This window comes from Lygodium microphyllum, chromosome 4, assembly GCF_053477565.2.
Source record: "Lygodium microphyllum isolate KBCC chromosome 4, Lygodium_microphyllum_v1.1.10, whole genome shotgun sequence".
In the NCBI taxonomy this organism is placed as follows: Eukaryota; Viridiplantae; Streptophyta; class Polypodiopsida; order Schizaeales; family Lygodiaceae; genus Lygodium; species Lygodium microphyllum.
Window position 1 is genome coordinate 15,923,583 of NC_141138.1, and position 288,358 is coordinate 16,211,940.

Here is a 288,358-nt window from a genome sequence, read left to right on the forward strand (position 1 = left end):
CAAAATAATGACAGCCTCCAAGAGATGCAGCTTTAGTAGTCCACACATCAGAGTGGATTAATTCCAATGGCTTCTCACTCTCTTGAACATGTCTAGGAAATGGTTTCCTTGCCTGTTTTCCAAATTGGCAGGCTGCACATACCTTATGCATTTCTGCAACCTTGAATTTAGGCAATCCTGCAACAATGTTTTGGGCCTGCATTGATTTAAGTCGCTGTACATTAACATGACCAATGCGTTTATGCCAGATATCAATATCTGCAACTACACCGGTCCCATGTGCAAACATTGCTGCACTCAATTCAGACATGTCTGCATCCAACGTAAACATTGTGCCCTTCTTCTTTCCTTTTGCTATCAAGCGACCTTTATTTTTCATATCCTCAACAAAGCATCCATGAGGATTCAATCTGACCTGCAAGCCCTGCTCAACCATTTGACCAACAGAAACCAGATTCTTGGTGATATTCGGGACATGAAATACATCGGACAGGTATTTCTTTTTCCCATCCTGTATAGACAAAGGAATTTTTCCAATCTGCACAATAGGATGTGCAATATCATCACCAGTCTCCACAAATCCCGGTTTTTCCATTTTCCTTGCATCCTCCATCCATTCTGCATGACCTGTCATGTGGTTTGATGCACCTGAGTCAACATACTACACATCGTTGCTTTCTTCTGCACTTGTCGCAGAATTGTTCATGTGCTGCACCATAAACAAATGCTCATTTCTGTCATCACCCTATCCTGGTTTTTCCATTTTCCTTGCATCCTCCATCCATTCTGCATGACCTGTCATGTGGTTTGATGCACCTGAGTCAACATACTACACATCGTTGCTTTCTTCTGCACTTGTCGCAGAATTGTTCATGTGCTGCACCATAAACAAATGCTCATTTCTGTCATCACCCTGTCTACTAGAAGATGCATAATTCCCTTATTGCAATTTTCCATTCATGATGTCATTCTGCTTTTTATAGCAGTCTTTAGCCATATGACCCATTTTACCACAGTAGTAGCATTCAACATTACTGTTTGCATTTTGGCCTCTTTGCCATCCACTACGACCTCTTTGGCTCCCCCTGCCTCTAGAGTTACCACGTCCTCCTCCATAGGACTGGTTTTCTTGAGTTTGTTGCATATTTTGATTTCTACCACGGCCTCCAAATCGGTCTCCTCTACCTCTGCCTCTACCTCTTCTAGCATTTGAGTAGAAGACAGCTTCTTTTGAAGTTCCTCCTGAAGAAGATGCACCACCATTTCTCTGCTCCTCAGAAATTAGAAGGGCAATCAACTCCTCAAAATCAGAAAATCTTTCACGGACGGAAATGGATGTTCGGAATTGTGCATAATCCTTTCCTAGACCATTCAAGGTCACGGAAACTAAATCATCATCACTGGCGACCCAATGGAAGCAAGTGCATCCGCAATCTTCTTCACCTTCATGTGGTAGTCATTGATGCTCATATTTTCTCTTTGCACATTATGCAACTCTTGCTTCAGCTGCATTTTCCTGGCTTGCGTATTTGTGCTATACATTTTTGACAAAGTATCCCATGCCTCCTTTGGCGTACTTGCATCTTGAATATGCACAATCATAGAGTCTGAAATACTGATAGACAGCCAGTACATAACTTTCTTGGCTCTCTCATGCCATGCTTTGAATGCCTACATTTGCTGTTGATTGGGAACATCAGGAAGAACTGGTTCTTCTTCATTTCCTGCAACGAATTCCCAATATCCTTTTCTCATAAGGAAATTTGTCATTCTAAACTTCCAAGCTTGGAAGTTGTTCTTGTCAAGCTTTCCAGTGACAATCTGTGAAAGAGAATCAGACGCCATTACAGAACACTGCAAAAAATTCTGTCACTGCAAAGAACACAACTTCAGCCTCACAAGGGCTAATCTGCAAAACTGACGAAAGTGGTATTTGACCACACAGTCACTTCTTAGTGACGATTTTGCATCAACAAGCAACAGGGATGATTCTGTAACTCCCAATGTCTCTGCGCATAGGCATACGATGCAATTTATACAGTAACTTTTCACCAACCTGTAGAACAGTGGCTGCACAGCATAAAACTGGGCCTTTTCCTGAGTACGTGCAGAAAACTTCTGCCTCCAAAACAGGCCTTGAAATGGCCTCAAATCGAAAAAACAGGGTCGCCATGGTCTAAAGCCCTTTCCCGCAGCATATACTGCCCTCTTGCTTCACCGCGAAGGGCGTCTCAACCTGAGACAATGCACTCTTGCAATTTCCGACTGTGCTACCTGCAGAGATCTGCTCCCAAAACAGAAAATGAAAGCAACACTGCTCCTCTTACCAGAACACCGCGAGCTTGGCTTGCTTTCTTGAGCTTCTTACTACGAACAAGGCTCTGATACCATGTTAAGATTGTGGGAGAGAAGGAAGGAGTCTCACTTGTAGCTGTCTTGCTTGCACAATGGAGGAATACACACAAAGGTGGAGGCTGAAAACAGTTTTTCTCTTCTTAGTTGTGTAAGCCAAAAGAACTCTAGTACAAGGAAATAGAAGAACCCTATATATGGGTCTCAAACCAAACTCAACTAACTAAGGTGGCATACTAACTGAGCCACGAACTAGAGTAGATAAGGATAGCTATCATGTAGCTATTATTCATGGGCGGTGTACCAACCGCATCTGCAACTGACAAGTCGGTGACATAAATGCACAACAGTCACCCTAGCATATCACGAGTGGAGCTCGATATCTCAACAGTTGCATCATGAATCCCTACTGTAAGGGTTCTATTCAGCACATAGACAGCAGTCACTACTACTTCAGCCCAATAACCATTTGGTAAACTCTTCTCATTCAGCATAGCTCTTGTCGATTCCATCAATACCCTATTTTTCCTTTCTACTACACCATTTTGTTGCGATGTATAGCTGCAAGTTAATTGTCTTCTGATCCCATGTTTAGCAAGGTACCTGTCAAAGTAATTAGAGACATATTCTCCACCTCTATTTGCTCTAAGACATGAAATTTTATATCTCAACTCATTTTCAGCATGTTTCTTGAAGTCCTTGAATGCATCAAACACATCATCCTTATCTTTCAGTATGTAAAGCCAAGTATACCTGCTAAAATCATCAATGAAGGATACATAGTAACGAGCATCACCAAACAAAGCATTATGAGACAGACCCCATACATCTGAATGTACCAACTGCAAGGGTCGTGAGCTATTCTGTACAGGTCTCATAAATGGAAACCTTGCTTGCTTTCCAAACTGATATGTATCACATACATGTCCAAAGTCATGATCCTTGAACTTAGGCAATCCAAGTACAATCTCCTTCTGCTGCATAGATTTTAACTTTTGTACATTCACGTGGCCAATCCGCTTAAGCCATATCTCAACATCCTGTATAACACCATCATCATGTGCAAACATGGCTGCTCTCAATTCTGGAATTGTCACATCAAGAGTAAACATTCTGCCATCTCTTCGGCCTCTAGCAATCAATTTGCAGGCCATTACCATATTCTTCAACAAAGCATCCATCTCTATTAAATCTCACCTACAAGTTCTGTTCTGCCATATGTCCAATTGACAAAAGATTCTTGGTTATTGTAGGTACATGTAGTACACCATGCAGGCTCTTTTTCTTGCCATCATGCATCAACAACGGAACAATTCCTGTGTGCTGAATGTCATGTTGGGTGTCATCCCCAGTACACACATAACCATGTGAACCTGCAATCATCTCATCAAACCATTCTCCATGGGGTGTCATATGATTTGAAGCCCTTGAACCAATGTACCATCTCTCATCTCTGTTTTGCCTAGATGCATTCTTAGACACATGCTGCATGGCAAACAATTTGTCAACCTGCTCATCATGAGCACCGCTAGAAGATGCATAGTGCCCATATTGATTGCCCTTTGCCTTCATATCTCCTTGCTTCTTGTAACAATCCTTTGCAATGTGTCCATATCTTCCACAATAATGATAGTCCTTATCTCTTTTTGATTGATCATTTGACTACCATGAACTAGATCCACCACCTCTACCATGGGGTGATCTCCCCCTGCCTCTGAAGCTTCCAGATCCATGCTAGCCTTATGTATTTGTGCCATGCCAGATATTCTGTTGATGCTGTCCATAAGCATTTCAAGTGTCTCCTCGACCTCGAAAAGAGCCACGGCCTCTGCCGCCTCTACCACGCTAGCTAGAGTAAAGAACAATGTCTCTGCTTTGAGACGTACTAGAACCTCTATTCAGCCCAAGCTTAACTTCCTCATGTAGCAGCAAAGCAATCAGCTCATCCTAATCAGGGGATTCAGCTCTCATAGAAATAGACATATTAAATGCTTTATACTCTTTACCAAGTCCATTCAATGTCACTACAATCATATCATCCTTAGACACTGAAGATCCAATGGTGGCAAGCTGATCCGCTATGTTCTTGATCTCTGTAGTGTAGGCCTGAATGCTTCTTCCATTCCTAGACATGTTATTGAACTGTTACTTTAGCTGAATCTTTCTTATGAAAGGAAAGTGAAACCCAGGAGGAAGAAGCTTGGTGGTGAGAGCTATGGCGGATGGAGAGCAAGAGCCAAGAGAGAGAGAGACTCTAAAGTGGGAACTCCAACAACCACAATGTGTGGCTAGGCCTTCCTTTATTCAAACTGTCACTAAAAGAATAAAGAATAAAGAATAAGTGATTGTGACGGGCACCCGCTACCAGAAGTGTGCAGTGGCGGGTACTGTCAGTGTAGTAATACATGGGCGGCTAGGCGGAGGCGCCTTTACCCCAAACAACCTCCCACTTAAAGGCAAATCTGCCCTAGTGAGAGAGAAAAAGAAAAGACAGTACAGGTACACATATACAACAGGATGAGAAAAAAGACATCATCTCATCCAATGTCCATCAATCTCCTAAGGGAGGCAAAGTGCCCGGTAGTGAGGCTCTTCATGAGCAAGTCTGTAGGATTCTACTTAGTCAGAATCCTGACAAGGTCAACAAACCTGTCCTCAATGACCTCGCGAATGAAGTGATACCTCACCTCAATATGTTTCGTCTTCGCATGGAAGACCGGATTCTTGGCCAACTGAATGGCACTCATAGAATCCAAATGCAGTGTAGGCATAGCATCTGTCATACCAAGGTCTGCAATCAAACGGCCTAACCAGATAGCCTCCTTACAAGCCTCTGTGGCTACAATATACTCGGCCTCTATAGTAGAAAGGGCCATACACTTCTTCACCTTGGACATCCAAGACATAGCCCCTCCAGCATAAGTGAACACATAGCTAGAAGTGGACTTCCTACTATCTGCATGTCCTACATAATCAAAGTCAATGTACCCCTGTATCATGGCTGCCATAACAAAGACACATATCTGTTGTGTCCTTTAGGTAGCTCATGATACCCTTCAAAGCATCCCAATGTTTCTTGCCAGGTGTAGCCATATAACGTGCCACAACCCCAACTGCAAAAGCAATATCTGGACGGGTGGCTATCATGGCATGCATAAGACTGCTCACGGCTGACGCATAGGGAATCTTGGCCATATCGGCTCTCTGCTCATCTGTCTACGGAAAATTGGCCTATGAAACCTTCACATGAGAAGGTAATGGACAACTAATAGGCTTAACATCCTGCATGCAGAAGCACTCAAGGACTTTATGAATGTACTCCCTTTGTGACAGATAGAGCAGTCCCTGAGATCAATCGCACGTAATGCGCATACCAAGTATATGAGAGGCATGTCCTAGATCTTTCATCTCAAAGCTCTTCTTGAGCTGAGCCTTAAGAAAGATGTTCTTCATCCCTCCTTTGCCAAAATTTGTAGCCAAAGGCTGACCTGTCTCAGTGGCACAAATCTTCTTGTCTTTTCGAAAGACCAAATTCTGCTTGTACACCTCATCAAAGGCTTTGCAGTCCCTGCGCTCACGGTCAATGCTATCGCACCACATACATCTACGATCTTTCGCAGGCGGAGCTCCTCATGAGTTGTCTCTGCTAAAAGCATGTCATCCACATAGAGTAGCAAAATCAGTAAAGAATCGTCACGGGCTTTCTTTGTGTATAAGCACAGATCCATAGCACTGCTACTATCAAACTTATGGTACCATTCCCTAGGTGCCTACTTCAGCCCATATAGACTCTTCTTTAGCTTGCAGACTAGGTGTTTCCTACCAGGGTTTGCAAAGCCCTTAGGCTGCTCCATGTAAATCTCATCAAGCAAGTCCCCATGTAAAAAAGTCATCCTGGCATCCATCCAGTACAAGTCCAGTTAAAGATGTGCAACCAAGGCCAAGACTAAGCATAGGGTGGTCATCTTGACCATAGGAGAAAAGACTTCATCAAAGTCGACACCATGCTCTTGCTTAAAACCCTTAGCAACCAATCGAGCCTTGTATGGTAGCTTGGGTTTTCCAAGGGTTGCATGGCAAAGCCTTCTATGGCATAAACGTATTGGACATGCAAATGTGCAAATGCTAAAATTAATACAGTCCAGAGGATTGGTTACAGGGTTGCCTTCTTTTAGAGTTGCAAAATTGCATAAAGTCTGTGAAGCATGCCAGTTTGGTAAGCAGTCAAAACCACCCTTCTCGCATGATAGAGAAGCGAGTAGAAAAATACTTGATGTAGTGCATACAGATGTTTGGGAGCCTACACAAAATGTATCTCTTGGTGGCATCAAATACTTTGTCACATTTATTGATGACTGTTCAAGGAAGTTATGGGTATACTTCATGAAGGAAAAAAGTGATGTGTTTGAGCACTTCAAATCTTTTAAGGCAGCTATTGAAATAGAAATAGGCTTAAAAGTAAAGTGCTTGAGATCAGATGGAGGGGGAGAGTACCTGTCTAATGAGTTCAGTGGCTTCTTGAGGACTCATGGGATAAAGAGGCAATTTACTTACAAGTATACCCCACAGCAAAATGGTGTTGCAGAAAGAAAAAACATGCATATTGCAGAAGTTGCACGGGCATTAATGGCTGAAAAGAATATGCCCAAACATTTTTGGTATGAGGCTATCCATATCGCTGTCTACATTATGAACAGAAATCCTACAGTTGCAGTTCATGGGATGACTCCTAAAGAGTGCTTTACTGGCAAGAAGCCCGATGTATCACACTTGAAGATATTTGGATGTGTTGCATATGTTCATGTGCCAGATGAGCTATGGAAGAAGCTTGATCCAAAGGCTGAAAAATGTATTTTTATTGGGTACTCTTTAGAGCAGAAAGGGTATCGCTATTATAACCCTGTCACAGGTGAGTTCAGAGTGAGTAGGGATGTTAGCTTTGATGAGATGGGCAGGTGGTATGCACCTCTACTGGTGATGTATTAGATGATGATAATGATCACGACAACTATATGCAAAAAGAAAAACAAGAATCACGGAGTCTTAGTGGACCAGAAACATCATCTGGTACTATACCTACAATGAGCCCTTGGTCTGGGAGACTAAGGAGTAGTCCCACATCTTCAGGTGGATCTATAAGTGTTGCAGGGAAGGCTAAAGGAAAGAAGAAAGTGCTGGATGGTAATGATGTGTCTACCAGTCATTTGGGATTTGATGGAGATTCTAGTGGTTCAGAGAGTTTGGATGATGAGCTTGGCATTCCTTCAGTCAGGACACCAGGTGTACAGAGAACTCATAGTAATGTAAAGGTTCCATTGAGTGATCCAGTGGTACGCAGATCTAGCAGGGTCAGATACCCTGTTAAAAGATTTGGTTTTGAAGGTTATGCGGCTCACCATTATACTTATATGGTGAAACTAGTCGAGGATGTTGAGCCCACTTGTTTTGAGGATGCTGTGGTCATGCTCATTGGGATGCAGCAATGGATGAGGAGATGGTTGTATTAGAAGCCAATAAAACTTGGGATTTGATACCCTTACCTAAGGGCAAGAAAGCTATTGGCTGTAAGTGGGTTTACAAAGTCAAGCATAACGCAGATGGTTCAGTAGCAGGTATAAGGCTAGGCTGGTTGCAAAAAACTATGCTTAAACATATGGCATAGATTATGAAGAGACATTCAGTCCAGTTGCTAGGATGGCAACTGTTGGGTGTGTGATTGCCTTGGTAGCAACCAAAGGTTGGAGTTTGCAGCAAATGGATTTTAAGAATGTCTTCTTGCATGGTGAGCTGCAAGAAGAAGTGCATATGGAGCAGCCAGTAGGTTATGAGGATTTAGAGCATTCCACATATGTGTGCAGGTTAAAGAAGGTGCTCTATGGGCTGAAGCAAGTACCTAGAGCATGGTCTGACAAGATTGGGGAGTATCTTGTCAATATTGGATTTTGTATTGGGGATGTCATGTTATGTTGGGGAGGGGGGCACGTCACGTCGTGTCGTGGCATTAGGGGGGGAAGGGGGCGTCGCGACATGGTGGGTGGGTGTGTGTGTTGAGGGGGGTTGGGATTGCTGAAGTTAAGGACTTCTTGAAGAAGAAGTTTGAGATGAAAGATTTGGGTGAGCTGAGATACTTTCTTGATATTGAGGTGATCAGATGTGATGATGGTATATGGCTATCCCAAAGGCAGTATGGCTTGGATATGTTATCCAAGTATGGTATGACAACATGTAAGCCTCTTTCAATACCATTGGAGCCAAAACGTGAAGCTGAGTGCTGACATTGGGGATGAGATAGAAAACCCTACTATGTTTAGGAGGATAGTAGGGAGTTTGATTTACATGACTATCACAAGTCCAAACTTGAGCTATGCTGTTGGCCTTGTCAGTCAGTTTATGGAGATGCCTAGAAAGCCTCATTTGGATGTAGTTAGACGTATATTGAGGTATGTGAAGTCTACTTTACATTATGAACTTTTTAATGAGGCAGGTAAGGATGTACAGGTCTTTGGATACACAATGCAGATTGGGCTGGCAGCATGTCAGATAGAAGATCTACGAGTGGATTCATGTTTTCCCTTGGTAGTGCAACAGTTATATGGAGCAGCAAAAAGAAACCTACAGTTGCTTTATTGAGTACAGAGGCTGAGTATAGAGGTGCTGTTATGGCAGCATTGGACGTGCAGGGAGATCGTCTAGTTGTCATTCATTGTGACAACATGAGTAGCATACAGCTAGCTAGGAATCCAATGTTCCATGCTAGGACAAAACACATTGAGGTGCACTACCACTTTGTGAGAGAGAAGGTACTTACATGAGAGATTGACTTGGTATATGTCAGCACACAGGATCAGATAGCTGACATTTTCACAAAGGCATTGGGTGCAGCGAAGCTTCGAAAGTTTCGAAGCTTACTTGGAGTTGCAGAGATAGAGTTGAGCTTGAGGGGGAGTGTTGAGATGGAAAACTCAACACATGCGGATATTGATGATGGACCACCTGGCTAGATGGGTCCGCACATCTACGCTTAGCACGTTGGTGGTCATTATGATACTCACATGGCCACTGACTTATTACTTATTATATTGGGTTCCCCGTCAGCAAGTTGGTGGATAGCAGGCTCCACATCAGCAGTATGACAGTCCACATCAGCAGTACGGTAGGGCACTGGCCACTTTCCTTTATGTTGTATCTTATCTATATTTTTTGTGTACATTGTATAGTGTGTGGAAGAAGAAGAAGAAATCAGCAAGAAAACGTTTTGGCCTCTATCTCTCTTCTTGTGTTCTTGAGTGAGCTTCCTCTTGTGTATATAGTGTGTGTTTGGTGCAGCAGCTCAAGCAAGTCCCCCACCACACGATTCTTGACAAAAAGTCTTCTGAGCGCAGTATTGTGCCTGCAAAGTCCAGTGTGAAGATAGAAGAGGTTAATATCATGTAGGCCACTGATTCAGATGATGATTATATACTTGCAGCTTCTTCATGTGATGCCTTACAGACTTTTGAGATACATTCTATGTATGAGCAGTGTTGGCTCTTGGATTTGGGTGTAGAGATTGGTTTCATACCTATCGTACCATGTCTGGTTCTGTGCATCTTGGTGATGATAGGTCTCTTGACATTGTGGGCATTGGAAATGTTAGGATGCAGTTTCCTTCTAGTAGTTCTTTTGTTTTGCATGATATACGCCATGTACCTGTGTTGACTTGCAACCTTATGTCAGCTGGACAGCCTGATGATGTAAGGTATTTTGTGTCTTTTGGAGACTTTGCATGGAAGATTACTAGTCGTAGGCTTGTACTTGCAAGAGGTGCCAAGTCTGGCAGCCTCTATTCCTTGCATCTCGAGCTACATTGGATCATATTTTGTCTGTGGGTTCTATTCCCTATGTATCCATTTGGCATGCTCGTTTGGGGCATATGTCTCTTAAATGAATAAAAATACTATGTGCTTTGCAGTATCTTCCACCTTTTGACTCTTTGCATTTTGATTCTTGTGATCATTGTTTGTATGACAAGCAGACTAGAAATATGCATAAAAAGTTTGGTAAGAAACGCATTGGTGAGCCCTTGGCTCTTGTGCACTTAGATGCATGTGGGCTCATGCCCTTCAGTCACTTGGTGGGGCAAAGTACTTCATTACTTTCATAGATGATTACTTATGTAAGGTTTGGGCTTATCCCATAAAGAGAAAATCCGATGTCTTAGACACATTTCAGCATTGGCTTGCATTGGCAGAGAGCCTGTCTAGGAAAAGGCTCAAATGCCTAAGGTCAGATAATGGGGGTGAGTATGTATCATGTGCTTTTGAACAGTTTTCTAATGAGCGGGGTATTAAGCGTCAGTTGACCGCCCCTTACACCCCGCCCCAGAATGGTATGGCTGAACTCATGAATAGGACCATTTAGGAAAGGGTCCGTAGCATGCTTAGCCATGTTCGCTTACAGTAGCACTTTTTGGCTGAGGCAGTTACTACTACAATGCATCTCATTAACAAGTTGCCTAGCAGTGGCATTGACTTTCAAGTTATAGAGGAGGTATGGGCAAGCAAGCCCCCCTCTTATGATCATTTGTGTGTCTTTGGATGTGAGGCATTCTACCATGTGCCCAAGGACAAACACAATAAGCTGGATCATAAAAGTGTCCTATGCATTTTCATTGGCTATGGAGATGCAGGAGAGGTGGGTTGCCGTCTATGGGATCTACAGGTATGGAAAGTGATCCGCAATCATGATGTCATCTTTCATGAGGACAAAATGCATATGCAGCCCGAGAAAGTGGTTGAGGTACGCAGAGTTATTTTTCAGGACGAGCCACTTGCTCCCATTTAGCCTGCTCCACGGCCAACTAGACAGTGTGCAGCATCACCTGATGCTCATGGCCCAGATGCTAGACATGCTGAGGTTAGACATGATGTCGGTCAGGCTGCAAATCCTGGATTGAGGCGTTCTACTAGAGGTAGATGACCTCCTGACCATTTTGCGCCCTCTATGGATTATGTATTGGTTACAGATGCAGGAGAGCCTCTCAATTATGATGAGGCTATGTGCAAGGGTGATTGTCTCTCTTGGGAGAGGGCTATGCAGTTTGAGCTTGACTCATTGCATAAGAATGAGACTTGGGATTTGGTTTCCTTGCCTCAGTATGCAACTCCTCCTTTTCCTTTAGCATACATAGCAGCATCCATTGCAGGAATTTGAGAATCTAAAGTAAACATTCGGTCAACTCTACTTCCTTTTGCGGCCAACCTACACTTATCATTAAAGTCTTCTACAAAATAACCTTTTGCATTGAATCGGACCTGCAATCCTTGCTCTACCATTTGGCCAACAGACACTAGATTCTTTGTAATTGATGGCACATGTAATACATCTGTCAAACTCTTTGTCTAGCCGTCATACAAGGACAAGGGATCCTTTCCAATGTGTGAAATTGGGTGGCATGAATCATCACCCGTCTGCATATAACCTGGGTTTTGTAAGTCTTGCATCTCTCCAAACCATTCAACATGACTGGTCATATGATTAAATGCAACTGAATCAACATACCATACATCATCATGTGTCCCCTTTCTTGTAACTGCATTCATCATATGCTGCATAACAAATAGACACTCATTTTTGTCTTCATTCTGTCGTGAAGATGATGCATAGTTTCCTTGCTGCAATTTACCACTGCGAATATCATCCTTCTTTGCATAGCAATGGGCTGCAATATGGCATGTTTTGCCACAATAATGGCAAATAATAACAGAATTTCCAGAACCTCTATTCTGCCATCCACCTCTTCCTCTAGAGCTCCCCCTACCTCTAAATTTTCCTCTCCCTCCAAAAACTTGCATTTCACCAAACTATTGATTGAACCTATTTTGTTGGTTATCGCTAGCACGTCCCATACCACGGCCTCTTGAAGAGGATCTACCATGTCCCCTTCCTAAACTCGAGTAAAATGCTTGGACATGTTTACCATTTCTTCCAAATGAATCTCCCTGCATATTAATCTCTTCAGTAATCATGAGAGAGATCAGCTCATCAAAATCCAAAAATGGCTTCCGTGCATATACTGAAGTAACAAATGATTTCCATGACTTATCATTGTTAAGGCCACTCAGAGTGGATGAAACCAAATCATCATTATCCGGCATTGCATTAATCGCTACTAAATCATCTGCAATGCTCCTCACCTTCAACACATACTCATTGACAGACATTTTTCCTTTCTTCAAAACATTCAACTCTTGCTTGAGTTGAATCTTTCGTGCCTTTGTATTTACTATAAACATGCTCTCAAAAAGTGTCCAAGCTGCATGTGAAGTTTTTACATTCCTAATATGTCCTAGCATAGTATTATCAATGACTACAGATAGCCAGTACATCACCTTTTTATCTTTCGCATTCCACTCTTTCCATGCTTTTAACTCATCTGCAGTCGAAGGGATACCCAACTCTGGCTCCTTTTCTTCACCTAAGACAAACTCATAAAGGCCCTTTCCAATGAGGAAGTTCATCAGAAAGAACTTCCATGAAGGGTAGTTGTTCTTGTCGAGCTTCTCCATAATGGGATTTCCAATATTCTCTACCATTATCACAAATAAGGATACAGCACAGTAAGCTAATCTTCTGCAATCTTTCACAACACGTGCATAACAATACACCAAGCAACCTTTTTCACTGATTGCTCAATACTACATGTAATCTGCAATTTGTTTGCAGATAAACCTTATGTTTGCTTCCTGCGAACACCTCAAAAATTATAGATTCACAATTTGTAACATGCACACCCACTTTCGGTCAATACAGCCGAAATCATAGTGTGCCCTAAAATTGTTGTCCGCAATCTTGCGGCTCTAAAACAGGGCTTGAAACGGCCTCAGATGCCCAAAATAACTGCGGGCAAGCCTTAAAGGGCTTATGTGCATAATATACAGTGATCTGCTCGCACATCAAATCTCACAGCAATCTGAGATTTTTGCTCGACCCTACTTCCAGTGCCTCCATTGGCACTATCCAAGAGAGAGAGTGCAAGAATGGGAGAGCTTCTTACCCCTTGCTTGCTTGCTCAAACCTTGCTTCTTCTCCTTCACTTCATCCTTTGAAATCAGCCTCTCTCAGTGGCGCTGCTCTCATACCATGTCAAAAATCGCGTGGTGGGGGGACTTACTTGAGCTGCTGCACCAAACGCACACTGTATACACAAGAGGAAGCTCACTCAAGAACAAAGAAGAGAGATGGAGGCCAAAACGTTTTCTTGTTGATTTCTTCTTCTTCTTCCACATACTATACAATGTACACAAAAAATATAGATAAGATACAACATAAAGGAAAGTGGCCCACTAAATCAAACAGTGCATAGCCCATTATACTAATCAACTGGCACTATGTCTTTGCCAGTTGTAGATAGGTGTAACAAACTAATTATAATAAGTAATAAGTCAGTGGCCTTATGAGTATCATAATGACCACCAACGTGTTAAGTGTAGATGTATGGACCCATCTACCCAGGTGGTCCATCATCAATGTCTGCACGTGTTGAGCTTGCCATCTCAAAACTTTTCCTGCACTTTTTCTTTTCCATTTTCCTTGCGCTTATCATCACGCATTTTATGGCTCTATGGCCTAATATGTCCTGCTTTCTCACAATAATGACAGGTAAGATCAAACTTCCATCCACGGGACTTACTGCCACCATGCGACTTGGACCTGGACTTCTGAGAGTCCATGTCCTTGTGATCATTATCATGCCTGCCATTTCTGCCACCTCTAACGGTCAATGCATGTGAAGAGCGTGAAGCATCATTGTTTCTCATGTTGATTTCCTTAGTCAGTAAAGCACGCTCAACATCTTTGATTTTCAGCCCATCAAGCTTGTTTGTGCATATGGTAGTACAGAAGACATCCCATGATTTAGACAAGGTGCCAAGCAAAAACAACGGGTGCAAGTTGTCTTTGAACTCAATACCCTGTGACAACAGACTCTTCATGATAGCATGAAACTGACTGAAATGAGATGAAAGGGAGGTCCCCTCCTTCTTCATGCAAAGGTCCATTTACTGCTTCAGCCAATACATCTTTGACGTAAGACTCTGCTGTGCATAGAGCTCCTGAATCTTCTCCCATAAATCCCATGTACTTTGATTCTCATCTTCAAAAACATTATGATGGACCTCTTCTGAGAGTGACAAAATAATGGTAGACTTGCATATCTCATCAACTTCCATCCAAACATCATCATCCATATCTTCAGGTTTAACACCCTTGAAACACAAGGTTTTAATATGCAACTTCTACACCAAAACATGCCATATTTGGGACTTCGAATACCCATAGTTGGTACCATCCAACTTGGCAATGTTAAAGAGAGTTGTATCTTTCAAATGACCAGCCATACTATCCCAAATCAAAGCAAAAAAGTAAAATTACATGCTATCGTAATTAGCAGAAAATGCTCTAAAGCCACTGCTAAAACTAGATGAAAGGGTGGATTTCACCAAGAGAAGCACCTGTCCACCAAATATGACCAAGATAACATCAAATAGTAAGCATTACCCTCATAGAAGTGCTCAAAATCTACAGATTTTAGCTTGCTATAATAAATGACATCAGTATGTAAAACTGTCCCAAAATGAAGCAATCATTGATACATATGTCACTGCAACTACCAGGTAACAAGCTACATCCAATAGCGAGTTTCCAGGGGCAAGAAGGTACTAAGAACTGTCAAACCAATAACCTGTCAGGCAAGAGACATCTCATAGGTCCAGAAGTCATGCATGTAATGGGTCTCGGGGTAAGAGAAGAGACCAAGCACAAGCATAACTGATAGAGCAAGAAGCTCAATACATAACCATCCAAGATGGATACAAAACTGACAAACCTGTGACAGAGATAAGTGCCTGTCCCAATAGGCATATCAAATCAGTCCACTACAGACAAACTGCAGACATAAAGCTCTCAAGAGAGCAAATGCATGTAGTTGTCCCACAAGCTCAAGCGCATCTTTAAATAAAACTCTGTGTACATCCAAATATACCAAGAGGCTCCCACTGGAAGGAAAGTCAAATGCAAAGAGAGCAAGCAACGCTCTGATACATCGAATACATAGCATCAAACATGCCAAATCCCAGTAGGGTACATCCAAATCATTAATCCCAAGCTATCTCAGACCCATAAAGCATAAGCCTGAAAGCATTCAAAGAGCATGTAACTACAACCAAATGTAATGCCCAGTAGATCCAAAATGCTCAAATACATCGGAAGATGAAGCTCCAAGTAACTTTCAAGCATGGGCAAACCAAGTGGCATCCATATCTGACCAAAGCATAAATGCAAGAAGCCTAAATGTCAAGCAATGACAATAGGCATAAACCGATCCAAAGCATGCCAACTGAAACCAAATGCTAGTGAAGAACGACCAAGTCGGAGCTTAATCCAAGCTCAAAAGCATTTCGGAACCAAGAAGAAGCATTTGACAACCTCCAAATACATCGGTATGATCATTCAAACCTCTAGGAAGCACCCCATATCCATGAACCAATGCATATACCAAGTAAATGAGCTTCATCCCACTATATTACAATAAGATATTTACTATTATATGAAGCTCAAATGGTGCTCAAATCTACTCCAAATCAGTGCCAAAGCATAGACATAGCATCCCATAACATTTAGGCATCATCGGGCATCAATAGGCATCAAATGGGAAATTCCAAGAAGCATTAAATAGTAAATGTCAAGTGCTGCCCTCTTTTGACATTCCAGCAAAGGGCTGAAGGGGAAAGCACTCAAATCCATCACCGAGAGTCAAGCACCAATGCTAGGGAGTCAAGCAATGCTCGGGAAGGTTGCCAAGAGTGCTGGAAAGCCAAGGAGGGGCAGGGAAATGCCGGGGAGCAGATCAACCCATCCCCCTAAAAATGCACCAAAAAATGTGTTGATTGTTCCTAGGGGCTGGGGGATCTACAATAGCCCTCGGGGGCACTTGGCAAGGTCAAGGGGGCTCCAATGCAGCCCGAGAAGAAGTCGATGAAGGTCTGAAAGCTCGGGGAGGAGGCGGGAGATCAAAACGTACCTGCAAATGAAGGTGCCATGGCTACCATTGAAGCTCGGGTTGAAGCTCTTCAAATCCAGGGTGAAGAGAATGCTGAGCAAGCTCCAATGCCTTTGCTCTAATACCAATTGAAAGGGAAGTGGAACCCAGGAAGAATAAGCTTGGCGGTGAGAGCTATGGCGGATGGAGAGCAAGAGCCAAGAGAGAGAGAGACTCAAAAGTGGGAACTCCAACAACCACAATGTGTGGCCGGGCCTTCCTTTTATTCAAATTGTCACTAAAAGAATAAAGAATAAGTGACTGTGAAAAGCGCTCTCCACCGACAGTGTGTAGTGGCGAGTTCTATCAGTGTAGTAATACATGGGTGGCTAGGCAGAGGCGCCTTTACCCCCAACATCTTTGATGTGTTACATTTCCATAATTTTTCATGAGTATGTCCCATGCATCCTTTGGAGAATTGCATCTAGTAATCTGTATAACCATAGCATCTAATATACATAAGGAAAACCAATGTAACACCTTGCATGCTCTCTCAGTCCATAGCTTATGAGCCCTTTTCTAATCATTTGTCAGAATCCTTTCATGTATTTCAGGTTCAGTCTCATCACCTATACCCTATTCAAATTAGTCTATGGAGAGGAATGTGTATTATCCCTTGATATCAAGTTACCTACATTAAGTTTCATAATCAACAATTCTCTAGGGGATAAAGATACACTTTTGGAACACTTCACGACCTTAGCACATCTCGATGAGCTTAAATTTAGAGTTTATTACATTAAGAGGTGGCCAAGTGTCATAGAAAATAGCTTCATGACTTGAAAGTGAAGAAGTATACCTTTAAAAAGGGACAATTGGTCATGTACTATGATGCATATAGGAAGTGTTTCCCTAGAAAATTAGAGCCTAAGTGGAATGGTCCCTATAAAATAGTTAGAATAGATAAAAATAAGTCCACCACATTATTAACAAATTTAAAGGAATGAAATTTAAGAATAATAATAATCTTAATAAGATTAAGTCTTATTATCTATAAGCATATTGATGAGACAAATGCCCTTGCATGTTTATGTTGTGTTGATTTGAAACATGTAAGAAAGGAGGTTAAATCTATTGATGGGATAGCTAATCCCCTATTTGGAGCACCCATACTTGGAACAAAAAGACTATCAAGGAAGGCTTGTTTGGTGGAGCAAAGGTTATAAGATAATTGAGCAAGAAAATAGGATGTTTATTTAAGAAATTAAGGTATTCTACCATTACTTGTACTCAAGTATCTTAACAAGTATTCTTGTAAGTTTCAATGAATAAGGTGAGATGGAGCCTTTGGTTTATCCTTTGAATATGCCAAACTTTGATTACCATAGCTACAAATAGAGGTATTGATGATGGCTAGCTATGTAAACCCTTTATGGACCCATATATTGTATTTTAATGGAGCATTCAGGGTTCCCAATAAGAAAGGAAGCATTAAGGTAGTCATTAGAGATCCCTTGTGTAGGGTCACAATGAAATTAGATGCGTGCCTTGGGATAGGATTTACTAACAATGTGGTAGAATGTAAAGCCTTGATAATGGGACTAAACATTGCTAAGAGAGGTGCTATTTTCCAATTATTAGTAAATGGGGATTCCTAGTTGATATTGAATCAACTAAATGGGATGTGCACAGTACACAATCGCATCATTTGTATGTATTATCATGCTATTATAGACTTGATCACCGAGTTTGAAAGAGTGTCTCTTCAGTTGGCTCTATGATATTTGAACTAGTTATATAGTATGGCTAGTTTGGGTAGTGTAGAAAGTAGTTAAGACCTATATATCATTATTATCCTAGATCCATAGGCTCATTACTTGATAACTAACAAATCTCAAATCTTATTTTGAATGTGTTCAACCCTTAAGAGGAGACCTATCTAAATGTTCTCATCTATAATATTTAAATCTTATCCAAAATGAAATCAAACCTTGTGGGACTTTCAATTTGAATGCCAACATCAATATCTAAATCTCAAACTGAATAATCCATTACTAATATAGTTGATGCACTCATAATTATTATCAACATCAGTGGAAGAAAAATGATCCTTCTGTGTGATGATCCATGATTCTTTTTTAGGAAACTTAGATTCCCCCTAACGTATGAAACACGAGATGACTATTGTCTATGGGCAGAGCCGTGACTAATCGGGTTTCATATGTTATGCTCTTTTTGGGAACATTTAGCAAGATTTGTTGCACTGATACAGAGCTAGCTCAAATTTGTCAAAAAACTTACATTTTTTAGGCCTTGGCGCATATGCTGGGCGATGAGATCTTCCCAAGTCGCCTTATGTTGTGGAATAATTTTGAGTTGTGACCAACTTAGCCTTGTGTTTGTGTTATTAAGCATAGAAAGAGCTTTGTCTTCTAAAAAACTCTTTTGCGGTTCCGAAATTGGATTTTAAAGGATGTTTATGCACACGAGTAGCTGTTGTAATGCGTAGTTAACTTGACACATACAACGGGTAGATTGTTTTTGCCTCGAAACTTGTGCCATGTGGTGTCACTGACATTTTTGGCATGATAGCACTTTTATGGCTCTACTTTTTAAAGGTAAAAGATAATTTCTAGTTTCTTCTTTTTCATTTTAAATGCAACTCTTCCGAATGAGTACAGAGTACTTCTCGAACAAACGTGCAGTGACCGTTGGTATATATATACAACAACTCAGGATCAGATTCATGTTAATTTCTCTTCCATGCATTTTGTTTTATCTTCCACAAAACACTTATCTCGTGTGCATCGCAAGGCCAAATCAGATATATTCCTACAAAAACCCATTTATTCTCAGTAGGGAATACAATTCTCAAGTATTAAACTTTTTATTGCCACTTTTTCTCTCTAATCTTAAATTTTGAGACATTAAAGATTATCAAAATTGTTAGTTTTTCTGCAAAATGATTCACTAACATATGAAACGCAATCTTATCATTTGCAAGGAGCTTTGGAATATTGTTATCACGTTTCATGAGTCCTAAATATTTTTTTAAAAATGATCGATGAAATGCGAAATTGCATGCCTCCTCTACTGCTCAAATATTCAACTCACTTTTTAAAAGGCACTGCTATTGTATTTTGATCAATTTAACATGTGTGATATCTTAGGGATTTGGACAAGTAAGATGAATGAAATAAGGTGACATTGTTGGACATTGTTCTGTGTTTGTTGGTTTGAGAGGAGAAAGATACATCAAGAAGTTAGAAATTCTATAAAGGATTTGACTAAATTTTTCTATCAATCTTGGTTTAATCTTGTACATATGTTAAATGATGTGGTTTTGATATTCTAGATGCATTATCTTAGACAAATATTTTGGATGTATGAAACACGATTTCATCAAGTTTTTTGGATTGACTGACGTATGAAACACGATTTTATCAAACTGCAAAGCGGTTTGGATCATTGTTGTTGTGTTTTATGAGTCCTGAATGTAAAACAAAATTTGATTGATGAGACACAAAATTACATGCTTCCTCTACTGCCTCAAAGGGGGAATTCACTTTTTACAAGCTACTGCTATTGTATTTTGACCAATCTAACATGTGTGATATCTTAGGAATTTAGACATACAAGATGAATGAAGTAAAGTATCATTGTTGCATGTTTTTTTGTATTTGTTGGTTTAAGAGGAGGAAGATAACATTGAACCCTTTCTTAGAATTTGTTAGTGAGCATGTCATATATAAAGAGTCTAAACTTTAAAGCCAAGAGTGAGTTCTTGACAAAATATCAAGTAGTCAGAAATTCTATGAAGTGTTTGACTAAATTTTTTGAGCAATCTTGCTATAATCTTCTAGATGTGAGCAAATGTGGATTGATATATTGTTCCCTAAAATTACTTTGTTGTTTTCAGGATTGGGTTTTGTGAGTAATCAGGATGACTAAAAGGAAGTTTTCTTTAGGGGGAATGGAGGAAGAGGATCTGGAGGATACCTGTGATGAAAAGCTCTTCGATTTTCTTCATGCAACTAGAAATTCATCTAAATTTGTTTACATCAGAGATATGCTCAATGTTCCCTTTGATTTGCAAGAGCCTTTGATTTGCAAGAGCTCCTGAAGGATCTTGAGGACAAACTGAAGGATTTTAGGGAGTTTTATGATATACATATGGAAGGCCTAGAGATTGAGGGATTTGTCCATTATAGTGATGTAATTGAAGGTACAATGTTGCTCGAACAACTTTGCAAACTTATTGATGAGGAATTCAATAAGTGGAAACAGATTGCCTTTTTCATCAGAATTAGTATCAATGTCTTATTGTACAGAAGGATGTTGGATTTCTTGTATATCTTCAATATATGGATAGTTGTTTCTAAGATACAATAGAATAGAAGAAGATAGAGGATATTGCAAGCAAAGATAAAGAGGTTGAAGAGAAGGGGAAAATGTTTCAGGAGGATATTGAGAACCAGTTAGTGCAAGGATTTGATGTTGCTTTGTTTAAAAGTGAGAATATTACAAAAGTGGGAAAAAAGGAGATAGAGTTGAGTGTAAAATTTGAAAGAGGTCCTCTTGAATGTGTCCCAACATTTCCCAGTTATCTCATCAACAAAAAGAGATATGTATTGCTAAATTATATTCAACACCTTTTTTATCCTAGAGAAGATTACTGCTTGGAAATCCTTGCAACATGGGGTCAAAATGATAAGAATTTTTTTGGTCATGAACATGAATTGCTAGCAAGTCTTGATGTTGAGGGAGAGAATTTTCAAGACAACTTTGTAGCCTTGCATTCATGTATTAATCGGATCATGGAATATGAAAAGGGGGAATACCTACAGAGGAAGAGTTCTTACAAATTCAGCAGAGACTTGGTATCAATAACATTGGGTATGAAGAGAAACTGAAGTCTCCATTGGAGGAGAAACCAAAAAGTTCAATAAATCTTTATGATGATAAGAAGAAAACCCTAAGGTATGAAAGATAATTCTAAGATATCCATTATGGTTTATATTAGAGTATGTTATGCATTATAGACAAATATTATTGGATATTTATCTACCGACATCTTACACTATTGTGGTTTATTGTGTAGATAGAAATTGAATATACAAACAACTTTCTTGGAAGAGCCAAGGGCTCAAGGCCATTGAAGCTTAGCAAAAGTCAAGGCCTTGTTCATTATATTGGAAGCTTAAATAATCAAACAATTGCAATTTATCATAGTAGGTTGTCAAGCTCTCCAAGCTTGCCAATGATGGCTTTGAAAGCTATCTCCAAGGTGATTGGATCCCAAGTTTTCAATAGAGGTTCAAACATGACAATTTTGGTGGAGAAGGAAGAAGCTGTAAGAGTTTTAGCTTGATGCCTGGATACAGTGGATCTAGGGCAGGATACTTTGGAGTTCTTGGCTCTTATTTGCTCTCCCATATAGGAGATGCCAAGAATTTGAAGTTCCTTCTAGGCTATAGGACACAAGAGTTCCTGAAATGTAGAGGTCTCGTTGAGTGGGATGAAACAAAAGATACCTCTAGAGGACCTAGTGAATTGCTTGAAAACAAAGACTCTTCTACAACAAAGTCACCTAAAAGATATTAAGGGTTTCTTGAAACCCATCTTTTTCCATCTCTTTGTCTAGTTTGTAACCATTCTAAAAATCTTTGCTTTGCACAAGAGTTTAAATATCCCTATTTTCTTCTTTGGGTAACAATGGATACAATCCTTGCCAAAGATGATGTATTACATGATGCAATTGTCTTTGAGCGTGAATACGTGCCAAATTTATTTGTAGAACCATTGAAAGACCTCTAATAAATTGTTTGCTTTGTGTCTTCCACCTCCATGTCTTGTGTATCTGAAGTATTTTGTTATTTCTTGATAATGTGATTTTTCCATACCTTGGGTTGAGCACATAGATAGAGATCCATATTTCTTGATAAAATATGGAGCATGGTTGTATAAAATATGCTACATAGTTAATAAATAAATAATGTCAATTAAAAAATCTTATATGAGTGAGACAATAAAGAGACATACATATGCAAACTTCTTATCATATAGTGAGTGAAGTGTTGATTACCCCAAGCTTCTGTCATTGCCTTTTTTTTAAATTTCAATTGGTTTTAGAAGTCTTTGAGACCATCATCATTTCACTCAATTTTATCACAATAAAAGAATACTTTGTCTAGTTTTTCCCAAACATTGGTTATTATATTCCAAGCTTGTCCATTATCATCATGATCCTTAACTATAGGGACTTCCATTGATTGTATCTAATAGTTGAGACACAATTCCTAGAGTTTATCTTACCAAGTCTCCCATGAAAGCCTAGGAACCTTCTAGCCTTCACTCCACCAATAGATGGCTTTTTGGGGACACAATTGCCATCCTTAGACTTTTGAAGATCTAGTTCAATAACAACATTACCACCATGCAGACCAATTGCAGATAAGACTTTCTCAATCTTTGTTATAGCATCTGTTCTAGCCAATAACCAGCTTCCATACAAATCCTATATAAAGATAAACAAGCTTTTCAATTATCTTGCAAAGCACATGAAGTGTACAGATATGGGCATTCACTAAAGGAATATCTAGGACTGGCTTAAACTGTGGATACTTATTGTGCCTAGAAGGATCTCTATTCCGATTTCTTGAGTTCAACTCTATGGCTGGGGACATGCAATATAGGCTAGGAGATTTGGATTTGGCTCCCTTAGATACATTGTACATATATTTGAGTTTCTTCAAGTCACCAGTTATGTGCCACTCAATCTTATAGTTCCCAAATCCTTCAACAAATAGCTCTTCTCTTGCTTGTTGTCTCTTAATAACATCAAGTATTGGTGTTCAATGAAAAACCCAATACAATACATCAAAATCCTCTATATCTACTTCAAATGCTCCTAGCCACCAGATGTTGTGTTCCAATTGAACACTAAATGACATTGAGTGATTACAATGATCTGATGAAAGTGCTCTATTCATCAAGGTAATAGAGACCCTCTCTAGTTTTATGCATTTCAGAATCTCACTTTCATCAAGTTTAACCACAAATCTAGCCACTCCTTGTGTCTCTTCTAGTGACAAGTCATAGAATCTAATCATTAAACATTGTAGGGTGGGTAAGTCAAGGAAAATATTGTTAAATTCATTGAACATAACTTCCTTTTTCTTTCCCTTGAAGCTAGCCTTGATATGGAAAGGCTCACCCAAAATCTCCATCACTTTGTTATTTACTCTCTGTCTGATAGTTCTAACCACAGATGGCCTTGGAAGTATGCAATTGCATACTTGTCCTTGCTTCATAAAAGCTAGAAAAGTTGTATATAAGCATCTCGAATGATACCAATATTATCTAGTGTCTTCTACACTAACTCAGTATCTAGAGAATGATTCTTTATAAATGACTCCAAGCATTATTTCTTTACCTTCTTAAATTTCCTATTCTCCAAAATATCTTTTGAAACTACTGAAGGAAAAATATGATAATAAAGTCGATATGCTTTTAAAGAATCTCTTTCACTTGCATTCGGTTGAAGAAGAGACCTAAACAAAATCAACATCACAAATTAATACAATTAATTATAAACAAAGTCATATTTAATATTTTTAAAGTGAAAACATATATACCTTGCTACTTTGATTCTTTTACTACAACTGCCTCCTCCTCGTTTGAGACTCTTAATATTTTTAAGAGCCTTTTGTCAATTTCGAAGGCCTAAAATAGTTTGCTTTCATTGATAAGATTTGATGTATTTCTCCAATGAATGAATCCTCTATTGACAGCCCTCTAACTTTTGCAACAACTCGTTGTTATGTTTTGATAAAAGATTGTTCTCCAATCTGAGGACATCCTTTTCTGGAACCAAGTTAATTGTATAACCTAGAAACCCATTATAACCATCACCAATTAAACTCTACAATGAAGAGCTATTATAGAAAGGCGGAGTGCTATTTTTGCTAGGATCTTTGGAATATAGCATGCCATCTAACTAATGATCAAGATTCTTATTTCCTTCAAACCTGAATATATGTTTCATAAACTATGTAATAGTAATGGGTTTTGTTCTCTTCCTTATTGGTTCATAGTCACTCTCTAACTCAATATGAAGATGATAGAGTGGTCTTTTACTAGAGCTATAGAGATCATGGGATGTCTAATCTATAACTAAGGATGTGATTAGAAGATTGGATTGAAAAACTATACTGATTAGACATAAGAAGGAAAACAAAAAAGAAACTAGTAAGGATGGATAAAAAAAGAAGAGAGTGAGAATGGAGGGAAGTAATCAAACATCACACAAAATTTAAATTGAATATTAGTTTTCACTTTAATGAGGATGAGTAAGATCTTCATTATGACAATCTTTGTCACCTTTATGGTGGCTTAGATTTCTAGGTTTGATGTGACCACGAGAATATCACGATAATGATTTATTAATAATTTTTTATATATTTACTTACCAAAATATAAAAAATAAAATCTAAAAATGATTTTATTTTCTAAAATATTCTCTCTCTAGGATCACTTAGATGGCATTTTTGATACCTTAAACTCCCCTAACGTGTTTTCTAAATGCTTAATTATTATACTTTTAAAAAATAATTTGTTTTCAAAAGATATTCATATGTGTAAAATTGTAAAAATTTATGAAAAATGGGATTTTGAGAAAATCTGAATTATTAGATGGATCTTGATGTTGTGTAATTGTGTGTGTGTGTGTGTGTGTGTGTGTGATAGAGATTGATTTAGCATGGCCTCATATTGTGTGTTAAAGTGCATTTCTATGTGGTTTGTTTCTATTTCACTATACATCTAAGAATATGACAACACTTGCAAAATTTGCCAATACATGGTGATGAAAAGGAAAAATAAAATTGAATGTGCTATTTTTTAATCTTTTTCATATGAAAATAGATTGATTTTTTAGTATGAGAAAGATAGTAGCAATAGTTTTCTTAGTGCTACCTTCTATATCATCACAATAGGTATAGTGAAAAGCATGAAAAGGTATAATTATGCATATGGAACATGATGCTATTTTGTCTTTATTTGTGCACTTTAGATCATTCCACCTTGCATGGAAAGAGCATAAAAGTATGGCATTAGAATAAATTTCTTGAATGCATAACAATGGCTTGAACCCATTGACCCATATGGAGTGGAAGAGGATCCCTAGTCGTAGGTTAGAATGTTTATTCTCGAGAAAAGGATTATGTGAGGTTATGAAAGGTCTCCTAGAATGATAAATATCAAGAGAGGATTATCTAACGTTGTTTAATATATTTTAGACGCCGCATCTTGGGGCCAATCCTCCCTAGAGTGTAGGAGAGTGGTAGGGGCCACAACAATTGGCTAGAGGGGTTCCCTTTATATATATGGTTTAAGGTGAGATAGTCACCTATGTGTGGGAAACTCCTTTGCTTAGAGTTGGGAGACATAATTAGTTGAACTAAAATCCAAATTTGCATTGACAAGCATAACAGTTAGAAGAGTTATTTGTAGTACCCAAATGCTCTTGGCTATGAGGCTATGTGGGAACCTTTGGTGTGTTTAGAAGAGCTAGCTAGAGCTATTAGATTGTTGGACCCAATTTAGGTCATGACACTAGTCATTGCCAATCCCTCATGGACATAGGGTCATATGGGTTGGTTGTTTGAGGTTTGTGGTGAGCATAGAGTGTGTGAGAGCTTCTGTTGAGTCCATTTTAGGTCCCAATAGTACATTTACCAGAATACTTTAGGATTTCTTACTAAGAGCCTAAGATATATGGTTCACATCTATAACTCTCCATCTGTGAAGGTAAAAGGATGGGAGTAAGGGGTCATTCCTAGTGGTTTCAAGTTTGTATCATGGCTTTTAAGATGACAAGTTCAACATATACTAAAGATGGCATATTGATCCTTTGTGGATTGGCAACGGATGTTGTTGGCTAATGGGCATACCATTAAATTTTTGCCCCAAAAATGACCTCATGTTTGAATTTAAGTCATTGTGGGTTAAATCTTCTTGTATATATCATGCAAATAGATGTGGTGAACTAGCTATGGGACATTTTCACTTTAAGAATGGTCAAAGTATTACACAACATACGACTCAAGATAAGAGTGCACTTAGCCCACTTGTGCATGATGTTACAATTCCTAACTTACTTCCACATTATTACGCTATTCTAAGGATATGTTAGGTCTTGGATGACTTACAAGTGCAAGAGAGATCCCTTAAGAGCTCATTTTAAAGCCAACTTTACAGTTGAAAAGTGGCTCAAGATCCATAAAAGAGACATTTTTTATGAAAAATGGAATGATCATACATCAAAGACCTAGAGTTTTTTTAGATGTATTTCAACACCAGGAATCCAACGCACATGTTCATTTATTGATCGGGTTTCATTTGACCCCCCATGTAATGGTTGCAAAGTTTGGTAATATGAAGTAGCTACTAGATTTGAAAGCTGAAAAGCACGCAATAAAGGCCAAGGTGATAGATTTTGATACCAAGAAATCATTCATCTAGTCGGATCGCAAATCTGAGGTCGTTTGCCCCTTCGTTCAAAGGCCGAAACCACTTACTGACAAGTGTGAACATGCAAGTTTGAACTATTTATTTTAAAGGTTGACTAGCTAAGTATGATTAGAAGAGCCAAAAGCTTAAAATTTCACACGAAAGAGGGAGGGGGCGTTTTCTTTTGTGCTTTTTTTTTTCTCTTTAAAAAATGATTTTTTGTGTCTCTTGCAATCATCCTCCATCTCCGAGGCCTAAGATATTTCAATTCTTTGCCCTCCAATGCTCTAGACCATGAGAGAAATGATACACTACATAAAATGATCAAATTTTAGTCTTTCTCTCTCCCATTTCTCTCTTCTCTTTATTCCTTGTTTACATGGCTATGTCATATGAGAGAGAGAGGGATGGCTGATTTGATGAAGCAAGGATGGACGATGGTTCTAAAGCATAATGGCACATAGATCAGGTGATTTGGATGCATCAAAATGACTGAAAAATAGCATTACCATTTCACTTTTTCGAAAAACAATGTGTACGTATATGGATTTTAGTGTAAGCGGCTTCTCTTTAATTTTTATGATGAATTTTTCGTGCATATGATGAAAAATGATTAGAAATGGTTGAAATATGTTTTTTGATATATGTAATTTTAGAAATTTATTTTTTTTCCTTCATGAATATTAAAAATAATAAAATTACAAAACTCAAACTAGGAGATTTAATGAAAAATGGTGTTGTTCTTGGATTTTGGAAAACAAATGATGTTCACATGGCATGAAAATGAGTCTGCTAATAGATTACACTTTACATAAGTCATAAAAATCACAAAACACAAAAAAATTCAATAATATATGTTCAAATAAATGAAAAAAACATTAAAAATAGTCAAATGAAGAAAAAAAGCAAGAAAAAATAAGTTTTTGTGCGTTAAAAATTATAAAATTTAGGAGAATGTTTGTGATTATGTAATGAAGGTAAAGAATGATTATTTGCCTCAATTTATCTCCATTTATATATTAAAGTGCATGTTTAGAGATTATTTCTATGGAAAATTATCACAAAATCTCCCTATCCCTATGCAACCAAGCAAAACATAAATGATAGGGGATGTGGGGCTGAAATGAAAAGATATTCAATTAAGTTACTGATTTCTTTAAATATCTTTATATATAGGTTGTGGTTTATATAAATTTTAAGGGGTTAAATAGCACGGGTTAGCATGGTGTTGTTTCTTAGCAATGCAACACGATGCTAGTAGAAGGAAATCATGAAAATATTATTTGTGTACTTCACATTGGGTGGTTTTTAGTTAAGTTATTTGAGCACACACATTTTAGGTTGGGTCCATTTTAGGTCCCACACCCCTTCCAAGGAAGAAGAAGAAATCAAGTCTTAAGACTAAGAATTTGCTTAAGTGGTAAAGGTTTAGTCTCATGTGAGCTAGCCACCATTCCCACTCTATCTAGCAATACTATATCTAGATTAGAGATTGATGCACATATAGTTACTAAGAAATAAAAAAAGGATCCCTATAGTAGTGTGCAAACCACTAAAAATGAATTTTTTTATGAGGACTTGGATGATTGTATGCTAAGCCCAAATATTACATCCAAGTGTCCTTCAATTGCAAAATCTTTATATATTCCATGGTCTTCCTAAATGAGGACCCTATGGTACATATCAAAGAATTTGACCTCACTATGACAATGGATTTGATAATACCCATCAACTCTTGTGGTTCCCTAGTACTCTTAAAGGAGAAGCACAAAGGTGGTATAAAAGTCTACTTATATTGATCCCTGAATAGGATTTTTCTAAAATTATACCTAGAATGTTAGAAGAAATATAAACTTTAGTAAACAAGAGGTACCGTGGAAATTGGTACCCTTTTGTATGGAGGTACAAATATAGGGGCCTAAGTGGCCCTTCCCTTGATCTAAGATTTGTGCTTTCATAGATTTCCTATAGGGTTCAATGGTTTAGATCAACATTGTTTTGTTGAGCTTTGTATTTTCTTGTCATATTTCAATAGGCCAAGACGGTCAAATAATCTCTTTCTTAATGTGGGTGGTTTTAACATATGGGATGTTAACTAGTGTTTTTTTATAGGTTAGTTCATTTATTGTCAAGGGAGGTGTTTTGTGTGTCAACATGGATTCTTCCTTAATACAAGGTGTCTCTATCACCTTGTCTATTGAGTTATTACTTTATGATTTTGAGAGATAGGGATAGGGTTTTATATATTGTTTTCTATGGATTTGAAACTAGGACTTGGACAAGGGTTTGAGTGTCCTTGCTAAGTAGAATACCTTGATTGCTAGTTTCTTGCTCGATGGTGCTCATCAGTTAATCTTGGGTGTCATCTTTGTTAGCTTGATGTTCAATAGGTGGCTGCCTTTCTTTTGTGAGGTAGCTAGCCCAGATGGAAGTCCCTTAGTTGATTTCTAGTCATGATAAAGCCCCCATAATGCATAAGGAACTAGGTATTATAGAAGGGGAAAAGAAGAAACTACTAGAAGATGCTTGTCACCTTGTGAGGGCTTGGTAGGTTCCTAGGTTTGAGTCAGCTCGGGGTAGTGAATGCCCTGTCCTCCTTGGGATGGAGTCCTAGGAATGGGATCAAAATAAGAAAAAAAAAATATTGTGTTGCCTTGCAATATACAAAAATCACTCTATCCACCCATGCACTTTCAGTATGAAGCTTAGATGGCGATCATGACAGGTGATAGGTGAAGAGCTTATGGCTAGGTGGAAGAACTCTAACTAGGTGAAAGATAGATTAACAATGTCTTTTTAGGGATCTTTCTTTGATAGCTCAGGAAGGTAGTCTAATCAGCTTATCCAACCATATTATGAACCTATCCTAGTTGACCAAGGAATATTCCCTTATCGTCAGGCTAAGCACACTGCTCTAAGACCTCCATTAGGGGGGCCACTTCTGTGGCTCTCAAATCTCAAAATAGGGGTCCTTGATAACTCCTATTGAGCCAATTTCACCAATAGTTAGGACTTTGGATGGCGGATTCTATTGTTTTAGAAGCTATAACTCACTTTGGCGACAATCTCTCACCTTGTCTCTCAACACTCCACTCTAACTAACCAAGCATCCTCCTCTCCAACCTAGGAAAGCAAGAACACAAGTCTAGCTCGAGTTCTAGTGAACTCCCCTAACTTATCTTCTTGCATTTGATGACTCGAAGGCTCAAAGATGGTTCCACCACCATAATCAACACGATCCAATGTCATCACTCCTTTGCATCCACCACCAAGCACACCAATGAGTTGAAGAGCTAGTAGAGGAGATGCGAAAAGCAAGAAAATGATGAAGAGCTTCACCTTCCCTCAATATCTCGCTCAACACACTTTTCACACTCTCCCTCTCATTCACTCTCAATACAATGGAAGCAAGATGATAGACTAGAAAGATTGAATAGTCATACAACTGACACAAAATTTCCGCAGCATGAATGTGCCAAAAGAGGTGAATACGACTGAGACCTCCCACCCTTATATAGACCAAGAATTAGGGTTAGGGTTAGGGTTTGTACCGCTTTAGGGTTTAGGATTTAGGGTTTGTGTCCCTGTGAATTAGGGTTTGCATCCTCTCTTAGGCATCTTACCCACTTTGTGAGCTCTAGGCCGGTCAATCATCATTGCATGCTTCAACCTTAGCCTAATTTGACCAAGCCTAAGATATTCTAATTACAAATACATGTACGCAACACACACAATAGTTGTAGTGCAAGAAATACACTTATGGGTGATAAATACAATGTGCACGGGTGTGAGTCAACTCTCACAAAATAATGCAACCATGATAATGTGGTGATGTCTATAAGTACAAAAATAATACACAAGTATCCAAAATAATACAGTAAATCTCCACAAAATAATAATCTCCCAAAAAATAGTAGCCGGTGCTTACCCTTTCTGCAACCTTCTCAAAATACCATTAACATTATTTCCCCCCTAGATGAGTGCTAGTCCCATGGCACTCACATGTCGTAGGTAGCATGCTAGATCTTGCACCAAATACACAAAATGCTTGGAGTAGTCGATTGAAGAAGTAGTCATGATAAGGGGAAATGAATGTTGCTAATGAATAATTTTTTGCTATTTAAGAGGATAAATTTTTTTTGGCTGCAAGTACGGATGATATTGCTCATACTGTGGTAGATGGTGACTGATGTTGTTACTGGTGGTAAATCCTGTAGAAGTTGATTATGTTGAAGATATACTTGACTAATGATTCTTCTAATGGAGACAGCTAGAAGGGCCCTTGAAGTTGAATAGGAGATTGGAGAAGATGGGAGATTCAATGTTGATCTAGAATTGATAGCCCATGATTCTCCATGAACTTCCTGCAAAGTAAACCTCATGTGCAATCACTTCCTAGGGGAAAGTGCTAGTCTTTTGTTTGTGCATATGAGGTATGATGTTCTTGGTTTGGGAGATGGGTCAAATCCCAAGCAAGCTTGAAGTGTTGTCCCACAGTTGAGGACCCAAAACCATGAATAGATTATTGTGCAAATACTAGAGTGAGTGCCCAGGCATACATAGTCTAATACATAGTTAGAAGACTACCTCATGGATTCTGCAAGTGATGACTGGTGCTTGTTGATGAATCAAGGGATCTTGATCTAATGAAGATGGGAAGAATTTTGGATGTTGAGGGAAAATGTAGTTATTGATGAAGATGCTAGGGAGACACCGATGTGGGATGAACAGGAGCAGGTGTTCTATCAAATAAGCTTTTGAAGAATATGGGTCTCTACAGGTTCAATTACACATGGTAGATAATGTAATTGTTGGCTTTATGTTGAAGAATCTTTTCCATCTTTTCGATAAGGATTGATAAAATTGGGTGAATCAAATGAAGGGATGAAATATGCAAGTAAATCAGGGAAACAAGTCAACCAAGGCAAGCCAAGACTCCCTAGGTATGTCTTGACAATGATGTGACCTAAGTAAGGGTGTGGGAAAATGGAAAAAGGGCTAGGGGGTTAGAGATGGAGCCAGTAAACTAGGGTCACTAGAGGACCCCTAGGTGCAATGCAATGCTTGCATGTGCATGCATATTTCTTTTTCTTTTCTATTTTTTTCTTTTCTTCTCTATCTCTTTTTTTTCTTTTTTTTTCTCTTTTGGCAAGTCAAGTAACAATAGTAATATATAATAAGGCATGTAGCCTTACAAGGAGAAATGGAATTATGAAATTAGAAGGCTGACTACAAATAATAAAACTCGGTGCACAAGATGATTAGTGCACTGAGGTGCATACACAATGAAGATTTGAACATTGATCCTAGACATTGAAGCACATTGCTACATTATTGATGAAGTTGTTGTTGAAGAAGAACCTAAACTTGTCGATGAAGACTTATATTCTCATAGATGAAGCAATTTTCAACTGCTCCTAAGGAAGTAGATGACCATTAGATGTTGTAGTTAAGGTATGTTGTCATTGAAGAAATCGGAACCTCATTGTTGATGGTTCTTTAAGTTTTGTGTTTCTTCAATGAAGCTCCAAGATAAACTTGTTGACTTGATTGGCTTTGGCTTTGATGTCTTGCTGTGAGGCCTCTCGCTTGATATCCTTAGGAACATTCTAATGCTAGTGTCAAGTTCAAGTCTTTAATATTCCTACACCTTAGGATATTCATGGAAAGCTTCTATTGTTGATGATATTGTCTTCAAGCCTTGAGGTTCATTGCATTGCTTTGTCACCTATTGTTTTCCTACATTCACTTGGTGAAACTTTGAGAGTACCATGCAGTGGAATCAAGGGAAACAAATAGAAAGAATTATGAACAACTTTTTTCTTCTTTGAATCGCACCATCACATTTTCTTTTGGCCCATACATATCACTTGGGCAAAATACTCACACCCACACCATAAGATAAGAGGAGTGACCCATCTCAGCATGTTTCTCTAAATCCTAGGAAGTTCTCAAAAATCCATAAAGCCTTATTCTTAGGCATTTAAAATTGGTGACCTTTGTTTGGTTTAGATCATCCTTTAGAGTATTCATTGTCCAACCTCACAAAATAAAAAATTCGTGCATCACTAGAATTACAAATAATAGATATAAGCATTATGACCTTGGCATGACTTGTAGTTGTGCATTTGATCTCACCCACAAAAATATCCTCTTAGGTCTCAAGTTCTACAATTCACGCTAATGCATTTCTCTAAGTGCATTTAGGTGCATTTAGATAACCACATTCCAAAATGATACATTAGGCTCTTCATAAGAGGAAAGCCATGGTGGGGTGTGTGGTAGAAGCTATAGAGTGCAAGAAGGTTGAGAAAGAGGCAGGAAAAACACGCGTTATGGGGATACAAAATGAATGGCACTCTTATTCTTTATTATTTTCACTTATGTATGAATGTACATTGTGTGCATTTATAAAGGGTGTCTACCTAGCTATAGGTTATTGTCCCTACCCCAACAACCTTCCACTTAAAGGTCAATGCATCTTTGTGGGAATATAAGAAGAAAGTGAAGATACTATCAAATTCCCATTAGCACTTAGCAATGTACTCAAGAATGTACAATGTGCTTAGATTAAAAACTCTTTACAAGAATATCTATAGGGTTGTCATCCATATTGACCTTGATAAGCTCAATATACTTGTCCTCAACAATTGGGCTACGTAACATACTTTGCCTCAATGGTAGACAAAGTCATCAAGGAAATAGGTTGCCAATGTTTGAGAGTGCAAGGTGATGGAACCTTAGGTAGCAATTTTATAACTCCCAATTTCTAAGAATCAAGTGCAAGCCAAGGCTTTTGTCCATGGATGTAATGTGCCAAAACTACATCCACCTCATCTTCATTAATATCTACTTCCAAGGATACAACTATGTGGGGGGAAACTGCATTCTTGACCAAATCATAACACATAAATCAAGTAGTCGCAACCCTCTCAAAGGCATGAAGTTGGGGCCCAAGTACATAAAGGTTGATCTATAACCAACTGATTAAAAGAGTTTGGCAATTGTACGACATTTCCCTTGGCAAAAGATATTAGTATATGTAGTAATTATTTATTGGAGTAGAGATTTGATGTACGTATTATTGTAGTAGATGACTTGCTTATATTTTTAGCTGTAAGAGACATCATAACCTTTGTTCTACCTACCACCTTCTCTATGGCTCCCCTTGGCCTCTACCACCTACATATGACTAATCTTGTGAGTCATGGGATTGTCCCTAACTTTGACCACGACCTCTACCACCACAACTCTACCTCTATTTATGTTGTTGGGATAAAGGGTAGTGCCCATGTCCCATAAGGGCCAAGTTCTACATAGTACATATACCTATCTAAAACATTATTGAGGTACACTCTTCAGTACCACAAATCGTGTGTCTCTATCTCTTCTCTCTCTCTCTCAACCTATATCTCTACATAGAAGCTCCATTGCAGTTAACTCAACAAACTGGTATCAGAGCTTGGTTCATGCAATCAGGAGCTTGGCATTTCTTTAGGTGCAAGAGCTTGAAGTTGAAGAAGAGTTCATTGTGAAGAGTCTGCAGGCAGGGCAGTAGGATTTGAAGCTTCTTCTTGAAGCTTGAAGCTTCCCTCTTCATTCGAGCTTATTAGCAGCCATCGTTGGCCACTTGGGGACCCTCCCCATCATCTCCAACACTTGGACTAGCATTCTAATCCCTTTAAGGTTGAAGGTGCCATCAGCATGGGTATGCAAATTTGGTTGTCAGCATGCTCAGGACCTATAGAGCAGAGCTACTCCTCTTCATTTGGCATCATGGTTGTGCTCTAGAATTTACATCTAATGCTTAGCATTGAGCATTGAAGTGTAGTATTACACTTGGGATTGATATAAATTCAGCTTCAAGTCTGAAATACACAATATTCAGATTTGAAATAAATAGGGTAGCACATACAATTATGTGTTTGGTGCATATAGATCATGCTCATTTGATGGCTATTGGATGTCAGTGCATGGATGCTAGATATCTTAGGGATCGTGTGGCAGTTTCTTGAGGTCATTTGGAGCTAATCTTGGTAATCATTTTGCTTAGTTTGTAAACGTGCTTGTGGGCTAGAATACATAGTCCACATCCTACAATTTACAGGAAACTCTTTGTCCTTTAATGACATTGGTCCTTGGACATGCATGTTGATGCGTATACATGCTCAAGCGATGTCAAGACACCGAGGAATGATATGCCTATGTATTGAAGTGCATTTGGACTGATTTTGACTAAGATTTCACTCAGTTTTGACAAAGATTTGGCTGTTGGAATAAGAGGACTGGATGACATTTTGACTGTGTATGCATTATGTCTTGATTCTAGACTTGGTCTCGAGCATTCTATACCATGTATTCATGCTTATGGTTGATCTTATATGCTTGGATTTGATTCTAGAATGCATTTGATCCATGATTAAAGGTCGTTTTTTGGATCATCTTTACTTATAGGTCTACTGATGTACATTTAGGACAGTTTCCTGCATATCCAAGACAACATACCTCACTGTTTGCAAAATTGATGTTTTGAGTAGCTTTGCATGGTCTTTGGAGCTCAATTAGTTTGAGAGGCTATTTCAATTTTGAATTTTCAGGACAGATTTTTCCTGAATGTGTGGGGGACTACACTCCTAAATTGTAGGACAGCCACCTATATTGTCAAGAATTTTCGGTGCACTCCTAAATTGTAGGACAACCACTTGTATTGTTAGGAATTTCAGGACTACACTCCAGTTTTGTCAAGAAATTTGTATGTTTACTATCATTGAATGCTTTTGAGGCATTTTGGGAACTGATGTATGTTCTTGTTGTACATACTTGGGGATATTCCTAACATACTATTGAGTGGATTTGGAGATTTCATTGCATGGCATTAGCTGTCATTTACTGTCATACAGTTATTTGGCTGTGAATCATGGCTAGCAGTAGTGGCAATCATCTTATGCATATCAAGAACCTTGAAGGAGCACACAACTTTGCAGTTTGGCAAAGGTAGTGCTATAATATCTTGTTGCAGAAGAAGCAAGCAAAGCCAATTAAAGTAAAGGGAACAAAACAAACTAAAGTAGAGCAGGACGACTAGGATGAGCTGAATGAGCTTGCATGCTTGACCATTGAGTTATTGATTTTTGATGCCTTACTATTTAATATTGAAGGGTTGGATTTTGCTTATGACATTTGGAAGCGACTGGAAGAATTGTATGCCCAAAAGAGTGCTGCAAGCAAAGTCTACTGGCTTAAGAAAGTCATGGATTTGTATATGAAAGAGGGTACTGCAATGTCTACTCACCTTAGTGAGTTTAACTCCATTTTCAACCAGCTTGCCACTTTGAAGTTCAATATTGATTATGAGTTCAAAGCTATGTTCTTACTTTGCACTCTGCTAGAGAGCCGGCATACCTTCAAGACTACTATGAGCAATTCTAATGCTATGCTTTTGCATGCTGATGTAGAGAGTGCTCTACTCATGCAAGAAATGAATCGACAGAACAATGCATCTAGTAAGTCTTCCAATGCTTTGCATACTAGAGTCAGTTCATAGCAGAAAGGCAAATCTGATAGCAAGGGACGCAGTAAATCACATGGTAAGGATGTTGAATGCCATCATTATGGCAAGAAGGGTCACTTCAAATGTGACTGCTATAAATGGAAGAAAGAGAAAGGGAAGGGCAAGAAGACGGATGACAACAAAGAAGAGAAGAAAGAGAGTTAGTCTCATAAGAAGAGCAGTGTAAAGATTGAAGAGGTGAATGTAGTCAATCCCGATGAGAGCGACAGTAGGAATGATGTACTCTTTGTCTCTTCATGTTTCAGTGCACATGCTTTGATAGCCGATACGAATGATGACATGCACACTTGGATTTTGGATTCAAGTGCCTCTTTTCATGTCCCCCTAATCACCGTGAGTGGTTTATAGACTATACAAGAGGCCGACATGGTGTTGTCCATCTTGGGGACAATTATGCAAGTGACATTGTAGGCATTGGCCGTGTGTGCAACTGCAACTTCACCATGGATCTATTTTCACTCTTCAAAATGTAAGGCATGTATCACAGCTCAAGAAGAGCTTGATTAGTACTGGTCAGCTAGATGATGATGGTTTTCATACCACCTTTGGTGATGGGAAATGGAAGATCTGTAAGGGATCTAGGGTTATGGCCAGAGGTTGCAAGAGTGATACTTTGTATCCACTCCGTGTATCTAGTATGCGTGACCATGTTGTTGTCGTGACCGAGCAGCCACGTGTTTCCTTGTGGCATGGCCAGTTGGGACACATGAGTCAAATAGGAATGAAAGTACTTTCCCATTTGGGTTACTTGCCTTGTCTTCATTATGCTGATTTTGGGCACTATGATCATTATGTTTATGGTAAGCATGCGTAAACATCTCATAAAAAGTCTCTTTCACTGAAATCTTTACCTCTAGAGTTAGTACATTTCGATGTATGTCAGATGCCAGGGTTATCTCTAGGAGGAAAGAAATACTTTGTCACATTTGTCGATAATGCTACATGGAAGGTATGGGTTTACCTTATTCGTATCAAGGACGAAGTGCTTGACAGGTTTCAAAATTTATTGTGTTTGGTTGAGAACCAGACTTATAAGACACTTAAGTGTCTTCAATGGGGAGTATGTATCCAAAGCCTTTTAGGCATTTTGTGACAGCAAGGGGATAAAGAGGAAGCTCACTGCCCCTCATAATCCACCCCAAAATGGAGTTGCAAAGTGCATGAATCGGACCATATAAGATAAGGTCCGTACAATGCTATCTCATGCTGCATTACCCCATGGCTTTTGGGCAAATGTTGTTATGACAGCCATTCATCTTATCAAAAGATCAACAAATAGGTCTTTGGGAGGGGAGAGTCCCTTAGGAAGAGTGGTCGGGCAAGCCACCTTCTTATACTCATTTGCGAGTGTTTGGCTACGAGGCTTTTGTGCACATACAGAAAGAAGAACGCAGCAAACTGGAACCAAATTCCTGTAAATGCATATTCCTAGGATACATGATGAGGGTGAGATGGGGTATAGACTTTGGGATCCCCAGAAAAGAAAGATAGTACACATCAATGATGTCATCTTTCATGAAGATCACATGCATAAGCAACCCGAGAAGACTAAGGAAGTAAAGAGGGTTATTTTCAAGGAGGATGTACCTTTTAGATAGTCATTTGTGCCCAGCAAGGTAGTGCCCATGATACACCATAGTTTCATCTTGAAAACATTCAGTTAGGACAGCCTGAACTGTTAGGACAATGCATTGGAATTTCAAGATAGCACCCTATACATGCAGAATTACAGGCATGTATTTCAAGTTATCAACCTGTAAATGTTGATTTGTAGGCCCAACAGCTAGCAAATGTTGAGCCTTCACTCCGTAGGTCAACTCAATGATCGAGACTACCTAACACGTTTGTTCATGGTGCACAATATGATGCAAATTATGTCATGTTGACATATTATGGTGAGCTGTCATGCTTCAACGAAGTAATGACTAGTCCAGACAGTAAGAAGTGGTTTAAGCCCATGCTGTCGAAAATGGAATCAATTGATAACAATGGTACTTAGGACTTGGCACAGCTGCCTAAAGGATAGAAAACTCTTCCGTGCAAGTGGATTTACAAGATGAAGGTCACTTCTGGGAATTCACCAAAGTACAAAGCACGACTAGTTGCAAAGGGATACAAGCAAGAACATGGAATTGACTTTGATGAGATCTTCTCTCCCATGTCAAGATGACTACTCTAAGAACCATTTTGGACTTGGTTCCAGTAGCTGAAGATACGGAGCTCATACAGATGGATGTAAAGACTGCATTCTTACATGGTGATGTGAATGAGGACATATATATGCAGCAACAAGAGGGTTTTGTTGCTAAAGGTAGAAAGGGAGTTTTTATGGGGCTGAAACAAGGACCTTGGGAATGGTATCATAAGTTTGATACATTCATGCAGTCTCAAGGCCTTCAGAGAAGTCAAGTTGATCACTACTTGTACACCAAGAAGGTAGTAGATGGCAACTTGATTATCTTGGTTCTGTATGTTGATGACATGTTGATTACTAGCAGGCATAGTCATGCCTTGGATTCATTGAAGCAAAGTCTTCATGGCAACTTTGACATGAAGGATCTTGGTGATACCAATCAAATTCTTGGGATGTGGATACTTAGAGATAGATCAAAGGGGTTACTCTATCTATCTTAGTAAGAGTATGTATCCAAGATTTTGCAGCATTTCAATATGGAGGGGGGAAAGCAATAGGAGTTCCATTGCCTCCATATGTGAAACTCAGTGTAGAGGACAATCCTACATCTAATGATGAAAAGGCTGAAATGGCCAAGATTTCGTATGCTTTAGCCATTGGTAGTTTGATGTATGCTATGGTTGCTACATGTCCAAACATTGCCTTTGTAGTGGGAGTGGTTAGTAGATACATGGCAAACCTTGGCAAGAAGCATTGGGAAGCAGTGAAAGGTAGTATGAGATACCTCAAGGTCACAAAGGATTTGTGCATCTGCTTTGGTAAGCAGAAAGCATCTATCATTGGCTTTACAGATGTAGACTATGCTAAACATGCGAAAGTCCATTACAGGGTATGTGTTTAACTTCACAAGGGGAACTGTCTCTTGGATATCCAGGCTGCAAAAGTATGTTGCACTATCTACTACGAAGGCACACTATTTGGCTGCCACCGAGGCATGCAAAGAGGTCTTATGGCTATCACGTTTGTTTGTTGGGCTTGGGATTACTAAGGTTCATATTCTCCACTGTGATAGTTAGAGTGTTATCATGTTAACACGAAACCCTGTCTTTCATGCAAAGACAAAACACATACATGTGAAGTATCATTTCATCAGAGAAGTACTTGACAGCAAGAGCATTGACTTGGTCAAGGTGCACATTGATGATAATCCTACAGACCTTCTCATGAAGGGTCTTCCAGCAGAGAGGTTTGCCCATTGCCGGCAAATGATGGGTATTGGATAGGTATAGTCTCTTCAGCTTTGTACATACTTGGACTTAGTTGATTCTTTTCCTCTACCTTTGGGCACATTGCCTTTAAGGGGGAGGTTGTTGGGATAAAGGGTAGTGCCCGTGTCCGCCCATAAGGGCCAGGTTGTACAGAGTACATATACCTATCTAAAACATTATTGATATACACTCTTCAGTACCACAAATCGTGTGTCTCTATCTCTTCTCTCTCTCTCAACTTGCATCTCTACACAGAAGCTTGGTTATAACTAACTCCACATATGCTAGAGTAGAGCATATGTTCCAAGTTATTATTGCTTTGTGATGAGAAAGAAACAGAACCAATATTTTTCTCTTTTAATATCAACATAGATATTAGATCTACAAAATCAAGAATCGTATCTCTTGTGTTGATGGAGGGTTTGCTTGTACTTCACTCTTAGACCATCTAAATATGTAGCCACTATATCATCATCATGAACCTACACTTTAATAGATCCTAGAGCTTCAATACTCTCTTAATCTTCAATGCATAGGCATTGATGAATAGATTTCTATGCTTGACATTGTTTAACTTAGACTTCAACTATATATTTTTGGCTTTGGTATTTGTATCAAATAACTTGAGCAGATTATTGCATGCTATTGCAAGACTATTTGTATCATGTATATGCCCATTCCTATTATTTGAAACACTACAAGAAAGTTAATGCATAACTTTCTGAGCATCTTGGTTCCATTCCTTAAATATCTTTACCTCCTTAGGCATGGCATTTTCATCTAGTAACTCTAGAGACTTGACACTATCTCCTTCAATGTAGTCCAAGTAACCATTATCCATAATGGAATCGATCGTTGTGAGTCTCCAATCATGGAAGTTATGCTTGTCAAGATTGTCACTAAAAATTTTATTAAACACATCAAACATTATGTAATCAAATCCAAAAATATGATATTACCAATAACTTGCTAATTCAAATAAATTTGTTACATGTACTAGTCTCAATACATAAGTGTATTTTGAGCAATACTTGCAATGTCTAATAGTCTACAATATTGTTTGACATACCTAGTACTTGCAATCTATTTGTGAAATGACAGCATTTGCAAAGTTCTTGAACCTTCCTAGATTAGCATACAAATAGCCTTTAACTCCTGAATAATGGAGGTTCAAGCATACCCAAAACATGAATTGGACCACACAAGCTCAAATCAAAGGTCTATAGCACTAGCACTCCCTTAACCACTCCAAGCTCGCAAAGACATCTCATCAATTGGAGATTTTATGAGAGAGATCTCTATAGGTTGCTTCACAACAAGGCTTCCTTTTAGACTCCTGTGCTTGCAGCTCATAGCTCCTCACCAGGACGAGGCTCTCGTACTATGAAAAGATATAGAGACTATGAGGGAGCTTGAGCTCTTGTAAAACACATAATACACAAATAATGTTGATAGAATAGGAAGCTGAAAGCCCTAATATTTATTCTTTTGCTTCTCCAATATAACAATATACTAAGAATAAAGAGAAAGTACAACATACATAACATAGAAGCAGTCCATAATATGAACATGCTAACTAGCAAGATGACTAAATACATATCTTGTAGATCGAGTAGGTGGAGCAACTAATTTTCCAACTATAAAGTATTATTAAAAGCATATATAAATAAAAGTACCAACCACACCAGTGATATGAGTCATCCAATACTTGAGTATCAACTTATGTGGAGCTTTATATCTCAACAAGCAAGAAGCAAACAATTTTTTTGAGATAAGTGCTCTTTGGTGCCTCAAGAAAGAAAGGAGGTTGAAATTCCCACTCAAGGTTAGTCCATTGTGTTATAGAAATCTGCTTATGTCTCTCATCCCCTAAGATATTTCAACATAGGATTAACTAAGTGATATTAACAATAGAAAAAGGCTTCAAGTAGGAGAAAGATGTGGATTCTGATAAGATCTTTTTACCTACAGTGAAAATGACTATTCTTTACACTGTGCTTCCCTAAGTGGCTAAAGAAGATATAGACCATATGCAATTGGATGTAGAGATTACATTCTTATATTATGACCTTCATGATGAGATCTATATGTAGCATGCCAAAGGGCTTTGTGGAAAATGGCATTTGTCTACAAGCTAAACAATAATCTTTATGTCTTAAATCAGACCCTAGGAGAATGATATGATAGTGTTTATGTCTTTATGGGGTCTTGGTGATACAAAAGAAGTGAGATAAATCATAGCTTATACACTAGAAAAGTAAAACACGGTAGCTTGATAGTTTCATCCTACATGTGGATGATATGCCTATTGTTGGAACAAATAGGTATGAGATTGATGCCCTAAAGAAAAGGTTAATGGAAACCTAATTTAGGAAAGACCAATCACATTCTTTGTATACATACAATCAAGGATATAATAAATAGATTGCTCTATCTATCCCAAAAGGATTCGATAAGCAAAAGGTTGCAGCATCTTAATATGGAGAGGAGAAAGGCAATAAGCACTCCATTTTCCCCATATATGAAGCTTACTGCTGATGATAGTTCTAAATCTAATGTGGGAAATACTAAATTGGTCGAGGCTCCTCTTGCATCATGCATGCATGGATAGTCTCATTTACTCCATGATTGCTACTCACTCAAGCATTGCATTTGTAGTGGGAATTATGAGTACATACATGTCAAATCGATGTAAGAAACATTGGAAAATAGTGAAAGGCAACTTGAGGTACTTGAGTGATACAAGGGGTATGTGAATATGCTTTGGGAGGGGAACTAGTGCTGTGCTTGGGTACATAGATCTAGTGGTGTACATGGGTACACAAATCTAGACTGTGTAGGGATCGTTGACAATAGAAAGTCAACCATAGGATATGTCTTTACCTTGTATGGTAGTGCAATCTTATGGATGTCTTATTTGCAAAAATGTGTGGAACTATCTACCACTAAGATAGAGTATGTAGTAGCCAAAAAGGCACATAAACAAGCTATATGGTTTACATACTTCTTATTGTGATTTAATTAACCGTGCAAGAAAGTCCTTATTCCCATTGCTAGTGGTTATTGGAGTTAAAGGGATTCCTTGTTTCACCTTTTTGAGTGTAAGTTTAGGCACCTTTGATGGAGATACTAATGATCTTCACATTAGAGAGGATTATTATAAACTAAGCAAGCTTGCAACATACAACACAAAAAGTCAAGAATATATGGACCAAGCATGTGCATGATTTTATGCAAGAAAGACTATTTTCATGTGATATTTTTATCAAGAAGAGCACATTTACTCTCCTATACCTAACAAAACCAAACACTCTAGCCTAAACTAAATAATGAGCTTCATGATACCATTAGGAGATTGCCATGGCCAAAATCAAGAAAGGTCTATCGTGGCCTATCAAGCTAGAACTCGCATCTAAACACTATGTATAATGAGATTTGATGCAATATTGACTATTTTCTTACTATACTTGTATTAAGAAGTATGCATTTACTTTCTTTTACCTGCCAAAACCAAATGCACCAGCCTATACTAGAACATCATCCTTACCAAAATAAAAAAGAGGCTATCCTAGCCTACCAAGCACAAGCTCACATCCAAAACACTATTATGTATAAATAAAACACAAAGAAGTGGTGTAAGCTTTTCCTTCAAACTCAATTAGCAAGCCCGACAAGATCAAACCTGAAATTCAGTTCCAAATACAAACCATCACCTAAACACCACTCATAAAGGCTACATTTAACACCCTAACAGTGTAAAATTGCATAACTCAATGACAGAATTTGAGCAAGGAACAAAGAATACATAGCAAATATGAGAAGAACAAAAACTTCTTTAATTCCAAAAAAAAAAAGGTACAAAGATGGCTCTGTCCAATCGTGTGCTTCCATTGTGAAGCTTGGATGGCAATTTGAACAAATGATAGGTGAAGAGCAAGGGAAAAGAGACAGGTGAACATGGATGTAGAGGAGGTGGTGATGGAGAGGATGGATTATATTAGCAAGGAGAGGGCAAGAATATCAACCATCCAAGCAAAGGAGGTAGATGTAGAGAAGGAGGAAGAAGAGGAGGAGGAGGAGGAGGATGAACTACAACACATTGAATTTTTGTTTACAACATTTGAGGACCCAAAAGCTAAGAAGAAATAAGGATTCTTAGAAGACACATAAATTTGTCCAATAGGTTTCTTTATTTTATTATTTGTAAAGTAATGATTCTCACCATTATTTCTTCCAAAAAAGCATCTTGGTCCCAATTGATGCTTGGGACTCTATTCTTTCTATGAGGTTTCATAGAAGAGTTGTCTTTTCACACGTGGATTATTAGAAGAGGAGTCTTCAAAAGGGCACCTTGTGTATGGTTTATTGAAGCATGATTTCATTATTCATGTTGGCAACGGATATTTAGGCAATTAGCTTAGAAAAAGCTGATGTTAGGCATCTCATATGCTATTTTTTAGATTATGATTTGTCAAATCACCTAAAGATGAAAGTTGAACAAATAAATAGGTACACAAAGCAACACAATGAAAGCAAATTCAAGCAAAGGAAAGAAAAGAAAACAAAAACAAATCCACATATTTGTGTTTTGAAGATATATTGTGTATACATGTAGCTCATAATGAGATTCTCATATAGAAACAATAATCCATATATTTATTTTATCAAAAACATATCATGTAACTGATTATTAAAAGAACAAAAAGAAAAAGGGAATGAAAAATCATTGAAGTTGTTTGACAACCTATGATAAGGGAAATGAATGTGCCATTATAGCTCATTTGCACTCTATCATTCCCACTAACATATCATGTTGACAAGTTGTATCACCTTACATCAAAAGATAAAGTGTAAGTTGGAGATCAATTTGTCCTTCCGCATGCAAGGCTTTTTCAAGTCTCTTCGCTTTTGTTGGAGTATTGTTGACCTTCATGTGCCAAGCATGCCCTGAGAGACATAGAAGAGAAGAAGAAGCGATTATGTGTGTTCCCCAACAACTAATTTGGCATGCATGCATGAGAATTTTATATCCTTGGATGCATGGTGGGGAAAACACCCTTTCTTCTTCTCTTATTTGCATGCATGTACGAGAAATTCAATGCCCTTGGAACTCTGTGTGTGTGTGTGTGTGTGTGTGTGTGTGTGTGTGTGTGTGTGTGTGTGTGTGCGCGCGCGCGCGCGCGCACGCGTGTGTGTGTGTCACTATTCCCTTCAAAAATGAAACATGTAGAATTATTGAAAATTTAATAAACTATATAAAATTTACTAAGTATTTCAAATATATATATGCTTTAAATTTATACACACACACATTAAATTTCTACAAAAATATTACCTTAAAAATAAATAAGCAACACAAATTTGTGTTGAATTTTATTAAAATAAAATAGGTACATTTATATTTTGAGTAAGTAAACAATTTTACTTTTTACTATTCTTTGAAAAGTATAATAGAGGGAGAAAAAAAATTCAATTTTGCTAAGAAGAAGTCCTTAGGAGTAGTCTTTGTAGGCCTAAGTGGGTGAAGGGTCCAACTGTTACCTATATCCATATAAAATATGAAGCTAAGAACCTTACCATCTAATGCGTATTGCAAATGTCATCACGAGACTCAATGGCCATCCCAATCACACCTACAAAGACACTAGAAAAAAAAAACCTAAGGACTATGTCAAAAAACTAGAATATTGCAAGAGTAGCTCTACAAATATACAATGTGTTAATAGGTAATCAAAGCACACAAGAGCTTTAAAGTGCCAAAGCTAATGGTCTATCATAGATCAAAAGAAAGAGTAACCAGTACTCCATGAATTAATCCATAGTTATAGTGTTGTTTATTAAGGGTTTGAATCTAGTATTCAAGCATGTAAATGATATAACATCTTAACAAAGTATACTTTAAATTTGATTTATACAACAAAGCAAACCACTCAGAGCAACACTAAATTATTGAATCAACACTAGTTATACTTGTAGGAACTAGGTTTTAAGATTATTGGTTCTAGAGCCTATGATAAACCTACTCACATAGGCTAAACTATGCATTCTACTAAAAAGCTAATGGGGTATATAGGGATTAGGAATACATATGAATTTGGGATTAGAATAATATCACAATATCACTTTGGGTTATTTCTCAAGCATAAAGTTATATTGAATATATGATATATCCATAAGTAAGTAACCTTCAAGAATCCTTCTTGAAAATAAGTCACATGATATGTATTGGATCAAAACATTAGATAGATCCCAATGCAATGTACAAATGGCTATTCAAAATGTAAAAAACCAAGGCAGTTGATCAATCCACATAGCCTAAGGCATCAGTGATATAGGTATCGACTATGCTAGTGATATGAATGCATAAATGATCATCAAGGTACATGAGTGTCAGCTCTATTGAGCTTCACATCTCAATAGTCCAACTCCATGGCTTCTACTCCAACTAAGCTTTGAAATTATTGAGGTTTTTTTGCTTCTAGGGTTTGGAGAAAATATATTTAACCTACTTCTTTGTGCTTACATATGTCAGATCAATGTCACCTACCAATACCAACTCTTTGATAAAATGGTAATGAGCTTCAATGTATTTCATATATGCATGAAACAATGGATTTCTTGATCGCAATTATATGTTGCTTATGTTGTCATAATAAACAACAACTCTCCCATCTATTTATATCCCTAAATCATCAAGTAGCTTTTTCAGCCAAGCTACCTTTTATGCTACCATAGCATCACCCATGTACTTTGTCTCTCTACATGACAATTCAACAATAGGGTGCTTCTTACTACTTCAACTCGTAGTCCCACTCCTAAAGGAAAACACATTGCCACTAGTGGACTTCTTATCAAATACACTATCTCCTCAATTTGACCAAATAACTACACTATCGAATCAAACTCATAAAAGATATCATGATCCAATATGGACTTAAGGTATCGTAAGGTATATCTCATACTATCCAAATAAGGCTTATGAGGCACTTGTGTAAACTGACTCTCCAAACCAACTATGTAGTTACAATAGCCTAGTGATAATAATGAAGATCTAACTTTCAGCCATCTTCATGTACATTGTGGGATCCTCCAATATCTCACCCACATCAATACTTAGCTTCACATTCTAATCCAAATGGTCCTAAGATTAGCTTACAACCATCCATACCATACTTCATCAATATATCCAGGATGTACTACCTTTGTGAGAGCCATATCCCATTAGATATCCTAATCACCTCAATGCCAAGAAAGTACTTCAACTCTCCTAAATCTTTCATGCTGGAAATTTGCTTGAGAAGACTCTTCACATGCTCCACCTCTTACATATTATCACCCCCAATATCAAATCATCCATATACAAGGTATTCACAACAATATCCCTATCACTCTAAGTATAAAGCGAGTGATCTACAGTTCCAACATGAAAACTACTAGAGATAAGATATTGTGTTATCTTGTCATGCCATGCTCTCAATATTGTTTCAATCCATACAAGGCTTTTTGTAGATATTGTGCTATATTGTCATGCCATGCTCTCATACTTGTTTCAACCCATACAAGGCTTACCCATGCTCTCATAATCATGTGCTTTCTCCATATATAGTTCTTCTTACAACTCACTATACAACAATGCATTCTTTATATCCATTTGATACAAGATCGACCCAACCTTTTCTTACTACAATGATATGTCTGATAGTTTTCATCTTTGCCATTGGACCAAATGTCTCCTCATAATCAATCCTACAAGTCTATGTATAAACTTTGGTAACCAATCTTACTTTATACCTACTCACACTTCCATCTACATTATGTCTTACTTTTTGTAGACCCACTTGCAGCCTACAACTTTCTTTCTCTCAAACAATGGCACCAAATCCCAAGTTTGACACTTTGTTAAAGAAGTGATTGAGGACAAGCAAATAGAGCTTGTCAAGATCTTAACTGACAAGAATCCTACAAATCTACTCAGTAAAAGTCTCCCAATGGAACATTATGCCTTCCTTAAGAAGATGATAGGTGTAGGATGAGATGGTATATATTTATCATCCTATTGTACCTACACGTACACTTTATGCCTTATCACTTTTCTCCTATATTCTCCACACTTAGCACATTCTCCTTTAAGTGGGAGATTGTTAGAGGTTAGAGGCATTTTGTGCCTAGTTGCCTACATTTACTTTATACATATATCTCAAACACCTATGCATTGCAAGTGACAACCATGCCCATCACTGTCACTTTATTCTTCATTTTTTTCCATGACAATAGAATGGGAAGATAGGTCACACATTGTGATTGTGAGAGTTCCTATATGTGGTCTTGCTTTATCTCTTACTTGAACCTCCATAGCTCTTGCTTTCTCTTGCTTCTACTTATGCTCTCACTTTGGCTCCACCTTTCAACACTTTTAGATACTCAAGTAGAAACACTTCAAAAACACACATGCTTCTAACTTTAGACTCCTCATGTTATCCCAAGTTAGAATTAAGTCACCAAATATTAGGTGTATGTGCATTAGCTACACATTTCTCCAGTAACTTAAAATGCACACATATCTCACTAAGAGCACCTTTTAGGTTAGTCACTCTTCTCGGGAAGCAATGAACCCTGTGACATCAATGCAACATCATCATACATCAAGTGAAACACCAAGGACCACCTATCTTAACATATTGTAAAATACATCAAGTTTAACTTTCCAGGAGTCACACCCTAAGGACTTGTCACAAAGTCCTCCATGGGATTGAAACACAATATTATTCCATACAAGACTCTTAGGAGTTTCATTGCCTCGATGATAAAATATCACAATCACCCTAGGTGTCTAGAGCCTCATTCTTAGTGCATAGATTTGCATCGGTATCAAGCATTAGTACATTAAACTTATTTTGTAGGCAGAACAAGACCACACTAGGATCCACACATTTTTGCATCTCTATCTCATTAACTTTAGGATTGCATTGCACAAGTATCAACTCCCATGATTAGTTTAGAGTTAGAACATCCAACCATAGAACACTAGGAATTTTATATCATAATTGCAAATGAAACTAACACTCTGTAACGAAAGTACCAAGGGATTGAAGTCAACGAAAGAGTTATAATTTCTTGCTTCTATGAATTAGAGGGACTATTGAATGATCGCACATTGTTGTTGAGAAAAGAGAAATCCTAAAGTGTGTAAAGGAATCATTGTTGCACTAGGTGTGTGTTGGGGTAAAGGTCAATGGCCTATAGCCGGGGGCATGCTCCCCTTCCTATATGTATACATTGTACAATCATATATAAATATAACAAAGAATAAGAGTATGATTTATTCTTTACCCAAATATCTCTATTGTGTTCTTCTCTATCTCAATCCTCCTTTACTCTCAAGGGTGCACCTATAAGAAATCATCTACATAACGTGCATTCAAAGGATATTAAGAAATATGATTTCCTTACATGTTGTAAGGCCATAAAATGACCCCTTTTACGTTACTAAGCTTATGAATAATTTCAATTTGTAATTAAAAATCATTTTTATAAATGTAATCCTATAAATTTTACTAAATAAAATACCCTTTCTTTTTAACTCATGTGTGGTATCTTATATGTTCTATAAGGTGTAGCCCCATATGCTTTGTAGTCCACATCAAACTTAGCTACATGCTTGAAAGGTCTCCCAATAAAAAATTTCTTTCTCAACTCCTCTCAATCTGGAGGTACATAGAACATAATTGGCAAGCTTTTAGTTTCTAAGGTCACCAAAATTTTATATTTGCCTAGAATAGATTGTGGGGATTCCCCATATGGGTTAATTCCTATGTCAATCAAAACAAGTTCAGGTTGTCCAATAGTGGTACACGCATTGTAGGTAAGGATTTGTGCTTGTTGAGTCTAACATCTCCACAAAAATGGTCAAGGATATATCCATTAACCCTGAAGATAAAGAATTAATCTCGCCTCCCTATCTCGGAGTCAAACTAATCGTGAAGAGAGAGCACATCACCAAAGCTCTCATTAACAAAGGAGTACATGGTTAGTAGCTTGATCTAGTTAATCTACAACAAGACCAACTTTGAGCTAGATAGTAGAAATGATAAGCCAATTCGTGAAAATGCCATGCAAGTCACACTTGGATGCAATGAGAAGAGTGTTAAATATGTGAAGAAGACAATGAATTATGGCTTGTTTTATAACAAAGGAATCGTCATTTGTTATTTGTGGGAGCTTTGGCTTAGAGTAAGAAGCATGAGGAGTGAAGCTTTGACACAAAGGTCTAGGATTTGATCTTCTTCTTCAACATTGATTCTTGTTGCTTGAATTTAATAGGGGTACAATTTTCATTACTAGGATCTATAGGCATTGAGGCTCGATTTAGGGCCAGAATAACCCATTTTGGCAATGATTTGGGTAGCCATTAATGGCTAGGATTGAAGCAAAATATCTTATCTTTGAATGCTCAAGAAAATATATTGGTAGATGGTTTTGATATATGCAAGCACATGACCTACTCAAACAAGGGACAACTTGTCTCTTGAAGTAAAAGGCCTACTTGTCTTCCAAGCAAAGGGTTTAAGTAGAGGGCTCAAGCCAGGGCCTTAAGTAGAGACTTTTCTTGTGTCTGTAACAGAGAAAATTAAAGAGAGAGAGTGAGAGAGATAGACTTAACAATTAATTGAGATCATGATATTTATGGGCTATGCTACTAATGGAGATGTACGAAGAGGCTATTCATGCTTAAAACAACCTATACTCATGCATTTTTCCCATGGGACTACTCGTACCATTTTTCCACTTTTTGTATATTCTCAAAGCTATATGACATCTATTTCATCGCAAAAAGATTTGTATAAGGTTTAAACATCAATTAATAATGACTAGTTCACACTTGGAGGCTCCATAATTACTTTTGGCTTCAAATTGCACATAGATTATGATGGATTTATTATCTTAAAGGATTTATGCTACTAAATTATGCCTACTTTGTAGAGATTATATGGGCTGAAATTGATTTATGAAGGCAATTTGCCTGTGCTTGGTCTCATATGGTTGTTTTATGCTCACAATATAGTTGAGATACTTGGATCGCTTGCAAAAAACTCACATGCTTTTGAGAGTGCTAAAATATTATTTTTGCATCAATTTTATCCTAGTTTGATATTTGAATAACTGTTTTTGGTTTTGAGGCCACTATGTTCGCAATCTGTTGGTCTATTTTGAGCTTGCACTTAGTTATATCTTGTTGCTTTTGGTATATAAATGAAATTTACCCAATCCAAATCTCTTAGAGAGGGTAGTTTGGTAGTTGTCTAGGGACCAACCTAATCACTACCATTCGAGCTATCTTTGAGTGTATGGATTTAGGTAACTAGGCATTCCTTAGGTCTATCTCGTAATGAAGCATCCAGCCTCATCCCACTAGGATTGACCTATGGGTTCCTAATGACACAACTACAATCTCTAGCATCAATCTAACATTAAGCTAAAAACAAACACATTTTGCAAGTGATAAAAAAGATCAAGGTAGGTGAGCATTGCACTTGGTTCAATAAGAGTGAGAAACAAGGGAAACTTAGTGTCAATCCCCCTGCCCATAAGGTATACTCTCACAGGAGCCCCCTAAAATAATGATTAACAAGTTGACTCTTAGGAAGGTCACACTTAGTAGTCTTTTTCTAAGCTCTGGAAAAAACCACTTGGCTAGCTAGGTCCACATGACCATAAGACGATTTCATAAAAAAACCACCCACTTGCTTCCTACAATGTCGTAGCATGCTTTAATATTTTAAATAGGCATGCTACCATGCTATCATGATAAATAAAACATGTTCATTAATTAGTATTTGCATAAGGTTCATTGGCATGCCTTTATGATATGGACACTAAGAATTCCAATTTAGAAAACATAACTATTTTTTATTTATTTTCATGTATACAACCCTTGCCCTATTCATCCTAACCTTCCATTGCTCAACCTCACTAGGCTCGTATAGATTTCCAACCCTATTTTAGGACCACAATCAAGATTACAACTCAAACCAAAGCCTCATTGGTTCTCCTCCACCATAAGATTTGAACCATCCTATACGGGAGATCAAATGTACCTAAGCGATGGTCAACCACCTTAGGTAATGCATATGTACTCCATGTGAAGAGTAATCGAGGCGGCCCTAAGGATGGCTTCACACTTAATCCTCGTCCAACTACTAGAGCCATGAGCATAATTAGTATAATTCTTTTCATACTTAAAGCAGCCACAATCAGTTTCTAATTTCTCTATGAATCATTCTTTTAAGAACAAGATATAAGTCAAATTTTAGTATCTTGAAATCATTCCAATAGAATTTTTATTAAAATTTCTTAATTCCATTATTTTTTTTCCATGTACGAAAGCATACTTTAGTAATTCATGTGTGTGAATGTACTCTAATGAAAATAATCAAGGAATTAGACTTATTTATTGCAAAAAGAATTATAATTTACTACAATTTATGCATTTTTTATTTTTTCTAGTAAAAAAATAAAATAAAAATAATCTTATCTATGCAAAAATACATTTCTACAAAATATATGATTTTAATATACAAAGAAGGAATTATTACTCTTTCTCTAACTCATCATCTAATCATTTGAATAGCCAACTATCTTATATGCTTCATAAGATTTTTCTAAGAATTTTTAAGATTTTTTGTATTAATTGTAATTCTTAACTAATTTTCTAATAAAAAACTTTTTTCAAATTATTAGTCTAATACTATTTCTAGTCATTTTTAATTAACTCTAATTTTTTAGGTAGTTTAATTTTATCTTTAATTATATCATATTTTATTTAAAATTTGGTATTATTTTGACTATATTTCTAAATTTACAAGATTAAAAACTTAGGAAAAATAAAATTAAGATTGTTTTATTATTTTAAAAAAGATCATGTGAATAAAACTAACAATAACTTGATGAAATTAAAAGTAAAATAATATATTTTGACTATATTATAATATACATATTTTTGACATCATGGCTGTTAGAGGGTCCCACCATGTCAATATGCTTGCGAGGGCCCATTCTGGATGGGAAGAGCGAGAAAAAAAACCATTTGGATAGGATGTCAATGTGCAAAGTGCCGCTAACTCTTTTATGCAGTATTTCCTCACCTCTAACTCATTAATTCTCCCTCCCCCTCTCTCTCTCGTAGACTTGTTGCCTTATGTATTGAAAATGAGAAGAGATACCCTCCTTTAAATAGTTTTTGGGAAAAGGGCAGGAGAAGGGGGTATTTTCATGTTTTAGTAAGGGTTTACTAATGGGAAACTATTTTTGTTTTATTACCTAATAAGAGTTTTATTGTTTTTTAGTTATTTTATAGAAGAAATTAATTTTATTTAATTTAGTGTAAATTTTATCACTTTCATTTTTGTCTTATGTGAAAAAAGAGGGAGGGGAGGGATAGTTAGTGTAGATTAAAGGAGGGGCCCCACCCTTGTTGACCACGTGGGGGAATTGAGGGCCCCAAATGATGGCTTCTCCCTTCCTTAAAGCCTTTAAGGTTTTTAATCTAAGGCTTTAAAGTTTAAGGTTTTTACTCTAAGCCTTTTGGTCTTTTTTCTAATTCATACATACATCTATACATACATGCATATATATATATAGACCTTATAAATCTCTTATAATTGGTACCTCGGATCGAGATATTCTCCAATCTTGGAACTTTCCCTTTCTGTTGTCTTAGGAGTAGATATCTCTACTTTAAGATGACTTGCTTCCCCTTTGGTATTGTGGTGTCATCGTCCATCTTAAGAATTATCTTTGTCTTAACCCTCTTTTTCCTTCTTCTATATCTTTTCTTCCCTATTGAAGCTGTGTTGAGGTTGCTAGGTCTTGGTAATGAAATACTAGTTTGCCTTGCTTGTGCTGGAGTCATGACATTTAGCAAAATTGGCATCACCTTACCATTTAGTGTTTCAACTTTGAGCAGCCCCAATGGTATTATATATATATTCAAATGTATGATTTTTATAACATTAAAAATATGAAAAATATTAATTAAATATATATTTAAAATTAATAGTTCATTATGATGTTAAAAAAATGTGAAAACAATTTAACTAAAATTTATCAAAATTTAAGATAAAAGTCAAGTCGTGTTAAAGAAGATTATGTCTTTTTAAAAAAATCACAAATATTATTAAAATTTTTAACTGACTTATGATAATTTGAGAAATCTATCTAAACTTAAATAGAATTCTTTAAAAAATATTTATAATTTGGAAAGATTGATTGTTAATTTAAATTTTTTTTAAATTGATATTAGATTTATGAAAATTCTAAAATAAATCCTCAAATAAGTTATTCTTAATTTAAAAAGTCATAATTGATTCAAAAAAAATTAGTTTGGTAAGACATTGATTAACTTATTTTAGGCTATTCCAAGCAAAAATGGACGTACAAATATGGATGAATGTGGTATATTTCACTAAGAAAATGTGTATGTTACAACAAATGTAATTTTTCCATTATGGCTTCTTCGTTGAGTTCAAAAAATGTAATGTTCAAGATTCAAAAGCTTGATGAAACAAACTTTTCATATTGAAAGAGAAAACATATATTATATTGATCCAAAAATAGTAGATGAAGCTAATGATCAAATATTGTGGGACTAAGCCTGAGAACATGGTTGTGAATGTATTAGAGGAAGTGGATGAGCTACCACACTCATCTATTATCTTGGTATTCTCAAAGTCAGTGTATTTTAATGTAAAAGACACATAAGGTGCATATGGTATATGGAAAAAACTTTGCTAACTTATATAAAAAAGGAAGTGCAACCTCACATGTCTCACGGGGGATTCACCATTAGTAATAAGGAGATGTCACCTGTGTGCAAGAAATATATGAAAATACCCCTTACCTACCCCCTATTTATAGGACCTTACCTTATAAAACGTACCTTCCTTCCCTTAAATAACCCCCCTCCCTTACACTCACATGGTACCATACAGTAAACCCTAGTGGACCCCCCAAGACATGTCTATTAGCTTTAAAAACTCATTGATCTCCATATGGAGGAGGGGGCTTCAATGTCTAATCAACTCAATAATTTTAATAATATTTTTAGCCAATGTACATCTCAATAGATTTTCTTTCATGATTCAGTAAAGGTTAATCATATTGCTTAAGAGTCGGGAAACTTTTAAAACTTCTATAAATAACTTTGCACCTGCATATTGTCTTATGAGTACTAATGTGGAGAGCTACTTGCTCATTGAGGCGATAGATAGAAAGAACAATGCAAAGTCAAAGAGCTCCAATACACTTATAGTATATACATAAAAAGAGACTAATGTAGGTGAAAGAACAAGCAAAAAGGAAAACGAGGATAATGGCAAAAGAAAGAGAATAGCAAGGTAAAGATAAAGGAGATAAATGCATGCAAGTATGATTATAGTGATTTTTTGTATGTATCCTCTTTGGGTGATGCATTCTTAGTTGCCATAGATAATGGCATGTCTTAGAACTAGCTTTTAGATCAATGGGCATCATTTTATGTTAACCTGCATAGGGAGTGGTTCTCTACTTGTGATGCTAGAAATAGAGGATGTATCTATCTTAGAAATAACTATGTGCATAGCATTGTTAGCATTGGGGATATACCTTGTCACTGCTAGATGGTTCTTCTTTTGTCTTGCATAATGTACAGCATGTTTCAAACTTAATAAAAAGTTTGATTAGTACAATACAAATTGATGATTGTGGTTAGAGTGATCTTTGGTGATCATGTGTTGAAGATTTGCAAGGAATCTTTTGTTGGCCAAAGAGTTGAAATCCGGTACTTTGTACCATTTCCATATTTCTGGTGTTAAAGACCATGTTGTAGCTATCAAAATAGCCATTTGTTTCATGGCATCACTATTTGGATAGTTTGTTAATGCTAACATGGGAGTGCCATAGGTTGATGGATAGCCTTGTGCCTTATAGGATAGATAGGTGGGATAGCCAGAGGCTCCTATTGAGCTAGTCTTATGTAGGTCTACAAGGGTTTCTTGATCACCAAATATATATACTACATCTATAGAATACGTCATAGTCATGGATTGTTGTGAGCCTTCTTGTTATGCTAATGCTATAACTAGGAATGACATTCATAAGTAGAAGAGAGCTATGTAATCAATGATGGATTCTTTGGATATGCTACTTGGGATTGCCTAATGGTAAACATGCACTACAATGTAAGTGGGTCTACAAGCTAAAGATATCTTCGTCTAATGCATTGCCTAAGTACAATGCAAGATTGGATGCCAAAGGATTGAAAAAGGGATTTGACTTTGATGATATCTTCTCACCACTAGTCAAGATTACCACACTTCGTATAGTTATTACTTTGGTTATTAGAGAGGATATGGAGTTGGTATAGGTAAATGCAAAGACCATTGTCTTGCAGGGGGGCTTGCATGAGGATATATATATGCAACAACCTGAGAGGTCTATTGTGGAAGGCAAGGAGCAATTGGTATGTAAGCTGCATAAGAGCTTATATGGTTTGAAATAAGATCCTAGGGAATGCTATCATAAGTTTGATGCTTTTTTGAGGTCTCAAGGGGTACATTAGAAGTGAGATCAATTACTACCTATGGATTAGAAAGGCTCAAGATGGTAGTCATATGATCTTGACTCTTTATGCGGATAACATGGTGATTGCTAGGAAGTCAATCCTACCATTCATGCAAATACAAAAACACATTGAAGTGAAGCCTCGCTTCATCATTGTCCTCAAGAAGGTTCTCGAGGACAAGCATATTTAGCTTATCAAGATATATATGGATGATAACCCTGCATATCTTCTAATGAAAAGTTTACCTTTGAGTGATTTGCACACTACTGATTGTTCATGGGCATTGGATAGTATTTTCACTTTCTTCACATACCATAAATATACATTGGCCTTTAACTGGGAGATAGTTGGGGTAAAGGCCAGTGCCAAGCATAGGCACCCCTTTGTATATGTGCACTTTATATAATCATATGTAAGCAAAGATAATAAAGAATAAGGGAATAACCTTCTAACGCATGTTCAACCTCAAAGGCCACATAAGTTAGCTAGGTCCTCAATCCCAAGGGCCTTAGATAGTAATTCTCTCATCCTAATGATTCTAGCCACACTTGATAGCCAACATGATCTTTCAACCTACTCCATTGATGCTCGACCTACTATTAATTTCCTCATCCCACTAAGAGCTCAATGTTGCACAAAGCTCTCTAACCCTCGATCACTTCTATCTCAACCTTCACAACCCTCTCCCCAAATTAGCTCGACCAAGAGAATTGTACGAGGCCACACTCTACTAGCTAGTCAACCACTATTTCATGGCTAGTCCATGCAACTCTCACTTTCTATTTCTAAGTTGGCATATTTGGTTAGCATGCATGGTGCGGTTACATCCTATCTTTATACATCACACTTCACATGATCACACATAGATTATACAACAAACAACTCACTATAGACTATATGATAGCCAACTCTCCATATGGATCACTTGGATGGCAACATAACCAAGTCCATGTCATGTTTCGGACTTCATAGTCTTTGATATGCGTTGTTTTTTTCTTAGTCATGCAAGTTGTCTTTTGGCCACCCTTGGCCCTCTCAAGCTTGAGCATCATCACGGCCAAGTAAGTCCCAAGGTGGTGGACCCTTAGAATCATCACTCAGACTAGTCCATTGTGGAACACCACCTTGGATAGTAGCATGGCATTATAATACACTTGGATCCCTAGCCCATTTCCATCACAAAGACTGTTTAGGCCAACCCTTGCATCGCCTTACATAGATTGGGTTGTTATTGCTGACTCTCATCTACCATAAGTGCCCCCCCTGACCTGTGGACCTAGGTATCTACTACCTTGGATTGATCATTTCCTCTCACCTTGGACACCACTTCATCACACGAGACTTTTTCCACTCACAATTGTGAACATGGACAACCCCTTCATAATTTGGCGCATGCACATGGCACCCTCACCAATTGATCCCCTCACACTTTTGCACACATTCTAAATCATACTTGTCGAGGACTTGTACATGTGATAATTCTCCACTTAGGGACATTGCATTTTTGCACTTGTTTACATGTTAGACCACTCTACAACATAGTCACTAGGATAAGGCTTGTGGAGAGATTGTGCACATGCATCCACTAAACCCTCGTGCACCTACACATTGGGCACTAAGCACAAAGGGACACTTAGGCACAATCATGACAGTTTGCACTCATACATAAAAGGTATAGCACATGGACACTCATGTACACTATAGCCCCACACGAGCATCTTCTACTAGGGTTAGTTTGCAATAGGTCCATTATGCACATGCTCTAACCTATGCATCTACCTATTGTACAAACATTTGATTACATTATACACATTTGATGAGTTGCACTATACATACCTAGCACCCCACACCTCTAGCAAAATTTGACAAACATGTACATCCAATATAGGGACTAGCAATAGTGCATAGGGTGACCATCAATGCCTTAGGCAAGATCGGCACTCATGCGTAGGCACCTTTCTTGGGTGTAGGGTACACACACTCTCAAGCACCTAGGGTACCACAAGCATAAGTTGACTCTAGCATCTTCACAAGCATATAAGTACGCTCCATAAGAGAATCCCTTCCTACATAGGATCCCAATGCATTGATGTATAAGCAAACCTTGGGGCTAGGAAAGGGTTTCATGAGCATGCATAACTAAGTGCATACATTAAACTCACAAGATACACATTGCATTTGCACATTAGATACATGCACATTAGGGAATGAGGACACATAACCTTTGGACAATTAGGGCATATGGCTAAGGCACATAGGGTGGTACCTTTATACATAGTAGGATACGCCTCCTCATACACCAAAAAAACTCTCTCTCTCACTTGGGCAAGTAGGAATGCATCTAGCCAAGCTTCCAAATGAAGCCCACACATGGATGATGAAATTAATTAACTAGTATACATAGCAAAGGAAGCTCTGAAATCACTAACACAAGAAGGGATATTCAAGAAGGCAAGGAAAAGACTTAAAGCCAAACAAAGAGCTAAGCTTGAAAACTTTGCAACAACTACATGCCACAGAGCTAGAATAGTAAGAGATAAAGACATCTAACATGGTTGGGAAGAAGAAAATTATTACTAAGAATGGAATAAGAAGAATAATATTGCATCTAAAGAAGAGGAGGTTGTGGAAAGAGCTAAGGAGGAGAAATGGAAGGAAAGGTAACAAGAGGAAGATGAGAAGCCTAGATGAAATGGACATCAAGAAGCAAGCCTAGCTGCAATAGGAACCATGATGCATCCATTGATGCTCACAAGGGTAGTGTAGCATTGCAAGCTCCATTACTGCCAATCATGACTGTCATGTTCTCCATCCTAGTGGCCACAATAGAAGACAATGCGTAGATTGGAGGACATGGTGCATGTATTAGATGCACAATTTGTAACCCTCTTTAGAGGATATCCTAGTAATGGGTGCCAAAAGAACACTAGTCATTAATATATGCAAAGTCAAAGCAGCGAGTATCAAAGGTACCTAGGATCCAAGGATCATCTATTTCAATACTCCTTCTCACTTAGGGTCCCTCACAAGATTCTTAGGACCTCTTTAGTGTCTCTTCTCACTTAGGTCCCTTAAAGTTTTTGAGGACCTATTAAAAGAATTGGTGGAACAATGGGACTAATTGAATGAGAAATGGAAAGATGCCCTGCTGCACTAGAGAGAGAAAAACTCTCCCATGCCACCTATAGGCAAAAAGTAATCATGGATTCCTACAATTTAAAGGAGGAGTTGGTAGCACTAAAAGTAAGAGAGAACACAAAAAGATATATAAAGAGTTGCAAGATCAGTGCAAGGTGGAAAGGGAGAACATGGTGCAACTAGAAAGCAAATATGCAAATGCCATTAAAGATAAAGCTTGACTAGAAGGGGATTTGAATGCACTCACACAACTATAAGAATAAATGAGGACAAAACTAGAGGAATTAAAGAAAGCCAAAGAAAAAGAAGATCAAGGAGATAGAAAAATCATGGAGTTGGCTAATTAAGTGACAAAGATATCATATAATTATATGATACTTCAAAACTAGCTAGCTTACGAAGTGCAACAAAGATCATTCGAAGTAGCAACATGCAACATTAGAGATTTTGATGAAGCAAAAAAACAAGGATTAGATCAAGAAAAGGAAAAGATTGGACAATTGGAAGCAAAGAAGGTAGATATCATCCTCAACTCGGCCACAAGGTTGGCTCAATCAAAATGTGAAAGAAATCGGATAAAGTGAAGGGCTAGAGTATTTGAGAAAATAGTGCAAATGCAATAACAAAGCTTTACCAATACCCTACTAGAATTACTAAAACCTTGCAAAGGAGATTCAATTCAGGATATAAAGAAAAGGCTGCAACTCACCAGAAGAGCACTCAGGCAGAGCACATCTACCTCAACCAAAATATAGGATGATAAAGGATGATTGTATATTCCAACTAAGGGAAGCTAGGCTTACAATAGAAGACTTGAAAATGATCAATATTCTAGTCAATTAAGAAACAACCCTAACTAATATAGAACTAGTAGTCCCACCACCATCTTTCAAATTGGAACAATGGGATCCAATGGATACCACAGAGCCAAAACCATAGGAGTTAGTGCCCGGTATGAGTGCTCGTGATGAACCCATTTCCTCAAACACAACAACAGAGGGTAGATAGAGACAATGCAAGAAAATGGAAAGCATAAAGAGGAAGTTTGTAGCCTTACCCCAATATATGTCAGATGTGCCCTATCCTCATAGGCAAAAATCCAACCTGAGCAATTAGGACCATGAAATCAAAGCATTGGACCATTGGGAGTCTCAAGCTAAGCCCATGAGATTCATCTTTTATCTATCACAAGGACTTGTGAAAGTGTTATCTCTTGATATTGTGCAACAAATTATTAATGTGGGTGCATAATCTTGGTAGGGCTCACCTTGAGCATTACACTGCACTTCTCTTTATACAAATTAGGTCCTCCTGTGTGGAACAACACTCCAATCTTACTTGGATTTCAGCCCATATCCTAGTTATATGTTGGTATGACTCAAGTAATATTAAACCATTTTATCAAGACTAAGAAAGCTATACCAAATAACAAATAGTTAACTATATATATAGGCCAACATATAAACAAGAGAGTGATTTGTGTGGAGAAGTGTTTCAATTTAGGCATTAGCTTAGGGAAGGAGAATAAGAGGGCTAGTGCACAAAGGAAAATTCGAGAATCCATGCACATGATTATAATCATAATTACATAGGAGCAACACGATGCCTTCCAAAATAAGATGGAGCTACTCAAAGAGCTTGTTAAAGACCTTAAAGAAAGATTTTTAAATGCTTGCATAGAAAGAGATAAGGCATGATAGACCATTTCTCAATTGTTGGAAGAGCTTCAGGCCATTCGAGATGAAATGGCAAATAAACAAAATATTGATGAGTGGGAATTCTTAGAACAAGTCCTTGGCCAACTCACCTAGAACTTTCCTCCAAATCCTACAAAGAACAAGGTTGGGCCCTCTAGCGTTAATGAGGCTATGCCCCTCCAATACCACAATAGGTATAGTAATAATTAGTATCAAATACTTTTTGCATGAAAGCACTTTTCCAATTGTTAGCTTGCAAAAACATTTTATATGGATAATACTAACTTCTTGGATAATAATTGTATACAATTGACTATGTATCAATATCTCAATTCTCAACTTTGAAGTTTGCATATCATAATTCAAGATTGTTGCTTTGTATTTATGAACCAAAATGTGTATGCTTTAAGTACACAATGGATCAAAAGTGACAACTCAATTATGTACTTTGTGTACTTCAATGTTTTATAACTTTTTATTTATAAGTCAAAAAGTATATGCTTTGAGAATATATTGGAGTTAAATTCTCTAGTATACATTTTACATATTCCATTTGACTATAATTTAATGTGTTATCTTCGTGTCTTTATTATTTGAACAAAACAAGGTTTCAATAATTCATTAGAATTTTTAATATTTGCAACCATGCAAAAGAAGTTAGAACTTAATAACTACAAGCAAAGACACACTTGAATGTTTAAATTATTCAATTTGTATAAAAGCTAGATCATCCACTCCTCAATGTCATCATGTTTATTATATGTTTCTACTTTATCCTCATCCTCACTTTCAATTCCCTCTAATATGATCTCATCGGTTTGTTGTACATTTTTCTTGATTGACATACATGTCATTGGACGAGTTGCAATAATAGAAGGACTTTCAATTATGCACAAGTTGTAAAAGAAATACACAAAGTTGGTATCCCTAAACACTTTCCATTATTCATGTGATGTATGTGAATAATATGAAATTTGGACCAATTTCATCATAGTTACTAGTTATTGTGGAAATTGATCACACTAATGTAACTACCAATTTCATCATAGTTACTAGTTATTGTGGAAATTGATCACACTAATGTAACTACATATTGAAGCTCAAGAGTCATGGCACCAAATTAGAGACCAAACAACTATTTTGCAACATCAATGTTCCAAGAGCCTCTAAATTTTCATTCACTACATGTGTACTTTACTCATTCCAAGTATGCCTCCTTGCCTTGATCCCTTTGCAACAATCGATCATTAGTTTTTTAATGTATGCCACAAACTCTTTTTTTAATTATTTAAAAAGACTTGAAATTTTAGTTCTAGGACAAATGTTGAGCCGTGCAATGGAGTATGCTTATCCTCACAATGTAGCTCCATGATTCTTGTAATGGTTGCCTTCTCATGCAGCATGAAATAGGTAATCTCCTTTGTTTTTCTTAGTACCTCATGGAAATGCCAATACATTTGTTCCATGATGAGGTTTTCTTAATCACCATGTGTAGAAAATGTAGAATGGATTCCCAAATTAAACAATCTTCTTAACTTTTTGCCAATATGCATTTCTTTGAATATCTCTAACACATTTTCTTGCACCTTCAACATATTGAGGATTTTTGGCAAGCCAATTATGACAAAATCTACTTGTAATGGTCCCTTGAAGTGTGCCTCTCACGTTCTTTTATCTATTAAGGATGAGATAATTGGTAGCAAAATGCATAGTACAAAAGGTCATGAGCTATTAGTAGAGTGTTTTCAAAACAATGCATGTGTGTGTGTGCATGTGCATGTGTGTGTGCGTGTGTGTGCATGTGCATGTGCGTGCGTGCGTGCGTGCGTGTGTGTGTGTGTGTGTGTGTGTGTGTGTGTGTGTGTTGAGATGCACAAGGAATCCAAGTAATATCTAGATTCTTGGCTATGATGTGTTCACCTAAACTCTTATAGTTGAAATTATATCCACACAATGGAAGTGATATTCTTTAGACATCCCAATTTTGCATTAGACCACTCATTGAGAAGCAAGGGTGTCTTTTCTTGAAGATATGTATTAGTGGATTCTAGAGAAACTATGCCTTTTAAACATACACTAACCACTTTAATCAATCGCTTACACTAGTTATTTATCCACCTATCCAATGCGATTGCCCATCCATAAGAAAATACAAAATCAATTACTTCGTACTATAAATGTATCTCTATATTTGTTTTGATTTTATTCGAGTATTTAGTGTATATTTTATTATAGTCTAGTAAAGTGAATTCCAATTTAGCTACGGATATTAAAGAATCTTGAATATTAGGTTTGGGATGACATTGAAAGAAATATCAAATGCTAAAAAATATTCTACCCACTTTAGATGCAACATTAAGTCATTTTTATTTTCAAAACACATTCTCAATCCTTCGTGTTGCAAGATTTGTCTTGCATGAGAGGATCTTTCATCACATAGATCTACCAAAGATTAGGGCCTATTGCATGAGATAAATTTACCCCACTATCATCTTGAATATGTGGAGCACACATTGCCTTATCAATCTCCTTACTAGAAAGAGTTTCGTATTCTAGTTCCTCAAAGCTGGCAATGCATGAACTTTGGGCCATTTTAGTTATATATTTGTTGTTCTCCTGAAACTTCCAAAAAATACATTGTTAGTTGTGCTGGGATATAATGACTATCCCACCATAGCTAACCACTATCCACTATTAGTGTGCTACTACCCATGCAAATAATGGCACCAACACCATATGTGCCAGTTCTACAAACTCAACACCCACGATGTATCTATCTATTATGCCCACTACAACTTATCCTCTTGTACATCCCTTAGCCACCAATTGATTTGAACCTACTATCCAACTATCAATGTTGTGGGCTCCACAAGAAGCATTTGCATATCTAGTAAGCACTTATAACCCCACCTATCTAGTTGACCCTTCATAATATTAAGATTTAATACCACCGGCCTTGTCCTCAAGGGATTTATTTCCTAACCATGTGCTCCACATATCTCTCACCTAATCCAAATATTTCCCTTAATTGTGTTTGTCCACACATCAACCTTGCCCACCTTTCATACACATCTTATTTCTAATCTTATCTCCTCATTCATGTACACTATTCTTGTAAAAACACACTTGCATAGCCCCTTGCCATTGTCACAAGTTTACTCTCTCCTCTTTAGTTAAAACATGAATGTTCTCCCTTATCTAAAGCCTTTCTCTCATTACATCCTTACACATTGTACAATAAATTTCTATCACATCACGTGACATGTATTTTCCATCCTTGTGTCCTCATTAGGTCCATTGTTCATTCTCTCCTATCAACTAATGGACTACATAGAAAATTCTTTGATGTGGATAATCCCAAATCTCTACTAGATGAAGGCCCCTCGTATCCACCTCTCTCTCTCTCATGACTCTTCCATTTTGTGCTCTCATGCTCTCAACTCATCCATCCAAGGATGTTCTTGCTATCTCAATCACTTTCAATACTATAATGTTTCTCACCCCTATCAATCTCTCCTCATAAAATCTCAATTGAAACAACAACGGAAGAAGGGGACACCCTTCGTACCCTACATCTCAAGGCCCAAGAAGGCATTGTCTGTGGCTTCTCTATTGGATTCTGTTCTTCAAGACATTTGAATGGTACTTTACTGACAAAACCTCATCACTCTATCGGTTGACAATGTGGATATTCCTACCATTCCTTATCAACTCTTATTGGATATTTCTACAGACCTTCAAGGTCACTCCCTCACTAGGTACATCACTTTCACTTTTCTTACATCTTTGAGTACTATCATATTTCCTTACATTTGACACTCCACATCTATTTATTATCTAAACTCCACTTCAATCTCAAAATCATATATTGGTTCGTATCTTTCACTCTCTCTATGTACTCAATATCCTCATCTTCTTATGGTCACACACACACACACAATACTTCAATTGTGTGCCACAATCTCTTGACCAAATGCAATTACATTCTCTTGGCTTCCTCCTACGCATTCAAGATTCTCACAATGTTTCCAAGTTCACATCATAATCTTATCCCCTTAAGATCCTCATTATCACATCACTACTTCTCAATGTACAATCCTAAATACCTACACATGATCTTATCCTACTATCATATTCCATCCACATTATGTTCATTTATCTCACATCAACTTCAATCCATCAAATCATAATATCTTTATATCCTACCCTATCCAACCATCCACATAGTTACCTTCCTCCTACGATCATTTTGCTCTAATTGTATACTTAAAATCTCAATCATCTTCTACCTTGCATGGCAACAACCTCATCCATAATCACAAGTACTCTCTCTTCCAAAATTTTCTCAATCTCATTATGAAATGGTCTACCTCTTACCTTACCCAAATCATCATCTACAATTTGTGACTTTCTCATATCAACCAACTGTCTTGGCCTTCCAAATGAGAGGAGATGAATGGATAAAGCATAAAATAACACGTGAAAATATTTTCATAAACTACTTTGTATGGATAAAGAGCACACTAACACTAAGTATGCTATTACTGAAAACATTTGCATAAACTACTTTGTATGGATAAAGAGCACACTAACACTAAGTATGCTATGGCTGAAGATGTTATGTGCAACTCTTGGAGTCCTCTCAATGATAACATGCTTGAAATTCCTTATCAATCACTTGCTATTTTACACTTCCATATTTATCAACAACCTTCTGAAAGATCAAGTCACAAGCACCTTATTAATCTCTCTCTTACTATAATATCTAGTGACATTGGGATCATCTCTCCATCTACAAACATGCTATCCCATTCTTTTCTCTCACTATTGTTTTAGTCCACCACTATCAAGTTGCAATCCCAATACATCATCTATCTACATGATGACCCCATTTCTTATCAAGTCTATCATGAAGCAAACTATGGTGATCAACTCTTCATCAAGGTATCCATCAACCAAAGTCCAAAGATCTTCATTATCAACTTACATCCCTGGAATCATTGCAAGCAAAGATTGATATATATCTTTTGCAACAACAAGGATAAGGTCTCATGCTATACTCATCATTGTAATGTTACTTCTCTTGTAGTAGCCAATATGATTGGCAAAAAGTCTTTGTACTGCAAAAGAAAATCCCATTTTCTTTTGAGAAGGAAGGAAGAATGCTAGAAGATATCAATAACATTTTTCTAGAGAGGGCGAATGTTAGAATGAGGAAATGTATTCATATGAACATGTAGTTAAAGAATATCTAAAAAGACAATATCTAGATATTTAGGAGAACTAGATAAGATGGATCTAGAACATGTGGATGATACTTCATTAAGAGAACCTACTATATCTATAACTTTCTTGTGTGTGTGTGTGTATGCGTGTGTGTTTGTGTGTGTGTGCTCTCAACTATTGCAAAACAAGTGTGTGATTTATTCTCCATTTCATCGTCTCTCTTTCTTTCACTCACCATCACTTTCAATACATCCCCCTATCAAGATTTTCATAGACAAACAATATTATTAATGAATATTTCTATTAAAGCTATACAATACAATTAGTACATACTTTGCTCACTGCTAACTCATACTCTAAGATCACATGATCAATGTTTTTTGTTGAAACTCATCGTAACATTCTACATGGTCTATGGACAAATGATGTTTTCAACGAATTGTAAACTTGCATTGAGATGCAAGGACATGGGACACATAGTATGCCTCTCGATCTCTAGCTTTGCAATTGTCATCATTGGTCATTTTGCTAGACAATACATTATTTAAACGATTAGGTCACATTGTACTCTTAATTTGAACCCTTCGCTCTATGCTCTAGCAAAAAAAGAGTGCAATGTACCTGGGATATTGCATTGCATCTAGTGAATAAAAAATGACACTATCTATTTAAATCCTTAGTGCCCTTATAAATGCAATGCATTTTAAAACATGGATCTAGGACATGGCTTGAGATGGAAGCTATGGAGGTTGGAAGAGAAAGAGTGAGTTCATGAAGACACTAACATGACTGACTATTACACAAGTGAATTAGGTCCCAAGATGGAAGCTTGGACTCATAAACACAATCTTGTGTATAGACTGACAATGACACAGAGACTTTGCTGAAGGACAAAAGTACTATGACATTGCATTAGAAAAGAGAACAAGTACAATGCTTTATAGGAAACTGAATGGTAGTACTTCTCCTACTGTGCATATGGGATTCTAGTCCTGAGCCCTCACTGCTCCTTCCAAAGAGACTAAAGTAGGTGGGATTGCAACCATCTCAACACCCCTCCTCAATCACAACCAGAAGTACAAAGCATATAGAGGCTTTAGTGAAAGCAACACCTGCAAAGTGCGGGCACACCATAGACATGGCAAAACACCAGAGGCTATCACAAAAAAGGCTAAGTGTGGGTACCACTGGTGCGCAGATCGGACGCTGTATACTCACGTAGTGAATGCCGGAAGGTCCCCAAGAACAATGAACTCTACTTTTTGCACAAGTTACAAGGTAAAAAGCATGAACGACAAGAGCAAGAGACCAATTGGGTGCAATCTCCGCCCATGCCTTGTGTGAGCGCTTCACAAAGCATGTATTTTATGTATATTTCATCTTCATGCTCAATAATAGCCCAATTTACAAAAATATAACAAGCTTTTAGCTTTTGAGTTTGCTTTTACAAAAATAGGAATAAAGCTAATGGACGGTGCCCAAAGAGTCTGGCACGCCCAATACAATGTCCAAATAGAAACAACATCACCGTGCACCCATGTGCATACAAAATAATAATAAATAATCGATGCCTCAATAAATAGGCATGACAAAATATAGGCGTGGCGCCTATCAGAATATAATCCATAAATCAAATACTCGCTATCCTACAATGCTTTCCTCCGCCACTGCTGCTATCTCTACACATCAACTGAAGCATTCACAATCGTTAGTAAAATAATACAATTAAACCGACAAAAGTGAATACCTAGCAGTCTTCAACTACATAAATAAATCAACTGGTTAGAAATAAATCCTAACCTTAATTTATTACGAGTGCGCACTCAAAACTCATAAACGTTTATTAATTTAATATGCATATTGCGGAATCGCCCGCTATGGAATCACCCATGTACACACTAAATTCATGAAACGCCCGAAAAGGACAGGCATCCCCATCAACTTCTCGCACAAAGAATCCACTTTGTGTATGAGCCCCGGTCATCAAAGTTTACGGAATCCACCGTAAAACCTCACGGAATCCACCGTGGCACGGAATCCACCGTGGAATATGACTCCTTTCTCTCTAATGAGATATTGACTCCTAAGAAGCTAGTGCTCTGTTGCTTTAAGAAACTATCTAGTTGATCAAACACCAAATCTCGTTGGCTTGCTTGGGTAAGAATTAAGAGACTGAAGTTTTCTAGAGAAAAGGGAATACCTAGCCTCTTTTGATAGATCGCCTCTATCAAGTAGGCAAGAAGTACTATCTCGTGAGAGGCTAAAATACGGGAGGAAAGCAACCCCCCGTGATACCGACTGCCCCCGGGCTTCCCGCTTAGCTCTTCTTCTACCTTCCCATAGTATGGCAGTACATGGGAGGGTAGATAAATCTTTTCTCTCTTGTTTAACGACGACTGAAATAGAGCAAGTGAGAGAGAAATCAAAGAAGGAAGGGAGACCAAAACAAGAAATTGTAAATAGAGTGGTAGCAATATAGTGAAACGATAATTTATAAATAAATAAATTTATTTATTTACAAGATAATATTAAAATTTGATGTTATCCACCCTTATGGATTTCGCATATATGTACTGGCATATTCCACGGTGGATTCCATGCCACGGTGGATTCCGTAAACTTTGATGACCGGGACTCATACACAAAGTGGATTCTTTGTGCGAGAAGTTGATGGGGACGCCTGTCCTTTTCGGGCGTTTCATTAATTTAGTGTGTACATGGGTGATTCCATAGCGGGCGATTCCGCAAAATGGATATTAAATTAATAAACGTTTATGAGTTTTGAGTGCGCACTCGTAATAAATTAAGGTTAGGATTTGTTTCTAACCAGTTGATTTATTTATGTAGTTGAAGACTGCTAGGTATTCACTTTTGTCGGTTTAATTGTATTATTTTACTAACGATTGTGAATGCTTCAGTTGATGTGTAGAGATAGCAGCAGTGGCGGAGGAAAGCATTGTAGGATAGCGAGTATTTGATTTATGGATTATATTCTGATAGGCGCCACGCCTATATTTTGTCATGCCTATTTATTGAGGCATCGATTATTTATTATTATTTTGTATGTGCATGGGCGCACGGTGATGTTATTTCTATTTGGACATTGTATTGGGTGTGCCAGACTCTTTGGGCACCGTCCATTAGCTTTATTCCTATTTTTGTAAAAGCAAACTCAAAAGCTAAAAGCTTGTTATATTTTTGTAAATTGGGCTATTATTGAGCATGAAGATGAAACATACATAAAATACATGCTTTGTGAAGCGCTTACACAAGGCATGGGGGGAGATTGCACCCAATTGGTCTCTTGCTCTTATCGTTCATGCTTTTTACCTTGTAACTTGTGCAAAAAGTAGAGTTCATTGTTCTTGGGGACCTTCCGGCATTCACTACGTGAGCATACAGCGTCCGATCTGTGCCCCAGTGGTATCAGAGCTGAGCTGAGATCAAGAGCTTCCAATCGCTACCCATCTTGTGCGAAGGCGGAGCTCCTGGAACGATCGGGCTCTACGGATAATCTCATCGCGAACCGTCGATACAGGTAGACTTCTGGCGATCAATAACCCTGTTTCTGTTATTGGATCGCGAAGGACCGGGCTACAGAGACGGCGGACCACTCCTTCATCAAGTTGTGGATAAATAGAGAAAAGAGTAACTCCTCTCTCACTAAGCTTCAAAGCTTAAGGTTATAAGTTAATAAGCTTGGTTAGAAGCTTAAAGAAGCTTCAATAAACAAATCGTTGGAAAAACGGCGTGAGGATCTTCAGGGTGGCAAAAATTCCGCCGAGGACATATTCATGTCCTCAAAATCGACGACGGATCAAGAAGCATAAAGCTTTTTAATCCCCTAAGTCACCTAAAGCTAATCAATCAATCAAGTTCAGCAAATCCATTAAGCTGAAGTTCTGCAAGTCTCGTAAAGTAGGTCAAGTACTTCAAGTTCTGTAAATCGACTAAGTTCTGTAAGTCTACAACTCTGCAAGTCAGACTAGTCAACTGGAGTCACAACTAACTTGTGCTTAAAACTCTTAGAAGGATTGTTCCTGCGCAGAAACTCCGAACTGCAAAGTTGTTCGTTGGAAGGTACTCTACCCATACGCAAGTTTGTTGAAGCATTTTCAGCATATGAAGAAGGATAATACGCAGATTTTCCAAAGATTGAGAAAGCTATACCCAAAAACACATAAGCCTTGTATTCCCGAACTTGAGCTACGCTCATCCCGCTAACTTGATTTTGAGTGAGAAAGGTCTTTTTAGTTTTGCAGGATGACGGAACCACATATGGATGATCTTATGGCTGAAGGCGACTTACCTGAGCCTACGACGGAGCAAAAGCTGGACTTAATCATGATGCAATTGGAAGAAGAACGAAGGGCTAGGCAAGTAGAACCTCAAGCTGAAGATCTTATTCGACGTACCATCGATGCAACTCTCGAAGCTCAAACTATCCGCAAGGAATCAAAGATAAGTAAAAGAAGTTTCAAATTTCGTACTTTCAATGGCATACGAGAAGGAAAGACTGTTCTAGCATTCATTAGTCAGTTTGATGACTATTTCCATGAGGAAACCTATGCAGAAAAAGATAAAATCAAGTGTGTCACTAATCATTTAGTAGATAGAGCATCTCTTTGGTGGACTGTAGTATGCAAGAGTATAGATTGTCCTGCTACTTGGGAGAATTTCAAGAAAAAGTTCATGAAGAATTTCCTTCCACCACAATTTCATGAGAAAGCTATTAAGCAATGGGATCTTCTTCAGCAACGGGATCGTGAGCCTATTCCTCAGTATACAGAGCGTTTTTGGAATGCATTACTCCAGCTACACATGCTTGAAGACGTACCTGAAGCGACACATAAGCGCAAGTATATGTTTGGACTCCTTGGGCATTACTACGCTGAAGTTAACATGTTCAAGCCTGCCACTCTTGAAGACGCCATTTCACTAGCTCACGACACTGAAGATAAGCTACGAGGTAGAGACAGACATCCACAGCAATTCCAAGCCAATGGTAACTATGGATCTAAACAATTCAATTCTAATTTTAGAAGATTTAATCCAGGTCGTCTCTCTTCATCATCTTTCCGCAAAAATTGGGCAAAACCACTTGCATTACCATCCAATGTCAATCAAAATCCTAAGTCTATTCCACAGTCAAATCCTAATGTACCTAGACTTTCCGCCATTGTAAACAATGTAACCAAAGCCAAGCCAATAGTATGCTATAAATGCCACCAGCCTGGACATCTAGTAGCAAATTGTCATTCAAAGAAGCCACTTGCCCATATCAACTACCTTGGAGCAATGGACGAAGACGAACATGAAGATATGCCTGATTTCACTGAAGATGAGGACGACATTACTACTATTTCCGATACTTTGCCAGGTATGCCTACTCCACATTCTTTATTGACTATGAAATGTTTGGTGCATGGAAAGGAAAATACTATTTTGCATGATGACGGTAGTACCCATGATTTTATTTCAGCAAAATTAGTAAAAGAATTGAAGTTACAGACTGTACCTACGCATTACCGCATCAAAGCTGCATTTTTAGGCACTAGGTATAATGGTACACAGGAAGTGCAAGACTTAGAGATTCAAATTGGTCAATACACTGAAAGAAGAAATTTTCTAGTTGTTCCATTACAATCAAGTGACATTATTTTAGGTATGCCTTGGCGTCACCAGCATAACCCAGATATAGACTATTCCACACACTCAATGAATATTAATTTTCACGGAAGATCTATTACATTATATGGTATGCATGCATCTAATGTTTTTCCACTGCTTTCGCATACTCAAGCTAAACGTGCATTACGCAAGAGTAGTAAATCTTATTTTATTTGGGTGAATGAATTACAAGTAAAAGAAAGTCATATGCATTCTAGGCATAAAGAATTTCTTGCACATTTTAAGGACTGTTTTGCAAAAGACCTACCACCTGGTTTACCTCCTTCACGTCCAGAAGACCATAAGATAGATTTGATCCCTGGCACACAACCACCTTGCAAAGCATCATATAGGCATAACCAGATAGAGCAAAAAAGAAATCCAGAGTCAAGTTGAGGAATTACTAAATAGAGGATTGATTAGACCTAACAGTTCTCCATTTGGTGCACATGTTCTGTTAGTTAAGAAAAAAAATAATACCTATCGTATGTGCATTGACTATCGAGCTTTAAATAAGATCACTGTAAAGAATAGATATCCCATTCCTAGAGTTGATGACCTTATGGACAAACTGCAAGGATCTGCTATATTTAGTAAAATAGACCTTAAGTCTGGTTATCATCAGGTGAGACTCGATACCTCAGACATATTCAAGACTGCATTTAGAACACAGTTTGGTCATTACGAATTTTTAGTGATGCCATTTGGATTGACTAATGCACCTGCTACGTTTAGTAGAATGATGAACCGTATATTTCTGAAATATCAGTATTGTGTAATTGTTTTCTTTGATTATATTTTGGTGTTTAGTCAAAATGAGAAAGAACATTATGAGCATTTGTAATTAGTTTTTCAGTTATTGAAAGAAAATCAACTATATGCAAATCCTAAAAAGAGTGAATTCTTTAAAACAGAAATTGAGTATTTAGGTCATATTGTATCATCTGATGGAATTAAAGTTGATCCTAAGAAAATTGATGCAATATTGAATTGGCCTGTACCTAAAAACGTGCATGAGTTACGCTCATTCCTTGGTCTTGCTAGTTTCTATAGGAAGTTTGTACGTAATTTTTCATTACTCGCTTTACCATTAACCAAACTTCTGAAGAAAGGTATTGTCTATCATTGGTCCGAAAATCAACAGAAATCCTTTGACTTATTAAAACATGCATTAACCCATGCCCCTGTTCTACAGTTGCCTGACTTTAATAGACCATTCTTTCTAGTAGTGACCGATGCTAGTGGATCAGGAATAGGAGCTGTACTTATGCAAGACAATCATCCTATAGCCTATTCTAGTTCTAAGCTGAAACCTTCTGAGCTGAAATATTCCACATATGACAAAGAACTATTAGCAGTTGTACAAGCATTAAGACAGTGGAAACACTACTTAATGGGTTCAGAATTTATGATTAAGACCAATCAGCAAAGTATTAGACATTTACTTAGCCAACCTCAAATCTCTGACCGACATATCAAATGGGCCTCCTTTATTCAAAGGATGAAGGAGGTATATTCCACGGTGGATTCCGTGCCACGGTGGATTCCGTGAGGTTTTACGGTGGATTCCGTAAACTTTGATGACCGGGGCTCATACACAAAGTGGATTCTTTGTGCGAGAAGTTGATGGGGACGCCTGTCCTTTTCGGGTGTTTCATTAATTTAGTGTATACATGGGTGATTCCATAGCGGGTGATTCCACAAAATGCATATTAAATTAATAAACGTTTATGAGTTTTGAGTGCGCACTCGTAATAAATTAAGGTTAGGATTTATTTCTAACCAGTTGATTTATTTATGTAGCTGAAGACTGCTAGGTATTCACTTTTGTCGGTTTAATTATATTATTTTACTAACGATTGTGAATGCTTCAGTTGGATGTGTAGAGATAGCAGCAGTGGCACAGGAAAGCATTGGAGGATAGCGAGTATTTGATTTATGGATTATATTCTGATAGACGCCACGCCTATATTTTGTCATGCCTATTTATTGAGGCATCGATTATTTATTATTATTTTGTATGCGCATGGGCGCACGGTGATGTTGTTTCTATTTGGACATTGTATTGGGCGTGCGAGACTCTTTGGGCACCGTTCATTAGCTTTATTCCTATTTTTGTAAAAGCAAACTCAAAAGCTAAAAGCTTGTTATATTTTTGTAAATTGGGCTATTATTGAGCATGAAGATGAAATATATATAAAGCACATGCTTTGTGAAGCGCTCACACAAGGCATGGGGGGAGATTGCACCCAATTGGTCTCTTGCTCTTGTCGTTCATGCTTTTTACCTTGTAACTTGTGCAAAAAGTAGAGTTCATTGTTCTTGGGGACCTTCCGGCATTCACTACGTGAGCATACATCGTCCGATCTGCGCACCAACCACAAATATGGTGGACATCCAAAGGCAGTAACAGGGGCCTCACAAAGTGTACAGAGACTGTAGTACAAGGCTACATGAGGAGTTTACAAGTTTATGTCTGAAGCATTAGGGCTAGGCAATACAAGGCTAAAAAAGTCTATCCGAATAGAAGGACTGATGAGGTTTGTCCTTCTACTGGTGATCTTCTTCTTCTTCTTCCTTTGCTCCATGGTCTCCTTTTTCTTTAACTGCAACAAGATAGGCCTTCTAGGACCTTTTTTTTGGCATGGCAGAACTTCTCGGTGTGTCCGGTCCTTTTGCAAAAGTCACAAAAAAGCTGGTCCTTCTTGCCTTTGTACATGTTGCCAACATATAGTGCTTGTTCATCTCTAGAGATGCTTGGTTCTTCCTTAGTTTTTAGCTTCTTTTCCTCCTCTAACAGTGATTCTTGGATATCAACAAGCTTAGGGTTTGGCATATTGATTAGAGTTGTTGATACATTATTATATTCAAGAGGTAAACTTTTGAGCATAACACCAATGCAAACATCTTCTTCCATTTTAATGTTGATTCCTGCAAGCTGGGTTAGAAGTCTTTCCATGTAATTTAGATGTGTGGCAAGTGATGTGGTGGACTTCATTTCAAGCCTGAAAATTTCAATCAGGAGACCATACTTTGATGACTTAGACTGTGCACCAAACAAAGTGTCAAGTCTCTTCCAAGTATCCTGTGAATTATCACAGTTATCCATATGGTGGATATAGCTATTGTCTAGCTCTAGTTTGATAATGACCTGAGCCTTATCATCATTTTTTTGCCAAGTGACTGCAAGGTCCGCATCATGAGGCTTCTTTTCTTTTCTAGTGGTAATGGCCCATAGGCCCTTCTTCATCAGGATGAGTTTGATGCGGGTTTGCCAAGTGTGAAACCCAACTCCTTTGATGTGATTTGTTGGAGAGTCTTTTCCCATGTTGGATTTGTAGGGACATTAAAAAATCAACTCCAGAAATCTCAAAATTTATCAATGGAAGATCAGATTACAGTGTGTCAAGAGACACATGTGTGAAGACACACTATGTAAAGACTATATATAAGTTGATGTCGAACTTGAATCTTCTTAGTTCAGGGTCGTTAGATCCTTCTTCGATCTTTCCAAGTTCTTCCCCTCCTTGATTTGATGCTCGGACAGTAGATCAAAGTGGCAATGGGTTGCTTAAGGTGGTAGGAGAGAGAAAATGATGAGATTTTTGAGCTTAGGTGAAAATGGCTATGGAGTCACACTTAGGGTTTCTGACAATGGCCTATTTTTTTTGACATTGCAGGAGCTATACTGGATCATTTTTTAAACTTTTTTTATGAGAATGAAGCTTACTTCATGGGCTATCAATGCCCTATGATGGTGACTGAAATCACGTTGCGCAAAGATAGATTAGAGCATTTGATCAGCACAGGCGCAGTTTTGGACAGCATGACGAAATTTTAGCAATATTGAAGCATATAATGGCCAATGTTGTACTTTGAGGTGCCAAGAACCAGCGCCTTGAGCAGAAAAACAAGTCCCCATAAGGAATCGTGAGCTAATATGCTTTCTATTGAGAGATCCAAGGACTCCAAAGGTAAGGTATGTCCTGTAGGTCATAGTTGCAAGCTATGGCAGTGACTAAGAATTTTGACAATGCTAAGCCTATGGTTTCCTGATGTCAGTGATTGAAGTGAGAAGAAGAAGCTTTGGAAGTAGGGGAACACTTTTCTAGATGGAAGCTCTAGGAGATTTGACATGTGGAGTGAGATATAAGAGCTTCAAGCTGACATGGTGCAGCTGGCTATGGCTGCCATGGAAGCTCAAGTGAAGGTAGAGTTGAGAGATGAAGTCATGGGCTGGAACTGAGCTGACCAGAGTTGAAAAGGGATTGAGAGAGAGCTGAGAAGAGCTCAGTTGAGTTAAGCCATGCCCGAATGGGCTCTGATACCATGTTAAAACATGAATCTAGGACATGGCTTGAGGTGGAAGGTATGGAGGTTGGAAGAGAAAGAGTGAGTTCATGAAGACACTAACATGACTGACTGTTACACAAGTGAATTAGGTTCCAAGATGGAAGCTTGGACTCATAAACACAATCTTGTGTATAGACTGACAATGACACGGAGACTTTATTGAAGGACAAAAGTACTATGACATTGCATTAGAAAAGAGAGCAAGTATAATGTTTTATAGGAAACTGAATGGTAGCAATTCTCCTACTGCGCATATGGGATTCTAGTCTTGAGCCCTCACTGCTCCTTCCAAAGAGACTAAAGTAGGTGGGATTGCAACCATCTCAACAGTGCAGACCACTATGCATGTTTATAGTTATAGTGCTATAGATTGGTTTTGTGGGATACTCATATTAAGCACTCAGACCAAATGTAGCATATCCATGCTTACATATTATTATTAGCTATAACTATCGATTATTTCTAGACTTAGGGGAGTAAAACATGTTGATCAATTATCATATGTCCCTCTCCTTCTTTCTCTCTATTTTCCCCTCTCTATCTCCCCTCTCCTTCTTTTCCTATCTTCATCTCTACTCTTTCCCTCTTTTTTTCCCAATATTCTTTTATTTTTTTCTTGAATCTCTTTGTCCCTATCCTTCTTTTCATGTGATTTCTATATCCTCTCTCTCTCTCTCTCTCTCTCTCCTCTCTCTCTCTCTCTCTCTCTCTCTCTCTCTCTCTCTCTCTTTGTGTGGGACAATGGACAAAGAAAAACAAGGAAAGAAGAAAATAAAATGGTTTACCTCTCCCTCTCCCTCTTTCATAGCTTCTATAACCCTCTTTCTTTCTCCATCTCCATCTCCATCTCCATCTCCATCTCCATCTCCACATCTCTCTCTCTCTCTGTCTCTCTCTCTCTCTCTCATATACACATACATAAGATGCTCGTTGGAAAATGCCACAGACTAGTTTCATTGCTTTTTTTCTCCATAGTAATGCGTCACTATATGCATCACTTACAATAGTGTATATAATGATGTTGAAAAAAACATAACTATAATGCTCATCTCTAAGCTCCCTAAACCTTGTATCGCCCTTATTGTTGGGACCAATGGAATTGAGAAACTAGGCACATGCTCTCTATGCTGAGTGGTATAATAGAAGCTTGCACATTAAAATGATGCACAAAGTAACCTATGACGAGTAAGTAGAGAGGTAATCGATTTATTGCTTGTTTGTTGGAGTTTTATTTGGGATCGTGGGTACATTCAATTTTTGATAGAAAGATCAAGGTGTCAAAAGCTAAGGTTCATATGCTTCAAAATTTAATAAAATATAAAATATTTCAATTCCAGTTGTCAACAGAGAGAAACCTAGAAGCAAGGGGCTTGAGAAGAATCTATGGCTTTTTGAGTTGAAAAACATTTTGCTTTTCAATAGGTTCACTCTTTTGGATCTTTGCTTTTGCACATTTCCACTTTTGCAGATGTTAATGAATAAGGAGTGTACAAAAACAAAGCAAGACAAGAAGAGCGATCACTGGTTGGAGTCTCACATTGTGGAGGAGAGTGAAGGAGATAAAAGAACAAATTATGACAGCGGTGAGGGCTTTGTCTACCATCTAAAATGAGCAAAGCATGTATAGTTTTGCAACATTTTGTCAATCGGTGGTTTATTTTAGCAAAGATGGTCGGAATTTCCTCTCTTTCTTGTCCTCTAGCCCACCCCTTATTCTTCACTAAAAGACCCTTTGTTTTTCAATTGAGAGGCCACTAGGCCTTGTCCTAAATTGATCTATTGAGTTTATATTTTATAGGCAATATTTATGAGCAATTATTGGATTATTATGATTCATGGGCCGAAATTTTTACTTCATGGACCAAAATTTGGTGAAATTTTTAACAAGGTGGTTGAATCCTTGACAAGAGGAATGATTTTGTTAGAATAGCAAAACATGTAGCAGAATAATGAATGACACAAGATTGATGAAAGAGACAATGCGTAAGATGTAACTCGAAATAGGAATCCACTATGATAAGAGTACAATGGTCTCCACAAGCTCCCTCTCTCCACACTAAGAATCTACAAGTACAAGTGTGAGAGAAAATGGATTGTGGCCATACTCCCTCTTTTTATAGACAAATAAAAAGGAGTTGTCCTTCCACAAAATAGGTTGGCCAGTTACCAAATAAAGAATAAAGAGAGAGAGTGCCAATAAATTAGGCCGTGGACACCAGTGAACTTATGTTTTTAATAGCCCAACTTGGGATAATTAGGCCAATCTTTGATTTTGAGTATCAATTCTTCAATTCAAGGGGCCGATTTGTTAAACTTGGGTAGAGTAACAAAGCACGAAGGCCTTATCTATCTAAAGCTGTTGCTTAGTCTTGTGGTATTTAATTTTAATATTTTTAAAGTAAAAATGTATCTTTTGATCATGAAAAATCCATAAGGCCATGTAGCTGAACATTTTTGAATTTTCAACCATCATACAACCATTCAAAAAAAAAAAGAAAAGATCCAATATTGTTGAATAGCCATTGAAGGCCATCTCTTAGGCCATGATGATAGATCCCCATGATCAACTTGAGTGCTTATATAAAGGACCAAAAGAGAGCTCTTATGCATCTCATAAGTATATACTGTGTTTTGCTCTAGATTTTGTAATTATCATCACTTTTATGCTTTTATTGATACACTTGATTTTTTATAATTTGCAGGTGTGATATGAGGGCATATTGAAGCACCCACATCTCTTGAAGAGGCTATTTGTTGAGATGAGTTTTCATGTATATTTGGTCACGTGGACGAGTAAAGAAATAGGGAATTGGTTTCTACATTCTCACACCACTATTGCTTATGTTGAATATGCATGTGCCCAAGTATCGTATTCATTCTCGTATAGCCATTAACTGTTGCCCAACGACCCTTTCCATTGTGTCGATATAAAGAGAGTTTGTGGAAGCACAATTGTCATTAGTAGTTGCCAACCTACCCTTGCCATGGCATTAATATAATGGGAGTTTGTGTGGAAGCTCAATCTAGTAGAGATGGTGGGCTATTAGGCAATCGACAAATATATCTTATGGTGGTTTATTTTAGCCAATCATTTGGTTACATGTTCCATTGTAAATGTCCAAAACTTATTCTAGAGTCGATGACTATCAAGGAGAAGGTGCCCACCTCATCATTTAGGATATAGGGGCTAATAGAGTTGCGACCCCCAAAAGCATTATAGACTAACCCCCAATAAATTGACACTTTTCTGGATCTTTTAGGAGATTTGATTGGACACCAACTTGAATGTTATCATTTATTTATCAAAGCAGTTCTACCCTAGGCTTCATCAATTGAGGCGAGAAAAAATTTGCCAAGATAGAGGAGTTAATAAATACTAACTTCCTATAGTTGCATCAGATTTTCATGCATGATGGATTAAAGCCAAATCTTTTTTGTTGGAGCTTGAGCACACATCACAACCATGAACAAAAAATTGGGTGAGCAATGATCTACATCTAGGGAGCGCATGTATGTAAAGATTAAAATGATGGACTTCTATTACTCAACAAAGAGGTGCGTTCAAAAAATTTGGGACTTGGACTAGTAAAATGACGAATTTTGAACGATTGCCTCGAGTAGAAACACTTTAATCTCACCAAAGTAACCAATATCACCAACCACTTTGCCTTGAACCAATAGAGTGTCAAACTTCGAGTCCCCTTTTATTTTAGAGGTGGGACCCTACCCTCCATCTTCATGACCCTTCCAATGAAGCAAAAGGGAAGCTGGGAACTCCTTGAGTTGAATTGGCTGTTTTCCATTCTCACGTGCCATTGTATTGGCTCCTCTCGACACTTTTCCATTCTCATGTGCACCGGCCCAAAAAAGAAAAAGCAGAGTTGTGGGTAATCGCGTTTAAAAAGAATCTGGCAACCTAGCGTGTTCTTGAGCAAAGGTCAAAAGTCTGGCGATACGCCAGGGTTTTTTGACAACAATATGCCGTCGACGAAGGGCCAGCCCGACGCCACTCTGCAGGCAGACGTAGCATCCTTCGTCTCAAGCCTTGGTCTTGCTTCCTCTGACAATGGCATCGGTTTCAATGACGCAGACTTCAGAAAGACCGGCCCCATCAACGCGAAGCATAAGCCATCGAAGGCCGAAAAGACGAAGGAAGGCGACGTCAGAAAGGGGCAAACCGAGGAGAAGAACATCAGGAAGAGGAAACGGCAGCCTCGCGAGCAGGACAAACCAGGGGACGTAAAGATAGCGAAGTTGAAGCAAGGTGCTCATAAGAATGGATTAGGGGACTTACAGTTAGAGAAGTTGAAGCAAGGTGCTCATGAGCAGGAAGGCCATGGAACTTCATACGGGAAGAGGAACGTCATCGGGAGCTTCAAACAAGCCCGGAATCAATCTGTTTCAACTGATTTTGCCAAGAGCAATGAGGTTCAGCAAGGTCACACCCAGACTCAGAAAGAAAACTCCAAAAAGTTCACGAAGATATGGTCTCTGTTGAAGTCTGGACCTTGGTATGAAGTAGCAGGATCGTTGCTTAGTTCTGGCCAGGACAAACAGAAGCCGATTATTAATGGCCATGAAGACTGGAGCACACTCCTTTCCAAAGCAAAGATGAAAGGTGAACATCTCATGGAGTTGGCTTCAGTAGAGTTTGAGAAGTCCCGCGGGAAGGATAGTGACATGCGTTGGCTTATGATGGCAAGGAAAACTGGCACAACAGCAGATAAAGTAGCTGCCTTAACTGTTCTACTCCAGGACAATCCTGTTGCAAATTTGAAAGCTTTTGATGCACTATTAGGTAAGCCTACCCATTCAAGTTGCATTCTTTCCAAGGAACTGGTTTCTGTTTGTATCATTAGTTGCAATTCCTTAGAATAACTAGCTTCACTGCCATACAATAGGAGTATAGGTGTATCACTTATCCAAGCACATGTGAATCCTGACTTTCTTGTGTGTATGTAAACTGTGTTTTGAACTGTCAAGTTTTTGTGTTGTTTGGGCTGATTGACCACAAGTATGCAACTCTCTATATTCTTTGTTTCCATTAAAATTAATCTCTCTGAATGTTCTATCTGATTGCCTTGATGTTCTCTCACCATGGCCTAACCTTGTCTGTCTGAGGGTCCTTTTCAAGCTTGGATGTTGCTTGGATTTTGGTTCTCAGCTGTAGGTTCATCATCTTTTGCTTCGACCATGTTTTGAGCTTTTTGGATTTGATCCATAGCTTTGGTGCTTGTAGAGTTTTCTTTGAAGGATAGTGGTTTTTGGCATGCTTCATCAAGATTCCTTGATGGTTGCTTTTGGGGGGGCTTTGGTAGCCCCATCTCTATGCTATATGGCTCATTTACTCTCTCAGCTATTATTTGGAGGGGAAGTGCCCCCTCTTGTGGGCGTTCAAGGTTTGTGTTTTCTCTTAAAAAACAAGGACTTTAGAGTTTCTTTGTTTTTTTTCAGATCTGCAGAAAATGGTGAGTAGGGCTGAGAAAATGGCAAGCAGAGTTGAGAAAATGGCAGGTAGGACTGAGAATATCATTAGGGCTGAGTGAGGCTACATGTGTAGGGCTACGTGCAAGACTATGCATGGGACTGTGTGCATGCTGAAAATAGCAGTAGCTCCCCCAAAACAACAATTGCTCTTTTAAAATAGTAGCTCCTCCCTCCGAAACAACAGTTCTTCTTTCTTTGTCAATAGAGTGGACTTTGTGTGGGTAGTAGCCGTTGAGTGGTGGCAAGACAAAACCCACTTGTCTAGCTCTGATATCAATTATTGGAAATGAGAGAGAGAGAGAGAGAGAGAGAGAGAGAGAGAGAGAGAGAGAGAGTGGGTGATTCTGTATTTGGGATTCGTGGTCATGTGGCTCGAATCCGTGATTTAGTGCTGTGGCAAATCACCTCTATGGTGTCTGCTGACCTGGTTCTTTCTGATATTGCTACTCCTTGGTTGGACATTGTTCGCTCCACACTGGCTGTGCTTTTAGTGTGTGAGTTTTGTTTTAGGGTCTGTGTAGGCTTTTCTTCATGATTGTTTTTTTTCCGTTTGTTCTAAGCCAACCTGATGGTTTGATGTAAAATATTTACTACTTTATTCAATTATCTTCACCAAAAAAAAGAAAGAGAGTGGGCATTAGTCCCATACTTAAAAGATGCAAGTACTAGAATGATAGAATTGAAATACAATAGGTCCTATGTAGGTTAGACCTATCCCTAACTCAACTAGAGTGAAACTAACTCTAGAAGTAGTGACACAACCTATCAACTTAGTTGTGTCCACTCCACACACTAAAACATTGGGCATTGCTCATAATTGACTAATTCTAATGGGTGACGTTCCATTTGCATTTTAGGGCTTGCATGCCTTTTTTGTTTTAGGGTTTACGTCCTTTTTTGGGCATCCTACCCCTTTGCGGGCTCTAGGCCGGTGAAACATGCTTGCATCTTAGCCTAATTAGACCTACCCTACACTATTGCAAGCACAAATTCACACGCACGACACATAATTGTTGCGGATGCAACAAATACAACTACGAGTGATTGCTTTCCAAAAATACATTTCTATGAGGGCTTTTGTTGGATGCAAGGATATCAATCTAGAAAGCTGATATAAATAGCAATTGCAAAATAATCTGGTAATGAATGTGGAGACCAATTGCCATCGTGCCTTTATAGTATATATTGGAAAAAGGGAAATGAGTCAATTGCTTCTAGTAATTGTTTAGCTAAATCAATGGATAGGTAGATCAATAAGTTTCAATGTTACAACATTTGTATTCACAAATCTTCACCTACTCATGTTATGGATTTCATTAGTATATCCCTTCTTCCTCAAGTTGTTGTTTGCGGCTTCATTAATGCTGATAATAAGATCTTTGATAAATGTAGTAGTCATTTTATGGGATAGACATTTTTCAAATTGTTACATTGATCTTGTAAAATTCTTTGGATAGTTTCAAGAAAGAATGTTCGTGAAGTTCTTTCTAGACTAGTTACTTATGTATTTAAGAATTATATGTCTCTTTTGAGTTATGAAGTACCTATTGTTGTCCATCTAGCTCAAGCCTACACACTTGATATGATCAAGGTGATTGGATAAACAAATTAAGCTCTCTCAGTTTTTAGATATTTTTCTTCACAGGGATGGTTACTTCAAAAGGTGGCAAACGACATGCTGTCATGGGTATAGATGCTTTGAAAGAACTTTTCTTGACAAGGTTACTGCATTCTCTACATCTTTTTGCAATTTTAACGTTCAAAAGTTTGTTGTGTATTTGATTCTCTTGTCAGTAATTGTAGGACACAAAAAGATTCTATGTTCATAAGTTTCTCTTGTATCGTAAACTTCTTTATATGTTTGAAGGTCAATTGTGTTGTTTGAAGTTGTGTCTTGATATTGTACTTGTCAATTTTGTACATTTCATGTATTTTATGGGCTTGCATTGTGCATTTGGGAGCTTTTCTAATGATGAGTCGTGCAATGGAATACAATAATGTATGCAATGCAAAAGGGAGATATAACAAGGGAGGGGTGTCGATGTTGTAAACAAGAAGACAATACTAAAATTTCTATGTATCATTTGGGGAAAGCAATCCCCTCTCAAACCATGGATGTCAATGTTAAATAGGAGTAGAAGTTGATGTCAACTCATGATGCTGAGAACTTCATGGAGAAGCAGATGTAGAAACACCTTAGTTGGAAGAATTGCGTTGGAGTAGCTGTTGCCATGGTAGCACCAAAAAGATGCCTAGATCTTAGCCTTAGGAGATGAAGCCTCTATGTTAGTAGAACAAATAAGGGTTCAATCAAGGGAGATCATGGAGCCACCATGGAACAACCGTCTAATCACATTTTGAGCCTATCAACTAATTGGAACATACATATTGGTGCTTTGTATTGAGATGCTTTAGTGCTAAGCTAAGAAAAACAAAGCGAAGCTAAAGTAAAAGTAAATACAATGTAAGATAACCATGAGTGAGTAAATGAATGTATGCAATGGAAGAAAGGGAAAATCCTAAAGATAAGTGGCCTAGGAGACATTAGCCTATGGGCGTGAATTGATGGTCTAAGAAGCTAAGAAATGATGTTAGACTAGCCTAGGAATGAGATGAAAAAACCACTTGAATCGTGGTTGTAGCTTAAGCCCTCGAAAGGGTGGCTAGATGAGCCTATTGTGTGAACTCCAATCTTGCTGGTGCAAAAAACTAGTCAACCATGCCTTTAGGTGTCCTAAAAGGTATTGATTGAGGGGACTATCCATATCACGTCGAATGGATCGCCATTGGGATGGGTCGAAATTGAAAGAAATAGGAGTTGTAGGTAGGTATTGTCAGAAGTGGAGCAACGGTGAAAGCATAAACATGTGCTGAAATAAACTGTTGAAACACAAGACAAAAAGAGAAAAGAAAAGAACTCGATACAGATGAGAACTCAGATGTATGCACGGGAAATGGAATCCATATATCTGAACACGAGATAGTCGCATACAACAGTGAGTCACTGGCTGCGTGGGCACTGGCACTGGCACTGGCTCCTCTCTCCATAGAGTCTGCAGATGGTGAAGTGAAGTGACTGACTGAGGAGGAGCCACTGAGTATAAATAGGCTGAAAAAGTGGGGAGCAATAATGCTGGTCGGACAGCATTAATACTGGCCGACTGGTGCATAAAAATGCTCCACTGGCATAAAATGCCACACCAGATAAATACCTAAAATACCCAATAAAAATGCCCAGCCCAGATCAAGCTCAGACTCACACATGAGCTGACAAATTCCTCTGGTAACACCCTCTCTCAGATCGTGGGTGATCTGATACAATACAATAGTACAATGAAAAGGGATCAGAAACTATACAACATAGAACCACCAAGTAGAACCATGGATACCCAAGCAGTGGGTGATCAAGCCACCACCAAGGTGCCTCGGAGAGAACCTGATGTCGATGTCGATCGTACTAAACACCTAAAAATAGAGAAGATCATAGAATGTCTCTGTGTCCATCATCAATGTCTCGCAGTAGCATACAAGACCATCCTGTCAAAAATGCCCCTGAACATAGGTGACCATGGATTCCCCGCCTTTGGCCAGACCGCCAAAGCGTCCCCTCATGTGAGCTCCAAACGAAAGCCTCCCGCTCTCTGTCAGATAACCAGCTCATCATGAACCTGGATGTCAATCCCAGCTCCAGGATTTGATTCCACTGGACTGAAGTCGATGTGTTAGGGACGTCCCTCCTCTCTGGAACCTGTGCACCTGTATAAAAGTATAGATGAGGTGTGGCTGCCCCATTTGAACACCCGCTCACACTCCCTCTCTGGCACAAGAGAGTCGTGAGGGATGACCTCATCACCACCACTAGAAAGCAGCCGAGGAAGGGGCCACCAAGCCCTTCCCGCGATCCGAAGAAGAGGATCCCTTCCGCGCCTTGGACTTCGACTTGGTTGGAGGATCGGAGTCAGAGTCTGATGAAGGAGAGGACTCATCGGTAGAGTCAACATCCCGCTTCGTCTTCTGCTCCTTCTTTCTGGAAGCCGCTAACTTCTTGCAGTCCTTCCGCAAATGTCCCTTCTTGCCACAGTGGTAACACTGGGCCTTCGACTTCTTCTTCCCGTCACCCCTCTCTGAAGCTACATAAGCCTCGCCTCCATAATGTGCCAGAAGCCACCCCTGTAATCTCAAGGATGTCTCATGCTCAAGAAGCATCGAGGTCATATGTGTAAAACTGACAGGAGTCGATGATGTTTGCGCTGCAAAGCATTGGCCACTCCATCAAACTCCGGGGGGAGCTTGTAGAGGACCGTCTCGACGAGATGCGCCTCGGGAAGAGCAGATTGCATGTGCCGAAGCTGGTCCTGTACCTGCGTAACACGAAGAAGAAAAGACTGAATAGTATCTTTCGGCTCAAACTTCATCTGCTGAAGCTGGCCATAAAGTGTGACTGTCCGCATGGTGGAAGGTGCCTCGTACATCTGCTGCAACTTCTGCCATACTTCAAGAGAGGTCCTACAGGAGGTAACCGCCGGTAAGACCGCTTTAGAAATACACCGAAGCAATGCCGAGTAAGCACGAGCATCGTCCGAGTCCCATGTGAGCACCGCTTCCTCATGGTTGTCCTCATCAAAGTCTTCAGGAAGAGGAAAAGGACGGAGAGGACGAGGAGTAGCTCCACAGACGATGTACCATAACCGCTTTTGCACAAACCAAGCTTTCATGACAGCACTCCATGTGAGATAATCAGGTCCATGTAACTTATCATCAGTGGAAGTGCACGGAGGAGCCATATGGAGAGGATAAGAAGAGAAGTAGAGAAGAGATGGAACTGAGAGAGGAAACACAGCCAAAACACAAGCACAGATTGCAGAAAATGAGAGTTCACATGCAATATAACCCAAAATCTGATGAATAGAAGACAAAATCTGTTGCAGAAAGTCAAAAAATCAGTCAAAAACTGCCAAAAACAGCAAAAACGGCCTGAATTAACAGTCACCCAGCCACGAGAGATGCGGAATCAGCAAAACGCAGGCTGTAAACTGGAGAAAAACAGGTAGAAAACTGTCGCCAGCAGCTGCAGATGAAAAACGCAGGCAGTAGAGGGTGCATAGGCAGCAGGCGATGGTAAAACTGCAGAAAACGCAGGTCAAACAGGTCGCCTGTATTGAGCAGCAGCCGCCTGATCAGTAGGGGTACAAAACAGTCCTGAAATCAACAATAAAACACAGCAGAAACACACATGCTGAAAACTGATACCATGTCAGAAGTGGAGCAGCGGTGAAAGCATAAACATGTGCTGAAATAAACTGCTGAAACACAAGACAAAAAGAGAAAAGAAAAGAACGCGATACAGATGAGAACTCAGACGTTGCACGGGAAATGGAATCCATATATTTGAACATGAGATAGTCGCATACAACAGTGAGTCACTGGCTGCGTGGGCACTGGCACTGGCACTGGCTCCTCTCTCCACAGAGTCTGCGGATGGTGAAGTGAAGTGACTGACTGAGGAGGAGCCACTGAGTATAAATAGGCTAAAAAAGTGGGGAGCAATAATGCTGGTCGGACAACATTAATGCTGGCCGACTGGTGCATAAAAATGCTCCACTGGCATAAAATGCCACACCAGAAAAATAACTAAAATACCCAATAAAAATGCCCAGCCCAGATCAAGCTCAGACTCACACATGAGTTGACAAATACTTTGCTAACAGGTATATGTGCTTGAGTAGGATCTCCTCTCTACTGCCCATTAGGAGTATTGATGTGGGTGTAGTCATAGGTCTACTGAGGAGATGGTCTGATTGGATGACTTTGGGCCTTGTTGCAACACTCCTTGTCCACATGACTTGAACATTGGCAATGAGTTTACCGAATTAGTTTAATATCTTCATTTTTGTTGAAGAAGGGGTGTCACCCTTAACTTTTGAAGCTCAAAGTTGAGATTTATATGTCTAGTGCGATCTCGTGCCGCATAGCAATCAATGAGGTGACTCCAACGTTCAGGTGCGAGAGGGAAATGATGTAATTGAGAGTGAAACTCAAGAGGCAACCCGTGCATAAGCTCAACATTGGCTATGGCATTGTGAGCTCTCCATTGATGGATGTGCTCAAGGTGAGCTAGTTGAGGGTCTGGCATAGGTTCAAGACCAATGACGAGGTCCCAAAGACCATGAGATTCAACCACTTGTTGCATGAAGTTCGATGAAGTGGTGAAATTTGACCCGCTAAAACGTGCTTTATTTGTGAAGGCATTCTTGGTTGTAGCAACAAGAGTGGTAGTGCTGTAAGAAGGGAAAGATGGATAGGATGGGTAGGGTGGGGGAGTGGAGTACACTTGGGAATTAATCCCAGAGTGCTCACCATGCATGCGGGAAGTGTGCATAGTGGATCCAAATGTGGGAATGGACTGATTGGGCATGGGCATGGTGATTGCATGAGTGGCCCATGGAGAAGAGAGAGGGACGTGAAACAAAAAATGGAAATCCCATGAAAAGAAGTGCTTGTGAGTATGTAGAAGGCATAGTGTTAAAGGTGGCATTCCCCCTAACAACGTGCCATGGTGCAAAGAGGTATTGAAGTGAGGGTAGTTAGAATATGGTGTGGAGAAAGAGAGTGCTAGGATGAAAAGAAGTGCTTATGAGTATGTGGAGAAAGAGAGTGCTAGTTAGAATATGGTGTGGAGAAAGAGAGTGCTAGGATGAAAATAAGTGCTTACGAGTATGTGGAAGGCATAGAGTTAAAGGTGGCATTCCCCTTAACGATGTACCGTGGTGCAAAGTGGTAGTGAAGTGAGGATTGGTAGAATATGGTGTGGAGAAAGAGAGTGCTAGGAGCGGAGATGGAGGATCCAAACTCGGGTGTGTTGGAGGCGAAAGTGGAGTGCATCCAAGTTTGTGGAATAAAGAAAGGAAATCGAGGTGTGGTGTAGAGGAGGGTGGTATGGGAGGGATTTGAGAAGAGTGGTCTACATGCTCAAATGAAACAGAAGATGTAGATATGCCTGATGAAGGATGTCTGCTTCGAAGAGTCCCCTCTATTGAAGGTTACATATTGAAAGTCATCCGGATTTTGCACACCAAAAGGAGAAAGAGGAGAGGGTTTTGATTCATACGACTCAAAGGGGTTGTACGAACCTAACACTAGGCTTGGTTGAGATGAAGAAGATGGGTCGCTAATTGGCCCAAATGTCATGTCCTCCATGACTAGAGAGGTGACGAGTCTCACCAATCGGTCCGTATATAGTAGCAAAGCTTGAAGGAGTGTAAGCTCGACTATAGGCGATGCGCAAGCACTCTTCAAACTCCTTCATAATACCTCCTTAGGGCCTCCAATGATGGAGAAGCTTAATAAGACATTGTGGGAGCCCAAGAAGATGATGTTTGAGACATTATGAATTAGTTACGTGTTGTTCATGTAACTCGGATAAAACCAAGCCTTCACAATATTTGTAGGGTACTCTTTACAAGGGCACTAGCTCTAATACCATGTGAAGATATGCTAGGGTTTGCATCGAGGAAACATAGGAAGTACGACCGTGACTAAAACAGAAAGACTCAGATAGTGATGTGCAAAACTCAAACCCTAAATGCAAAACTCAAAACTTAGAACGCAAAAACACAAAGACAAATAGAGAAAGAAGAGAACTTTGAAGTGAATGAATTAATGTAGTAAATGAGTGTAAGAGTGAACAAAATGCTCAAGGGCAAGGCAATGAGCGTTGAAGTGTGATGTCCATTGGAGACAAATCTCGAGTGCTGTAACCACAAGTTAGAGATGTTAGAGTGCTGAAAAGTGACGAATGCTTATTACTAGATCCTGTAGACAGCCAGATGACAACACAGGAGGTGGAGGATGATGTAGGCGGCCTGCTGGACAGCAAAATGCAAGGCTGCATCCATTGTTGGAAGGGGTAGCAACATGTTGCTTGGCTCCAGGGGCTGAAAATGCAGGATAGGCAGTTGGAATAATGACTTGGACTGCTGGCAGCTGCAGGCAGACAGCAAACGCAGCAGGCTGACGGCTCCAAGCAGTAGGGTGGCAGCTGTAGACAGGTTGCCAGGTGCCAAAGGAAGAAGGGCTGCAGTTGGTAGGGGCTGGAGAGTGTTAGAGGTATCATTCCTTGGACAGCTGTGCTGCAGCAGGCAGTACGGACAGTGCAGGAGGAGCCACGTCAGCAGTCGCAGTGCAGTTGGACTAGTTGCCACGTGGCACAGCAGCAGCCAGACAACTTTTATGCAATCGACTGTATTAAATGCAGCCGACCTGATTCTGGCCATTTTTTCGTGGTATTTTTGTTAAAATACGCGGATCTAGAGCATGGCTATGGTAGCTTGTAAGCATAGACTAAACTCATGATGACATTGATTGAAGACCACAATTGTTACTCAAGTGAATTAGGTTCCAAGATGGAAGCTTGGACTCATAAACACAATCTTGTGTAGGACTGACAAAGACAAGACACTTAACTGAAAGTACAAAACATCATGACATTGTATTCATTCTATATGAAAAGTGGTAGAAAAATGTACAATGCTTTATAGTTGTTGGGGATGGCTACAGTTTTCTTCTCTGTGCATATGGGATTCAGTCTACCTGCAAGTCCTAAGCCCAGAACTGCCCATACAAAGAGACTCCAATAGGTGTGATTGCAAATATCTCAACACCCCTCCTCAATCACAACCAAAAAGTACAAAGTGTGTAGAGGCTTTAGTGAAAGTAACACCTGCAAAGTGTGGGCACACCATAAACATGGCAAAACACCAGAAGCTGTTACAGAAAAGGCTAAGTGTGGGTACCACAAACATGATGGACATCCCGAGGCTGTAGCAGGGGCCTTACAGAGGCTGTAGTACAAGGCTATATGAGGAGTTTTACAAGCTTATGATAAAGACATTTGGGCTAGACATTACAAGGCTAAAAAAGTCAGTAAAAAATAGAATCAAGGACCGTGAGGCCCTTGTAGTTTTTAGTATTTCTTTTGACATAGATCTTCGATTCATTGCAGTTTTTCTTGTCTAGCTTCCTGTACTTGTACTTCACTTTGTTTGCCACTTCGAAGTCTTCATGATTTTTATGCTTCTTATTCTTATTCTTTTTCTCTTTGATCTTTTGGTCCTCTTGATCTACTTCTTCATTGACTTTGCTTGCACCAGTTGTACGAGTCTTTATGTCCATATCCCCCTCAATCAAAGGTATCATCATCTTTGAGGCAGTAGAAATGTCTTCAAAATCTTCAAATAAATTCATCGATTGCTCTTCAAAACAAGTAAATCCATCCATCCCTGCAAGCGGAATAAACAAATCTTCTATGTAGTTGAATTGAGCAACAAGAGTAATGTTATTCTTCATGAGAAACATCTTCATAAAAGACTTGATTTCGTCATTTCCATGATGGAAATCAGCTTTAAATGACTGAGAATAACCAGCAATGAGTTGATCTTTGTATGTGTCAAAAGACACAAGCAATGACAGTGAAGTATCAAAAGATACTAGTTTGAAATTTGATGTTTGTTGCTTGAGTTTGACTCGATGATCTTCAAAAACTCTTCATAGCTTCCCCTTCTTGCTAATTTGATGGTTGAATACTTGCTGAAAACTTTAGATTAGAGTGGCCTTGGCTTGGTGTCACAACTCTATAGAAACAGAATTTGTATCATTTTTCGTTAATTTGCCTATATAATGATTTATTAAATTTATTTTCTTTGCACTAATCAAATATAAAGAAAAGTGCATTGGAGCTGGCCACTGATGAGTGGTCACAGGTTATGATGGACCCACATGGTGGGTTAGAGAAAAGATAGTTCACACTTTCACCTATATAGCCCGATTGGGCGTCTGTGACCAGAACTCACGCATATCAGGGTTAGACTCGCACACAGAAACGATTGATGCCTTGAAGTGTGGGCTAGATCCGCCAGAACAGACAACTACAATCAACAAGATGGCATGATCATGAAATGCTTGTACAATGTGCATGTGTGGGCTGAAAGTTTGAAATGTACATTTCTTTGCATAGAAAAGTCACATGAAGATTCTGATACCGTTTTTGCGATGTACATGGAAAAAGCTTTCATATGACACCCATATTGGGGGGTCCCTAAATTTTAGGAGGTTCTTAAATTTTAGGAGCCTCGAATTAGCCTGAGAATGCTAGTCCTAAAAAATAGGATGTCATTCTAAAAATAGTAAAATCTGTACTTTGACTGTGTTTACTAAATTTGGTTGTTTCTATTCTTGACAGTATTCAGTCCAAAAAGGAAGGCCATAGAGAAGAGACAAGTGTCAAGACACTTGTCACACAAGTTTCCAAGTATGCTACCACTTGTCACATCTCTTGACATGTGGCTGGACACTTGTCTTGTGCTACTCCACTTTCCCCTTTTGTATTAGCTCTTTTCTCTCCTATAAATAAGAGTTCGTTTTTCTTCATTCAACATCATTTTTCTTTGTTGTAAACTCATGTACAACACCTACAGATAGCCAGAAACTGGCCCCATCCATCCCCATCATCATCCCCCACTTCTCCATTATCAAATTCCTCTATATTCCCTCTTCTATCACTGCTGTTTTACAGGACAGCAAGCCTGTAAATTCATTACAGCACCTCCTTCTTGAGCTCTTTCTTCCATTTTAGCAACAAGAAGAAGCCCTATCCATGTACTGCTGATCAATGATGGAGAAAGGCTGATTTCCCCTCTTTCTTCTCTCATACTGTAAAGAAATCAGTGTTTATCATTGCATAATAGATAATGCATGTGTGTTTGTACATCTTTGCATGATCTTGTGAGAGTGAGAATTACTTCTCCTCACTCTCAGGTTGATTGTAACTGAGCTCTTCCCTAAGGGACTTGGGTTGAGCAGAAAATACATTCCTGTGGCGGAGGGTTGCCCATCTTCAATCCTCAATCTTGTCTCCATTACTTTTACATTTTCATGGCTGTAATTTTGTGAGTAATTTTCATTTTCAGCTTTAAGTGTTCATTCTCTTTTATATTAAATCTCGAAAACAAGCGAATATCATAATTGTTAAGCATACTACGTTGTTCGGGGCGTTTACACTTGGTTTAAGTGGCAGGAGAGAGAAAATGAAGGAAAAATAAGCTTGAAGATAAGTGGCTATGGCTGTCCTGTCAAAACAGGGACCAACGACTGGTAAATGAGCTCCCACAAGCTCCATAGGTTGAATTTGCTAAAACCCTTTGAGATGGAGGACCCTCACTAATGGGTCTAACCTCCCCAAGAGGGTTTGTACTCGTTTTGTCCGGGTTGAGAGATCTAAGCCTTCAAAGTGGTTGCTGTCAAAATTGCGCCCAGATTTGGGAAAATGCAAATTCTGGACATGGTGTGCATCAATCTCCTTGATTTTTATGCGAAGAAGTTGCGCCTTGATCTGAAGAACAACTCTTGAGAAGAAAGCTCGAAGAGATATGGCCTGGTTGATGAGATATGGCTGCTCCAACAGAGGTAGGTAGGTGCTGTCCACAGACACAGTTATGGTAGCAACTCTGAAAAGAGGCAATGTTGAAGCTATAGTTGCCCAATCTCAATGATTGAGGTGCCAGGGAGGAGCTGTGGAAGTAGAGAAACACTTCTCCAGAAGGAAGTTTAGAGAGATTTGGCCTGTGGAGAGAGATATGAAAGCTTTAAGCTGACAGGGTGTTGCTGGCTATGGCTGCCATGGAAGCTTCATTGAAGGTAGGAATGCAAATGAAGTTGGAGATAGGGTCCAATACTCAAACTAAGCTGAGCAGAGATGGAAAGGAGCTGAGAGGAGTGAAAGGAGAGCTGGGCCATGCTCAGCTGAGCTCTGATACCATGTTAAAATACGCGGATCTAGAGCATGGCTATGGCGGCTTGTAAGCATAGACTAAACTCATGATGACATTGACTGAAGACTACAATTGTTACATAAGTGAATTAGGTTCTAAGATGGAAGCTTGGACTCATAAACACAATCTTGTGTAGGACTGACAAAGACAAGACACTTAACTGAAAGTACAAAGCATCATGACATTGTATTCATTCTATATGAAAAGTGGTAGAAAAATGTACAATGCTTTATAGTTGTTGGATGGCTATAGTTTTCCTCTCTGTGCATATGGGATTCAGTCTACCTGCATGTCCTAAGCCCAGAACTGCCTCATACAAAGAGGCTACAATAGGTGTGATTGCAAATATCTTAACAAATTTTTTGCTATTTATAGCAATTCTCCCGCACACTCTGGTCACTTGTATCTGATAGAGACAGCCTGCTGAGACTGATGGCTAACGGAGATCAAGGTCCTCAAGGCGTAGACATACACATATATTTTCTCTGCACCCGTGTATATTTCTGCATTCCTATATAGCATTGTACGCTGCAAATTTTCTGTGTTTTATTGTCTCCTCTCTCTCTCCTCTCTCCGTGTTCACTCTCTCTTAGTCTTGGTCCCATGCTTCCGTATTGCTGCACTTTGACATGGTATCAGAGTGGTGAAGACGGACTGATTGATTGAAGAACCTACATTAAGAGGAGATTTCAGCGTGACACAAGATTGCGTTTCTAGCATTCGAGGGTGAACGGGAGGGCTGCGCACCGGAACTAGGCTAAAGTAAGTGTGGGCGTGTGGGAAAGGAGTCCAGTTGGTGAATTTGCTGCAAGTGATTGTTGTTTGAAGGGAAGGAAAGCTGTGTTTTAGGCCTTCCATTGCAGATTTTACCTTTTCATCGCCTTCGGCGGCGCTGAAGAAGGTTTGGAAAGCAGAGAAAAGAGCCCTAACAGGCTGTGGTTTCACAATCAGAGGGGGGTTGTTTTTGCGTTTGTGCAGGCATTGCAGGTGAACATGTCTATAGAGATTGGCTTGGAGTTCTAGGCATCATGTTGGCCATTCTGGAGTCTTATGATTTAGCGGAGCTTGTGATAGAGGAGATTAACCGGCCCTTGGTGAGAGATGAGTCCAAACTCTCTTCCAATGCTCGTATAGAGTTGACTAAGACCCAGTCTCATTGGGACAAATTGAATGCCAGGATTCGTTCTTTTCTTTTTTTGTCTTGTACTATAGCTGTGATAGCTCACATCGAGCACTTGACGGTGGTTCGAGAGATATGGTTGGAGCTCGACCAGATGTATAACCGGATGACTTTGATAAAGAGGGTTTCTTTGGAGGTGCAGATGCGGACCTTGTCCGTGAATAAGTCTTCTTTCGGCAGCTTCAGATGCAGGTTCAAAATGCAGGGAAGCCTATTTTCTCCGAAGACGCCGATTACTTTATTGTCCCAGTTGCCGCCACGATTTAGTACCTTTTATTTCGCTCTTATTGCATCAGGATGGGAGTCGACTCTTTGGTGGAAAGAGCTGGTTCCTATGGTCTTGGACCAAGAGGAACAGTTGAAGGGACACAATGCTTCGAAATCGGAGGCTTTGGTTGGTTAAGCCTCTCGAAAGAAGGGGAAGGACCAAAAGAAGTAGAAGGAGGATAACAAATCCAAGAAGGACAAGGAGAAGGAATCGACTTGTCATATTTGTGGTAGGACCGATCATTGGAAGAAGGATTGCCCCGACAAGGATAAGAAGTACACCAAGAAGAAGGACCCGAAGGATTGTGGAGTGGTGGTTGAACCCTCATCAGCTACTTTTCTACACTTAGCGGTCATTGAGAACTCTACACTGAAGACTTCTGATGCTGCGATGACAACTCCCCAGGCTCGAGAGTGGATCGTGGATAGTGGTGCCTCACGACACATGACTTCTTTTCCCGTTGGTGTTGTCCATTTGCGACCTTCGCGTGGGTAGATTCTCATCGGAGATAGCTCTTCTGTGTCTATTGCTGTGCAGGGTGAGATGCAGCTGATTCCAGATGGACGTGGTAGTACCCACGCTTGCGAGGTGTTGCATGTGCCAAGCTTGGAGTATCACTCACTTTCGGTCCATAAGATTTGTTCCCTTGGTCTCTTGGTGGAGTTTGATAGTGATGTTGTTGGAGTTCTTGATCGTGGATGGAGGAAGGTTCTCTCTTCAGGGTATGAGAAAAACGACATTTACAAATTGAAGTCTTCTTCAGCTCTTACCTCTCTTCTTCTTTACCTCTCAAACATAGTCCGAGCTCTAGCATGCTTGGTTTGGCCACTTGAACTATGAGTACCTTCGGAAGGCATCGCGAGGATCGTTTGTTCGAGGTTTGCCGGACTTAGTGGTGAGCCAGCAGCCATGCATCTCTTGCATTCGTGGGAAACTGCATTGGGATGCGATTCCCAACAAAGCTTTGCGACGGTCCACTTCACCTATGGAGCTTGTCTCTATGTATCTTTGTGGCCCGATGAGGATTGAGTTCTTGAAGGGGAGCTTCTATTTCTTGAGAAGATTAACTCGTTTCTTCAGTCCAAGTTGGGATATCGGTGCTCTAAGGCCAATCCGTAGCTTTATGTGCACACTTCCGAGGTTGGTCATGTGTTGGTTGTGTCGTATGTTGATGATTTGATTCTTATAGGTGATCATGCACAGAAGGTCTAAGAGACCAAGACAGCTTTATATCAGAATTTTGAGATGACGGATTTGGGGCTTCTTAATTTCTTCTTGGGTCATGAGATTTATTAGTCTCAGAGGGGGATTTTCCTCTCTCAGCAGAGATACATTCAGGAGCTCTTGGTGACTTTTGAGATGGAGACTTGTCGGACCATTTCTACTCCTATGGATCCGAACTGGAAGGCCACTTCATTCTCAGATTCTCCCTTGACAAATGCTTTCCGCTATTGTCAGTTTATTGGATCCTTGATTTGGCTACTCAACACTCGTGTTGATCTTTGTCTCATGTTGATCTTTGTTTTGCTGTGGGTCTTTTGGCAGGGTTCATGAGTGAACCCAAACAGGTGCATTGGCAGGCTGCCCTAAGGATTCTTCGGTATTTGAGGGGGACCTCTGACTTAGGGATTTCTTATCGAGTAGGTACAGATGCTTTAGCTCTGGTCTTGCAAGTGGGAGCGACTTGGATTGGCTTGGCGATGTAGACCATCGGTGGTCTACTACAGGCTACTGTTTTACCTTGGGTACAGGTGTTATCTCTTGGAGTAGCAAGAAGCAACCCACAATAGCCCTTTCTTCTACTGAGGCGGAGTATCGGGCCGCATCTTCCACCACATGTGAGGTTGTGTGGCTTTGGAGATTATTAGAGGAGCTTGGCTGCCCCTAGACTCGTCCTACTCTTTTGCGGTGCGACAATGAGAGTTGCATTGCCTTGGTACGGAATCTTGTATTTCATGCCTAAATGAAGCACATTGAGATCCAGTATCACTTCATTCGGGAGAAGCTTCTTGATGGGACCATTAATGTGGAGTACTGCAATATAGAGGATAATCTTGTCAATTTGTTCACGAAGGCGTTTCCCCAGGCTATTCTTTGGAGACATGCCAGATCCCTTAGTCTTTTGACCCGTCCAAGATCTGAGAGGGGGTGTTAGAGGTATCATTCCTTGGATAACTGTGCTGTAGTAGGCAGTACGGACAGTGCAAGAAGAGCCACGTTAGCAGTCACAGTGCAGTCGGACCAGTTGTCACGTGGCACATCTGAGTCGGACAGTTTTTATGCAGTCGACTGCATTAAATGCAGTTGACCTGATTCTGACCATTTTTTCGTTTTTCTGCTATTTATAGCAATCCTCCAGCACACACTGGTCACTTGTATCTGACAAAGACAACCTGTTGAGATTGACAGCACGCGGGCTGACGAAGATCAAGGTCCTCAAGGCGGAGACATACATAGATATTTTCTTTGCACCCGTGTATATTTCTGCATTCCTATACAGCATTCTACATTGTAGATTTTGTGTTTTACTGTCTCCTCTCTCTCTCCTCTCCGTGTTCACTCTCTCTCAGTCTTGGTCCCATGCTTCCACATTGCTGCATTCTGATAGACAGCTGGTGGCTTAAATTTGTACGTAGATACGAGAAACCTGAATACAAGGGTGGGGTTGAATGGTGGGCAGCTGGTCTCTTTATAGACATGGAAGGATTCTCCCAAAATGAAGGTTTTGCATGTGGGACATAGAAACTCTCTAGAACTCCTCTCCCTTTAATGAAACTTTTGGTCATTTCCTTTTTGGGACTGTTTTAAAGAGCTAATCAATGGGTAATGAATTTTTAACTCAATATCATGCATTGTCATCTCTCGCTTGTGAGCCTTAGTTTGAGTTAGACATGGATATTAGGAGCTCTAATCTACAGTCTGTCGTGTGTTTTGACAGAGGAAGCAACTCTTTCTAGACCATGCAGTACAATGCATTTCTTTTTCAGTCAGTTTTAGGCATAGGAGCAAAGAAACACATTTCTTTGAGTTTGAAACTTACGAAACGTTTCTTTAAGCAAGAAATATTTATAACCTTTTTTTTTGGTTGGAATCCAAAAACATGATTTTTTTGACAAAAATTGTTAGGCAATGTTAAACATGATGATAATGATGAGTAATGACTCGTGAGGACTTGAGATTTTGGATGAGAAACTTACTTTATTGGGATTTTGTTTAGTTAGTGGACTTAATATCTATTTTGTTCTTGAGGGTTGATTATTATACAACTTCAGTCTCATTTATGAGTTATTTGTGATATATTATGATTCATTTTGGATTTTGACATTTTGTTAGTTTGTTTTGCAATGAGAACCAAGTTAGAGTGAAGCAATGCGCAAGTGAATGACTAAGACACAGTGAACAGAGAGAGAGAAAGAGACAGTGAAACGCAGAAAATCTATAGTGAAGAATGTTGTATAAGGATGCAGAAATATACAGAGGTGTAGAGAGAATATCTGCGTATGTCTACACCTCGAAGATCTTAGTCTTTGTCAGCCTCGAGGGCAGTCTCCACGGTCTGCAGCTTGAAATCTGTGAAAACAACTGTTGGAGACTGTTGAAATCAGGGCCAATAAATAGCCCAAGAAAAATGCCATAAATAATGTAGGTCGCCTGCATTTAATTCAGGCAATTGGATAGCAGCTGTCCGACCTGCACTGACCAACTGCAGCAAAACTGGCCGATTGTGCCACATGGCACTTGTGCTCCTTGCCGCTTGTTGTACGGAATGATTGCCACGTGGACTGCTTGGTACAACGGTAGAGAAACTGCTCAGATTTGAAATTGCGTGTCTAGGGAATGCTAATCTCTAACACCCCCTCTCAGATCCTGGACACCGCAGAAGACTAAGGGATTTGGAGTGCTGTTGAAGTAAAGCGTGGGGAAGTGCCTTAGTAAACAAATTTGCAAGATTGTCCTATGTTTTGTAATAGACCAGGGAAATGGTCGCATTCATCTCAATATGCTTCGTCTGAGTATGAAACACAGGATTCCTGGCCAAGGCAATGCAACTCTCATTGTCGCATTATAGAACAATAGGACGTGTTTGTAGGTAGCAAATTCCTCCAGGAGCCTACGAAACCACTCTCTTACATGTAGGAGAAGACGCGGCTCGATACTCTGGCTTAGGCTAAGAGAGGGCAACCGTGGGTTGCTTCTTGCTACTCCATGAAATAGCATCGGCACCCAAGGTAAAACAATAACTTGTCGTGGATCTTTGATGATGCATATCACCAGCCCAATTTGAATCACTCCATCCTGTAAGTACCAAGTCCGTAGCACTTGTACTGGTGGGATAATAGATCCCAAGATCAGGAGTCCCCCATAGGAACCGCAAAATCCTCTGAGCAGTCTGCCAATGCACCATCTTGGGTCACTCATGAACTCGGCCAGTATACCTACAGCATAACATAAGTCAATACGGGTATTAAGAAGCTAGATTAAGGAGCCAACCAACTGTCTATAACAGGTAGTATCCACCAAGGCAAAATCAGAAGGAGCTGTAGCCTTGCAATTCGGGTCCATAGGAGTTGTAAGAGACTTGCATCCCTTCATCTCACATGTAGTCAAGAGCTCCTGTATATACCACTGCTAGGAAATAACGATCCCCCTCGGAGTCTGATAGATCTCATGATCTAGAAAGAAGTGAAGAAGTCCCAGATCCGCCATCTCAAACTTCTCATGAAGTGTTGCCTTCGTTTGCCCGACCATTTGAGCATGGTCACCTATCACAACCAAGTCGTCTACCTAAAGGACAAACAACACACGACCTCCACTTGAGGTGTGTACATATAGCTGGGGGTTGGCTTTGGAATGCCAATATCCCAATTTCTCCTGGAGGAACGAGTCAATCTTCTCATTCTAAGCACGGGGAGCTTGCTTAAGGCCATAGAGGGCCTTCCTCAACCTATACACCTTACCATCAAAAGGACCGAAGTCGAGAGGTTGCTCAACATACATCTCCTCCTTCAACTCCCCATTCAAGAAGGTAGACTTTACATCTAGTTGATAGATTGGCCATCTCCTATGGCTAGCCACGGTAAGAACTATGCGAATAGTAGCCATCCGAGATGTAGGTGCAAAAGTATCATGGAAATCAATGCCTGGGTGCTGTGCAAAATTTTTAGCAACTGCCAACAAGGAAGGCCTTGTGCTTGTCCAATGTGCCATCACTGTGGTACTTCGTCTTGAAGGTCCATTTGACTCCAATGATTTTTTTATGAGGAGGCTTTGGCATAAGATACTAAGTGCCATTTGACTCCAATGATTTTCTTATGAGGAGGCTTTGGCATAAGATACTAAGTGCCGTTTCTCTCAATCGACTCTAGCTCCTGCTCCATCGCTTTCTACCAATGATTATGTTGTAAAGCCTCCTTCATGAAAGTGGGCTCCTGATCCTGCATGACATGAGTCATCAAACAGTAATTAGTGTAAACAAGCACGGTGTGGTGTGCTTGATTTCTCCGAGAATACGGCGGGCCATTCTACGGCTACCACTTCTCAGGGACCCCCTCAATCCCTACATCACGAAGAGTATCATGAGCCCAATGAGGAGGCCGGATCTTGCATTGTCGCTTTCTATTGGCTGAAATTTCTGGAAGGTCCACCGATGGCGGGGGAGCAATCGGTGAATCCGGTGACCAGGAATGAAGCTCCTCATCTGAAGAAGAGTCCTTAAAAGAGACAGGCTCTAGAGGAACAGTCATTGGTGCCCATCTATCACCGAGATCCCCAAGAACAGGGTGTTCCTCACCCCCCTTTGAGGTTGGAACCTCCACAAACCTAACATCACAGCTCGTGTAGACATCTCGCTTAATAGGATCATACAATCGGTAGCCTCGAGATTGTGAGCTATATATATAGATGAGTTTTCATCTAGGCAAGGTGGGTGATCTGGTGGCCAAGGAAGGGTGCAAGACTCGGCATTGAAAGAGTACATTGGCCAGCTTGTCCGTGACATAGCAGTATTTCATAACACGTTCTCTTGCTTTCGTTGAGAACTTCTTGAAGCTGAGGGCACTGATGAAGACTGGCCCCTTCAAGACCATCCCGACCAATTCCAGCTTGGAGAAAGTAGTGTTACTTCGACGTTTGAAGCTGCTCTACTTGTTCACAAGTACTAGGTTTGACACACTTTTCTCTCAGCAATATTTTGATTTATTTGATTACTATACCAGAGTGGCCAGTTGAGGTATATTAAACTTGGGTTCAAACCATTTAGTCTTGTAGTTCAATTCTGGATTATTGGTGTATTGCTAGATAGATGTTAAATATTTTTCCCTCTGAATATTTAACACTAGTCTTAGTTTCGAATCTCATGTCTTAACCATGTGCTCTATTGTGTCATTTGCAGAGTCCTGATCTATGATATCTGAGCAATGGTATAGTTGGGTCAGTGAGTTGTGTGGCTCCATTTCAGCGAGGCTAATAGCCCACAAACACTTGTCTTTTGAAAGCCGCTTCAAATTTGTCACATTGTGTCTTTGGGATGTGAATATAGGCATCATACCCAAAAACCTTGAAATAAGGAACATCTAGCTTAGACCCAAAGCATGCCTCTCATATGGAGTCATATCAACATCAACGGAAGTAGAGGAAGTTGGAACGATTAAGGATGTGAACTGTAGTAGCCATAGCCTCAGTCCATAGACGTTGAGGTGTCTGATGGTGCTCCATCATGGTAGGGGCCATCTTGACCACACTACAATTCTTTTGCTCCAAGAGGCCATATTCTTTAGGGGTATTTGTATTGGCAAACTTCTGGCTAATACCATGATCTACATAGAAACGAGCAAGCTCATTAGAAACAAATTCTCCACCCTTATCCGATCGTAAGGTCTTAATCTTTCGGCTTGATCGATTCTCCTCAAAGAGCAACCAATCCTTAAAGTTGGAGAAAGCTTTCGACTTCAGCTTCAAGAAATAAGCCCATTTCATCATGCTGTAATCATCCACAATTAGTATGAAATACAAGCTCCCTCGAAGGGACTCCATCCTCATCAATCCACAAAGATTGGTAGAAACAAGCTCCAAGGGTGTTGAAGATTGCCTTGAAGCCTTGCTGGGAATATCATCACGAGTTTGCTTCCCATGGATGTAGGATACACAAGGCTGTTGGCTTACCACAATATTCGACAAACCTTGAACAAGTTGTCCCTTGGACGCCTTCCGAAGATAATTATAATTGAGATGGCCAAACCGAGCATACCAAAGCTCGGATTGAGTTTGTGAGGTAAGAAGAAGAGAAGTCAAGGCAGAAGAAGATTGCAACTTGTAGACGTCATTCTTCTCATAACCTGAAGAAAAAACTTGTCTCTATCCACGGTCGAGAGTCTTAAAAGAATCCACATTGAATTCGACTAAGAGGCCGAGGACACAAATCTTGTGCACTGAAAGTAGATGGTACCCCAGGACCGGCACATAAAGCACCTTGGATGTATGAGCACCACCTTGTCCATCTGGATTAAGATGCATGTCACCCTGTTCCTATATAGGAATAGATGAATTGTCACCAATAAGAACGTGGCCATGCGAAGGCCACGAATGAGCAACACCTCCTAAAGAAGGAGTCATGTGCTTGGAGGCACCATGGTCAACAATCCATTCCCGAGTATATAGGGCCATCAATGCATTATCAGAAGCCGTCAGGGTTGAATCCTCAACCACCTCCAAGTGGAGGAAAGCAATTGATGAGGGAGCAGCCACCGTGCCAGAATGTTTTGAAGATTTCTCCTTCTTCTCCTTATCAGGGCAATCCTTCTTCTAGTGACCTATTTTGCCACAGGTGTGATAAGTAGACTCCTTTTCTTTGTTCTTCTTGGATTTGTCCTCCTTCATTTGGTCCTTTCCCTTCTTCTAAGAGGACTAACCTGTGAGAGTGCGCAACGGAAGAACACGAGCACAGAGGAGGAGAGAGAGAGAGCAGAAAATGAAGGAAGAAAATCTGCACTGACTGAAGTGAAATGCTGAATACACCAAACTGGACTGATCAATCCCTGCACGCAGCCCGGAGCATCAGTGAGGGCACCAGAACAGACTGCAAGCAATGGCAGCACCAATGCCGGAGTGGGAGAGGAGGGAGTGTGTGCTGAATCTGCAGAAGAGTGTGAGAGAATGACTGGGGGGGCTGCTATAAATAGCCCCAAACCAGCAAAACTGGCCGGCCTATATGGGCTGACTGCACACAAAAAGGCCCATTTTGGGCTGAGTGACACCCGAGAAGGGAATGCAAACACAAAACTGGCAGAGCTCCTTTGTCTCCTGCCAGACTCTAATAGGAGCTCACAACCAGGAGATGACAGACTGAAAAGAGAGCAGGCTAACACCCCCTCTCAGATCCTGGGAGGGTTTGAAGGCCTAACAACCGCAGGCGATGAAGCAAAGAAGCCTGAGGCAAAGGCTTGGTGAAGAGATCAACCGCATTGTCCGCCGTGGGACAATAGGCCACCGCCAACTCCGAATCCACGATCTGCTCTCGAACATAGTGATACTGAACCTCAATGTGCTTCGTGCGAGCATGAAACACCGGGTTCTTCGCCAGAGCAAGGGCACTCTAGTTGTCCACGCGCAGCTCCGTAGGTCCTGTTTGGGAAAAGCCAATCTCCGCCAGCGAGCGACGGAGCCAAACTGCCTCCATAGCGGTCGAACATAGGGCCCGATACTCAGCCTCTGTAGAAGAAAGTGCCACAGTAGGCTGCTTCTTGCTGCTCCAAGAGACAGCACCGGATCCAAGGGTGAAAACATAACCTATAGTGGCTTGTCTCGAATCCACATCACCTGCCCAATCATAATCACTCCATCCAGAAAGGGTGATCCCATCTTCATACATGATCTCGTAGGATCCAGTCCCCTGTAAATACCAAAGAACACGCAAAGCTGCCCTCCAGTGATCTTATGTAGGAGTCTTCATAAAAGAAGACAACAAAGCCACCACAAAAGAGATATCCGGCTGAGTGTGAATCAGCCAGATGAGAGAGCCTACAAGGCACTTGTAACGAGTGGCATCTGTAAGGGGGACTCCATCTGCCAAAAGCTTGGACTCAGGGTCCATGGGGCAAGAAATAGGTCGACACGCGACCATACCAAACTCCGAAAGAAGCTCGGAGATGTACCTGTGCTGCGAGATAAAGATGCCCTGTGCCATCTGATAGATCTCCAGTCCTAGAAAGAAGTGAAGAATCCCTAGATCTGTCATGTCGAACTCCTGCCGAAGAATGGACCGAGTATGCTCCACCTGCTGAGTGTCGCTCCCTGTAATGATCAGATCATCGACATACAAAATAAGGAAAACACAAAGAGCACCCACAACCCGAAAGTAGAGGTTGGGATCATGATCGGAGCGCTGAAAACCACTCTGTAGAAAGAAGCGGTCAATCCTCTGGTACCAAGCACGAGGAGCCTGCTTCAGGCCATAAAGGGCCTTTTGCAGCTTGTAGACATGATCCTCCTTCCCCTGCACAAGAAAACCAGGAGGCTGTGAAACATAGATCTCCTCTGCAAGGACGCCATTCAAAAAGGCTGACTTGACGTCCATCTGATAAACAGGCCAACGGTAGTGAGCTGCAAGAGCCAAAAGAACTCGAATGGTAGACATCCGAGCTGTAGGAGCAAAAGTCTCGAAGTAGTCCAATCCTGCTCGCGCTGTGCAAAACCCTTGGCAACAAGCCTAGCCTTATGCTTGTCCAAGGAGCCATCTGCAAGATACTTGGTCTTAAAGACCCATTTCACACCTATCACCTTCCGTTTCTTGGGACACGGTACAAGCTCACAAGTATGGTTCTGCTCGATGGAATCGAGCTCTGCCTGCATAGCCTGTCTCCAAATATCCTGTGCAAGAGCCGCCTCCACACTGGAAGGCTCGGAATCCTGAAGAATCTGAGACATAAGAGCATAGTTCACACATAATGAACTATTTCGTTGGGCTTGTAAGCGGGCTGATCTGCGTGGACCTGTAGAAGAAGCAAGAAAGTGAGTAACACCTGAATCCTGCATGAGCCGGTGATACCATAAAGGAATCCTAAGAGACTCTTGCTGCTGCGAGGGAGACCGAGTAGTCTCCGGAACTTGCAAAGCACCTGTGTCTGAGAGGGACTCCCTCTCACCAAGTGAAGGGAGATCCTCCTCATCTAAAGAAAGCTCCCCATCAGATGGTTGGGGATCCCGAGAAGACTCCTGAGGGGAGGCTGAAGGGGTGGAAGAACTCGTAGAAGAAGGAGTTATATCCGCCAAAGGGGGAGGGGAAGCCGTAGTAGGAGGAGGAAGGGGAGGGGGAGGGGGCGATGACGAAGGAGGGGTGCTAAGAGGTATCCTGGAAGGAAGAGAAGGTGGGGGGTGGTCCGTCGATGTTGAAGAAGCACCTGTAATAGAACCATCAATCGGATCCTCGGAGGCCGAAGCCTCATCAAAGATCACATCCCTGCTCACCTCAATCTTCCGTGTCATCGGGTCGTAGAGCTGATATCCCTTCGTGGTCGTGCTATAGCCCACGAAGATAAGCTGTCTCGACTTAGAGTCGAGCTTCGTCTTCCTCTTCTTCTTGTCCACATGGACAAAAGCATCGCACCCAAAGATGCGAAAGTGGGACACGGAAGGCTTCTTCCCAAAGAAAGCCTCAAAAGGAGTCATGTCCTGTAAAGCCGAAGTCAGAGAGGGGTTGCGAATGTGCACCGTTGTAGCCACTGCCTCACCCCAAAGGAAAGAGGAAGACTCCTATGCTCCACCATAGATCGGGCCATCTCCACCATGGTCCGATTCGCACGCTCCACCACACCATTCTCTCATGGTGTGTTCGGATGGGAATACTCCACCCGAATGCCGTGATCCCTGCAAAACTGAGAGAAAAGGTGAGAAGTGAACTCGCCACCGTGATCAGCTCGAACGCCACGAACGTTGGAAGTTGTTTGTGTCTCCACAAACACCTTCTACTCGTAGAAACGGGAGTATGCCTCGCTCTTGTACTCCAAGAAATAAGGCCACACATAACGACTGAAGTCGTCCACAATCAACATCAAATACTTGGCCTTCCCAAGGGAGGCCATGCCCATAGGTCTTCAAAGGTTGGTGAGAACCCACTCAAGCGGAGAAGTAGCCCTCTTAGAGGTAACCTGAGGGTGAGGCTGCCTATGCTGCTTGCCCCTCAAGCAGCTAGGGCACAAAGTGTGAAGAGGAGGAAAATCTGGAAGTCCCTCCACTATCTTCCTTCGAGAAGCCCGCCGAATAGAATCAAGGTTCAAATGACCATACCGAGCATGCCAAAGCAGCCCAAGCTCATGGGAAGCCCTCGCAGCCAAGGTTGTGAGCTTATAAAGCCCACCCTCCTGTGTACCTGTCCAAAGAGCATCGCCTGTAGAAGCATCCTCCACTGTGACTGCATCCTGTGTAAAAATGACTCGGGTACCTAGCTGAGTAAGACCATGCACAGACAATAGGTTAAAGCCCAAATCGGGTACATAGAGAACTTTGGCCGAAGAAGACCGCCTGTCAGAAAACATAGGGAGAGTCTCCACGCCTCGAACAGGAACTGTAGAATTGTCACCAATGGTGACAATGCTCCCTTTGGAACGAAGATCTTGAAGCCAATCCTGTCTGAAGGTCATATGTGAAGATGCTCCGCTGTCCATGAGCCAAGGCTTCTCCTGAGTGGTAGAAGCTAGGGCTGTATCCTCCTCAACAAAGACATGCACAAACGCAGACTCTGTCGTGGCGGGGGCCGCCTTGGAATCCTTCTCCTTGGGCTTCAAATGGGGGTACTTATGCCAACACTTCTCCTCGGGATGAGTACCCTTCCCACAGTGGGGGCACTTGGGCTTCTCCTTCGCATCCTTCTTGTCCTCCTCCTTCTTGTCCTTGGCCTTTTCCTTCTGTTGCTTCTTCTTCTTGTCGCCACCTGTACCTGCAGTAAAAGCCTTGGTGGAGCCACTGGCACCCACCTCTTTGAGTCACTCGTCATGCTCCAAGACAAGTGGGGAAAGTTCCTCCCATAGGAGTTTCTCGCGGGTCCTTGAGGTGATGAGGCTGGTGTAGAAGACATCATAGCGGGGTGATGGCAGCTGAGTCAAGAGAATCATCGCCATATCCTCGGACGATATCACACGACCAAGAGAGGCTAGCTCGCCTCGCATGTCCTCCATCTTCGTGATGTGCTCCTCCATGGAAGAAGAATCATCAAGACTAAGCATCCGCAACTTCTTCTCCAAGGAAATCTCATGGGCAAACGTCTTGTGCTGATACAAAGACGCAAGCTTCTTCCACACTTCCGCCGCGGTCTTTAACCTGTGAACATGTTCAAGAACGGAATCATGTGAACTCATAAAAAGAAAGGAACGGGCTCGAGAGTTGAGCCTATCCCACAAGGCTGCACGGTCCATAGAGGCTCCATGTGATGAATCCACGGGGGGACGGTCGATGGGCGAAGAAACAAGCTCCCATAGGTCGAATGTATCGAGGATGCACTCCACCTTGCACGACCAGAGGGAGTAGTTGGAACCATCCAACTTATCTTCCTCGGAAAGGAAGGGAGAATCGGCACCTGAATAGAGGGAATCAAGGAAGGCATCCGCACATCTGAAGTAGTCTTCACGGAAGGCACCTTCATGGTAGATGGAACCCTTGGAGATGCAGGGACTGAAGAGGGACGAGTGCGAGGAGTCTCCTCCCGACGTCGAAACTCTTGATAATCCCACCTCCGCTTAGAGGAATGATGAGAAAGGAGCTCATCCTCTGAGTCGTCAAAGCCTGAAAACTGGTAAGACATCTTCCAATCTGCATAATACCAAACACCAAAGCAAACTGTGCCGAAGCCGAAGTATGACCAGCAGTATGGTCACCAACCACCAAAACGCAGGCTATGATAGCCTACAAACACCTGGAGCTGCAAAATGCAAAGGCAGCTGATGAAGATCACCAGAACAGAAGCTTCCAGCACCAAAACGGAGCTTGGGAGTGGGTCGCCAGCAGGAGATGAGCCGCCAGGAGTGGAAACGACCACCAGATCAGGAAAATGCAGCCTGATGATGTGTCGCCCAGCTGAAGGAGAGGCAACCTGATGGTGAACGCAAGCAGGAGGGGTCATTTGATGACGTGGCAGCCTGTGGAGGAGTCGTGTGCAGCAAATGCAAGAAGAATGGCCACCTGGAGGGGCTGCCTGGGCAGTTGGAGATGAGGCGATAGCAACACAAGAGGGGTGAGGTATCTCTCCACAAGGTTAGGTTCTCCGTGCTCTCAGTCAGGCGATGATACCATGTGAGAGTGCGCAACGGAAGAACACGAACAGAGAGGAGGAGAGAGAGAAAGCAGAAAATGAAGGAAGAAAATCTGCATTGACTGAAATGAAATGCTGAATACACCAAACTGGACTGATCAATCCCTGCACGCAGCCCGGAGTGTCAGTGAGGGCACCAGAACAGACTGGAAGCAGAACAGACTGGAAGCAATGGCAGCACCAATGCCGGAGTGGGAGAGGAGGGAGTGTGTGCTGAATCTGCAGAAGAGTGTGAGAGAATGATTGGGGGGGCTGCTATAAATAGCCCCAAACCAGCAAAACTGGCTGACTTGGCTGAAACTGGCCCACCTGCCCAAATATGGGCCGACTACACACAAAAAGGCCCATTTTGGGCTGAGTGACACCCGAGAAGGGAATGCAAACACAAAACCGACAGAGCTTCTCTGTCTCCTGCCAGACTCTGACAGGAGCTTACAACCAGGAAATGATAGACTGAAAAGAGAGCAGGCTAACATAACCAACCAAGGCTTCAGATTTAGAAGCATTGGTCCCTTTCAATTGCTCCTCTTGGTCCAAGACCGTAGGAACAACCTCTTTCCACTGAAGAGTCTTAGATTGCCCTGAAGCAATCAAGGTGGAATAAAAACCACTGAAACGGGGCGGTAATTGTGAAAGAAGAGTTATCACCATGTCATTAGAAGTGATAAGCTTCCTTACGTTTTGAACTTGCATCTGAAGTTGCCTTAGCTTGTTGATATGCTCCCGTATAGAAGATGACTTGTTGACACTCATGGTTCGCATCTGTACCTCCAAAGAAACTCTCTTCATGACGGTCATCCGATTGTACATCTGATCAAGCTCCAACCATATCTCTCGGGCCATCGTCAAATGCTCAATATGAGAGATAACAGCTGTAGTACATGAGAGAAGTAAAAATGAGCAAATGCGAGCATTGAGTTTATCCCAATGTGCTTGAGCCTTTGCCAACTCCACCTTATAACTGGAAGAGAGTCGGGGACTCGTCTCGCGAAAAACGATGAATAGCCTCCGTAATAAGCTCCACCAAATCATAGGACTCTAGAATGGCAAGCATCATGACCTACTAGATGCGATAATTCTCATCATCGAGCTTTTGATTTGATGGAAGAGCTAGTAAGATAGGCACCTTCTGTTCCATGATTGCTTGAACTCTGTGTCGGCCTCAAAAGACATGTTCACCTTCAATGCCTGCACAAAATACAAAAAGTAGCTCCCTCTGATTGTGAGAATACAGCTTGCTAGGGCTCTTGGTCGCTGGTCTCCCTCCTTCACCCGCTGGAGGCGATGAAAAGGTAAATCTGCACTTGAAGGCCCAAAACGCAGCCTTCTTCCTTCTCTTAACAGCAAAAACCAGCAGCAGCTTCAGCCAATCTTCTCCTTTGTCGCACATCCACGCTCGCCTCAGCCTTGTTTTGATGCACAACCCTCGTGCTCGTACTTGAACGCTGAAAAAGCAGCCATGTGTCACGTTGAAATCTCCTCTTGAGAAGGGTCCACCCTAGGTCAGTCCTTCAATGCTCTGATACCGTGTCAGAGTGAAGCAATGCAAAAGCGAATGACCAAGACAAAGAGTGAACAGAGAGAGGAGAGAGAGAAAGAGACAGTGAAACACAGAGAATCTGCAGTGAAGAATGCTGTATAAGGATGCAGAAATATACATGGGTGCAGAGAGAATATCTACATATGTCTCCACCTCGAAAATCTCAGTCTCCGTTAGCCTCGGGGCAGTCTCCACGGTTTGCAGCCTGAAATCTATGAAAACAACTGTTGGAGATTGCTGAAATTAGGGCCAATAAATAGGCCAAGAAAAATGCCATAAATAATGTAGGTCGGTTGCATTTAATGCAGCCGACTGGTCAACAGCTGTCCGACCTGCACTGACGGACTGCAGCAAACCTGGCTAACTATGCCACGTGGCACCTGTGCTCTTTGCCGCCTGCTGCACGGACTGACTACCACGTGTATTGCTTGGTACAACTGTAGAGAAATTGCTCAGATCTGAAACTGCGTGTCTAGGGAATGTCTATCTCTAACAGACCATGATGTTGCAACTTGACTGAGTCCATATTGTACATGGGCTATTTACATGCTTATTCCAATTTTCTTTGTGTGATATGTATGAATCATTATGTTTGAGGTCCGAACCAGAGTATAGCTTGTCCAAAGACTAACTTTGGCATAAGTCAATTATGGATCATGGATATGTAACGGATTATTCTCAATTGACTCTCATGTGTTATCATTCAAACTCGATTGGCCTTTCTTTGTTTAAGAGAGAGTTCCATAGAGGTTTAAAATCTCTTTCTCTAGTTAAAACTATAAAAAATCCTTATTAAAAAACCCATGTTTCTTATTTTACCCCCTCTTGAAAGAAACTTACGAAACACGTTTTTGACGTTTCATTTCTAAATGTTTCTCACGTGTTTGGTTGCTATGGTTTTAGGTGTGTTCACATTGATTGATGTTTATTTCTAGCCATGCATTTCTTTTTTAGTGACTAGAGGGTGTATTCACACTTGTTTTTTGTGGCGATCAGCTCATACTATATATATATTTCCATTTTCTCCATTATTTTATGCAATCAGCCAGATTTTTGGCACTCCTACATAGCACTCAATCAGTTTTGGGTTATTTGGCTATATATAGTCTGCTCTCTTGGTTGGCTGGCCATTCATCTTTGTATGTTTTAGCGTGCACTGACGTACAAGGACTCTTCCTTGTCTTCTGGTGCTGCCTTCTGTGATTAGCTTGATTCGATGCCCTTGTTGACGCCTTGGGCTGCGTGTAGGGACTGGTAAGTCCTCCTTGTATTCAGCTTTCTTTTAGAGTCCAGTGCAGATTTTCTCCTTCCATGTCTTTCTCTTCCCTTCTCTCGGTGTTCGTGTTTCTTCTTCAGTTGTGCACTCTCACATGGCGTTGGCACCAAAGTGAGGACTTCGAGCTGTACGAAGAGAAGATCACACTCAGCTTCTTGTTTGAAGCAGATTTATCTCAAAGAGTGCAGATTTTGCATTAACCCTAGTGAGGAAAGCAAAGAAGTCCATACTTTTGTGACTACATTTTCTCCATTATTTTATACAGTTGGCCAGATTTTTGGCACTCCCACAGCAATCGGTGAGTTTTTGGACTATTTGGCTATATATAGCTTGCGCTCTTAGTTGCCTGGTTATTCATTTTTGTAGATTTCAGAGCAAATTGACCTACATGGACTCCTCTCTGTCTTTTGGGATTTGGTGCTCTCATTGATGACTTGGGCTTTGTACAGGGGACTGATCACTCCTCCCTGTATTCAACTTTCTTTCAGAGTAAGTGCTCTTGAAAAAACATACCGTAAGTGCTTTTGCACAAACCTAGCTTTCCTCACAACACTCTAGGGGAGATAGTCAGATCCCTTCAGTTTATCATCAGTAGAACAGGGAGGTGCCATTGAAGAGGAGAGTTAGAGAAGAGGAAGTAAAAAAGAGGGTTAGAGAGAGGTAGATGCTACAAGTTCAAGAGTTCAAGCAATTCCAGCAAGCACAGAGAGACAGGATCAAAACTAATCAGAGAGTAGTGTAAGAGACAGAACAACAGGTTACATGCGAACCCTCTCTAAAGCAAAACATTAAATCAAAAGATTAACTGGCCATAAAACTTGTGCTTAAGTAGAGTTAACAGCTGCACAGAATGAAGACATCAGCCCAAAACCAAAACAGCCATAAAGTGTGGGAAAGCACAGCTTTAGACAGCTCATGACAGACAGGAGATGAACTAGGAAAGAGTACAATCCAGGGCACAGTAGTGAGGACTGAATACGCTGAGTTAGGGAGGCAGTAAATGCAGTTGTGCAGCACTCAGAATGTTGGCTAGCCTTGGAGAGGGTGAAGAAACTGAAAATGCAGTTCCTGGATGGTAAATGCAGGGTGTAGGCTGGTAAACGCAGGTTGTGCAGGGCTGAAAACAGGTTGAGTGGCACGAATGGAAGGCACCCTAGCCCTGAGATCAATTCACAGCAGTCAAAGGCAGGTAGAAGCAGCTTTGGAACTGAGAAAACACAGATCTGCGGCAGTAAACAGCACCCAAATACTAACATAGAGGCTTGATACCATGTTCAGAACAGGGGGTGCCAATGGAAGTAAGAGAAAATTCTGTAATGCACTGGACAAACACAAAGAAGAAAGCAAAACACTGCAAAGAACAAAAGAACTCAAGACGAATATGCTTAGTAAATGGAAAGCTTGGGCTCCGAGTCATTGGTAGTGGGCACGGTCTCCCTCCCTCCACCAGGATGTGAATCTACAAGTGACAAATGGAGGAGGGAGCCTGCCTAAATAGGCAAAGAGAATGCCAAAACTGGAGGACCAGTTGGCCAGCTGAGAACTGGCACCCAAAAGCAGGGCAGCCAGCCTCAGCACACTGCCATAAAACATAGAATGCCTATTAATACACAGCTCTAACCCATGAGATGTACAATCTGCTAACAGATGGTAGTAGGGGAGCAATGGTCTCTTAAGTCAGCTTGATAATGGAACGATTAAATTTCTTGTCAAAATAATGCCACAGCTTTATCAGCCAAGTAAGCCAGCCAACATGGCTGTTGCTTTTCCATTTCTCTAGTACTGGAAGTATGTAGATGTATTCTTATTAGAATTAATTATGCAAAAATTTTAAGGAATATTCAGGATTGGAAGACGGCAGGTAAAGGGAGGGTTACAGCCTATAGTACAGGCTTTGCATCTTAAATCCAGTGCTTGCAAATCTGTTTAATCAGGAGGATAGATGCAAACATTATTTTAAGACTTTTGAACATTGGGCTGCATGATAGTGACGGTTAATAAGAAATACATACTTTTCCTAGACCCTTGGACTACTGCAGTAACACGGCCGAATATGTTCTTTAGCTGGTGGACTTATGTTATTGAGGTCTTCTTATGTCAGGTTTTAGGTTTCTTGGGTAAGACTGAATGCCTCACATGAGCAACTCAATTGTGATGGACCACGATATACTGACTTGTGAGAGCTTAGATATCTTGGTCCAGGTTGCAAAACCTCGTTTATTATTTCAAATGCAGCTGAATATGCATATGCATGTACATTGGCAAGCTCTCATCCTCATATATAATAGATGGCCATTCTGAAGTGTAGAATGGGCAATATCTGAATGATGATCTTTTCAATCGAAGCATGTTTAAAATTACATAGACACAGTTTTGGTATTGTGATATGGGTCACACAGAGCACTCCATATCTCATGATAATCTGTATTTCCATAAAACTTGGTGTTGAAACCCACTTTCTCATCAATGGTTTTCTGAAGAAACTATTAACTTGTATTAGAAAATTTATGCAGTTAAGTTATATGACTAAGTTTTGCTTTGTGCAGCTTAATGCCTGGTACTAAGTTTTGTCTTGTGCAGCTTACTGCCTGACAGAAAGCTGAAATATTTATCTCAACAACCTCTACAGGCACAATGGGATACACAAGAAGGTGAAAGGTTATTATTCTTTTGGTATTGGGAGGATTGTTTGAAACATAGGTAAGAGCTTTTGCTTTCTATAAAAGGAAAGTTTCAATGCCCATCTCACATATAATGCTATGTACAAAGCATGAAATTAGGTGAAAATTTGCAAATGCTGCATTTGTTTTCCCCTCTTAGTATGATTCAGCTGCAAATTGATGACCTTTTCCACTTTATAGGCTATTTGAAGAATTGATTTGTTGACTCTTTTTTTTTGGGCAAAGAAGAGAGAGACCTTTAAATAAGCACCTCAGGGGTAGATACAAAACAAGCATTGTATATGCTAGTTCTTGTAAGCTGCAGGCTTATGCACTCACAGTGAATCAAGAACGTAGAGAGAGAGAGAGAGAGAGAGAGAGAGAGAGAGAGAGTATGGCTGGCTTGGATCTGGCTTTCATAGACCAAACGGTGGCAGCTCTTGGTCTGGATTTTGACACCGAGGAACCAGATGACATGGTTCCATGCACAGAGGAGATGCCCCCTGCTCCTGACCTCCAGCCAGTGGGCAAACACACCAAGCATACTTCGGCAGGGATAATGGATCACCAGGATCGTTCCTATGCTCAGGTTGCTTCTGATTTTGTGGACTCCCAGGAGGTTGATTGGAAGCACTTGTTGGAGTTTGCCAACACTTTGCTGGGCGATTATGTTCAACATAATCAGGAAGTCTTTCGGACAATGCAACAGAAGATGTTCTGGAAGCCACTGTGGATCCGAAACATGTCTTGCGCTCCTTCTCAGTGTTTTATGAATGTGCTGTGATACTTTTCTTCACTGGTAGGATCCCACTGCTTTCCCGTATTCGCGAGTGGTTGCACAGCCTGCTTCAAGGGGAATGTGTTGAAGAGACTTTTGTTGGCCCCTGGGGTTTTTTTGAGGTGCTGTTGAAATCAGAGACACACCGTGCCGCTCTCTTGTCTAAACTACCATTGTTCGTTGATCGCCGTGTGGTCCATGTGGTGCCATGGCGCCCAATGGCAGATTTTCAGCGTCTGCTGCAACGTGAATGCCTTGTGTGGGTTGAAGTGGAAAACTGTCCGGCTGTTTATTGGCCACTGTTAAAAGACGCTATGGCTGATGTGGGCACTGTTCTGGTCCCCCCAAGCCTAAGGGCCATGAATCGCAACCGCCTGTGTATGTTATGGGACACTGCTCGAAAAAGGCCTGCTTGGTTACGTATTAACTGCTCTGGCATGCATCCTTTACATTTTCGTTTGAAATTGGGCAACTTTGCAAGACATTGCTTTTTGTGTGGAAAATTGGGGCATTTTATGGTTGAATGCCCAGAGAAGCACCACACTTCAGATGCCGAGCATGTTGCGCAGCCCATGGAAGATATGGTGTGTGATGCGCCGTCGTAGGATGCCACCTAGCCACCTAAAGTTTTGAATAAAGGTAAACAACAGGTCTCGGGTTTGGATTCTAGTGGCAACGACTGGGTAGATGTACACGTGAAAAAAGGCAACAGGCTTGTTGCTGGCATGGTGGATACTGTGCCTGCTGCCTCACCAGATTCCATGCGTACGTATATGCGCAGGAAAGAAATGATGTCTTTAGAGCACTTTGCTCTTGCTATGGTTTCCTCTGCTCCCCGTCAACAGCCAGCTAGGAGAGTGTCTTTGGATGGTCCAAAGGGTCCACCTGCTAAGCTGGCTTTTGATACTCGAGGTAACATCATTACCCCATGGGATCGTCGTTATCCCCGCTCCATCCCCAAGACAGCGGATATGCCATCCACTTCCAAATTTGGTCGTCAGAACTCTTTTGCTGTGTTAGCTGATTTCTTGGATGAGGGTGTCCTAGACATTTTCGCAGAAAAGGTCACATCGAGGCAAGCTGTGCCTCGTACCTGATTTTCTTTTGAATCCACATGAAGATAGCCACGTGGAATGTGCGAGGAATTTGTTCTCGCCACAAGCAACATGCCATGTGGACAATATTGCATGAGAATTAGTGGGATGTCTTGTGTGCTGTTGAGCACAAGAGTCACGGTGAAGCAGGTAAAGTTGTGGATTGCCATGGCTTTCGTTTGTTCTATGCAAGGACACATGCCAGGCAGTATTCTGGTGTGCTTATGATTGTACATGAAAAATATCAGCCGGTTCTTATCAAGAATGATGTACATGGCCGCTTTGTGGTGATTGAAATTTTATTTGAAGGAGAGATCTTATGGTTACTTGGCCTCTATGCTCCGAATGATCCTTTATCTCGCCGGGAGCTTTGGCATACCTTGCAGACTTCCTTGTCCCTTGGCAAACGGGGTTTCTTGATGGGGGATTTTAATATGTGTGTTGATTCTTCACAGTCCACATTAGAGCATTCGGTAATGGATGCGCTGGAAAGACGTATGTGGTAGGAGTTGGCTTTTGCCGTTCTTAAGTAAGATCTTTGGTCTTGGCTGCATCCTTCGTCTACAGGGTTTACCTTTCATTCTACCCAGTATGCCACAACATGGTCGCGGTTAGACCGCATATACATCATGCAGGATGATGATTTCCTTCCTGAGATGCTCGAAATGAAAGTGTTGCAACAATATGCCTTGTCGGATCATTTCCCTTTGCAGCTTGAGCTCCTTGCACAACCCATTGCACCTTTCAAGCAATTTCTGGATAGACTCCCTTTGCGTTTCAACTCGTCTTATTTGAAGCATGCAATCTTTCAGGGCTATATGCAGCAATTGATTGATCGATTCTTATTGGATTTCTCATCTCAGGGCATTGCTTCGTTTGAACGATTGCTCTCTAATGTGCAGCGGGTTGCTCAGCAGTATGGGATCCATCATGCCTCTCTTTGTCGGCGGCGCCGACAGGCAGCGGAGGAACTGCTGGCGTTGGTTTGTTCTTTGTTGGTGGATACTCAAGATGATGCATTTCTGCTGTCACTGGCAACGCGTCTAGCTGATCTTATTAAAGAGTTTCAGTTGAAATCTTATCAGCAGGTCAAATTGCAACATCTGACGGAGACTATGTAAGATAGTGCTTGTCAGACCCATAAGTTCTTTCGAGCTCTCCATGCCTCTCCTGCTCGAGAGAATATGACTAGGCTCCAGGATGCAGAAGGTCAAATGGTTCTTGATCCGCAGACGATTGTGAATATGTGTAGAAATTATTTCCTCGACCTTCTTGGTTCTACTTCTCCTCCTTCAGGCCAAATTACTCATGCTTGTTCAGTTTTTTATGATGTGGTTCGCAATCAGGTTCCTGAGGACATGCAATCTACTCTGGAGGCAGATATTTGCGAGTCGGAGGTTATGGATGTTCTGTTACACTTGCCCAAGGATAAAAGCCCTGGCTGGGATGGTCTCACCAATGAGTTCTTTGAGTTTTTTGCCACCCAGCTCGCGAAACCTTTGACGGCTTTGTTTTAGCGGGTATGGGAAACGGGGATCATGCCTTCCTCTTGGAAAAAAGGTCTTATTAAACTTTTTTCAAAAGTTCCTTCGCCATCCATGTTGAAACAGTGGTGCCCAATTTCTTTGATGGGTTCTATGTATAAAATCTTTTCCAAAGTTATGGCGAATCGCCTCCATAAGCATCTTCCTGCCATTGTGCACCCTCTCCAATATGGTTTCATTAAGGGCAGAAACATTTTGCACAATGTATTAAATGCGCAACTCGCGATTGATTATGCAAGGCATTCAAATCAGGAGGTCGTACTGGTTCAATAGGACCTGGAAAAGGCTTTTGATTATCTGGACTGGTCTTTCATTGCAGAACTTATGTCTGCTATGGGCTTTGGTGCCCGGATGTCTCGTCTGATCTACACTATTAGTGTTGCAGCGTCTTTGCGGGTCATGTTGAATGGAGGCGTTACCAAGCCAATTGTCCTTGCCCGCTCGGTCAGAGAGGGGTGCCCTTTGAGTCCTCTCTTCTTTGCCCTTGCGACTCATCGGGTTCTTTCGATGTTATCTCATATGGCAGCTTCTACTCAGTTGGCTGGATTGTTACTTCCCTCTGGACAGCACTTCATTGGTCAATCCTTGGCTGATGACAGTTTTATGATTTTGCGTGCAGACAAAGATAACCTTCACAAAGCATTAGATGTTTGGGCTCTCTTTGGTCAGGCTTCTGGTCTTCGCATCAACGCTTTGAAATCGGCCATTCTCAACTGCGAGGAGTCGGATTTGCAGTCACTAGACTGGCAGGGAATGGTTGTCCCCGGTGGCTCCATTGTCAAGCATCTTGGGTACCCTTTGGGTTTTGATGTTCCCCCAAAGCAGCTACTACAGTGGATTTCACAGAAACTGGCGGCTAAGTTTCTGTATTGGAAGTCTCAAGCCTGGCCCTTCCATGTTCGCCTCAAAGTAGCCCAGACAATTATGTTGCCAATGCTTACATATTTCTTGCCATTGCTACCCTGGACTACTACTACACTGAATGATCTTACTAAGTCTATTCGTTTCATGTTATGGAAGAAGGATTCCTTGCATGTAGGTATTTCCTGGATTTCTTGGTCGCATGCGTGCACCCCAAAACGCATGGGTGGAGGGGCTATTTTAGATGCCCTGACTCGTATGTTGGCACTCCGCTGGTCTCTTTTTCGTGCCATGTGCTCGGATTATCATCCTTGGGTCATCATAGCCCGTTATTTTCTTGAGGATCACGGGCTTCTGCATGGTAATACCCAAATCCGCAGTTCTTGGTGGCTTGTTCTTAATGCCGACTCTCGGTTCTCCAGTTCTTCCTCATCTCTGCTTGCCCATTTGGTGTGTTCCTGGAGACTGGTCCTTCGGAAGTCTCAGTGGCATCCAGCGGAGGATCGCTTAGCCACTAATTCTTTTCAATGGGAATTGTTGGCAGTCTCGTGGTTAATTTCGTGGAACGATAAACATGAGCTTCGACCACAATTCAACCGCATGGCACGTTTGGGCTTAACTCCGATTGCGGATGCCACCCTTGCCAGTCGCAATGTGTTCATGTCGTTTCGTACAGCCAGGAGGCTTTTTAGGATCCCTTGTGGATACATGTATTTATGGGAACAGCTTTTGATGGTGCTTCAAAGCAGACAACCCTTTCCTGCCCTTTCTACGGATCGTCCCTGGCCGGACTGGGACTTTGCAGGCAGGCTGAATTTAGAAAAGGCTTTAGCTAACCAGTTGTATCATCTTTTGATTAAAGATCATCAATGGCTGGTTACTAAAGCTAATATTCTATGGGGATTGCATAAATCCCGGTCATGGTGGAGGGTAACTGTGATGGAGGGCTGGTTAAATAAGACATCATTCAAATATAAGGTCTTTCTTTGGAGGGTGATGATTGGTGGCCTTCCGCTTGCTTCAGCTCTTTCCAAGCGCCGAATCTCCAATGGCAACTGTTTCTTTTGCACCACCACTGTGGAATCCGCCCGTCATTGTTTTATTTCTTGCCCCCTTGCTCAGAAAATCTGGTCATTCTTGTCAGCCGTCTGGCGAGTGGTGGTTGGTTTCTCGCTACGCCCGTTTGATTGGGTTTTCATGCAGCCCAAATATCCCACACCGACACAGCCACATATGAAAATCTTGTTTCACTTTCTTCGATATTGGGGCTGTTGGCACAACTGGACCATTCGGAATGCTTTCCTTTTTGATTCCACTTATAATATTCGGTGGCATATTGCTAGGCTTAAATGTCTCTTGTTTTGGCAGATAGATCTTCTCCGGCACTCTGACATCCTCTCTTGGGAGGACTTACGCCCTTGGCATATGGCAATTTCCTCCGCGTCTTTGCCATGATTTTGTAACTCTTTGGCCGTCTGGTTCTTGTAAAGAGTCAGTGTGTACACACGATGGGGTAGAGCCATCGTGTATCTTGTAATCATGTAAACTTTTTCGTAATTAATACAATTACCTTTTATGAAAAAAAAAAAGAGAGAGAGAGAGAGTGTGTGTGTGTGTGTGAGCATTTGGCTGGGAGGAGTTTTCCCCCCATGTGACTGCCCTGTTACGTTAAAATGATATCAGATATCTTCCCCCTGACTGGGCTCTTTCCCATCTTCTCTAGACCAAATAGCATTAGAATCATGTATGCTACTCCATCGATTGCTTTTTGGGGTTTCATGAGTGATGTGCTCATAGTGACTCCTCTCTTGCTGAAGAATACACGTGACCATGTGTGGGGGAGAGATATTACTCCCATGTGATTTCTCTCGAGTGGTGTTTGAACGTACTCTAACACATGGACACTGTTTATCCTGTTGCTTGGGAGGAGTTTTTCCCCTTTGTGACCATCCTGATAGGTAGTAGAGCAATAGATTGCTTTTTATTCATTCAACGCCTATCCTAACAATGGTACTGGCATCACCTCCCCTAGTTCTGTGTAATTGAGGATATCATGCTTTAGTGGCATGTATGGTGACCTCTGCATGGCAAATGAAGTTGTTCATGGAGCAAAATAACATGCTGCAATGTGTATTCCTCTGTCCTCTGGCATCCGGATCTTGACTGACAAGAAGCAGGCCTGCTTATCCTTATTGACCACATGTACTAACAATGGTACTAGCATCGCCTCTCCTAGCTCTGGGTAATTGAATATATCATGCTATAGTGGCATGTATGGTGACCGCTGCATGACAAATGAAGTTGTTCCTGGAGCAAAATAACACGCTGCAATATGTATGCCTCTGTCCTCTGGCAACCGGATTTTGACCCACAAGAAGCAGACCTGCTTATCCCTATTGACCACATGTACTATATGGTTCAACCCATCCTTAAGTGGTATTGCCACCTTCCCAATGGTGTCTAGTTGTCTCCAGTAATCTACTCCCAACACTGATGTGTCTTTGTGTAGAACACCTGGCAAAGTTCTTTTCATATGGGTATGCAAAGTATGAAATTTTTTTCATACTTACAGCCCCAAAATAAAATATAAGTCTGAAAATTTCTTCACACTTTTCTGATTCTTTAGAGCATGCAGAAGTATTAAAAACCTTTTCATACTGCCAGCTTTCCCAAATGAAAAGAGGGCTTTGGGTCAACATTTCGTGGAAAGCGTGATGTTCATGCACAAGATGTGTTGACTAAGGTATGTGCAGCCTACCGGATCATGTTTTGTGTGTGCATTCTGTTGGGTCATGAGAGTCAGAAGTAAGAACTGAAGTTTATGCAGTGGCCAGCCTGTCAGGACTCCAGTATGTACGCAATTTTCTCTCTCTCAAGTCTCTTTTTTTCGTAATTCTCTCTCTCTCTCTCTCTGTATGCTTGATTGAGAGCTGAAAGCATTCTCTCGCTCTCTCTCTCACACTCGAATTTCTCACAAGTGCAAAGTGATTAATTTCTAAAATTAAATCCAGCCCTCTGAAATTAAATTCTCGTCTTATGAAATCAGGCCTTCACCCATATTTTTCACTTTGAACAGTGAAATTGATGCCTGATTTAGTTTCAGTGCCCTGAAATTTCATTTTAGCCCTCTGAAATTGAATTCCAGCCCTTTGAAATCAGGCCTTCTTTCATAAATCAAACATCGGAATCTAATTCTGTATAATGTAAAGTAACATCACAGAGGCTTTTTCTACAGATGGGTTGTACACAAGGTCTGGAGTGGCAATTTGTCATTGAAGTCACAAGGAAAGAGCAATTCACATGTAAATGTAATAATTGTGGTCGTTTGTGGGATGGAGGCCTAGATGGTAGTAGGATACACATCTTGGGTTTGCCTAGCCATGGTGTGGCTCCTTGCAGTAAAGCACCAGAGTTGGTCGAAGAAGTTTGCAGTAGGTTGCATGTAAGCGGAGAGGCCCATGGTTGTGATGTGCATGTGGATGCCCAAGTTGTTGATTTAGGTGGAGAAAAGGTGCCATAGGTTCTGTATCATTTGGCGCACAAGCAAGTGCACATGTTAGTGGCCCTTCAAGCAAGAAACAAAAAGTTTCGAGATGGGAGGGAGACTTGCAAAGCACATGGAACTTGCAAGCATGCAGGGCAGCTATCATTGCCTTGAGTCATTTCTTCTATGCTAAAGACATCCCTTATTGGAAAGTGAGGAGTCTGGACTTCATAGACATGGTGGAGGCAATTGGGAAGGCTGGCCCTACATATAATGCTCCATCTTACAATAATTTAAAAGGAGTTGAAAGAAGAGGTCAAATGCATTGACAATGAGCTCATGGAAATAAGGGAAAAATGGAAGTATGGATGCTCTATTGAATGCGATGGCTGGTTGGACACAAGCCAAAGGCCCATCATAAATTTCATGGCTTGCTTCATTCATGAGAGTATTTTGTTGAAGTTTGTAGACATCTCAAGGGAGTGCAAGAGTGGAGAATTCATATTTTAGTATCCAAAGCAAGTAATGACTAAAGTGGGACCATCAAATGTGGTTCAAGTATGTATGGACAATGCAACAAATTGTGTTTGGGCAGGCCAACAGGTTGAAAAAGAATGGTCAAATATATTCTTTACATGATACATCTGCCATTGCTTTAGACCTTTTGTTTGAGGATATTGGTAAACTTGATGGGTTTCCTTGTGTTGAAGAAAGCAACAAATATTATTACATTTGTTATAGAAAGTCTATAGTCCTTAACATTTTTCAACCATAATGCCTTCATTTTTGAGTCGGCCTTGGGTATTTGCGGTCATGTGGCTTGTGTTCGAGGATTACCGTTATGGTAGATCTCTTCCATGGTTTTGGTGGACTTGGTCCTCCTTGACGTGGTTGCTTCCTGGTTGGGATGTGATGCTTGTCAGCGAATGGGAAAACCCACTAAAACAAGTGCCATGCCATTGCAACCCATTCTTCCCCTAAAGCCATTTGAGAAGTGGGGGATTGATTTTGTGGGTCCTATTGATCCACCCACCAGACGGACGCAAAACAGATACATCCTAGTATGTATAAATTATGTCACAAAGTGGTGTGAAACTAAAGCTCTAAAGCGGGATGATGGTAACAGCGTAGCCATGTTCATGTACGAGAATATTATCACCCGTTTTGGCAGTCCCCTTGGGCTGGTAAGTGACAGAGGTACTCATTTCCTTAACAAAATCATGGAGGAGTTGACTGAGCTCTATAAGATCCGCCATCGCAAGTCCACTCCCTATTACCCTAGAGCCAATCATTGGGATTTTCATGGTTTTTTATGGCTGGCCAGAAGGCCTAATGTAAATACTTTCATTTAATTTAAGCTTCTTCATACACAAAGAGCAGGAGGAGAAGAAGAAGAAGAAGAAGAAGAAGAAGCATATTAACTTATGAGTCCAAAATCGGCCAAAACCATGTACAATATTGATTGTCACTAGACATCAAAGGGTGATGTGCTAATCACTAGGCTGGTCCCATGGGACTCGCACCATCATTTGGTGTGCCTCTCTAGAATCACAATTCTCCTGCCTCTATAGAAGGCCGTCTTACCTTCCTCTCTAGCTGCCTTAATCCTCAGTATACATTCTCGCACCTGGGCTAGTTATGTTGGTGTGAGGTAATCTGCTAAAAATATGCCCATACCTTTAAAGTGTTCGATGTTGGGCTAGGAATTCCTTCTTGGTCTCCATGGTGAGAAAGCAAAGTATGAGAGCACATTTTGTTGAGGCTTCCCCTTTATTGTCTTGGGCAATTTTTTTGGCCACCCTCCATGCCGCTGTGTGGGGCTTCCTCAATGTTCATCATGGTGGGTGGGGGTGTGTGTGTGGAGAGAGAGAGAGAGAGAGAGAGAGAGAGAGAGAGAGAGTGCGCGCGCGTGCGTGTGACACACCATGTACAAGAACAATCTTTCTTACTAAGTTGCTTATGAGGACAACTAGGATGTCCTTCTTGAAGTACAAGGAGCTCCCTTTTTGGTTCTTTATATAGGCCTTTAGGCTAGGGTTTAGGTAGCTATAACCCTAAGTCCTGTTTATACCCACATGCACCTCATCTCACCCTTGTTCAATGCCACTCTCAATAACGCCTTCTTGGCCTTCAGCCACTCCCTAGATTTGAGAGGGGGTGTTAGCAGCTCATGTATTTCTACTATCATATCTTAGTTGTGAGCTCTGTTAGAGTCTGATGGAGATGTGCAAGTGTTGACATGTGTCAGTTTATGCATTCATCAGGTGCTGTCATTTACTGCATTCCCAGCATGTTTCTTCATCAGTTTGGAAGCTCTATTCCATGTGGGAATTGGTTGTGATTGGCAGCCTGCAGGTTGGCCACACTTGACATGTGTGATGGCATCTACATCAGCCAATTGGCCAGATTTTGTGGGCAGTAGCAGGTCTGCCATATTCTCCCTTCCTTGCTTATATATTAGGGCCACAGCAGTGCCTCAGACATCAGCCAGCTTTTGCCATTCTCAGTCTTCATCATCTGCCTCTCATGCTAGTGAACACACTGATGTGCTTTGGCATTTGTGCAGGGGCTGCTTGTACTTAGCTCATCGCTGCGTTCAGTCATGTCCCCGTGCCCCACAGCCCCAAGGTGTGTGTGTCTGCCTGTGTTTATTACTTCCATACTTGCAGAGTTTCACAGAGACGAAGCCTTGAACAGAATCAATCCGGAGTTTGTTGATCAATGCAGGTTCAACAATGGAAAATGATGAGGATAGCCTGGTTGTGAGCTCTTGCCATTGGGACTCTAAAATTAAGGGGAGGATGTGAGTAAGCCATGAAAAGCAGAAGAATGATTTCTAGTTGGGGTTCAGAGCTTGCAAGCTTCAATAACATAAAATTTGTACAGTTATCTTAAGCTAGATAACATTGAACAAAAGCAAATTGGCCTTTTCTTTTGGGAGCCCCTCATTGAAGCATTCACAAGAGCAGTGGGCTAGCATAGGCTGTGTTGCTGTTGCAGGTGCTTCCATGCTGTTTCTGTTAGCCTGCTCTCTTTTCATTCTCAGTCTGTCATCTCCTGGTTGTGAGCTCCTGTCAGAGTCTGGCAGGAGACAGAGGAGCTCTGTCAGTTTTGTGTTTGCTGATTTAGTCTGCATTCCCTTCTTGAGTGGCACTCAGCCCAAAATGGGCTTTTTTGTGTGCAGTCGGCCCATATTTGGGCAGGTCAGCCAGTTTGTGGGCAGGTCAGCCAGTTTCAGCCAGGTCGGCCAGTTTTGGCTGGTTTGGGGCTATATATAGCAGCCCCCCCAGTCATTTTTATTACACATTCTTCTGCAGATTCAGCACACACTCCCTCCTCTCCCACTCCGGCATTGGTGCTGCCATTGCTTCCAGCCTGTTCTGGTGCCCTCACTGACGCTTCGGGCTGCGTGCAGGGACTGATCAGTCCACAGTTTTGTATTCAGCATTCATTATAGTTAGTGCAGATTTTCTTCCTTCATTTTCTACTTTCTCTCTCTCCTCCTCTGTGTTCGTGCTCTTCTTCCGTTGCACACTCTCACATGGTATCAGAGCTTGACTGAGAGCATGGAGCACCTAACCTTGTGGAGAGATACCTCACCTCTCTTCAGTTGCTATCGCCTCATCTCCAACTGCCTAGGCGGCCCCTCCAGGTGGCCATTCTTCTTGCGTTTGCTGCAGATGACTCCTCCCGAGGCTGCCACGTCATCAAGACGACCCCTCCTGCTTGCGTTTACCATCAGGCGGCCTCTCCTTCAGCTGGGCGACACATCATCAGGCTGCATTTTCCTGATCTGGTGGCCATTTCCACTCATGGTGGCTCATCTCTTGCTGGCGACCCACTCCCAGGCTCCGTTTTGGTGTTTGCAGCTTCTGTTCTGGTGATCTTCATCAGCTACCTTTGCGTTTTGCAGCTCCAGGTGTTTGTAGGCTATCACAGCTTGCGTTTTGGTAGTTGGTGACCATACTGCTGGTTATACTTCGGCTTCGGCACAGTTTGCTTTGGTGTTTGGTATTTTGTAGATTGGACGATGTCTTACCAGTTTTCAGGCTTTGACGACTCAGAGGATGAGCTCCTTTCTCATCATTCCTCTGATCGGAGGCGGGATTATCAGGAGTTTCGACATCGGGAGGAGACTCCTCGCACTCGTCCCTCTTCAGTCCATGCATCTCAGAGGGTTCCATCTACCGTGAAGGTGCCTTCCGTGAAGACTGCTTTAGATGTGCGGATGCCTTCCTTGATTCCCTCTATTCAGGTGCCGATTCTCCCTTCCTTTACGAAGGAAGATAATTTGGATGGTTCCAACTACTCCCTCTGGTCATGCAAGGTGGAGTGCATCCTCGATACATTCAACCTATGGAAGCTTGTTTCTTAGCCCATCGACCGTCCCCTCGTGGATTCGTCCGATGGAGCCTCTATGGACCGTGCAGCCTTGCCGGATAGGCTCAACTCTCGAGCCCGTTCCTTTCTTTTTATGAGTTTACATGATTCCATTCTTGTACATGTTCACAGGTTACAGACCGCGGCGGAAGTGTAAAAGAAGCTTGCGTCTTTGTATCAGCACAAGACGTTTGCCCACAAGATTTCCTTGGAGAAGAAGTTGCGGATGCTTAGTCTTGATGATTCTTCTTTCATGAAGGAGCACATCACGAAGATGGAGGACATGCGAGGCGAGCTAGCCTCTCTTGTTCGTGTGATATCATCCGAGGATATGGCAATGATTCTGTTGACTCAGCTGCCATTACCCCGCTATGATGTCTTCTATACCAGCCTCATCACCTCGAGGACCCGTGAGAAACTCCTATGGGAGGAACTTTCCCCGCTTGTCTTGGAGCATGACGAGCGACTCAAAGAAGTGGGTGCCAGTGGCTCCACCAAGGCTTTTACTGCAGGTATAGGTGGCGGCAAGAAGAAGAAGCAACAGAAGGAGAAGGCGAAGGACAAGGAGGAGGAGGACAAGAAGGATGCGAAGGAGAAAAAGCCCAAATGTCCCCTTTGTGGGAAGGGTACTCATCGCGAGGAGAAGTGTTGGCAGAAGTACCTCCATTTGAAGCCCAAGGAGAAGGACTCGAAGGCGGCCCCAGCCACGACAGAGTCTGCGTTTGTGCATGTCTTTGTTGAGGAGGATAGAGCCCTAGCTTCTACCACTTAGGAGAAGCCTTGGCTCGTGGACAGTGGAGCATCTTCACATATGACCTTCCGACAGGATTGGCTTCAGGATCTTTGTTCCAGAGGGGGCTCTGTCACCATTGGTGACAATTCTACAGTTCCTGTTCGAGGCATGGGGACTCTACCTATGTTTTCTGACAGGCGGTCTTCTTCGGCCAAAGTTCTCTATATACCTGATTTGGGCTTTAACCTATTGTCTGTGCATGGTCTTATTCAGCTAGGTACCCGAGTCATTTTTACACAGGATGCAGTCACAGTGGAGGATGCTTCTACAAGTGATGCTCTTTGGACAGGTACACAGGAGGGTGGGCTTTATAAGCTCATAGCCTTGGCTGCGAGGGCTTCCCATGAGCTTGGGCTGCTTTGGCATGCTCGGTATGGTCATTTGAACCTCGATTCTATTCGGCGGGCTTCTCGGAGGAAGATAGTGGAGGGACTTCCAGATTTCCATCCTCTTCACACTTTGTGCCCTAGCTGCTTGAGGGGCAACCATCATAGGCAGCCTCACCCTCAGGTTGCCTCTAGGAGGGCTACTTCTCCGCTTGAGTTGGTTTACATCGACCTTTGCGGACCTATGGACATGGCCTCCCTTGGGAAGGCCAAGTATTTGATGTTGATTGTGGACGACTTCAGTTGTTATGTGTGGTCTTATTTCTTGGAGTACAAGAGCGAGACGTACTCCCGTTTCTGCAAGTGGAAGGTGTTTGTGGAGACACAAACAACTTCCAAAGTTCGTGGCGTTCGAGCTGATCACGTTGGCGAGTTCACTTCTCACCTTTTCTCTCAGTTTTGCAGGGATCACGGCATTCGGGTGGAGTATTCCCATCCGAACACATCATTAGAGAATGGTGTGGTGGAGTGTGCGAATCGGACCATGGTGGAGATGGCCCAATCTATGCTGGAGCATAGGAGTCTTCCTCATTTCCTTTGGGGTGAGGCGGTGCTACGACGGTGCATATTCGCAACCGCTCTTCGACTTCGGCTTTACAGGACATGACTCCTTATGAGGCTTTCTTTGGGAAGAAGCCTTCTGTGTCCCACTTTCGCATCTTTGGGTGTGATGCTATTGTCCATGTGGACAAGAAGAAGAGGAAGACGAAGCTCGGCTCTAAGTCGAGACAACTTATCTTCGTGGGCTATAGCACGACCACGAAGGGATATCGGCTGTACGACCCGACGACACGGAAGATTGAGGCGAGCAGGGATGTGATCTTTGATGAGGCTTTGGCCTCCATGGATCCGATTGATGGTTCTATTACAGGTGCTTCTTCGACATCGACGGACTACCCCCCACCTTCTCTACCTTCTCTTCCTTCCAGGATACCCCTTAGCACCCCTCCTTCGTCGTGGCCCTGTCCCCCTCTCATTCCTCCTTCTACTACGGCTTCCTCTCCCCCTTTGGCGGAGATGACTCCTTCTACAAGTTTTTCCACCCCTTCAGACTCCCCTCAGGAGTCTTCTCGGGATCCACAGCCATCAGATGGGAAGCCTTCTTCAAATGAGGCGGATCTACCTTCACTTGGTGAGGGGGAGTCCCTCTCAGACACGGGTGCTTTGCAGGTTTCGGAGACTATTTGGTCTCCCTTGCAGCAGGAGGAGTCTCTTAGGATTCCCTTATGGTATCGCCGGCTCATGCAGGATTTAGGTGTTACTCACTTTCTTGCTTCTTCTACAGGTCCACACAGATCAGCCCGCTTACAGGCCCTGCGGGATAGTTCACTATGTGTAAACTATGCTTTTATGTCTCAGATTCTTCAGGATTCCGAGCCTTCCACTATGGAGGAGGCTCTTGCACAGAATATTTGGAGACAGGCTATGCAGGCAGAGCTTGATTCCATCGAGCAGAACCATACTTGGGAGCTTGTACCGCGTCCCAAGAAACAGAAGGTGATAGGTGTGAAATGGGTCTTTAAGACCAAGTATCTTGCAGATGGCTCCTTGGACAAGCATAAGGCTCGGCTTGTTGCCAAGGGTTTTGCACAATGAGCAGGATTGGACTACTTCGAGACTTTTGCTCCTACAGCTCGAATGTCTACCATTCGAGTTATTTTGGCTCTTGCAGTTCACCACTGTTGGCCTGCTTATCAGATGGACGTCAAGTCAGCCTTTCTGAATGGCGTCCTTGAGGAGGAGATCTATGTTTCACAGCCTCCTGGTTTTCTTGTGCAGGGGAAGGAGAATCATGTCTACAGGCTGCGGAAGGCTCTTTATGGCCTGAAGCAGGCTCCTCGTGCTTTGTATCAAAGGATTGACTGCTTCTTTCTACAGATTGGTTTTCAGCGCTCCGATCATGATCCTAACCTCTATTTTCGAGTTGTGGGTTCTCTTTGTGTTTTCCTTATTTTGTATGTAGATGATCTTATCATTACAGGGAGCGACACTCAGCAGGTGGATCATACTCGGTCCATTCTTCGGCAGGAGTTCCACATGACGGATCTAGGGATCCTTCATTTCGTTCTAGGATTGGAGATCTATTAGATGGCACAGGGCATCTTTATCTCGCAGCACAGGTACATCTCCGAGCTTCTTTCGCAGTTTGGTATGGTCGCGTGTCGGCTTATTTCTTGCCCCATGGACCCTGAGTCCAAGCTTTTGGCAGATGGAGTCCCCCTTACAGATGCCACTCGTTACAGGTACCTTGTAGGCTCTCTCATCTGGCTGATTCACACTCGGCCGGATATCTCTTTTGTGGTGGCTTTGTTGTCTTCTTTTATGAAGACTCCTACACAGGATCACTGGAGGGCAGCCTTGTGTGTTCTTCGGTATTTACATGGGACTCGATCCTACGGAACATGTATGGAGATGGGATCACCCTTTCTGGATGGAGTGATTCTGATTGGGCAGGTGATGTGGATTAGAGACGATCCACTATAGGTTATGCTTTCACCCTTGGATCCGGTGCTGTCTCTTGGAGCAGCAAGAAGCAGCCTACTGTGGCACTTTTTTCTACAGAGGCTGAGTATCGGGCCCTATGTTCGACCGCTATGGAGGCAGTTTGGCTCCGCCACTTGCTGGCAGAGATTGGCTTTTCCCAGACAGGACCTACAGAGCTGCGCGTGGACAACGAGAGTGCCCTTGCTCTGGCGAAGAACTCGGTTTTTCATGCTAGCACGAAGCACATTGAGGTTCTATATCACTTTGTTCGAGAGCGGATCGTGGATTCGGAGCTGGCAGTGGCTTATTGTCCCACGGTGGACAGTGCGGCTGATCTCTTCATGAAGCCATTGCCTCAGGCTTTTTTGCTTCATCACATGCGGTTGTTAGGTCTTCAGACCCTCCCAGGATCTGAGTGGGGTGTTAGCCTGCTCTCTTTTCATTCTCAGTCTGTCATCTCCTGGTTGTGAGCTCCTGTCAGAGTCTGGCAGGAGACAGAGGAGCTCTATCAGTTTTGTGTTTGCTGATTTAGTCTGCATTCCCTTCTCAAGTGGCACTCAGCCCAAAATGGGCTTTTTTGTGTGCAGTCGGCCCATATTTGGGTAGGTCGGCCGGTTTGTGTGCAGTCGGCCAGTTTGTGGGCAGGTCGGCCAGTTTCAGCCAGGTCGGCCAGTCTTGGCTGGTTTGGGGCTATATATAGCAGCCCCCCCAGTCATTTTTATTACACATTCTTCTGCAGATTCAGCACACACTCCCTTCTCTCCCACTCCGGCATTGGTGCTGCCATTGCTTCCAGCCTGTTCTGGTGCCCTCACTGACGCTTCGGGCTGCGTGCAGGGACTGATCAGTCCACAGTTTTGTATTCAGCATTCATTACAGTTAGTGCAGATTTTCTTCCTTCATTTTCTACTTTCTCTCTCTCCTCCTCTGTGTTCGTGCTCTTCTTCCGTTGCGCACTCTCACAGTTTCTTTCTTGTTGGCTCAGTTAAGCATGCACTGTTTGTGAAATCTGCAATGATTTCTGTCCAATGCTTTAGGCAGACCTTTCTTGTTGTATACCACTTTTGTAGTTTTGCAAATGATTTGCTCTACAGCTACTTCCATTTTTAAGACAGAAATTTAGGGTTCCATATTTTTGATAAGATAATGCCTCATGAATAAAGGTGGAAATATACAATGCCCACTAAACTCAATTTCCATGACATGCATTAGACATAAAGATTGTACTCTCTTTAGCAACGGTGTTACTCTTTGTAATAGATCGGCAACTTTGATTTCTCAGATATGAGCAGTTTGTCAATTCTTTGGAGGAGGCCACAAAAGATAAGCTTCCTTTTCTCAAGGAAAAGGCCGTTAAGGTAATTCTAGTTCATCTGAAATTTTCCAGTCAAATGGGTACATTCTTCATCTAGATGAATTTGCAGTCTGTAAAATTTGCACTTATGATTCAGCATCGATAATATTTGATCTTAGTTGTTTGCCTATAACCTATTTCACAAAAACCTCATTATGTACTTTTATGTGCTTGATTGTGGTTTATATAATGAGGAGTACATTGCCACATTGGATAGTTACAGCTTTGACAATATGATAAAATAGAAGGCCATGCAAGGCTGTAACATTGATCATCCCATTGTCCTCAGTCCTGACACTTGGTCTTTCTCTGTGTTTTTGGATGCATTTTGTTCTCATTGGGAGATTGTTGGAAGGAAGGTTGAAGCACAAATTTTCAGTTGAGCGTTTGCTGAATTGCTGCATTGCTTGCTTACAGAGTCTAGGCACCTGCACGAAGGCAATATGTACACAGCATGAATGCAGATTGGTATAAAACAGAAGGTTTATTGGAGATGTGCACTTCTGCCATTTACCTCTGCTGCCATATGCCTTGAGAACTATCAGACATATAATCTGGGGATGTATGGTGAGTGGGAACTTCTGCATGGCCTTTTTATGCAGGATGACTGAGCCAAATTGCCTGGTTGTACCTTTTGAACAAGCCTTGGGAATACACTGCTGAAGTTCTGCTTTGTTCCATTCTGGCCTTGTTGTAGTGAGGTGTATTTTTCATGCAGTGTAAACCCTTATGATTTGATGTCAACAGCAAATCATTCTGCATTGATAAGTACTTCACCCTTTGCCTATTAAGGGGAAGGCAGAGAAGAATTTTGAAAGTCAAATGGATGGCATGATGGTGAAAGACCACATTGATGGATTTTGAGATTCGTCATAGGGCAAAGTGTCCTTATGGAATACGTAGGGGTCTTTGGTTTGAGGATTTGCTAAGAAGAGTGAACATTAGGCACAACCACTGTTTTTATATATGACTATATTATGACAAGTTTGCATTTGTATAAGTGTTGCATAGTGGTCTATAGAGTGTGATGCTTATTCTATAGTTTTGCCATTATCACTAAACAACCTTCCTAGATTAGTAATTTGCTTTTCTGTTCCACCTTGAACATGTAGAATGGCCCCCCTTAGCATTAGCCCACTGATCTTGTAATTAGGGGTATTAACAAAGCTAGTCTGAGGAGCTATCACTCTAGGGTTACGGCCAAACCCACCAAGGTAGGGTCAGTATGTATGTACTGATTTGATTAGTATGTGATCCTGTATGGTGCATGATGTGATCAATGTGAAGAAAACTGCTAGGGTTTGTACTGAGGAAACACAGAGTGTATGACCACGACAGAAACACAAAGAGACAGACACAGACACAGACACAAAAAGCAAAACTCAAAACTCAAACACAAACAGAAGAAGGGAGAGAAGAACACTCTGAAGCGAATGAATATTGTAAATGAATGTAAGAGCGTTTTTCATTTGCTTTCCAAACTGACAGTCATTACAAAAATCAAGTTGAGAGCCTTTTCCATCAACCCTCTTCAAAGAGGTAAGGACATCAAGTTCTTTTTGGCTCATATGGCCTAATCTCTTCTGCCACCACTCCAAATAATAGCCAATTTCAGCAACTGCAAGAAACTTGCCATTCAAAGCTTCACAATGCAGACAATACAAAGTGCCCTTCTTGGTTCCTTTTGCAATCAGCATGGAACCCTCTTGCAATTTCCACAAATCACCACCAAACAGTTTAGTGTAACCATACAAGTCAAGCTGTCCAATAGATAGTAAACTCATCTTGATGCCAGGCGCATATCTAACATCTTTCAACACAAGCTCTTGCCCATTATCCAAAGAAAAATATATAGTGCCTATCCCATCCATGTTGCAAGCATGGTTATTTCCAAGATATACTTTTCCATAACTACCTATATTATTGAACATAGCAAAACACTCCAAGCAAGGAGTTACATGGAAAGAGCCACCAGAGTCTACAATCCAAGTTTGAGTAACACCATCATCAATTGACAAAAGTGCATCAATCACATCAGCCTTGGTGATCTGCATATCGTGCATGTGACATACAAGGGCATTATAATCTACTGCACATAGTACGCCAGTCTTTGTATGCGAGAGCTCCTCTATGACCACATTGGCGGTCACATTGGCCTTTTCCTTACCTTTGGCTACCTCAGATGCATCTATCTTATCCTCTTTCTTCTTTTTGTCTCCTGCATTCTTTTTTCTCTCTTGTTCTTTCTTGTAGTACCTGCAATCAGGCTTCTTGTGGCCTTCTGACCACACTGATAGCAAGTAATATCACTCTTTTCCTTTCCTTTCCTTTGCTCTTGCTTTTACTTTTTGTCCAACATTTGCATTTTTTTGTTCAACCCTGCCTCTAACATTGTAAGCTGAGTTGCTGCCTTCTCCACTAGACTTACGTCTAATTTCTTCATTCAAGATTGAACCCCTCACACCATAATATAAGAGATTGGGGTTATTACTGAGAGAAACTACCAAGGTCTCCTAGGAATCACGCAGTGTCATGATCAGAAAGATCTCCCTCAACTTATCATCAACATCCAAATTAGCATCCTTGAGCTGATTTAAAATACCAGTAAATGCACTCAAGTGCTCAGCTACAGGCTTGGATTCATCCAGTCCCATATTCACGAACTTGTGCATTAAATGCACCCGATTAACATGTGTGGTGATCTCGTAGGTAGTCTTCAACTTCTCCCATATTGCATAACCAATATCTAAGCCCTTAATATCTGTCAAAATGTCATCAGTGACACCCATCTTTATATAAACCACGGCCTTTCTGTTGACTCTGACCCAATCTGCAGCAAACATTTGTGCATGTTTATCTTCTTGCAAAGCATCCTCACAATCCTTTAAGAACAATATGCCCTGCATACGGTCTTTCCAAAGGTCAAAGCCTTGACCATCAAACCATTTGACTTCCATCAAACTCTTAATGTGAGAACTGGAAGAAGTTGCAGCAATTTTTATCACAAACACAAGTGTAAATGCATTGAACTACAAGAGCACAAGCTAAACCAGCAAATACACTGCTGTTCTTGCCCAACCGGCAATAAAACTTTGCTGGTTTTACATAAACTAGCCACCACGCGGGTAAATATTGCAGAAATTTACCAAAATTTGCACAAAATCCCAAATTTCCAGGTCCAATAGTGCATAAATGTTACCCAATTTGACCTAGCTGAGCAAAATTTCATCAATAACATGAAAAGCCCCAAATTTTCCAAGTCCAATGTTAAGAAAATTTATTTGGATGAGCAAAATTCCAAGAAATTTGGCAAAATCCCCATTGTAACTAAGGTCAACATGCACAATGTTTGCAATTTCTAACACAAATGCCATTGTTTAGCATAAACAACATCAAATCTGGGAAAAGCCCTAAATTTCGAACATAATAATACACGTGTACAGTACACAGAGGTGAATAAAGGACCTTTACATCCCAACAACTCATCGCATACACCCATTAGCAGATCTATACCAATGAAACGCTTGACAAGGTGGAGAGGAAGGTGAGATGGATGCATTAAGTGTGATGGGATCGAAACCTGTAGACCAATCAGTCAATCCCTCAAGGATAGTGAAAGAGACTGTCTTCTAATGCTGTCGCATGCTACATGTCTAGCAGCAATGATTGGTGTTGAAGGAGCAGATGAAGCGGAAGCGGGAGGTGTAGCCCCACTGGATTGTGCAGTCGCAATGGTCTAGTGAGGCTTTTTAGTTGGGAGACCTTGGGCCTTGGAGTAACACTACTTCTCCACATGGCTGGATCTGTGGCATTGTACAAAACCTATTTTTCTTAGGGAGTTGCATGCTAGATAGGTCTTGATTCTTAGGTTCCATTAAAGGAAGAGGTGTCACCCTTGGATTGGCTTGCCTTCGCATCTTGTGAGTTCTTGCGACTGTTGGTTTTCCCTCTCGAAGAAGAAGCAACAAACCCCCTTTGCTTTGAATAAGATTGTGATGAGGATTTTGAAGGGGAGAGAGTGTGCAATGGAGTGTGAGAGAGTGCGCAATGGAGTATGAGTGAGACGCAAGCTCTAGAGCTGAGAGTTAGAGAGAGTGAACGAGAGATAGGTGTACCAGATCGTGATGGTACACAAATAATAAAAGAATGTATTTATATGTTAGGGTACAATAAGGGTGCGTTCACACCTGTAAGACTATTTACACGGAGACGAAGGGACTTTACACCCAACAACCTCCACTTAAAGGCCCGAAGTGGTACCTTTAAGCTAGCCAACTCCCACTGAATGAATGCAATGCTCATGTTGAGCCTTTGCAAGACACTTAGTGAGAACATCTGCAGGGTTATCTTGGGTTTTGATCTTAGTCAGTGTGACAAGACCATCATCCAAGACCTGTTGAATAAAGTGGTACCAAACATCTATGTGTTTGGTACGTGTATGGAACATGGCATTCTTAGCTAGACATACTGCACTCTGGCTATCACAACCAAGCACTGGAGTACGTGAAGAAAGACCAAAATCCCTGACCAAACGGCCAAGCCAAATAGCTTCCTTAGAAGTTTCTGTGGCTGAAATATATTTAGCTTTTGTAGTACTCAGTGCTACAATTTTCTACAATCTTGAACACCAAGAGATAGCTCCACTAGCCAAAGTAAAAATATATCCACTAGTAGATTTCCTAGTGTCAAGATCTCTTGCCATGTTTGAATCAAAAGATCCTTGCGACTGTAGTGTATACACTTTTCTTGTGTACCTTTCGAGTATCTGAAGATACATTTCACTGCTTCCCAATGTGGCTTGCGAGAGTTAGACATGAATCTGCTAACAACTCCCACTGCATGAGCAATGCTAGGGCGAGTTGCAACCATGGCATACATCAAATATCCACAAGCTGATGCATAAGGTATACCCTTCATGGCACTAGCAATTGCATTATCCTTAGGGCAATTAACTTTGCTAAGCTTTGTATGTGGCAGTAAAGGCACACCAAGAGGCTTAGCATCAGCCATATTAAACCTATCAAGTACTTTGCTGATGTACTTGTCTTGTGAGAGATACAACAAATGTTGCCCTCTGTCTCTTTTAATGCGCATGCCCAAAATGTGTTCAGCTACCCCCGAATCTTTCATGGAGAAGGTTGAACTCAGCTGCCTTTTAAGAGCATTTAAAGTACTCTTATGCTGTCTTGCAATCAACATGTCATCCACATATAAAACCAGCACAATAAGGCTTCCATCATTAGCCCTTTTAGTGTATAAGTAGTGATCTGCATGACTGCGTTTGAATCTATGGCTGAGCATAAAGGTATCAAATATTTTGTGCCATTGTCTAAAGGCCTGTTTCAACCCATATAAGCAGTGTTTCAGCTTACAAACCAAATGCTCTTTTCCTAGAATAACTCTTCATCCAAGTCACCATGAAGAAAAGCAATCTTCACATCCATCTGATCCAACTCCAAATCCAAGGATGCAGTGGAAGCAAAACAAAACACGGAGCGGAGTTATCTTCACGACTGGTGAAAAGACCTCCTGGAAGTCTATGCCTTTCTTCTATGTATAGCCCTTAGCAACCAGCCGTGCTTTGTACTTGGGCTTCCCATCAATACATTTCACTTTGTAAATCCATTTATTAGGAATAGCTTTCCTATCCTTGGGTAAAGGTACAAGCTCCCATGTGTTATTTGCATATAGAGACTCCATCTCTTCCTACATAGCAAGCTCCCACTTTCTCTTGTTTTCACATGACTGTGCCTCTTTAAATGTCAGAGGCTCACCCTCATCAGTCAACAAAATGCAATCCAAAGATGGCTGAAACCTCTATGGTTGCCTTCTGACACGTATAGACCATCTTACCCAATGATCTGTATTATCAGGCAGTGGGCCTACATCTTGAGGAATGTGCACACCATCACCAGGTGGCTGATTTTCAGCATTTTCTTGCTGCTGTAATCTGTTTTCAGCATGTTTTTCTCATTGTCCTATTTCATCTTGTGCCTCTATTTGCTGTCCATGATCTTCTGGCTGTAGCACAATAGGTTGCTGCACATTTTCAGCATCAAAAGGGACAAAACTTTCAGCTAATGGCTGCTGAATGGCTGGCTGTTCATACTGAAATTCGACATTCTTTTTGTCAAGATCACCATGTGTATTATTTTTCAGGAACTTTGCCTCATTAAATACTATGTCTCGGCTGCGTACTATCTTCCTGCCGCCCTGAGGAAGCCAAACTCTATACCCCATCTCTCCCTCATCTCCATATCCCATGAAGATGCCCTTGATGGATTTTCATGTCTAGTTTGGTTCTCTCTTCTACAGGTACATGCACAAAGGTATCACAACCAAAGACATGCAAATGGTCATATGAAGCAGGTTTGCCAAACCAAACCTCTTCAGGAATGCCATTTTCCGATGCACGATTGGGAGAGCGATTGTATACATGAACTGCAGTTTTGAGAGCCTCTTTCCAAAATTGATGTGGGAGATTAGCTGTGGACAGAATGCATCTGACGCTCTTACAAAGTGTGCGATTAAATCTTTCAGCCATGCCATTTGATGCACGATTATAAGGGGATGTCAACTCCCTCTTAATGCCATGCATCTCACGAAACTTGTTAAATTCATTTGAGACATACTTACCCCCATTATCTGTTCTTATGGCTTTTAACTTAAGCCCTTTCTGTGTGGTAGCAAAAGCATGAAACTTTTTAAAAGCATTCAGCACTTCCTTTTTGCTCTTAAGTTTATACACCCATGACTTTCTATTGAAATCATCAATGAAAGTAACAAAGTAGTGTGCACCTCCATACGAATTAATAGGCATAGTGCACACATTAGAGTATACTAAGTCAAGAGCATTAGACTTTTTAACGACACTAGAGTAATAAGGAGACTTCACTTGTTTTCCATATAAGCAATCATTACAAAATTCGAGACTAGAGCCTTTCACATTGAATCTCCCTAAAGAGGAGAGAACCTGAAGGCCTTTTTGGCTCATATGACCAAGTCTTTTGTGCCAAAGCTCCATCTGTGAATGGACTTTAGCCACAGCCGAGAACTTGCCAGGTAACGCTTTACAATGCAAGTAATATAAAGTCTTCCTTTTGCTGCCTTTAACAATCAGCATAGAGCCCTTATGGACCTTCCAGGATCCACTACCAATGGTAGTAAAATACCTTCAGCATCAAGCTGCCCAACTGATAGTAGACTTTTCTTTATGCCAGGTACAAATCTGACATCTTGCAAAATCAGCTCTTGGCCATTTTCAAGAGCCAAGTGAATGGTGCCAACACTCTCTATCTCACATGTATAGTTATTACCCAAGTAAACCTTACCTAGGCAACCTGCAGTGTATTCAGAAAATGACTCCAAAGAGTAGGTAACATGAAAAGAGGCACCGCTGTCCACTATCCATGATTGTGACAGCCCATCATGAGCTGAAAGTAAGGCATCAATTACCTATTTTTTGGTGATGTGCATATGTAGTGACGGGAGAGGCACGAAGATTGAGATAGCAGGTGTTAGTTGCGTGGAGAGACAGAGTGTGAGAGAGAGCAGATCAGAGAGTGTGCACGTTTTTTAGGTACAATGACAAGTGTGTATCTTTAGGTTTTTAGATCAATATATATGTGTAAGTACAAGTGCTAAGGGTGTGTTCACACCCGAGCACATTTAAAGGCACGAGGGCCTTTATTCCCAACAACCTCCCACCTAAAGGCAATGTGTCTTAAGAGGAGAAAAGAATCAACTAAGTCTAGATATGTACAAAGATGAAATAGATATATCTATCCAACTCCCATCATCTTACCGCAATGAGCAAACCGCTCTGCTGGAAGACCCTTGGTGAGAGGGTCTGCAGGATTATCATTTGTATGCACTTTGATAAGCTCAATGCTCTTGCTGTCAAGTACATCTTTAATGAAGTGGTACTTCACCTGTATGTGCTTTGTCTTTGCATGAAAGACAGGATTTCGCGCTAGCATGATAGCACTTTGACTATCACAATGGAGAACAAGTAACTCTATGATGCCAAGCTCTCCGACTAGACGTGAAAGCCATGAAGCCTCCTTGCATGCCTCAGTGGCAGCCACATACTCTGCCTCTGTAGTAGACAATGCAACACACTTTTGTAGCTTGGAGATCCAAGAGACTGCTCCTCCTGTGAAAGTAAACACATACCTAGAAGTGGATTTTGTGCAATCCGCATGACTAGCATAGTCTGCATCCGTAAAGCCAACAACAAATGTCTTCTGCTTTCCAAAGCAAGTGCACAACTCCTTTGTACCTTTGAGGTATCTCCTAATACCTTTCACTGCATCCCAATGCTTCTTGCCAGGGGTTGCCATGCATCTGCTAACCACTCCCACTGCAAAGGCAATGTCAAGACGTGTAGCAACCATAGCATACATCAAACTGGCAACAGCTGAAGCATATGGTATTTTGGCCATTTCAGCCTTCTCATCATTAGATGTAGGGCTGTCCTCTGCACTGAGTTTCACATATGGAGGCAATGGAACCTCAATTGTTTTCGCTCCCTCTATATTGAAAGCGCTGCAAAACCTTGGAGATATACTCCTGTTGAGATAGATAGAGTAAGCCTTTTGATCTATCTTTGAGTATTCGCATACCAAGAATGTGATTTGCGTCACCAAGATCGTTCATGTCAAAACTGCCATGAAGACTTTGCTTCAGTGATTCCAAGGCATGAGTATCCCTACCAGCAATCAGCATGCCATCAACATACAGAACCAAGATAATCAGGCTGCGATCTGCGGGCTTCTTGGTGTATAAGCAGTGATCCACTTGACTTGTATGAAAGCCTTGAGACTGCGTGAATGTATTCAACTTATGATACCATTCTCTGGGTGCTTGTTTCAGCCCATACAAACTCCTTTTGAGTTTACATACCATCTTCTCTTTCCCTTGTTCAACAAACCCTTCAGGTTGCTGCATATATATGTCGTCATGCAAATCACCATGTAGGAATGTAGTCTTTACATCCATCTCCATGAGCTTCATATCTTCAGTTGCAACCAAGCCCAAAATGGTTCTCAATGTAGTCATCTTGACTACAGGAGAGAAGATCTTATGAAAGTTAATTCCATGCTCCTGCTTGTACCCCTTTGCAACCAATCTTGCTTTGTACTTTGGTGAGGAATTAGAAGTGACCTTCATCTTGTAAACCCATTTGCATGGAAGTGTTTTCTACCCTTTACTGTACCAAGGTCCAAGTGCCATTTTTCTCAAGAGAGTCCATTTTTGACAGCATGGCTTTATACCATTTCTTGCTATCGTGTCTGTCCATTGCTTCCTTGAAGCAAGACGGTTCACCACAGTTTGTCAACATGACATAATCAGCGACATTGTTTGCACCAGGAACAAATTTGTGAGGTTGTCTAGTAGCTCTAGATGATCTCCTAACCCAATGGTCATTGTTTGCTGATTGGTCCTCCAAATTTCCATTTTCAGCATGCTGTCCTGGCATTTCAGCCTGCAAATCAGCATTAACAGCTTGCTGTCTTGGCTGTTCTTGCACATGTAGTGGCTCATTTTCATGGACAATAGCTAGCTAATCATTTCCACCATCATTTTTTGCATTTACAGGTTCATTTACAGCAGGTATTTGTTGCTGTACAGTGGGCACATTTTGCTGACCAAAAGGTATTTCTTCACGGAATACAACCCTACGGACCTCCTCAGTCTTTTCGGGCTGTTTGTGCATGTGATCTTCTCGGAAGATAATATCATTGCTGCGTACTACTTTTCTTTTCTCAGGATTCCATAATTTATACCCCATTTCATCCTTGTCACCATATCCTAGGAAAATACATTTACAGGACTTTGGCTCAAGTTTACTGCGTTTTTCTTTACGAATGTGCACAAAAGCCTCGTAGCCAAACACTTTCAGATGAGCATATAAAGGTGGCTTGCCCGACCACGCTTCTTGGGGAAAGCGCCACTTCATTAGAGATTTGCTTGACAACAGGAGCATTGAGCTTATCAAAGTGCATATAGAAGATAATCGTGCAGACCTACTTACGAAGGGTCTTCCAGTAGAGCGGTTTGCTCATTGCGGTAAGATGATGGGAGTTGGATAGATATATGTTTCAACTTTGTACATACCTAGACTTAGTTGATTCTTTTCTCCTCTTAAGGCACATTGCCTTTAGGTGGGAGGTTGTTGGGAATAAAGGCTCTCGTGCCCTTAAATGTGCTCGGGTGTAAACACACCCTTAGCACTTGTACTTACAGATATATATCTATCTAACAACCTAAAGGTACACACTCGTCATTGTACCTAAAAAACGTGCACACTCTTTGATCTGCTCTCTCTCACTCTTTGTCTCCCTGCGCAACTAATACCTGCTGTCTCTTGCCCGCTCTGATATTAGTTTGTAGTGACGGGAGAGGCACGAAGATTGAGACAGCAGGTGTTAGTTGCGCGGAGAGACAGAGAGTGAGAGAGAGGAGATTAGAGAGTGCACTTTTTTTAGGTACAATGACGAGTGTGTACCTTTAGGTTTTTAGATAGATATATATGTGTAAGTACAAGTGCTAAGGGTGTGTTCACACCCGAGCACTTTTAAAGGCACGAGGGCCTTTATTCCCAACCAGTGTACTTTCATGGCCAATCGTGCGGTGCTTATCACCACTGATTGCAATGGTACTAAGGCAGAGTGCAAAAGAAAATTGTGTCAGGAAGCTCTTGAATGACCACACTAGATGTAACATTTGTCTTTGCAACTTCTTTTGAGGAAGAACTGCCATCATCTTTCTTATCATTTCTCTTTTTCTTACCTTGCTATTTCTTTCTTTCTTGCTCTTTCTTGAAGTACCTGCAATTGGGCTTTTTATTCCCTTTACGCCCACACTGATAGCATGTGGTATCCTGTTGTTTGCCCTTGCTTTTGCTTTTGCTTTTGCCTTTATTAGCTGCATTACCCCTCTTTTCAGACCTACCTCTTACATGTTAAGCTGAGCCACTGCTTTCACCACTAGACTTTATTCTAATTTATTCATTAAGGATTGAACCTCTAATACCATCAAAAGTCAAAGCGGGTTGTTGCTAAGTGACACAACCAAAGATTCCCAGCCGTCAGGCAAAGTCATCAATAAGAAAATAGCTTTCAATTTATCATTGAAAGCCGCTAAACTAGAATCTTGCAATTGAGTCAAAACCCTTGTGAAAGCACTCAAATGCTTAGATGCTGGCTTAGACTCATCCAACTCCATATTTACAAGTTTATGCATTAGATGCACTTGATTCACAGGAGTTTGATTTTCATAAGTATTCTTAAGCTTTTTCCGTATAGCATATCCTGTATCAATACGCTTGATGTCTGTAAGTACATCATCAGACACTGCCATCTTAATGTATGCAATGGCTTTCTTGTTAAGTCTAGCCCAATCCACATCGGTCATAGCTGCAGGCTTAGTCTCCAAGAGAGCACCTTCACAGCCCTTGAGAAACAAAATGCCTTGCATGCTATCCTTCCACAAGTCAAAGATAGTCCCATCAAACCTCTTGATTTCAAAGAGGGATTTAGTGTCATTGTTGCTAGAAGCATTTGCAGCCATTTTTCAGCAATACACCAGAAATTCAATGCTGCAATTTATGACAGCAAAAATGAGCTGAATATTCAGTTGATTTCAGCCCAATTTTTTTTCTCCAACAAATAATAGCAAGATTCAGTCCAAGTACATGTATAGTAGTAGAACGAATGACTTTCAGGAGTATGACTGCAATTTTAGCATACATTAAATGCATACGTCATTGCTAGGTAACTCCCACTTCAGCAATATCACCAAAAAATAAATGTGTAACAATCCCAGATCTGCAAATGATCACTAAGACTGCTACAACATGAATAATCAGCAATACATCAACTCAATGGGAGCTGTCCAGCATGTGTATTGCATGCATATGTGCTCCTATCAACTTCTGATACACAAAACACCAAGAAATCTCTGCAATTTCTCCAAAATTGCACAAGTGGGAGATAAAAAATGCTTAAATTACTATGCTTATGGCAACAAGATTGCTTCAACTATATTCCCAAAGTGCATTTCATACATCAACTTTGCCAAAATCCAGAGATTTCAGCAAAAGTCCCAAAATTTCACTATCAAATCTGCCCCAATTGCATTAATACATGTTCCTGAGAGCATTAAAATGGGCAAATTTAGCAAAATTTCACAAAATCTTACAAAAGCCCCAAAATTTCCGGGTCCAAGTGTGCACAAATGTAAGCCAATTTGACTCAACTGAACAAAACTTCACCAATACAGCAAAAGCCCCAAATTTTATGGGTCCAATGTTGAGAAATTTCACTCAAATGAGCAAAGTTTCAGTAAATTTGGCGAAATCCCCAATTTGAATGCACACAATGTCTGCAATTTCTGACGCACATGTCTCAATTATGCATGAACAACACTCAATCTAAAAAGCCTCAAATTTTTGGGCCTAAATTTGCACAAATTTGCACACTGTGCTTGTGTACGTGAACCCCCGTCAAGCCAAGGGGAAATTCAAAGAGGATTTTGAAGAAAAAAGGGATTTTGGACTTTAAAAAAATGGAGTGATGGGGTTCATTGACTTGCCCGTCTAACGGCAGTTATGTCGCGTGACTTGGAACCTCGCTGGCTTGTCACCTGTTTGTCGATGGGGCTTGTGCCCTGTCGACTATCCAGTCGTGTACGCTTGACACCTAGCCTTGTTGCCATGCGCTGGTCAGGTCGTCAGTCCGTCTGTCTCCACATTGGTTCCCCGTCCGACTCGTCAGTCACAAACGTCACTTGTTGCGTAGCAGTTGCCAGTCACTCACATTGGTCATGTCTACACGGTCCTTTGTCGTCTACTAGGATTGCCCTGTCATCTGTCGACCATTGCTACTCTTGGACCTGACGCTTGTTACGTAACTACCTGTCCTGCGACCTAACACTTGTACACGTGTCACCTTAGTTGTTGACTACTGTGCAGAAGCAAGCTTCTTCTCTTGTGCAAACTTGATTCACACTTCTTGGGAAGCGGGAACACCATTACTAATGCTCTGATACTAGTTTGAAGGGGAGAAAGTGCGCAATGGAGTGTGAAAGCAAGGCGCGAGTTGCAGAGCTGAGAGTTAGAGAGAGTGAACGTAGAGATAGGTGCACGAGATCGTGATGGTACACAGAATAAAAGAATGTATTTATATGTTAGGGTACAATAAGGGTGTGTTCACACGTGTAAGACCATTTACATGGAGATGAAGGGACTTTACATCCAACAGATTTGTTGTAGACTTGATTGTGTAGGCTTGCGTAAAGCAAGAACTGACACTCAAACTTGTAGAAGGTCGATGGTTTAGGCTATGAGATGATGTGTTGGATGAAATTAAAGTATTTTTTGGACTAGTTATTCAAGAAGAATGTAACTTGATCGTCGTTTGACTTCGGAGAGCCAATAGTGGTGAACTCGGGGAGTAAGTGCCTATATGCAGCCAACTTGACTTTCAGATCATCCCCTTCCTTAATAGAAAACTCTTGAAGATTAGTCAAGATTTATGCGCCGAGTATGATCTTTGGCCGCAATAGCGGTCGAGAAGGTGACTTCAACTCTCTAACGTGAGTGAGAAGTGTTGTAACTGAGAGTGAAACTCAAGAAGCAGTCCCTATATCATCTCAACATTAGTTCTGGCATTGCAGGCTCTCCTTTGACGGATGTAGTCAGGGTGAGCTAGTTGAGGGTCCAGCATAGGCTCTAGCATAGAGACAGGGAACGCTCGTTCCGGCACATAGGAACGGATTAACGCGTTCCAAGGGGTTCGGGCCAAGGAAACGCTGGCGAAACGTTCCAGCCCGTTTCTTGGCCCGTTCCCTCTCGTTCCAGTTCGTTCCTTGGCCGTTCCAGGTCCGTTCCAGCTCAAGAGTTTTTTAATTTTTTTAATTTTTCACTTTTAAGTTTTTTTATTGTAGTCGTTGCCCGCGCTGTCTCTAACTGCCCGCGTGTCACCCGTTTCGCGCCCGTCTGTCTGTCGCCCGTTTCGCCTGTGCCCGTCTGTTTGTCGCTCGTGCTGTCGCTCATTTCGCCTATGTTGCCCGTTTCGCCTACGTCGACTGCTCCCGCTGGCACTCTGCACTCCCGCCGAGTACCTGGTCCGCCCAGTCCGCTTGCCAACTGTCCCCGCCCACTTCGCCTGCTCCGCCTGCCCTTTTGACTGTCCCGCCGACTATCTCGCTTGCCCCGCCTGCCCCCACTGCCTAGGCCCTACTCCCACCTGCTCTCGGGACTCGTCTACCTCTCCCGCCTTCTTGGCCCGCCTCTCTTGCCTGGCGTGACTTCTCCTCGGGATCAGGTGAAGTCTCAAGGTCCGAGGATCATTATCTCGATTCTCAAATTTGTCATTGTCCCAAATTTGGAAGCTGAAAATGCACCAAATTTTGGGGCATTTTCAGCAAGGAATTGCAGGCTGGAATGCCCCAAAATTGGGGCATTTTGAGTCTGTCATTGCCCCAAGTTTGGGAGCTGAAAATACTCCAAATTTTGGGGCATTTTCAGCAAGGGAATGTTCAATGCAGGCTAGAATGCCCCAAATTTGTCGCATTTTCAGTAAAAGGAATGCAGGCTGAAGTAGCACCAAAGTTCTGGCATTTTTAGCATTGCTAAAAATTTAACACACACATGTTGAAATTTTGGCTGCAAATTTCTGCAATTTTATTGAACTTTACTGATTATTTGTCACTTTTATATAGATGGCAGCATTGACATCTATGGGATCTTCATCATCCTCAGCAGGTACTTCGTCAACAACTGGATGAAGTCGAAGCACTACTTGGTCATGGTGGGATGAGGTAGATGCAGGGGTGCCATTGAGAGGTGGAGGGGCTCGCCCTTGGAAATGCAAACTTTGCCCTTATGCTCGCACTAGTGGGGCTGATAAAGTGAGAGCCCATCTTCTACATGAGGAGGGGAAAGAGGTGCGTTTTTGCACCAATGTATCAATTGAGAAAAGGCAGGAGTTACTTGACCGCATAGCCATATCTATGGGGAATTCACATGCCAGGAGGACGCCAAATATAGCAGTGGATCCAACAACATGGACTCCAAGACCAGCAGGGCATGGTGATTCATGCAGAAGACCACCAGGATTAGTGGCTACGTAGCCTTCTCGTGGGCCATCAATGGCAACAGGTCGTGGTGCTAAACAGAGTTCATTGCACACTTCATGGGAACCAAAGAAAAAAGAGGAAACAGATGCAGCAGTGGCACGCTTTTTTTACCATGACCATATTGCATTCAAATCAGCCAGGTCACCTTATTTTTTAAATATGGTGACAAAGATTGCAGAGTATGGACCCACATATAAACCCCCTTCATCAGAAACTATCAGGACTACATTGCTTCAAAAGGAGAAAGTAGCCATAGAGATTGCAACAGCAAATATTCGCAATCAATGGGCAAGAAATGGAGTGACATTGATAGCAGATGGATGGAGTGACATACGCCATAGGTCCATACATGGTGTTGTTGCATATTCTCGTGGAGATGTATACTTCATTGGTAGTCATGATGCTTCAGAGACTGGAAAGAGTGCAGATGTATTGGCATCCGAGTGGTGCGAGGCAGTGCAGGCTGTTGGGGCAGAAAATGTAGTGCAGTTTGTGGCAGATGGTGAACCTACAAATAGGGCAGCAGGAAACATTTTAATGGCAATGTATCCACATATCACCTTTAGTCCATGCATGGCACATTGCTTGAATAACTTGTTGAAGGATATTGGGGACTTGCCATGGATTGCATCTCTTGTTGCGAAAGGCAACAAGATTATCACATTTATATGTAATCATCAGTACTTGCATGCTGAGTTTCGCAAGAGAAGTGACAAAGAACTTCTTAAATACTCGGATACATGATTTGCATATAACTTTCTTATGCTTGGTCGATTGCACTATTGCAAAGGTGCAATTAAGGAGCTATTTGCTAGTGATGAGTATGAAAATTGGACTGGGGCTGCCACTGCTACTGCTGTGTTATGTAATGCATATGTTTCTGATAGAGATTTTTGGGATGAGGTTAATCACACCAACCAAATGGTTGATCCTATTATGCACATGTTGAGGCTTGCAGATGGCATGGATCCATGCATTGGGAAGATCTATGAAGGTATGGATCGCATGATTGAGAGGTTGGAGAGTTTGGAACGAAATGCAGATAGGTATGAGCAAATCAAGAAGTTATGCATCAACAGATGGAATGAGTATGACTCTCCTATGCATGCTGCAGTATATGTGCTTGATCCTGAGTTTCAAGGAAAGATGCAAGAAAGAAACCTTGACGTGGTCAAGGCTTGGAACACATTGCTTGCAAGGCTTTATCCTAGCCGTGAAATGCAACGCAAAATTAAAAATTAGCTCTCTGTATATCGACAAACATTAGGGATGTTTGGTACAGAGGATGCACTAGAGGACAGGACAAATATTGGGGCTGCTTTATGGTGGGAGGACTACGGAGCAAAAGCTCCAGAGTTGCAGAGTTTGGCTATTCGTATTCTTAGCCAAACAATTAGCTCTTCTTGTTTAGAGCAACTATGGAGCTCCTTCAATCACATTCACTCAAAGAAGAGAAATCGTCTTGGTACAATGAAGACCAATGACCTAGTTTATGTGAGCTTCAATCTTCGCTTGCTAGCTCGTACATCAGTTGCAAAGGCTGATTCTTTTATATGTTGGGAAAAAGATGACGATGATGATGATGGTGATGATGATGGGCAAGATGTTGTTCAGCAGGATGAGCATTCAAGCACAGTGGAGCCATCTTCCATGAATCAGAGCACTTAGTAGCTAGCCTTTTGGAACTTTAGAGTATTGACTTGGAAATTGGAGCTCTTGTAACTTGGATCTTTACTATTTAGGCTTTAAAGTTTACTGTTTAGTGCATATTTTGTGTTTTTGCAATGCACACTTGTTGCCAGTTGGACTTATGCAACATTGTTGATTACAGTGTTGAATTATGAATGCGACAATCCATTTCTGGTTACAATGTTTTGAATCTTTATTATTGTTGAAAGTTGAAACTTGATTATTATGTCTCTAGAGTGTAATTTCATGAATTATAATTCATGGTTGATAATAGATATGATCTGTCTCTCTAGATTCTAAGACTAGTGTTGACTCTCTCTCTCTCTCTCTCTCTCTCTCTCTCTCTAGAGGATATATATATATACCGTTCCCGTTCCCTCGCTTTGGGCGTTCCCCCCGTTCCAGGGGGTCCCGTTCCCTTTCCCGTTCCCCGTTCTTGGTAACTATGGGCTCTAGACCAACGACGAGGTTCCAAAGACCCTAAGACTCAAGCACTTGTTGCATGAAATTTGACCAAGTGGTAAAATTCAATCCGTTAAAATGAGTCTTATGCGTGAAGGCGTTTTTGGTTGTTGCAACTAGAGTGGTAGTGCTAGGTGATGGATAATGGGGGAAAATGTAATGTGGGTAGGATGGGGGAGTGGAGTACACTTGGGAATGGGCCCGAAAGTGTCCACTAGGCATGCGGTGAGTGTGCAAGGTGGATCCATAGGTAGGGATGAGCTGACTAGGCCCATGCATGGTATCCGCATGAGTAACCCAAGGAGGTGGGACGGAAACACGTGGAGCAGAAGATGGGAATCCTTGCGTAGGTGTAACCCAAGGAGATGTTGAAGATGCACCAGAAGGTGAGGATGGAAACTGTTGTGTCTGAGTAGTCATGTAAGATGTGAATCTGGGGGTAGTGAGGGGGATGCCCATGACAGTTGGCCTAGGTGCTATGGGTGTGCTCATGTATGGAAAGGTAAGAGGCACTATGTTAAACGGTGACATTCCCCCTAACGAAGTACCAAGGTGCAAAGAGGTAGAGGATGGGTTAGAGAATGAGAAAGTGCTAGGAGCGGAGAAGGAAGATCCAATCCCTAGCATGTGTGAGGCAAAGGTGGAGTGTGATCCAAGGTTTTGGAAAGATGATGAGAGGTGATCGAGGTGTGATGTAGAAGAGGGTGGGATGGGAGGGAATTGAGAAGTGTGCGTTGCATGCTTAAATGAAACAGAAGCTGTAGATGTATTTGGATTACGTCTGCTTTGAGAGCCTGCTCTATTGAAGTTCACATATGAAAGCCATTTGGATCCTATACTTCAAAAGAAGAAATAGACGAGGGTTTTGATTCATGCAACTCAAAAGGATTGTACAAACTTGATACAGGACCTAGCTGAGATGATGAAGATGGATTGCGAGACGTTCTGAATGCCGTATATTCTCCATGATCGAAGAGGTTGCTAACCTCACCAACTGGTTAGTATATGGTAGTAAAACTGGTAGGAGGGGTGTAAACATCATCGTACTTGTTTTGATAGTACTTCTCAAAGTCCTCAATTAGAGAGAGAGAGAGAGAGAGAGAGAGAGAGAGAGAGAGAGAGATGAAATGAAATGATATATTAATGTCTACAAAAGGCCAAAATGACCTATGAGACCATGAGTTACAATCATGTGTATGATTGTACAACTGTGTGGGCAAAATATGTAGCACAAAGAAAAATAAGAATGGAAACTAGCTATGGCTATGTGTAAAAATAGAGCTTTATCTAGTAACAATGGGCTCCAAATGGTATAATCTCATGTGGGTATGGAGGGCCTAGCTCTAGCCCGAGCCATAATCCCCTATATTCGCCTATGAAGGTGTCGTTGGTGTCTGTGTTGAGGCCTAGGACTTTTGGATCGGCTAAGCTAAATGGCTCGATCAATCAATACTCCTTGTCTCTGTGTGGACTGTGGCGGTGGGAGAGGCTCTCGTGTGGACTGTGGCTGTAACTGTATTGAAGTCTTCTAAGTCTCCTTTGCAAAGAAGTCTGTGAGTTGCCTCTGCGAAGGGCCTCGGTGTCCTAGAGCAACTGTACTCCTGAGGCGCATGTCACGAAGCTGTCATATCTCAAGAAGAAAGAGGCCAAGGCATCACTGATTGGTAAAATCCACGACTCTGGATAGTGGTCCAAATCCGTCTCTAAAGAGACAGTGGAAACGACCATGGACCTTATAATACGCTAGGCAGCAGCATATATAATGCTCCTCTGTCTCTGGCTCTAATTGGCATATCTGGCATATGTGCTCCTCTGGTGGGATGGATCTATATCTACCGATCTCAATCTCTAGGTGATGTGAGGAGGTACGCAACTGACCAATAGTACATCTGATCCCATGGGAAAGGTGGGTGTCCATGTATCTCGGGCGAACAATGAATCCATCGTCAATAGTATGAAGGAAATGCTCACGGTAGAAAGCCATCTTTGTCCCTAGCTCCTGCCTTGGCATCAGCCATGTCCGCTTGGTATCCAGCTGGGTAAGATCCATCCTGATGATCTTGCGAATCTCTAACCTGCTCAGATTAAGAGATGATGCATCAAGGGCGTACTGGAAGGGGGGTAACTTGTCCATGCTAAAGCCATGCAACTCAAATCAGACCGATATCTGTGCATACCAACATGAAGTATCACCCTCTATGGCAAGTTGCCTGGAGGACTTAAGGGCCAACTGTGCATATCTGTGTCTGGTTAAGTCCCATAGGCTATGTATGTATATGACAGATCGGGTGAGGGCTTCTACCACAATCAGTGTAGCTGCTAGCTCGGCTCTGATGATCTTATGTGGCACTGAGGTCTTACATCTGATTATCCTGGATATCATGGATACTAGGGGTTTCTCCATTGACCTCCATCCATCATAAGTGTGCCTTGATCAGCTATGGTGGTCAAGACTGGGCCCCCATATCTGTACTTCATAAAGTAGTGTGGATGTGACCAGTGTATCGAAGAGCCATAGCTTGGTGCGAGGTTCTTGGAATTGCACTTGTGAGCACATCCTCTCCAAACCACCTAGTGCTATGTATCCGCGAGTCAGTCTAGTGTCTGTTGCCTCTCGCATGGAAAAGGTGGGCCTTGTGAATAAGACTCCTAGGTATGTATAAGAATCCACATACTCCAGTTCCTTAGATCCATATGCGAATTTAGGCGCTGATGTCCTGACCCACTGTGGTGTAGTATTAAATATCATCACCCTGGTTTTACCAAGGTTCGTTGAAAGCCCATTGTTCCAAGTATAGGAGTTTAATGCGTCCAAGTGTCTCTGTAGACCCTCTGGAGAGTCAGCTATCAATACAATGTCATCTGCATACAATAGGAGAGGTACCCAAGTGCCAGCTAGTGGAGCTCCTCTATCTCCTTCATGTGAAATGTAATCAGCAATCCCATCAATGTACAAGCCAAATAATGTCGGAGAGAGAGGGCATCCCTGCTTCACCCCAATGGTGGAGTAAATAGGTGCGGAAAGGCCCTCGGTGTTTGGACTCTGCCCACAACTCTCTCATACAGTGCCAAAATACCCGAACTAAGCTCTTTCGGTACTCCCATGGCATGCAGTCTATGTATCAGCCTGTCTCTTGGTACTGTGTCAAAGGCTTTGCGGAAGTCCACAAAGCAGCAGTAGGTCTGTCGGCCATGGGTCCTTTCCTCCTCAATGATCGCTCTGAGTGTGAGGATGTGATCCAATGTGGAGAAGCCTCTCCTAAAGCCAGCTTGTCCCTGTGCTCTAAGACCCCACATCTTTGCCCACCTGCTTAACTCATGCTCAAGGATGGAAGCATATAACTTAGCCAATGTATGCCCAACCATGATAGTCCGATAGTTACTGGGTAGAGTAGGGTCCCCTGACTTGAGGATGGGCACAATAGTGTTTGTGCTCCAGCTTTCTAATAGGCCTTCACACATGGCTCTGTTAAACATGTAAGCTAGGAAACCTGCCACCAAATCTCTAGCATGGATCAAGTGCTGGACTACTAATCCATCACGATCTTGTGCCTTTCCTGTGCTAAGTCTGTCAATGGTCTCTCAGACCCTACTTTCTGTAAAGAAAGTGGTGGTCTTTGGGCAAGGCTGAAGTGGGTCAGGAAGAGGTGGCTCCACAGTATAAAGATTAGTTGCATACTCCTTCCATACAGCGGTGGATGTAATAGGTGTGGTCCGGCAATGCTCTCTGAAAAGCCTCCAAGCCTCTCGAGAGTCTTGGCTCAAGAATAACTGATATAGGTCTTGGTCCAGCTGGGCCAAGAATGTTCTCTTCTTCCACCATGTGAGGTGTCTAAAGAGTATCTGTGCTTGTTTGTGGGTAGTTGGCCCCAGTGCTATCTCTCTCTGTAGCCGTGCTCTGGTCTCACGGCACTCATCATCATACCAGTTGTTCCGGGGTGTCACCCCGGTGGAGGCTTTTTGTGTGGGTCGTGAGTGTGGGAAGGCTACACCTGGAGCGATGTGTAGGGCCTCACTAAACTGCTAAGAGAGAGAGAGAGAGAGGCTTGGCGGAGAGAAATAAAAAAGAAAGAAGAAAAAAAAAGAAAGAAGAAAGAAAAAAAGAAAGTTGTAGGTTGAAGGAGAGTGGCCACAAAGTCTCTATTTTTTCGTATTAAATTGTACGGATACGTACCGTATTGTACGGATCAGTCTGTACTACGTACGGAGACAACCGTGTCCTCTGTCATGTGGGTGAAATCTACAAGAGGAGTAGAAAAAGAAGGTGATGGTGAAGGTGGAGTGTTGTCCTTCTCACTAAGTCCATAATACCGTCGCAAGGCCTCCACTGATGGAGAAGCTTGATAGGATATCATAGGAACCGGAGAAGAAGGTGTCTGTGACATTGTGATTCGGTTACGAGTTGTATTGTGTGCCTCCTGCAAAACCAAGCTCTCCATAATATCTGTAGGATACTCTTTACAAGAGCACCGACTCTGATACCATGTGAAGAAAATTGCTAGGGTTTGTACTAAGGAAACACAGAGTGTACGACCACGACAGAAACATAAGGCTGAAAGGTATGTTGATTGCTTCTCTTAGTCACTTCCAGGGCAGCTACCACTTGAAAGGGGAGAAGATCATGTCATAGATCTTATCCTTGGAAGTAATAAGCCACCCTACAGAGTTAGTGCAGCCCAACAGGAGGAGATTACGAGTCAGATGAATGAGCTGCTAGAAAAAGAGCTCATTCAGCACAGCCCATATCCTTTTTGTTCTCTACTGCTTTTGGTGCAGCAAAAGGATGGTTCATGGCGTATGCACATTGATTATCGTATTCCGAACAAGATCATGATAAAGAATCTCTTTCTGATACCTCGGATCGATGATGTTATGGATAGATTGTAGGGAGTAGTCATATTCAGCCGTATAGATTTGAAAAGTGGGTATCATCAGATATGTATTGGACTAGAAGATGTGTCTAAGATAGCTTTTAGGATATCTTTTGGGTTGTATCAGTTTCTTGTTATGCCTTTTGGACTTCCGAATACTCCTGCTACTTTTAATTGCATGATGGATCGCATCTTTAGGCCACATAGAGGATTTGTGGACACTTTCTTTGATGACATGATTGTCTATTCAAAGAATGAGACCGAGTATAGAAGACACTTGGGCATTGTATTCAATGAACAACGTGAGCATAGGTTGGTTATCAATGACAAGAAAAGTGAATTCTTTTTGTATGAAATTCACTTTTTGGGACATATTGTATTTGCAGAATGGTATTTGCATGGACCCTGCAAAGGTTGAGGCAATATGATCATGGCCACCTTTAAGAAATGTGCATGAGATCTGTGGCTTCTTGGGTTTATGCTCTTACTACAGGAAGTATGTACACATGTTTGTCGAAAACGCATCTCCATTGCATGCTTTGCAGAAAAAGGATGTGCCATTTAGATGGACAACAGTGGAGATTTCAACATTTGAAAAGTTGAAGAAAAAGATGACTTCAGATCTTGTGCTCGTGTTGTTCTATCTAAGGAAGTCATTCATAGTTCAGTGTGATGCATGTGGTAACAACATTGGGGCTGTTCTTATGTAGGACGGCCGAGTTGTGGCTTATTAGAGCCGAATTCTCTGCGGTGCAAATTTTTTTTTGCAGGCCTATGAGAAAGAGCTCTTGGTTGTAATTCATGTACTGCCTACACCTAAATACTATTTGTTGGGTCTGATTTTACAAAGCAGACAGACCATTAAACTTTGAGGTACTTTCTGATGCAGACAGAGTTGCTAGAGAAGTATATGAGATGGGTAAGTTTTCTCTGTATGTTTCATTTCAGATTGTACATATTGATGGTAAAAAAAATGTTGTGGCTGATGCAATGTCATGTAACCACAAATTTTAGTCGTCAGTATAGTTTATCACATTGAGTTGGATGCCATGAAAGAGCAATATGTTTCTAAATCGGACTTTGCTAATGTTTATGATCAACTTTGTAATGGCCAGAAGCATGAACACTATATGCTAAGAGATGGATTTTTGATGATGCCTGGATAATTGTGTGTCACAAAGCAGTTAAGGCCCAAAGTTATAATTGAAAGTCATGCTCCTCTGTATGTGGGACACAAAGCTATTGATGCCACAGTCAAGGCAATGGAGCATTTTTTTTATTGGCCAGCTTTGAGGTATGATGTAAAACCATTCATCAAGACATGCATCGTATGTTAGAAGGTAAAGCATGACGGGCAAAAGATAGCGGGTTTGTTGCAGCCCTTGCCTATTCTAGATAGGCCTTGGTAGAGCATACAATGGACTTTATTTTTGAGCTTCCTAGAACACCTACAAGGAATGATGGGATATAGACTATCATTTGTAGCTTTAGCAAACAAGTCCATTTCATTTTGGTTAGGAAGAAAACAAAGGTTGATCGTATGGCATGATTGTTTTTACAGCACATCTTTAAGTATCATGGTATGTCAGAGTTGATCGTTAGTGATCGAGACACTCGGATGACCAGTTTATTTTGGAAGAGATTGTTTGAGAATATGGGTACCATATTGAAATTCTTATAATCCTTCCATCCACAGACAGATGGTCAGTCTAAGAAAGAAAATCCCACAGTTTTAGATATTTTGAGGTGCTTTGTTTCAGACCACAAGACAGAGTGAGAGCAGTACTTGCCCTTGATTGAGTTTGCTTACAACAACACAATGTATAGTTCTACTAGCAAAGCTCCATTTGAGGTAGTTGAGGATGGCAAGAAGGTACCACCTATCTTCAAACTAAGGATAAGATCTTTGAGGTTGACTATTATGTGGAAAACTTGCATGTAGCCTATGCAAATATAAAATATGCACTTCATAGATCACAGAAAAAGCAAAAGAGGGCAGCTAATGATCATAGACATGCTTTGCAGTTTGTAAAGAGCGATTATGTATTGCTGCACCTTGAAAAGGCAAGGCTGAAAAAGATGAAAGGGAGAGAAAGATTGTATCCCAAGTTGGGATTGAGATTCTATGAACCCTTTCAGGTGTTGGAGAAGATTAGCGATGTGGCATATCGGCTGAAATTACCTCTATATTGGAAGATACACACTGCCTTTCATGTTTGTTTGTTAAGGTCTTTTTATGGAGGATATGTTTGTTGAAATTCAACCTGAGGATGAGGTGCTAGATGAGATTTTGGTACTTGAGCAGATCTTGGCATATAAGGGAAGAAAGGTCAAATATAAAGTTTCTAGGAGATACTTGGTGAAATTTCAGAATTGTTTACGAAAAGATACCAAATGGATGGAAGAGGACGACTTGGTAGACCATCCTTAGTTGTTGCAGCTTTACCTAGATGCTTTTTAGTTAGAGCCGACTTTAGTTTGGGCAGGTTCAATAGAGCAAGGGTTTGGAGTATTGCCTGATGCTCAAGGGGAAGGTAGCACTTCCACTCCTACAGTTATGGACAGCTCTCGTATGTAGTGGATCTTGGATGTATTTAGCATGCATCGGTACGGTGCTGACAGTATGTTTGCCATGACATCACTACTTAGTATACTAGTCATTGTGAGATGTATGTAGATGGGTATGAGTTCCACCTGGGCATTGGAAGTATACTTTTTGATCAACTTATGATCATTTTGACATGAATTTTGCTTGAATTTTGAGACAAAAATTCTGATCAGTTTTTGGTCAGTTTTTGATCAATTTTTGATCAGTTAGAGAACTGTTTATGGTTACTTTTGGGATCATTTCTGCATCAGTGTTTGCATTGATTGCTGGTCAGTTTTTGCAATGAGTTTGTGATCAGTTTGGGGTCACATTTGCAGTAGTTTATGATCAGATTATGCCCAGTTCTCAATGCTTTACAGCTGGTTTCATGGACAATAGCATGTTAGTAAATACCATTGATAGTTTGAGCCATTGTTTATGCTGAATTAATGCTTTTCTATGATTGAAAGTCAAAACACTTGAGAAACATGAGCTATGGAGGTATCCAAAGGGTTTCTAGCAATAGTTTTGGATTATTTATGTGGGCTGGAAATTTTTAGCAAGATTTGGGGCATGTAGCATAGGTAGACAATAGTGTGCAATGTTGTGATTTTGATGCCTTATGGAAATTCTAGTGTAGTATGTTTTTTCTTTGGCAAATGCAATGCAATCGATGACGATTGTAGGGATTTAAAGGGGAAGGTCTACCACGAGAACATGAAATTTTGAGATGTTTTTTTCTTGTTGATAACAATTTATTAAGTTATTATATGTGATTTAGTACATGTGATTCACATTGCGGTTATTTCATGGTAATAGGCCAAGAACCCCAAGGATGTAGTCGACGTCAAAGGCAAAAGTTGTGAAAAGTTATGCAAGCTGGGCTTTGGGATCCAATTGGTGTGAGTTTGACCCTAGGATAGTTATTTGGCCAATAGGTGTTAGTAATGATACTAGGAACTAGCATTAATTAATGCTAGTCTAACGGTCAACAGATGGGGACCACTCCAAGTTGGAAATGGGCTAGCCAATTTAATTATGGATGGGCACATTTAATTTTGGGCAAGATTTCAAGGATTGGAATTTATTTTTAGGATTATTTAATGTTGAAAATTAATCAAATTGAAGGATAATACTGAAAAATGAATTTAGAAGGCTACCACTTGGCAAAATTGCCCATGCAAGTTGAGAAAACGTTATTGGTGGTTCGGTCTCAACCATTTAATTAGTTTACAGCTTGGAGAGAGAGAGAGAGAGAGAGAGAGAGAGAGAGAGAGAGAGAGAGAGCTGTTGGTATTACGAAAAAAAAAAGAGAGCTGTTGGTCCATTTTCTAATCAGAGAATAACAATTTGCTGTAGAGGAGAGCCAATTAGGAGCCTCAACGGGTAGGGGACAGCCAAGGAGTCACCTTCCGGATGTTGGCAACAGCATTGTTGGTGAGGTGACAGCATCTTGGAGGTGTTTGGTAGTAGCAGCTTCATTAAATGCAAGCTGGAGCAGGCAACAAGCGGAATTTAGGATTTTCTCACAAAGAAAATCAGATTTCTCTCTCATCTTGGCTTTCTCTCACCTTCTCCAACTCATTCTCATGAGATTTAAGCATTTCTGAATCATTTTGAGCAAATCTCAACGAAATTTGGTAGATAACAGAGAGAGCTTTGTTGTAGACCCTAAATTTATGCAGAAATTAGGGTTTGACAGCCACCTCGGACCTGTGCCAATTGGTGAATGCATTGTATATTGAATTCTTACTTGAAATTTGTGTAATTGTTAGGGAATTCAAATGGCAATCCATTCATTGTAATTTGGGGCAGCATTTGGTCAGCTGGAGGTTCCATTTGTGCAAGTCCTGGGTGAAAAATCAAGGGGCAATTTGCCCAAATTCATTGCTGATTGTTTCTACAGCACATAGACTTTTGGAATAGCAAAGGAGATTGTAAATCTTAGCTTGTACCCAGGTCCCATTCCTGTAGTAATCAAGTTGAAGAAATACCAAAGGGTGCCATGTCATCATCCGGACTGCCACATCAGCATCCATACTACCATGCTATTCTTTTAGCAGGCACGTTGTGCAATTGGACTGCATTTACTGCAGTTGGCAGGTTTTCTTCACCAGGTTGGCCACATTTTTGACCCGGATTTCAGGGTGGTCAGTTTTAACTTCTTGGGGACTTTTGCTATATATAGCTGTCCTTGACACTCTGCAGATCACATTCTTTTGCAGGTTGATGATTTGCACACTTCGTCTCTTGTATACCCCCACGTTTCTGATGCTGCTGCCAGCCATCATTATTTTCTAGCTTGATCAGGTGGCCTCATTGATGCCTCGGGCTGCGTGCAGGAACTGATCAGTCCACACTGTTGTCTTCGACATTCATCTTTAGTAAATGAATGATTTATGCATGATCAAAGAGTTTTGGTCAGGTGAAAAACATCAAGAATCGGATCATATAGCTTTGGGCTTGGCACTTGATATTTGCCATCATGTAGGACATGTAGGGGACACAGTAGGTACTAGTGCATTCCGTATTGATGTAGACAAGAAACAAGCATATGCTAGTCATTTGGATAGTCTTATGAGCAATCTTACTAGGAGCACATGGGCTGATCTGAGAGATGCAATGTTAAATACGGCTATAGAGGTTTTTGGGAAACCAAAGAGCGGTTACAAAAATGTCAAAGGATTGCCATGCAAGAAATGATTTGATGATGAATGTAAGCTTGCACATAGAAAGCTGAAAATCCTCCCTAAGGGACAAGAACGAAGTGAGGTGGAAAAACGATATAATGCCCTCACGTGTAAAAAGCGACGATATGTAGTGGCCAGAGAAAGTGAAGATGCTAGGGAGTTTGAGAAATGTCCAAGGCAAGCATGGAGAAAATTGCAAACCAAACGGTCAAATGTTATGGGAGATTTTACAGATGCTGACATGCTATCGTATGTTACAAAACTTTACATGCATAAAGGGATACAGCCCATTAAATGTGATGTACATACCCAACCATTTAATGCTTTGTTCACTTTAGAAACATTGGAGGCAGCCCTCAATAAGATGGCTAATGGAAAATCATGTGATACTTTGCAGTTGAATGCGGAGATGTTGAAATGGACAACAAAGGAGACGAGACTCATTATGTTGCATGTGATACATCATGCTTTTGCATATGGTGTTCCCCAAGAATGGCAGGAGAATTGGATACAACCGTTGTGTAAGGGAGGAGGTCACAATTTGCTTACAAACTACCGCACAATTATGGTGAGTTCAGCCATGGTAAAGCTATTCAGCACTATCCTGGAAATGCAATTGAGTAAATGGGCAAAAAGTCTTAATAAACGAGCCTATGGACGAGTAGATTTTCACCCTGGTCATAATACCATAGACCATTTGGTTACTTTACATGTGCTTATGGATGAGAGTCGGCTTGAGGGAGCAACCTTGTATTGCTGTTTTGTGGATTTTAAGAAGGTATTTGACACCGTACCAAGAGTTGGCTTATGGCAACGAATGCAAGAATTAGGGGTCCCAAATGATCTATGTATGGGAATTTACAAGATATATCAACGAGTGGTGTGCCGCCTCAGAGGTTGCAACGGGCTATCACAAGTATTTGAGAGTAATATGGGAGTCAAGCAAGGTTGCCCGCTCTCCCCTACATTATTTGGTTTATGCATTGATAGGCTAGAGAAAATACTTCTCACGGCTATGAATAAAGAGGAAGCCAAAAGCCCGTATATTGGTATGTTTGCCATCTTGCTCCTGCTTTATGCAGATGATGTGGTCTTCTTTACATATAATGGGGAATGTATGTAGTTGTTCATGGGGATTCTTGAATGGTTTGCCAAGACAATGGTTTGACGGTGAATGTATAAAAAACAAAGCTAATGGCTGTGCGCATGAAGTAATCAAAGACCCCGCCAAAAGTACATTATGTGGGACAGTCTGTAGAGGTAGTATCTACTTTCAAATACTTGGGGATTGAGATACCTGCAGACCACAGATGGCATACATGTATGGAGCGGTGATTAGCGGTAGGAAAAAGCAAGTACTATCACTTTGAACACGACTACAATCGTACAGATACTAAATGCTGAAAAATATGCTGTATGATTTTTGATGCATATGTTCTACAGATGGTATTATATGGAGTGGAAGTGTGGGGGGGGGGGGGGAGCATATTCTCATTTGCATGGAACGACATTGAGAAGCTGCAAAAAGCTTTTATTTGTAGACATTTGGGCATCAAAAGCACTACACCGTATGTACTTATGCTTTTGAAAACTGGCCGTTGGCCAATTGAGGTACATGCTATGATCCGAGTATTGAGATATGCCACACGAGTACGTCAAATGGATGACAGTAGGCTTCCCAAATAGGCATGGGATGCTAGCACACGCCTACAGAAAATGTGGAAAAGTAAAGTGCTTTCAAAAGGATGGGTTCTAGATATGCGAAAATGGTTTAAAGGGTGGGGAATGGATAGATATCTAGATATGGCATCCGAAGATATATGCATGGACACATTTCAATCAAACCTCCTACGAGCGTATCAAGCAAAACATCAAAGCAAGGGAGCAAATGGCAAACTTGCTTATTACAGCATGTATATCTATCCTTCATGTTGGGAATCCTACATGCAGGTAGAGGCACACATGCAGCCATCCATAGCCAACCCACTCTCAGTGGTATTTAGACGGAGTATTGCACGACTTCGAACTCGATCACACACTTTATTGATCGAGACAAGTTCATGGAGTGGACAGGCAAGTGAGACGAGGTTATGTAAGTTGTATGGACTACAGAGTGTAGAATCAAAGGAGCACATGATTATGACATGCCCAGCATATGCACACATACGGGCTGACTTTGATATCCCTTTACAAGGGCCACTTCACCAGTTTTTGACCACTACTCCTATATTGAAGTTAGGGGCTCTCATCACCCGCATGTTACGCTTTTGGGAGAACCACACTGCATAGATTGTTCTTTCACCATCGCTACCCCTTTCCTATCATGGGGGAGGAGAATTATTGTATATTTGGAAAGGTCCCATGGGTCATAATTTGGCCTTCTGTGGACAATAATAAACTACACTACTCTACTCTACTCTCTCTATGTTTGTGTCCTCCTATTGCACACTCTCATAGAAGAAGCAGCTTGGATCCTCAACCTTTGCAACAAAGCTCCACTCCTCATGCTTCTTGCTCAAAGCACGAGCTCCCACAAACACCAAACATTGCTCTCACACTAGTTGAGAGAGAAGCAATGGTGGGATGCACGGTAGAAGTTGAGTGCAAGAGGGTCGAGAGAGGAAGAAGAACATAAGAGAGTTATGTGGGTAAAAAATGAATGGTATCCTTATGTGTTGTTATCTTCACTCATGTATGACTATATAGTGTGTACTTATACAATGGTTGCCCACCCAGCCATAGGCAATTGGCCTTCACCCCAACAAATAGCTCCTCTTCTTGTGTATCTTGATCCATAGCAATTGCTTGCCTGGCATGCAATTCCATGCCCCTTTCTCAATGGATAATGAGGAGTGTATAAACCACAAGTGTGGATTTTTGCTTGAACCCAAGCGTTGCATGAGTATGCTGCTCCTCTAGAGTGGGCAAGTTGGGGGACACCTCCTTAGCCTTAGTTATTGTACCTGTTTGAGGTGTTCTAGGTGCCTTTTTGTTATCATAACAGGCCTTCTTTAATAAATAGCAGAAATTTACTTCCTGTAAAAACTCCAATGCAACATTGTGGTGTGCATGTTGAATATATATGGCATACCATGCTGCATCCCCTTGGTCGAAAGATTGGTTTAACTTATCCAGGATAGTAGGACAAAATTGATGTACTTTCCTCTATTTTATCTCGAGTTATGTTGAAAAATTCTTACAGAGTGCACTGTACCAGCTTGGTAGCTATATTTGGGTGTTTTAGAATGCACTTCTATTTGCGCTTCTTGCCTGTTGCTTTACAATCTGACAAGTTTTAATCTGTATCTTGTTTACAGACTATTTATGAGCTTTTAAAGACTAAGCCAGAACTGGAAAGGCGGCTTCTATCTGTACTTGTAAACAAAGTAATGAACCTCTTTAAGTTTCAGATTTGCATGCATGCATGGATGTGCTGTGGAAGGCCTGAAAAGGTTGAAGATGGGATTCTATGATGAATGTGATGCATTGATGCGTTCAAGTGTGTGTGGATATTTACACTTTAGGTTGGAAACAATTTAAGAAAGTTAATATTAGGCTGATACTCTCCTGGGAACTTGGCATTTTAGTTAGTAAGATGGCATGAGTGTGTCAGTACAGTTGCGAAGTGGGCAATTGGTTTTATATGTCCAGCTTCTCTATTCACTTACATTGATTACCATTCTGCAGCTAGGAGATCCTGAAAGGAAAGTAGCTTCGAATGCTGGTTATTATTTATCTTGCCTTTTGACTTCACACCCAAATATGAAGGTAATGGTATCAAGCAATTCAATTTTTTTGTTTGATTAATTGCCGCAGCAACTTTTACTGCCTAAAGAGAATCATTCAAACCTTTTTTGCAGAGTGAAATGTGTTCAAGATGGATAAGATAGTATAGTTTCATATATTTCAGGGAGTGGTATATATTATGCCAGTGTTATATATGCCTGAATAGTGCTTGTGCAATATATTTCAGATGGTGGTTGTTGACGAGGTGGATTCCTTTCTTTTCCGGCCTCATTTGGGGCTGCGCTCGAAATATCAAGCGGTTAGTGTAGTTTGTTTTGCTATCTATATCTGATGCAGAACATCAGTCTGAGGAGATTATGATAGCTTTCTCATGATGCATAATCTGGAGCAAGAATTAAGTGGTTTTTGTGTTTTCTTTTACAGTTCTGAAAATAGAGAAACAGAATTGAATGTTTTCTTGTCCTCATTGATTGATGCCTGAAATAATGTTTCTCTGGTTTACACTTGAATTTTGGACAATATGTCATATGTTTTGCTTATAACCAAGTGAGGGTGCTTTAAGACTTTGGATCTATTATAAAGCTTGGTGCCAGTTTGATATATGTGACTCCAAAGCAAAGCTTCTTGTGATGCAGTTAGTTTTGAGGTTTACAGATGAAACTACTTGGGCACTCATTTTAGAAGATCATTTTTTGATGCCAAAATGATATTTTTCTGAGTAACGTAAACATCTTGACATACCCCCCATGTTTTACTTTCAACAAGGGAGAATGCTGTAAGACATTGGGCCTGGTTGAGTTCGAAGCTTGGTGTCATCTAGATGTTTTCTGACTCCAGAATAAGTTGCAGCCGGTTTTAAGATTTATAGATGAAAATACTTATGCAACTGTTGTAAAAGTATTTTGGGTTGGGAGCCATGGTCTTATAGAAAAATGCTGGTTACATTCCATTTGCGTGGTTTGTAGAGGAAGCATAAAACAAAACAGATGGCTGTGAGCTAAAGAAGTGATATTGAGTAAAGCGTAGACTCATGCTTGTGCTTTTAGATGTCTTTTAGACAGTTTTGCTTTTGGAATTCTTTTGTTTGTGCTTTTAGATGTCTTTTAGGTGGATTCTTTTTCTCGGAGGCTCACTTGTGGCATGCAGGAAGGGCTTGAGCAGCTGCATTTGGGTTTGAAAAAGAGGTTGCTTGCCTAACCAACTTAGACATTTTTGCTTGGATTTGCAGTGGGGTCTCCACCATTTTCCTTTTTTCTAATCTAATTGCAATTCCCTCTCCTCCTTTTCCTCGATCATATTCATCCCTTGAATTAGAATTAAAAGCCAGAGAAACTATGCAATGTATATCCCTTTTAGCTTTATTGAATCTTTGCCAGGTAGCCACATTGTGGCGAAAAGAGGAAGTACAAAAGCTGGATTGATCACATTGAAGCTTTGATCCTTTTTGGATGGGTCTTTTCTTTAGTGTTAATTAGCAATGCAGACTCATCAATCTCCTCTTTCTCAAATTTAGGGAATAGAACTTGTATAGGATAAAATAGGAAACATTATATTAGCATTATTGCGTCTGAGATGCTGTGTGCACTAGTTCAACAGGCAGTGAATACTGCACTTCAATATCCCTACATTCTAACAAACAATGCTCAAGGGGAGAATCATGCCCAATGCCACTGCTAAGCCTTAGTATCTGCCAAAGGATAGCTACATTGGATGCAGAAGCATGAGGACTCCCACAAATAGGATTAGGCATATACATATAGATAAGATTTAAGTGATTGACTGCCCCATGGTAGGAACCAAAAGTCACCAAATGAGTCGCCATTGGGTTCTGCTAATGTGAATGTGTATCAGATGATTGACGACCTGTAACACACATCTCAGCGCATAGATGTAACATTGACAACGAAGAAGTGCACCATGGACAATTCAGCATAGAAAAATGGAGAGCTAATAAGGGCAATGTGTAAGATGCACAAGAAGCAGGCCTTCCAAATGTGCCATCTGGTGAGGGTCTTGATAACCCATATCTCCATTGTGATGTAGTGGGCTTCAGTATCTGTTGAGTTGGCAAAGCCTCCAGGCCAACTATCACACACGAGGCAGTCTCAATAATGAATGCACCTCTGCTTCGTAGAGTAGCCTGGATGACTGACTGCCAGCAAAAAGCTGCCTAGGTAATGGAGTCAAAGTTGGGCTCTACTCAATGGAGGACCCTGCAAACTCCTCAGCACACCAGCTGTGCAGCCTCACATGACCAGAAACACTGCTTTGGGGTTTCCAAGTACAGCTGTGGGGAGAGTAGCTCGAAGTTTGGGACAAGGTAGGCAATGAGTTGCAAACAAGTTTCCTGCAGCGTCGATTGTTAGGAAACCTTTGACCACATATCCCAAAAAATGTGGGTTGCAGAACATGTATAAACGATATATTCAAAGAAATAAACCTATTTATAAAAGTGTGAGTCATGGAACATGCATAATAAACCTATTATCCATTACATACATAACTAACGATCAATTTCTTTAATATGAACCTCCAAACAATGTCAAATATTTAAGAATATAAACCTTGCTGCTTGCACTTCTAAACCACATTTTGGTTCATAACATCATGATCAAAGACATTCTATTTATAAAGAAACTCATAGATATTAAAGATCAAGTTGAAGGAAAGACATGCTACATATGAAACAAAGATGACAAACATGAATCTATCCACTAAAAGTGTCAAAGAAGAACCATGGATCTTCCAAATGTTCAATACATAAATGAAAAGTGATAAAGTCAAGAAAATGAAAAATATGAACTAGAAAAGAAAAAATACCAGTTCATCCTTGGTCTTAAGTAAAAACAATGGCCTTATATAAAGGCGATGGTTGAAATGATATGTGGGTGTTGTGCTCTACCCAGATGTCTTTCTTTATTTTATGATCCTTGATTGGCAGTGCTTGAGATCTCTGTCACTGTGAAGAAGCCGATGAGGGAATGCTGATTAGTGTGTGTGTTGGTTGAGCCTCAATTGGCCTTTTGTGTTAGGGATAGGGCTGGTATGCTATGGGATAGTCGTAAGGCTAGGCCCAATAGGTTGTGCCTTGAAGCTAAGGAGATGAAGAATGTATTCAGTAAGCTGAAATGGGGTACCTTCGCTGGCCGTGCTTTAGATATTGGTGATTGCGATGCTTTCTGTAAGAGTCTCCTTAGGAAGAGATTCAATAACAATAGAAGGACATGGGAATGAAAGATACCCTTTAACAACAAATACTTCAAGTTCAACATGTTGAGCTGATAAAGAGCATGCAAGATGTGCATTGAGATGGCACTTGAGTTTCAAGGTAGATTGGTAGGCACTTTCATTTGAGGGGACGAAACAAGCTCGGAGTGAGGAGTTGGGGGAAGCACCTTGGGTGGCAGTGGCTGAAGAGAATGCTCATTAGGCGTCATGTCCTCAATAGCTTAATCCCTCTTTAGCTCTAGATGTGACATAGCTTTCATCAAGAAGGGAAGGATTTTTATTCAAGACAACACTAAGGGCATTTGAATCAAGGCGGTATCAGTGTAGGTAGCTTTCTGTTGAGGTGGGCATCTCAACCCTATTATTTTATGCATTGGTTTGGACTTCTGAAAGGTCAAGTGAATTTGTTTTTGTCATTTGATTCTTGAGGCAAACTTGTGATATCTATAGATACTTTTGGGGTTGCTTTTATATAAACTCTCTCCAAACCTTGCTCAAAATATTTGCTTCTTGCTCTTCCCCATAGGTTCATAGGTTTGAGCATAACTTCTACCAAAACGCCAATATGTTTTCTCTAATTTGCTACAATTTTGTTTGTGCCCTCTCATTGGTCACTACATCCTTGTTAGGTGCTTGATTAATGTGCTGAAAATCAGCCCATTGATAAGCTTGTAAAGGCTGCTGATTATGCTGTTGTAACATCTCAAAGTTTTTTGGATATATGCATGCCAGCTAGCAACAGTTTGACCATTATGTGTGAGGAAGATTGGGCAACTAGGAGTATGCATGCTTCTTGGAAAGAGGGTGTTATAAAATTGATTCCGAAGGTATTGTCACCTTCTGCTCTTAAGAACTGTAGACCTATTTCTTTGATGGGCAGCATGTATAAAATTTTTACAAAAGTGTTGGCCAACAGATTACATGAGCACCTTTCTAATATTGTTGGACCTGCTCAATATGGGTTTTTGGAGGGAAGGAATATTCTGCATAATATCTTGAGTGCGCAAAAGGGGATTGATTATGCCCAATGCACAAATTAAGAAATGGCCATGATTGAGGTGCACTTGGAAAAAGCCTTGGATAATTTGGAATGGTCCTTTCTTGCTCCTCTTATGCAAATGATGGGATTTGGCCCTCAGATGTCTCATTTGATGTACATTGTCAACACGGATTCTTCTTCCAGATTAATGCTTAATGGTGTTATCACATTTTGTTGCAAATGGTGATGTGGTGGGTTTGTTCGTGCCTTTAGCACAACATTTCATTGGTCAAATGGATTGTTCATCCTGCCACACGCTTGAGGTCATCCCAAGAAATTAGGTGGCCTTGTGTCTCTCCAAAGTGGTTCTAGGGATTTTCTTTAACTTGAGGATGACTATATGAGTGATTATTAACATGTGGGTGCTAATAACCATAAGAATTAGGGCCTCCATTTACATGATTGTTCCCAAAAAAATGTTGCTGCCCAAAGGAATTGTGAGCTCCACTAGAATGACTATGTGAAAATCTTCTCTCTTCAAATCTTTCTTCGTGTGGAGGTTGATTATTTAGCCTTGGCTGATGATACGTTTATGTTCATAAAAGATGATAAAGATAATTTTTGTAAAGCAATGGATATATGAGACTTAATTGCACTTTCTTGAAGGCTTGCAAAAATTCAGTTCTGAAATCTACATGTGCCATGAAAACAGGCTGAATGTTCACAAACAAATGACACATAAGGCTGAAATGTGTGCACACAACTGGTAGGACAAAAAATTTCATTTATCTTGGCTGAAAATTGATTATTGCAGACATTCAGGTCTGAAATCTGCATGAAACAGGCTGAATGTTCACAAACAAATGACACAAGACTGAAATAGTGTGCACATAACTGGCAGGACAAAAAATTTCATATATCTTGGTTGAAAATTGATTATTGCAGACATTGAGGTCTAAAATCTGCATGAAACAGGCTGAATGTTCACAAACAAACGACACACAAGGCTGAAATAGTGCACACACAACTGGCAGGACAAAAAATTTCATATATCTTGGCTGAAAATTGCAGACATTCAGGTCTGAAATATACAGAAAAACAAGCTGAATGTTCACAACTGAAGGTTACCATTTGAGTAGAGATCTTTCAGCGTTACTGAGTGAGCACGAGCTGATGTGCAGCAGTTCAAGCTGATTGCTTCAGTTCCAGCAGGTGCAACAGTAGGAGAGTCCAAAATGAGCAGGGGGAGAGACGAAATATGCACGTACGTGACTAAGAAACACAGCCTGTTTTGGGGGTTTTACCTTGCCCGTTCCTTGTCTCGCAGAAACGATGTTTCCCGGAAATGGAAATGGCTAGAAACGGTTGTCCCGTTTCTGGGCACTAGAAACGCCATTTCTGGAAACTATGGTAAGGGCAACACATGAATAAATGCACATCAATCACGCTTACGAAATCCTTATCATTTGTTTTTTATCTCTATTGTTTCATGCTTCTCTCCCAACAAGACTATTACAGTTTCATGAGTTTGCCATGGATTCACCAATTGATTTGTAGCCCTAAGGACAAGAGATTACTCTTGGCTTTGATGCAAGTTGCTTGCCATATGGCTATAAGAATGCCACACCTACCATTATCACATCCCTTGCATCAACTAGTATTTTCATTACTCTCAAAACTCTGCTCAAAGGCAATCCCATGATTTGAGCTTGTTGCAATCCACAAGGCTAAGAAATGGGTAAGGGCAACACAAGAATAAATGCACATCAATTAGGCATGCATGCCATTTTTTTCATGGTTCCATCTTCTTGGAGGCTTGCTATTCTACCAGCATGGTGGCTTCCTCTCCTGCGGCGATTATGCAGCATCTCTCTTGACGCTATCATGGCGGTGTCTTCTGTCCTCGCTCTTTTAGTAGGGATGCTTCATCATTTTCATCCACTTGGTTCTCCACATCCCATACGAAGATGGATATCCTCAAGCTCTTTTTTCCTCTTTGGTCTCCATATCTAGGTTGAGAGGGGTTTCCTACCCTTCTTGGTATTCTACATGTTTCAGGACTTGTCTTTGACATCGGCTTTATCCCCTGTTGTACCTTTCCATATGCAATACATGATTTCAACATCTTTGTACCAGGGCACTGGGATAGTTGAACAATTTTCCCACGAGGGAAATTGTCCAAGTGGCACTTGCTGCATGAGCATTCTTCAACATGTAGTATACTATGTATCCCATTGTGCACAACAGCACTGGATGGATCCTAGGCGGTTTCTATCGGGCAAATTACACCACCATCCTTCTTTCCATGATACTTCATCACCTTTCCCTCGTCATCAATATCCTCGAGTGGCTAGGTAAGCTTGTACTGTTTTGTGATTTATTGGGTGTATCATTCCTACTCGTTTTTTCGGTCATCATTATTTAATCGGCTGCCACCCCTAAAATTAACTTTCCACCCAAAAAAAGCTCAATGTGGTTTCATCCACCTGTATAGGGCTTGGTAGGCCATTGGGTAGCCAACGTGTACTCGTTATTTGGTGCCCTGTTCTCTTTGTGGTGACTACTTGGATTTCCTAGGTAAGATAATCATCACCTCTGTAGTCTTGGTAGTCCATTGGGCAGCCAATATGCACCCTCTGTCCAATGCTCGAGCTACTTTGGAGTGGAATGCCTTGGGATAAACATTTCTAACCTTCCCTTTTAGGCTTAGTTGCGGGCCCAAGAGGGGGGTGTTGAGCTAAGACATGCTTCACAACTGATTTGCATTTTTAAACAGCACTAAAACATGCTTAATTAATGAAAAACACAAATTTGGTGTGCGGTTTGATAGAGTTTGAGTGGTTCCCCAAAACCCTTATTTTTGGGGCACCTTTCAATATCTATAAATAGATAGGATGTCCACCATTCAATCTCATTCTTGCAGTGCAAATTTCACCCATCAACCTTCACCCACGTAGTGCTCTACTCTTTGCGATTGTTGACACTCCTTCATCAGGCCTTGTAGTCCTTGATGCCTTCCTCCTTGGCTTTTGCCCATTGTCTGACGCCCTTCTTCTTGCTGCATTTGGACTCTTATGCCATCACCAGCACACAATCTGCCTTCTCTTGCTTGCGATATCCTCCATCGGCTTGCATTTGTACACTCCTCCAGCTTGCGTTTGGACATTGCCTCCTTCAGCTCGTGTTTGGACACTCCTCCCATAGATGACAATTGGCAGTGATCTCCCACACCTTCTAGCGACCTCCTGTTGGTTGCGTTTGGCCTTCACCCTACATGGCAGTAGTTGGCAACCTTCCTCCTCTAGGTGGCCCTTCTACTACTGCCTTTGCGCCTTTTTTCTACTGCCCTCATCATTAGGCATCATCGTTTGCAATCCCCTCAAATCTTAGGCACTTTGGTGATTAGCGTTTGGTATTTCCCACACTTTGATACTTTGATAGGTGGTCATAGCACTTGGGATCTATCTTTGGTGGATGTCACTCTTCAACATTGCATTATTCTGCCCTCAGTCTTAAAGTTGTATTTCATGGATCGTGGATTATGTACTCAAGAAGACAAAGTGGAATGGTCTTCATGACCTCATGAATACTTCTAAGCATCAACTTTCCTTTTGATGGTACTTATACATGCAGTCTGTGTGTGTAATTGTACCTGGTTATGCATGCTGATAAGGCTTTCAGAAAAATGCCAGTTTTGGAGGGTATACATAGTTGCACTTGATGCTTTTTTGCTATCCACACGTGCCTGATGCAGTACATATAAATGACTGTTTGGGTTTCTGAAGATAGGTCTGTTGTTTTCTAAATGGACATAATTGAATCCATAAACTAAAGTGAAAGTCATGCAAGTGATATATCATTTGAATGATTGACTTTGTGATTTTTAATGCAGGTGGTCTTTCTGAATCAAATAGTACTCAGCAATAGAGGAGATGGGCCAAAACTCGCAAAAAGACTCATCGATATCTACTTTTCTCTTTTTGAGGTGTGCCTTCTTGAATCTGGTTAATTCTTTCCCATGGGTAGATTCAGTTGTCTTTTAGTTACGGATCTGTACCTGTTTGCTTGTACTTTGGTGAGTCTTTAACTTTTTTCTTGTGCTATAGTCCACTGAGTGTTAATAAAAGGCTCCTTACATTGTTGATGCTTCTGTTGGCAGGGAGAAAAGTGGTGGTTTTGTGTGTGTGGGGGTGTGCATGTTTGTGTGAGATTGGAGTGCTATCTATAGCAAGTTGCTGCATTCACATTTGAGATGATCGCATGCTGCAGAGACAATGCCACTTCTCTTTTGGCATTGGCTTACCACTATAGTTGTTTTGGATAGGCTTGCTTAGCAGTTGAACACTCCAATCGAAAATTGTTGCATTACGCTTGCCCCAACATTTGAGATGCTTGTGTGTTACAAAGATAATGCCACATCTCTTTTGGCATTGGCTGGCCACTAGAGTTGTTTTGAATAGACTTTCTTAGCAGTTGGTTGCCAAATATATTACACAAATGTTTGGAGACACTTTTTTGCGCAATTTGCAGATTTTCAGTTTGCCTTTCAGAATACTTTAGGTTCTATTGGGTCAGATTTTTGGCTTTGTGGACAATTTAGTGCATTCTCCGAGTTCAGTCATTTCAGAATAAGTACTTTCAATGCTGACTGCAGCACTCTTTATATTGTAGTGTCATGAAGTCTATTCTCCTTGTTTATTGATGAGATAACGAGCAATGATTTCAGAGAAAAAGTGTCTCGATCCAAACAGCATTCATATACATATACATGGGGTATTTGTCATGTTCCGCATAAGGCACTCTTGCTTCAATTTGGTCTTTGCCAACATGCTGCAAAGGTGGTAAAGAGAGAGAAATAGACGAAGGAACAGAAGTAGAAACTTGTCTACCATATAGTGAAGTAGGAGAAATAGGTTGAAAGTATGGAACATACTTCAAATCTTGCTCTCCAAGAGGGGGCCCCATCCCTAGTGGAGGTCTCCATGGCCTTGCAACATCATCAAACTTATGCACTAAATCTGTTGAGAAAGTACGAAATATACCTTCTTCATGTAGCTTTTGTTTGAAGGCTTGTTGATGTAACTCTTCGGATTTCTTTGCTTTGTGAGCCAAGATAAGCTGCAACTCCTCATTAGTGATCTCTCCAATGAAGTTAGAAGGATCTATTGCTGTGTTGGAACCTTGCAAAGTTGGTAGTGGATGCCACTTCTGCTAAGTTCTTGGCATAGGCTCTTTTGGGGACTGAGTCGGTGTAGATGTATTTGAACTTATCTAACCTATTGTGGTTTCTTGCTTTTGAGAAGAGCTTTTAGATCAAGGTCTAGGTTTCTTTATAGAGAACCTAGCTCTAGTACCATGTGGAGAAATACCCTAACACAAAAACTCAAACACAATCGTATGATAATAGCACAAATTGATAGAAGAACATAGTTAGGGTTAGGGTAACATAGAGACAATGAACATAGTGAATAAGAAGCTGAATATATCTAAATAGAATACCGTGCTCATGCAGCTAACACACTGTGCAGTGAAGGAATACCGCCCTAAAATCTGGTGTCTTGAGGACTGGGACAGAAAGTATGACCTGGAGAGTTTGTTGTACTTTGATGGATCTCGAATCGTATCGATGCAGTCTCCATGAGCGTCTGGCAGCAGCAAAGACAGCAGTAGGAAGCTGGATCACTGCTAGATAGGTAGAGGAGAGAGAAAAAACTGTAAACACAACAGGTTGTAGATGATGTGGCAAACTGGCGGCAGGCTGAACTGCGAAACACAGCAGTCTGGGATGACATGATGACATGGCAGTCAAGGCAGCAGCAAAGTGGGCAAAACACAGCTGTTTGGGCAGTCTACAATAGTGTACAACAGCACTAGGTGGCGAACCATGTGCAGAAAACAGACCGCCAGCACCAAATACAAAGTTTGAGATAGGTAGATTGCAGGCCATAACTGCTAGCAGCAGCAAACTGCGAAGGAGGGCTGGTAGACAGGTGCCAGAGGATGGGAGACAATGAGAGGTAGCTCTAGCTGAGATGTCCTTCGTGAACAGGATGTGGACAACAAAACTATGGCACTTGCAATATTGAAAAACAAGGTTCTTTGAAGGGGAGTTTAGGTTTAGCCTATCTATATATAGAAAACTTGGGACCGCCCAAGTTAGGATTTTCACGTGGGACATTGAACTCTCTAGGACCACATTAGTTTTAAAGAAAAGTTTTAAATTCATTAATTAACTTGAGTTTTGGGGCTATTTAAATAATACTAATTATGTTTAGCTCAATATCTATTGCATCTCCAAAACTGTCAAAGTACAGTATACTCTCTAGCTCATACTCTTTGCCCCTTTGAGACACAAGAGTTCGAGGTCAGTATTTCACCTTTGTATAGTATGTACTCAGTAAAGAAACCTAGGCTTTTGATTTGAGAGCTCATTATCAGAAACATGTTCATAGAGGGAAGACGACTTCAAGCACATCTACATTGCTTCAGTCTCCAATGCCCTCCATGCAAAGACCCAAGTAGGAGTGGGCTTCGCAACTTGCTCCGCAAGGATCTAACTTAGGAGGAGAAACATTGAACTACCATAGAGTCCACAGACCTTATGAGATTACATGAGTCAAATTCCATCTTATTCTAATGTATTGGGCTCAATAGCTACTAATAGTACATAAACCTTTGTTATCCCCTTAAGATTTGGTGCACAGACCTATTGATTTTGCACGAAGGATGGACACTCCACATGGGGCAAGCCGTTCCATAGAGAAACCAACATAGAGTATTTCTATAAGTTTTTCTTCTCTTACTTTTGTTTCAAGTTTTGCTTGCAGGGTTTGTTTGAAGTAGGTGAAACTTCTTATTCTTCATTTCCATCTTCATCTATGTTTCATTTCACCCCTTGCATGGACCCACGGCTGCGATGACCTTCACTCTTCTTTTGCATCTATCCGCTCTTAGAATGTGAAAAGGGAGATTGCACTTGATGATGGTTCATGCAATCTCGATTTTTACATGTGAGAGTGCGCAACAGAAGGACCATGAACAAGGAGAGATAGAGGGAGAGACATCAAGAAGAAGAAATGGAAGGAATTTGCATTGACTGAATAATGAATGCTGAATACAAGGGTGGATTGATTAGTCCTTGCATGCAGCCCAATGTGTCAATGATGGCACCAGAGCAGGCTGTAAATAATGATGGCAGTAGCACCATTGGAGATAGAGGAGTATGCTAGAGACGGAGGGGCGAATCAGCAAACTTGTAGAAGATGACTAAATCTGACCAGCCAGCCAGCTAGAAGTAGCTGAATAATGCCAAAACTGGCTGACCTGATGCTGTCCGACCAGGTGCCACCTGGCTGACAGCAAATAAAAATGCCGAAAATTGCACCTGACATGGCAGAAAAATCCCCGGAGTCAACAAGACAATGTCAGACAGGGTGTCACAGGTTGGGAAATGCAAAAAGTGCTCAAGAAACTCGAGAAATGTAGACAAATACTGGAGCTCCCATGTCTTTGTCAAACTCTGACAAGAGATCACAATCAAGAGATAATAGACTGACAAGAGTAAAATAGGCAAGCTAACACCCCCTTCTCAAATGCTGGGAGTGTTTGAAGAAGAAGAATGGAAGGAATCTGCACTGACTGAATAATGAATGCGGAATACAAAGGGAGGACTTATCAGTCCTTACATGCAGTCCGAGGCCTCAGTGAGGGCACCAAACCAGGTTGGAATTGATGATGGCAGCAGCAGCATGGGAGATGGAGTGAATCAGCAACCTGCAGAAGATGACTAAATCTGCCTAGCCAGCCAGCGATAAAGGCTGGATAATGCCAAAACTGGCCAACGTGATACTGGCCGATTGGTTGCCACCTAGCCGACTGCATTGAAATGCAGTCGGCAGCATATAAAAATGCTGAAAAATGCTGCTGATGTGGCAGAAAAATTTTCGGAGGCAGAGCAATGTTCGACAAGGTGGCATAGGTTGGGAAATGTAGAAAAATGCTGTTGATGTGCCAGAAAAAATCCGGGGAGGCGGAGTGACAAGATGGCATAGGCCTGGGCGGCAGGAATGCGGAAAATGCTCAAGAAACTTGAGAAATGACACTAAAATGCCAAAGCTCCCATATCTCTAGTAGACTTTGACACGAGCTCGCAACTAGGAGAAGACAGACTAAGAACTCTAAAATAGGTAGGCTAATAGCCTCGACAGGTGTGGCTTATCTCTTGAGCCTCTTGGACTCATGGGTGGTTGTAGGGGCAGTGATGGGGGTGGCTGAAGTGGAAGGGGAATTAGAGGGACCTATGAATCCCTCTATAGTAGCCGTTGGCATAGCCGAAGTGGTTGCCGTTAGTGTGCATATGTCAGAGAGACTATCTCCTCTTAAGCTTGTGCCATACTAGTGGAGACCTTGTCCAATGCCTTCGAAATGGAGGGATATTTCTTGATGATCTCATCAGCCAGCACTTGAGGGATCTTTGGGCATGGAGCAGATTCTTCTCCCATCTTGGACAAATGGATAATAAGGCATGTCACGTTTTTTTGGACCTTGATGCAGTACTTGCAAGTCCAATGATAATCATTGGTAGGGTTAGTGGCATTCTTAGGGTGTGAGGTATGCAAAGAAAAGGCTTTCTGAATAGCTTTAGGCATGGTAATAGACTATAGATACGACTCAAGAGTAGATAGAGGTGGTAAGAGAGATGTACGTGATAAGAGAGGTGTAGATAGAAGTGGTAAGAGAGGTGGAAGAGGATGTGGTAACCTGTAAGATTAAAGAGCGGAAGAGAAAGAGCAAGAGGATGATGGAAGGAAGAGGAAGAGGTGGGAAGGGAGGAAGAGGAAATAGAAGAAGGAAGATGTGGAGGTGAGCTTGAGAAAGAGGTGAAGCTTTGAAGCTTGAAAGTTGAGGCTTGAGGCTTGAGGCTTGGGAGTGATTTAAAGGCTTGAGGGAGATTTAAAGGCTTGAGGGTGGAGATGGTAGTGGGAGAGGGCTATTTATAAGTTGTTCGAGCCTAGTAAAGGCTAGAAGACATCACAAAGGGGCCCAAATAGTTTTCAAATAGTTGGAAAAAAAATGGTATTAAAATGGGCAGTTACAATGGATTAAAAATTGTCCTATGCACAATGTTCACCTTGATTTGAATAGTTTGGACCGGAGACAGAATCTGGACAGATTTGACCGAATTGGATGAGATGGTCTTGTCTATGGACGAGATGCAAAAGTGACATCCAATACATTCTTGTCATTGATCCCACCATTCAAGGCTTTGTAAGATAAAGTTTTATTATTAAAACCTTGATGTAGTAAGATTTTAAACTTTAGTCAAGAGGTTGTTCACATGAAATTGGGGATTTTGATTTCTTGGTTGAAATTTCACAACTTTTGTCAGTAGAATTTCGGGCTTTTTGCTCTAGCCATCAAATCTCACATCGAATCACTCAAATTCACCAAAGTCACAAAATTTTGGGTCCTCTCCATGGCATTGGAATGCCAAAATATGGCATTGTTATTGAAAAATTCACAGGTATTGGTTTCTCGATTTGGAAGAGGAGGATTCATCTTATACTTATGCGGAAATGTGCATGGAGAGTCGTGTCCACTCGCAAGTCCGAGCATGTTCGAGGGAGCTAGCGATTGCAGCAGGAATGGCTTGAGGAGAATGAGGAGCACACTCACCATTATTGGGCTTGGCCTCTTTGACAACCTTTTTTCATCACCTCGATCTCTCAAAAATAGTAAAAGAGGTATGGTCCAAACTTCAGGATATATATTGGGGAGATATTAATACTTCAATTATTTTTGAAAATGCAATTATTTTTCAGAGACTCTTCAATAGCATCTTGACCATTTTAAGTCTCCTCTACCAAGAATTGACCACTCTCAATAGTTGTTTGGATGACGATGATAGAAGGCTATACTTCTCATCAACTTGATGAAAAAAAGTTTAGTTGCTCTCTATAGGGATACCTTTTTACTTTATATTTATGTCCAGGGGATTTTCTTCAAGGTTTCATTGATAGATTTTTTATTTTAAAAGAAAAAAATACTCTAGGTGTCAAAAATAACAGGTATGCTCTGATACCATGTCAAGATAAGTGACAGTGTAGAGAGAGTATGGTTTGTCGGAAGTAACGTAGAATGTGTATGGGAAACACTGAGAGAGAGGAGAAACTCAGAACCACAGGAAGAGCACGGTGACGATGCATTGAATCATGCTATGAGAAGAAGAGCTCATACAGTGGATCCAAGTTGAGAAGATAATTGCACTGTCTTGTTTGAATGAGGTGGCAGCAGTTGTGGAAAGTTTGCCTAGGGAAGGGAGCGAAATGCAGTCCTCTGGGCAGAGGGTATTGAAGTAATCATTGGAAGGTGAAAGACAACTATTGAGGGAGCAAACTGCAATCCTCAGATGTTGTCGGAGATGTGAAACATGATGGCGAGCTGTCAAGGGAGTGAATGGAGAGCAGCCCAGATGTTGATGCCAAGTGGATAATGATGATGCTAGATGATGAAAGATGAGCCGGGCTGCAATAACCTAGGTCCTAGCAGTCTCTATGACAAATGAGTGACGCTAGGTGATGGAGGAGGAGCCGGGCTGCAAAAACGCAGGCTGTCCTAGCAGTCCTTAAGATTGACGAGTGATGAAATCACTCATGCTCGGTGATGGAGATAGGGTGAACTGTAGAACCGACTCCACCTTGGAAGAGAAGCCACTAGCTCCATAACTCCATGCTAAAAGGAATTTGAAGACCTCGTTACCAAGTCTTGGCTGAGCCTCCAAGGCCCTAATCTAGGCGGTCTTTGAGGATATTCGGTATTAGGAGGAGAAATGAATGCTCGAATACAACCATCCCAAAAGAGTAAATGGTAGGTGACGAACTGCATGATGAGTAGGTGTTCCCATTGAGGGTGGAGGTGCAAGGGCCCTCTTTGATACTGAAGAAGTAGAAGCCCCCTCTAAGGGCAAAGAGAGATCCCTCTCTAAATCCCCCTCTATGAGAGACAGAATCTAAAAACTCATGGATCATGGACTCCAAATCATTTGATGATAAAGGAAGCGCCGCCACTCGTGCTGAAGAAGGTATTTGGGGTATGGAAGATATCGAAGGTGTTTGGGGTATTGAAGATATCGAAGAATTGCCAGAGGTGGCCTCTTGAACTTGAGTAGTTGAGGGTGGGGAAAAGGGAGGCTCTTCCAAGGGTGGGCAACAATCACTGTCTCTTAGTGGAGGGAACTGCGAAGCCAAAGTAATAGAAGGGGTTGAACAACCACTGTCTTGCAAAGGAGTGGATTGCCAAGGCTATGGTATCCAACAATCACTGTCTCTCGGTTGAGGGAATTGTAGAATCACAGGTTGTGGAGGTGGCATTCCTAAAACCCTAGAAGATGTAGAAGCAACATCCGTAGCATATTGTGGCAGTCGTAAGGAGGCCGTGGTACTAGTCAATCCTCCTGTGGCTCGAAAGGGCTTAGTGCACATTGGATGTGTCTTATTGCCTTGAGTATTAAAATCTGAAAGCTGGCGTAGAATAAACTCTGTGGCCCAAAAGGGAGAGCTGGTAGAATGAGTGCATGGGGGTAGATATATAGACTCCAACGGGATAGGGAGAAAAGGTCCATTTCGGCAAGCATCAATGGGGTTCTAGTGATGATGGAAGAGGAGCACCTAGTGGTTTGTCCATTTGCCTGGGGAGAGGTCATAGCACCGGAGTATCAGCCTATAAAAGGGCGGATGGGTGGGAGAGGAAGAGAAAGGTATCTTTGTCTCTTGGTGATGTAGCAAAAGTGAAGGGAAAAATTAGTAGATGATGTTGAACTTGCAACTTGCCTTTGCCTTCTCTAATGAACAGGGTCTTTAGCTCTTTGAGCTCTTGCGCGCTGATACCATGTTAAAAATATAGGTATGCTTTGATACCATGTTAAAATAACAAGTATGCTTTGATATCATGTCGAAATAAGCGACAATATAAAGAGAACATAGGGTTTGCGGGGAGTAACAAATAATGTGTACGCAAACATTGAGAGAAAAGAGAAACTCAGAAACACAAGAACATGGTTATGATGCATTGAATCATGCTATGAGAAGAAAAGATGATACACTGGATCCGAAGCTTACAAGATAAGTGCACTATTCTGTTTGAATCAGGTGGCAGCAGTTGTGGGAAGTTTGCACAATGAAGGGAGTGAAATGCAGTCCTTCGGGTAGAGGGCTATCGAAGTAATCACTCGAAGGTGAAAGGCAGCTGTCAAGGGAGCAAACCACAGTCCTCTAATGCTGTAAAGAGATGTGAAAGCTGATCACCAGTTGTTGAGGTAGTGAACGGCAATCGTCTAATACCGTGGAGCGACTTGGGCAGCAAAATGCAAATCAGAGTGTCGGAGCTGTCAAACGTAGGGAGAGTAGCCTAGATGTTGACAGCAAGTGGATAATGATAGCGCCAGATGATGGAAGATGAGATGGGTTGCAAAAATGTAGATCCAGCAGCCTCTACCACAAATGAGTGATGCTAGGTGATGGAGGAGGACCTAGGCTGCAAAAACTTAGATCCCATCAGCTCTTGAGATAGAAGAGTGATGAAATCATCAACGCTTGGCGATGGAGATTATCGCTAGAGGCTAGGATGCTAATGCTAAGCTGGAGATGATGATGCCAGGCAAGGAGAATATCTCCTCACTGAAAAACGCAGGTGAAGGTGGAGCCTGACAGAAAATGGTGCTAACACCAAGCAGATGATAGTGATGCTTAGTGGAAGATGCTCCAAATGCAAAGCTTGGTAATGGAACAGGGCACCTGAAGTAGAAGAGGAAGGGTGAAGGCAACCACGAGCCATGAATTGCAATGTCCTCCTGAAGGGGTGTGAGGGCAGTGGAAGGGGCTGGTGAGAAAAGTGAAGGGTGTTTGATGATGGAGGAAGAGGGGTGAAGAATGATTGAAGAGTGGTGGGGTGGTAGAAGTGAAGAATGAATGAAGTGCGTGCCTATTTATAGGTATAAGTTGTCTAGGGTGTCACACCACTGTGTGGGCACCCATTGAAAAAGTGGCCAAAATGTGGACACCAGCCGTTTTTGGAGCTGTCAGTGTGCAACCCTAAATAAAGTGTGTAAACTGAAGAAGTGGTTTCTCAACACTAGGTTCAATGCAATAAGTGGAGAATATGAAGAGATTAATACCAATGAATGAAAACAAGAATAAGATATGAAAGAGATTTTAGATGATGCAAATTTTATAATAAATTGGCGGATGACATGCATAGTGAAGCTCAATGTTGTCTACGTGTTCTAGCAATCTACTTTTTGTTATTGGTGTTCGGGTCTTCCTTTTATTTTCCAAACATATCTTCCATTGTATAATCTATGCTGAGTTTGGCCACATGTCAAACTTTTTGTCACATTCGTCTATTGAAGCTAAAAAATTGGAGACCTTACTTAAGGTTTTGTACTTAGTTTCGAAATTTTATTAACTTATACAGCCTATGCCCCCATGTGGGCCTCGCTTGATGAAGTGGCATTCTCCTTCTTGTTTTGTTAATTTACTTTCCCTTTCTCTTCTGCACCTTTGTTAGAAAGATTTCCTTCACTATGTACAGGATTGATGTAGGAGACTTGCAAATATTCTACATGGCTGCCCAATGGTGTGTTGGTTGTATCTCAATGATGATTGCTAGTTGTTTTGTTTCCCATTGGATTGCGTTCCTTGTATGCTATGTGTTATTTGAGAATAATTTCTGCTCTGCTTTTGCTTTTTTCCTTTGCATTATTGCAATTAAATTCTTGAGGGAGATGCTGCATGTCCAAGATGGCGCCCTTCATGTTTCTCTTCTCATTTGGGATGTGGAATGTTAAGCGGTAAATATGTGGAAATGAATGTAGTTTCGGGCCATGAGTGGCCTATACCTCACGAGTCACTATCCCTTTAAGACACACTTAAGAACTTGCTTCCTTTTCCTCCCGCAGAACAAAATACATTTCTCTCTTTATACATTTCTCCCTCTACTCTTGTCCTCTCCCATTCCTAAACAGTCTTGCTTTTTCCTCTCTCTTCTCAGTTTCTATTTTGTGGTTTCTGTTTCAGAGTTTCCTGCAACTATGGTGTGTGGTACATGTTTAGTTCACTGTATTTCGTAGAAGCTGGCTATAATGCTTGTATGTCACAGTCAATGTGTGGTTTATGACATGCCCTTGTAAGGCTCAAGCTGTATAATTTGTTTCAAACTCAGTTAAAATCAGTAAATATTTTTCATTCATAGAAGTGTGAGTTTGAGTATAATAAAGCTGAAGCCCAATGCTATTTCTATGTTGTTTGTGCCTTTTGGCTTGCAGGTTTTGACAGCTGGTGGTCTGGATGCACGTGAAAGCAAGGATGGGAAACAGAGGAAGAAGACCAAGAGTCTTGACAGCCAAAGTCAGAAACAGCTTGTTACCAATGCTGAGAATGCAGTTGAGATGGACTCACGTTTGTTATCTGCACTACTTACTGTAAGTCATACTGTGATTGGCTAGTTGACTCTCTTTTGCTTAAGGCTTATGTAGTTTGTTGTATATGATATGGAGCATACTGTTTATAATGGGCATGTACCCAGGGTGTGAACAGGGCCTTCCCATTTGTGGCAGCTGATGAGATAGATATTATAATTCAAGAGCACACACCCGTGCTTCTCCGTCTGGTATTCTCTCTGGTTTCTACAAGATCTAGATCTACATGTTTCTCATGCGATGTATTTTGGACAAATAGTAGTAATAAGCTTTTTCTGCTGCCCTTTTCAAAGCATTCAAAAGAGCCAATCTCCACTAGAAGAAGGACCTGTAGTTTGCATTTGGTGATGGGACAGGTTATAATGTTATCATATATTGATGGACAGTACTTGGTTCTGCTGTATCACCTGAGATTTTGTATTTTCACCACGCAATTTTTGCAAAAGGACCTAGCCTCTTTGGGAGACTGCAGCCATCTGTGAAATGGTGTTAAAAGAGAGAGTCTAAGTGCATTATAAGTAAATGGTTATGTGGACAACCAATCTGGTGGTCTATAATGCTAGACCATCTGAGTGGTCATATGGTGAGTTCTAGCATCTTTGTCTGCAGGAAGGCCTCTCTCCTCCTCATCCTGTCAGATCCTTCCTGCATCCTCTCCCATCCCCAGTTAAGGGTGTGGATGATCTCTGTCCAAGCCCTCGAAAGAGTCTTGGCTGTGCTCCTGAAGGTCAATGATCTGGCTACACCTTGTGGTCCAGATGTACCAAGCTGCAATACTAGCGATCAGCTCCCATCTGTGGCAGCATCCTTGAGTCCACTGTGCTTGTAAGATGTCTGGAGTGGGAGTCTTGCTCAAATGCTGTTCAGTAATGAGGAAAGTCAAGACTCCCTTGAACATCCTCATATCCACATGCTGGGCCTCTATCCAAGCTATAGCTCTCCAGGTGACGACCATGTTCTCGATTGCGCCATTGAATGTAATCCTAAGGGCTCTCCTCCAAACCTCCTGAGCTCTGGGATAGTCCCATAGGCAATGCATCTGTGTCTCCTCTAGCTCACCACATCACACCCTACTGTATCCAAGCCAAGTGCCAACTGTTAAGGTTGTGTGCGCTAATAGCCATAGAAAGAGGGATGTCTCCAGCCTAAAGCTCTCATCTAGCCTCCTCCAAAAGTCTGATAAGAAATGCTCAGAGATGCCCTATCGGTAATGGGAGGCTGCTGGCTGTGCTCTGATCTTGTGCATCTATATTCTCCTCCCAAGTGTAGTAGTGTAGCCAAAGAAGGCCATGTCACATTGTCTATCTAGAAAAGGATCTCTCCACACCCACTCCAAAGGGTCCCACTTTAGTCTTTGTAAGGAGCCTCCTTTGATGAGCCGAATATCTCCATCCATCTATAAGATAGTTGGCTTGGTTTGGGTCAATGTGCTACTTCTTTTGGAAGTGTGCCACTACTCAGATCCTTTGTTTGGAGCATCTTGTGACTCTATGAGATCCAAGTCCTCTAGCTAAAGGCATCCATCCCACTTGCTAGAAAAGTGAATGCCTTGCCTTTGCTAGTCATAGTGACCGTTGGAAGGATGTCCCCTTTGAAAAAAATGCCAACTGAATTGGTAGCTCCTAAAATGTGAACTAGTCTCCCATTGAGCTAGATTCTTTTCTAGGATTGATCAATTTTTTGTGGACGATTCAGCTTGTGACATGGGTGGTCAAGTAGACATCATATGCGGCACGATGCTCTCGGATCACTCACCGGTCTAGCTAGTTTTTTTTTGAGAGTGTTGGGGGAGCGCACTCTAGTGTCAGGACTCAGCATTTTCCTAGTAATGATGATCTTAGATAGTTGGTCTCAGAGATTTGGAGATCTACATCATTCTGAGGGGGACAGGCAACTAGAGACTTGGATGAGAGTCTATATAAGATTAATTCTTTCTTTAGGGAGGGGGCCATGACAAGGTTACAAGGCCTTCTAGAGAAGGAGAGGGCTGCTAGAGCGTCACTGGTCGCACTACAAAGGGACGAGAGATGCCCAACATGTAGATGGGTGGTTGAGAGGATGCATATTGCATGAGCTAAGATCAATGCCATGAAGGAAGCTAGATTAGAGTACAAGTTTTATCCAAGAGCTTTCTCTGGACTTAATCTAGGGATAGGGTTAACATAAACTTTTTTCATACCACATGACCAAAACACTCTAGATAGGATGCACGGAGACTCATGAGACATGATGGATCCATTGTAGAGGGCCCTTTGGAGGTTGGACATGTGTCTAGAAGTACTTTACAGCCTTGCTAGGATCTATGATTGTCTAGACCCTTGGGCTATGAGAGGGATAGAGAGACAATAGGGTAGAGAACTAGGACAATGATCATAGATAGGATGAGCAAACATCTTACAACCCTTTTTACAGAGGAGTTGGAGAAGACACTTTTTGAACCATGCCGGTCCGAGAGGTTGAGACACACTCCATGAGGATACTCTCATGGAATGTACGAGGTTTCGGATGTCGCCACTTTAGGCAGGGTCGGAGCCTCATGCGACAGGATCTGCACAGAGCTCTAGTAGAGAATCGATTGATTTTCTTATGTTACAGGAGCACCACCTTTCGGCAGACAGGATATCTCAATGTTGCGGGAAGCTATTGCCAGGTCAGAGTCAAACTTACTGGGCAACATCTGTAGGTGCTACCGAGACACAGGCTAGAGTATGTCTATGTGTTGGGGAGCAGTGGACTTAGTTGGTACAGGGCTGGGGTATTCTGATTCCAGGGAGAGCCATGTGGGTCTCGGTGAGAGTGGAGGAGGCACTCATTGGTTTGTTGGCCATTTATGCCCCGAATGGCCAACGAGACAGGAGACAGTTTTGGACCACCCTCAGTCAGTCTACCCCACAGGTTGATCACTGGATGGTAGGGGGTGACTTTAACATGGTGGAGGCTCTTGAGGACAAGAGAGACAGATGCACAAAAATCATTAGGGGAGGAGAGCAAGCTGCTTGGGAGGAGTTCTTATTCGAGATTAGAGTCCACGACCCATGGTTCATAGCAGAGTTTGGCAGGACCACAGGCTCACTTCAGTTCTCCAGGAGAGACAGGGCGATAGGAGCCAGGACTTTCTCTAGGATTGATCGATTTTATGTGGATGACTAGGCTTGTGACAGAGGCGGCCTTACAGGCATCATACTTGGCACGACCCTCTTGGACTACTCACTGATTCAGATACTTCTTGAGAGAGTAGGGGGACCGCATTCTAGTGTCAGGATTCCAGAGCACTTGTTTTATGAGGATGATCTTAGAGAAACAGTAACACAGTGTTGGAGATCTAGACCCTTCTCAGTTGGACGGGCAGCTAGTCACTTGGATGAGAGCCTTCAGGAGATTAGTTTCCTCTTCAAAGAGGAGGCCACAAGGAGGAGACAAAGCCTTCTAGAGAAGGAAAGAGCTGCTAGGGCACCATTGGCTGCCCTATAGAGGGAGGAGGAGAGACGGCAAGGATGCAGATGGATAGTTGAGAGGATGCATACCGCCAGGGCAGAGATTGACTCCATGAAGGAAGCCAGATCAGAGTACATATTTCATGCGAGAGCCTCTTTTTGAACTCAGTTTGGGGACAGGGTTAATAGGGATTTTTTCCGCACCGCAGGACCTAAACACTCTAGACAGGGTGTTCGAAGACTTAGGAGAGCTGATGGATCCATTGCATAGGGCCGTCTAGAGGTGAGACAGGTGGCCACACAATACTATACATCCCTACTAGGATCCACCTCTAGACCCCCTGGATATGAGAGAGATAGAGAAGCAGTTTGGCAAAGCTCGTAGAGGGTGGTTATAAACAGGATGAGTAGAAATCTGATGGCCCATTTTACAGAGGAGGAGTTGGAGGAGGCACTTTGGGCACTACACTCAGGCAAGTGTCCAGGGGAAGATGGACTAGATAAATCCTTCTTTGTGAGCTACTGGGATGTTAGCAAAAAAGGCCTTCACTCAGCCTTTCAGGAGATTATGGTATCAGGGACTTTGCCAGAGAGACTCTCCGAGGGGCTGATTCATCTTATCCTGAAAGGAAGTGGAGATAGATTGGAGATCACACAGTGGAGACTGATCACCTTGCTTGGAACTGGCTATAAGATCCTCGCAAAGGCGATTAGTCTCAGGTTGGCACCATTGATGTCAGATATTATACACCCCACTCAGACAGGATTCGTCCGAGAGCGCAACATCTTGGACAACATCTTCACGTTCTAGGAGACCACAACTTTGGCTAGATCTAGGAGGCAAGACCTTATTGTGCTCCTTCTCAACTTTGAGAAAGCATATGATCGCGTGGATTGGGAGTTCCTGGAGGGAACAATGTTGAGGATGGGCTTTCTAGAGCAATGGGTCAAGGGTGTAGCGGCTCTCTATTCTTCAGCACATAGCGAGGTCATGACTGGAGGGGCAAGAGGAGATAGATTCCACATCCATAGATCAGTTAGACAGGGATGTCCACTTGCTCCGTTCTTGTTTCTATTTGTAGCAGAGGCCATGAGTTCCTTCTTGAGAGACAGATCTATAGGTATTAGAGGCATCGGGCTACCCATCCTTGAATTTGAGGAGCTTCTTGATGTGGAGTTTACTGATGATACAACAGTTTACTTGGATGGGAATGAGGGCAACTTTAGAGCCTTTGTAACAGCCATGGAGACATTTTGCAGAGCATCAGGAGTACTAATTAATTGGCACAAATCCTTTGGATTTTGGATATGTGAGTCGTGACACTAGACAGCCAGAGTGGCGTCCACACGAGGATTTCACATGGGTTCCCCGTGGGACGGTTGTGAGATATCTCAGATGCCATGTGGGGATTGACATTACCTTAGAGTAGCAGCTGGCACCCCTCCTTTTGAGGATCAGACGGAAGCTTTTGTATTGGAGCTCGGCGAGATGCTTGTTGGTAGGAAGAGTAGTGGTTGCCAACCAAGTTCTTCTTGCGACCATGTGGTACATCACTTCTTGTTGGGCATTCTCTAGGTCGTGTATTGGCCAGGTGAAACGCCTCATCAAGAACTTCATTTGGTCAGGAGGAGATGGGAGTCCAGCCAGAGCAAAGGTGGCTTGGAATGCCATCATACAGCCTAGATCCAGGGGAGGATTGGGGATCATAGACCCAGATAGTCAGAGCAAAGCCTTATTGGTCAAGCTCATTGTTAGGGGTCCGCTTCGAGGTGAGGAGCCCTGGAAGAAACTTCTGATGGGGAGGCTAGAGGACTTGATATCTCTACATGGAGGACCATGGCAGCCTAGCATTCACTGGATATTTTAGGAGATCAGCACCAGAGATTTGGGGAGGAGCTTCGAGCTCAAATTTGCAGGTGCCATTATTAGAGCTTGGAGATCTGTATCTCCAGGGCTCCACCAGCTCCCTCCGACTACTATTGAAGAGAAGAGGAGATAGCCTCTTCTCTTTAGTCATTATTTGAGATCAGAGTCAGGCCACACTATTGGGCAGCGGACACACTTATCATGGGGGAGATTCTCTTTACAAGTCGCTACATCAGTGGGGGAGTGGTTTGCATTTCAGGAGTTATCACACGAGACCCAAAGGCAGAGATTACATGGTCTGAGGGGAGCGAGGGCTATGATTGAGGCCATGATGGAAGGGGTTCCACCAGATTGACAAATTGAAACAGCTTCCTCTTAGACTTGGATTGGTCTTTTCTCTAGAGGGGATATCCTTCTAGCAGTCATTGCGTCTAGCAGAGACAGGACATTCACTTTTAGAGTTGAGAAGGATGGCCGCCTCCAGCGAGAGGACCTTGCCTTTACAGCACTCAGTGGCTGCTCTAGGTAGAGAATCAGAGTAGTGGCACACTCAAAGAAAATGGCACATAGACCCAGACCTAACCACTTGTCTTATAGATGGATGGAGATATTGGGCATACCAGAGGAGGCCTCTAAAGAGACTTCAATGGCATCCAGGAGAGTAGGTTTGGAGGGATCCCTTCCTTGATAGGCCATCCGACATCCCCTTCTTTGGCTATACTACTAGATTGGGACGGAGGATACAGATGAGTAAGATTAGAGCACAGCCTGTAGCAATCCCTCATTGGCATAGAGAGGGAGTCTCAGATGAGTTCCTATATGACTTTTGGAGGCGGCTACATGACAGCTTTGGGCCCAGGAAGATATCTCTCTTTCTATGGCTTCTAGCCCATAGGAGTTTAGCAGTTGGCACTTGGCTTGGATATGGCAGGGACCCAGTTGCTTGCGCGCGATGTGGTGAACCAGAGGAGACTCAGAGACATTGCTTATGGGACTGTCCTAGAGCCCAAGATATTTGGAGGAGAGCTCTTAGGATAGTATTCCATGGTATAGCAGAGTCCATGGTGGCGATATAGGGGGCTGTAGCTTGGGTCACAGACAGAGGTCCAGCATGCGGCTATGAGGACACTCAGGGGAGCATTTCTTTTCTCATCATTGGACAGCATCTGAGCAGAATCCCTAGCCTAGACTACTCACAGACATAGTGGACTCAGGGACATTGTCACAAATGGGAGCTGATTTCCAGCATTATAGCTTGGTACGTATGGACTGCGAGATGTAGCCGGGTCATTGATCTTCAGGATATACACACTAGGGAGTCTTTATCGAGGATTTGGACAGAGATAGTCCATACTCTCCGTGGGAGATGGGAGAGGTTGCAGGGCAGCTCTGATAGGATGAGGAAGAAAAGAGAGGCTTTCCTAAGGATTTGGGATTCAGACACTTTCTTTCACACTACCCCGCAGATGATATGGCACTTTAGGCCACCAGATTGGTTGTTTACACAACCATTGTATCTATGATGTACTTAGTTACTCTTCACAGAGTTTCTTGCACTTTGTATTTACCTTAGGGGAACTTTCTTCGAGATGTTATTAATAGAATTCTCTTTCTTGGGAAAAAGAAAAGTGTTGCCCATGAGAAGATGGACTCGATAAGTTCTTCTCTATGAGCTACTGGGATCTCATGAGCACATGCCTTATCTCAGGTTTCTAGGAGATTATGGCAAATGCCCAAGAGAAGATGGATTGGATAAGTTCTTCTCAACAAGCTACAAGGTGATTGGAGCGGTGTACAAGATCCTTGTGAAGCAATCAATGTCCGTCTTCAGACTAGCCCCATTAATGCGAGACATTATCCAACACAGCTGGACTGGATTTAATTGGGAGCGCAACAACTTGGAGAATATCATCACCTTTTGGGACTCCACCGCTCTTGCTCGATCTAGGAACGAGGACCTCATTGTGCTTCTTGTTGACTTTGAGAGGGCATTTGAACATGTGGATTGGGAGCAGTACAGGTCCTATGGTTTTTCGGTATTTGACATGAGGCAGTTGGAATGGCAACCACAGGAGGAACCTGAAGTCAAGAAGGACAATAAGATCAGATAAAATTCAGGCTATGATGAAGGTGGCTCTGAAATTGACCTCAAAACTCTTTCCTTTGTCTTTGATCGTGAGATCCTGAAAGATCTTGTGAGTGCTCAATCCCTGCTGTCTTCCATATATCATTATATTTGGTGTAAGCGTCCATAGTTGTAACATGTTAGCTCCTGAAAGGCTAACCATTCTCCCATTGGGAAAGCAACCTACATTGAGAACCTTCCCTAGGAGAAGTGTGTCCTTGGTCCAAGAGTGTGTCCTGACTCTGATTGCAATGTTGATTAAAAAGAAGAGGCTGTCTCATCTTCTCTTCAAGTATAGTTGGTGGTAGTTGGTGAAGGTGAGATTAAATTGAGGCTTCAAGGATAGGAGTTGTGAATCTGACCTCAAAACTCTTCCCTAGATCTCCAATTGTGAGGTCTTGAAAGATCCTGTAAGTGCTAGGATCCAATCATCTATCATATATCGTTGTAATAAAATGAAGACTCCATGTCAAAATTTTCTTCCAAGGTTACTTACCTGGAAGAAAACCCTTGACAATGAGCTTGACCAACAAGGCTTTCCTGTAGCTATCTAGGTCTGTGATCCCCTGTCACAAGACTGTGACAACTAGTACCTTTTTGTTGATTTCTTTATTACATATTTTATTTGGTTTTTCTTTTTGGAAGGATCCCTCTTGAAATCTAAACGCCTAAGTTGCATGGCTAGTATGTGAAACAGACAGGAATGTCTAGTGAGTCAAGACTGGACAGTTAAGGTCCAGTATAAGTCTGGAAGAGACTGATGGCATTGTAGAGTGACAAGCCTGGAAGAGACTTGTGAAAGTGTATATGGACAAGTATGTTGAAGAACTAGCCTGGAAGAGACTAGTTCAAAGTGAAGATGGACAAATCTTCAAGAGATTAGTCCATGTGGGGTCATCAGTGGAAAATCACTTTCAGTTGAGCTACATTACAGATTTGGATGTAGCCATAGTCTGCAAAGATAGTCAGAAGACTAGTGGGGATGCAATGGATGCAACTCCTAAAATTTAGGGAGTTATTATTTTTGGACCCGAGAATTTGTTCACGTTATTATCTTCGTTTTTGTACGAGGATTAATCTTCTGGTCTGTGCCGAAGTCAAATTTTGAACCGAGGATGGAGAATTTTAGACCGAAAGGTTTAAACATGAAAATTGTTACATGTATGCCATGTGTCCCAATTTGGGCATAAATTCCCAAAAGAGAGAGAGAGGGCAGCACAAAAAAACGAGTTTCAATGCATGGGGGGCTCATTTTTTGAAAGGGAGATGGATTGTTGCAGATGGAGAGCTCTTGAGAGCTGGTCTATCTTGTCCATGGTGCACAAAAGGCTGAGCTTGCTTCCTACTCTTTCTCTCTCTCCCTGACAGTATGGTTATGCTGCAGAATCAAGGGCCTTTCTTCTGATTCAGGTACAGTTGTGTGGAATATGCTGATTTTGCATGAGGCAAGAGTCTCTTTTCTTCAGGAACAAGAGCAGTTGTTTGCTGTCCACAAGCAGGAATAGGTGAGGGTGGTAACCTCACCAAGCAAGTGCTGGAAACAGCACTAAACCAGAATTGATTATGGACTGTTCAGAGGGTATTTCAGAGTCCAATTGATGTCAGGATCAAGGGGCACTTGGCCCAGATGATGCAGGACAATGCAGGGAACAGTATGAGCTGAAAACAGGTCTCAGAACAGGTCTGAACCAGTAATTACAGTGGGTAGAACAGTGCAGGGAACAGTATGTGTTGTAAACAGGTTTCAGAACAGGTCTGAACCAGTAATTACAGCAGACTGAAATGGTCAATTCTGCATTCCAACCAGAAGTTTCAGACTTGGGCAGAGTTTTCCCCTCTTGGTCAACTTGATTTGGGTCAGTAATTGTACTGTTATGCTGTCAAATTTCACCCAGAATAGTTGAAAGACAGCCCATTGTATTTTCTCTTTTTAAAAATAAAGAAATATCGCAAGGGGCGCCTAACTTAGGGGCCAACAGTGTGTCTGTGTGGCAACAGGAGCATTCTAGCTTCCTGTATTTCTTCTTGATGCTGTCTTTAAGTTCAGGTAATGTGGGCGACTGTTAATTGGGTGAAAGCATTTATATATTTTGGTTGTACACTACCGCCCTTACCAGTGAACAGGCCGGTTACATCCCCAACTTCTTTAGATCTAGGATGTTTAATGACATCCCAAGCTACCTTCCCCTTAGCCAGGCTCGTATCTCCCTTGAACCAAATAAAGTTCGTGATGGGGCACTTCAGCTGGTCAATGCATGACATACAGAATGCTCATCGAGAAGTTATATACCACATGGTCGCAAGAACGTGGTTGGTGACCATGACTCCCCCTAAAGCCTCACTAAGCTCCAATAAAGGATCTTCTATTTGATGCTCAAGGAAAGACAGCTACTGCCCGAAGTAATGTCAATTCTCACTCACTAGCCAAGATACCTCATTGCACTCCGGCAAGGGACTCTTGTGAAATCCTCATGTGGTGACCAGTCTAGCTGCGCCGCATAGCCAAGAACCATGGGAGTTGTGGCAATTGATTAAGGCATCCAATGCTTTTGCAAAAAATCTCCAAGGCCTCTATGAAGGTGCTAAATTTGTTCTCATCCCATCTAAAGAAAGTGCTGTGTCATCTACAAACTCCACATCAAGCAGCTTTTTGAAATCAGGGATGGTTAACTTGATGCCTTTGCCAATAAATGCCTCTGCAAAAATAGAATCATGAAAGTGGCTAGCACATATCTCTGTCTCATTGATCTATGGTACGAAGTCTCTCTTGTCTAGCCTCACCTTCCGCTCTCTCGTCTGATAATATCTGGCATGAATGGGACCAATCTGAGACTAATCGCCTTTGCAAAGATCTTGTAGGCTGTTCCAAGCAAAGTGATCAGCCTTCATTGTGTTATGTCCAATTGGTCCCCACTGTTTTTGGGGATGGCTCAATCCCTCAGATAGTTTCTCTTGGCATATCTGTTGATGCCAAATCTCTTGGAATGCTGCAATGAGACCTGCGTTGATAAGACCCCAATATCTCAAGAAGGACTAACCCAGCCCATCTTCTCTTGGACACCTTCCTAAGAGCAAGGCTAGGAGTGCTGTCTCCATCTCTTTCTTTGTAAAGAGAGCCATTGGATGTCTGCTCATCCTGTCAGTGACCACCCTCCTGTCGCTCTGCCATACCGATTTCTTAAGACCAGCTTATTGGATCTAGAGCATCCAGTTGATATGCAGCTTATGAGCATTTGTTGTCGATGGTGGTTGTGCACCTTTTGAAGCCTTGGTCCACAAATGGGAAATTCAGGGCGTATTTCAAGTAGCCTGTGTGTTTGATGCTTGTCATTTTGGCAAAAGGGCTCTACATACGGAGTGTCAATAAGAACTAATGTATAAACCAGGTCATTTTCTAACCTATGCAATGTGACTGCGAACTATGGCATTGGGCATTAGCAGGGTCCTTGTCTAAGCTTCTTACTGTGAAAAGTTTTTTCTTTGCATCTGATTCAATTTAGAAATGGTTATTGCAATCTACATGAAGAATATTGAGGGTTGTGCTTCCTGATTACCTCTTCCCTTTTGTGATAAGAGGAGAGGATGATTGATAGCAGGGAAAAGGAGGTATGCCTTATTCGTAATTATTCTGCTGTTCCTGTGTGTGTTTACTTCTTTAAAGTAACTTGACACCTTCGGAGCTAAGCTCAAGTTGTTTCAAGCTTTATTGCATTACAAACATGATTATTGGAAGATTGAGTAGAAGGTTGCCAGACAAAGTTTATCTGGAAACCTCGTACTGAAATTGGCAGATCATCTTGTTTTTCACATGATTTTTCATTACTCCTGACACAAATAGAGATTGAATGCTGGAGACCTCTTGTAGGTCTATAGCATGGTTGCATTATTACCAGGACCTGTAGGCCTCAGCCTCCTTGTAGCTATCAACAAGAAGGCTAGATCACCTCTAAAGAAGATACGTGTCCAAGGCTGTGAAATAGGCAAGTATGTCCTCCACTACTTTAGTACTGCCTCCCTGTGACTGCATCATCACTGAAGCGTCTAGAACCTTGTACAGTAATTATTTCCTTCTATTGAAAAATCTTGAGCAAAGCATCTGTTGGTATTTGTTAATGGGAGTGCATGTTTACAACAAAGTGTACTGGTCATCCGCGTGTAGACATCAAAGTCAGTTTGTAAGTGGTTCACATACTTAATGCATTATGGTTGTGCAGAGCTATTTCTTAGTGTAAAATTTCAGTGTTAATCGATCACTTTAACTACTTTTCTGCTTTTTAATCAAGACCTATTTTGCGAGCAGGTCCACTCTAAAAGTTTTAACGTTGGAGTGCAAGCATTGATGCTCCTGTATCAGTTGCTGGCAAAAAATCATGCCATTAGTGATCGTTTTTATCGTGCTCTTTACGCAGTCTTGTTTTCTCCTGGACTTACAAAGTCTTCAAAGGTGTGAGATTAACTATTTACATTTCCTCTTCTTTTGGAACTTGGTGCAGACATTGCAATATTGTCTCTGCAATTCACTAAAATATTTCATTCTTTTGAAGAGGAATATGACACTAGTTTGTTTGATTGCCAATTTAGATGGAAATGTTTCTGGGATTGATCTTCAAAGCTATAAAGTCAGATCTCAATGCTAAACGGATGGCTGCATTCGCAAAGCGGTTAATGCAAGTAAGCAAAGTTTTAGATGCTCTTTTTGAAAAATCACACATCGATTCCTGGTCATGAAAAGTCCTTGCTTAGTCACTCAAGGGGGACTGGTGTAGTGATTGTTAGACAAACTGAAACAAAATTTTCTCCTAATGTCTCAAGCTACGTTGTTGTTTGCTAGGGTGCCAATATTTTCTGCTTGTTGTGAACATCACCCAAGGTTTTGTAACTGTGATGGGGAAGCTATCTTCAAAGTAACCAGCATCTAAGCGTAGGGCTCCATTACAATTCCATATTGACATCCGAAGTGTCTCATCGGCCTCATACCGTCATGAAGTCCTTTTGTTAGTGATGATGACTCGTCCATCCCTATAAACAGCCCACTTTCCCTCTTTGCGAGCCTCCAATACCTTGGGCATGTGTTCTCTGCGTTGTGCTATTTGTGTTGGGGTAAGGTCCTCATCCAAATAAATCTTCTCACCCTTGAGGGCTCTCCTCTTGGAGAGGAAGGCCTTTTTTTTCTCTGTCTCCAAAGCGAAGAACTAGAGACTTGGACTCAGAGTCCTCTTTCCCCACTCTCCAAGCACTGACGATAGGTACGTTAGAAGCCCCAATTTTGTCAGCAAGTGTCTTAGCATATTCCTGTGGGCTGCTCTTCTCCTCCCATCCTACTACCCATACATATAAAACCCTAGCCCGTCTCCCAGCTTCTTCTTCTAAGGTAGCATTCATTACTTCAGTTTTGTTCATTGATGTTCCCTTATTCTTTTTTACTACCTCAATCCATGGGCTGACTTCTTCTATCTGCTTCTATGTTGTCTTTGCCACTTTTGCCCATGAGTGAACCTCCCTTTCACATGCCTTCAAAGCCTCTTTCTCTTTTTGTAATTCTTCTTGCACGTTTATTTCTTTTTTCTTAAATGTATTCAGTTCTTCCCTCAGTTCTAAGATTTCAGATTTGTAGGCATCTACAACATTCAGCATTTCAGTTTTCAGCTTGTGCATCTCGGACAGCATTTGTTCCCGTAAGTCATTCTTAATCTTTATGTGTATGTCTTGCATTTCTGCCCTCTGATTTACCATCAGTTCGGCTTTGATCTGCTATTGTATTTCTTTCTCCAATTCTTGTCTCATAGTTCGTAGGTCAGAGCGAATCATGAGATGAATTTCTTCGTATTTCTTTTCATTCATAGTGCGTGAGGTCTTTCCATGCTTGTCAGATGCTGGGGAGATGGTCCAATCACGGACCCTACGGCCATACGTCTTATACCGTGTGTTCTTAGAAGAGGTGTTGAACATTGCTTCCATAGACGGTTGTGTTAGTTTTTGATCAGATTCGTCTCCCAGATATTCATTTTCCACGGTTTGATGCTTGCATTTGTCTACATTATCCATCTCTCACACACTGTGTGCAAAGCCGCTCAACTTGTACTTTGTACTGTCAAATCAGAGCAATTTCTATGATTCCTGCAAATTTTAAGGGTTTCTCTAACCCCTTACTAAATTTTTATAGGCCCAATAATCTTTTACGAGCCCACATGCTTTCACAGTGTTTATAGTCATTGTGTAGCCCCAGTTAGTGTATTATTGCATACTCCAGGACATGTTTAAAATCAAAGTCAATGCATCATTGCCTGGTCCACAAGCCAGTGCATCAGTACATTCACCTAGGTTTGCATTCATGTCATTCTGAGTACATTCGTGCCATATCAATATGATTATGTCTGCAACCTCAGTACATTGGCATTTGGGTCTGTGCTAGTACCTTGTTGTCAGTAAATTACTGCATATAGTGCGCATGTGTCAATGCATTTAGTACATCTCTACAACACTATATTGCTTACGACAGGTCTGCCTCACGCCAGGTACATTCTTGCGCACGACAAGTTTGCCTCATGCCAGAGAGGTGTCTGCCTCACGACAGGTCTGCTTCACTATAGGTCCGACGTCACGCTAGGTACATCGCATTAGGTCCTCACGACACGTCTGTCAATAGTTAATACAAGCCTCAAGTGTCATCCGTCAGGTGTCAGAGAGGCGTCCTCCGTTAGGCATCATTCGTCAGGCGTCAAGCTTCATTCGTCAGAGAGAGGGAGTCCGTCCTTCGTCAGGCGTCAAAGAGGCATCCTCCGTTAGGCGTCAGAGAGCTCTCGCCATGTCACAGCATCCCCGTCACCTCAGAGAGCTCCCATCATGAGAGAGAGAGAGAGAGAGAGAGAGGTGTCACAACAGACTAGACAGTCACACTCCATAGAGCATCGCACCCACCACCCCATTGGCATGCCCAACATACTTACCTCTAGCATATTTGAGCCATCACTGTGCACCATCTAATACAAGTACATCCCCTTAGTGGAATCCATGTGTTGAACCGCCCCATGGCAAATGTTGTTGCCTCGAGGAGGATACATTGTTTTTCAAGAGTCCATTTTCATTAACATTTTTGTTTTCCAATCGAGAAAACATGGTCAGATATACTCATTTCTTTGTCTCATGGGCCATTTTTTGTTTTTTGAGACATAAGTACCTCCGTCCGTTCCCCGCCCCCCCCCCCCCCCCCCACACACACACACACACACACACACACAAAGCTAGCTTAGGCAACATGTGAGACTTCATGGTATGCACAAGTTGAGCAATGGCTCACGAGATACAAGATCGACATGGACCACCTCCCTTGCTTTCAATATGACCTCGACTTCCCCTTCATACAGCTCTCAAGCACTAAGAGCAACTCGGTCATGTAGCAGGACCTTTACCAACTATACATACAGCATACATGGATTTCACCCCGCAATCACTTCCCCCCGAGATGCATTACTACAACTTACAAGGACTACTTCATGAAGACTACAATGAATGATTTCATTGAGAAAGTTGGATACCTAGATGTATACAAGCCACATGAGATGCCACTAGCCATTGGCCAGCTTAAGGTATCCTCTCATCAGCTTGAGATCGAGACTAAGAGGGCAGCCCGAATTCCCAAGGCCGAGCATATCTACAGATTATGCTAGGAGCAAATGGAAAGCGAGGAGTTCTAGACCTGCAAGTACAACGCCTATAGTACAATCCAAGCTAAATACCCCATGTTGTTTAAAGGAGACACCTCCCTCAAAATAGTCATGGAGTCCCCAAACCAATGTCACTAGGGTCACTTCCCAGTCGAGATTCAGAGGCTTTGTGGATCATCATTACAAGCTAGCACTATACAAAAAGGGGATGTCGATCATAGGTCACCAATTTCTTTCACACAATGACCACACACATGGCACATTACAAGCTAGCACTATACAAAAAGGGGATGTCGATCATAGGTCACCAATTTCTTTCACACAATGACCACACACATGGCACCTACACAAAGAGGAGTGACCGTCCAAACAGCTAATGAGATCAAAGCAACAGACCAACACGAATACCAAGGCACTAGACAGATGCTACATTAGAGAGACATGAGGGATATCTACGAACGACATGTGTCATGAGCAACACATGATAGAGCTAAAGGCTTAGTCCAAATACTACCCCCATATTATTTCATCAAGGATGTATGGCATACTCTACCCACCAATCCTGATTAGATGGAATTAGATATATGGATATCACTTAGCCACACAACTAGACATATAATACTTCATTCTCCTCTTGTACCCCTACATGAACACTATTTTGTCTTGTACATCACTTTAGGTTGCTTTCACGGCATATCACTGATCATCTTTTAACATGTGACACTGATGTCTAGCGACAATCAGCATTGTACATGTTTTTGTCTCGTAGGCCGATTTTGGCCTTAGAAGACCTCTCTCTCTCTCTCTCTCTCTCTCTCTCTCTCTCTCTCCATTGCTCTAGTCATAGCATTTATAGTAAGTTGTCATGACGCCATTAGTCGGATACAAACTCATCTCTCACAGCTTAGTCCTCCTCTCACCTTACCCTACTTTGGTGACTGGCCTTGCACTCACAACATACTTGTACAATTCTTTTCTCTATTGATGGTTTTACGCAACAATATCGGCAAGTGTGTGCATCCTCAAGCATCTATATATATACTGTCCTTTCTGAATCCTGGTGTTATGATGTCCACATCTGTCCAATAGCTCTGCGTACCCCATGGGAGAGGTGGATGTCTATGTATATTGGCGGGACAATGAATCCTTTTGCTGACACGTGGAGAGAGAGAGAGAGAGAGAGAGAGAGAGAGAGAGAGAGAGAGAGAGAGAGAGAGAGAGAATTTGCCAATTCTATGGGTAGAGTTCGCTAACTTCAGTTAAGTTAGGGGTTTGGTCTACCTTAGACCTAAGGTTGTACTTTCAGTCAATCAGTTTTAGTTCAGCAAGTGGAATCTATCATTTTCAGCTCACACTATCTACTGGCACTCTCGTTGCCTCATCAAGCCATGTAGGTATATAGCCCCAAAATTACTTAGTCTATGACTACAAATGAATCCAATCTCTCATAAGCTCAAGAAAGTTGGGCCTCACATAGCACCAACTACCAAAGAAACACCAACCTCAAAGCCTATACGTAAAAAAACAAAACACAGAACCATAGATAGTAAGTCACAGCTTGATGACTACAAAGAGACTATACCCAAGAGCATACTAGCAATCGCTACTAGAATGCCCTAACGAGTGTGACACGATCACAATCGCGGGTTGGAATGAAGCTTGATAACACCCATCAATCAATGTGTCAAATGGCTATAGCATTGGCTAAGAAGATTAACATTTCAATTGCTGATTGCTTCACCTAAGTAGACACCACATTTGAGATGCTTGCTTGAGCATATGAAATGATAGATCTAGACTCTCGATTAAAAAGAAGGTTAAACTTGTTTCCCATTGGAACACTACCTAGGAAGATAGTGAACACATTTTTTGTAAAAGTGAAGTTGTTTAAAGAGATATCCTGACAATGCTTCTAGAGAAAAGAGCTAAAACAATGTATCTTGTCACAAACTGGGCTCCAGTCACAAAAGAAAATAACCCTACTGAAGTGGCTGAGATCTAGCAAAAGTGTGATTTCAAGTATCCATTCCTCAAGGTCTAGGAAAAAAATCATCATCTTGATATTGCTTGCAATAAAAATTGTCGGTTAATGACCAATGTAGAATAGTGATGGGCTCTCAAAACTTGCAACCCACAGCAATAGCCCCTTGCCGAGTTGTAGCCTGGTCTGACACTCTGTTGAGTGCCTGCCTGACATCTTGGCATCTAATGTGTATTGTAAGGTGTCGAAAATTTGGGGTTTTTTGCGAGAGTCAAAGTTATATGCGAATTTCAACAAATGAAGTGCCAACATTGTGCAATATCCTTGAGATTTGTGCAGCAAATTTGGGGCTTTTGTGATTTCCACATTTGGCATGCATCCTAAGATGTCTAGAAGTTGCTTGTAACTGTGGACACACATGTCAAGATGACATTCCATTAGATATTCAGGTTGTAAGTATAAATCTGTGAAATCTCTCAGAATTTCTTCACAGAGATTTGGGGCTTTTGTGTGGAACGCATCCCAAAGAACTGAACAAGTGCTACAACAGCATTATCTTGCTGTTTATGTGACATTCGGCAAATAAATTTCTTGAATTCTGGAAATTGTAGTTAAAAATAGGGAATTTCCAGCATTAAGTTGCTGCACTCAATGTTGAGCACACATATTGAGGCATATGCAATTGTACAACACTGAATTGCTTTAAATTGCAGATTGGGTGTTGTTTATGCAGTTTTGGCACGTTTTTCCAAAAAGGGAGACCATTTGGACAGTTTTGCACTTGCTTTAGTACCCCATGTTGCGATTTTGGTACTTTGAGTACACTTTACAGTGTTGCTTGGTAAGTGTTTGGCTTTTCAGTTTGTGCATAAACTGCAGCAATGTCAAATCATGAAACCCACGATCAGAGCAACATTTTGGGAGTCCTTTCTTAGGGGGACAAGCAAAATGGCACCAACTATCCTCTATGGAGTGTATGGTCTGCAATCTTCTTGTTGCAAATGATCCTTATGATTATGCTACTGGTGATTTACCGAGACAGGGTGAGCTTGCACCTTAGACACTTCAACGTGGTGGTAGAGGACAGGTTGCTGTTCTTCTTGTTGCTTGAGTTGCTGCCCCTACTTCTCCTACAGTAGATTAGAGGAGATGGGACTGGAAAGATGCACATGCTTTATCATGGATTGCCTTGTTAGTTAAGGGAGCCATCATACCTCATATACAATCATGCAAGACCTCCAAAGCTGCTTTGGATACATTGGAATGCATGTTTGCAGCTCGTAGTGAAGCCAAAACCTCCTACTAACAGAGAGAACTGGCTAATGCAAAAATGAATGAAGGTCACATCATGATTGACCACCTCACGCAATCCTAGGATATTTGTGAGCAGCTGTTGAACATTGATGAGGTCATTTTGGATGCAGAAAGGGTGAATGCCTCTATTCTTTGGTCTTATCTTGGCTTCCACACCTCATTGAATTTATCTTTTTCTTTTGGGGGGAGGGGAGGGGGGGGGGGGGGGGGGAATGCAACAGGTCCTTACTTTTGTGATATTGGAAGGCCTCTTGTTACAAGAGGAACCGACTCGAAGAAATGTTGCTATGAGGTTAGAGGATGTTGCCATGCTCTCTAAGTATTAGGGCCAGGGCAATGCAGAGTAGTTTGTAAAAAATCAATAAAAGGCTGATTTGGGACAGCAATCGAACAAGGCTACATGAGAGACAGAGAAGACAAAGAGAAAGGAGAAATGCTACTATTGTAACAAATCGGAACATTTCATTGATGAATGCAAGAAAAGGTTAGCCTATGAGAAGAGAAAGAGAAAATACCCCGGTTTGGTTGTTCAAGAGATATCCGACACTTGTTCTTTGGATGATGATGCTACAACCAACTTTGTAGAAGAGGACTATGCTTTCTTGACATATTGTTATGACATGTTCATGGCTGATAGTGCACTAATAGCTATAGAAACACAATAAACATGGTATTTTGATAGATGCATCCAACCATATCACTTCACAGAAGTATTTGTTCACATCTTTGCATTCGGCCCCTAGAGGGAAGCGTGTTACTTGTGCTAATAATAGCAACTATGATGTATATGGCATTTGTTTAGTGCTGATCACTATTGCAGATGGTTCAGATATCATGCTTCTTGATGTTTTGTTTGTGCTTGGTATCACAAAGAATTTATTGTCCATTTCGACTCTCAATAAGCATGTATTTTAGGTTATCTTTGAGGATGACAAGTGCATTGTCAAAGACAGAGAGATGGACTATGCTCTTCTGGACTATGCTCTTCGCTCAAGGTACCTATTTTTGTTGCACACATATGAGAAGAGTTCTTATGATGCTCTGGCAATTAGCTCTCTTTTGCTCACTATACAGAATGCAGAGCTACGGCATGCTGCTATGGTCTTCTTATAGAAACATGGGACAAGGATGCGGATGGGGGACGGCCAAAACCAGAGAACGAGGATGGGGGGGAGAATGACACATTAAAAAAATGCATTTTTACACATAAAACAATTTTGAGCTCATCATATTGGACTTTAATAAAATACATAAAGAAGCACATTTTAAGCTTTAAAAATATCAGTTTTCATTGTATTTATTAGCATGTTGCATAATCAACACAAGAGGAGCAAATGACAAATGACCAATCATATGGACAAACTTTGAAGATCAATGTATTACGAAGGAGCATCTGTCCATTGACATGATTCATGTGTCATAAAAACTCAAGACTCCAAACTAAAAACAAATTTAAAAGGATAAATATGAAGAAAAGACTAATCAATAAAAGTAGCTATTGACAATAAATCATGACATTTGACATCACATAGGTAACTAACTTTGAGCATGTATCCAGCCATAATGCAAGATATAAAAGGAAACATCAGCAATGATGAAGCCCAAATTTAGAGGGCATCATCATTATCATTAGCAAAATGAGCATTTGCAACTGTAAACGCCCCGAACAACGTAGTATGCTTAACAATTATGATTTTCGCTTGTTTTCGAGATTTAATATAAAAGAGAATGAACACTTAAAGCTGAAAATGAAAATTACTCACAAAATTATAGCCATGAAAATGTAAAAGTAATGGAGACAAGATTGAGAATTGAAGATGGGCATCCCCAAAAACCCCCCCCCCCCCCCCCCCCCCCCCCCCCCCCCCCGCGGGAAAAAAAAAAAAGTATTTCTGCTCAACAAGAGTTTCTAAGGGAAGAGCTCAGTTACAATCAACCTGAGAGTGAGGAGAAGTAATTCTCTCTCACAAGATTATGCAAAGATGTAGAAACACATATGCATTATCTATTATGCAATGATAAGAACTGATTTCTTTACAATATGAGAGAAGAAAAAGGGGGAATCAGCCTTTCTCCATCGTTGATCAGCAGTACATGGATAGGGCTTGCTTCTTGTTGCTAAAATGGAAGAAAGAGCTCAAGGAGGAGGTGCTGTAATGAATTTACAAGCTTGCTGTCCTGTAAAACAGCAGTGATAGAAGAGGGAATATGGAGGAATTTGATAATGGAGAAGTGGGGGATGATGATGGGGATGGATGGGGCCAGTTTCTGGCTATCTGTGGGTGCTGTACATGAGTTTATAGTAAAGAAAAATGATGCTGAATGAAGAAAAACGAGCTCTTATTTATAGGAGAGGTAAGAGCTAGTACAAAAGGGGAAAGTGGAATAGCACAAGACAAGTGTCGAGCCACATGTCATGAGATGTGACAAGTGGTGGGACACTTGGAAACTTGTGTGACAAGTGTCTTGACACTTGTCTCTTCTCTATGGCCTTCATTTTTGGGCTGAATACTGTCAAGAATAGAAACAACCAAATTTAGTAAGCACAGTCAGAGTACAGAATTTACTATTTTTAGAATGACATCCCTATTTTTTAGGACTAGCATTTTTAGGCTAATTCGAGGCTCCTAAAATTTAGGGACCCCCCCAATATGGGTGTCATATGAAAGCTTTTTCCGTGTACATCGCAAAAACGGTATCAGAATCTTCATGTGACTTTCCTATGCAAAGAAATGTGCATTTCAAGCTTTCAGCCCACACATGCACATTGTACAAGTATTTCATGATCATGCCATCTTGTTGATTGTAACTGTCTGTTCTGGCGGATCTAGCCCACACTTCAAGGCATCAATCCTTTCTGTGTGCGAGTCTAACTCTGATATGCGTGAGTTCTGGTCACAGGCGCCCAATCGGGCCATATAGGTGGAAGTGTGAACTATCTTTTCTCTAACCCACCGTGTGGGTCCACCATAATCTGTGACCACTCATCAGTGGCCAGCTTCAATGCACTTTTCTTTATATCTAATTAGTGCAAAGAAAACAAATTTAATAAATCATTATATAGACAAATTAATGAAAAAGGATACAAATTCTGTTTCTATAGAGTTGTGACAGCAACTCTCAAAATGCAAGCCTTATTATCATGGGTGCCAGATATAGTCTCCATAAAACAAGCATGCTCCTCTTGCTCCATCTCCCACTGGGTAAATAGGTCAGCCTGTGATGTAACACTTTTGCAAAGCGTCCTCAAGTTAGCACTAATACCAAGTCATTTGTCTTTTTCACTCCAAGATGATTCCTTTTCTTTGAGGCAATATGACTATAGATGCTCCATAATTGCTTCAAACAAGAGGAGCTTACTATTTGACTCAAGGTATAGATAGCTAACTTCTTTAACTCTAGCCCATTTGATCCAAAGTCCTCCCACCACAAAGATGCCCTAACTTTGCGATGGTCCAATTGAGCATCATCACAGCTATAAGAGCCTTATTTTCTCTTGTACATAGCAAGCTGATCTTTGATCTTACGCTTGCTATCCATATCAAACACCATGTGGTCTGAAATAAGCGTCCAATGTAGATTCACATCTGTATCATTTTCTTGAGTCTTGCCATGAAGCTCAGGGTCCACACACAAAAGGTAGCTGAATGCAAAGGTGAACTATATGTATTCCACCTTCCAATACATAGATCATGTATCTCTTCAGATTTCTCTACATCAGGTATACCAAATCTTCTAGCTTTTTGATCATCCTATCCATTGCCTCGTACACTTTGCCAATACATAGTTGCATGCCATCAAGAAGTCTCAACAAGTATACAATAGGATGGACCATTTCATTAATTCTTTTTGCATCAACAGGTCTCAACAAGTCATTGCTCTCTGCCTTTTTCCTACATAACATATCCATGGTAGTGGTTGCTAATGGCGAAGTACTAGACTCATCAGTGACAAATAACTGTCTCATTGCACCCATGAACTCTTTGAGGTGTTCCAACATCAAGAAGTTATCCGCAAAGTATGTGTCAGAGTCTTTTAATAACATCTTTCTTGACCTTTTTGTGAACTCATAGTGAAGAAATTGGCGATTCAAAATAAAAGTCACAATTTGATTTGTATCATCTAATACTAGTTGAACCCAATCTAACTCACCAATATCCTTCAAAATGTTTTTCAAGCAATGTGCCATGGAGTAAGATAATGTGATGTGCTTGTACAACCCTTGAACCATGGCACCTATTGTCCGCACCTATTGTCCGCTCTTTTTGTGGGATCACCATCAGCCACAAATCCAACCACAAGATGTGACACAACAATGTCAATGGTAGATATCCACCTAGTTGCAAGTAGATCTGCAAACTTCCCAGTCCCTGAAGCATCATGGGATGACATAAAATACATCTCCCCTCGTGAATAAGCCACATACCATGGATAGATCTCTTTCTTATGTTACTCCATCCATCAGCAATGAGTATGACACGATTCTTCTCCAAATCTCTCTTTATGTTTGTTGTAGCTTGCTCCGTAATACGCTTCTCGTTCTTAAGCAAGGTAGTGCGTAAAGTTTGAGAAGAGGGAGGCATGTAGTTAGTCCCATACTCTCCAACCTTCTTCAACATCACCCTAAAGTACTTGGACTTATGGACATAAAATCATAAATGATAATATGATAAGTGTCATGATAACATGATAAACAAGTGAATAGTAAAAACTCAAAATGTCAATTTGTCAAAACATGGATGCATGAAAGGCAATGTGGTTGTAGATATGTAGTTTTGCCCCAATTTCACGCGAGAGAAGAGAAGGTAGTTTTGCGACTGTGTGGCTACTCAAGAGGCTCTATTTGCATTGAGACCTACACGAGTGGCGGTTGATCCAACTACGCTTGCAACAACCATAGCAACAAGAACTCGTGGATCTTGACCTTCATCTCAACTAGCAAGTGTAGCATCCACACCATTTGGATTCAATTCATGTATCTCATCAATGCCTTTGTCCTTGACCACTAGATACTAAACTACTGTTTAGAGAAGTTGTGAACCAATGATAAAAGAAGAGACGGATACAACTATGGCTCATATCTTGGCTTGTGCAATAATTGAGACCTTACTTTATTTGCGTTGCTCCTATGTTGATAAGAACATAACTTGCATGGCCAAGGGTGCAATCTGCCTTCGCTCGATGGGTGTTCGACATTTACCTTGTCCCACCATGACCATGTATTAGAGCGTCTGTATGACGAGCTGCTTACGAAGAAGCCATGTAGAGAGGGGATGCTATGTTGATTAAACCTGGTTTTCAGGTGCGGGGTGTTGGCGAGGCAAGGCAGAGCAAAGACTTGTCATAGCCTGCAGAAAAAAAAAGCTTGCTGAAGCCTGAATCACAGGGGCAAAAGGTAGGGTTAAGGGTGATGAGTAGACTGGAGGACGGTAAACGGACGGTAGGATGTGACAGTCCACTAGCAGCAAGTAGGCATGTAGATACATAGACAATAGGGCGTGTCGGGCAGGTAAGTGACGGACAAGATAGGGCAAGAGCGCGCAGAAAGGGAGGGGTGGTAAGGCGAGAAATGGGACTGCCCAATAGTGAGTGGCCATCCCTCGATAGTTCATCTTGGACAACTACGCCCGCACTCGGAATGGGGGGACAACATCCCCTTGTTGAAGATATGAACCGGGATGTCCCCTGACATGCAAGTGCATTCTGCTAGACCTATTCGTAACGAGACAACATTTTAGCGTCTTGAGGGTCGGGAATGGCATTTCACATGTTTCGCGTTTCAGTGCCAATGAAATGCGTTTTGTAGTTACCATGGTTGGTTTGTAGTGTGAACACAACTAAGTTAATAAGTTATGTCACTACATTTAGAGTTCTAGAGCTAGCTAACTTCAATTAAGTTAGGGTTTTGGGCTACCTAAGACCTAAGGTTGTACTTTCACTCAATCACTTTTAGTTCAACAAGTATAATCTATTGTTTTCAGCTCACAGTGTCTACTCTAGTGTTTGTTCGTACTCTCTTGTTTCTCTCTCTTCCATTGCTAGTTCAATTTCCAATACAGAGATCACATTAACATCGTTGGGAGGTGGCATCTTGCCATATAGACTAAAGGAAAAGAAAAACTTGGATAAAACGGAAGTGCTATACTCTTAAGAGTGTTACTATAGCAAACATCATTACATGTGTATAGAAGATAGTTGTAATCTTTTATAGAATCATTTCTTGGCTGTGGGTGCCATGCTTTGCATCTCTCATTAGCTTTTTGTAAGGTGATTTCTTGCGCTGGAACCATGAGTCAATTTGGGGTATGCTAATTATAGTGCGCACGTGCATATAGACACATATTAATATAATTACATGTTGGGAATAAAGGTGCACGTGCTTGGGTGTGAACAAACTACTTGTACTTACATATATATATCTATCCAAAAACCTAAAGAGGTACACTTGTCATTGTACCCACAAATCGTGCACACTCTCTACTCTGCTCTCTCTCACACTCGGTCTCTCCGCACGTAATGAACACCGACTGTCTCGATCTTCGTGCCTCTCGATCACTACAAACTGGTATCAAAGGGGATAAGAGACAGCTCAGGTGTTGCGAGAGTCCCAGGTGGACTCGACGAGCAAGAGTTGTCACAAGCTCGCAGGTTGTGCATGCTTTCCGGAGTTGGCACTAGTCATCAGTAGGCAATCAGGTACGAGCAGGGGTCGTTGGCGGGCAACAGTCGGCAAACTTAACGGGCTGCAGGCAAATGTAGCTTGCCTAACGAGACCAATCGACAAGCAGGCGTGTCCAATAGGTGATAGCTCACAAGCAGCTGATCACGCGTAGGTGTGTGATGGGTCAGGCAGTTGACGTGTTGCCAGTCGGACAGGATACAGTGGGCAACAAGGGTGCGTGGTGAGCAACAGGGCTATGACGAATATGTCAGGATGGGGCGACCAAATGGCGACCACCCGACGAGACTGGAGGTGAGCTGCACGATGCTGATGACATGCATGGCGGCACAGTCGAACGGGTCAACGAATCTATCATACTTTTCTTTCAAAATGAATTTTTTCTTGAAACTCGCTTTGCCCCTCCTTCTCGTTATTGGATGTTTAGACCTACAAGCACATAGTGCAAATCTGTCTTGAAATTTGGGGGTTTTCCCGAATTTGTGCCCGACACACATTGTAGTATTCTCTGGACCAGAAATTGCAGACATTGAATGCGTAGACCTTAGAAAATTTTTGGAGATTCTCAAATGCAAGTGAGATTTTTCTTTGATGAGTCAATTTCACTAGAATCTGTGTAATCTTGGGCTGAAAATTTGGGGCTTTTCTCGGATTTGGGGACTGTTATGCAGGACAAGACAATTCGTCTTAGAAATCGCAGGAATTTTGTGACATCTTGCCTCCAATATTTGGGGCTTTTCATGTACATGCATAAATTGGGCTGCAATTTACCCAATTTCTCGACATTGATGCACATTGGACCCCATGCAATTTGGGGCTTTTGCAGTTTGGGCAAAATTTGTGCACCATTTGGTCATTTTATGTACATGCGGGTTTAATTCCTTGCAATTTAGATATCAACACTTGGAAAAATTTTGGGGTTTTTCTGAAATTGCTCTATTTTGTCAAAATTGGCCTGCTTTATGCATGACAGAGAAAATGCAGATGTGTGGTTGATGCTTTGAGCACAAAATTTTGGGGCTTTTGACTGTGTGTGTCAAATTTTATGCCCGTGGGTACCTATACAACAAAAATTGCAGCTAGATGTATATGCCCTTGGAACAGCTGTAATCAGTTGTGGAATGCTGTAGCACATGGTTTGGTGCTTCTCAAAATTTCATTACAGATCTGAAATCTCTACTTCTACGTGGTCCTTTATTACTGGTTGGTACCTTTTTGTACCTTGGTCACTTGTGTGACAGTTTGGGCCTGCATTTGCTGAATTGTTTGGTCACATTTGGGCTGAAAATCATGGTTGGCAGCATTGACAGCAATAATCTCATGCACATAAAGAAGCTTGAAGGAGGACATAACTTTGCAGTTGGCAAAAACAATGCTACAATATCCTATTGCAAAAGAAGCAAGCAAAGCCGATTAAAACCAAAGGGGCAAAGCCCGCAGACATGGAACAAGAAGATTGGGATGAGTTAAATGAGCTTGCACACTCAACCATCGAGCTATCAATTGTTTATGCCTTGCTGTTTAACATTGAAGGGTTGAATTTTGCATATGCTATATCGACTTGACTGGAAGAACTCTATGCACAGAAGAGTGTTGCAAGCAAAGTGTATTGGCTGAAAAAGCTTATGGATTTGTGTATGAAAGAGGGTACAACAATGTCTACTCACTTGAGTGAGTTTAACTCTATTTTCAGCCAGCGGGTTGCCTTGAAGTTCTTGATTGATGAAGAATTTAAGGCTACGTTCTTGCTTTGCACTCTGCTAGAGAGTTGGGCTACATTCAGGGCTGCTATGAGCAATTGCAAAGCGATTCTTTTGTATACTGATGTAGAGAGCGCCCTACTCATGGAAGAAATGAATCGGCAGAACAATGCATCCAGTAAGTCTTCCAATGCTTTGCATACTAGGGGCAGATCACAGTAGAAATGCAAATATGATAGCAAGGGACACAGTAAATCACGTGGCAAAGATGTTAAATGGCATCATTATGGCAAGAAGGGTCACTTTAAATGTGATTGCCACAAATGAAAAAAAAGAGAAAGAAAAGGGCAAGAAGACAGATGATAGCAAGGAAGAGAAGAAAGAGGGTCAATCGAAGAAGAGCAGTGTCAAAATTGAAGAGGTGAATGTAGTCACTCATGACAGTAACAGTGGGGATGACGTCCTTTTGGTCTCTTCACACTTTGGTGCACATGCTTTACTTGCAGATATAGATGATGACATGCATACTTGGATTCTCCATTCATGTGCTTCCTTTCATGTCACCCCTCATCGTGAGTGGTTCTCTGTCTATACAGGGGATTCACATGGTGTTGTCCATCTTGGGGATAGCTATGCATGTGATATTGTAGGTATTGGCAGTGTGCAGTTGCAGTTTCAGCATGGCTCTGTCTTCACACTTCAACATGTACGGTATGTACCTCAGCTCAAGAAGAGCTTGATTAGCAGTAGGCAGCTAGATGATGATGGATTTCATACCACCTTTTGTGATGGGAAATTGAAGATCTGTAAGGGATCTAGAGTTATTGCAAGAGGTTGCAAGAGTGATACTTTGTATCCACTTCATGTATCTAGTGTGTGTGACCATTTTGTTGGCGTGACCGAGTAGGCAAGTGTTCCTTTTTGCCATGGCCGGTTGGCACACACGAGTCAAACAAGAATGAAAGTGCTTTCTTGTTTGGGTTACTTGCCTTGTCTTCGTTATGCCGATTTTAAGCATTGCGATCATTGTGTTTGTGGTAAACATGCACAGACGTCTCGTAGAAAGTCTCTTTTGCTGAAATCTTCTCTTCTAGAGTTAGTACATTCAAATGTTTGTCAAATGCCAGGATTATCATTAGGGAGAAATAAATATTTTGTCACCTTTGTCGATGATGGTACACGAAAGGTATGGGTTTATCCTATTCGTAGCAAGAAGGAAGTGCTTGACAAGTTCAAAAATTTCTTGGCATTGGCTGAAAATCAAACTGATAAGACAATCAAGTGTCTTCGCTCTAATAATGGTGGGGAATATGTGTCCAAAGCCTTTCAGGCATTTTGTGACAGCAAAGGGATAAAGAGGGAGCTTAGTGCCCCTCATAATGATCCCCAAAATGGAGTTGCAAAGCGTATGAATCGGACAATGCCGTCTCATGCTGCATTACCTTATGTTTTTTGGGCAGAGGTTGTTATGACAGTCTTACACTTGATTAATCGGTCACCAAATAGGTGTCTGGGAGGGGGAGTTTCCCAAGAAGCCTGGTTGGGCAAGCCACCTTCATATGCTCACCTGAAAGTGGTTGGTTGCGAGGCTTTCATGCACGTTCGGAAAGAAAAATGCAGCAAACTTGAGCCAAAGTCTTGTAAATGCATTTTCCTAGGATATGGTGCAAGGATGAAATGGGGTATAGATTATGGGATCTTGAGAAAAGGAAAGTAGTAAGCTGCAATGATGTTATCTTTTGGGGAGATCGCATGCATAAATAACCCGAAAAGACTCAGGTTCTTAGGGTTGTATCCCGTGAAGAAATATCTTTTGGACAACAAAATGTGCCTGTTGTACAGAAGCAAATACCTGTTGTCAATGAACCTGTAATTGCAGAAAATAATGCTGGAAATGATCAGCTAGCTATTGCCCATGATAATGAGCCACTACATGTGTAGGAACAGCCAGGACAACAAGCTATTAATGCTGATTTGCAAGCTGAAATGCAAGGACAGCAAGTTGAAGATGCTCAACAGCCAGCAAAGAATGATCATTGGGTTAGGAGATCGTCTAGGACTACTAGATAACCTGATAGATGCATTCCTGTTGCAAATATTGCAGCTGATTATGTCATGTTGATAGACTCTGGTGAATCGTCTTGCTTCAAGGAAACAATGAAGAGACATGATAGCAAGAAATGGTATAAAGCCATGTTGTTAGAGATGGAATCTCTAGAGAAAAATAGCACCTGGGACAAAGTACAAAGCAAGATTGGTTGCAAAGGGGTACAAGCAGGAGCATGGAATTGACTTTGATGAGATCTTCTCTCCTGTAGTCAAGATGACTACCTTGAGAACCATTTTAGGCTTGGTTGCAGCTGAAGATATGGAGCTCATACAGATGGATGTAAAGACTGCATTCTTACATGGTGATTTGCATGAAGACATATATTTGCAGCAGCCTGAAGCGTTTGTTGAAAAAGGCAAAGAGAGGATGGTATGTAAACTCAAAAGCAGTTTGTATGGGCTGAAACAAGTACCAAGAGAATGCTATCATAAGTTGGATACATTCATACAGTCTCAAGGTTTCCATAGAAGGGAAGTGGATCACTACTTGTACACCAAGAAGGCAACAAATGGCAGCCTGATTATCTTGGTTTTGTATGTTGATGACATGCTGATTGTTGGCAGGAATACTCATGGCTTGGATTCATTGAAGCAAAGTCTTCATGGCAGCTTTGACATGAAGGATCTTGGTGATATAAATCACATTCTTGACATGCGAATACTTAGAGATAGGTCAAAAGGATTGCTCTATCTATCTCAACAAGAGTATATCTCCAAAGTTTTGCAGCGTTTTAATATGGAGGGGAAGAAAACAATTGGGGTTCCATTGTCTCCATATGTGAAATTCAGTGCAGAGGACAGTGCTACATCTGATGATGAGAAAACTGAAATGGCCAAGATACCATATACTTCAGCTGTTGGCAGTTTGATGTATGCTATGGTTGCTACACGTCCTAACATTGCCTTTGCAGTGGGAGTGGTTAGCGGATACATGGAAAACCCTGGCAAAAAGCATTGGGAAGCAGTGAAAGGTATTATGAGATACCTCAAAGGCAGAAATGAGTTGTGCATCTACTTTGCAAAGCAGAAGGCATCTATTGTTGGGTTTATGGATACAGACTATGTTGATCATGCGGATTGTTGAAAGTCCACTTCTAGGTATGTGTTTACTTTCACAGGAGGAGCAGTCTTTTGGATCTGGAGGCTATAAAAGTGTGTTGCATTGTCTACTATAGAGACAGAGTATGTGGTTGCCACTCAGGCATGCAAGGAGGCTTTATGGCTTTCACGTTTGGTGGGAGAGCTTGGCATTACAGAGTTACCTGTCCTCCATTGTGACAGTCAGAGTGCTATCATGCTAGCACGGAATCCTATCTTTTATGCGGAGACGAAGCACATATAGATGAAGTACCACGCCATTTGAGATGTACTTGACAGCAAGAGCATTGAGATTGTCAAAGTGCATACAGATGATAATCATGCAGACCTTCTCACGAGAGGTTTTCCAACACAGCGGTTTGCTCATTATCGACCGATGATGGAAGTTGAATAGATATATGTATTTCAGCTTTGTAGATACCTAGAGTTAGCTGATTTTTTGTTCTCCTGTTAAGGCACATTGCCTTTAGGTGGGAGGTTGTTGGGAATAAAGGCCCTTGTGCTTTTTAATGTGCTCGGGTGTGAACACACCCTTAGCACTTATACTTACAGATATATATCTATCTAAAATCCTAAAGAGGTACACTCGTCATTGTACCCATAAATCATGTACACTCTCTACACTGCTCTCTCTCACTCTATCTCTCCACGCGTAATGAACACCGACTGTCTCGATTTTCATGACTCCCGGTCACTACATTACGTGTTATGAGAGAGAGAGAGAGAGAGAGAGAGAGAGAGAGAGAGAGAGAGAGAGAGAGAGAGAGAGAGAGAGAGAGAGAGAAGAGAAGAGAAGAGAAGAGAAAGAAAATTTTATTAACGTCTACAAAAGGCCAAGTTGGCCTATGAGATCAAAAGGTTGCATACAAAATGTTTGGGAAGTTTTCCAAGTCCCAGTAAAGCTACTATCTAGTGTTATGGTGAACTAGGTGAGTAGGTACAAAATGGTATACAGACTCGATATAATCTAGATGCACTTCAAGTGCAATGTGGAACTGCTCATGGAGTGTGGTTATCTTAAGATGTCCCGCATGGGCCTATCTTGCATGGAGAGCCCGAAGCGGCGGGATATGGCTCCCCGTTGGCACTGTGGTATCTATTGTATTTGTAGGTGATGTCTCCTGTGGGGGCGTGGGTCTGCTGGGTGTGGGCGGCGAGTTGTCTCTCTCTCTGTAGCTCTATCCAAGGTGGCTCTTGGAGGTGGGGCCACTGATCGGTTGGCTGGAATCCTCGTTGTAGAGGGGGTGGCCAAGGGTCTGTAGAACTCTTGGAGAGTGTGGTGTTGTCTGTTTCCGAAGTGTCTCCTTGCGATGCAAGTTGTTTGGATGATTCTAGTACAAGCCAAGAGTATGTGTGTCGCGGTAGGCTCCAAAGCCTATGCAGGAAGGTCATGGTCTGGGATAGGGCCTTTGCCACTATAGGTGGTGCTCCCAATTCTGCCCTCACGATCTCGTGTGGTATTGATGGTTTACTCCTGATCAGCTGGGAGATCATCATTACCAGGGGTTGTTCCATCTGCTCCCATCCTTCGTATCTCTCCTCCCCTTCGGGCAATGGCTGATCTTGTGTGGTTCACTGTGTATGGTAGAGGCTAGACCTCCATATCGGGACCCCATACACAAGTGCTGGTGTGACCAAGGTATCAAAGAGCCTTACCTTCATCCGAGGTTTTTGAAATTGTAGACATGCACATTGGCTTTCTATGGATCCTAGGGCAGCGTAGTCATGTGTTAGTTTGTTCGCCGCTGCCTTCCTCAGGGTGAGTCTCGGCTCTGAGAATGTGATTTTGAAGTAAAGTTATTTTTGGAGCACCTCAACTATATCCTCTCCGTATTTGAAGTGGGGCACTGACTGGCGGATCCATTGGGTGGATGTGTTGAATACCATGATCTTGGTTTTCCCTAGGTTTACTATGAGATCCGTGTCCTAGCAGAAGGTTGGTAATGCGTTTAGGTGGTGCTGCAGTCCCCCTGGCATTCTAGAGAGAACTATATCATCTGCATATAGTAGCATGGGTATCAGTGTCCCCCCCAGGCAGGACCCCTCCCCTCCAAGTCTGTCCACATAATTTGATATCTCATCGATGTAGACCTCGAACTGGGTGGGGGCATCCTTGCTGCAAAAGGCCAGATTACATTTTTGTCCAATGTCATCTTGTCATGAAAGTGAAGAAAAAAAGCATTGTAGTTCAAGGCTAACACTAAGGATCTCCAAGTCTAAAAACTATATGTATGAGATATCTAGTTGTAGTAACTTGTGTCTAAATCTCCAGGTCAACACATGATCCTAATGACAACATGGTCCAAGGCCGCTCTGTGGCTGATGTGTAGAGGGTATCTCGTGCCTCGGAATGATGGCTCTAATCTAACCATAGTATGGGCGTTTTTATATATCCTCAATGCTCCACCCTCGTAAGGTGCTAACGATGATCCATGGTGCTCTAAGTTGTAAGGCCTTGATTATGAGGAGAAGCCATTTGTGAGGGTCTTGACTTGTATGTCAAATGGCTGGTAGCAACTCGACGCACAATGTAATGAGTTGCGGGGTGTGGAAGTTTCTTGGAATATTCCTTGGCTAACTAGGAGAGGTTCATAATATGGTCGGACAAGCCGACTAAACTACCTTCCTAGGTTATAAAAGGAAGATCCTTCCAAAGCCATTGCTAATCTATCTTTCACCTAGGCAAAGTTCTTCCAGCTACCTTAAGCTCTTTGCCTATTTGGATTGCCATCTAAGCTTTATGGTGGAAGGGCAGGGGTGGATAGAGCCATCTTTGTGTTAGTTCATTTGAAATTAAAGCAGTTTCTGTTTGCGACTTCCTAATGTGTGGTAGATATAGTCTCGTTGGATGAGATTGTGCTCGCTAAACTAATAGTACCTTTGTAATGTGATTTGTGGAAGAGATTTGCCATTGCACTCTGCATGGGTCCCTCTGGGCAAGCTAGTCTCTTATCTTGTAGTAATACTTTATGGTGCCTTTGGAGCTCCAATAGAATAAGCCCTAGACATCTTTGATCCTCATATTCCATGATGCGGCGGAGAGGCTCAAAGCCCTAACACAAGCAATGATGCCTGGTCCGAATGTCATTTATGTTGTATATGTGCATATGTAGTGCTCCTCTGTCTTTGGCTCTCAATCGTAGAGTTGGCGTATCCTATTCTTTGCTAGATATCTTTCCATTTGCGTATCTTTGTCCTTAATTGATGGGAGAAGATGCATATGTCCAATAGCAGCCCATATACCATGCGAGAGATGTGTGTCTAGATATTGTGCTCCAACAATAAATCCATTCTTAGAGAAATGTATGAAGTGGCTCCAATAAATCTCCATCTTCGGTCCTAGGGGGAGAGGTAGTTGGATTCAAGTTCTTTGTGTGTCAACTCTCAAGATGTTGGCCCTAATGGCTAGGTTTAGCTTAGATCAGCTGAGGGGTAGTGTAGGATAATGGATTGTCCCCAAGCTACATTCAAAGGGCGGAAGGTGGTTGATGTCTAACTTATGTAAGCGCATCCAAGTTGCCATCTATGAATACCAACATTCTTTCTTGCCTATGTCTGCAAGGTGTCTTGAGGAGGTCAATGCTAGTCTAGGATATTTGTGGTGTAGAAGCTGCCATATCTTGTGTAAGAAAGTCATTGCTCTAAAGAGTGCCTCCACAACTATAGGTGTTTCCCCGAACTCTGCTTTGATGACACAATGTGGGTTGGAGGACTTACTCTTGATCATGCATGATATCATCCTCATTTGCAAAATATCATCATCATCAATGTGCTCTCTATGTGATCCTAGCCATCATAATGGTCTCTCTTTCTATTAGTTTGGTTTGTGAGAGAGCTCAATCACCCTCTTTGTGTCAGCTCGGTTAGTTTGAGGGTCCAATCACCCTCTTTGGTGGTATAGGTTGCAATCCCTAACTTGAGCTCTATACAAATGAGTAGGTGGGACAAGAGTGCCAAACAACCATAGTTTGGTGTGAGGTTCTTGAAACTGTATGTGGATACAGTGACTCTCAAGGGCCCCTAGTGTCGTATAGGCTCTCGCCAGCTGGGCCTCAGTTGCTTCCCAATGGAAATCTTGAGCCAAAGAAAGCGACTGCTAAGTATATGTTGGGAATAAACGCTCATCGTGCCTTTTTACCAAGTTCAGGGGTGTGGGTATGAATGCACCCTTCACTTGTATATTTATATGTGTGTGTGTGTTCAAAACCTAAAAGTGGTACACTAGTCTTTGTATCAAATTGTGAACATCAAGTGTCGTGCTCACTCTCTCACTCTATTGCTCTCAACTCTCTGGCACCTTCACTTAGCTCCGAAATCCTTACAACAAACTAGTATTAGAGCACAGGTTGTAAAGGCTTTCTGAAGCCATTGACAGGCGTCAAGCCTCGTGAGAGGTAAGCAGGAGGCGCAGACTAGCAAGAGCTTTAGGTGTAGCAGGTGTCGGAGGAGCTGTAGACGGGCTCGATGGATAGTAGTCGACAGGTCGCAGGTTGCAAGAGACATGTTGCAGGCGACCAGGCCCAAGCAACATGCAATCAAGTTCAGTAGGGAGACACGGCGACAGGCTGCAGACGTGAGTGCCAAGATGTGACGACCAGACGGTTCATGGGCGACAGACATGGAACGGGCAGTCAATGCTTTTTTTATCTGTTTTTTTTTTTTCAGTTTCCTCTCTCTTCTCTATTGCATGTTCGCGCGTACAAGCGCAAAATACAAATCTGTGCACATCTACTCTTGGAAAATTGGGGGTTTTTCCGGATTTGGGGACTTTAATGCAGAAGTGGACAATCTAACTCACAAATTGCAAAATTGGTGTACATTTGCCCATTAAATTTTGCGGCTTTTTCACATTTCAGTGAAATCTCTTCAATTTTAGTGAAACTTGTGCACACCAGACCCGAGAAATTTGGACCTTTTGCAGAATTTCATCAATATGTGCAAGAAATGCCTTGTATATGCACTTGGGTACTTGAATTGATGCAATTTGAACATATTATCCTCTAAAATTTTGGGGCTTTTGATCCAAATTGTCAAATTTGTGCTTGGGAATGCCTTTGGAGCAGAAATTGCAGTAAAATTTTGGAAATTCCACATGTAACTGATGGCTTGGTCTCTAAATGTGTCAGAGATTGCTTGAGAATTGCAGTAAACAACATTGTTTAATTCTGAAAATCTATTTGCAGTTCTGAAATTTTTGCAATCTTGGGATTTTCATTGCTGGTTGGTACTCTTGTGTACTGTGGTCACTTGTGTCACATTTGGGCTTGCCTTTGGTGACTAGTTAGTCAATTTCGGATTGCAAATTATGGTTGGAAATAGTGAATGTAGATGACATGCTAATCACAGGCAAGGATGTTCATGCCACCTTGGACCCCTTGAAGCAGAGTCTACACAATAGCTTTGATATGAAAGATCTTGGTGAGGTAAATCACATTCTTGGCATATGTATACTCAGAGATAGATCAAAGAGTCTTTTTTATCTGTCACAGCAGGAGTATGTTAGAAAAGGTCTGTAGCATTTCAATATGGAGGGGGGGAAAGCTATCAGTGTACCATTGCCTCCATATATGAAACTTAGTGTAGATGACAGCCCTGCATCAGATGATGGAAAGATTGAAATGGCCAAGATACCCTATGTTTCAGCTGTTGGTACCTTGATGTATGTTATTGTTGCTACGCGTCCTGCCATTGCATTTGCGGTGGGAGTGGTTAGTAGATACATGACATATCTTGGCAAAAAGCATTGGGAAGCTGTGAAGGTATCATGAGATACCTTTAGGGCACAAAGGATTTGTGTATCTAAGCAGAAGTCATCTGTTGTCGGTTTCATGGATGCAGACTATACTGGCCATCCTGACTGCAGGAAGTCTACTTCAGGATATGTGTTCATGTTCACAGGAGGAGCAATCTCTTGGATATCTAGGCTACAAAAGTGTGTTGCATTGTCTACTATAGAGACAGAATATGTGGCTGCCACAGAGGCCTGCAAAGAGGCTTTATGGCTTTTACGTCTGGTGAGAGAGCTTGGGATTACAGAGGTTCCTATTCTCCACTCTAACAGTTAGAGTACTATCATGCTAGCACGGCATCCTGTCTTTCATGCAAAGACAAAGCACGTACATGTGAAGTATCACTTTATCAGGAATGTACTTGATAGCAAGGGCATTGAGCTTGTCAAGCTACATACATATGATAATACTGCAGACCTTACGAAGGGTCTTCCAGCCAAGCAGTTTGCTCATTGCCACTAGATGATAGGGGTTGGATAGTATGTGTCTTTCAGCTTTGTACATACATAGACTTAGCCGATTCTTTCCTCTACCTTTAGGCACGTTACCTTTAGGTGGGAGGTTGTTGGAAATAAAGGCTCACCGTATCTTTTTACTGAGTTCGGGTGTGTGGGTGTGAATGCACGCTTCACTTAATGTACTTTATATATATATATTCAAACCCTAAAAGTGGTACACTAGTCTTTGTACCGAACATCGAGTATCATGCTCACTCTCTCACTCTACTGCTCTCAACTCTTTGCACCTTCACGCTTAGCTCCGAAATCCTTACATTAGTATATATTCTCCCACATGCTCTAGCGCATCTCCCTCAAATGTGAAGTGATAGATGGGTCAACCATGCTACGAAAGTGTTGAATATGACTATGGTTTTTTCAAGATTCATTGTGAGATCTCTATTTGTGCAAAAGGTATGTAATACATCCAAGTGATGTTGAAAGTTTTCCAACAAGAATTTCAAAAAAATTATAACTCAAGCCGCAATGTTGATGTATGGTAGTTTCTTAAAAAATGATTGGAATCATTTCTTAATTGTATTACAATCTTCACATGAAGTTACTTCATGCATTAAATAGTGATGCTTGAGTGGTCAAGTTGGGTATGGTTCATGTAGCTAAACTATATGTTTAGATCCAGTATTCACAGAGAGAGAGAGAGAGAGAGAGAGAGAGAGAGAGAGAGAGAGAGAGAGAGAGAGAGAGAGAGATGAAATGAAATGATATTAAGGTCTACAAAAGGTCAAAAGGACCTATGAGACCATGAGGTACAATCATGTGTATGATGGTACAACTATCTCGGCAAAATATGTAGCACAAGCAAAAAAAGAAAGAAAGAAAACTAACTATGGCTCTGTGTAAAACATAGAGCTCTATCTAGTAACAATGAGCTTCTAAATGGTACAATCTCATGTGGGTATGGAGGGCCTAGCTCTAGCCCGAGCAATAATCCCCTGTATCCGCCTGTGAAGGTGTTGCCGGTGTCTGTGTCGAGACCTTGGATGTTTGAATTGGCTAAGCTGAACGGCTCGATCAATCAGTACTCCTTGTCTTTGTGTGGATTGTGGCTAAGCTGAATGGCTATCTAGTGTGCGTGACCATGTTGTTGCCGTGATCGAGTAGCCAAGTGGTTGGGACACATGAGTCAAACAGGAATGAAAGTGCTTTCTCGGTTGGGTTACTTGCCCTGTCTTCGTTATGTTGATTTTGAGTACTGTGATCATTGTATTTATGGCAAACATGCATAGACTTCTCACAAAAAGTCTCTTTCTTTGAAATCTTCTCCTCTAGAGTTAGTACATTCAGATAGGACATCTGGATCAGCTAAGCTGAACGGCTAGGGTGTCTATGTCGAGGGCTAGGACGACTGGATCGGCTAAGCTGAATGGCTCGATCAATCAGTACGAAAGGGAGATTGTGTATGAGTATTAACACTCTAGCTCCACCTCCCCTATCAATTTAGCTGGACACCTCGTCTATGCATAGTCCAAATAGTGTAGGTGAAAGCAAGCATCCTTGTTTTACTCCCATGGTGATGTCAATCCTCTGAGACATTCCTGTAGGTGTGGGCTTTCAGCTTATCACTCTCTTGTACAATGGATAAATGTCCCATTGCGTGCCCTTTGTGTGGTCACAACTCTTGGGATCTGTCTCCGGTGGACATCACTCTCCAACACTCCATTGCTATGCTCTTGAGCATTCAGTACAGTCTTGCATTCATTCAGAACATTCATTCACTTCAAAGTTTCTTCTCTTTGTGTTTGTCTCTGCGTTTGAGTTTTGCATCTCACGTTTGGTGTTTAGGGTTTGAGTTTTGCTTGTCATTGTCCGAGTCTTTATGTTTCAGTTGTAGTCATGCATGTTGTGTTTCCTCGATGCAAACCCTAGCATATCTTCATATGATGCAGCATACACATTATGCAAGGTGAATAACAAACTTGGAACTCTCGTGTAACTAGAGGACGAAGGCAGAGGGTATGAGTTGGAGAGTGTATGGTATTGTGTATGAATCTTGAGATGCAGTAGAAAGCCTTCGAAATTGTACAATAGGAGCAACAGCAGATTTGGAGAGTTTGGATCAAGAACGGTGGGTAGCAGCTGAAGGTCTAGAATGATTAGAGCGGTTGCAGTCAACCGAAAGTGCAGCAGTAAATATATGAGGTTAAGAGACAGTGGGAGAAGGCTGGGAATTGTTGGTTGATGGCAGATCAGCAAAAGCCAGCGGAAAACACAAGGATGAGGGGCTGCAAACTGTTGCCAATTGATGGCAAAAGGTTAGATGCAAGCACTAATTGATGAACAACAAACTCCAACTAAGATATCTCTTGGGAAGGGTTGTAGATAGAAGAAAATAGTCACCAACAATCTGCAAAATTGAATTAGGCTGAGTGGTGGGCAGCGTTTCTATTTATAGATAAGTGGATTCTCCCAAATTAGGGTTTTGCATGTGGGACACACATTCTCTAGGAAAGTAGTCATGTAACAAATCTTTTGGTAATAAGCATGTTTGGGGTTGTAATAAAGAGCTAATCAGTATATAATGCATTTTTTAGCTCAATAAACCAAAGGGTCATCACTCTTAAAGAGTGAAATTATAGCATGGTTGACCATATTTCAAGAAATCCCTCACATACTACTCTGTCGAACTTACATGCCAATATAGATGCCAATGTGTTACATGCATGAGAGATGGTTGAGGATAAGAGGTGGGTGATTGAGAAAGCAGGAGGTATCTTATCTTGAGTCTTCCCATAGAGGATATGCTACTTGGTCAAAAGATATCTAGTGGTGTATGTGTCTTCTATACTTGTGATGAGACTCTTGTTCATCTTTTTATCTCTTGCCTAGTTGATAGACATATCTGGGATTTCATTCCCCAAGTATGGAGTGTAGTGACATGTTAGCAGACAATCATCCATTCTTGGGTTTTGGCAAGATGGTGTCCAGAGTCATTGTATAGGCACCGCCACAACATCTGTCTTTTTAATTTTCTGCATTTGAAGAGGTTTGGATGAGAGCTCGTAGGATGGTCTTTCATGCACCACAAAGACTATGGTTGTGACTTGGGGGGCTAGTCGCTTGGGTCATAGATAGAGTCCTAGCATACATATATGAGGATGTTCAAGGGAACCACTCTTTTCTCATTGTTCGCCAGCATATGTGAGGATACTGTCAAATATGGGAGTTGATTGCTAGTATCATTGCGTGATACATTTGGACTACATGATGTGGCCATGCTATAGACCTCAAGGACATTTCCACTACATAGACCATTTCTGGGAGTTGGAGAGATTATCCATACCTCTGTGGGAGATGGGAGAGTTTCATGGTGGTTTTGAAAGGATGAGGATGAGAGGTGTCTTCTTGTAGGCACACAATTTTGGCACCTTCTTTTATGTGGCCCCCGTATTGTTTGGCACTATAGCCCACCAAATTGGGTGTTCAACAACCATTGTATTTACAATGTACTTGCTCTTTAGAGCAGAAAATGTAGAACAACACGAAGTTATCCCCTAACATCGAAAAACAGAGACTTAAATATTTACCTCAAAGGGGGATGCACAATGACTTAGCTAGCTTGAGACACATGCTGCCCCTTTGTATTGGTACTTGTACTTTCCTTTTTTATTACATGACTAGATTGCAAAGGGGTATTCAAATGAGCAGAGTGAGGCTTCTCCAACACCAGCATCCCCTTGGTAGATATCATAGTTGGGGCAAACTGTGAAAGGGAAAGCGAACAAAAACAGGAATGCATTTTGTGAGAGTAGGGAAATGGAAATGCCATGCCATTAAGGAGTGAGTGTGGCAAAGGAATGGGGAAGAGGGTAAAATGTATAAAAAGAGACAGAAAGGGACATTCTAAGGGGGAGAGTCATTAGTGGGGGTGTGTTTTAGAGGGGTGGTGTAAGGTAATAGCCATATCATGGCCTTAACTATGGTTTGTCCCACAATCCTTTCATTTGGCATTCTAGATCCCTGTTGAAGGGATGAATGTCAGAACAGATGTTTCGGACCCAGGAAATGTTTGGCCTGGGATTTCCTGAAATGTTTTAAGTTTCAGGCACTTCCAATAGATGTTTTGGGGCATTTCCTGATTCTGTGGCAAAAAATAGGGTATACTTTACCTTCTCTCATATAGCTGTAGAGGAGAATGGACGGCATCTCTGATCAGAAGCCTAGCATTAGGGACTTGGCTTGGTTTTGGTACAGGACTCCTAGTTCATGTTGGAGATGTGGGGCGGCAGAAGAGGGTCAAAAGACATCATCTAAGTGATGTCCTTGCAACCCAGGAGGTCTAGAGGAGGGCTGTGTGGATAGTCTTTGGGGGATATTGAAGGCAAGCATCTCTTATGCTATCTCAGGTTATAGGCCAATAGTAATCCAGACTTGCGTTTTTTTAGGAATTCAGTGTTCTATTGGGACATTGCTATAGATGGTAGCTCATTGCTAGCGATATTGCATTGGTAGATTTGGACAGCCAGATGCAAATAGGTTGTAGATCAGCTGGCTGCCTCTATGTCAGAGAGCATTTTGCAGGTTTGATCAGAGGATTTTCATAGTCATAGAGGTCAATTGGACAGACTCTATGGTGATTCAGAGAGCATGCAGAAGGAACAAAGGTATTTCTTCCCACTTGGTTTTCAGGCATTGTTTTCATGCATTTATTTACCTGTTTTGGCAGTATATCCTGACTGGATTTTCACTAAGCCCGTTGTACAAGATTTTCTCCCTGGAGAGCTGCTAGCTTGGGAAATTGGCCTATTCCCCTTTATTGATTAATTCATATGGGTTCTGCCTTAGAATTTACCTTGGTTTTCAGTTAGGATGACAAATAGTATTTTAGGAAAAGTCACAATATCACCACTGTTTGCTCATGATAATTGGTTCTCTGTGTTCATTAGTTTCAGTTGTACATTGTGGAGCATCTATAGTGAAACCTTCGTTTTAAATCAACATTCTCCTCTGTTATGAAGTTGTTTGAGTTCCTCCAGCTTTCTTATCTGTAACTTGTCCACTTTGAATGTTTATCAGCAGTAGTCTTCTTCTCACTGATTCTTTTTCTTCCTCCTTATGTCAAATAATGGATTATTTCATTCTTTTTGCCTATGTTGTGGTTTTCCTTGTAGGTTGCATTGCAGGGACCGGCACAGTTTGCATGTGGTTGTTTGTTGCTCTTGTCAGAGGTTCTCAAGTCGAGGCCTACACTTTGGTAGGTCGAGTAAAAGCATTTACTATTCTGAGGGTCTTCATTACACATAAGATATGTTCTAAATATACACTAAAACTGTTCTGGTTGAGACTTCAGGAATGCAGTGACTCAGCCTGAAGATGAAGATGAAGAAACTGAGCATTTCTATGACATTGGAGAGGAGCTTCCTCTGACAAATAGTACTATACTAGGATCAACTAATGATGCCCATCATAGTAGCATCACTGAGGACCCCGGGAAAGATCATTCTGTTGAAGATGAGTCGAGCTCTGAAAGTGAAGATTTGAAATGCAAGGTTTCTGACATTGAAGAAGATGATGACAGCACCAGTGCTGATGAGGAAATTGCTATCAAGAAGTCTGCAACAGATATAGGCAGCCCATCCAGAGCTGGCACTCCCAAGATGGAACACCCATCCACAAGTTTGAGTAGCATGGACAGATGGCCCAGAAAAGGCTCTTATAATGCACGCCACCGAGAGCCATCATTTTCGTAAGTCCTTGAGACACTGACAATCTGCATTGCATGTATACAAATTAAAGACGATGGGATTCATGTATACTATCATGTGGTGACAGGTGTAATGGGTATCATGTATTCAATAATGGGGAAGCATGTATTTTCATTATACACTTAAAAACCAGCGTTCTGAGGGGCTTTTGGGAAGAATTAAAGGTCCCTGAGGTGGATTAGATCCTGATAATAATATTCCGTTTTCTCTTACAGTAATGCAGATAGAGCATGCTGGTGGGAATTATCAGCGTTGTCGTTCCATGTGCATCCTTCTGTGTCTACAATGGCAAAAACGCTACTGTCTGGAGCTAGCATCCTTTATGCTGGCAATCCTGTACGGGACCTTGCACTGGGTGTGTTTTTGGACCGTTTTACAGAGAAGAAGCCAAAGTCTCGAAGAAAAAGCAGTGACTGGCATGGTTCATCCTTGTCAGCACCAAGCAAGGTGAGGTTCTTTCAGTACTGTTTCCACTGTGTTTACTGGAACTTTTGGTACTGATGTGCAATCATACTCTCATTGTCGGATACCAGGTTTCAACGCCCATCACTTTGCCTATTGGTATGGAGTTCCTTCAGTTATCTGAAAAGGAGATAGCACCAGAGGATGTTGTCTTCCATAAGTTCTATACTTCCAGAATGAATCGTAAAGGCAGTTCGAAAAAGAAAGTCAAGGATAGTGATGAGGTGATAGCAGGTGATGCAGATGAAGATGATTATCTCGGTGAAGATGGTGACATAAGTGAGGAGGATGAAATCGAAGATATGCTAGAGCAAGAGGAGGGTATGGAAATGGACTCGTCAGACTTTTCTGAGGAAGATAATGAATCTGATTGGAAGTGGGCGCATGAGGAGCTTGATGGCTCAGCTCAAGCAGCGGATGTGCTTGAGAACAGGGAGGATGATGATGAGATTGTTGAAGGTAATGAGGTGGAAGAGCATGGAGTCTTACTAAATGCTAATGGAAAAAAGCAGTCTCATGGAAATAAGCTCTCTAAACGAGCTAACAGCAAAAGCATTTCCGGAACAGAACACTCTAAGAAATCACCATTTGCCAGCTTTGATGACTTCTCTCATTTGTTAGATGACAAAGAATTGGACATTGCCACGGAGAGGAATCCATCCGGCTCGAGCAAAAAGGTAGCCGAGCCGAAGAAAAAAAGCAGAAAACGTGCTAAATGAGCTTACTACATCATGACTATGTTTGAGTAAAACCAATTGCTAAACCAACAGGTTCTCGCTCGACTTTAGCTATTTGCTTTTGCTCAACTGTCAACTGGCAAGTAGCGGTGTCTCATGCTTGGAGACAATGAAAGACGGCATATGAATTCTGCATGATGGCTCTTACTGAAGTTGTGAAAGTGCTTGAAGCTATGGATGTGCATGAAAGAGAGCTGACATGGGGCACAAAGAGGGTCATCATGTAATGTTGAAAATAAACCGAGTTTGGTGGTTGAAGGAAGATGATTTCAATCCCTTTGCCAATATTCATTTCACAAGAATTTACTTGCATAGATTCTCAGTGGGAGTTTTGGACCAGAGATTTGAAAAAGCTAGCTAACTATTGGGAATTGAGTAATTGGCGGTAGTATAGTAGCAATTTAGTACCACCACTGCCAAGGACTGGATCTCAACTTCATCTCAAATTGAATTAGTCCACTTTTAGGAGGGCAGTTGAAGTGATTTACAAGCAGCCACTCATCTTGGTTGCATTCAGAGCTGCTCCGCTTGCTGGCAGAGCCAGTTTTGCAACCAATTTCTAGGATAAACTGGTGAGACCAGGCCATGGCATGAACAGACAAGTGGAAGAAAAGCACCTTTTTAGGGTGGGCACGTGTTCGTGTCGATGCATGTTGTATCAAATTGGAATAAGGGAAGGCTTAGAACGTAACTCAAGTGTTTGATGCGGACGCTTTTGGTTACTGAACAAGATCCAATTCATATGTTGGCCAGGAGCCGATGGATGCTGTGTAACCAAATTTCTTCTTATGAATCTGACATCAATGTTCCAAGAAAACTGTCCTTTGATTCTTTTGAGTTGTGTTTAGGATCTGCCTCAACGTACCCAAATATTTCTTAGTGGCGGTAAGAAAGACAACTTGGCAGATATTTTGCTTGAATTCATTGTGGGTGCACCGTGCTAGACGACACCTGCGCTGAGATTAAAACAGAACCTTTGGACTAGTTGGTTAGTGCCCAAAGAGGGCTGATTTAGATGCCATATATATATATGATGGAACGTGTAATAGTAGCCATGGGCTCTCTAGGATTTGATTTGTTTACCTTTCCTTAAATCATGTGCATGTTAAATTACTCAAATACAAGGAACATGAGTTGCACTAGACATGGATGTCGCAAGTTTGTGTCATGCGCAAGTCGAAATAATAGATGTTCAAAGAGCAGAGGAAACCTCATGTCTCTCTCTCTCTCTCTCTCTCTCTCAAATAGCAAGCTCCCTCTCAAATGAGGACTAGGAATATTATTTGGTTGGGGTGGCTCAAGGGTGGCCTTGTCTCTCGGTCCTCGCTCCATGTATCTTAATATATTTGAGAGCTCACTTGTCCCATGGCATGTTCGAAAACATTCAAAATTATCTTTTTAGTCTTTGGTGTTATTCTACCTTTTGAGATCACTTAGGCTATCTTTGTTTATTTCTTTCAATTCATAGATTTATACTTAAATATATTAACTTTTTTTCTCAATGTTGATTTGCATTATGATATCTTTGAGGATAACATTTCTTGTACCTTAACATAAACCAAGCAACTTATATCACCAAAAACGTGTGGGGTATATGTATGTGCAATGTATATACTTACAATGCTAAAGTAAGTTCAATTTGGTAAAACAAGTCCAATGTTGAAGATTCAAAGGCGGTCACACAACAATAGCAAATGGCATTGTAGACAAAATGCTTGCAAACTTGACAGGGATCCTTTAGAATGTGTTTTGTAAAATGCAAAGTACAATGGCAATTATTGTGAGAACGACAAATAGATTTGGAAGAAAAACAATTAGAATGTCTTCTTGTGTGGAGATTTTCAAGAAGAGGTGTATATGGAGTAGCTAGTAGGTTCTGAGGATATAGAGCATCCCACATATATGTGCATGTTAAAGAATACGCTATCAATTGAAACAAGCATCTAGAGCATAGTCTAACAAGATCAAAGAGTGTATTGTCAACATTGGCTTTTATGTTCAGATACAAATCACTCACTTTAAGGAAGTATGATATAGGTTTTTGTTGCCATATTTACCTTTGTAGATAACTTGATGATTATAGGTGGTACTGATAGTACGATTGTTAATGTCAAGAGCATTTTGAAGCAAAAAGTTTGAGATCAAGGATTTGGGTGAGCTAAGGTGTTTTCTTGGTATTGATGTGATTAAATATATTGGTGGTATATAATTGTCTCAAAGGCAATGGGGCTTGGATATGTTATGTAAGTATAGCATGATGGTATATAAGTCTCTTTTAATGCTATTGAAGAAAAATGTAAAGTTGAATGTTGATATTCGAGATGAGATAGTGGATCCTAATATGTTTAGGAAGATAGTAGAGAGTTTGATTTAGTTGTGCAAGCCTCACATCATGGAAATAAAATAGACTTTAGCATTAACAATATTGATGGATGTAGAAAGTCTTTTTAAAAGTTCACATTATCATATGAATGTATGGTAGGTATCAGTATACCCTATTCTTAGCCTCTCACAATCATCCCTCTCTAGCCTTGCAATACATGAGGAGCACTACTCCCATAACCAAACCCACCAATTTGCGATACATTATCATATGAATGTATGATAGGCATCAATATGTCCTATTCTTACCCTCTCACAATCATCCCTCTCTAGCCTTGTAATACATGAGGAGCACTACTCCCATAACCAAGTCCACCAACTTAACCATGCCATAAAAGAAATGTTGATTTCTCTCTTTTGACATGAACCATTATCTAAGTCATTCTTAGAGGTTAAGAGTCAATGCAACACCTATTTATCTATCAAATGAATAGAATTGATGGTGTTACAAAAAAAATGCAATGACCCTTTGCATTGGCCACCACCTTTGATCAATCAATATGACCATAACAAAAGATGCATGGCATCATCTCATTTGGAATAGAGGTTAGGACACCAAAGCTATTGGAAGGCAACCATTAAGAGGACTCAATGAAGCATATTGAAAACCACCAGCTTTTAAAAGTGAAATGTACTCGACCTTAACTTAAGAATATAAAGTAGTTCAGTAGTTGTCTAAGAACCAATCTTAATCACCACTATCTGAGTAAGATTTGAGCGTGTAGATTTAGGTAACTTGGTGTTTTCTAGGTCTACCTCACAACAAAGCATCCACCCTCATCCCACAAGGATTGACCTGCATGTTTCTAAAGACAACTATGATCTCTAGTAGCAATCTAACACACGGACCTTAAAATGAATGCATTTTTCCAACCATCAAAGATTGAGGTAGGGAAGCATTACACTTGTTTCAACGAGTGTAAGAAATGAAGGGGAGTTGAGCATCAATCTCTCTACCCATAAGGCATAGTCTCATATAGGCTCTCTAAAATGGTCAACTCTTAGAAAGGTCACGCTTGTCAATGTTTTCTAAGCTTTGAGAAAGCCACTCGACTAACTAGGTCCACCCAATCGTAGGACTATTCCGTTAGGAGATCGTCCACGTGCTTCCCATAAGTATCATGGTGTACTTTAGTGATTTAAGTAGGTAGGCTACCATGTGATGATATATAAAAACAACCTTATTAATTAGTTTTTGCACAAGGCTCATTGAATTGGTACAACTTTATGATACGAACACTAAGAAACACAATAAAAAAAATAACTAGTTTTCATTTATTCTCATATATACAACCACTCTAAGAGCAAGCCAACCCAACACTGGGTTACTACCCTTGCACTCTTCATCCTAGTGTTTCATCACTCAATCACATTGGGCTCGTATAGGTTTCCATTCTTATTTTAAGATCGGGATCAAGATTACAACTCAAACCAAAGCTTCATTGGGTCTCACCTGTTATAAGGGTGAACTTTTCTATATAAGAGATCAAATGTACTTAAGTGGTGGCCAACCACCTTAGGTACTATATATGTACTTCAACTAAAGAGTAACCAAGGTAGCCCTAGGCATGGCATTACACCTTATTCCCCTTTGGCTGTGCTGAAGCCAGGGATGTAATTAGTATAATTCTTTTCAAAGCAATCACAACTAGTTTCTTTTTTAAAACAATCATGGTTTTCAAAGCAAGACTGAACTAAAATCTTTAGTAAGTTTAAATAATCCAATGAAAATTATCCTATGATTTGTCAATGCACTCTATTTTCAAAGCAAGACTGAACTAAAATCTTTAGTAAGTTTAAATAATCCAATGAAAACTAGTAAGCGTATTTTAAGATTTGGTGCATGCAAATGCACTCTATTTTTATTTTTTGGTATATGAAAGCATATGTTAAGATGTTATATGTACGTATGTACTCTAAATGAAACAACAAGATATTAAGCTAATTTCTTGTGAAAAGAATTGCAAATTATTACAATTTCTGCATTTATGAAAATACAATTCCACAAAATACGATTTCAATTTATAAAGAAGAAATTATTATATTTTTAAGTTACTATTTAATGGCTTGAATAACCAATTATCTTAAATTTTAAAAAACTTTTTTCCAAAAAATTAAATAATTCTACTTTGTAAAAATATAAATTCTCATCATTTTTAAAGTAAAAATTTTAAGTAACTTTCTAATCAATATATGTCTTGAATTAAGTAATTTTCCTATATGTGTATGTGTGCATGCACATGCGCATATTCTTCTCTTTACTCTCCTCTCTTTCTCTATCTGTCTTAAGTGTTAGATTATACTATACTTTATTAAGTACTATAGTATTTTCTTAGCATTACATCATGCTCATGTATCAAACTCTTATCGAGTATTGCATGAAGGATTAGATTCCTATGTTGGTAATGAAAAGGCATAGTAGCTAATTATTCATTTGATTAATCTTACATGAGCAAAGCTCAAAGAAAATTTTCCATGATGAGCTTAAAGAGCTCTAAAATGGAGCATTTGTGAATGCAACACATACTTGGATAGGTGATGAGAAGCATAGGCAAACTTGAACCCGTTGGAACAACCACATGTGAATTGGCTCAAACTTCACATATGATTGCACCTGTCTCGAACTTTTTGGCAAGGCTAGAAATGTTTGCATGCTTACCACGTTGTTAAGGTGATTGTTTGAGTCAATGTCTTAGACTTTAATGTGTTTGTAGTTGAACAAAGTATGCAAGCAATGCAGTTACAATGCACAATGGAGGTGTTTACTATGCTAATGAAGGTATTGTTTTAGGAGCTATAGTAACCACTCAATATACATTATAATTTATTGAAAGTTAATAACTCTATATATTTAAACATTTAATATAAGCAATTATTTATTATAGTTCATGGTGATGATAAGGGTATGCATTTTAAGTATCTTAAATAATGTGATTACATGTGTGATTAACAACCAATTTACTAACATGGTTAAATGTAAAAGTAAGCACATTCTATATAGTGAAGATTATCCTAGTGTTGAAGCATTTGCATAAGCAATTAGTCATTTGAACCCAAAGAACATCTCAATCTTTGAAATGGGCAACATCAACTCTGGATAAATTTCAAGCCCCTCCACTTGTCATCTAACCAAGGGGTGGTACAACCTGCATATGATTGCCGAAAGTAGGTGATTCAAGAGAGTGGTAGAAAATTTGTTAAGTGGGAATGATAATTGTTTTAAATAAAATACATTTCTCTATTCGAAGTATTTGTCAACAGAGTAATTTTGTTTGCAGGGAGCAAGTGTCATATTGCAACAATCAAGGTCCCCAAGTGCAAAGGCAGTGAATTCGCAATGTGCAAAGTAATTTTGGTTTATCGGCTCCCAAGAGTCCTTGAGTGTAAAGAGGGAGAATTCACTACATACATCACAATTCTAGTCTATCAAGAGAATAATCCATCCTAACTATGACAACTTACCTATAACATGGATGTATGATAACAAGATCTTGATTGCTTCTAGTTTCAGATTGGCCTATGTTTGATTGCCAAAAGCACGAGAGCTGCTTAAGCTTAGGGCCTACTTACGATCAACAACAAGTAGAGGGGTAGCTTGCGAGGCTTAAGGGCTTCTTGAAGTATACACCTTACCCATTGCAAATAATACAGAAGAGAAGGAGATCAATTATGACTTCTTTAGAGAGAAGTATAGTATGAATTTGATTTTCTAGTAAACCATGACATTGGAGATCAAAATGATAGCATGTAGAAGACTCGGATGAAATCGGTGCCATCATAGCAACACAAGATATCAACAAATACCCATACTTTTAATTAAGTTGTATGCCTTAGCTACAAAGGTTAATCAATCTTTGTTCACACTGTGATAGACTGAAATAGTTACCTTTTAAGGCGTTCACACTTGGGAGAAGAGAAATGGATATTTAGGATTTGCTTTCATATTGAGATTACACTAAACTACTTTAATTTATACCATTTCACACTGTTCTATATTCACACTACCGAAGTTGGAACTCGCTTGGTTCAACGCTAAAAGGCAAGTTTTATACCATTTTCAGGTGCCAACTTGAAAGGGAAAATTTGTGTCGAAAAAAAAAAGAGTAAAGGCGCATGTGCCTATGCTGCCCTCTATTTACTCCACACATCATGACCACCCGCCACTGCATGTAGTACGCACCCATCATTGTCACTTTATTGTTTATTCTCAATGATTATTAAATAAGGGAAGACTAAGAGGTGCGATTAGGCACCAAAATTGAAGCAAAAAATGAAACATTTGAGTTAAAAATGAAGAGATGCAAAAGTTTTCCAAGCAAAATCAAGTGGCCACAAACACATTGAAAGTGTCCATTTGTCAATCAGAGTTCATTACATGACCCATTTAAAGAGATGCAACTTTAGCATTAGAAAGTAGTTACTTGATGTAAAGGCTAGAAACAACATCCAAGAGGCCAAGTTAATAGAAAAGGATGCCAGGAACGCGGTTGTGCTTTCAAATCTCGAATCCAAGCACTCATTTGTCCCTTCGATTGTAATGGAACCACTTGCCGACAATGCAAACGCAAAATGAATGATTTGGATAATTGCTAATTGGTGATTAAAGAAGGCTAAAACTCTCAAATATTTTATATAGGGAAGAAGTAATGTGCATTTTTCAGTGCACCCCCTCATTTCCTATGAATTTGTCATTTTCCAACTATTGGAATCAACAAAAATACTCTTTGCCATGAGTTCTTGGATTTCTTCACCCTCCATCATGGCAAAAATGGTGCAAAATGATGCATTCTATGAAAATATTAATTATTAGTTTTTCTTTCTCCTCTTTCTCTTTTGCTATAGTTGGCATTCATACGGGTTGAGATGGAGAGGGGAAAGGGGCACCAAAATATGATATGATGTGAGGAATGGAGCGAAAGAGTGTGAAGTTGGCTATTAGCAGCGATGTGGAGCATCAACGGGCTATCCAAGCGATTCCAAAATCATAAAATATAAAGACATTTTATAAAATATTTTACGAGAAGTCTTGTTTTATTTGAAAATGGCAAGAAATAAATTGTATAAATACATATAAAGTATTATTTTTTAGTAAAAATGGCAAAAATGGCAAAAATGGCTTCTACATGCTTGATTAGAATACTTTTTGTAATAATAACTAGGTTTTTAAAGGCATTCATATGAGAAAAATTGTGGAAAATGGGATTTTGAAGAAAACTAAATGATTATATAAATCTCCATATTATGGAATAACAAATATTTGTTTGTGTGATGTTTGTATGAATTCCATAATGAAGATTGCTTTAGTATGGCCTCATATTGTGCGTTAAGGTGCATTCCTATGTGGTTTTTACACAAATGACCTAAAAATATAACAAAGCTTGTAAAGTTGCAATAGGAGGTGGTGAGAAGGGGAAAATCAGATTAAGTGTGTTGATCTTTTTATCTTTTTCATATGCATATAGGTCTATTTTTTGTGTAAAGAAGATAGTAGCATGGGTTTTCCTATCTTCTACATTGCTCTACAATATGTATATTGAAAAGCATGAAAAGATATGATTGCATACATGTAACACGATGCTGCTTTCCTTTTATTTGTGTACTTTAGAGCATTCCACCTTACATGAAAGAGAATAAAATGATGGTATCAGAATAAACCTCTTGAATGCATAGCAATTGATTGAAAACCCCATTGATCCACATGGAGTGAAAGAGGATCCTTAGCCATAGGTTAATGTGTTTATTTTTAGAGAAAAAAATTTGTGTGAGATTATGAAGAGTCTCTTGAAATGACAAATATCAAGAGAGAATTACGTTATGATGTTTTATATGTTTCAAAAGGCACATCGTGGGGACAATCCCTAGGGTGTAAAAGAGCCATAGAAGCCTCAATAGTCCACTTAAGGGGGTTTCCTTTATATATGTGATTTGAGGTGAGATAATCACCTACGTGTAGGAAACTCCTTTGTTTGGAGTCGAGAGGGGTAATTAGTTAGACTATAAAAAATTTCCATCTACAAACTGAGCTATTAGAAGAGTTATTTATAGTACCCAAACTCTCTTGGTGGTAGCGAGGCCATGTGGGGTCGTTTGGCATGTTGAGCCCAGCTAGAGCTATTAGAGCTAGTGTTGGGCCCATTGTACGTCCCAAAAGGTGGTGCATTTACTAGGAATCCATTAGGATTCCCAATTGGACCTAAGATTTGAATCACAAGTGTATGAGTCTTCGCTCAAAAGCATAGAAATAGCTATTAAGGTAAGAACATAAGTGCGGCCTAGAGATCTCTAGACTTCAACAAGAGCAACGTGAAGAACAACTAAAAAACATGCTCTTTTTTTTTTTTTGCAAATACTCCTTGGACCCTACTAGTCTAGTATCCCTTCAAAGTTAGGGGTTTTATAGCCCCTCGTAGTAAGAGCAATCCCAATACATGCAAGAGTGGAAGCTTATATCTTTAACCCCTAAAGTTGGGAGATCAACTCCTTCTTAAATCAGCCATCCAAAATAGTGGATCAACACCACCATTTAGTAGTGCCATTAGCAACATCATAATTGTCCCTTCTAAGCTTGTTTCTATATACGTAGGGATGGCACAACCGCCCCTAATACGACCTCAAGCAATACAAATCGCAACAGGGCCACACTGGCTCTACTTGCTTTAGGGTATACCATTGCCTATGTTTAGTGAAAGTCCAAAAAAAGATACAAATTTGCATATCAATGACTTCCAAAAGCTTATGTTTAATTGTCAAGTCAATGAGGAAGCACATTATTTGATTTTCTTCAATATGACTTGGAAGTGAAATACAACCCAGTGATACTATCGACTTGCGGTACATTCAATTGCCACTATGCAAGCATTCTACACTACATTTTGTAGAGAGTTCTCCCCTAAAAAGGAGAGCCAATATTGGCTGCGTGTGTCCTAAATGAGACTTGGCAAGAATTCAATGAGTGTAAGAAGAATACATAAATGTTGGCTCCGAGATCTAAAATCTGTCATTAAATAGGGGAAAATGTTTGGCCTAAAAGACTCAATCTGAGAAAGAGAGCCCTTATTTGGAAATGGGAATTTCCCTTCATTTGAAAAGAAAGGTTGTTAAGGAAATGGAGAAAAGCAGGCACATCCGAAGATTTGCCTTTAACTTTAGGATTTTCCTCTCCACTGCAAAGAAAACCATTCAAGAAACGACAATCCAAAGATTTCTCTGAAAAATCAAATACCTCGTGAAAGTTATCCCTTTCCTACGGATTACCCATTAAGGAAAATATATAAAAGCTAAAAATGATGAAAAGCATATACTCAAAAGCTACACAGTGTCTTTTGGTGTTTCGGTAATACTATCCAATTACACTTGCCGCTTAGTTGCAAAATTTCTTAATAGGGTTGGATTTCATGATCCAACTACAATTGAGTGCCACTACACTAAACAATGTAGGTGCAACTATAATAGTAGCAAAGAAAATCAAATTAAGAATTCATGCTACCTATGCAGCAAGAGGACAAGCCCTCTCAAATGCGATACTAACAAGATATAACTCAATACTTGCCCCACCCAATAATATCATGGGTCCAAGTCAAGGGACTTTAAATCAATGGTTGCCTCAATTACTTACACCTGTAGGGCCAAATGTTGCCTATCCAAGACCCACAATGTCTTTGAGTAGTGGGAAAGGTCCCACTATAAGCCAAGCATTTGTGCAACCACCAACCCCTTTACAGATCATAAAACCTAATGTGGGGTTGGCTTCGGATACCCCTTGTTTCAAATCCTCTACATCAAACATTGTTGAGGAGGTTAAGCATATGATGAAACATTCAATCAACATGATTATTAAACAATATTATTAGATCACTCTGGATGTTAATTTTCTAAAGTATTAACAAATTATAATGGGCACTAGGAAGCCTAATGATGTGGGTCCATCAAGGTTTCCCTATAAGTAGTGTGGTGGTCAACACTTCCCTCGAAACTGTCCCAATGTTAAATGTGACATATGCATGAAGTCTGGCTACTTAGCCAACACTTGTTGGGGAGCAAGATTAGTCCCCTTTAGCAAGGAAGTAGGCAACTAGGAATCATCGAGGACAAAGAAATAATCTTCAACAAGATGAGGGACTGAAGCATATTTTGCAAAAGACGAAAGGCTATTGTGGAAGAATTACATAGTGGTAATGGCGTAAGCTTGATTGAAGCAATGCATGTTAATGCCACTGACACTTCTAATTTATAAGCAATTATGAGAGATCAGAAGGCTAAAGAGGTAGATAAAGATAATGTAAAACTTATTGAGGCAACCCCTTAATTAGGTGATGAGGGCAAGCAAATCCATAGCCCTAATGCACAATGTGGTCCTTTGAAGGCTGTTGATGGTAAAGTAGACCTAAATAAGGAGCCAACGAAGACGAAAGTGAAGGCCAAGAAAGAGGCACCTAAGCTTATGAAGGGACCAAGAGAGCATGTGGTTTGGTGGGAGAAGAGAGTTATCACTAACTTTCATGAATTTTCTCTAGCAAGTTCTCTTTGTGAGGTCAAGTGTGATATTAACCTCTTGTAGCTAATCAAACTATCCTCGAGAGTGCATAAGGAGTTTAAGAAGATCCTTCGCACTAGATATATTGTGAGACCCTTGGATATAGCCGATGTTGGTGGTGAGAGGTTTAAGCATGTCAAAAAACATTGTCCAAGGGTGCTAGCTTGTATTGATGGTATATTGGTGGACTATGCCATTGTGGATACAGGGTTCTCCATCAACACCATATTCTTTCTTGAAACCCTTAACTAAATCCAAACTTATAAGCGAACTTGGGGTGTCGAGGGATACTTTTCAGCTTTGTACATCCAGTTGCATGGCAAGGCCTTCTTGCCACTAGGAAAAGGAACCAAAAGCCACATATGGTTAGTCTTAAGGAGTCAAACTTTGACTGCATAGCCTTGTCCCATATGAGTGACCATCATCTCAATGCATGGGCTCGTCATAAGAGAGAGGTTCACTTGCATTTGCCACCATAACATAATCCATGGAGAGTATTAAGCACTAAGGCTCATGTCTAGCTCTAGTAGAGCATCTCAAAGTAGACTGATCATGCACAACATGTGGAGCCCGGGCCATCGGAGCATCAACTATTGTAAGCTATCTAGCTAGCTGTACGAGAGTAGGAGACTCCTCCTAAAAGACCACCCTATGTACCTCAACCACTTGCTCTGGGTGCATATGCATCTTTTCCTCATGGAAAACAACATCATGACTGCAGATAACCTTGCAAGCTTGCGAATCCCATAGGCGATACCCATCTCACCTACATCCCCATAACTAAAAAAGATGTATTTTACAAACTTAGGATCTAGCTTATTGCACTTATCTTTGGCAACAAGTTTTGGTAAATTACATGCAATACAAAAGAAAAACAAATAGGTCATATTAGCTAGGATGGGGGCCTAATTGATTTCTTTTTTTCTCATCGTATCTATTTTGGATAACACTGGTTCATAGATTCCTTTTTTTAAAGCTCAGAGTAGATTAGCAAATTTGATAGTTAATAATCATTCAAATCTAATAAAAATTATCACGACACCCAATGCAAGATAGAAGGCCTCTCTAAAGATCACAAACCAATTTCTTTGTCACATAACCTCTTAACATTAATGCCTCACAACAACCAAAGATGCAAAAAAATGAGCATAGGATGGAGGCTTTACAACCCATACCTCCTCTACAATCTAGTAATCAATAGCAATGTTGCAAGGGGATCGGTTAATCAAGTGTACAACAATAGTAACTACGTCATCCCAAAACTGTTGTGGTAAGCCTATCTAGCTAAGCATATTGTAGAATCTCTCATAAATCATCCTATTCATGGTTCATCAATACCATTTTGGGGTCAGGTATAAGGGGTGACCAACTAAGGCTTTATATCTTGCTCATCGCAAAACTACTCAAAAGCTTTCAAGACATGCTCACCCCCATTATCTAATCTTTGGTATTTCACCATACTCATTCTCAACAAGATTAAGCCAATGCTAAAAGGTAAATAGGATGTCTAGTTTTTGCTTAATAGGGTAAGTCCAGACCTTATGTGAGTAATTATCGATGAATGTGACAAAGTACTTCACACCACCTAGCGACTAACAAGGCATGGGACCACATACATTCGAATTATCAAGAGCCAAAGGCTTACCCATGCACTTCATGGCAAACTTCTTAGGCCTACTATATATCTATCTACTACCATTTAAACAATGATCACAAGACTCAAAGTACTTATAGTCTAGGGGTGGAAGATACTGCAAAATGGTAAGCATTTTCATTCCTTTCAAAATATGTGCCCAAGGCGACGATGCCAAAGAGATACATGTGGAACTACAATCATAGCCAAAAACATAGTCAAATGACCGAGATATGAGCAAAGGATAGAGGGTACTAGACTTAGCACCACGTGCAATAACAAGATTCCCACTGATAATCTTCCATGAAAACTTATGAAAAGGAACAACATAACCTATATCATCCAAGGTGCTGGCAAAGATAAGGCTCTTTGTGAATTTTCTTGCTTCAAGAAATTCTTATCAAGCCATGAAACATAGTCTAGTAGAAAGCTGAAAAGCTTATGTTCAAACAATGGTGGCAAGTACATTGCCAAGGAATTTGTGGACTTTTGTGCTCAAACGATAATTGAATGGAAGTTTATTACTCCATCCACCCTAGCCCAAAATGGTGTTATTAAGCATATGAATTACACGATTCAAGAAAGGGTTATGTCAATGCTTTCATAAGTGGGTTTGACACAACGATTTTGGACAAAAGTGTTGATGATAGTAGTTTATCTTATAAATCGCATGCCCAATGTGTCACTAAAGTTTAAAGTACCTAAAGAACTTTGATATGGATCCAAGGTATCGTATGATAATCTTAGGACTGTAGGATAAGCTCGATCTAACATCATGAAAGTGCATATTTATAGGCTATGGTCTTTATGGTCGATTTGGCTATCAATTGTAGGATCCAAAAAGTAGATTTGTTATGTATAGTAGTAGTAGTGTTGTTGTCTTCAATGAGACAAAGATGCACAAATAGAAAATTAAGGAGGTTGAATTCAAGAAAGTTACATTTCAAGATGTGTCACCTCAAATTTCTACTCAGACAACTCTAGAGCCTATTGTTCTGCAAGTTATTGATGCTTTGATTGTTGTGAGAGCTAATGAGCAAGCCAGTATTAGTTAATCAAGGTGAACTCAGAGAGTCTCACATTTGCCAAAATGGTTTGTTTCTAGTGTTGATTTTGTGTTGTTGATAGATGGTGGTGAACCTTCTTGCTATAAAGAGTCTACATTATATGAAGATCATGCTCAGTGGGAATTTGCCCTGAAAGGTGAGTTGTTATCTATAAAAAAGAATGAAATTTGGGAACTAGTTCCTTTGCCTAAAGATAAGAAAGCATTACAAATTGGTTTACAAGTACAAATTGACTTCCAATGATGCACATCTCAAGTACAAGTCTTGTTTGAAGGCAAAGAACATCTAGATTGCAACCTTAAGGAGAGTCTTCATGGCCTAAAATAAGCACTCAAAACATGGGATCATAAGTTTGATAAGTCTATCCTTTCTCTGCAAGGGTCCAAACATGATTCTGAGGATTCACGTCTCTATGTTAAGCATCCTCGTAATGGTCAGATCATTATGCTCAACTTCTATGTGGATGATATGTTGATTGTTTTTGTCGATTAAGATACCTTGTATTTCCCTTGAATCTGAATCACACTTGTCCTCTTTAGAAATCTTCTATACACACTTACAATGTTGATCAACATGACTCTTCTATTCATTGCAATGCAATTCCAAGGATGAGCTAACATTTCCTCTACTTTCACATTATGTAACATAGCCTTCCAAACAAATCAGACCATAGTTTCCAATCAATTTATGCCAATGCAAGCTGAGCCATCATTCTTCCAAACATATAATACAACAAAAGAACTCTTCGAGTATACTTTCTACAATGCAAACTAGATTCATAATCCCAATCTTTTTATGCAACTATAATATTTTAACATGTCATTCCCAGTGTGGCTAGATAATAGTTTACTCGAGCATATGCATCAATGAAACCATATTCAATTTTGTACTTCAAATTATATGTTGTACCTTATGTCGAAACTAATGGTGATAAGCATAAGTTTTGGTTGCAATGTTTCTCATGCAAAATGAGATGGAAATAACTTTAAGACCAACTAACATCTCTTTACTCCAATTCCGGACTTATCCATGCAGTCAAATGTCTGCCATACATACTCTTTTCTATATAACACAAGATGTCATGCAATACTAGAAGTCTTCACACATTACTCAAGATTTATAAAAGCTTCCAACTCTAGAATCACACAAATCCTTTCTCGCTCTCTTCTATTTTCATGATGAAACCACTACCCTTGCTGTCGAAAGTTCGGCAACATAACAATAGTAAATCCATCACTTCCAAAAATAAAAGAGCAGGGAAAAAAGGCATCCTTCAACACCATAATAAACTGCAGCAAAACAATAACCTTAATTCCTAATATTCTTTAATTTATATTTTCTTTCTAATGATGAAAACTACTACCAATTTTGCCAGAATTTTGGCAGCATAACGACAATAATTTCACCATCTCCCAAAACAAAAGAGAGGAAAAAAATCATCCCTCAACATAATAATAATCTGCAACTAAATAATCCACAAAAACCCTCTAAATTACACCCTCTTTCTTATGATGAAAACTACTGCCCTTTCTGCCAGAATTTTGGCAGCATAATGACAGTAAAATTCATCATATTGCAAAAATAAAAGAGAGGGGAATTAACATCCCTCAAACAAATAATAAAAGACACTTAATTTACCTGCATAAGATCGATCACAAATCATAAGATAAATCAATTTACTTATGTAATAAAAGATTGTTTCTAGAGTCATAATTAAGGTGAGAAATGGTTGCAATGGAGTCATAAATTCCTTTCTTAATTAAGAGTGAATTAAGCACTAATCTCCCTTTATCAATGTTAGGATTAATCACTTAATTAACCACTTAAGAGAGATAAAATTAAGAGGATTTTTAGCCATAACCTCTTATCTCACATAGGCTTTATAAATTAGCCTATTTATGTGAATATTTAACTCAATAATTCACCCTACACTTCAATTGATTATCCCAAGTAATTATGTGTTTAATTTGGTGTTAATTAGAATCAATTAAATAATTGTGTAACTCTCTTGCAACCCAAGTTTTAGGGGTTTTTGCAATTGAGTATAAACAATTATTAATTGTCTTAATTAACTCTTAATTACACACACATAAATACTAAATTATACACATAAAAAAATAATTAGAGTAATTATCAATTAATTAGAGAGTAACTTCTCTAATTAACTAATTAATTACATGAGAATGAAGGATTGTTGTTACACAATCAAAATTGGGTATTTAATCACTAATTACTTGCACTAATTGCTATATGTTAGGAGGCCTTGAAACCCTTCTAGACCTTTTGAGAACTAGTTGAGGCTAGATGCACACTAAGACTACACTAACTGCATAAGAATACATCCTCCGTCGATGCAAAATCTAGGGGATATCAGGGGCATGCTCCAATACCTACATCACCAAATGGATCTCAACATTTGAGAATTCCCCAACTCAATAAAACCTTCCACGACCCTCAACAAAAGGCTAATGCACTTCTATCTCAATACATCAACTGCATAAGACATGATGTGTATTTATTCAACTAGTATAGTGATGAAGTGTCTTTGCTAACTTGCCATTGAGACATTGCTAGCATTTTTATGTATATGCATTTTGATAGAGTAGCATCAATAGTTTTTCAAAGAGCAAGATTAGGCATCGAGACATTGCTAGCATTTTTCTATATATGCATTTTGATATAGTAGCAGCAATAGCTTTTCAAAGAGCAAGATTAGGCACATCGAGCAATGATAGCTTGGTTTCTCACCACAAGGTCATCTTTTGCCTTATATACTCTAGCAGCTCGGCTCCTCCCCCTTATGTGGGACAATTGGAGCCGTTGACATGTGTCAAGGCTTTCTTTTCCCTTGTGAAACACAAACCTTGCCCCTCTCACTCTCGCCTACATGCCTTGATGCACCAAGACTTTCAGCCTTTGTGCTTGCCTTTAAGCACTACCATGAAGCCCTCATTGTCTTCAAACCATAAGCATAGTGGTGACTTGAAAATGAAATTCCTTGTGCCTCTTAAATGGAAGCTTAGCACTAGCTTCACCTGAACAAAGGCCTTGGTGTTCCAAAAGATTGACCACTCGATCCACCATTGCATACCAACCACCAAACAAGTCCATGCTATGTTCAACCCATTGCCCATTTTTTGCCCAATTTCCTCACCAACCTTGATAGCTTCCTTTAATAACCACCACCAATAGAGGTAGCCATCCTTGTTTGAAAGCATGTGTACCTAAAAAATCCTCCATAATTGATGTTCATGACCAATAGGCCTTCACCTTTTATACCTTGTTAGTCATGCACCATTGTTGATATGCCTCCATTGCTTACTCTTGCTAAACAACTCTTGTTACCAACTTATCCACCCATACACCTCGACCATCACATTGAGATCCATCTAGTGGCCATCACTGTTCCAAACAAGCAAGCTACCTTGGGACCTTGCTAACTCCAAGCTTCCTATGCTAACTTCTCCTTGCAACACCAACCACTTTATGCTCTCCAAAATCTACACAACGTAGTTAGCCAACCCCCCCAACTTGCGGTAGTCATGCCAAGCAGCAACATACACCTCATATCTTGTCCTATCTAGGGTATAGCCATCACCCCTTGCCTGATTATCCATCCTCTATCTCCACTTTGTTGCAAATAGAAAAGACAGCTGACACACCACAACCAACACAAATAGAAGCACACCAAACCAAACCAATTGTTGATATATGCATAACCTATTTGCTTTCACCAAACACCTTCAGGGTCAAAGGGCCAATAATATGTTGCCCATGATGTCCATATCATTGACCTCTATCCTCCTGGATCAAACACAAGCCGGGGAGCCATTTCATCTGTCTCCACCCCTCTGCCATATTCATGAGCCTGCATCTCACTGCACCAGCCATCATCATCGTCTGAGCACAATCCATCCAATGTACTCACCAACATCGACCGGCACCTTGCCTCCACTAATTGCCGATGCATCACTTGAATCTATAGTAAGGCCCTTGATCTTTTGATTTGCATCCATCTCCACTTTGGGGTCATCAAAGCCCCAATCTTCCTTGTCATCCATTGATGGCAATTGGGCCTCCGCATCTTTGGCACAAGCATTCCAACAACTCCACATTGCACAACCCCATTGCAAGACTGATGTAGCCAACCCCCTTGTTACAACTGACATGGCAACAATTTGTAACACCCATGATATCACATCCACCACTATAGGGCTAACCACAAGCAACTTTACTTTCGTAAGCTCCTAACCCCAATCTTTGGTCACATAAAGCTCATCATCGCTCCAAACCTCTCCATCCTCTAAAAGCACTTTTGGATTTTCTCCCATCATATTGGCATGGCGGCAACACCATATACCACAACCCCAATACAATACAGATCTGGCCAACTCACTGACTATAATTCACATGGCAACACTTTGCACCAAACTAACCATAACATTCACAATGGCCATCTTATAGCCACCACAACTTCAAACAATTACCGCCTAGACCAAGAGCCAAGCCCATCAAGAATACTTGCAAGCATATGCTTGTTTCCAATTGCACCAAGCCACTAAATTCGATGCCAAAAGTCATAGTAGCAACTCTTGAACCAAATAGTCATCATCACGAATAATCTACTTGCTTGAAACACTCATAACTGCTTCCAACAGTCGAGCAATAACTCTCCTCAATTGGGGAACCAAAAAGAGGAGGCTAGGTTGAAGAACGAAAACACCAATGCCTCTATACCAATGCACTAGCCTCTTTGGACAACACACACTAGCCCAAAACACCACCTAGGCTTCACACAGCCAAGCCTCACACTAGGGCACCAACAACACCATATCTTTACCTACCCAACCACCCTCAAAGCTAGGTCCACTCAGCAAAAAATACACACACAGGAGCACCTTATGTTTCACAACACTATTGGAGTATCACCATCCACTCCAGGCTTCAACATCATCTCACACTTCGCACGTCACTCAATGCAGGGCTGCATGATCATCTCTCAACACATGCACATTACTCATACAAGCTACCAGTTGCCACTCTACACACTTGCACATCACTCATAACAAGTTGCAAATTGTCACTCATCACACTCTTTCACTCATCATAATAGGGTTGCATTTGATTTTGCATAGGCTACAAAGGTTTTAGCCATCTTACATTTACGTTAAACTCACACATGCAATAATATTTCCTCTCTCAACTTGCACAACCGAGAGTTCGTATTGTAATGCACACACGTATAGTCATACCAAGGCACACCTTGCCCACCAACTCACACATATTCACAACTCAAACACTGGCATGTCACTTGTAGCCACATTCACACACTCTTGATTTCCAAGTCCCGCACCAATTCACACCCACCGCACCACATACACAAAGGCACACATTGCCACTTACACATTCATTCATGGAGCTCCGAGACACAAAACACTCGGGGCTCCATGAATGAATGTGTGAGTGGCAATGTGTGCCTTTGTGTATGTGTGCGGTGGGTAATGTTATCAAATTGGAATATCTGAAAGTATTTGATGAAATGCTAGCTTTACCAGGCATTTATGTGGCAAGAATTGATCACTCTTGGCACATTAAATCAAGATGAAAGCTAGAAGGTGGAAGTTCCAAAGAAGGCTTAGCCACGGTTTTAAAGTGCCAGAAAGGCCAAAATGGAAGCATGGAGCACCCTTCCCCTCCCATTTGGTCCACCCTTGTCCTATGGAGATCCGTGTAGACGTCTTCACGTGACCTCCACTGGACCCTTGTCCTGACAATGAAGATGAAGATGCCATTTTCGAATAGCAAATATAAGATTGAACTAGTAGCCATATTTCGCAAAAATTTTAGTAGAGTCTCCCCTTGATGCTAGGAGGGATACTCCACGGTGGATTTCGTGAGTTTTTGCGATGGATTCCATAAAATTTTATCACCGGGGCTCATACACAAGGTGAATTCTTTGTGCGAAAAGTCGATGGGGATGCCTATCCTTTTCGGATGTCTTGTTAATTTAATGTGCAAGTGGGTGATTCCATAGCGGGTGATTCCGTAAAATACATATTTAAATTAATAAACATTTATGAGTTTAGAGTGCGCATTCGTAATAAATTAAGGTTAGGATTGAGTTCTAACCAATTTAATTATTTTGTAGCTGAAGACTGCTAGGTATTCACTTTTGTCGGTTTAATTGTATTATTTTTCTAACAATTGTGAATGCTTCAGTTGATGTGTAGAGCAAGCAACGGTGGCATTGGGAAGCATTGGAGGATAGCGTGTATTCAAATTATTATCAATTTTTGATGGGCACGCATCTTAGGCATGGCGCTAATATTTTGACGTGCTTATTTATTAAAGCACTTGATATTTATTTATTAATTTTGTATGCGCATGGATGCAGGATTTAAATATTTGTATTAGACATTGTATGTGGGTACCACCTGACTCCTTGGGCGCCCAATAGCTTTAATTCTTTAGTGTCACAAAAGCAAACACAAAAGCTAAAGCGTGCTAATTGTAAATTGGGCTATTTTTTGAGCTTGAAGATGAATAATATATAAAATACATGCTTTGTGGAGCGCTCACACAAGGCATGGGGAGAAATTGTACCCAATTAGTCTCTTCCTTCATGTCGTGCAAGCTTTCTTCCTTGTTTTTTGTGCAAAATTAGAGTTATTTTGTTCTTGGCGACCTTCCGAAGCTCACTACGTGCGCATACGGTGTCCGATCTGTGCACCAGTGGTATCAGAGAGAAGCTGAGATCGAGAGCTTCCAATCACTTACTATCTCGTGCGAAGGCGGAGCTCCTAGAACGATCGAGCTCTATAGTCAGTCTCGTGGCAAACGGTGGATACCAACGTATTCTTGGCAGCTAAGAACCCCCTTTTGTATACTCAGATCGCGAGGGACCGGCCTCTGCAGAGCCGGCGGAGGACCACACAGAAAGATCCTACATCAAGTCGTTGGTTTCTTCTCAATAGATAAGCAAATTTTAACCATAGCTATTAAAGCTTCAAGATCAAGCTTAGAAAGCTTAAAGAGAAGCTTTTAAAAAGCTTCAAGCCTTGTTTTTTTCCGGGCAGCAGCAATATGTACTGCACGTCGCCGAAATAGACGTCAACATCCTCTTGTCCTCAAAAGTCACGTTTAATTAAAAAAAAACTAAAGGCTATAAGCCCCAAAGGTCCTAAAGTTCCTAAGCTTCAATCTCAATCAACTACCATAGAGACAGTTCCTATTCAACAATACACGAACTTGCTTACAGCTTTCTGGAAGCCCCTGTTCACACATGTGAATTGACAAAACCAGATTTCAGCACAATCGGCAACACACAGTCTATACGCAAAATTATTTTCTTGGAAGACGACTGTGATATCAAATTTCGCAATCGTAAAGAAGAAATACTACAAAAGCCAAAGTAATATATATATATATATATATATATATAAGCCTTGTAAACCCGCCTTTGAGCTATGCTCATCCTGCTAACAAGGTTTCGAGTGTGTGAGGTCTTTTGGAAATTTGCAAGATGTCTTATCAAACCATGGAAGATTTTATGGTTGAAGGTGACCTACACTACAAGGGAATGGGGCAATAGTGACAGCCACTTGCGACGCAAAAAAGCAGCGTCGCTATACGTGTCGCTATTTGCGTCTCTAAATAGTGATGCATATAGCGACGCTGGTCTGAGGAAAAAGTTTCGAAAACCCGAGCGTAACATTTTTCGAGAAAACATTTGCAAGAAAGAATGAAAGAGAGAGTGAGAGAGCTTAAAGCTTTGAGAGAGAGAGAGAGAGAGAGAGAGAGAGAGAGAGAGAGAGAGAGAGAGAGAGAGAGAGAGAGAGAGAGAGAGAGAGAGAGAGAGAGAGAGGAGCTCATCACCATTGTCGCCACCGCCGCCGCTATACATGAAGAAGAAACAGAAGTGTGCAATGGAGAAGGGAGGGAAGGTGCAAAGAGAAGGTACAAAGGGTTTCATCTTCAGGCCTTTGAGGTAGGTACATTGCCTCTTCTTGCTTTATTTTTGTGTTCTCTTGTTTTCCTTTTTTGTTTTTCTTTGCAAAGAGATACATGGAAAGAGAGGGAGGGAGGAAGGGAGAGAGAAGAATGAAGGGAGAGAAAGAGAGAAAAAGGGAGAGAAATGAAACAAAGAGAAAGAGGAAGACAGAAATGAGAGATGAAGGGAGGGAGAGAGGATGAGTGAGAGAAACAACGAGAGAGAGGGGGGAGAAACAAAGAGAGAGGAAACAAAGAAAGGGAAATAGAGAGATAAAGAGAGGGGGAGAGAAATAGAGAGAGGGAGAGGGAAGGAAGAGAGGAGGAGGTAGAAAAGAAGGGTAAGGTAAAGAGAGAAAGGAGAGTGAAAAGAAGAGAGAGAGAGGTAGCAAGAGAGATAGAGAGAAAAAATAGAGAGCGAGAGAGAGGGAGAGAGAAATAGGAAAACAATGAGAGAATGAGAGAGAAGGTTAATAAAGTAAAGTAAAGGGAGAGGGGGGAGAGAGAGATAAAGAGAGGTGGGGTGACATTTCTTTCAATATCTTTGTTTCTTAAGCTTTTTATTTTCTATCTTTGATTGTCTTTGCAATGAGATGAGTTGAGTGAGAGTGGGGAGGGAAGGAGGGAGAGAAATAGAGAGAAGAAGGGAGGGGAAGGAAGAGAGAGATGGAGAGAAATAAAAAACAGGAGAGAGAGGGGCTCCATAAAAAAGTATCAAAACCCGAGCATGGCATTTTATAGGTTTGTAAACAAGAGAGAGAGAGAGAGAGAGAGAGAGAGAGAGAGAGAGAGAGAGAGAGAGAGAGAGAAAGAGGTCGCCGCCACTGCCGCCATCCACGAAGAGGGAGGAGACAAGTGTAAAGGAGAAGGAAGGAACTCCCGAAGGAGAAAAAAATGAGAGAAGTACGAAGGGATTCTTCTTCAAGCTTTGAGGTAAGTGCATTATCTCTTCTCTCTTTGTTTTTCTCTTTTATTTACTTCTCTCTTTATTTTTGTTGATGAAGAGTGTATAGAGAGAAGAAGTGAGAGAGATCAACATGTGCAAGGGAGAGAGAGAGAGAGAGAGAGAGAGAGAGAGAGAGAGAGAGAGAGAGAGAGAGAGAGAGAGAGAGAGAGAGGTCCTTGCTGCCACCGCCAATCCACCACAAAAAGAGAGGGGACAACTGCAAAGACGAAGGAGGGAACCCGTGAAGGAGAAGAAGAAGACGGAGAGAAGTGCGAAGGGATTCCTCTTCAAGCTTTGAGATAAGTGCATTATCTCTTCTCTCTCTTTTTCTCTCTTTTCTTTACTTCTCTCTTTCTTTTTGTTAATGAAGAGTGTATAGAGAGAAGAAGTGAGAGAGATCAACGTGCGCAAGGGAGATTGAGAGAGAGAGAGAGAGAGAGAGAGAGAGAGAGAGAGAGGTTGCTGCCACCGCCAATCCACCACAAAAAGAGAGGGGACAACTACAAAGAAGAAGGAGGGAACCCGTGAAGGAGAAGAAGAAGAAGGAGAGAAGCGCGAAGGGATTCTTCTTCAAGCTTTGAGGTAAGTGCATTATCTCTTCTCTCTTTGCTTTTCTCTTTTCTTTATTTCTCTCTTTCTTTTGGTTGATGAAGAGTGTATAGAGAGAAGAAGTGAGAGAGATCAACGTGCGCAAGGGAGATTGAGAGAGAGAGAGAGAGAGGTTGCTGCCACCGCCAATCCACCACAAAAATAGAGGGGACAACTGCAAAGAAGAATGAGGAAACCCGTGAAGGAGAAGAAGAAGAAGGAGAGAAGCATGAAAGGATTCTTCTTCAAGCTTTGAGGTAAATGTATTATCTCTTCTCTCTTTATTTTTCTCTTTTCTTTACTTCTCTTTTTCTTTTTGTTGATGAAGGATGTATAGAGAGAAGAAGGGAGACAGATCAACACAAGGGAGATTGAGAGAGAGGGAGAGAGAGAGAGAAGCTGCCATTGCCACTACCATTGCCACCACATCCACTAAAAGAGAGGGGACAACTACAAAGGAGAAGGAGGGAACCCTCAACCTCTGTCTCTTCTCCATCTTGCCCTCCTTAAGCTTGCATGGCAGGCACCAAGCAAGCATGTCCCCGTTTCTCGGCCATGGGAAGGCCTCATGCCAAAGCCCGCCACCTGGAGTACAAGGTGAAGCCTCCTCTAGTGCAGCCAATAGGTGCTTCCCATAGAGCATAACGGCCACTAGAGAAGAAGAGGAGATGAAAACCGGGCACTATCGCCCTTCGGGAGATAAGGAGAATGCAGTGCGAATACGAGCTTCTCATCCCGAAAAGATCTTTTCATAAGGACGTTGTTTGGGAAGTCATGCAAGACTTGGAGCTAAAAGGGATGGAAAGATTTTGGGCACGAGTGCGAGACAGCCCACCAGTAGGATGGTAGACTGCTGCAGCTATGACGATAGAAAGAAGAGCCTACATGATGTACTAGATGTACCTTCTATTACCGAGAATCTATTGTCGGTTGGACAGATGGCAAAACAAAATTTGCAAGAATCTAGTGTCGGTTGGATAGATGATTTCAACTGATACACATGGCTGTACACTCGAAAGTACAAGGATGAGGTACTCGATGTCTTTAAGAAAATGGGTTTATAAAGAGAAATGCAAGTCAGATGGTTCGTTGGAAAGGTATAAAGCCCGGCTCGTTGCAATGGGATATGCATAGCAATACGGCCTAGATTATGAGGAGACTTTCAGCTCGGTTGCCAAGATGGAAATGGTGAGAATAGTCATTGCATTAGTGGCTTCTAAGGGCTGAAAATTATGAAAAGTGAATGTCAAAAATGCATTCTTGAATGGTGACTTGCTTGAAGAGGTATATATGGAGTAGTGTGAGGGTATGTACACAACCTGAGGTGTATATGGATGCTAGCTAGCAACCCCATCTATCATGCTAGATCCAAACACATAGAGATTCATTACATTTTCATCAGAGAAATGGTACTTGCAAGACAGATTGATCTACTTCATGTGAAGACAGAAGACTAGGTAGCCGATATCTTTACCAAATCACTTGGTAAATAGAAATTCGTTTGTTTCATGGATCTACTTGGAGTATAATAACTAGTCTGAGCTCAAGAAATGGAGTTTGAGAAGGGGGAGGATGAGCTTGATTCTTTTTATCTTAAAACACCTCCATCCATTGAGATTGAGGGTGAAGACAAGAAAGAAGATATAGAAGATGACTTAGACGTAGGTAAAAACAAAAAAGAAGAAGTAGAGCTTAGACACACTACCACTCCCTATATAAGTGTTTTTGGCTCCAACACCATGGTATAACTCTTACAGATGTCCAAATGCTCCCCCAAAAAGACTTGAACAAGTTTGGAATAAGCTGGAGTGAGCAGAAGATCAATGGGACTTATTCATACCTCAGGGTTCTAGCTATAATGAAAGCTTGAAGTGAAGCTCTTCTTCTTGGGCCTAACAAGTGATAAAAAAGCTCCTTGAGCAATACTTTTTTGAATTGATTATGTCTAGCTTTTGCAATCACAAGCTCGTTTTCTTCTTGGTCCTAAGCAAGTGATGAAAAAGCTCCTTGCGAAATACCTTTTCGAATTAATTATATCTTGCTTTTACAATCAAAGGATTCCGTTTTTTATAAATAATCTGATACACAATTTTTAGAATTTAGGTATAGCTGACATTGGAAAATGAATTATGCAATAATATCAAGTGCATATAGCTAGAAGGGTGGTAGGGCTGCATGCCCTGCCACCTATTTTTTCCCCCTCTGTAACCGTCGCTATTTACGTCGCAAATTTACTCTACAACCGTCGCTATTTGTGTTGCTATTAGCGTCGCTATTTGTGTCGCTATTAGCGTCGCTATTTGCATCGCTATTAGCGTCGCTAACCCAATTAGCGACGCTAATAGCGACGAATCGATTGCGTCGCTAATAGTGACGTGAATAGCGATGGCGGGGGTAATTTTTTCCATGAATAGCGATGACCGGAACCAACAATGGAGCAAAAACTGGATTTGATTATGATGCAGCTTTAAGAGGAACGAAGAGAACGACAAACTTTGCAAGCTCAATTGGCCAATCTGCAACGATCTACCGCCGACCAAGATGGATCGCAACCTAAAGATATTATATGACGTAGAATTGATGCAACACTTGAAGCCCAATCTATTCGGAAAGAAACAAAGATAAGTAAAAGAAACTTCAAATTTCGTACTTTCAATGGATCACGCGATGGAAAGACTATACTTGCTTTTATCAGTCAATTTGATGATTATTTCCATGAAGAATAATATGCTGAGAAAGACAAAATTAAATGTGTCACTAACCATCTAGTTGACCGAGCATCTTTATGGTGGACTGTTGTCCACAAAAGCATTGATTATCCCACTACTTGGGAGACTTTCCAAAAGAAATTTTGGCAGAATTTCCTTCCACCCCAATTCCACGAAAAAGCAATCAAACAATGGGATCTTCTACAACAAAGGGATCGCGAATCTATTTCACAATATACTGAGCGTTTCTGGAATTCTTTATTGCAACTATGAATGCTCGAAGATGTACCTGAAGCAACTCATAAACACAATTTTATGTCTGGCTTACTTGGATATTTTTATGCGGAGGTCAATATGTTCAAGCCAATAACACTTGAAGATGCAATTTCCTGGGCCCATGACACTGAAGACAAAATTCGCGGACGAGATAAGCGACCACAACAATTTCAAACTAATGGTAACTTTGGTTCCAAACAGTTCAATTCAAATTTTCGAAGATTCAATCAAAGTCGTTTTCTTCAATCTTCATTCCGTAAATCTTGGACACGACCACCTTCCTTGCCATCAAACACAAATCCAAACCCTAAGCCATCTCTTCAATCAAATCCCAACATTCCTAAACTTCCTACCATTACCAATAATGTATCCAAAGCAAAACCCATAGTTTGTTACAAATGTCCTCAACCTGGATATCTAACAGCCAATTGTCAATCCAAAAAGCCATCTGTTCATATTAATTATTTGGGAGCAATAGAAGATGAAGAACGTGAATAGATGTCGGATTTTATGAAAGACGATGACAACATTGTTACTACTTCTGAGAGATACCGGGATTTACAGAAGATGATGACGACATTGGTACTACTTTTGATACTTTACCAGGTATGCCAACTCCCCATTCCTTATTAATACTGAAATGTTTTGTGCATGGTAAAGAAAAGACTATTTTACATGATGATGGGAGCACACACAACTTTATTTCTGCAAAATTGGTCAAAGAATTAAATTTACATACTGTTTCTACACATTATCGCATCAAGGCTGCATTCCTAGGTACGAGATATAATGGAACAAAAGAGGTGCATAATTTAGAAATTAAAATTGGTGATTATACTGAACAAAGAAATTTCTTAGTTGTACTTTTGTAGTCTAGTGATATTATCTTAGGAATGCCTTGGCAACATCAATACAATCCTGATATAGATTATTCTACACATTTAATGAAAATCCATTCTCAAGGAAAACAAATCACACTGCATGGTATGCACACTTCCAATAATTCTCCATTGCTTACTCATACTCAAGCTAAACGTGCATTACGTAAAAGTAGCAAATCTTATTTAATATGGGTGAATGAAATTAAAGCTAAAGAAAATCAGGTGCATCCTAGGCATGCACAATTTCTTTCCCAATTCCAAGATTGTTTTGCTGTTGATTTACCACCAGGATTACCACCTGTACGTCCTAAAGATCATAAGATAGATTTAATTCCTGGATCACAACCACCATGTAAAGCACCATATAGACATAACCAAATTGAATAGAAAGAAATTCAAAACCAAATAGACAAATTGCTAACCCGAGGACTAATTAGACCGAGTAGTTCTCCATTTGGTGCACCTGTCTTATTAGTGAAGAAGAAAAACAATACCTATCGCATGTGCATTGATTATCGTGTCCTAAATAAAATTACTGTTAAGAATAGATATCCGATTCCTAGGGTAGATGATCTTATGGACAAGCTACAAGGATCTTCCATATTCACCAAGATAGATCTTAAATCTGGATATCATCAAGTAAGATTGGATTAATCTGATATATTCAAAACCGCATTTAGAACACAATTTGGACACTATGAATTCCTGGTTATGCCTTTCGGTTTAACTAATGCACCAGCCACATTCAATCGTATGATGAATCATATATTTTTGAAATATCAGCATTGTGTCATTATTTTCTTTGATGACATATTAGTTTTTAGTAAAAATGAGGATGAGCATTATGAACATTTGTCTTTAGTTTTTAAATTATTAAAATACAATCAATTATATGCTAATCCAGAAAAGAGTGAAAATTTTCAAACAAAAATTGAGTATTTAGGACATATTATTTCATCAGAAGGTATTAAAGTCGACCCTAAAAAAATAGAAGCAATCTTAAATTGTACAATACCCAAAAATATGCATGAATTACGCTCTTTCCTAGGTCTTGCTAGCTTTTACAGAAAATTTGTGAGGAATTTCTCATTACTTGCATTACCTTTGACAAAACTATTAAAGAAAGGTATCGTGTATAATTGGTCTGACAATCAACAAAAGTCCTTTGATTTGCTGAAACATGCTTTAACTCATGCTCCTATATTACAATTACCTGACTTCAATAGACCATTTTTCTTAGTAGTTACTGATGCTAGTGGATCTGGAATAGGAGCAATCCTTATGCAAGATTCTCATCCCATAGCCTACTCTAGCTACAAACTCAAACCAACTGAACTTAAGTATTCTACCCATGACAAAGAATTGCTAGCCATAATACAAGCCTTACGTCAATGGAAACATTATTTAATGGGATCTAAATTCATGATCAAAACTGGCCAACAAAGCATTAGACATCTCCTTAGTCAAACACAAATATCTAACCGACATATTAAATGGGTTGTTTTTATTCAAAGTTTTCATCCCCTTATACAATATCAACCTGGAAAAGAGAATGTTGTTGCGGATGCTTTGAGTAGAAGACCGACAATTCACAATATTTCTATGATATCATTTGATTCCCTTATCCCTATGAAAGATACTTATCACCAAGATCCTACTTTTCAAGCTGATTGGAATAAACTAGTTGCAAATAATTGGATTCCTATTGATTCATTGTCTTACACTAATGGATTTATGTTTTATGAAAAAAGATTATGTGTGAATGTTCAATTTCGATCATTTGTTTTGCATGAAATTCATTGCCCCCCATACCAAGGTCATAGGGGAATTATATCTACTTTGCGTACACTGATTGAAGATTTTTATTGGCCACACATGGACACTGATGTATCTAATTTTGTATCTGAATGCCTAATTTGTCAAAGAGTTAAAAGACACCATGGTAAACAATATGGTTTACTAATGCCCTTACCCATTCCATCACGACCATGGGAACATATTTCAATGGATTTTATCACTGGTTTACCTAATACTAAAGCTAATCATGATATGATTTGGACTATTGTAGATAGGTTTAGCAAACAAGCATATTTTATTCCATGCAAGAAAACCTTAACTGTATCTCAAGATGCTCAATTGTTTTTGAAAACTGTTTTTACTAGCCATGGTTTACCAAAAGTTATTATTTCTAATTGTGATTCTAGATTCTGCAATAATTTTTGGATTACTTTGTTTAGTAACTTAGGAACAAAGATTGATTTTTCATCTGCATTTCATCCTGAAACAAATGGTCAAACAGAAGCTACTAACAGTACCATTTTAGATCTTTTGTGTGCCTACACAATTTCAAAACTGCACACATGGGATACATATCTACATTTACTTCAGTTTGCATATAATAACACACCACATACAACTACAAAGAAAGCACCATTTGCAATTATTTATGGATATCGATTGCCTACACCTATTACATCATTGTCAAACAAAATTCAAGCTGCTAATAATATTGCTAATATGCATGCTACTATTTTTTATGAAGTTAAAGATATGATTGCCAAAGCCTAGCAGTCATACACAAAACAAGCTAACAAGAAAAGAAAAGCTATGAGTTTTAAAGTTGATGATTATGTTTGGTTACGAATTGAAAAGCGAAGATTACAAAGTGTTGATAAACATCCCGTTGTAAAATTAGCACCTAGATTTTATGGACCATTCAAGATCATACACAAAATCAATGACAATGCATTTAAACTAGAATTACCACAACATTGGAAAATCCACAACACCTTCCATATCAGTTTATTACGACCTTTTAGAGGACAACTACCTGTACACCCTATCTATGAAAACCCTCCTTTGCTAGACGAAGAAACTGAAATTCTTGAGCGTGAAACTATTATAGATACTGACTTTATGACCACTAGAACTGGCCGTAGATATTCTAGATATTTGGTTAAGTTTAAAAATCATCCTGTTGAAGAGGCCCAATGGATGCACGCTAGAGATCTAAGTGCTTTTCCCACACTGTTAGCTCCACATTGAGCTAATAGCAATTGAGGAAAATTGCTATCCCACCTCAGGGGTATGATGCCAGGAGGCATATTCCACGGTGGATTCCGTGAGGTTTGGTGATGGATTCCGTAAAATTTTATTACCGGGGCTCATACACAAGGTGAATTCTTTGTGCGAAAAGTTGATGGGGACGCCTATCCTTTTCGGGTGTCTTATTAATTTAATGTGCAAGTGGGTGATTCCATAGCGGGTGATTCTGCAAAATACATATTTAAATTAATAAACGTTTATGAGTTTAGAGTGTGCACTCATAATAAATTAAGGTTAGGATTGAGTTCTAACCAATTTATTTATTTTGTAGTTGAAGATTGCTAGGTATTCACTTTTGTCGGTTTAATTGTATTATTTTTCTAACAATTGTGAATGCTTCAGTTGATGTGTAGAGCAAGCAGTGGTGGCATTGGGAAGCATTGGAGGATAGCGTGTATTCAAATTATTATCAATTTTTGATGGGTGCGCATCTTAGGCATGGCGCCAATATTTTGACGCGCTTATTTATTAAAGCGCTTGATATTTATTTATTACTTTTGTATGCGCATGGGCGCACGATTTAAATATTTGTATTGGACATTGTATTTGGGTACTGCCTGACTCCTTGGGCGTCCAATAGCTTTAATTCTTTAGTGGCACAAAAGCAAACACAAAAGCTAAAGCGTGCAGCTAATTGTAAATTGGGCTATTTTTTGAGCTTGAAGATGAATAATATATAAAATACATGCTTTGTGGAGCGCTCACACAAGGCATGGGGGAAAATTGTACCCAATTAGTCTCTTGCTTCATGTCGTGCAAGCTTTCTTCCTTGTTTTTTGTGCAAAAGTAGAGTTATTTTGTTCTTGGGGACCTTCCGACGCTCACTACACGCACATACGGTGTCCAATCTGTGCACCACCCCTGTAAAATTGACCTATGAACAAAAACCAGATGTGTTCAAATTACTAAAATGCTAGTAAAAGTAGCAAAATAGGCAAAACATAGTATAAGATTGTCACTGTCCCACTGATCACTAAACCTCACTCCAAAATAGTGTCTCTGACCACTATCAAAATGCATATGCATATATTTGACAACAATGCTAATAATGGCGTGTCAGCAAATATAAACCAAAGCTACACTAATTGCATAAAAATACATTCCGGGGGTTTGCTTCACACCACACATGATGTTACTAAGCCCTTTGAACTAGGCTTTGATACCAATGTTAGAGAATCCATAATGCCACTACAAGCATTGCCATTGTAATGAGAGACTATCATCTATTCATCACCTATCCACAGAGGGAATGATGGGGAAGCTTCCCCATCTCGGATCTATAAAGTGTGTGGCATGCCATCCACATTGGCTGGTCACCTGTGCCTCCAACATGGATGCCCTCATCCACTAAACCCCAAAATGCACTCGTCCTTAGCATTCTAGCCAGGCCTTCAACATGTTTGATCCATCATCTCGTAGTAGGCATTATAGCCTATGTGATAGATACATCATTGGTCTCTTAATGCCAAAGTTTGCATGGTGATGCTAACATTGCAAGCGATCCTAACAAGCAATGAGGTTGTCGTAATGAGCGTGTTGCAAGGGCAATAATCATAAATAGTCAAGGAGTAAGAGTAGAGACATATTAATAGAAGTTGAAAGCTACCATTGTCATCAAAGAAAGAAAGACTATTACAAATGGTAGTGTGAGTAGAAGAGCCCGGGTGTTCATGGATCCTTTAATTTGCTTAATCCTTAATCACTTAGTTTAAGGAATAGGGAAAAGGGAGAGTAATGTTGGGTTGTATAAGATAATTCTAACAAATTCTTGCAGACTTCTTACAATTCCGTAGCTTGCTCTACATCTTTGGCTTGCATTTTTGTTAATTCTTTCATGGTCAACCTAAAGAATTGATCACTCTTGGTCTAATAAATCACAATGAAAGCTAAAAAGTCGAAAGTTCCAAAGAAGGCTTAGTTACAGTTTCAAAGTGCTGGAGTGTCAAAATGGAAGCCGAGAGCTCACAAGACCTAGGGAATTATTCCAGGATGTTGGGGCAATTTTCAAATTCCAATTTGGATCTAAAATGTGTCCCAAATATCCATTTTAATGCTAAAGTTTGGTAGCCAAAGGGGGGGCAATGGGAAAGGGGGCTAAGGGGGGTGACCAGAATGAAGGATTGAGATTGATTTGGGGGATCAAAGGCTCAGAAACCTATTTTGATCTTGCTTAATCTAACAATGAGAGTAAAGCTATCATAGGTGGATTCAAGCTTGAGAAAACAATAAAAAGGTGGTGGAGAGATCATTGCAAAGAAAATAATGTTAATCGTATCAATACTACATGGGACTACCTTAAAGCCCCTTCTTAAGATCTATGAAGATAGAACTTGTTTGTAAAATCAAATGAATAAATTCTTAGACTACACCCAAGGCAACAGGAATCTCGAAGCCTTCTACCAACGTTTTCTTACTCTCATTAAGTATGTTGTTGAAAGCATGACTCAAAAACCTAAGGTTTCTCACTTCATCTCAGATATGCATTCTCCATTGAAAGAGAGGTTACAAGCGCTAAGGCTTTCCACTTTTATGGATGTCTTAGAAGTTGGTAAGCCCATTGAAAAATAGCTTAATGCTCAATCCAAAAGAAGGTTGACTCTACAATAATTCGAGCAACAAATAATAGTAATGGAGAACCCGAACCACCTTCTATCCCCAACCATACACTCTCAACTTATCTCAAAGAAAAGGCCAAAAATCTAGTTTATGTTTCTATTGCCTAAAAGTAGGCCACTAAAAGAAACAATGTCCTCTTTTTTAAATCCAACACAATTCCAACCTTATCGACAACCTAACTTCCCTCATCATACTCATCCAAATTATGTTAATGTACCAAGAGCAAACTAGTTACATGTTCATACATCTGAGTTTACCATAGTTGTAGATAGATCTAATAAGAATCTTGCTTTCTAAGAAATACTCTATACAAACTCCCTTTGATAATGTAAAGATGTTCATTGTTTTCTTTTGTATTTATGTTGAGGTGAGACACCTTGAATTTTGAAGTGTGGGAGGACGTAAGATCTCCAATTGAGGGTGAGTAAGAATGTCTCTCAATGTTGTAAGTGAGTTCAGATATGATGCAAAAATGTGAAAATTTTAAACTTTTTATAACGCTAGATGATGGGACATTGTTAATCTATATTAGGACTGCAAAGCTATGAGACAAATTGTCTTATTCAGTGAGGAATCTTGGATCAAAGACTTACAAAATTGGTCACCATACCATAAATAATAGAATTCTACCTAAGATCCTTGAAATCTAATCACATCTATGGAATTATCATGTCACTTTACTCGAGTTAAGTATCCTCAAAGTAACTCTTAGGATGCTTCTATGGCTAAAAAATTCAAAGTCAAAATGCTTGATTTGACCTTAAATAGCAGGTGATCACCGAAAAAATTCGCATCACCTTATGTACATATACACACTCATGCATGCTAGAAGTTTTTTTGATCGTGCTTGTAGTTGGTTGTCAGATCACTTTAGTGAGATGTTCGGCTGGAATAAGCACTGGATGAATAAGGAAGTTGTTGTAGCTTAATAACTAAGTGCAAGGGAGACGGATTGAAGATTGGTGCAAATAGTCATCGTCAGAGATATATGGAGAGTTCGTGCAATATGGTATCCTTGGAGTTCAGGAGAACATTGAAAGCCCTCAAAGGTTGGGTTAGGTCGCGGAGTGATTGGAAGTCCTAGCATTAAAGGTAAATAATGTTATCATATGTGGCAATCATCCGCCAACCCAATATCCAAATGTGATTTATGATGTTGTGTTCACTGAGCATGGAGAGAAGCTTGTTCCGAATTTCGTGTGGGAGGCTGGAGCCATTAAAGAGCTGCTTTGCTCAGCATGGCCATGTGGGAGTTGAGCTTGGAATCTCTGCCTGTTGAGTTGACACACGAAATGATGGAAATTCAGCTAGAATTTTTGGCATCAGTATGTCATGTGCTTATGATGGAAGCAGAGGGTCTCTATGATATTAGTCTATGGTGCGTCTCTCATGATAAATGAATCCCCATGTGAAGAGTCTCAACATGGAGCAGCAATTTCCGAGCATTTTTTTGGGAGGATTTATTACTTTGTTTAGAAAGCTGGCACACTCCTACAGAAAAGCAGCAGTATGTGCTTTTAGTTGCATGAAAAGGCAGCAGCACGAACAAGAATCTCTCTTTCCCAAGCTTTCAAGTTTCTCCCCTCTTGCACTCAATGCGTCCATAATTTTATCAAGATTGATGTTGTCCCGTGCAAAAATAGAAGCCCAATGTTGTGCCAATTGTAGCATCAACTCGATAATAAAACGGATTTTTTTTCTTCTCTCCACTTGGGATAAAAACTGCAACCACGCAGTTTTCAATGTAGTACACGTTCTCAAGATGTTTTGCTTTTGGGTAAAGTCAATATTTTTTTAAAACGCTCGAAGTTGGCGAAGGCGTTTCGCTTTTGGGTCGAAATTTCAGCCCGATTGTACACACAGGCTGACGTTCAATCTTTTCAAAACTTCAAAGTTCAGTGTGATGATGGCAGAGGGACATGATGCTCCCTCCGGGTTTTTCTCCTTTTGTCTCGGGCAAACAATTGCAGCAAACAGTGTTTTTTGCTCTCTTTTCTCGGACTATCCCTGCCTCTTTCTCACGTTCAGTTCGCCCACTCACATGTTTCCTTTCCTCGTTACCTACCCGCCACCCACCATAGCACAAGTGGATTGCCCCATGTAAGAAAGGAGGAGCACACTTTGCTCCTATGATTTCTCTCCACACATCTTAGCATACTCCTCAACACACACACTAAACCTTTTATATCATAAAAACTGATTTGTTTGAGTCAATTGCGAGCTATCCCATGTATAGATAGAACTTCGATAGAGGCTCCTATTTTTAATAAACAAAGAACACTATATTTGCATCACACAAACCTAATCATGGACATCACCAGCCTATAAAAGAGCAAGCACTTGGAGGAAGTTTGGGGAGGGGGGGGGAGGGGGGGGGTAGTTTTTTTAAGAGGAGAGGCTGGGTTATGAGCTTAAGGAAAGGAAGAGGCTAGCAGAGTTGAGGGAGAAGAGCCATCAAGGGAGTAGCTGAAGGGGGCAAAATCAGTGGAAAAGATGCGATCTATTGCGGTAGCAAAGTAGGAGGGAGAGATGTGAAGGAAAAACAAGAAAGAAGAAGAAGAGGGTAATAAAGTAGGGTGGAGGACAGAGAGAGATCGAGGGGAAAAGGTTGCAAGAGCTGAGTTGGAGAGAGAGAGAGAGAGAGAGAGAGAGAGCGAGAGAGAGGTTTGTTTGCTACAATATCAATGAAGAAGAGTCCAAGTGCTTGGATTGAAGGTGCATCGATTAAAAGCAAGCTATATTTTGGTGGATTTGTGATCTACACTTAGGAAATCTTTCATCCTATATATGCTTATTTTTCTTCTCTTATATGCCTCCAAAAACATGAGTTCTTCTCAATAACATTATCTTAGACACTCTGCTTTACAAAGTATGTCATCAAACTTGGTATTTGTCTAGCAATTTTGCATGTTTGTTAGAGTTTGTGGTTTTTGTTCAAGTTGTGGATCACAAATCCCTCATTCTCTATTCTATCTACCATGTCTTTCTATGAAAAACTTCGAGTTTGTGGTTTTTGTTCAAGTTGTGGATCACAAATCCCTCATTCTCTATTCTATCTACCATGTCTTTCTATGAACCTGGTGCGCAGATCGGTCGCAGTATGCTCACGTAGTGAATCCCGGAAGGTCCCCAAGAACAATGAACTCTACCTTTTTGCACAAAAAACAATCTAAAAGCATGAACGATAAGAAGCAAGAGACCAATTGGGTTCAATCTCCCCCCATGCCTTGTGTGAGCGCTTCACAAAGCATGTATTTTATGTATATTTCAATCTTCATGCTCAATAATAGCCCAATTTACAAAAATATGACAAGCTTTTAGCTTTTGAGTTTGCTTTCTACAAAAATAGGAAAATAAAGCTAATGGACGGTGCCCATAGAGTCTAGCACGCCCAATCTCAATGTCCAAAATAGAAATAACATATCCGTGCGCATAGGCGCATACAAAATAATAATCAATAATCAATGTCTCGATAGACATAACAAAATATAGGCGTGGCGCCTATCAAAATATAATCCAAAGGTCGAATACTCGCTAGACTCCAATGCTTTTCTCCGCCACTGTTGCTATCTCTACACATCAACTGAAGCATTCACAATCGTTAGTAAAATAATACAATTAAACCGACAAAAGTGAATACCTAGCAGTCTTCAGCTACATAAATAAATCAACTGGTTAGAAATAAATCCTAACCTTAATTTATTACGAGTGCGCACTCTAAACTCATAAACGTTTATTAATTTAATATGCATTTTGCGGAATCACCCGCTATGGAATCACCCACGTACACACTAAATTAATAAAACGCCCGAAAAGGACAAGCGTCCCCATCAACTTCTCGCACAAAGAATCCTCTTTGTGTATGAGCCCCAGTCATCTAAGTTTACGGAATCCACCGTAAAACCTCACGGAATCCACCGTAGAATATGCCTCCTGGCATCATACCCCCGGGGTGGGATAGCAATTGACCTCAATTGCTATTAGCTCAATGTGGAGCTAACAGAGTGGGGAAAGCATTTAAGTCTCTAGCGTGCATCCATTGTGCTTCCTCTAGAGGATGGTTCTTAAATTTTACTAGATATCTAGAATACCTGCGGCCAGTTCTAGTGGTCATGTAGTCAGTGTCTATGATGGCTTCTGGTTCAAGTATTTCAGTCTCTTCCTCTAATAAAGGTGGGTTTTCATAAACAGGGTGGATAGGTAATTGGCCTCTAAATGGTCTCAATAAACTAATGTGAAATGTATTGTGAATTTTCCAATGAGATGGCAAATCTAACTTGAATGCATTATCGTTAATCTTATGAATGATTCTAAATGGTCCATAGAATCTAGGAGCTAATTTGACAACTGGATGTCTATCTACACTTTGCAATCTACGCTTTTCTATTCTAAGCCAAACATAATCATCAACTTTGAAATTCATGGCTTGTCTTTTCTTGTTGGCTTGTTTGGTATATGATTGTTGGGCTTTAGCAATCATATTCTTAACCTCATCAAAAATACTATTATGGATAGTAGCAATATCATCAGCACTCTGAATTCTATTAGACAAAGATGCAACAGGTGTAGATAATCTATATCCATAAATGACTTCAAAAGATGCTTTCTTTGTAGATGTGTGCGGTGTATTGTTATATGTAAACTGTAATAAATACAAATGAGTGTCCCATGTGTGAGGTTTAGAGATAGTATATGCACGTAAAAGATCTAGAATGGTGCTATTTGTGGCTTCTGTTTGTCCATTTGTTTCTGGATGAAATGCAGATGAGAAATCAATCTTTGTGCCTAGATTTGCAAACAGTGTAATCCAAAAATTGTTACAAAATCTAGAATCACGATCTGAAATAATCACTTTTGGCAATCCATGGTTAGTAAAAACAGTTTTCAAAAATAACTGTGCTGCTTGTGATGCTGTTAAAGTTTTCTTACATGGAATGAAATATGCTTGCTTACTAAATCTATCTACAATTGTCCAAATCATGTCAGGGTTAGATTTAGTATTTGGTAAACCAGTAATGAAATCCATAGAAATATGTTCCCAAGGTTTAGATGGAATAGACAAAGGCATTAGTAATCCATACTGTTTACCATGATGTCTCTTTATTCTTTGACAAATCAAACATTCAGAAACGAAATTAGATACATCTGCATCCATATGCGGCCAATAAAAATCTTCAGTTAACATGCGTAATGTAGATATGATACCTCTATGACCTTGACATGGGGGACAATGAATTTCATTCAAAACAAAAGATCGGAATGGAATAGTAACACACAGTCTCTTTTCAAAAAACATAAATCCATCATTATATGACAATGAATCAACAGGAATGAAATTATTTTGAACTAATTTTTGCCAATCAGAATGAAAAGTAATATCCTGGTGATATGTATCTTCCATAGCAATCAAAGAATCAAAAGATATGACAAAAATATTATGAATTGCAGGTCTTCTACTCAATGCATCAGCAACTACATTTTCTTTTCCAGGTTGGTACTGAATGATAGGATGAAAGCTTTGAATGAAGGAAGCCCATTTGATATGACGGTCAGAAATTTGGGGTTGGCTAAGTAGATGTCTAATGCTTTGCTGGTTGGTCTTTATCATGAATTCTGAATCCATTAAATAATGTTTCCACTGTTTTAATGCTTGTACAACTGCTAATAGTTCTTTGTCATAAGTGGAATATTTCAGCTCAGAGGGTTTCAGCTTAGAACTAGAATATGCTATTGGATGATTGTCTTGCATTAGTACGGCTCCTATTCCTGATCCGCTAGCATCGGTCACAACTAGAAAGAATGGTCTATTAAAGTCAGGCAATTGTAGAACTGGGGCATTAGTTAATGCACGCTTCAGTAAGTCAAAGGATTTCTGCTGAGTTTCAGTCCATTGATAAACAATTCCTTTCTTAAGAATTTTGGTTAATGGTAAAGCAAGTAATGAAAAATTACGTACAAACTTCCTATAGAAACTAGCAAGACCAAGGAATGAGCGTAACTCATGCACGTTTTTAGGAACAGGCCAATGCAATATTGCATCAATTTTCTTAGGATCAACTTTAATTCCTTCTTTTGATACAATATGACCTAAATATTCTATTTCTGTCTTAAAGAATTCACTCTTTTCAGGATTTGCAAACAATTGATTTTCTTTCAGTAATTGAAAAACTAATGATAAATGCTCATAATGCTCTTTTTCACTTTGACTAAACACCAAAATATCATCAAAGAAAACAATCACACAATACTGATATTTCAGAAAGATACGGTTCATCATTCTACTGAAAGTAGCAGGTGTATTAGTCAATCCGAATGGCATGACTAAGAATTCGTAATGGCCAAACTGTGTTCTGAATGCAGTCTTAAATATGTCAAATCTATCTAGCCTCACCTGATGATATCCAGACTTAAGGTCAATTTTACTAAATATAGAAGATCCCTGCAGTTTGTCCATAAGGTCATCAATTCTAGGTATAGGATACCTATTCTTTACAGTGATCTTATTTAATACTCAGTAGTCAATACACATACGATAGGTATTATTCTTTTTCTTAACTAAGAGTACAGGTGCACCGAATGGAGAACTGCTAGGTCGAATTAAGCCTCTATTTAGTAATTCTTCAACTTGACTCTGGATTTCTTTTTGCTCTATTTGATTGTGCCTATATGGTGCTTTGCAAGGTGGTTGTGTGCCAGGGATTAAATCTATTTTATGGTCTTCTGGACGTGAAGGTGGTAAACCTGGTGGTAGATCTTCTGCAAAACAGTCCTTAAAATATGCAAGAAATTCCTTATGCTTAGGATGCATATGATTTTCCTTTGCTTGCAATTCATTCACCCAAATGAGATATGATTTAGTACTCTTGCGTAATGCACGTTTTGCTTGAGTATGCGAAAGCAGTGGAAAAATATTAGATGCATGCATACCATATAATGTAATAGATTTTCCTTGAAAATTAATATTCATTGTGTGCGTGGAATAATCTATATTTGGATTATGCTAGTGTCTCCAAGGCATTCCTAAAATAATGTCGCTTGACTGTAATGGGACAACTAAGAAATTTCTTCTTTCAATATATGAACCAATTTGAATCTCTAAATCTTGTACTTCTTGTGTGCCATTGTACCTAGTGCCTAAAAATGTAGCTTTTATGCGATAATGTGTAGGTACAGTATGTAATTTCAATTCCTTTACCAATTTTGCTAAAATAAAGTCATGAGTACTACCGTCATCATGCAGGATAGTTCTTTCCTTTCCATGCACCATACATTTCATAGTCAACAATGAATGTGGAGTAGGCATACCTGGTAAAGTGTCGGAAGTAGTAGTAGGATCATCCTCATCTTCAGTGAAATCAGGCATATCCTCATGCTCGTCTTCGTCCATGGCTCCAAGATAGTTGATATGTGCTGGTGGCTTCTTTGAATGACAATTTGCTACGAGATGCCCCGGCTGGTGACACTTATAGTATACTATTGGCTTGGCTTTGGTTACATTATTTGCAATGGCTGGAAGTCTGGGTACATTTGGATTTGCTTGTGGAATATGCTTTGGATTTGGATTGACAGTGGATGGTAATGCAGGTGGTTTAGCCCAATTCTTGCGGAAAGATGGGGATGAGAAACGACCTGGATTAAACCTTCTAAAATTGGAATTGAATTGTTTAGATCCATAATTACCATTGGCTTGGAATTGCTGTGGTCGTCTGTCTCTTCCACGTAACTTATCTTCAGTGTCGTGAGCTAGTGAGATGGCGTCTTCAAGGGTAGCAGGCTTGAACATGTTCACTTCAGCGTAGTAATGTCCAAGAAGTCCAGACATATACTTCCGCTTATGTGTCATCTCTGGTACGTCTTCAAGCATGCGTAGCTATAGGAGTGCATTCCAAAAACGCTCTGTATACTGTGGAATAGGCTCACGATCCCGTTGTTGAAGTAAATCCCATTGTTTGATAGCCTTCTCATGAAATTGTGGTGGAAGGAAATTCTGCATGAACTTCTTCTTGAAATCTTCCCAAGTAGCAGGACATTCTATGCTCTTGCGTATTATAGTCCACCATAGTGATGCTCTGTCTATCAGATGATTAGTAACACACTTGATTTTATCTTTTTCTGGATAAGTTTCCTCATGGAAATAGTCATCAAACTGGCTAATGAATGATAAAATAGTCTTTCCTTCTCGTATGCCATTGAAAGTGTGAAATTTGAAACTTCGTTTACTTATCTTGGATTCCTTGCGAATGGTTTGTGCTTCAAGAGTGGCGTCGATGGTACGTCGAATCAAATCTTCAGCTTGAGGTTCTTCTTTATCGGTGGACGCTCTTTGTAGTTTTGTCAATTGTGCTTGCAATGCTTGCCTAGCCCTTCGCTCTTCTTCCAATTGTAACATGATTAGATCCAGCTTTTGTTCCATGGTAGGCTCAGGTAAGTCGTCTTCAGCCATAGGATCATCCATATGTGGGGTCGTCATCCTGTAAAACTCAATAAACATTTCTCACTCAAAATCAGGTTAGCGGGATGAGTGTAGCTCAAATTCGGGTTACAAGGCTATGTATTTTTTGGGTATTTCTTTCTCAATTTTCAGAAAATCTGCAATATTTCCGTCTTCGTTTGCTGAAAATACTTCAGCGGACCTGTAGATAGGTATAACACCTTGCCACGAACAACTTTCCAGTTCAGAGTTTTTGCATAGGAATAAGCCTTCTAGGAGTTTTGAGCACTAGTCAGTTCTGACTCCAGTTGACTAGTCTGACTTGCAGAGTTGCAGACTTAGCCGACTTGCAGAGTTGTAGACTTGTAGAACTTAGGCCGACTTGATGAACTTGCAGGACTTGATTCCACTTGACTTGCAGAACTTGACTTTTGATGCGCAGGACCCGGAGTTTGGTGACTTTGTTGCCCTGTGTGACTTGCAGAATGCTTAGCTTGACTTAGAAGATTAAGCTTAAAGAGCTTAATCAGTCGTCGCTTGATTTCGTGGGGGGGGGGGGAGGGGCGTTTTTCGTGACGGCGCGAAAAACGCGGGCCTCCTCAGATAGCTCGATGTGAAATTTGAAGCTTATTAAGCTTCTTCTAAGCTTAACTTAAGCTTAAACTTATGAGAAATAAGAGATGAAATTTTTGTTTTCTCACTGTATAACCACGACTTGATGAAGGAGATGGATGCGTGGTCCTCCGCCTGCACAGCCTGGTCCTTCGCGATCTAATAGTAGAAATAGGGGTTCTTGATCGCTAGAAGTCTGCCTGTATCGACGGTTCGCGATGAGATTGACTGTAGAGCCCGATCGTTCCTGGAGCTCCGCCTTCGCCCGAGATTGGTAGCGATTGGAAGCTCTTGATCTCAGCTCCGCTCTGATACCACTGGTGCGCAGATCGGTCGCAGTATGCTCACGTAGTGAATCCCGGAAGGTCCCCAAGAACAATGAACTCTACCTTTTTGCACAAAAAACAATGCAAACGCATGAACGACAAGAAGCAAGAGACCAATTGGGTTCAATCTCCCCCCATGCCTTGTGTGAGCGCTTCACAAAGCATGTATTTTATGTATATTTCAATCTTCATGCTGAATAATAGCCCAATTTACAAAAATATGACAAGCTTTTAGCTTTTGAGTTTGCTTTCTACAAAAATAGGAAAATAAAGCTAATGGACGGTGCCCATAGAGTCTAGCATGCCCAATCTCAATGTCCAAAATAGAAATAACATATCCGTGCGCATAGGCGCATACAAAATAATAATCAATAATCAATGTCTCGATAGACATAACAAAATATAGGCGTGGCGCCTATCAAAATATAATCCAAAGGTCGAATACTCGCTAGACTCCAATGCTTTCCTCCGCCAGTGTTGCTATCTCTATACATCAACTGAAGCATTCACAATCGTTAGTAAAATAATACAATTAAACCGACAAAAGTGAATACCTAGCAGTCTTCAGCTACATAAATAAATCAACTGGTTAGAAATAAATCCTAACCTTAATTTATTACGAGTGCGCACTCTAAACTCATAAACGTTTATTAATTTAATATGCATTTTGCGGAATCACCCGCTATGGAATCACCCACGTACACACTAAATTAATGAAACGCCCGAAAAGGACAGGCGTCCCCATCAACTTCTCGCACAAAGAATCCTCTTTGTGTATGAGCCCCAGTCATCTAAGTTTACGGAATCCACTGTAAAACCTCACGGAATCCACCGTAGAATATGCCTCCTGGCATCAGAACCTAGAGGTTTTTCAGTGTGGGTTGCAATAGCATTTTGTGAGTGTCTATGAAGCTTTGTGGATGTCAAGAAGTAGAGTTTTTAATTATAGGTGTGTTAATGCTTATACTATAAAATAAGTGATAGCTAGCCTAGTGTTTCCACTAAGCTATAGAGAGGCATAGTGTGTTCGATGTGGTGTGTGTGTCTGGGTTGTCTTCATCTTTTGGTGCCTTCGACATTATGGCACATTCGATGTTTTCCATCAAAGGTTTGGTCATCAAGAGACCCCGGCTGAAGTAGACATTCGGTCACCGCCATGATCTGTTGGAAGACTTCCACGTCTTTTCTGATGGTTTTGAAGCTTTATGGTTGCAGCTTGTTGAAGTTGCCCAATTGATGGATCAGGTGGCTACTACAATGAAGTTTCTCGCTCTAGAGAGAGAACCACATAACGTGCATAATATATAAAAATCCTTCTCTTACTAAAAGAACCCATGGTTTGATTAGCATAGATAATGTCTGGGAACAGCTTATGAGTCGCATGAAAGGTTCCACTTAAGCTTTCTATAAGTTGCCATTCACTATTTGTTGGCAGAAATATGTCTACAACTAAGAATTTCTTATTAGTATTTGCTTAAATGAAAAAAATATTACACACGTTATAAACTCAAGACTTACAATGTGTTTGCTGGGAAACATATTCGTTTGGAGGCAAGTGCATATCCTTGGCCATGTAAACATGTTGCACTTTGACAAACCACCCTTTAGGCATAATTTTGAAAGCAATGATACGTCCCTTCTAGTGATGTTTTATATCATCTCATTTTCTTCTTTTCACCTTGTGAGAGCCCTTGCAAGAGGGTAGTATGGTAACCCAATCATTTATGAAAAAGGTTTTTGGCTTACAATTTCTATCAACTCCCTGGCTATAGACGATTCTAGTGTTTACTAAATGAGAAGAGTGTCTTCTAAATGCCATACTTAGATTAAATTCGCAAATAAAAAGCTCACTAAGAGATGTGAATGAACTAAAAAAGAATATTAAGAAGAGTAATGAAAATATATTGGGCACCAATTTATGCTAAAGGTTTTTGACTCCCAATTTCTGTCAATTCCCTGGCTATAAACAATGCAAGAGTTTACTAAGCAAGAAGGGTGCCTTCTGGATGCCGTACGTAGATTGAATTCACAAAGAAAGAAGCTCACTGAGAAAGGTGAATGAACTAAAAGGGAATATTAAGATGACTAATGAAAATATATTGGGCGCCAAAAAGCTCTTGACTTTCAAAAAAGTCATTATTAACTTCACAGCATCTTTATCATGTTCTTTGTCAAATATAATAAGTAAATAAGGACTTCACGACTACCAAAACAAACTTTGGAGATTTTGACTAAAAAGGAGGAGAGAATCACAAAGTGGACTCTACTATCTCCAAAAAAGAGGAGACAAGAATATCATATTCTTGCACACGTGGCAAACACTCTTTGGCCCTTTTCTTAATCACGTGATTAACAAAAGCACATTTTTTGAAGCATTTTTTGTTCTAATGAAGGAGAACCAAAGAACTAACAACATCCATAATAAGACATGCTCCAAAATGTCAAAAGAAAATGCAATAAGAGAGGTAATTTTGAGATTATCTACATCAAAAAGTGTCTCATGAATCATTACCTACAAGAGAAAATCTATATCAACAAGATGTCTACATGTATCATACCCTACACTTCAAAGCATCTTAGAATCAAATCATTACTTAAGTAAAACAATACATCCTTGTCACGTTCCAAGGGAAAAGTTTCCATGCCCATTCGATTGGGGAACATACACTTGTACATGTATTTTGTGTGTGTGTGTGTGTGTGTGTGTGTGTGTGTGTGTGTGTTCACATCTTACTCATTTATCTGGTCACTTCTCTCTTGGCGACTTCCATTACATATCTCAATTAGCATTTCGCCAATGTTTTTCATATGTCTCTCTCAAAAAGACAATCAATTGCATTCACTATGGTTCTCTCCTCCTCTTTCCCATTCACAAATCCACGCTCTCCCCCCTTTCACATAAAGTTAGGTTTGCCACCAAGTTGAGTGCTAAAGACTTTCTCGACAATATTGGCAGCATTACCCATGCCAAATCACGAGTTGAGCCCATGCCAAGAATATTTACATCAATGAATTTACAAATTGGAGGCATATAATGTGCAAAAGTGCTTGTGCATTTGATGGAGCTAGTGGGAAAGTTAGCAATAAAGATAGCTACAACTAATAAAAAGATTGAAGATATAGTTAAGGAATTAGCAACCAAAGTGCAAGAGGAAGTACAAAAGGAAATCAAAATAAGAAAGGAGGCAAAGCAATAAGAAGACAAATCAACAAGCTATGATATATATCATCTTTTCAATGATTAATGAAGTTATATTGCGAAAGAATATTGCTTTCCATGCAAATTTAGGATGCTTCCCTCAACAATGACATGAATAAACACAAAAATTAGCTAATGAAGAGCACCAAGGATATTTAAATATACACAAGCTAGAGACCAAGATAAGGCTAATGCTTGAAGAAAAAAAACTACAAGTGGATGATATCATGGAAATTTATCAAGCAAGGAAAGAATCAAGCAACTTTGGAGTTTGGAAACATGGAAGATAAGATAGAGTATTGAAGCAAACAAAATGTTTCAAGGGAACCAAAGTATGGATTATAGATTAACTTACACTAATACAACTCAAAGCACAATCAAGTGAAATTGCCAAGATGAAGGCATCTCAAAAGGAGGGCAAATGGATATTCTATATGGGTGGCAAAGTCATCATAGAGGAGTTCACAAAGCACTAAGTGACTTTTGGATTGTGATGTATTTAGTTACTTTGATAGCTTTAAGAGTTGGTTTTCTTTCATGATGATGGCCACCTAGTATCTTTAAGTGCCAACGACACCTAGAAGTGGATTATAACTAAAAACTTTGATGTGTATCTCTTTGTTCTATATGTTTTTGAAGCATCTAAAAGGACATAAATACAACTTTCTCTTTCTCACATACACATATATCATTACAAGTGTGATAGACTACATGCCCATATAACATGCTTTTGTATCTTTTACACATTCGTATATCAGTGCAAACTAAGAAGAATTCCCCACACCTATGCACAAGCATGACAATTTGAAGGTTTACATATTATCCCATATGAGATAAGGAGAATAAAAATATTGAAGGAATCCATGGAGAAGACCCCTTGATGATCCTATTGGCCATGCCATAAACAAGCATAGCTAAATAAGAGCCCAAATATCTACAAACATTCGGATGCACATGAAGAGGGCATGGGCCAAGGAATAATTTCGGCCCATATGCTTAGATGCAAATACGTGTGCTGAATTTGCAACCCCCCACTATAGCTAGTGCATGCATGAGTGCACCTATAGTAAACATTAGAAGTGCAACACTTCTCTTAAAGTGATAATCAAGAGTTGTTTCAAGATTATGAAAATAGAAATCTCTCTCTCTCTCTCTCTCTCTCTCTCTCTCTCTCTCTCTCTCTCTCTCTCTCTCTCTCTCTCTCTCTCTCTCTCTCTCTCTCTCTCTCTCTCTCTCTCTATGTGCGTGTGTGTGCGTGTGTGTGCGTGTGTGTGTGTGCGTGTGTGTGCGTGTGTGTGCGTGTGTGTGCGTGTGTGTGCGTGTGTGTGTGTGTGTGTGTGTGTGTGTGTGTGTGTGTGTGTGTGTGTGTGTGTGTGTGTGTGTGTGTGTGTGTGTGTGTGTGTGTGTGTGTGTGTGTGTGTGTGTGTGAGTGACAATATGAGAAAATAGGAATTTGCTCAAGTTATCTACTAGTACAAATTAAAGGTGATGATAATCATGGTTGTCCCCTTCACAACTAACCAACAAAAATCCCAATGCTAGAGCAATACCCTATTAACGATGATCTCGATAGCAACCAAAAGGAAGCCCTTGAACATGACAATAGTGGCCTCTCTCCATGTTTTTGACAACCCTCTCACTTGTCATTCTTTCCAAAACTTTGAGCCTTAGTACTAAGGCTTTCAACCCTTAGCTATAACTTTTATTTTTATTATTATTAGTCCCCTTTTTTCATTGGGGATAGTTCTTATGCATTAAAAGATTTAATGTAGTAAAGAAGGCCTTACCTACTAAATATGATTAAGGTTAAGAACTAAGGATAAGCATCACTTTTTAAAGTTATTTTCGTGCTTTAAAATGTCACCTTTCATAATACAAGTCACATTATTATGATATGTTTTTATTTATTCCTAAAAAAAGATATAATTTATTTATTTATTAGATTTCATTATCATTTTCTATTTGCTACATGATAGTGACTAGTATCAAATGAGTGCACAATGTTATGAAATTCATTTTATTGCTATGAAATTAAAATATTATTCATTTTAAAATGTTAAGTATTAGTTTCTATTCATCACATAATACTCTCATTACACTTGCCACTACTATGCAACAAATAGAACCAATGTAACAAGTCACTATTATGCAACAAATAAAAAATCTTAATGTGATTATAAAAGATAATTAAAATATGAATACATAACTTATTTTAATTAAAAAATTAAATACCATAACATTAAATAACAAGAACTTAGCAATTCACCAAATATTTTACATGTATATCAACCCACAAGTATACAATTAAACATTTGCACACAAAAAATTGTCTAGTCTAAGAAATTAAAGCCCTACTTAAATGACTTTTGATACATCTTTTGGAGTGGCAAAAAGAAAGTGTCATAAAGCCTTTTACTCTATAAAACCTTAATAATCAAGCAAGGATTTGAACTTGTCACCTTGCTCCCTACAATCAAAAGTTACACTACACTTTTTTTAATGAAGCCATGGGAAGTATCTATATGAAGTAGATGTGCCTACCACAATGCTAGAAATTAACAAAATGGCAAATTGGCACTTAGTCTAGAACCGCCCTTGATGGCCTTGTCATTAAAACCTCACATTTTCTTTATACCTTTGCCTATGCATAAACGAGGCATAAATCTACCTAAGCCTCATAGCCATGTGGATCTCCTTTCACTAGCTTAGTGCACCAAATTCTAATTCTAGTGCTTATTGATTTTCCAACACACAAAACTTGGAGCATCCCCACAAGGTTATCTTGTGTTATACTAAAGAGCTTATATTGGATGCAACAAGTTGATCTTTCAACAAGGTACCATACGCAAAACTTGGAGCATCACCACAAGGTTATCTTGTGTTGTCCAAAAGAGCTTCTATTGGATGCAACAAGTTACTCAACCACATTATTTAGTTGGCCAACATTCCCTATAAAACATAAATATTATGTGGTATTAACATATGTATCCTTTACTTGTGCTTTGGCATGCAAGCACCTATGTGCATCCATCATTGACAGTAATAATGATTGTAAACTAAGGATAAGGTTATCAATCTATTAACCTTTTTCCCATTATTACTCAAGTAATATGTGTATCCACCGTTCATAGTAATAATGATTGTAAACTAAGGATAAGGTTATCAATCTATTGACTTTTTCCCATTATTACTCAAGTAATAGTGCTTATGTAGCAAATGATAAGAACCAACATCCACAATAAGAAATGCTCTAAAATATTAAAAGAGAATGCAACAAGAGAAATGTAATTTTGAGATTATCTAAAAATGAATACCATAAAATTAAATAACAAGAACTTGGCACTTCACCAAACATTTTACATGTATATCAACCCACAAGTGTACAATTAAATCTTTGCACACAAAAAGTTGTCTGATCTAAGAAATTAAAGCCTTCCTTAGATGACTTTTGGCATATCTTTTGGAGCAGCAAAAACAAAAAGTATCACAAAGCCATTTACTCTATAAAACCATAATAGTCGAGCAAGGATTTGAACTTGTCACCTTGCTCTCTACAATCAAAAGTTACGCTACGCTTTTCTTAATGAAACCAAGGGAAGTATCTTTATGAAGTGGATGTGCCTAACACAATGCTAAAAATTAACAAAATCACAAATTGGCACTTAGTCAACCGCCCTTCTAAATGGGCATTAGTAGCATTGGTCACAGTAGTCATGAAGTGACTTAGTACAAATGCACTAAAGGACACTTCAAGGCTAGGGCAGTCAAGTCCTACTTGCAAGACTCAAGACGCTATTGTGCACATTCACTATGCAATCACTGCTTTTGGAGGATGTGGTCATGCCTGGAGTGATGTTAGCTCCCAAGCTTGGAGGTGAGGCTAATTGGCTCTATGGCTAGGAGGTGAATCTGATATCCAATCCCTTTCATTGCGAGTATAGCTTGCATCGTGTTTCGTGTGTGCAAGTTGGATCCTAGGGGGGGGATTTCATAGCCGATGTGGAAGTAGAGGAGGGCTTAATCAAATGAAAGCTAAATCAATGAGAGCATTGGATCAAAAGGTAACACCAAAAGATGGAGTATCCCTAACGTCAAAGTGTCCTCAAATCTACACAAGATGAATCTATGAATGACCAACAAAGTGTGGAGAATAACTATAAATAGCTAAAATATGCCAAAACCAACCACCTACTACTTATAGGTGCCGAAAATGCTGGCCAACTGATCAACAAAATGTTGATTATCATTATTGTTGTCGCCCCATCTTGGCCAATGTGAACACACTCCACATTCATTGAAAAAGAATTGCACTAAGCTAGAAAATAACTAGCTAGTGTGAACACTCCTAAATCCGACTAAAGAAGGAATGCATGCTCTAGAAAGAGTTGTCTCCTCCGTCAAACACATGATAGACCGAGTGTTAAGCTTCTAATGTCCCTGTCTAACTTCAATTGAGGCTCATAAGTAGGAGATGACTATACAAGCTACATGTGATTGCTAACATAAGGGTATTGTGGCAAGCCAAGGCATCGCCAATCAATCAAAAGCTTGATAGACCAACCATTGGGCATGTTTATCAACTTGGGCATGTCTGACCTGTCAATGGATCCATGTTTTCCAAAGCAAAACAACCTGACCTATCTACTTGTCATGTTTCAGTATTCCCTAACCCACCTTTATTACCTTGACTCAATATACTATACAGCAACAAGCTCATGGCTTTTTTTTTCTTTTCTTTTTTTTTGTGAATCCATGCTCAATGCACTTACATAGCTCATGGCTTAAAATGAATCCCTTTGGACAAAGGCTTGCCTATTTGTACCTCCGAAACTCAAGTGTATAATATTGCTGCAATCAAGCATTGTCTCATACTGAATATGTTAGCCAAAGTAGTCAATCACCAACTTGACACCTCAATGTCGCTACACAAAAAAGTCTTCAAATTTAGTGTCACAGCAAGTGGCATATACACCTAACCTCTTTCTAGGGTGCATATCCCAAACATTTGTTTGCATGCTTGATGCTTTTTTGTACGTTGACCAAGCAGTCTTGTAGAGGCTCCCAACTCCCAAAGCAAGCACTTGAACGCCTGATTGCCTCCACATATGTTGAGATTGCTTGAGATGGTTCTAAGTTGACACGACCCTGTTTTATATAGTGCCCTATCAAAACTTGAAAAATAATATTTTAACTTAGCAAAAATCTAAAAATCATTCTCAATGGCAACAGTCCATTTACAGCATTTTCAACATCCAGCTTTTGAAGTGCAATAAACAGTTGCATATAAAGCTCTCCAAAACAAAGGATTCAAGTTACATTATCAAGGCATATCACAAAATAAACATCAACAATATGCTAGCTATATTTTTTGCTATGATCATTTGATTGTATGCAGGATTTCTTGATTTAAGAACAATCGCACATGTTTACTTTAGTGTGCAAGCTGCAAAGCACTTCCACACATTTTGTAGTGATGTACTGAAAAAGGTACAATAAAGAAAGGTATGTCCTACAATAAACAAAAACAAAAGAAAGTAACCTTTGTCATGACTATCAATGTCCTTTGTCACACCTAATAAGACTACACATAATTATAACTTCTATTTTCATTCTTACACCAATGAAGGTGACACCTTTGAACTTCTCCAAAGTATTGTAATCCACACTATTCATATAGAAGTTTCCAGAATCTTGCACCACCACGGAAGCCTAGAAATTCAAGTGGAGAGATAAAAAAGATTAAAAAGAGCACACGTTCTTTACTAGGAAAAGAGCAACTCAGCACCAAAGCTTGCACTGACTGAACCAAAAGAGTGTATGGGTCTGTGCTTATAAGCATAGACAGAACATCCATGTACTGAAGCAAGTAGATCAGGTTTGATTTGGAGCTAAATGTTCTACATTTCGTGCTTAACTCTTTGCCTGCTTTAGCAGCCCTCATAGCTCCATAATGATAAGCCCTCTATTTGCAACAAAGGCGAACCTTGCCAAATCCAACCAAATGCAAAACCAGCAACCAAAACAGCCAACAGTCACACATAGAATCAATGTACTTGAACAATCATGAATAAAATTGAAACCAGCACACCAAAGGTGCAGAGCTATCGGCCTTTCATCAGGCTGAATGGTTCAGTAGACCAACATGTTGAGATATCGAGCTCCACTCGTGATACGCCAGGGTGACCGTTGTGTATTTATGTCACCGACTTGTCAGTTGCAGACGCGGTTGGTACACCGCCCATGAATAATAGCTAGATGACAGCTATCCTTATCTACTCTAGTTCGTGGCTTGGTTAGTATGCCACCTTAGTTAGTTGAGTTTGGTTTGAGACCCATATATAGGGTTCTTCTATTTCTTTGTACTAGAGTTCTTTTGGCTTACACAACTAAGAAGAGGAAAACTGTTTTCAGCCTCCACCCTTGTGTGTCTTCCCCCATTGTGCAAGCAAGAAAGCTTCAAGCGAGACTCCTTCCTTCTCTCCCACAATCTTGACATGGTATCAGAGCCTTGTTCGTGGTAAGGAGCTCAAGAAAGCAAGCCAAGCTCGCGGTGGTCTGGTAAGAGGAGCAGTGTTGCTTTCATTTTCTGTTTTGGGAGCAGATCTCTGCAGGTAGCACAGCCGAAAATTGCAGGAGTGCATTGTCTCAGGTTGAGACGCCCTTCGCGGTGAAGCAAGAGGGCAGTATATGCTGCGGGACATTGGGAGTTACAGAATCATCCCTGTTGCCTGTTGATGCAAAATCGTCACTAGGAAGTGACTGTGTGGTCAAATACCACTTTCGCCAGTTTTGCAGATTTTCCCTTGTGAGGGTGAAGCTGTGGTTTTTGCAGTGACAGAATTTTTTGCAGTCTTCTGTAATGGCATCTGATTCTCTTTCACAGATTGTCACTGAAAAGCTTGACAAGAACAACTTCCAAGCATGGAAGTTTAGAATGACGAATTTCCTTATGGGAAAAGGATATTGGGAATTTGTTGCAGGAAATGAAGAAGAACCAGTTCTTCCTGATGTTCCCAATCAACAGCAAATGCAGGCATTTAAAGCATGGCATGAGAGAGCCAGGAAAGTTATGTATTGGCTGTCTATCAGTATTTCAGACTCTATGATTGTGCATATTCAGGATGCAAGTACGCCAAAGGAGGCATGGGATACTTTGTCAAAAATGTATAGCAAAAATACGCAAGCCAGGAAAATGCAGCTCAAGCAAGAGTTGCATAATGTGCAAAGAGAAAGTATGAGCATTAGCGACTACCACATGAAGGTGAAGAAGATTGCAGATGCACTTGCTTCCATTGGGTCGCCAGTGGAAGATGATGATTTAGTTTCCGTGACCTTAAATGGTCTAGGAAAGGATTATGCACAGTTCCGAACATCCATTTCCGTCCGTGAAAGATTTTCTGATTTTGAGGAGTTGATTGCTCTTCTAATTTCTGAGGAGCAGAGAAATGGTGGTGCATCTTCTTCAGGAGGAACTTCAAAAGAAGCTGTCTTCTACTCAAATGCTGGAAGAGGTAGAGGCAGAGGTAGAGGAGGCCGATTTGGAGGCCGTGGCAGAAATCAGAATATGCAGCAAACTCAAGAAAACCAGTCCTATGGAGGAGGACGTGGTAACTCTAGAGGCAAGGGGAGCCAAAGAGGTCGTGGTGGATGGCAAAGAGGTCAAAATGCAAACAGTAATGTTGAATGCTACTATTGTGGTAAAATGGGTCATATGGCTAAAGACTGCTATAAAAAGCAGAATGACATCATGAATGGAAAACTGCAACAAGGGAATTATGCATCTTCTAGTAGACAAGGTGATGACAGAAATGAGCATTTGTTCATGGTGTAGCACATGAACAATTCTGTGACAAGTGCAGAAGAAAGCAATGATGTATGGTATGTTGACTCAGGTGCATCAAACCACATGACAGGTCATACAGAATGGATGGAGGATGCAAGGAAAATGGAAAAACCCGGATTTGTGGAGACTGGTGATGATACTGCACATCCTATTGTGCAGATTGGAAAAATTCATTTGTCTATGCAGGATGGGAAAAAGAAATACCTGTCCGATGTATTTCATGTCCCGAATATCACCAAGAATCTGGTTTCTGTTGGTCAAATGGTTGAGCAGGGCTTGCAGGTCAGATTTAATCCTCATGGATGCTTTGTTGAGGATATGAAAAATAAAGGTCACTTGATAGCAAAAGGAAAGAAGAAGGGCAGAATGTTTACGTTGGATGCAGACATGTCTGAATTGAGTGCAGTAATGTTTGCACATGGGACCGATGTAGTTGCAGATATTGATATCTGGCATAAACGCATTGGTCATGTTAATGTACAGCGACTTAAATCAATGCAGGCTGAAAATATTGTTGCAGGATTGCCAAAATTCAAGGTTGCAGAAATGCATAAGGTATGTGAAGCCTGTCAGTTTGGAAAACAGGCAAGGAAACCATTTCCTAGACATGTTCAAGAGAGTGAGAAGCCATTGGAATTAATCCACTCTGATGTGTGGACTACTAAAGCTGCATCTCTTGGAGGCTGTCATTATTTTGTCACTTTTATTGATGACTATAGCATAAAAGTTTGGGTGTATTTTATGAAAAAGAAAAGTGAAGTTTTTGGGCATTTCAAAACCCTTAAAGCTATGGCTGAAAAAGAAACAGGTCTGCAAATAAAATGCCTAAGATCAGATGGAGGGGGAGAGTACCTCTCAAATGAGTTTGCAAAGTTCTTGCAGGAGCATGGCATAAAGCAGCAATATTCATGCAGTTATACCCCACAACAAAATGGAATTGCAGAAAGGAAAAACGGGCATATTGGAGAGGTATCTCGTGCCATGCTCAATGAAAAAGACTTGCCAAATTTTTATTGGGCTGAAGCAGTTGCTATAGCAGTCTACATAATGAACATGACTCCCACTGCAGCAATACATGGAATGACTCCAGAGGAGAGGTATACTGGTAGGAAACCAGATATTTCTCATTTGAAAATTTTTGGTTGCATTGCCTATGTACATGTGCCAGATGAGCTCAGATCCACGTTGGATCCAAAAGCTGAGAAGTGCATCTTTATTGGTTACTCTCTGCAGCAAAAAGGGTATAGATGCTATAACCCTTCTACTCGTAAGTTTACAGTGAGCAGAGATGTTGTTTTTGATGAGATGAGTAGCTGGTATAAACCAGTAAATGTGATTGATGATGTAGATGCACAAAATGGTAATGCTGCACAGAATTCACAGCAACATTCACAAAATATTAGTGGACCTAGAGCGTCCTCTAGCAGTGGTTCACATTCTTCGCCATGGACAGGCAGATTGAGATCAGGAGAATCTTCTCAAAGCAATGCAGATAGTGGTATGCAAGTATCACGAAAAGGAAAAGAGAAGGTTGATCAGCCCATGTTTGATGTGAATGCAGGTCACTCTTATGTGGATGGTGAATCCAGTGGCTCAGAACAGAGCATTAATGATAAGTTGGGTATTCCTTCTATTGTTACACCTGGAGTAAGGAAGGCCAGGGATGTTTTGAGAGCACCTGGGAGTGAACCTACTTTGCGCAAGTCTACGAGAGCTAGGTATCCTGTGGATAGGCTAAAATATGATGGATTTACAGCCATTCACTATGCATATATGGTCAAGGTGATACACGAACCAGAACCCACTTCTTTTGAGCAAGCCATGGGAAAAGAAAAATGGGAGAAAGCCATGGATGAAGAAATGGATGCCTTGGAAGCAAATGCTACATGGAAATCGGTACCTTTGCCTAAAGGTAAGAATGCAATTGGCTGTAAGTGGGTTTATAAGGTGAAGCACAATGCTGATGGTTCTGTGAACAGATACAAGGCAAGATTAGTAGTCAAGGGGTATGCACAAACATATGGCATTGACTATGAAGAAACATTCAGTCCGGTTGCAAGGATGGCAACCGTAAGAGCAGTCATTGCTATGGCTGCGTCAAAGGGATGGTCTTTACATCAGATGGATGTAAAGAATGCCTTCTTGCATGGTGATTTGCAAGAAGAGGTCTATATGGAGCAGCCACCAGGTTATGTGCATGATGTTCATCCTGAGTTTGTTTGCAGGTTGAAGAAAGCTTTGTATGGCTTGAAGCAAGCACCTAGAGCATGGTCTGACAAGATAGGACAGTATCTTGTCACTATTGGCTTTCAGATTTCCAAGGCAGATTTCTCACTTTATGTGAGAAAAACAGAGAAAGGTATTATGCTACTTGTCATTTATGTTGATGATTTGATTATGACAGGTGACAGTGATGAAGATATCCTTCATGTAAAAATGCTATTGAAGCAGAAGTTTGAGATGAAGGATTTGGGAGAGCTGCGTTATTTCTTGGGCATTGAGGTGATTAGATCACCAAGTGGGATACAGCTCTTGCAGAGGCAGTATGGATTGGACATGCTTTCCAAATATGGGATAACAGGCTGTAAGCCTATTTCAGTTCCTTTGGAGCAGAATCTGAAGCTGAGCACAGATGCAGGTGAGCTTCTAGAAGACCCTACTATGTACAGACGCATAGTAGGAAGTTTGATTTATTTGACTATTATCAGACCACATTTGAGCTATGCTGTTGGATTGGTAAGTCAGTTTATGCAGGCTCCAAGGAAACCACATTTGGATGCGGCTAGACGCATACTCAGGTATGTGAAGTCCACATTGCAATATGGACTATTTTATGAGACTGGGGTTCAGATACAGTTGCATGGATACACTGATGCTGATTGGGCTGGTAGTATCTATGATAGACGATCTACCAGTGGATATGTGTTCTCTTTTGGGAGTGCTGCAGTCACTTGGAGCAGCAAGAAACAGCCTATAGTTGCCTTGTCAAGCACAGAGGCTGAGTACACGGGTGCAGCAATGGCTGCATGTGAGGTAGCTTGGTTGCATAAGCTACTTTATGATATGCATCAGTCTACAGATGGGCCAGTTGTCATTTATTGTGACAACATGAGTAGTATACACTTGGCAAATAACCCAGTCTATCATGCTAGAACAAAGCACATTGAGGTGCATTATCACTATGTGCGAGAGAGGGTTTTACTAGGTCTTATTGATCTAGTTTATGTCAGCACAGAGGATCAGGTAGCTGACATATTCACGAAGGCATTGGGCGCAGAGAAGCTGCGCAAGTTCAGAGAACTGCTTGGTGTGCAGGAATTGGGATTGAGCTCGAGGGGGATTGTTGAGATATCGAGCTCCACTCGTGATACGCCAGGGTGACCGTTGTGTATTTATGTCACCGACTTGTCAGTTGCAGACGCGGTTGGTACACCGCCCATGAATAATAGCTAGATGACAGCTATCCTTATCTACTCTAGTTCGTGGCTTGGTTAGTATGCCACCTTAGTTAGTTGAGTTTGGTTTGAGACCCATATATAGGGTTCTTCTATTTCTTTGTACTAGAGTTCTTTTGGCTTACACAACTAAGAAGAGGAAAACTGTTTTCAGCCTCCACCCTTGTGTGTCTTCCCCCATTGTGCAAACAAGAAAGCTTCAAGCGAGACTCCTTCCTTCTCTCCCACAATCTTGACACAACAATCATGAATAACATTGAAACAAGCACATCAAAGGTGCAGAGCTATCGGCCTTTCATCAGGCTGAATGGGTCAGCAGACAAACCTATAACCAGCCACAAACCTCCATCATGAAGCGAAAGCAGTTAGGTAGAAAGACAGAAAGAACAAGCCCAGGCAGAAGTGCAAATGCAAAATGCAGCAGACAAATGAGAAATTTCAGCTCTAGAAGAGAAGAGCCATGTTTGAGGTAGTGCAGGAAGCAAATGTTACTAAACTATGATTTATGCTGCCACTTTAGACTATGCAAAATTCCATAGACAGCAAAACTGCAGGTAGGCGGCAACTTGTGACAGCAAGAGAGAACTTTTTCCCAAACTACTTCCACATTCACAAGCAAGGGTTGTTAGAAGCTATCCATAGTACACTATAGTCCACATGCTTTGTTACATGCCCAAGGAGCCTATCTAAGGCCATAGAAATCCTTCTTCAGTGGCACGAGATGACTGTGCAAGACATAAATGACTGCTGATACTGTTAGCCTGCCATTTTATTCTGTTGTCTCCTGGTTGTGAGCTCAATCAAAGTCTGACAGAGACATTGAAGCTCTAACTGTGTTTTCATTCAGTTTTGTGTGCATTTCTTTTCTCAGCCAGTGGCAGCTATGATTCACACACTGTCTACAGCCATTTCTCATGTCATGCCAGCAGATGTACAACTTGTTGTCAGTGATTTGCTCCAAATGGCTGTGATCACACTCAGACCTACCTGTTGGCCCGGGTGTGAAGTAATTGTGTGATTAATTGATAGAGAAGGAAAGATAATGAATGAATTGATTGATGCACAATAACTCATCACAAAATGAGAGGCAATGTATTAAAGATTCAGAGAGAATACAAGAGAATACAATGCACGAGGCGACCAAAAGGAATAATGCCACACTTATGTGCTATTGACACACAAAGTGTCTTTTCATAATAAAATGAAACCCTAACAATGGACTAATCAAGGAACAATGACAAAATCCTAGAAAATGAAAGAAAATATAGGATCATGGTCGCACAAGTTCATCCAAGTCGATATACCAATCTATGACAATAGAAAGTATAACAAATCATGGAACAAATGGAATCAAGATCAAGACTAGCCAAACAGCTTGGAAGTCTAGTCAAGGAAGAGCCTTCGTGAAAAGATCTACCAAGTTACCTTCAGTGGCTACATAAAACAACTCTATTATCTCTGGCTCGCATCCACTCACGAACATAATGGTAATGAACTTCTATATTCTTTGTGCAGGCATGGAACACTAGGTTCTGTGCAATGGCCAAAGCACTCTCACTGTCAAGATAGATAAGAATTGGAGCCGTCATGTGGAGCTGCACTCCACTGTGGCTGTGAATACTGCTTTGTACTCAACTTCACGACTGGATGTAGCAACTGTAGTTTATTTCTTGCTGAACCAAGATGTCATGAGGACATATATTTTTGAAGCCTCACTTAACATGTAGAATAATCTTTAATCACATGGTTAAGTAAATGTTGCACATGTTAGATGTAATTGGGATTAGAGTAAATTTACGAGCCCAAGTCTCGAGGAAATCACACAATGTTAAAGGCAAAAGTTGCTATAAGTTATGTTGCACAGGTACTTGGTGGTATCTGGTGCCAGTTGTTGGCTTAGGTCATTCATTTGGCCATAAGTGTCAATTAGTGACATTAGAGTAGTGGCGTTTAATGGTACCTAATGCCAATCTCATGGTCAAAGATGAAACAGAGTGTTAAGAAACCCTTCACTCGCAAATTGCGTTTTTTGTGTTTCTGTGTTTTTCGTTTAGGGTTTGCAGCCCCAAAAAGGGGTGCCATCCTAGACTGGCTCTGCCTATTTATAGGTCACTCTCATTCATTCCTTACGGCTGATTCATTCGGTCTGTCACCTCTTCTCTCCAACCTCTCCACTGCACTCACACCCCTTCAGGAGGACATTGCGGTTCGTGGTTCATGGCTGTCTTAATCATCTTCCTTGTGCTACAACACCCTTGTTCCCTTGTATCACATTCACTCCATGATTCAGAACTTCATCATTCCATTCATCAGAGTTTCTTCTCTCTTCTCTTCTCTTCTCCATGTTTGTTGAGTTCACTTTGTGTTCCTCCCTACAAAACCTATTGTCTCGCTAGTACGTCATCTTTTAACATGGTATCAGAGCCAGATCTACTCAAACAGTGGCAAAGATACTCCTCTCCAGTGACGACAAAGACCAGTGGCGGGTTCAACATCCACTTCTCTTCTTCTTCTGCTGCATCAAAATCTTGTTTTTGCAGGTTTCAAGTGTTTTCAGCTTGCTGTCCACACCCCTTTCGCGGAGGACATCGCAGTCTCAGCTCTCCCTTACTATCATCTACAGTAGTCTGGTGCTTGTTTCCAACCTTCCACCCGTAGTTTGCAGTTGTTTACAATAGAGCGACCGTTGCTGATATCTCGTTTTTGCAGATTTCAAGTATTTCAACTTGTTGCCCACACCCCGGACGCGGAGGACATCACAGTCCAAGCTGGCCATTGTTGTCTACAACAGTCTTGTTGGGAATAAAGGGCCATCGTGTCTTTTATATGTGCACGGGTGTGAACACACCCTTAGCACATTGTACTTTAATATATATATATCTATCTAAAAACCTAAAGTGGTACGCTCCTCGTTGTACCGAAAAACGTGCTCACTCTCTACATTGCTCTTTCGCACTCTCTTTGTCTCTCACTGTGCATACAACAGTCTGCCTCGATCTTTGTGCCTAATCGAGTCTTACAAACTGGTATTAGAGCATAAGGTGTTGCAAACAATCGCCAGGCTGAGGTAAAAGACTAGAGCTAGCAAGAGACAGCTCAAAGGCGAGCACAAGAATCACAGTCGCGAGCTACAGAAAGTAGACAGGCTGTGGAGAGTGTGCGAGGGCCAGGCTCTAGCTGTGCAACAAGGCTCGTGGCAACTGGTAGGCGACACGCATCACGGTCAAACAAAGTAGTGGGCAGCAGCCATCGCGTGGCACACTGCGATTGACCTGCAACAAGCGCTTGGACCAGCGGGGTGAGTGCATGACGATAACAGGACCAGCGGACGAGCGTGCGATAGTGACGGGACCAGTGGGCGAGCGCGCGACGGGGAGAGCGGAAGACAAGCCTGACAAGTCAACGGACCCGTCATTTGAAACTTTTTTTTCAAAAAAATCCTTTTCTCAAACTCCTTCCTCTAATCGAGGTTCGTGCATGTAAGAACAAAACATCAAATTTGTGCACTTTTGGCCCAAAAAGTTGGGGCTTCGCCAGACTGAGCACTATTCGTGAAAAATTGAGACATCTGCATCGGAATTGCAGACATTGTGCACATTTGAATTGGGGATTTCGCCAAAATTGTTGAAATTTTGCTCATCTGAGTGAAATTTCTCAACATTTGGCCCAAAAATTTGGGGCTTTTCCCAGATTTGGAAAATTTTATGCAGGACAAGCAAATTTGTCTCAAAAATTGCAGGAATTTGTGACATTTTGTCCCCGACATTTGGGGTTTTTCATATACATGCACAAATTGGGCTGAAATTAACCCAATTTCTTGACATTGAGGTACATTGGACCCTGTGCAATTTGGGCAAAATTTGTGCAGCATTTGGTCATTTTATGTACATGCAGGTTGAATTCCACGCAATTTGGACATCAACACTTGGTAAAATTTGGGGGTTTTGCTGAAATTGCTTTTTTTTGGCAAAATTGGACAGTCCTGTATTGAGTGATATGGTTTCTCAACACCCCGGTCCCCTTCTCATGCCCAAAAAGAAGCACAAAAGAGGAGTGAGAGAGAAGATCATACTAGAAATCCCAACATTCCACCTATAAGGTAACCTGTATCTTCGAGGGCAACCATTCAAGCAGAAAGCTTAAGATAGTAAGATGTGACAAAGGTGTAGAGTTTGTCTCCAAGGAATTGTCTCACTTTTCTGAACATTGAGGAATTCATCAAGAGTATGTGGCTCCTCAAGAGAATGGTATTTTAGAGTGGAAGAATAGGAGTGTGATCGAGATGGCTCAAACTATGATCGAGTATCAACATACACCTTGGTGTCTTTGGGCCAAAGCAATGGCCATACAATTTCATATTCTAAATCGGTTACTTATATCTACCGTTACAGGCATAACCCCTTTTGAAGCATATTTTGGGCTAAAGCGATGTTTCCTATTTAAGGGTGTTTGGATGTGATGCTTACAGTCATCTTTCAAAGAAACAGAGGAATATGTTCAAGGCAGCTTCCAAGAAACAAGTGTTTGTCAGCTACACCTCTCAATCATAGTGGTACAATATACATGATTCCATCTAATGGGATGTCTATACGAGCCGAGATGTGCAGCTCATTGAGTTTCCTACTTCAGAGGGGGGTGAGAAGCACCCTATTCTTGGAGATCCAAGTTATAGTTGAGAACTTGAGCCAATTCCAATGGAGCTTATGCCTCTTAAGGCTCCATCTACAGATGAGGAGATTGCTTCTCCAATAACTTTCCCACCGGTGGATGTTTCAAAGACTTCAACAAAGGCAGAGCCATGAGGGGAGTATCAGCCTCCTCTTTGGGCTCGTGATACACTCCCTTATGCAAGGATTGAGGGGCTTCCCAAGGCGTGCCAATCGCAAGATGGCCCACAAGGACCTCGAAGGAACCAAGCATATTCCCCTGAGCTTGTTTGTATTAACTATGTTTTAATGACCAATACCATGCAAGATAGGAAGCCATCAGTGAAGGAAGCATTACAATCTGATTATTAGCAAAAGGCCGTGGAGTAGGAATTGAAGCCTATTGAACAGAATGGCACTTGGTATATTGTACCTCGGCTTGCTCATCGCAAGGTGATTGAAGTCAAGTAGGTCTTACCAAGTATCTCAGTGACGGCACACTCTACAAGCACAATGTATGGTTGGTTTCCAAGGGTTTTGTGCAAAGGCCACGCGTTAATTTCCATGATACATTTATATCCACATCTCTTATGGCCACCATTTTGACAATTTTAGCTCTTGCTAGCAATAGGAGATAGACAGTTTACAAATTGGATGTCAAGTTTTCATTCTTTAACCGCGACTTAAAGGAGATCTATGTGGAGTAGCCTCCTAGATTTTCTTCCTCAGATGATAAGGTATACAGGTTTAAAAAGACACTTTATGGCCTCAAACAAGATCCTCATGCTTGGAAGGAGAAGATATACTCATTCCATCGAGACGATGGGGTATAGGATATCTACATCTAATCCCAATTTGTACACCCACATGTCAAGTAAGGGTACACAATATTTGTGCTTTATTGGACAATCTCACCTTGGCATGTACCTACCCAAATGATCAAGCAGACTAAGACAACACTACTTGATAAGTATGAGATGACAAATTTGGGACCTCTTCATTTCTTCCTAGGTCATGAGATAGGGCAAACTGAGAGGGGGATCTCACTATCTCAACTATGGACAAGTCTTTCGTCTCTAAAATGGGGGATCCTTGATAAGGCAATGATGCAAATTTTTAAATTCAAACTATGCCAGGATCTTCAAAAGTCCGTGATGGCTAGAGGGATCTCAAGAAGAATACACCCATCATGGTTTATATCCTTGCATATCTTTGTGGGTGTATTTTAAAATAGTACATTTACAAAAATGACAAAGCTATCTTGCCTAAGTAGAAATTTTGTAGAAGAGGAACTAGACAATATTATAGGAAGGATTTGAAAATCTAGAGAGTATGACCATAAAGGCGATACCATGAGGTGTATTCAATGCCCCCAATCCTTGTCTTTGTCTTATCTCACAACAAACTCTTGCTTTGGGCTTCGAAAAATTTGGATTCTAATGTAGATTGCATGCCTTTTAAAGTTAAGGTGCAGGTTATAGCACATGAAGAAAAAAAGGAGATAAATGCCATTTCCAATTGGAGTTTAAAGGATGTAAGGAATACCTTGGAGTTGCTCGACAATATATCCCCTGGATATAAGTTTAAAGTCAATGGTAAAACAATGGAGAAAAGAGCTGAACACTCTTTTTCTTATACGAGTTATTTGTCTTCCACAATTGTAAGTTTTGAGCCATAAATATTAAAATAATTATTATATTTATATAGGATAATTTTTTTTAATTAGAGTTACAAAATTGAAGTGAAAATATATAAGGATGCAAAATAACAAAGAAGATTCCTCCAAGTTTCTGTTTGCATCTATTTATCTTCTTTTGTCTTTGGCACTTCTCATTCTTTGGCATTGTAACTTCTTCGTTGCTTTCTGCAAAAAAGATCTCTAGTCTCCTCATAGTGGCTTATTTCTTTGGTTGCTGGAAGAATTTGACTTTGATAGGTATTCTCTTCTCTTCAAGTTGTTGAAGAGGAGATGGATGAAACTTCATAGGAGAAAGTGTTGGCATTCCTTTCTTTTTGGAGTTCACCTTACTAGTCTTTCCAAACGATTTGCCATTGCCCTTGTCCTTACTCTTAGTTGAAGATTTTTGTGGAGGGAAATCACGATTGATTGGTGTGATTCCCCTATCTAAAATCAACTCAATACATCGCTCCCTTATTCACCACATATATGAGTCAAGATAATCTCGGCTGCGAGAAAAAATGTAACAAGTTAGTAAACTGAAAAAGGGTTTCTAAAAAAACAAACAATATGAAAGAGACTTATATTCACCACGTCCATCTTGAGTATCTTTGAATCTATTGTCCTCCTGTAGACATTTGAGATCACTCTCCATCCACACATATTGGTACTTCTTGTTGGAGAAAGTTATATGGTTTTTCAAAATCAACAATATCCTCATATGTGGTATCCAAGAAGGTAGTCACGAGCTTGCCAACACTACAAATGAAAACATGTAACTAAAATGGACAATTAAATAAAATAAAAAATTAACCAAAAAGCAAGTAGTATTCCATTCAATGCACATTTTTGCTTGGCCATGGATAGCACTTAGAGAGTTCATGAGGATAAATTCTCTAGAGAGTATATCTCTCCAATGTCCTCTTCAAAGCGAAATGTTAGTAAGAAATACGTACAACAAAGAAATACATATTAACCCTTTTGGAAAAATGCATACATTTCAATGTAAGGCAAAAAATTGATAGTTTATAATGGAATCAAAAGCTTTGAAAAATATTGCTTTGTTGTTTGGACTAGATCTAAAAACCAATTCCACTGATAAAAGTGGATCAACATTTTATATACTTTTAGAGATTTCTTGGCTAAGAGAAGCAATCAATGCACCAAAG

General features: G+C 40.7%; 1 protein-coding gene and 1 pseudogene across 2 annotated transcripts; one reads left to right on the forward strand and one right to left on the reverse strand.

Annotated features, from left to right (window-relative positions):
• Positions 1-80,392: 80,392 nt before the first annotated feature.
• EDA25 (CCAAT-binding factor) lies at positions 80,393-225,092 on the forward strand. Of its 2 annotated transcripts, XM_087675729.1 has the most exons (16): positions 80,394-81,333; positions 83,668-83,743; positions 113,989-114,108; positions 131,155-131,230; positions 161,987-162,055; positions 162,357-162,437; positions 162,643-162,714; positions 170,516-170,608; positions 180,944-181,099; positions 181,204-181,287; positions 192,823-192,966; positions 193,104-193,193; positions 222,483-222,565; positions 222,662-223,057; positions 223,292-223,523; positions 223,610-225,092. In XM_087675729.1, exons 1-16 carry the CDS (start codon positions 80,514-80,516, stop codon positions 224,255-224,257), a joined length of 3,240 nt encoding a protein of 1,079 aa, XP_087531855.1. In that variant the 5' UTR covers positions 80,394-80,513; the 3' UTR covers positions 224,258-225,092. The 2 variants fall into 2 exon arrangements, with proteins under 2 accessions (XP_087531856.1, XP_087531855.1); XM_087675730.1 differs by lacking the exon at positions 181,204-181,287 and having other exon boundaries at positions 80,393-81,333.
• LOC148036828 (uncharacterized) lies at positions 149,885-151,818 on the reverse strand (annotated as a pseudogene).
• Positions 225,093-288,358: the final 63,266 nt, after the last annotated feature.

What these genes read in the sequence shown, in the direction of transcription:
- EDA25 (XM_087675729.1), top strand. Translation starts at nt 80,514, where the DNA reads ATGCCGTCGACGAAGGGCCAGCCCGACGCCACTCTGCAGGCAGACGTA. An exon ending in AGCTTTTGATGCACTATTAG is followed by an intron (nt 81,334 to 83,667) that starts GTAAGCCTACCC and finishes TTTTCTTCACAG; the next exon opens with GGATGGTTACTTCAAAAGGT. An exon ending in CCTTGTCAGCACCAAGCAAG is followed by an intron (nt 223,524 to 223,609) that starts GTGAGGTTCTTT and finishes GTCGGATACCAG; the next exon opens with GTTTCAACGCCCATCACTTT.